The sequence below is a fragment of the Megascapheus bottae genome, chromosome 3, assembly GCF_031878675.1.
Source record: "Megascapheus bottae isolate mThoBot1 chromosome 3, mThoBot2.hap1, whole genome shotgun sequence".
Classification (NCBI taxonomy): Eukaryota; Metazoa; Chordata; class Mammalia; order Rodentia; family Geomyidae; genus Megascapheus; species Megascapheus bottae.
This window is the reverse complement of record NC_143511.1, coordinates 58,453,006-58,739,316: the sequence shown is the minus strand read 5'-3', so window position 1 is coordinate 58,739,316 and position 286,311 is coordinate 58,453,006. Positions and strand designations below refer to the sequence as shown.

Here is a 286,311-nt window from a genome sequence, read left to right as displayed (position 1 = left end):
CTGAGATCTGAGGATTCAAAGCCAGCCTGGGCTCTAAAGTCCATAAGACTCTTATCTTCAATTAATCATCAGAAAACTGGAAGTGACACTGTGGCTCAAGGAGTAAGGCAGTAGCATTGAGCTGGAGAGCCCAGGGACAGCTCCCAGGCCTAGAGTTCAAGCCACACAACAAACAAAAAAAAAAGGAGGGCCCCCTCTCCCCCCGAGAGATTGGCCTAGTGGTAGAGTGCTTGCCTAGCATGCACAAAGTCCTCGGTTCAATTTCTCAGTACCACATACATAGAAAAGCTGGAAGTGGTGTTGGGGCTCAAGTGGTAGAGTGCTATCCTGGAGAAAAAAGCCCAAGGACAGTGCTCAGGCCCTGAATTCAAGCTCCAGAACTGGCAAAACAACAACAATAACAAAAAACAATGAAATCTTCATCTGATGCTCTTAACAGGGAAAGTTAAAGTGAAGGTTGATATTTCACATTTAGAATCTTGTTCATTATTTATTTATTTATTTATTTATTTATTTATGTTTGTGGGTCATGGGGCTTGAACTCTGGGCCGGGTTGCTGTCCCTGAGCTCTTCAGCTCAAAGCTACCCCTACCCCTGTGCCTCAGCCCCATTTCCAGATTTTTAGTGATTAATTGGAGATAAGAGTCTCATGTTCTTTGGTGCCCAGGCTGGCTTTGAATTATGATAGTCGGATCTCAGCCTCCTGAGTAGCTAGGATTGCAGGCGTGAGCCACTGGGCCCTACCCATGAGATTCTTGAAAATATCTTTCAAGGCTGGAAATGTAGCTTAGTGATTGAGTGCTTGCTCGGCATGCATGAAATCCTTGGTTCCATTTCTCAGTGTCACATAAACAGAAAAAGCCAGACATGTGGCCGGGAATTTGGCTTAGTGGTAGAGTGCTTGCCTAGCATGTACGAAGACCCAGGTTCAATTCCTTGGTACCACATACATAGGAAAAAAAGCCAGAAATGGTGCTGAGGCTCAATAGTAGAGCTCTAGCCTTGAGAAAAAGAACCCAAGGACAGTGCTCAGGCCCTGAGTCCGAGCCCAGGACTGGCAAAAAAAAAAAAGCCAGAAGTGGCACTGTGACCCGAGTGGTAGAGTGCTAGCCTTGAAAAGAAGCTCAGAGACAGTGCAAAGGCCCAAGTTCAAGTTCCAGGACTGGCAAATATGTATTTCAATTTACACTTGAGATCCGGGAGTGTGGCTTAGTGGCAGAGTGCTCAAGCAAGCACAAAGCCCTGAGTTCGATTCCCTGGAACCACATATCCAGAAAAAGCTGAAAGTGGCACTGTGGCTCAAGTGGCAGAGTGTTAGCCTTGAGCAAAAAGTTTCCAAGGGCAGTGCCCAAGCCCTGAGTTCAAGTCCCAGCATGGGCAAAAAAAAAAAAAAAAAAAAAAGAATTTATACTTGATAAGTGACAACCTAAGCTAAATAGAAAAATCTTTCCTTTCCTTCCTAGAAAAATCTTCTTTTCATTTGCAGTTTCTCCCCTCTGAGCCTTTGCTTCTGCCTTGTTCTCTTTAGCAACAATTCTGTTTCTGTACCTGTGAAGAATCTGTAAGGCTGGAAATGTTGCTTCATGGCAGTGCACTTGCCTAGCATTCATGAAGCCCTGGATTTGATCCCCAGCATTGCGTATCTATTTCTCTGCTAGATTATGATGCCTTGAAGACAAAATCTGATTAATTGTTTCTGCCTTACTTAATAACACTTTCGGACATTTATTTAGTACATGTGATGACAATAATTGCTTGTCATAGGGATAGGTCAAAGACAGAATAACAACTAACCTCTCTGAGTCTCAAATCTTCATCTTTAAAATATAAATGTAATGAGAGTCTTCTTTACTCTCATTTCCTGCCTGTTAAGGCAGGAGATGTTCCTTTTCTTTTTTTCTTTTTTTTTTTTCTATTTTTTTTATTGTAATTAGTAAAAGGGTTACATGATATTGGGAGATGTTCCTTTTCTAGTTCTCCTAACTTAGTGTGTGTGTGTGTGTGTGTGTGTGTGTGTGTGTGTGTGTGTACACATGTGTACGTGTGTATGTGCATGTACGTATGCTCATGCATACCAGTATGGGGGCTTGAACTCAGGATCTGGATGTATCCCTTCTTTGCTTTTGGCCATGGTTGGCATTTTAACCACTTGAGACACAGCTCCACTATTTGGTGGTTAATTAGAGAAAAAAGTCTCATAGACTTTCCTGTCTGGGCTATTGTCCAACTGTGATCGTAGGATCTCAGCCTCCTGAGAAGCTAGGATTATAGGAATGAGCCATCATCACCTGACTTTAATTCTCCTAACTTTAACCTGTTTTACTAAAATAAATCTTCGTTAAATGAAAGAAGGATAATATTTACTTGCTTGCCAAGAAGCTAATGAATATGAGCTCAGAAGTCATTTCCCAGATTGGTGACCTACTTTGAAATTTTTCCTAAAGCAGTGCCCAGTGTCAGAAAAGTCAAAAGTATTGTGGCATATCCTTCAACCAGAAGGCACTTGATCTTGCTTTAGAAAGACAACAGGTGTAGCCATTCTGCTCTTGCAAATGGCTATACTGAACTATCTTTGGCACAAAACTGGGTCCTGAGCCTCTGGGAGATTAGCCTAGGCTGGGGGAATGTCGAGAAAGGACGAGGCTGAACAGGCTGCTCGCTGAGTGCTCTCCTGCCCTCCTGAGTGTGCTGTGAGAAGTATATTTTCTTCCACACTTGTGTTGGCATTATACTCATCCTTATCAGATGAGGTTGCTTCTGAAGACTGCCATTTGTATAGTTTTAAAAGCTCAGTAGAAAAAAAAATTAAAAATGCCTAAGTCCAATGCAATTAGATTTTTTTAAAGTCCATATGCAATTGAATAGTAAGGAACAGTTTTTTGTTTTTTGGGGTTTTTTTTTTGCCAGTCCTGGGCTTGAGCTCAGGATCTGAGCACTGTCTTAGGGCTTTCTCAAAGCTAGAGCTCTACCACTTGAGCCACAACACCACTTTTGGCTTTTTTCTATTGATGTGGTACCAAGGAATTGAACCCCGGTCTTTGTCCATGCTAGGCAAGCACTCTACCAATAGGCCCCACTCCAAGCCTTCCCCCCCCCACAAAAAAAGTTTTTATGGAGCTAGGGATAGAACCCAGAGCCTCACATAGGCTAGCTCGACGCTCTCCCACTCTATCACTGAGCTATATCCCCAGCCTCACTTCAGAGTTTCTATGAGAAAGGAGACAAAGTATCCCATGAAGAAATTCAGAAAAAGCACAAAATGCATTTTCCTGGTCTCAAGATAATATCCCCCCCCTCCATCTCTCCATCTCCCTCCCTGTCTACTTCCCTCCCTCCCTTCCCTTCCCCCCCCACCTGAGATGGGACTGGAACTGGAACTTGTGTTTCTACCCATTGGCAGGCATGGTACCATTTGTACCATGCCTCCAATTCTCCTCCCCCTCCTCCTCCTACTCCCCCCCCTCCTCCTCCTCCTCCTTCCACCTCTTCCTCTTCTTCCACCTCTTTCTCCTCCTCTTCCTCTACTTCTTTTTTTTCTCCTTCTTCTTATCAATAATAGGGTCTTATTATATAGCTCAGGTTATCTCTAAGGGAATCCTAAACCTCTCAAGTACTAAGATTACAGGTCTGTATTGCCATGCTTTGCTATAGTCTGAAAGGTAAGACTCTCATAAATGAAGAGTTAAATGCAATATGATGGTGAGGAAGGTAGTAGTTAATGGGGATTAGTGTTACCTGGACAGATGACCCTTTTTTGGAGAAAGTGAAAAGTTTGGTGTTGCAGGAAGGGTAGAGACTAGTAGGATTTTTTTTTTTTGAGATACATTAGAAGGGCTCCAGAGATAGCCTAGAGAAATACTGTGGCAGGTAGGATGGCATGCTAGCTCTGAGAAGTAAGCAGAGGAGTCATGTTGTTTAATATATGAGCCTACTCATATATATATATATATACATATATATCAATTATATATAAAATTGTATTAGTATATATGTACACATGCACATATGGTTACTACTATTTTTTCTAGTGATGGGGAATAAACCAGAACCTCATACATGCTAAACAGTCATATTACTGAACAAATACCCCCATCCAAAATTTTAAATGTTTTTTTGTAAGGGTTCAAGAAAGAGGAGAGACACGAGGGTAAGTAAAGGCAAAGGAAAGTTTATTAGAGTATGCTCCTGGACAAAGCCCCTGGTCTGAACCAGAGAGGTCGTCCTGGAACCTGAGCAGGCTTGGGTTTTTATAGGCAGGGAAAGAAAAATATTTATAGCTTGTGGGGACTGTGATTCAATCAACATCATGCAGGTGCAAGTGGACAGGCACAATCAGCATTGTGCAGGTGTATCAGACCACAGCCCTTTATCAGAAGAGGGAGTGGTCTCCGCTACCACTTCAGTTGCCCTGACAACCCCCAGCAGCCCAACAGTTTTTGGTGCTGAAAATTGAACTAAGGGCCTTGTACCTGATAAGTAAGTATTCTATTGCGGATCTACATACCCAGTACTCAGTTGTGTTTTGTTTTCTAAGAACATTTTTTGTGCATTTGTTGGTCCTGGCGCTTGAACTCACGGCTTGGGTGCTATCTCTGAGTTTTTGTGTTTAAGGCTAGTGTTCTACCACTTGAGCCACAGCTCTGTTTCTGGCTTTTTTTCTTTTCAGTCCTGGGGCTTGAACTCAGGACCTGAGCACTGTCCTTGGGTTTTCTCAAGGCTTGAATTCATACCAGTTAAGCCATAGCACTATTTCCAGCCTTTTCTATGTATGTGGTATCAGGAATCAAACCTGGGGCTTTGTGCATACTAGGAAAGCACTCTACCACTAAGCCAAACTCCTGGTCCCTGGGGGGGGGGGTAGTCAATTGGAGATACAAGTCTTGCAAACTTTCCTGACAGGGATAGCTTTGAACCATGATGCTTGGATCTCAGCCTCCGGAGTATCTAGGATTACAGGAATAAGTTACTGGTGCTTATGTTGTACCCGAATTCCTAGGACCCCGAAAGAACCACCAGAGGCCGAAGTCAAAGCAAAGAAGCAAGGGTCGTTTAATACGAGTTCGAACTCGGACCTCCGCATGCCCGTAGCGGGCAATGCTAAGAGGCTCCGAACAAAGGTTTCACACAGCTTTTATAGGGGAATTCCATAGTTACAATCACCTGATTGGTTGTTTGGTAACTTTGAACCACTGGTCGTTTCAGGATTGGTCAGAGCTCAGGTGTCTAACCATTGAGCATTGGGCTGTTGCCTCCTGGGGTTCAAGTCCGGGCTAGTTTCGGGAACATGTGTTTTTGATTCCTAGTATATGGGCCCTGAGCAAGGGGGGGGTGTCATTCCCAGAACATGGGACAATCTTGGCACAACATTCCCCTCTTTCCCATGATACTTTCAGAGCCAATCTTGGATCTATCTCTGCATACCATAATCACACAAGGGCCTAAGGGTTCAGCTAAGGAAAGTCAACCTCCCAATAGGCTCCTGGCTTGTCCCCTTGCTGCCTTGCCCCTGGATTTTGCTGATTTCTTCCCTACATTGTTTAGCTGACATACTCTGCAACCTGAGATAATCCGATCGATTTTGTCGGCTGCCGTAGTCCAGTTTCTGGCTCCCAGATGAGTACTATGGTGAATTTTTTTGTAGCACCTTCATCCCTAATTCTTCTGGGAGAACTATGTGACTCCTGGAATCGCTCCACCATCCACCGAGGAGCTGTGCCATAGGTAGTTTCTCAATCCATTGCAAGCCTTCCTCTGTATACTCTGGGATCGGTGGTAAGGCTCTGGGCCCTGGGTCTGGGAGCTGGAGGGCTAGAGCTGGGGTTGGAGATAAGGCCACCTCCCGGGCAGTCTGGTCAGCCAGATGATTGCTCCTGGACACAAGATCTACAGGTTACTGGTGTCCTGGGCAATGGACTATTGCCAGTCCTCTTTATTTTTGATAGTCTTTCCTTCTGCTGTGAGGAAGCCCCTCTCTCTGTATATTGCCCCGTGTATGTGGGCGGTAGCAAAGGCATACCGACTGTCTGTATAAACTGTCAGTCTTTTATCCTTACCCAGTCTTAGAGCTTGGGTTAAAGCCACCAGTTCCGCTCTTTGTGCTGACGTTCCTGCAGGCAGGGACTCAGCCCAGATTACTTCAGTCTCTGAGACTCCTGCAGCCCCCGCATACCTCTGGCCTTGGTGCATAAAGCTGCTTCCATCGGTGAACCAGACAATCTCCGCATCTGACAGAGGCCTATCTTGCAAATCCTCTCTTACTCCATGTACTTGGGCCAGAACCTCAGCACAGTCATGAAGTGGGGCTTCCAGGTCTGGATCGGGCAGTCGAGGCCGGGTTACGGGCAGTTGGAGGCTGGAAGAGAATCTTGAGAGGGTTTAACAATAAGGAGTGACTCGGGCGTTACTGAGCCATAGTAGCCAAGTACAGGGGTTTGGCCAGTTCCGCAAACCCAGGAATCCACAGCCGGCAGAATCCGGCTGTCTCCAATGTTGTGATTGTGGTCTGGGATGCGGAGCACTGTCTCTTTGCGGGCGGCAGTTAGCCACCTTTGCCCTTCTCTCAGTAGGTACCCTAAATAGGTTACCTCAGTCTTTGCTGATGAAGGCGATACTCATCTTCTAGTGCTAAGGTCAGTATTGACAGTGGCCCGCCCTGGGAGTTTGTCACCTTGGGTACCAGCTCCCAGGTCCACTGTCCTTTGAGTTGTCCAGGGGTATTTCTTTATTCCTGTAGCCCCCTGCACCCACTATGTAGCTGTGGAGAGTTTAGGTTCGGGGAGGGGATCTGAACCCTGTCTCCCCTATTCCTCGGTGTCATGAGTGTGCCACTGGTCTGACCTGTTCTTTTCCGGGCATTCCCTAGCCCAGTGACCAAACTCTTTATAGTAGGCACATTGATCTTTGCTCAAATTTCAACCTGGGGGCCTCGAAGGTTGTGGGCCACGTGAACCTCTTTGTGGTGGACTTCCCTACTTCTGTTTCCTGAGGCTGAGTTTACTCTGATCGGCACTTATATTTGCCTGTACTCAAAGTTGTCTTTTAAATTTAAGCTTGCAAAGCTTGCATAATCTCATAATGCTGCCAGGACAGTGACAGACTTTAGCCACTTCTTCTCCAATATCTTTTTTTTTTTTTTTTTTCCATTTCTGGGCTTGAGCTCGGGACCTGGGCACTGTCCTTGGACTTTCTCAAGGCTAGAGCTCTACCATTTGAGTCTCAGCACCATTTCTGGCTTTTTTTTTCTATGTATGTGGTACCGAGGAATTGAACCCGGGTCTTTGTGCATGCTAGGCAAGCACTTTAACCACTAGGCCAAACTCCCAGCCCTTCCCCAATATCTGGACACCACAGTTGTTGGGGTTTTTACGCCCTGACTAAGACGAGGCTGAGAAAGGTTAGGGGGCCGACTGGCCGCCTTCACCCAGCCCTCCCTCTCCAGAGGGAAGACACAGACGCGCCAGGGAGACTGTCACAGCAGAACTCGTTTATTCCGGAAGTACATTGGGCTAAAATAGGATGCAGGAGCCAATCAGCATAGAGGTGGGCAGGGCAGGTAGGATGCTTGTGCTGTCAGAGAGGGCGGAAGTGTACAGGGCCAATAGCCAAGCCTCCCAACCTGGTGACAGGCAGGTTGGATCTCCAAAACCAGGAGGTGAGTACTGGACCACGAGGTAGGCCTTTTACAGCATTTCATTTCCTTGATGTGACGTGCCCCACGCACAATCTCACAGGGACTCTGCTTTGCCCGGGCTGGCTCAAAACTGCAGCTTTCATATCCATGAGTCCGTTATAAGGCCACATTACTCCAATTAGAAGCAACAAGGTGGTCATCATAAACATACAAACTTACAAGGGCAAATTGAAATAGCAATTAAACAATCATTTTGTTAGCCCTAATTTTCCTTTTTCTTGAAACATTTTCAAATTTTGTTCAGAAACCCATTTCTAAAGTTCTTTAAAACTTTTACTGATCATCTCTTTGTGCACACATATACAATTCTAGCAGCCCTGTTTCACAAGGCTGGCAAGTTTGGGCTGCCTGCGATGGCTATGTAAGTAATTGCCTATGAAGCCTCTCCAGATGAATGTTAATACCTCCCAACATTAGCTCCTACAACAAAATCCTTCTGAGTTCTTGCTTAGTTTTCCTATCTCCAAATCTTTGCAGTTGACTGACTTACTGAGTGAAATGGCTAATCCATCTGTTTTTCTACATAGCCTGAGTTCACCACATACATGCCTCTATAGGGCTCAAGAAACTCCTTTGTCTCCAGGCCTCCTAGGGCTCAAGGCACTCCCTTTCCTTTTCTGCAGTTTAGATTAGTGCCCAGCCAATAACAGTTTCTAAAATACATTCAATTTCAGTCCAGTAGCATGAAACTAAATCATGAGGAGATAAACCTTTAAAACTTTTTTTCCCGGGGCCAGGAGTTTGGCCTAGTGGTTAAAGTGCTTGCCTAGCATGCACGAAGACCCGGGTTCGATTCCTTGGTAACACATACATAGACAAAAGCTGGAAATGGTGCTGAGGCTCAAGTGGTAGAGTGCTAGCCTTGAGAAAGTCCAAGGACAGTGCTCAGGCCCTGAGCTCAAGCCCAGGACTGGCAAAACAAAACAAAACAAAAAAACAAAAACAAAAACAACAACAACAACAAAAAAAACTTTTTTTCCCAATTTAATACATTTTAGGGGGCAGTTTAAGACTAAACACATCACCCACATTTTACCATCAGATTTCTACAGACAGGTAAAGTTTCTGACATTGATAAACAAATTCATATTTAAATCTCTAAAACTTTAACTCAAGGAAATAGCCAAATTCCCTAATCCCTCTGGGCTAAACAAGATACAATATTTACAATGTAAACAGCTCTACCCAACTGCGTTTAAAGCGTGCAAAATTAATATCAGCTGTACATTTTCTGGAAGTTTGTTTTAAGAGTTTTGCCAATCTAACTCTTGCAGGTGAGAACCAAGTTCAAAACAAAACTTTTTAGTTTGTTACAACTGCAGCCACGCGGGAGCGGCCATACCAGGCCCAAGATCCAGAAATACCTCACACAACAAGATAGAAGCAGAAACCTTTAAGTAGCCCCAAATTTTGATGGCATGCCTGGCAGCAGTCAGAGTGAGGAAGACACCTGGGGCCCTGAAAACTCTCAGGGGGCGCCTCCCCATGGAGACTTCCATTCTCTGGCAGCTGGCTGGCCAAGGCCATCCTGCCTGCAAAAACTGCTATCAGGGGGGCAAGAGTTTTTCACTCCTGACAAGACTCAGTAACACCTCAGTCCTGGGGGAACCAAGACTGATGCCTGTGTCCTGCCACCAATTGTCTCCAGATTGCACAGCTGAGTGGGGTGAGCCATACCAGGCCCCAGACTTATTCCCCAGGAATGTCCAAATGGATAGTGGCAAAGACACAGAAAACAGGAACCCATTAGGACTGGTAAAGATTTCAAGAATGACACAGGACCAGACAAATCACCTCAGGGGACCATAAAACAGGGGCAGTGAAGCAGAGACCTTTAAGTAAACCCCAAATTTTGCAAGACCAAGTCTAACAGTAAGGAATTTGACCAGGGTAAGAAAATTTTCCCCCTAACCTTCCAAATTTCAAGGGCTGGCCACCCTGTTTGGCAGAGGTCAATTAGTCTCCCTTTCCTGAGTTCCACGCTCAATTCAGAGCCTCTGCCCTTGACATAGAGCAAGGGGGGGGGGGGCGTACTCTGAGCCTGACCCATTTCAGCAAGGAGTGACCAAACTACAAGAGGCGCTGCTGTGGCCTGCCACCCCGCCCCTCATGCAGCGGCCTCCCTGGGGGAAAGTATGGGGGTGGGGGGTCTCCTGCAATAGTCTGAAAGGGTGAATAACTCCACTCAAAGGGCCCAGAGTCAGGTATGAGCGGAGTCTCTCCCTCTCATCCAGGATTGTTGCAATCTGAAAGTGGAACTGTTAACAGAACATGCAGACACAGACACAGATAGTGAGGGCGCTTCAGGCCAGTCCCTGCCTGACCAGACGGGCTATCATAAATACAGAAGATAGCCCCAGATGGGGTCCTCTTATAGCTCGTCTGCCAAGACTCTTTGTCGGCCCAGATACAGAACCTGCAGGCAACCCAGATTAACAGATTACACAGAGACAGACGAAGCAGGCCTATTTACTGCAGTTTTTCCACAACCCGTTGACTAGGCGTCTGGGTGGGCTTGGGGGTTCCCAGCCCATGCACCAAATGTTGTACCCCAATTCCTAGGACCCCAAAAGAACCACCAGAGGCCGAAGTCAAAGCAAAGAAGCAAGGGTCATTTATTACAAGTTCAAACTCGAACCTCCGCGTGCCCGTAGTGGGCAATGCTAAGAGGCTCCGAACAAAGGTCTCACACAGCTTTTATAGGGGAATTCCATAGTTACAATCACCTGATTGGTTGCTTGGTAACTTTGAACCACTGGTCGTTTCAGAATTGGTCAGAGCTCAGGTGTCTAACCACTGAGCATTGGGCTGTTGCCACCTGGGGTTCAAGTCCGGGCTAGTTTCGGGAACATGTGTTTTTGATTCCTAGTACATGGGCCCTGAGCAAGGGGCGGGTGTGTGTGTGTGTGTGTGTGTGTGTGTGTGATTCCCAGAACATGGGACAATCTTGGCACAACACTTAGAAATGTGTGTGTGTGTTTGTGTGTGTGTGTGACAGTGCCAGTCCTAGGCCTACGTGCTGTCCTTGAGCTTCTTTGCTCAAGGCTAGTGCTCTAGCACTTGAACCACAGCACTGCTTCCAGTCCTTTCTGATTAGTTTATTAGAGATGAGAGTCTCATGAAGATGAGAGTCTCGGGAGCTTTCCTGTCTGGGCTGGCTTTTAGCTGTGATCCTCAGATTTCAGCCTCATGACTAGCTTAAAAGTTTATTTATTTATTTATTTATTTTTATTTGCTCCTGGGGTTTAGACTCTGGGCCTGGGAACTGTCCCTGAGCTCTTCAGCTCAAGTCTACTGCCCTATCCCTGGTGCTACAGCACCATTTCTAGTCTTCTAATAGTTAATTAGAGATAAGAGTCTCAAGGTCTTTAGTGCCTGGACTGGCTTTGAACCGTGATCCTCAGATCTCAGCTTCCTGAGTACCTAGGATTATATGCATGAGCCACTGCGCCTGGCCATAAGTTTTTTTATTTTTATTTTATTTATTTATTTTGCCAGTACTGGGCTTGAGCTCAGGGCCTGAGCACTGTCCTTGGACTTTCTCAAGGCTAGAGCTCTACCGCTTGAGCCTCAACACCACTTCCGGCTTTTTTCTATGTATATGGTACCAAGGAATCGAATCTGGGTCATCGTGCATACTAGGCAAGCATTCTACCACTAGGCCAAACTCCCGGCCCCAAGTTTTTTATTTATTTATTTATTTATTATTTTTTTTTTGCCAGTCCTGGGCTTGAGCTCAGGGCTTGAGCACTGTCCTTGTACTTTCTCAAGGCTAGAGCTCTGCCACTTGAGCCTCAGCACCACTTCTGGCTTTTTTTTTTCCTATGTATGTGGTACCGAGGAATCGAACCCGGGTCTTCATGCATGCTAGGCAAGCCCCAAGTTTTTTATTTTTAAGTGTACAAAATAATGGCATTTTCCACACATGCAATGTATTGTACTTGGATTCCATTTATTGCTTCTTTCCATCATCTTCCTGTATCCTTCTCATTTCTCTCCTGGTCTCTTACAAAATATAGTTCTCTGTTTTGGTTTATGTCTTTTTGATGCTACAATTGAATTTAGGGCCTATGCCCACTAAGCATACACTACTATTACTGAGCCTTTTAGTATCTCTTGAGATTTTGATTTTTATTCATTTTTTATGAGATCTCATTAATTAGTCAGGCTTATATCAAACTCTGAATTAATTGTATTAGCCATCATAAATACTTTTAAACTGATAAATGAAAACATGAAAGTTATACATATTAAGCAGGATACCATGCAATGTTCTATACATGTATACATTGTATAACAGTTAAATCAGGCAACATGCTCATCTCCTCAAACTTCTTTTTTTTTTTCCCCGAGACTGGAACTCAAACTCAATATGTGATGTTTTTGCTCATTGGCTAGCACCCTACCAATGGTATCACACCTCCAATTTTTCTCCTCAAACATTTATCATGTGTTTGTGGTGAAACCCTTAAGAGTTTGTTCTTGTTGCTTCTTGAAATGCATGGTACACAATTGCTATCTATTTTTACCATACTGTATCATTGTACCCTAGAGCTTCTTGTTCCTTCTAACTGTAACAGTCCCCACCGAGCAATCTTTCTCCAATCCTCCCACCTCTAGTGTCTCTAATCTCTGGAACAAACACTCTTTCTACTCTCAACTTTTATGAGATTCCACTCTATTTATTTATTTATTTATTTTTGTGTGTGGTACTGGGAGATGAACAGAGGACCTCATATATGCTAAGCACATATGGATGGATATGTTGGGGCTATGCAAGTATTTAATTTCTCCTTAGATGTTTGGTGTGTGTGTGTGTGTGTTTGCATGTGTGCCAGTCCTGGCACTTGAACTTAGGCTAGTGCCACAGCTTCATTTCTGGCTTTTTGGTGGTTCACTGGGGTTAAGAGTTTCCTCCCAAGCTGGCTTTGAACTGTGATCCTCATTGCTTAGCATCTGGAGTAGCTAGGATTACAACATGAGCTACTGGTGTCTAGCTTCCTCCCGCCACCTTTTCTTTTTCTAGTCCTAGGGCTTGAACTCAGGGCATGGGCATTGTTCTTAGACACTTTTTGCTCAAGGTTAGTGCTTTGTCACTTGAGCCGTAGCACCATTTCAGGCTTTTTCTGAGTATGCAGGAATTGAACTCAGAGCTTCATGCATGCTAGGCAAGCACTCTGCTACTAGGCTTTGGTCTGGGCCCTGTTTTTGTTTATTTTTTTCCTTTTAGATTGACTCTTCTGCTAGGTGAAGTGGCTCACGCCTGTAATCCTAGCTACTCAGGAAGCTGAGATCTGAGGATTGTGGTTCAAAGCCAGCCTGAATTAACCACTAGAAAATGGGAAATGGGGCTGTGGCTCAAGGGGTAAGGTGGTAGCCTTGAACTGAAGAGCTCAGGGACAGCACCCAGGCACAGAGTTCAAGCCCCATGACTGACAGGGGAAAAAAAAATGAATTTTCCCAACTTTCCTATCTGATTGATTTCAAATTGTAGTGATTTCCCGAGTAGCTTGAATTACAGGCATGTACCACCATCTCTTGTGGAACTTAGCTTCTTTATATAGAAAAAAAGAAACAAGATTTCCACGTGAACTACATACCCACCTCAAGTCAAGGATAAGTTATTAATTTGTAGAATTAGATGAGAATGTGTTGGACTTTTAGAGAAATGAAACAGTGGAGGGTTTCTAGAGGTCTTTTGGTTATTCTAAACAGGCCTTATATTGTGGTAGTGCTTTGGTCCCTGGATTCAAAGATTAACAAATCCACCCTCTGTTTACTATGGTTATAAACATCAGAAACTGGCAGTGTATTTATTCAAAATTATCATTGTCAGTGTAGTTATTTTATGCCAAAGAAAATAATATGTGGTCCTCTGGTCAACAATATATTCAATTCTCTGGATAAAAGTCTTAATGAGAAACCAAATTCTAATCAGAACGTTGCCTGGCAACATGGATCACAGAGTCAGGGAGTCTTGGGTGATATTTAGAGGTAATAAACATGGGACAGTCATTTCCAGGAGATTAAAGGCAGAGACCTGCCAATGGGACCACAGTGTTCTATGTGCTGGTCAGGCCAACCCTTTTCCTATACGCTGTACAATTTTGCTCTTACTGTTCTCTTTATAAGGAAAAAAGATTTCATAAAATCTATTTCTTCTCGGTAATCACATTTTTCAGGTTGCATACAATACATTTTTGATTATGATCAAAAACGTAAGTAAGTAAATTAGACTTGAACTGTGATTAGTTTTTATTTAATTTGTAAGAATCCTGCTTTGTAGTTTATGCATTTTTGAGTGCATCTTCCTAAATGTCTGCCACTTATGAGTGATCTCTGAGAATGGGCCTCATCTACTTACTTGCTTTATTACCTCCTCTGGGTACATGAACAGACTTTTTTTTTTTTTTTTTTTTTTTTTTTTTGTGGGACATGGGGTTTGAACTCAGCCTGGATGCTGTCTCTGAGGTCTTCAGCTCAAGGCTACCACCCTACCCTTGAGCCAAGTCCTTCTTCCCATTTTTTTAGAGGTTAATTGGAAATAAGAGTCTCAGGTCCTTTTATGCCTGGACTGGCTTTGAACCTTGATCCTTAGATCTCAGCCTACTGAGTAGCTAGGATTACAGGTGTGAGCCACCATGCCCAGCCACGAACAGACTTCTCTATTTTCGATTTTCTCTTACATTAAGCTTTTACCTCAGTTCAGACTTAAGCAAACAAGAACTTGTAGAATGCTCTGTCTTTTTTAGTCACAGAATGTGAAATTAGTTTCAGAGGTATAGTCTTCAAGTTAGCCTGGGTGGAAAAGGGCCTTGGGCCTGGTAAGGACTTGCTATACCCAGGTATATTTCCAGTCCCTTCCTTCTTCTTCTCTCCCTCACTTCCCTTCAGCCTGGGCCTCACTCTCAATTATTGGAGTGTTAGGATTATAAGCATCTTGGCTGGACCTTTCTTGTTTTCCCTTCTCTCTTGATCATTTTTTTTTGTTTTCTTTCTTCCCTTCCTTCCTTCCTTCCTTCCTTCCTTCCTTCCTTCCTTCCTTCCTTCCTTCCTTCCTTCCTTCGTGGGTTATGGGGCTTGAACTCTGGGCCTGGGCCTGTCTGTGAGCTCTTCAGCTCAAGGCTAATGTCCTCCCCTGGGCCTGGGCCTTGTCCCTGAGCTCTTCAGCGAAGAGTCTCACAGGTTGGCTTTGAAGTTTTTTAGTGTCCAGGCTGGCTTTGTACCATGATCCTCAGATGTCCACCTTCTGAGTAACTGGGATTATAGGGTGAGCCACTGTGCCCAGCAAGACAGCATCTCTTTATGTAGCTCAGTTTGGCCTCACAGTCATGTTCCTCCTGCCCCAGCATCCTCATTACTGAGAAAACTGGTATAAAAATCCCATGTGAGGGGCGGGGAGTTTGGCCCAGTGGTAGAGTGCTTGCCTAGTATGCACAAAGGTCCATGTTCGATTCCTCTGTACCACATACACAGAAAAAAGCCAGAAGTGGTGCTGTAGCTCAAGTGGTAGAGCTCTATCCTTGAGAAAACCCAAGGATAGTGCTCAGGACCTGAACCTTAGCCCAGGACTGGCAAGCACTTTGTCATTGAGCAACATCCCAGTTGGACATTGAACTCCTTGCCATCAGGCGACTTAAAGGCCAGGTCTGACCTAACGGTATGCAAAGACAGGTGTTTATCTTTGTGGTTACACTTGTATTTTTATTACTTGGGCTCGGGGCCTAAGACTGAACTGAACTGTACTTTAAACATTTGACCATTATGTTTGGGCATCCTTTTTTTTTTTCTGTGTTGGTCATGGGCTTAGGACTCTGGGCCTGGGTGCTCTCCTTGAGCTCTTCAGCTCAACTCCCAACCCCTGGAGCCACAGCACCACTTCCAGTTTTCTAGTGATTAATTGGAGATAAGAATCTCTTGCTCTTTATTGCCTGGGCTGGCTTTGAACCTTGATCCTCAGATCTCAGCCTCCTGAGTAGCTAGGATTGCAGGTATGAGCCACTGTACCCAGCAAAATTTCCTTGTTTACAATTCAAATTTGTTTTTTTTTTATTGTTTTTGTTGTTGTTGTTTGTGGGGTTTGAACTCTGGGCCTGGGCATTGTCCCTGAGTTCTACAGCTCCAGGCTACCTCCCTACCCCTTGAGCCATAGTGTTACCTCCTTGGGTGCCAGGGCCAACCGGCAGCAAACCAGGGTTCGCAGATTGGGGTTCCTTAAATCAGGGGCAAGGACTAGGAAGAAACAGAAGAGAGACAGACACACCGGGTCCGGGATGTCCGCAGTCCAGGTAAAGACTGCCACGTTTATTTTTTACTCCCGCTTCTTCCCTCCTCCAGACCCAGGGAACCTCCAGGTGTTACATTCATATGGTAATTCTCAGGTCATTTACATAGAATAGGGCCAGAAAACAATAAGACAATAAAGCCATTGTCTGATGCAAGTCAAGGTACAGTTTGATTCCACTCTGGCTCCCAACACTTGGGCATCTCTTTTATTTTTTTTTAATTTTTTTTATTGTAATTAGTAAAAGGGTTACATGATATTTGCCAGATAGAAGGTGCATTAATTCACATACATTGATACCCTTTCACATGTCTTGGTACCCGTTTCCCTCCCCCCTGGGCATCTCTTTTAAAAGAGAATTAATCTGGCCATAGAAGAGATTTCTAGCCTTGAGATAAGGAATGTATCCCACCATAAAACAGATTTCTTCTTCTGTTTTTTTTTTTTTGTGGGTCTTGGGGCTTGAACTTAGCTTGGGTGCTGTCCTTGAGCTCTTCAGCTCAAGGTTACTGCCCTACCCCTGGGCCTGGGCATTGTCCCTGAGCCCTTGAGCCAAGCCCTACTTCTGTTTTCTTGAGGTTAATGGAGATTTGTCTCTGCTTCTTTTGTGCTTGGGCATGGCTTTGAACCTTGATCTTCAGATCTCAGCCTCTTGAGTAGCTAGGATTACAGTCATAGTCACGGTGCCTGGTTTCATATTTATTTTTGATAGTCAGAAACAGTGTATTTAGAAATAAGGAAGATTGGTCTGGCAGGTGTCTCAAGCCTGCAATCTTAGCTACTCAGGAGGCTGAGATCTGAGGATTGCAGTTCAAAGCCAGCTCAAAGCCAGCCCTGGCACTACAAAGCCCAGAGACTCTTATCTCCAATTAATCACGAGAAAATGGGAGGTGGGGCTGTGGCTCAAGGGTAGGATGGCAGCCTTGAGCTGAAGAACTCAGGGACAGCATCTAGGCCCAGAGTTCAAGCCCTATGACCTACCTCCTCACATCCCACCCCCCAAAGAAAGTAGGAAGATAGTGGTTGTTTGTTTCTGAAAGTACATTGTGATACATTGTTTCTGAATTTATGGCTGCTGTTTATCATGTATCATTTTTCCCTACTCTATCTTGTCTCCATAGAACCCTTCAGGGCCTTGTGCATGTTGTATTCTACCACTGAGCTACATTCCCAGCTCCTGGATGGTACCTTTGAGGATCAAATATGCCGTTCTACTATAATGACCAACTATCATCATTTATGATAAAACTCTTGAGTTAACAGGCTCTTACTGAGAAGTGGCCATTTAGTTTTCCTAGGCAAAAAACCCAATTCGGGTCTCTGATGCCAGGAACTGTCTCTCAGCCTCTTAATTTATCTTCAAAACAGGACCAATCTTAGCCTCAACAGGCTAGTAAAATATAAATGATTGCATCATGTAGGAGTCCTATAAATATGTTGATCTAATCATGCAGAAGGCACTTGGGAGTGCAGGACTTTTTCTTTCTTTCTTTCTTTCTTTTTTTTGCCAGTCTTGGGGCCTGCATTCCGGGCCTGGGTTTTGGTCTTTTTGCTTAAAGCTAGTGTTCGACCACTGCAGCCACAGCTCTACTTCTGGCTCTTCGGACAATGTATTGGCGATCAGAGTCTTGCAGACTTTCCAGCCCAGGCTGGCTTCACACCATGGCTCTCAGATCTTAGCTTCCTGAGTAGCTAGGATTACAGGCTTGGGCCACCAGTGCCGGGCCTCAGTTCCCTTTTAGCCTGCCTGAACTCTCGAGCTCTGGGTTCTGCAGGAGCCGTTAGCGTTTTCCCGCGCAGGGGGCAGGGTGAGCGCGAGCCCAGCCACGTGGCAGCGGAGCCCACTCCCGGGGCCCTCGTCTTCTGGGAAGCACGCAGGGACTCCCAGCAGGTGTCACACCAGCGGGTGTGAATCCCGGAAGCCAGCCTGGCACATTTTCCGTCTGAGTCAGGGGCTCTGGCGCTGCACGTAAAGCGGGAATGCCTGCCATCGCGGGCGCCTTGGCAGGGCAGCATGGTGGGGGTCGTAGTCTCCTCCGGCCACATTAACAGGCCAAGCTTGCTAGGTCACGTCAGGTGATGAGACTGCCACCGGGGAGTAGTTTAGGGCTGCCGCGTGAAGTCATCACCGCGCGACAAGGAACCATCTGCGCTGCACTTTGGACACTCCGGATGCAGCAATACCACCCTGCTAATTCCGAATGCGAGAAATGCCAGGCCAGACGCTCGGCCTAGCCGGCTCCATCCCTAAGTCTCCGCCTGGTCTGCGCCGCTGGCCACGCCCAGCTGGGGAGTGTGGGGGGGGAGGGAGGCTGGGAGGAGGCGGCGCCCCGCCCCAGCGACGTGCTGAAGCCCCGCCCCCAGCGACGTGAAGGTCACGTGACGGGCAGGGTCGCCTCTGCCGCCGCCGCCGCTTTGTAAGAGGCACATTGGCAGGTAACGAGCGGCGGCGGCGGCGGGTCCCGAGTCCAGCAAGAGCAGCAGCGGTAATTGCCACCCTCTCCCCTTTAGGGTCTCGAGCGCTGCAGTGTGAGCTTTTTAGACTTGGGGTTCAGGTCCTCTCCACTCCCAACCCCTTTCAGGGTTCCTCGGCGCCCACCCGGTGTGGACCGGGCCGGGCTTCCCCGGCTGGCTCCACGCTTCCTTCGTTAGGTCCAGGCCCGGGCACCTTCCTTCCTCTCGTGCTCCACTCGCCTAGGGCTTCTTCCTGTCTTCCTCCCCTTCCCCCCACCCTAGTGGACCGGGCCCCACCCAGCCCCAGGGGGCGCCTTCCCCTCCCCCCCTTGGGTTTCTGTCCTGGAGGGTGTGGTTTTTCTCTCCCACCTCCTGGGTTGCTGCCGGTCGCCCGGTGCTCCTCGCCACGCTGTCGCTCCCTTCCCGGTCTTCTCGCTTTCACATCTGGCGTTAGTCCTGAGACTGACCCTCTTCCAGCCCCAACTTCGGAGTCTTCCCCAGCTTAACCCGGAGTCCTAGCTTTAGTTCTGCTTGTCCTTTGCGTTCCTTGAGGGGGCTTTGGTTTCAGTTTGGACTCCGTTTTCCCTCTACTCACGGTTCTTAACAGTCTGGTTGTGTTACTTTATTCTTTAATGTCGGTTTAGAGCGCTTGGTAAACTGTAAAGCGTGCTGTTACATATTCAGAATATTTATTCTTTCACGGATGCATTACACCTCAGTGTTCTTAGCCACTCACCTCCCTCCGTGGGGTGTTGAGTTTAACTAGTTTCCCCAGGCATGTAGACAGTCGCCACTCTGGTCTCTTACCCTTGTTCTCTGTGGGGATTGATCCTGTTATTTTCTTGGTCGACATAATCCTGTAGTTTATTATGCACTCTTGGATATTGTTTCTATGTCCAAGGAATATAATCTACCAATATCTAGGCTTACTTTGTTTCATATCTACGTATCCTAACAATTGAGAAGACTTTCTCCTTGCTTTGTAGCAAAATTCATTATGTAGCCCATGCTCACTCCCATGCTCTGACCTGAGGCTGGTGGGTTACAGGTGTGTATCACCATGCCAAGTTTATAGTTAACTCGTTCAGTGAACACTATTCATACACTTTCCACTTAACACTACTCATGCATTTTTCTCTTACATTTGGAAGCCTATTTTCATTAACCACTGGTTAGTGTGTTCCTCACTTTCCTGCGAATTACATGTCTTTTTCAGTGCTAGTTTCTCACAGATGGAAGGACGGCAAACATCATATCTAACCACTCATAGCTTTGTAGTATTGGATGGTTTATGTTGGTCCCTGTAATCAGAACAGGGGATGAATTCTACTTTGTTAGTTGGCCATAACACATCCTACCTGTCTGTAGAGTATCAGTAGAGCCATTCTGTGGCTATAAAGGTTTCTCTTAGAGAAGATCTTCATATCCTTCTTCAGTTTTGTGCTTAGTGTCAGGGTATAACTGCTCCTCTTCCCCCTAGATTTTCTGACTTGAGTCACACGTGTTGTGGGAGACCTCCTCCTCCCTACCCCCATTCACTGTGTGTTTCCTATTTTTTCCCTAATTGTTTCCTTGCTGCCTCTGACCCTGAATAATTAAGAAACATTTCAAGAAGGGAGCTTTTTAAAATATGACTGGAAGTGGTAGCATGGGAGAGAATGAGGCCATGGAAAAGGATTGTGATAATTGCCTCTCCTGACTGTTTCCTGCTGCTCTGGTTTCCTCTGGCCTCTTTAAATGTGGGCTGGATCAGCAGTAGTCACATGGAGCTTCTCTTAGATCTATACTGGAACAACAACACCTTGGCCTGCCTTCCTGGTAATTGGTGGAGCCTATGCAGTGTTCAGCGGGAGTATCTCTCTTAGTAGTAGTTGGAGTGACTTTTATTATTTATGGAAAAATTGGAGCGTATGTTTGTGAGAGTTGATTTATTTCAGTATGGGCTTTTTTTTCTTTTCTTTTTTTGTGGTTGCTCAAGGTCTTGAGCTTTCTAAGCAGACACTGTATCATTTGAGCCTCTCTGCCAACTCCCTGAGCTGGTAATTCTCAAGATAGGGTCTTGCATTATTACTTTGAGCTAGCCTGGACTGCATCCTCCTATTTGTGCTTCCCTTTGTCACTGGAATGACTGGCAGGAAACACCACACCCAGCGATTGATTAAGATAGAGTTTCAAGAACTTTTATGCCTGGGCTGGCCTTGAACCAATATTTCCAGATCTCCTCCTCAAAACATGCTAGAATTCCATGTTTGAGTCACCATGCACTGATAGGCACTTTTTTTTTTTTTTTTTTTTGAGATCATCTTGTTCTATGGTTTGGGCTGACCTGAAATTCTTCTCCTGCCTCAACTTCCTGATTTGAGACCAAAAACGAGCACTATGCCTGGCTAAAGGAAATGTTAGCAACTCATCATTTTAAAAAATGGATTGTGAGCCAGGTGCCGCTCCTGTAATCCTTGCTACTCAGGAGGCCGAGATCTGAGGATCTAAGGATCTGAGGATCTCTGGATTTCTGTTCAGAGCCAGCCTGGGCACTAAAGATGAGATTCTTATCCCCATTTAACCCCTAGAAAACCCTAAGTGGCTCTGTGGCTCGAGAGGTAGGGTGGTAACCTTGAGTTGAAGAGCTCAGGGATAGCACCCAGGCCCCATGAAGGACCCCTCCCCACCAAAAAAAGATTGCAGCTTGGGCTACATAGATAAACCTTAACTCAAAAAATTTTATATATGGGCTGGGAGTTTGGCCTAGTGGTAGAGTGCTTGGCTTGCCTAGCATGCATGAATACCCAGGTTCGATTTCTCGGCCCCACATACATAGAAAAAAGCTGGAAGTGGTACTGAGGCTCAAGTGGTAGAGCTCTAGCCTTGAGAAAGTCCAAGGACAGTGCTCAGGCCCTGAGCTCAAGCCCAGGACTGGCAAAAAAAAAAAAAAATCATATATGTCCTTTGTTATAAGAAGGTAAGAGTATTATGAAGGGCTAATTCTTCCTCAAAAGAAGCTGTGCATGAATTCGTAGGAAAGATTCTCTGCTCTTGGTTGTTTCAGTTAGGTTTCTTCCTGCAAGGTAACCTAGGTTGTCAGCATATACCAGGTCATTCTTAGTTGTTAATTTGAGTAAATGGAGTATCTGGAGTGTCCTTAAAAGATAGGTATTACAGCACCCATGCTAGTAATCTGTGATTGATTTTTTTTTTTTCCTGCCAGTCCTGGGCTTGAACTTGGGGCGTGGTACTGTCCTTGAGACACTTTTTACTCAAAGCATTTGAGCCACAGTACCACTTCAGGCTTTTTCTGTGTATGTTGTAAGGAAGACTCTAACCCATGACTTCCTGCATGCTAGGAAAGCAGTCTACCACTAGGCCACACTCCTGGCCCCTTTGATAGATTTAGCAGCTGTTTTTGTGGCTGTTTGTAAAAAGAAGAGTGGAGATGAATCTAAAGAAAGACAGGTCCGTCCATTTCGTCATGTAAGCCTGTGGTGGATTTTGAAATATTTTTTGCTCCCAACTACCAAGTATCCATTTTTTCTTTTTGAAGGTGAAGGAACAAACTGTTAGTTTCCACAGTTGGACTATAAACTGCTTCTGCTGATATTTTCCTACTTGATTGTGTTTCTCCCAAACTTGGTGTATACCCTATATGTTCTCTGTTATTTCTTTTTTGGTATTAGGGATTGGATTGATGGCCTCACAAGTGCAAAGTGTGTTGTCCAACACTTGAATTATACCCTTAGTTCTTTGTACTATTTAAAGAAAGGAAGTTATTTTATTTCAGAAATTTTCTGGTTTTTGGCATTGAAGATAAGTGTTGTGAATTTCTGGCATGGATTACAGTTAGTTTCAGTTGTAGCTAATTTGTTTCAATTTTTCAGGAGCTCCTCTATCTCCTTTTCTCCCTCTCCCCCTCCGCCCTCTCCCTGTCCCTATCCCTCTCCTCCCTCTCCTCCACTCTCCCTTCTCTCTTTTGTTTTTCATACACACACACACACACACAGAGAGAGAGAGAGAGAGAGAGAGAGAGAGAGAGAGAGAGAGAGAGAGAGAGAGAGAGAGAGAGAGAGAGAGAGAGAGAGAGGGAACAACAAACAATACTGGTGTTTGAACTCAGAGTTTTGCACTTGTTATGTTAAACTACACCTCCAGCTGCAGGTAACTCATTTTCATACTAAACTTAGTGAGCTCATTGACTTGGAACCTAATTAAATATTTGAAATTGAGGCAAAAGAAAGTACTATTATTAAGGGATTAGGTTTTTCGTAAGACTAGGCTATGTTCTTTTGAATATTGTTAGGTATTACTCAGGGATAGAACTCCTGAGAAACGAGCCAGGCACAGGTGGCTCATACCTGTAATCCTAGCTATTCAGGAGGCTGAGATCTGAGGATCACAGTTCAAAGCCAGCCTGGACACTGAAGTCCATGAGACTCTTTTATCTGCAATTCACCACCAGAAAACCACAAATGGCGCTGTGGCTCCAGGGGTAGGACAGTAGCCTTGAGATGAAATGCTCAGGGACAGCACCTAGGCCCAGAGTTTAAGCCCCATGAACGACCAAAAAAAAAAAAACCCTCAGAAGCATGCAAGAGGCTCTAGGTTCAATACCCAGGAGTGCAAATTTTAAAAAAGAAATCTGGGGGGCCAGGAGTTTGGCCTAGTGGTAGAGTGCTTGCTTAACATGCACAAAGATCTGGGTTTGATTCCTTGCTACCACATAACATACAAAAAGCCAGAAGTGGTGTTGTCGCTCAAGTGCTAGAGCTCTAGCCTTGAGAGAAAGCCCAAGGACAGTGCTCAGGCCCGAGCTCAAGCCCCAGGACTGGCAATTAAAAGGGTGGGGGGAATGTGTAGCTTCCCCCCATCCCCAATTTGGTACTTTAAAAATTATTGTAGAGGACTGGGAATGTGGCTTAGTGGTACAGTATTTGCCTAGCATACATAAAGTTCTGGATTTGATTCCTCAGTACCACATAACAGAAAAAGCCAGAAGTGGTGGTGTAACTCAACTGGTAGAGTGCTAGCCTTGAGCAAAAGAAGCTCAGGGACAGTTCCCAGGCCCTGAGTTCAAGAACTAGGACTGGCAAAGATATATATACACACACTGGGTATAATAAATGCAAGTTCAGAGTCATGTGTGGTAGCACATGCCTATATCTAGCATTCTGGAGGCTGAGGCTGAAGGATCCTGGGTTTGAATCTAGCCTGAGCCATGAAGTGAGACTTAGTTACAGAAACAAGCCAGGCACGATGGCTCACTCCTGTAATCCTAGCTACTCAGGAGGCAGAGATCTGAGGATGGAAGTTCACAGCCAGCTCGGGCACTAAAGTGGGTTAGACTCAAGTCTTCAAGAAAGTGATGCTGTGGCTCAAGTGATAGAATGCTAGCCTTGAGTTGACATGCTCAGGGGCATTGCCCAGGCCCAGAGATCAAGCCCCACAACCAAAAAAAAAGAAAAAAATTTCACCTTGTAAGTTTGGATATAGCCTGTAGGAAATCTGGTATTCGGTCCCTAATATTACAAAGTAACAATAAAAAACAGATTGCCCCCTCCCCCCTCAAACAAAAAACATGTTTAGCTGAAGTAGGTATTCAAAGGAAATAAATCTATTTAGGGTTGATTGAAAAATCTAAATTAAATTGTTTTATAGTAGCTTAGTGGTACAGTATTTGCCTAGCATGCTTAAGGCCCTGAGTTCATTCTCTCTCTCACAGGAAAAAAAAAGTTTTTCTTGTTAGGTTACTTAATTTGTAAATTTACACTTTAGGGTAGCGTTTTTTTTTTTTTTTTTCTTTTTTTTTTTTCCAATCTGGGGACTGAACTCAGGGCCTGAGTACTGTCCTTGGCCTTTCTTCAAGACCAGTGCTCTACCACTTGAACCATAACACCATTTCAGGCTTTTCTATGTATGTGCTACCAAGGAATTGAACTAGAGTCTTCATGCGTGCTCAGCAATTTACTACTAGGCCAACTCTCAGCCTAGTATAGAGTTTTATTTAAACTAAAAATTGGTTTCTATGGCCATGCTATGACTTGAACCCAGTGCTTCCCTAAGTTCCTAACCAGTTAGTGTTCACTACTGAGCCTTAGCCTCTAGAGTGGACTATCAGGCTTTATTTTACCTAGGAGAATAATCTTAGAAAATCAGAGAAAATGAAAAATTATAATAAAAATGCCATATGGCTTAAGATTTTAGTATAGGTTATTTTCTTTACAGAAGTATATACTCATTAAAAAATAAAACAAAACAATCCTGGTGCAGGTGGCTCACTCCTGAAATCCTAGTTACTCAGGAGGCTGAGATCTGAGGATCTTCATGCAAAGCCAGCCTGGGCACAAAAGTCCATGAGATCCTTATTTCCAGTTAACCACCAGAAACCCAGAAGTGTCGCTGTGGGTCAAAGGGTATGGCGGTAGTTTTGAGCTGAGGAGCTCAGGGATAGTGCCCAGGCCCAGAATTGAAGTCCCACATTTGGGAGGATTAAAAAAAAGTCTGGGCCTCATGAGTGCTAGGCAAGTTCCCTACCTCTTAGCTACACCCCAACCTTATACTTTGGTCAAAAGTGGGATCATATTTGTTGATTTTTATTGAAAAATATGCAAATTGTAGAAGTTGCTTAAGTTATAAAGTATGTAGATATGTAGAACTCTAAATAGTAATCCAACAGCCAGAAAACTGAACATTGTTGTTTCCAGAAATACAATTACACCATCTCCCTTTACACTTCTTCCTATTTTCCTGAAGTGACCTCTACCCTACATTTTTGTTTATTATTTTAGTGCTGGAACTTCACTAATGCTAAGTAGTCACTCTGCCACTGAGCTATGTCCCAGGTTTCCCATATTTACTTGAATCACTACTTAATATTGTGCCCCCCCCCTTTTTTGAGATAAGGTGTAGCTATCTAACCCTTGACTCTTGGGCTCAAGTGATCCCCCGCTTCAGCTGTTGGAATACTGTAGCTGAGACTATAAACATGTATCACTGTAGTAGATGTACATTATGGTTTTTTTTGTTTTGTTTTTTTTGGTTGGTCATGGGGCTTGAACTTGGAGCCTGGGTGTTATCTCCGAACTCTTCAGCTTGTGGAATTACAGGCGTGAGCCACTGTGCTCAGCTGGCCTTGTGCTTTTGCTAAGCAAATGCTCTGCCTTTTGGGCCATACACAGTCCCCCAAATGTCTTTTTATCTCTCCTCTCCTCTCCTCTCCTCTCCTCTCCTCTCCTCTCCTCTCCTCTCCTCTCCTCTCCTCTCCTCTCCCCTCTCCCCTCTCCCCTCTCCCCTCTCCCCTCTCCCCTCTCCTCCTCTCCTCCTCTCCTCTCCTCTCCTCCTCTCCTCTCCTCTCCTCTCTCCTCTCTTTCTCTCTCTTTGCCAGTTTTGAACTCAGGGCCTGGTCACTGTCCTTGGGTTTTTTTCTCAAGGCTCTACCACTTGAGCCTCAGCACCACTTCTGGCTTTTTTTTCCCTATGTCTGTTGTACTGAGGAATCGTACCCTAGTCTTCGGGTCTTTCATGCATGCCAGGCAAAGATTCTTATCACTAGGCTATGCTCCCACCCCAAGCTTACTTTCTCTTTATTAAGTTTTCATGTTTATATATTGTCCTTATCTTTCCTACAGAATGATAACCTCTCTCTCCTTCTTTCCCCCTCCCCCACGCTCTTTTTAGAGTTGTGGCTTTAATTTAGTACTTCTCTCAGGCCAAGTATATACCCCACCAGTGAGCAACACCCTAAACCCTGTATAATTTGTTCCTTTCTCTTAGTTTTCAATCTGACCCTATACTTGGCAATACTTCTTCTGAGTCCTGGAATGATGAGTTTGCACTCCTTGCTTAAGTCACTTAAGTGGTTGATTATTTTCTCCATTTTTCAGATTATTGTCAGATCATTTGATAAAAACTATTGCTCATACTTTAGGTTATTCTCATTAATATTATGTAAGTTTTTGATTTATTATAGGATAACTTTTTTTCTGTGGGTCATGGGGCTTGACCTCTAGGCCTAGGCCCTGTTCCTGAGCTCTTTAGCTCGAGGCTACCACCCTACCCCTGGAGCCACAGTGCCACTTCCTGTTTTCTAGAGCTTAATTGGAGATGAGCATCTTAGTGCCAAGGCTAGCTTTGAAACAGGATCCTTATGTCTCAGCCTCCTGAGTAGCTAGGATTACAGGTGTGAGCCACCTCGCCCGGCAGGATATATATATATATATATATATATATGTACACACACACATATATATATATATATATATATATTTTAACTTAATAATAGTCTATGATTGGTTACCAGTAACTCCTCCAGCCACTTAGGAGGCTGAGCTATGAGGATTGCAGTTGGAAGCTAGCTCAGGCAAGAAAAGTTTATGTGATTCCCTTATTTCTACTTAATCACCCCCACCCCCCAACAAACAAATAAACAAATGTCAGAAGTGGAGCTGTGAGCGCCAGGAATTTGGCCTAGTGGTAGAGTGCTTGCCTAGCATGCACAAAGACCCGGATTCGATTCCTCGGTACCACATACATAGAAAAAAGCCAGAAATGGTGCTGTGGCTCAAGTGGTAGAACTTTAGCCTTGACAAAGCCCAAGGACAGTGCTCAGGCTCTGAGCTCAAGCCCCAGGACTGGCAAAAAAAAATTGGAGCTGTGAGCCAAGTGGTGTAGAGTACTAGCCTTGAGCACAAGTTCAGGGACAGCACTCAGGCCTTGAATTCAAGCCCTAGGACCAGCACACACATAAAGTAATTCTATGTACTTTATCCTAATATTGCTATACAGATTTGAGGTTTTGAAACACATGTTTTGAGCCTGGTGCTTCTGGCTCTTACCTGCAAATATAAGTGCTTAAAACACTTGAATTCTGTATTCATTCAATTTTATTAGAGTTTGCTGTTTTTTTCCTTCTCTTCCCCCAGCTGGGAATAGAACCCAAAGTTCAGTGCATACTGTGTAAGAGCTCTACTCCTGAGCTTTTGTATTCTTTAGGCCACCAGCCTTGTGTCCAGGTCTGCAGTTTGGTCTCGGCATTCTTTTTCTTTTTTTTTGGCCAGTCCTGGGCCTTGACCTCAGGGCTTGGGCACTGTTCTTGGGCTCTTGGGCTTTCTTAAGGCTAGAGCTCTAACACTTGAGCCACAACACTATTTCTGGGTTTTTTCTATGTATGTGTTACGGAGGAATCGAACTTGGGTCTTCGTGTATGCTTGGCAAGCACTTTACCACTAGGCTAAACTCCTGGCCACTGGTCTGGGCTTTCTTATCAATTCCACATTTATATTGCTGGAATAGCACAAATTGCTTTGTGAAAATAACATCTTTCAGATATGTGTTGACTTTTTCAATATTCATACCCTGATGGCCTGGGTAGTTTCTCAGGTATTCTTAAAGTGAGCTTGAAAATTTTGAAAGTCTTGCATGACTCTGTGGGATTTTCTGGGTCAAGAGAGTAGAAAACTTTTCACAGGTCACCTCAGGCTACTTACAGGAAGAGGATAAGTGAGGGTTACTGGGATAAATCATGAGAACTCAACCTCTCACCCCTAGTTCTATTTTTGACTTTTTTTTTGAGATAAGATCTTGGTATGTAGGGTAGATAGCTCAGAAATTGCTATGTAGCCCAGTATAGCACTGAGTTTATAATCTTTAGCCTCCCAAGTGCTAGGATTATAGGCATGTACCACTACTCTATAATATACTGTTATAATAGCAATTGCTTGGTACAATGTTTCTTTGAATTGCTAGAGAGCAGATGATCGCTTGACATTTCTTTCCCTTTCTCTCATTTTTGGTTATTAGCCTCATTACTTATACAGAAGAAGATAAAAATTGTGTAATACACAGGGATATTTTCCCACTATTAACACCTCCGATCACGAATTAGAAAGTTACTCAATAAACTCAAGGTTTTTTAATTTTTTGTTTTTTTTGGTCCGTTGTGGAACTTTTCTTCTGGGTCTGGGCTCTGTCCCTGAGCTCTTAAATTCAAGGCTATCGCTTGCCCCTTGAGCCACAGTGCCACTTCCAGTTTTCTGGTGATTAATTGGAGATAAAAGTCTCATGGACTTTAGTGTCTGGGCTGGCTTTGAACCAGGAACCTCAGATCTCAGCCTCCTGAGTAGCTAGGATTATAGGCATGAGCCACCATGCCTGGCTCAAAGTTTTTTCTTTTAATTAAAGATATTCTTGGCAGGCTCATGTCCATAAGTCTGTAAGACTTATGTCCAATAAACCACCAGAAAAGTGGAAGTTGGGCTGTTCCTCAAGTTGCAGATTGATAGCCTTGAGCTGAAGAGCTCAATGACAGTGCCCAGACCCAGACCAAATCCCCCCCCCCCAAAAAAAAAGCCATTAACTGTTTTATTAGCACAAAGGAGTGTTCATTTTTTTTTTTTTTTGCCAGTCCTGGGCTTGAGCTCAGGGCCTGAGCACTGTCCTTGGACTTTCTCAAGGTTAGAGCTCTACCACTTGAGCCTCAGCACCACTTCTGGCTTTTTTTTCTATGTATGTGGTACCGAGGAATTGAACCGTGGTCTTCATGCATGCTAGGCAAGCACTTTAACCACTAGGCCAAACTCCCGGCCCTGGAGTGTTCATTTTTTAAATATATTTTTTATTGTAATTAATAGAAGGGTTACATGATATTTGCCAGATAAATGGTGCTTTAATTCCCACACAATGATACCCTTTCACATGTCATGATCCCCATTTCCCTTCCCCCCTCCCCCACCCCTCATCTTGTTTTCCCCCGTTCCCTATCCAATTTCAGATAACCAAATACAAATATATCCGATATAGGAGTGTTCATTTTAAAGACTTTACCCAGAGGTATCAGCTGTAATGAATATAGCTAGCAAAGGAAGATATAGTTATTTTAGCTAAAACAAAGGTAGGTTCTGGCAGTCTGGCCAGTTTGTTCCATAGGACAAACAACAAAGAATTTTATTTGGGTGATGATAGTTAAACTGTGTTGCTAGTAGCACAGTTTACTAAATATGCTAAAAGTCATTTAATTTTTTTTTTTTTTTTTTTTTTGCCAGTCCTGGGCTTGACTCAGGGCCTGAGCACTGTACTTGGACTTTTCTCAAGGCTGGAGCTCTACCACCTGAGCCACAGCACCACTTCCAGCTTTATTTCTAGGTATATGGTATCGAGGAATTGAACCCGGGTCTTCATGCATGCTAGGCAAGCAATCTACCACTAGGCCAAACTCCCGGCCCCTAAAAGTCATTTAATTATATACTTAAGGACAGTTTTATAGTATTTTCTCAATTGTTTTTCTTTTTAGACTGAATATAATGTTTGGGGAATAAGCAGACTACAGAGGAAACAATGTATACTAGTTCTATAATCTCTACCTTTTAGGGTAACAAATATTAGAATCATATTATCTTGTTTGCTGCTTCCTGCAAGGTTTGGAGAAAATAGTGAAGTATTTGATCAAAGTTATCTAATCTCAAAATTCATAGATTCTAGATCTGTCTGATTACTAAACCTGAGCTGTAGTTAATCACACTACTGTGCTACTTTTAACTATCAGAAGTACTGCTATCTTGGAATGCAGTCTGGTGCTAGCTGTGTCAGGCAGTATCAAACAAGGGAAAGGAAAAATGACAGCTTTGTAGTGTAAAAGATAGTGCTTAAAACTAGATGAGGAACTAGATCGGTATACAGAGATGGGACCCCTTGGGAGTGCCACTAGTATGGTTTTACTTTTATCTATTTTTTTTTTTTCTTTTGCCAGTCCTGGAGCTTGAACTCAAGGCTTTTAGTATCTGTTCAAATCAGCACAGTGAGCTGACTTTTTTTTTTTTTTGGGTCCATGTGGGACTTGAAGTCTGAGCCTGGGCGCTGTCCCTCAGCACAAGGCTACAGAGCCACAGAGCCATTTCTGGTTTTCTAGTGGTTAATTGGAGATAAGAGCATAAGGGACTTTAGTGCCCCTAGATGGTCCCCCCCTCCACACCCATGGCTTTGAACCTTAATTCTTAATTTTTTTTTTTTTTTGCCAGTCCTGGGCTTGAGCTTAGGGCCTGAGCACTGTCCTTGGATTTTCTCAAGGCTAGAGCTCTACCACTTGAGCCTCAGCACCACTTCAGGCTTTTTCTATATATGTGGTACCAAGGAATCGAACCCGGGTCTTCGTGCATGCTAGGCAAACACTTTAACCACTAGGTCAAACTCCCGGCCCCTGAACCTTAATTCTCAGAGCTCAGCCTTCTGAGTAGCTAGGATTACAGGCATGATACCCGGCTAACTTCCTTTTTTTTTTTTTTAGCTGGTCGTGGGCTTGAAGTCTGAGCCTGGGCCTGGGTGTTGTTCCTGAGCTTTTCAGCTGAAGGCCAACACTCTGCCACTTGAGCCACAGTCCCACTTCAGGTTTCTGGCTGTTAACTAGAGATAAGAGTCTCAGAGAGACGTCAGTGCCTGGGCTGGCTTTAAACCACCATCTTCAGGTCTCAACCTCCTGAGTACGTAGGATTATAGGTGCCCAGCTTTGCACGCGCGCATGTGTGTGTGTGTGTGTGTGTGTGTGTGTGTGTGATGGGGCTTGAAGTCTGGGCCTGGGCATTGTCTCTGAGCTCTTCAGCTCAAGGCTACTGCCCTAGTCCTTGAGCCATTACCCCTGACTGTTAATTGGAGATGAGTCTCTCATGGTCTTTAGTGCCTGGGCTGGCTTTGAACCTTGATCCTCAGACCTCAGCCTCCGGAGTTTCTGGGATTACAGGCGTGAGCTACTGTGCCCAGCTCAGGTGCCCTGCTTTTAAAAGTCTTTTTCTGTTGGGCCTGTCTTTTGAACTTCAATCTTTCTTTCAGCCTCCTGAATATCTGGTATTACAGGTGCAAGCCATAGCAACTAGTCATACATCCTTTGTCTCTCCCCTGTGGCACCCCCCTCAACCCCCCCCCCCCCCCCGCCCTCCCTGTTGCTGTGGATTAATCCAGGACTCTGTATATGATGAGAAAATGCTATACTGTTGAGCTACTCACCCACTAATATACACTAATTAAGTGATTCCAAAGTACTCCATTTATTTATTTATTTGTGTGAGGTGTTTGAAATAGAATCCAGAAACTTAAGCATGTTCTGCCACTAAGCTATATACTGTGAACCAAAATGTTTGCTATCTAGAAAGTAATTGGTGTTCACTGAGGAACAGAAAATGAGAGAATGGAGAGTATGGCTGGTGCTAGTGAGACAATATGTCTGGAGAAGATGGAGGCAAAAAAAGAAAAAGGTATAATTTGGGATAATGGCAAGGTCTCAGCTTGAAAAAATGTAGGGAATAGGGAATTGGCATTTTTTTTTTTTTTTTTGTGGGTCATTGGGCTTGAACACAGCCTGGGCTCTGTCCCTGAGCTCTTCAGCTCAAGGCTACCGCCCTACCCTTGAGCCAAGCCCCACTTCATGTTTTCTAGAGGTTAACTGGAGATAAGAGTCTCAGGTCCTCTTATGCTGGCGTGGTCTTTAAACCTTGAGCCTCAGATTTCAGCCTCCAGAGTAGCTAGGATTACAGGCATGAGCCACCATGCCCACCTGCCCAGCGGTATTGTTATTACCAGAGTAAACTGGGCACTTTAGTAGCAGTTTTATAATTGAGAGATCAGACAGCTAAATGGCATGGAAACAGAAATAGAGTAGGAAATTATTGATATTGTGGATGATTAAGATATTACTCCTGCGTTATGTATGTGACAGGTTGACATATCAAAACTCATATGGTGCCAGGCCCAGGGGCTTACACCTGTAATCTTAGCTACTCAGGAAGCTGATATCTGAGGATCACAGTTCAAAGCCAGCCCAGGCACTAAGGACTGTGAGATTCCAGTTAATCATCAGAAATCTGGAAGTGGTGCTATGGCTCATGAGGTAGGCATTAGCCTTGAGCTGAAGAGCTCAGAGTCAATGCCCAGGCCCAGAGTTCAAGTCCCACAATGGAATAAAACAAAACAAAACAAAACAACACCCCCCCAAAAAAATTCATACTGTAATAGGGCACTTGGTGGCCCATGCCTTAATCCTAGCTACTCAGGAAACAGATCTGAGGGTCACAGTTTGAAGCTGGCCTAGGAAGAAAAGTCCCTATAAAACTCTTATTTAACCACTCAAAAACCACAAGTGTCTTGAGTGGAGTGGCTTTAGGGTTTGATGGCTCACACCTGTAATTCTAGCTACTCAGGAGGCTGAGATCTGAGGATCAAGGTTCAAAACTATCCAGGGCACAAAAGGACCCGAGACTCTTATCTCTAATTAATCTCTAAAAACCAGGAAGTGGGGCTTGGCTCAAGGGTGGGGCAGTAGCCTGGAGCTGAAAAGCTCAGTGAAAGTGCCCAGGCCCAAGTGTAAAGCAGTAGCCTAGGGCTGAAGAGCTCAGGGATAGCACCCAAGCCCAGAGTTCAAGCCCCAGGACCCACAAAAAAAAGAAAAAACCCAAGTCTAAAACTTGGCTCAAGTTTTAGAGGGCTAGCCTGGAGCACAAAGAGGCTCAGGGAGATTGCCCAGGCCCTGAGTTCAAGCCCCACACCCGACAAAATAAAATCTAGAGGGGAAAAATATAATCTGACATTGTATCATGCTTCTGTAATCCAGCTCCTTGAGGGGTCTAAGAGGATCCCTTGAACCCAGGATTTCACAGCCAGCTTGGGCAACATAGTGAGAGCTATCAAAAACAAACAAAAACTTAGTACTTTATGTGCAAGGATTGAAGCATAGCTCAGCGATGGGACACATACTGAGCACATGTTTATTAGCATGCACAAAGTTCTGTACTTAGCATGAAAATCCCAATGAGTACTATACAATTTTGAGAAGTATTTAGATTACCATTGAACTATATATTTCCAGTGCAGAACTGAAACTTTTTAAAGTTTTTTCTCTCATGGATGCATAGTTGTGATTTAACCACTTTTAGCTTTGTGCCTGCTAGCTACGTGCTTGTGCCATTGCATTGTAACTCCAGTCTTGTGTAATAGTTTATTAATGTTCAGTGACAAAAAGCAGGATACAGCTATTCCTAGTTGATTATATCATGGTAGTGTGCAAAAGAGAATATAGGAAGGATAGTTACTGGTGGCATTATATTATTTGTTGTAAAGCTGGTGTTCTACCACTGGGGCCACATCCCACTTGAGCCACAGCTCCACTTCTGGCTTTTTACAAGTTAACTGAAGATAGGAATCTTGATTTGTCTGCCTAGTTGGTTTCAAACTGTGATCCCCAGATCTCAGACTCCTGAGTAGCTAAGATTACAGGCATGAGCTCTCGGTACCCAATTAAACTTTACTTTTTGTTTTATTTATTTTTGAGACTGGCCCTGTGTTATCCAGGCTGGCCTGGGATTTAAGTTCTTGTCTCAACCTCCTAAGTTCTGAGAGTATAGATTATGCCACATTCATAGCTCAGAGGAGTAATCTTTTAATGAGATAACCACATTTGTATTAATCGAGAGGTGCTTGTTTGTAATCTGAAGTATTAGTGTGTGTTTGGGTGCTGAACATCAAACCAAGGACTTGTGTATGCTAGGTGAGCACTGTCCACTGAGCTACCACTGTACTTAAAAGTACATTTTCCTTTAATGTGCTAGGCCTTATGAAATACTGTATGTAGTACAAGCTTCTCCTCCTTCCCTTCCCCTAGGTCTTAGGGCTTCAACTCTGGGCTTGGCCACTGTTCCTGGGCTTCTTTTGCTCAAGGCTAGCACTCTGACCTTTCTGAGTAGCTTATTGGGTATGGGAGTCTTATGGACTTTCCTGGGGCTTGAACTCAGGGCCTTAACGGTGTCCTTGGACTTTCTTGAGGCTAGAGCTCTATCACTTGAGCCACAGGGCCACTTTCAGCTTTTTCTATGTATGCGGTACCGAGGAATTGAACCTGGGTCTTGATGCATGCTAGGCAAGCGCTCTCCCACTAGGCCAAACTCCTGGCCCTAGGAAAGGCCTTCATTTAAAAAAAAAAAAAATTTAAAAATTTCCTGTCGGTCATGGTGCTTGAACTCTGGGCCTGGGCACTGTCCCTGAACTCTTCAGCCCCAGGCTACCACCCTGCTCTTTGAGCCACAGCCCCACTTCCTATTTTCTAGTGGTTAATTGGAGATAAGAGTCTCATGTTCTTTTTTTTAATTTCATTTTTTATTGTCTTTTATTGTGGGGGTAACATAGAGGGGTTACAGTTACGGGTACCTACAGGTAGTGGTAGTGGATACATTACTTTTTTTTTTTTTTGCCAGTCCTGGGCTTGAGCTCATGGCCTGAGCACTGTCATTGGACTTTCTCAAGGCTAGAGCTCTACCACTTGAGCCACAGCACCACTTCTGCCTTTTTTTCTATGTATGTGATACAGAGGAATCGACCTGGGTGTTTGTGCATGCTAGGCAAGCACTCTACCACTAGGCCAAATTCCTGGCCCCTAATTTTTATTTATTTATTTTTATTTATTTATTTTTGTCTGTCCTGGGCTTGAGCTCAGGGCCTGAGCACTGTCCTTGGACTTTTTTCAAGGCTAGAGCTCTACCAGTTGAGCATCAGCACCATTTCAGGCTTTTTTCTATGTATGTGGTACCAAGGAATCGAACCTGGGTCTTCGTGCATGCTAGGCAAGCACTCTACCACTAGGCCAAACTCCTGGCCCCCTAATTTTTATTTTTAAGAAGATGTTAAGATTAGATGTTTGGGCATAGTAGTATGGGCTTCTTGGGATGAAAAGGTTAGAGAATTTAACTTAGTTAGCCACAGCAAAGTTAACATGACCCCATTTCCCCCCAAAAGAGGACTTAGAAGATGACAAAGATGGCAGATTGCTTGCTTATTGACTTTGAGGCCCTGCTATTTCCTCCCCCCCCCAAAAAAAAAGTAAAGAACTGGTAAGAATAAAGATGTAAAGAATGAAGAGACTTAAGTAATTGAAAGGCAAAGAATCAATGGGCATGGTGGCTCACGCCTGTAATCCTAGCTACTCTGGAGGCTGAGGTCTGAGGATTGTGGCCAGCCCAGGCACTAAAGAATGAGACTCTTATCTACAATTAATCACTAGAAAACCAGAAGTAGAGCTGTGGCTCAAGGGGTAGGGTGGTAGCCTTGAGCTGAAGAACTCAGGGATAGCACCCAGGCCCAGAGTTCAAGCCCTATGACCGCCCCCTCGCCCCCCAAACAGCAACAAAAGAAAAAGCAAAGAATCTTATCAGCTGCTGAGTTAAAGACAGGTTTTGCTTTTGTTGTTGTTTTGTTTGTCTGTGGGTTATGGGACCTGAACCCTGGACCTGGGCATTGTTCCTTGAGCTCTTTACCTCTACTGCCTTACCCCTGAGTCACAGAAGACTTCTGTTTTTCTGGGGATAAGAGTCTTGACGGCTTTTTTGTACCCAGGCTGGCTTTGAATCACGGTCCTCGGATCTCTTCCTCCTGAGTAGCTAGGATTACAGGCGTGAGCTACCACACCTGGCCTAAAGACAAGTTTAAAAGACTGGAAGCTTGCTTGGTATGTCAAGTCCTAAATTAAATCCTCCAGATCATCAGAAAGAATAGAAGAAAAAGGGAGGCAGATTTGAGAATACAAGGTAGGAATGGGACACATAGTGATTACTTTCTTCTCCTGTATCTTAGGTACCTAAAGAGAAATGTGACTATGTAGCCAATAAAATTTGGTGTCCTTTAATGTTCAAAATTTTGCCAGTACTCAATTTTTCCACAGGCAGGTTATGTGCATGGGACAGCTGATAACATTGTCCTTCCACTGTCTGCCAAGTGGGTGTAGAGAAGTTCATCTTTGTCCACACCAGCTGCTAGAAGCCTGACCCTGCCCTCTGCAGCTGTGGGGAATAAAAGTATCAGCTTGGTCAGCTCCTGGCATGCAGGACACAGGCAATTAAGCTGCATGGAATTAGTCTCATAATTTCGTACTTTGGCATCCTAGTTGCCTTAATTCTCTCCTGAATTGGCCATTATTATTTTCTTGTTGTCTATTTGCCTGTTCTGTGCTTTCCAAACCAGTTGAAATTCTTCTTTAAATGAATTTCCTCTAGAAAAGTTTTACTTTTCTTATTAGAAACATCAATAACACAAATTGGAAATTAAACAAAAATAATAAAAAAACTGATCATAGAAGCTTATAGAAACCCTAAAGTAGCACTTAGAGGTATCTGGTTGACCATGGGGCTTAGTGAGATTATGGCTCATAAAAGATCTTTCTCATTAGCCATGAACTATGCAGGTCATGCAGGCATAGTAGTTCTGTCACTTTGTAGAAAAGGAGGCAGAGTTGAGATACTGTGTATATCTGTAACTGAACACTTTGCAACGTAGCCTAGCAGTTTAGGGTCCAGTGGTTAGATGACTTATCCTTAGCTTCATATTTTTATGTGTGTGTGTGTGGGGGGGGGGGTCATGGGGCTTGAACTTTGGGCGCTGTCTCTGAGCTCTTCAGTCAAGACTACCCCCTACCCCTGAGCCATAGCTCCACTCCTGTTTTCTAGTAATTAACTGGAGATAAGTCTCACATTCTTTTAGTGCCCAGATTGGCTTGGAGCCTCGATCCTCATATCTCAGCCTCCTAAGTAGCTAGGATTACAGGCGTGAGCCTCTACGCCTAGCTAGCTTCTCTTTTTAAACAAGCTTATTATAACTGTGCATCACAATATTTGTAAAATGGAAGTAATATTGGGCTGTGGGCATAGTTTAAGTGATAGATTGCCTGCTCAGCAAGTGTATAACAATAATGTAACCAATAAATTGTGTATTATATACCTAGAGTATTATGCACCTACAATGTACACCTCTCTTAACATAGTGTCTAGTACATAGTAAACAGTATGTATTTGCCACTATTACTATCATTATCCATTGCCTTTTGGCTAAGCTCAAGAGCAGTTGAAATATCATTACATAATGGTTTTGGACTTATTAATCAATATACAAATGTGCCTATCCTAGCTAGTTGGATGCATAGTCCTGTAACACTGGTCTTATGATTGAATCTGGGCATTCTTTGAGACTTGCTTCTTTTTAATTTTTTTGAATTCATGGTCCTGTACTTACTCAACCTGCTTGCTCAGATAACACTCTAGCCATGCCTAATTATTTTGGAGATGAAGGCTCTTGGACTTTGTTTTGCACAAGTTGGTTTTAAACCATGATCCTCACGTTTTGAGAAGTCTTACGAACCAGTGGCATCTGGCTGAGACTTGCTTCTTGAACATAAATTGTGTATCCTAAAATGGACACATGTGGCAATGTAATCCTAGCAACTCATAATTCTAGGTCTCCTGGAGACTGAGACTTGAGGATTGAGGTTTGAAGCCAAGAAGGACAAATTCCAGCCAAAAGCCAGAAGTGGAAATGTGGCTCAAGTGGTAGAACGCCAATCTTGAGCCAAAAAGCAAAAGCAAAAGTGAGATGCTCTGAGTTCAAGCTGTACATGCATGAACACATACATACACGCACACACAATTGTCTATCCTCTTTTTTTTTTTTTGGCCAGTCCTGGGCCTTGAATTCAGGGCCTGAGCACTGTCTTTGTGCTTTCCCAAGGCTATAGTTCTACCACTTGAGCCACAGCACCATTTCCAGCTTTTTTCTATGCATGGGGTACCGAGGAATCGAACCAGGGTCTTCGTGAATGCCAGGGAAGCACTCTACCACTAGGCCAAACTCCCGGCCCTAACAATTTACAATTTTTTTTTTTGATTTTTTTTTTATTGTAATTAGTAAAAGGGTTACATGATATTTGCCAGATAGAAGGTGCATTAATTCACATACATTGATACCCTTTCACATGTCTTGGTACCCATTACCCTCCCCCCCAACAATTTACAATTTATTTTTATTATTTTTTTTTTCCAGTCCTGGGCTTGAGCTCAGGGCCTGAGCTCTGTCCTTGGACTTTCTCAAGGCTAGAGCTCTACCACTTGAGCCTCAGCACCACTTCCGGCTTTTTTTATGTATGTGGTACCAAGGAATTGAACCCGGGTCTTCATGCATGCTAGGCAAGCACTTTAACCACTAGGCCAAACTCCCGGCCCACAATTCACAATTTATATATTGTGATTTTTTGTTTGTTTTTTTTTTTGGTTGGAGGTAGGGCTTAAACTCTGGACATGGGCATTTTCCTGGAGCTCTTTATCTCAAGGCTAGCGCTCTACCACTAGAGCCACACAGCGCCACTTCCTCTATCCTCTTTTTAATTGAGCTCTTACTCAACTTAGTAACTCATGTCTGTTTGAAAAAGGCATTCATTTTGCTATTCCTGTAATATCTATTTGGTGTAGTAGCTGATGTACAAGTATGTCAACATCGATCCTGACATTTACATTACCTTGAATGAATGAACTACAATTTAGGGTTTATTGATTCTTTTCAAATTTTGTTTAGTAACTATTGAAAGCCTCCCTATTCTCAACATGTTATTAGCAAGTATTCTGTAACTTTCCATTGATCAAATGTGCTTGTGTATGTTTTTTTATTTTAGGGTATGATGTGATAACAGTTTTTTTTTTTTTTTTCCCTTCTGTCAGTCATGGGGCTTGAACTCAGGACCCGGGTACTGTCCCTGAGCTTTTGTGATCTACCAGTTTGAGCCACCGTACCACTTCTGTTTTTCTGGTAGTTAATTGGAGTTAAGAATCTTATGTGGCGAGGAGTGTGGCCTAGTGGAAGAGTGCTTGCCTAGCATGTAAGAAGGCCTGAGTTTGATTCCTTAGTACCATATACACAGAAAAAGCCAGAAGTGGTGCTTTGTGGCTCAAATGGTAGAGCGCTAGCCTTCAGCAAAGAATGTCCAAGGACTGTGCCCAGGCCCTGAGTTAAAGCCATAAGACTGTCAAAGAAAGAAAGAAAGAAAAGAAGAGAGAAAAAGAGTCTCATGGATTTTCCTGCCTACGCTCCCTTCAAACAAGGATCCTCAGCTCTCAAGCTCCTGAATAGCTAGGATTACAAGTGTGAGCCAGTTTTAAACAAGTTTTATCCCAGAGTGTTTTTGCATACCTTAAGGTTAGTGTCCTTAGGAGAACTCTGTGGTATTAAGTTATATATGTTTTAATAAGAATGTTGATGACTATTAACTATCTATTCATTCCAAACTAAAAGAAAAATTTTTTCTTTTTCTGAACTCAGATCTCTTGAAAACACACCTGTTTGAAGTATTTAATCTTCAAAGTAGTCCTTGAAAAAAAAAACTAGTTATGGGTGTGTGGTTCAAGTGGTAGAGCACCAGCCTAGCAAGTCCAAGAAAGGCTCAGTGTTCAAATTCCAGCACTGCCAAAACAAAATAATCCCTCTTCCACCCCAACAAACCTTTTTTTCTAAAAATGTTCTTCCTGTAGAAAAAGTATTTTAGTGTAGTCAAGTTGGTTTATTCTACTGGTTTATTTTCTTTATATTACAAATTATGTTGACCATTTTTTACCTTGGATAATTGAAAATTTGTATCATATTTGCTGATTTTCTTTTCTTTCATTTTTTTCTTTTTCTTTTAGAGACAAATGTCTCAATATATATCCCAAGCTGGCCTTGAACTCAGAATCTCCTGATTCAATCTCCCCAATGCTGAGATTACAGGTGTATGCCACTACAATTGGCTGATTTTGTTTTAAGAAAGTAAAAAGGGAAATGGCTCCTGCTTGTATTTCTAGTTATTCAGGAGGTTGAGGTCTGAGAATTTCAGTTTGAAGCCAGCCCAGCCAGAGAAGTTTTACGCTTTTTATCTCTATTAAGCACCAAAAAGCCAGAAGTAGAACTGTGGCACAAATGGTAGAGTGTCAGCCTTGAGTGAAAAAGCTAAAGGATAAAACCCAGGCCCTAAGTTCAAGCTGCAAGAAAAGGAAGAGAAAAAAAAGTTAAAAGTATACCAGCAACTCTTACTTGTGTTAAAATCTGTCCTAGCTTTCATTTATGTTGAATATGATGAGATACATAAGGTTCTAAATTTTGTTGGTCTTGTAGCTAAAGAACCTGAGATATGCATGTTTGTTTCTGCTAGATTATTTTTAGAATCTCTTGCTCTTGTCTGTTTCTATTCTAAGCAATCTGTTGGAACCTGCTCCCTAGTAGTAAAGCTCTTGAGGGTAGAGAAGTGATAGAGAGGATGGAACACAAGAATAATTTGAATTCCTATGATGTGGCAGATGGGTACTTATTGGCAGAAGCAATTCTGGTGTTTTTTACATCTAGTTTTGTTTCAGGAATTTATATGTAGACAATATAGTATATTAGTTGAAGTTGTTGAATTTTACAGTCTAATTTCTATGACTTAATTACTTTTACAGTGCAGAGTGGTAGTTTCAAGGCTATTGATGTTATTTTGGTAACTTTTACTTTGATTCAAGAGCTTCAGAAGTTCCATATAAAAATTAATATGTGGGGCCGGGAGTTTGGCCTAGTGGTTAAAGTGCTTGCCTAGCATGCATGGAGACCCGGGTTCGATTCCTCGGTACCACATACATAGAAAAAAGCCAGAAGTGGTGCTGAGGCTCAAGTGGTAGAGCTCTAGCCTTGAGAAAGTCCAAGGACAGTGCTCAGGCCCTGAGCTCAAGCCCAGGACTGGCAAAAAAAAAAAAAAAAAAAAAAAAATTAATATGTGAAAAATGTGTTGAATGATGTTATTTACTTTATATATTTTCTGGTCTGTGTATTTTAGTCATGTTTTCTTCTGTTCTTATTCTGCAGTCTCAGTTCTGTCTCTGGAAGGTTTTCTTCCCCCTGTCCCCCCACTCCCCTCATGATGTCTCACTGTTCCCCCGGCTGTCCTCCAACACTTTGTATCTGAGGCTGTAAGTGAATACTGTTGTGGCCAGCTCTGAAAATATTTTTGCTGGACATCTTCAGCATTAAAACATTCTTTATGAAGAGTAAATCAGCTATTCTGAAATTTCAGAGCCATAATTCCAGAAAACAAGCTAATTTGAGTATTTTGACATACTCATCCTTAAGACATAGGAATTCAATGGTCTTGCTTCCAATTTTTTTTTGTGTGTGTGTGTGTGTCAGTCCTGGCGCTTGAACTTAGGGCCTGAGCACTGTCTTTGGGCTTTTTCCTCAAAGCTAGCACTCTGCCACTTGAGCCACAGTACCACTTCTGGCTTTTCTTTGTATTTGGTACCAAGGAATCAAACCCGGGTCTTTGTGCATGCTAGGCAAGCACTCTACCACTAGGCCAAACTCCCAACACTTGCTTTCAGTTTTGTCTTTTCTTTTTGGTGCTGTTTCTGGAGCTTGAAATTAGGACCTAGGCACTGTCCCTGAGCTTCTCTTTTGCTCAGGGCCAGCACTCTACCATGTGAGCCACAGCTTCACTTTTGGCTTTTTTGGTAGCTTGGCAGCGATAGAGCTTTACAGACTTTCCTGTTTGGGCTGGCTTTGAACCATGATTCTCAGTTCTCAGCTTGAATAACTAGGATTACAGTTGTGAGTCATTGGCACCTGATTTTAATAGTCTTTTGAAGTCCCCCCCACCAAGGGGTTTGTCTTGAGTGTATGTATCTGTGTGTGTACACACCAGTACTGGGTCTTAAATTCTGGGCCTCATGGTCTCACTTGGCCTTTTCTAATGACTGTAACTCTACCATTTGAATCAGCCCTTTACTTCTACATTGACATTGGATAATTGGAGATAAGGGTCTCTTGGATTTGTCTGCCTGTTTGGACTGGCCTTCAACCTTACGTCTCAGATCTCACCCTTCTGAGCAGCTAGGATTGCAGGCATAAACCACTGGAATCCAGCTTTTTATGTTATTTCTAAGCTGCAGACTTTCAGCGTAGCAATATATAATAGTATAATAGTGAATATGTAACAACACTGAACCTTAATTAAAAGTGGAAAAAAAACCCTGTTATTTTTAAACAACAATTAAAAGTACAGTATGCCATGCATTTATACTTCGCCAAAAAGCAGTTAATCTGACTTAATCCTGAAACCGGGACCATTATTATTATTAATTTGGTCAGTACTGGGGCTTGAACTCTGGACCTGGGTGTTGTCCCTGAGTTATTCAGCTCAAGGATAGAACTCTACCTCTTGAGCCACAGTGCCACTTCTGGTTTTGGTTTTCTGGTGGTTAATTGGAGATAAGAATCTGTTCACTTTTGTGCCCAGGTTGGCTTTGAACCTAGATCATCAGATCTCAGCTTCCTGAGTAGCCACCAGTGCCCAGCTAGATTCCATTATTTATAGCCTAATTATAATGTCATCATGGACTGTTTTATGCTAAGGATTGCAATTAGAATGGAAATACGAACTTGTAATATTTATACTCAGAGAATTCATAAGTGATGTTTAATCTTTTTTTTTTTTTTTTTTGGTTCATGGGGCTTGAACTCTGGGCTTGGGCACTGTCAGCTCTAGGCTACCACTGTTACCCCTGGGCCTGGGCGCTGTCTCTGAGCTCTTCAGCTCTGGGATACCCCTCTCCCCTCACCCTAGAGCCAAGTCCCACTTCCTGTTTTCTAGAGGTTAATTGGAGATAAGTGTCTCACTGACTTTAGTGCCTTGGGCTGGCTTTGAATCTTGATCCTCAGATCTCAGCCTCCTGAATATCTAGGATTACAGGCATGAGCTATGTGCCCTGCTAAATTAGGACTTTTTTTGATCAGTAAAAGAATTCCATTGTAGCATCTATTAAACTCAAGATTCACCACTAGATGGCATCCTGTAAGGAGAAATTCTTGCTTTGTCACAGTGTACTTTTTTTTTTTTTTGCCAGTCCTGGGGCTTGAACTCAGGGCCTGGGCACTGTACTAGAATACTTTTTGCCCAGTGCTAGCACTTTACCACTTGAGCCACAGTACTACTTTTGGCTTTTTCTGTTTATGTGGCACTGAGAAATGGCTTCATGCATGCTAGGTGAGCACTCTACTACTAAGCTACATTCCCAGCCCAGTATTTCTTGATCATTTGTATTCTAGAGAATGTTTATGTGTACATGCCGCTATTGGGGCTTGAACTTGGGCTTTTTGTTCTTTCTTAGCATTTGCTCAAGGTTAGCATTCTACCAGTTGAGCCACAGCTTCACTTCTGGCTTTTTGTAAGTTAATTGGCAATAAGTGCCTCATAGATCTTCTTGCCAAGTCTGGCTTTGAACCACATCCTCAGATCTCAGCCTCCTTAGTAAGTAGTATTACAAGTGTGAACCACTAGTACCTGAAACTTTTATTTCATGTAACATCTATTCCTTAAAGTATAGTCTCTTTTTACCACGGTTTGCAAGTTTTGCTTACTCTGTGTACTTTCTTGCAGATTTTCTACTTTGTACATACATTATTTTGTATATACTATACATGATGACTTCGGTGAGCAATGATCGTTGCCGAGGTGCTCGGGAAAAAACACAGATTTCAGCAACACAGGCAACACAACCACAGAAACAAGTGGTACAGGTAAGTTTTTGTGGAACTTTGGTTTTTTGTGTTTAGAATTAAAAGGGGAGAACATATAGTTTAATGTTTTCCTTTATAGGAAACCTCAGGGCTGAATTTGTGTTTAAAATGTATAATATGAAAGAAGCAATATCGATGAGTTCGATTAAAAATGAATGTTGTTCAGTGTAAACTACTTAATTCTGAATTCAACCTATCTATTATCATCTAGGCCATTTCCTTTTATTCCTTTCCTTCCTGTCCCTCCCTCTTTTCTTTTCTTTTTCCTTGTTTTTTTTTTTTTTTTTTTTTTTTTGGTTGGTCCCTTGGCTTGAACTCTGGGGTCTTGGCATTGTCCCTGATCTTTTCAGCTCAAGGCTAGTGCTCTGCCACTTTGAGCCAGAGACAGCACTACTTCCAGTAGTTAATTGGAGGTAGTTAATTGGAGGTAAGAGTGTCTCATGGACTTTTGTCCCTGGGCTGGCTTCAAACCATGATTCTCAGATCTCAGCCTCCTGAGTAGCTAGGATTATAGGCTTGAGCCACGGTGCTGACTCTTTTGTTTGTTCATTTGTCCATCCATCCATTCATTTGTGCTTCCTTCCTGCCATCCTTTCTTTTTTATTTAATCTTTTTTGCATCTGGCAATTAGGGCTCTTGTGTATTATAGAAATGCTGTTACTGAATTACAACCCTAGCCACTATATAATTATTTTAAATGAAAACAAACATATAGTAATCTAGTATAAAGTTAGCATTCTGTAGATTGGCAGACATCTTTTCAGAGGTAATATGCAATTGAGTAAATAAATAAGCCTTATCTAGTTCATCCTAATTTCAGATTGAGGGCTTGGCTATACTTTTGAAAGACAAGGTCTTAATATTTATACATACATACATATACATACATAACTATACATATATATATATATATATATATATGTATATATATGACCTCAAACTCATGGTAGGCTTGTGTTATACCCAGCTTTGACTGAATTCTGATAATTATAAGTGTTTTTATTTATTTTTTTGTTGTTGTTTGTTTTGGTGATGGGTTTTGTACGTGCTTGGAAATACTATACCACTGAGTTCCATCTCTTTCCCTTATAAGTACTATTATAATCATTCATACCCAAGTGTCCTTTGATGTTGAGGGACAATTACTTGTCCTGTTAAATTCAGTGTGAAATTAGCTTGTATTTTGTTAGTATTGACAGATACATATCTCTGCAATTCAGTGCTTCTTCCTAATGACTCCTACTCACAAATAGATAACTATTCACAAATACATCAAGAAAAACTGTTAGTGTTGGGAAATTTTGAATTTGGGGGGTTAAGGCCATCTTTGTTTCTTTTTTTTTTTTTTTATTTTTTGCCAGTCCTGGGCTTAAGCTCAGGGCCTGAGCACTGTCCTTGGACTTTCTCAAGGCTAGAGCTCTACCACTTGAGCCTCAGCACCATTTTTGGCTTTTTTCTATGTATGTGGTACCAAGGAATTGAACCCAGGTCTTCGTGCATGCTAGGCAAGCACGCTACCACTAGGCCAAACTCCCAGCCCCCATCTCTGTGTTTTTTTGGTGCTGGTCCTGGTGTTTGAACTCAGAGCCTGATTGCTGACCCTGATTTTTTGTGCTCAAGGATAGAGTTTCACCATTTGAGCCACAGCTCTGCTTCCAGCATTTTGGTAGTTAATTAGAGATAAGAGGTTCATGGACTTTCTTGACTAGTCTTGTTTTGAATTGTGATGTTCAGATCTTAGCCGGATCACAGGTATGAGTCACATATACCCATGGCTAACACCATCTCTTTATAGAGGAGTGCTTAAAGAAGAGTTTATTTTATACATGGCTCTAACCAAAGTAGAAATATATTAGGGATAATCTTAAATGCAATCTAATAATTAAAAATATACGTATTTAGGGGCTGGGAGTGTGGCTTATTGATACATTGCTTTCCTACCATGTTCACCCTGGGTTTGATTCCTCAGTACCACACAAACAGAAAAAGCCAAAAGTGGTTCTATAACTCAAGTGGTAGAAGACTGAGCAAAAAAAAGCTCAGGGACAGTGCCTAACCTCTGAATTCAAGCCCCAGAATGGCAAAACAAACAACAACAAAAATGTTTATATTACTAAAAAATCTTTTTTTTTTCTTTTTCTTGGTAGTAGGGTTTGAACTTGGGGTGATTGTTCACTTGACTAGTGTAGTATTACTTGAGGCACATTTCCCATTTGATATTCTTGGTTATTTTGGCGATAGAGTCCTGTGGACTCTGCTGGCTGGCTTGGTTTTGAACCATAATCCTCCAGATTTCAGCTTCCTGAGTAGCATAAGCCACTGTTGCTCAGCTACTGATTTTTTAAATCAGTAAGATGAAAACATTAGCTTTTGAAGAAGGGCCCAGTGAAAGGTTGAGGATGTAAATTGTATCCCCTTCCATGCTACTTCCTGTTGCACTGGGGGAAAGATTGCAAAGGTCTTCTTTTTATTTTTATTTTTTGCCAGTTCTGGGGCTTGAACTGAGGACCTGAGCACTGTTCTCAGGCTTTCTCAAGGCTAGAGATCTACCAGTTGAGCTACAGTACCACTTCTGGCTTTTTCTGGGTATGTGATACTGAGGAATCCGACCCATGTCTTTGTGCATGCTAGGCAAGCATTCTACCAACTCCCAGCCCTCTTTAGTTTCTTGTGGTTTTTTTTTTTTTGCCAGTCCTGGGCTTGGGCTCAGGGCCCGAGCACTGTCCTTGGACTTTCTCAAGGCTAGAGCTCTACCACTTGAGCCTCAGCACCACTTCCGGCTTTTTTGTATGTATGTGGTACCGAGGAATCGAATCCGGGTCTTCGTGCATGCTAGGCAAGCACTTTAACCACTAGGCCAAACTCCAGGCCCTTTTTTTTTTTTGACTAGTTCTGGACTTGGGCTCAGGGCCTGAGCACTATCCTTGGGTTTTCTCAAGGATCTATCACTTGACTCACAGTGCTACTTCTATTTTTTTCTGTGCGTGTGGTACTGAGGAATTGAACCCAGGTCTTCCTGCATGCTATGCAAATATTCAGCACCAGGCCACACTCCAGGCCTCTTTAGTTATTTTTGAAATGAGGGTCTAGAAATTTTGCCCAAGCTGGCCACAAATTGCTAGGCTCAGATGATCCACTTAGTGTAGCCTCCAAAATAGCTAGGAATAATGTGTGCCACCATGCCTAGCTGATGTTAAGTATCTAATAATCCTTTTGGTTAAAAGTATTTTGAGAGTTTTCAATGGCATGAATATTATGGATTAGAGAAATTGTTTATGTTGGGCTGGGGATATGGATTAGTGGTAGAGTAGTTGTCTAGCTTGCATTAGTGCCTGGGTTGAAACCTAGCACATATCCCCCCCCCCTCCCAACTCCCCTCCCTTCCTCCTTTCATACACACACACAAAGATTGTTCATGTTCATTTACTAATCCATTCTAGTAAGTATTTTCTGAGGAAGTTATCTTAATCTTGGGGACAGAGCATTTTATATGTGAGTTGTCTACTTCTATGTCATAAAGTAGGGGTGTTCTGATAGAACCTGCCTCAGTTATACGCTAGAAGAGGGAACTTTTGAATTTGTATAAATCTGGGTTGTTTAGATCCTTGGCCAATTCACTTTATGATTTAGACATATGATTTTTTTTTTTTGTGCTGGGGATAGATCCTAAGATGTTGCACTGTTAGGCAAGTGTTTTGTCACTGAGCTATAGCCCCTAGTCTTTTGTTTTTATTATTATTTTTGTGCTGGTCATGGAGCTTGAACTCAAGGCGCATGGCACATGGGGTACTGTCCTTGAAGTTTTTTTTTTTTCCCCACTTTAAGGCTCTCAGCACCACTTCCGGCTTTTTTCTATATGTGGTACCAAGGAATCGAACCCGGGTCTTCATGCATGCTAGCAAGCACTTTAACCACTAGGCCAAACTCCCGGCCCCATCTTTCTAGTCTTTAAGTAGCCCAGATTGGTTTTAAATCTTTTTGCCTTAACCTCCTAAATGCTAAGATTATAGGCATTACAATTATAGGCTGCTACCAATCTATCTTTTCTTTCTTTTTTTTTTTTTTTTGCCAGTCCTGGGCTTGAGCTCAGGGCCTGAGCACTGTCCTTGGACTTTCTCAAGGCTAGAGCTCTACCACTTGAGCCTCAGCACCACTTCCGGCTTTTTTCTATGTATGTGGTACCGAGGAATCGAACCCGGGTCTTCATGCATGCTAGGCAAGCACTTTAACCACTAGGCCAAACTCCCGGCCTCTCTTTTCTTTCTTTTAATATAATTGTTTTTCTTTTGCCAGTCCTGGGGCTTGAACTCAGAGCCAGAGCACTGTCCTTGAGCTTTCTTCAAGGCTAGTGCTCTACCACATGAGCCATAGCACCACTTCTGGCTTTTCTATGTATGTGGTACCAAGAACTCACACCTGGGTCTTTGTGCATGCTAGGCAAGCACTCTACCACTAGGCCAAACACCCTGCCCCTTAATATAGGTTTTAAAATAACATTTATGGACTTGCTCTTAAGAGTTTCAAAAGTAGCACACACAAAAAGCTGGATATTGGTGGCTCACACCTATAATCCTAGCTACTCAAGGGTCTGAGATCTGAGGATTGAGGTTTGAAGCCAGTCCAAGCAGATAAATTCAAGTCTGTTATCCAATTAACCAGCAAAAGCCAGAAATAGAGGTATGGCTCAAGTAGTACAATGCCAGCATGAGTGAAAGAGTCAAATGGAAGCTTTAGATCTTTGGTCTAGACCCCCAGGGCCAGCACACATAAAAAAGAGCAATACAAATAATTATAATTACTAAAAACTGTACTTTCTTTTCTCTCTCCCCTCCGCCCCCATTCCTAGGGCTTGAACTCAGGGGCCTGAGCACTGTCCTTGGACTGTCTCAAGCTCTACCACTTGAGTCACAGCTCCACTTCTGGCTTTTTTGGTATATGTGATACTGAGGAGTCGAACCCTTGTCTTAGTACATGCTAGGCAGGCACTCTACCACTAGGCTAAACTCCTGGCCCCTGAAGACTATTTTCAAATCCCCCAGAGGTATATACATCTACTACCTTTCAACTTTTTTCTGTACTATTTTGATAGTTTATACAGAATTTGATTGATTGATTGTCAGTCCTGGAGCTTTAACTCAGGGCCTGAGCACTGTCTTTGGACATTTTTTTTTCCTGTTGGTTATAGGGCTTGAACTCTAGACCTGGGTACTTTCCCTGAACTCTTTGGCTCAAGGCTAGTGTTCTACCACTTGAGCCACAGTGCCACTTACAGCTCTTTCTTTCTTTCTTTCTTTCTTTCTTTCTTTCTTTCTTTCTTTCTTTCTTTCTCTCTCTCTCTCCTTCCTTCCTTCCTTCCTTCCTTCCTTCCTTCCTTCCTTCCTTCCTTCCTTCCTTCCTTCCTTCCTTCTCTCCCTCCCTCCCTCCCTCCCTCCCTTCTGTCCTTGCTTCCTTTCTTTTCTTTCTGCCAGTCTGGGCTTGAGATTAGGGCCTAAGCACTGTCCTTGGGCTTTCTCAAGACTAGAGCTCTACCACTTGAGCCACAGCACATCACTTCCCGCATTTTCTGTGTATGTGGTACAGAGGAATGGAACCTGGGTCTTCGTGCATGCTAGGCAAGCACTCAACCACTAGGCCATACTCCCCACCCAATAATATTTATTTTTATTTTTGCAATGCTGGGGATGAATTCAGGACAATGATTTTACAATTATGCCTTTCCCTAAGCTTTTTGAGAATATGTTTCAGACAAGATGCTTTTTTAACCCTAAATATTTGAGTATTTTTGTTTCTGTTATTTTTTTTTTCTTTTCCCCTGAGTTTTGGAACAGGGCATTTTGAATCTAAACTGGCATTGAACTCACAGTAGGCCAGGCTGCACTTGAACTTACTATCCTGCCTTAGCTTTCCAAGAGCAGGATTTAACAGGTGTGTACTACTAGGCCTTTTACTTAGTCATCCTTTTACAGTTACAGACTCAGAAAATTAAGTCATTATCTAATCTATAGACATTAATCTTAATTGTCCCAATAATGTCTTTTTATTGTGTTAAGACCCTGTCTCACTATCAGTACAAAGTGTAGGCTGGCCTAAAGGCCTGATTTTGATCTTCTAGTCAGCTTCTGGAAAGCTAAAAATCATGGATTTGTTTATCACTGACAATAATGGGTTTAGTTAAGTCCTTAATCTTACATTGTATTTAAGTGCCAGGACTCTTGATTCCCGCCTTGTTCTCTCCCTCCCACTCTAAACCTTCCCTACTCTACTTTGGTAAGGACATGCTCTACTGCTAAGCTATACCCTTAGTCCTTTCAACCAACCTATACTCTTTTGCCCGTTTGATTTTTTTTTTTTTTTAATTTTTAAAGATAAGGTCTTGCCATATGGCTCAGGCTGGCCTATTTCTCTTTTTTTGCCAGTTCTGGGACTTGACTCAGGCCCTGGGCACTGTCCTTGGACACTTTTTTGCTGAAGGCTAGTGCCCTGCCACTTGAGCTACACTGTCACTTCCAGCTTTTTCTGGATATGTGGTACCAAAAATTGATACCGGGTCTTCGTGCATGCTGGAAAAGCACTCTACCACTAGGCTATGCTCCTGGCCCACTGGCCTATAACTCTTGATCTTCCAACCTTTCCTTTTCTGAGTGGCAGGATTACAGGTTTGGTTTCTTTGTTTTTGTTTTTTTTTTCGGTTGGTCATAGGGCTTTAAACTCTGGGCCTGGGTGTTGTTCCTGAGCTCTTCAGCTCAAGGCTACTGCCATACCCTTAAGCCAAGCCCCACTCCTGTTTTCTAGGGGTTAATTGAAGAGTCTCAGGTCCTTTTGTGCCTGGGCTGGCTTTGAACCTTGATCCGAAGATCTCAGCCTCCTGAGTAGCTAGGCTTACAGGCATGAGCTACGGATGCCTGGCTCAGATTTGGTACTTTTAAGGTGAAAATGTTTCTCAGTTTTATGATAGTGACTTATTTGAAGAATATATAGGCCAGTTGTTTTGTGCAGTATCTTCCACTTGGGTTTCTTTGATATTTCTTTATTTATGCATTTTTGATAAAAGTACCCTAGATATGTGTTTTTTGTTGTTTTGTTTTGTTTTGTTTTTGTCTGTGTGGTTGTGATAGGGATTGAACTGAGGGCTTTGCATATGCTAGGCAAATACTCTACCACTGAGTTAGCTACATTCTCAACCTGATGTCACCTGGTTAATGCATTATAGCATGCTGTAGTAGGAGATAAGTTTGTCTCATATACTAATGTTCCATTTTATCAATTTCTTAAAGCAGTATTTCTTGGATATAAAAATTTAGTTTTTCAAAAGCATAAAAATAGATTATGGTACATGTTTTTTGCAGGATGATTGTAAGGAGTTGGAAATTGTGTAAGATTGTAACCAGGAAGTGATTATTTTTATTGTTATTGTATATTCCATGTATTATGTATATCACTGTATGAAGTGATTTTAATAATATTTGAATTTTGAGCTGAGCATTTTGGTGTATACCTGTAATCCCAATACTGGGGATATAGGTAAGGATAGGAGAGTTTCAAGTTCTATGCCAGCCTGGGCTTATTTTTGTTTTTATTTGAGACATGGTTTCTAGTCCAGGTTGTTCTCAGACTTACCTTGTAGTTTACATTGTGCTTGAACTTGAGATCCCCCTGCCTCTGTCTTCCAAGTGCTGTAATTATAGGCATGTACCACCATGCCATGAGTACATAATAAGTTTGTAATGAGCTCGGGATACATAGTAAGACCTTGTCTCAAAAAAAACAAATACATAATTTTTTAAAAAGCCAATTATACAAAATATTGTACAAAATTCATGGGTTTCTGTTTAGTTGAAAAAGAAGTAAATTATAGCAACACTATTATTAAAGGAAATACTATTAGACTATGTTAATAATATTGATTGGTGGGGTGGGCATAATAGGGATGTTTTAAATGAAAGCTATTTTATTATATTTTCCAAAATTTCTGACTGACAGATTCAATAAGAAAATATTTGGTTTACTAGAAAAGCTGTCACATCGTTTTTCCTGATGAAAGCAACTTTGCTTTTTGTAAGCCATGGGAGGGGCAGAGATCCAAAGGAAGGCCGTGCTGCTTTTTTTGGCTGTATTTGCTTTTAATTTGTGACTGGTCCTGATGAATGTCAGTAATGGGGAGGGTACACTGAACATGTTTAAGTTGGATTACTAGTTGACCCTGCTTTTTCCTCTTTTTTCCCCAAGCTGTACAGACCTCTTGACACTTCTAGAGCTCAGCCTGGTAACTTCCCTATTATACTCTTAATTTATGTTTGGTGCTTTGTTTTTCAATATTTGTTGAATTGTTTATTGAACAAAGTAATTTTCTTCTTGACTAAGGCATATAGGTATCTTACAGAGGTTAAAAAATATTAACATTTTCATTAAACATTTATACTAATATACTTCTAGTGTTACAATACTTGTTAACAGCTGCTAAGTATATCAGCTGTGCTTTCAGAAGTTGTCTAGTCTGTGCCTTGTTAGGAATAAAACATGATATCACCGAGGAGGAATGTAAAAAGTATTGAGTCATAATCCTTAAGCGAAAGGGTTAAGTCTGAGTAAATCAGTAACTGGTATTTAAGAGAAATAGTTGCTTTTAAGACAAATAGTTGCTTTTTTAGTTAAATATGCATGGCTAAAACAAAAAATAGAAATCATTAATGATTTTTTTGCTTAAAACATTTAGCTTAGCCAGCATTGGTGACTCACTCCTCTTATCCTAATTACTCAGGAGTCTGAGATCTGAGGGTTGTGGTTCAAAGTCAGCCAGAACAGGAAACTCCTGGAGGCTCTTATCTCCCAGCTCAGGCAAAAAACTATGAGAGGCTCTTATCTTACTGGAAAAAAAAAAAAAAAAAAAAAAAAAAAAAAGCTGGGGAGTGGAGCTTGGCTCAAGGGTAGGCAGTAGCCTTGAGCTAAAGAGCTCAGGGACAACACCCAGGCTAATAGTTTCAGCTCCATCACCTACCCACAAAAAAATAAAAAACAAAAACTACTAAAAAAGCCAAAAGTAGGAAAGTGATACTGTGGCTCTAGTGGTAGAGCACTTGCCTTGAGCAAAAGATGCTTAAGGACTGAGCCTAGGCTCCAAAGTTCAAGCCCCAGGATCAGCAAAAACAAAACCATTGAGCTAGATTTTTTAAAATTCCATTTTTTATCTTAGCTAGATTAGGGTAGATTTTTTTTTTTGCTTTTGTTTCAAAATAAACTTTGTTCTTTTACATAGCACTGCCGATTCTCGGAGAGTTTTAAATAACTGACTTGTGTTGGCAGGTACTGAGTTCAGTTGTAGGGCTCATGCCTGACATGGATAAGGCTCTGGGTTCTATTTTTAGCATGTACAACAAGTAAGGTATCAATGCTTTTTTTTTTTTTTTTTTTTTTGGTCGGTTGTAGGGCTTGAATTCAGCCCGGGCACTGTCCCTGAATTCTTCAGCTCAAGGCTATTGCCATACCCTTGCTCCAAGACCTACTTCCTTTCCTAAAGGTTAATTGGAGATAAGAGTCTCAGGTCCTTATTTGCCTGGGCTGGCTTTGAACCTTGATCCTGAGATCTCAGCCTCCTGAGTAGCTAGAATTACAGGAACGAGCCACCACCTAGCAGGAATTATTTTATTTTTTATTTTTTGCCAGTCCTAGGCTTGAGCTCAGGGCCTGTGCACTGTCCTTGGAATTTCTCAAGGCTAGAGCTCTACCACTTGAGCTTCAGCACTACTTCTGGCTTTTTTTTTTTTTTTTTTTCCTATGTATGTGGTGCTGAGGAATCAAACCCGGGTCTTTGTGCATGCTAGGCAAGCCCTCTACCACTAGGCCAAACTCCCAGCCCAGGAATTATTTTTATAATAAAAGTGGCTATTGGTCCGGGTACCTATAATTTTGTCTACTGAGGAGGCTGAGAAGCTAACATGAGCAAAACAAGTCCATGATGCTCTTATCTCCAATTAGCAAAAAGATGGAAATAGAGGTCTGGCTCAACTATTAAGAGTGCAGGGTTTGATTGAAAAACCCAAATCAGAGGTTAAGACCTTGAGGATAAGTCCTTTGATCAGTAGGTATGGGAATGCACTCACCCTTCCTTCCCCCTAACCAAAGGGGGCTATTGGTTGATCGAATACTTTTTTTTTTTTTTTTTGCCAGTCCTGGGGACTGAACTCGTGAGCACTGTCCTTGGGTTTTTCTCAAGGCTAGTGCTCTACCACTTGAGCCATAGCACCACTTGTGGCTTTTCTATGTATGTGGTACCTAGGAATCAAAGCCGGGTCTTTGTGCATGCTAGGCAAGTACTCTACCAGTAGGCCAAACATCCAGCCCCTCAAATACTTTTTCCCTGTATCTATTAAAAGGATTATGCTGGTGGCTCATGCCTGTGTAATTCTAGCTCTGGTTGAGAACTGAGGATTGTGGTTCAAAGTTATCCAAAAAGTCCATGAGACTCTTATCTCCAAAATTGCCACAGAAAACTGGAAGTGGCCTGAGATTCCAAGTGGTGGAACTCTAGCCTTAAGCAAAAGAGCTAGCCTTTTGAGTTCAAGGACCCACAAACAAATGAAAGTTTGATTTTTGTTTAATTCTATTTATTTACTTAGTCCTGAGCCTGGAACCTTGGGCCGCCTGGGCACTGTCTCTAAGCTTTTGCTCAAGGCTAACACTCCACTACTTGAGCTACACCACCACTTCCACCTTTTTCTGTGATTAATTGGAGATAAGAATCTCACTAACTTCCCTGCCAGAGCTGGCTTTGAAGCCTGATCCTCTGTTCTCAGCCTGTGGGTAGCTGGAATTACAGGTGTGAGCCTTCAGGGTCTGACCCTGAATTGAGTTTGAGCTAGGAAAAGCGAGACAATGTATAGTGCCTTAGGGCTGACAAGATGGAAAAAATGTGATTAGTACTGGCTTTGACTCCAGATCCTCTAGATCCTCAGACCTATGCCTCCTTATTAGTTAGGATGTTAGGATTACAGGCATGAGCCACTGACATACAGCTAAATGTCTGTCTCTGTCTCTCTCTCTGTTTCTCTCTCCCTCTCTCTCTCTTTCTCTGTCTCTCTCTCCCTCTCTCTCTCTTTCTCTGTCTCTCTCTCCCTCTCTCTCTCTTTCTCTTTTTTCTGTGGGTCATTGGGCTTGAACTCTGGGCCTGGGCGCTGTCCCTGAGCTCTTCAGCTCTAGGCTACCATCCTACACCTAGGCCTGGGCATTGTCCCTGAGCTCTTCGGTTCTAGGCTACCACCCTATCCTACTTCCCATTTTCTAGAGATTAATTGGAGATAAGAGACTCAGGTTTTTCTTTTCTTCTCTTTTCTTTTTTTTTTTGCCAGTCTTGGGCTTGGGCTCAGGGTCTAGACGAGCACTGTCCTTGGGCTTTTTCAAGGGTAGAGCTCTACCACTTGTGCCATAGCACCACTTCTTGCCTTTTTCTATGTATGTGGTACCAAGAAATCGAACACGGGTCTTTGTGCATGCTAGGCAAACACTACCACTATGTCAAACTCCTGGCCCCCAGTGCTTGGGCTGGCTTTGAACCATGATCCTCAGATCTCAGCCTCCTGAGTAGCGAGGATTGCAGGTGTGAGCCACCTTGCCTTTCAAAGGTTTTGTTTGTTTGTTTTATAAAAAACCTTTTCCTGGGTCTTGAGCTCAAGGCCTGAGCACTCTACCCACCTGAGCCATTATGCTCCCAGATGATTCTGAGTGGCTTATTGGAGATTAGAGTCTCTGGGACTTTTCTGCCAGGGGTGGGGGTGGGAGCTTCAAACTGCAATCTTCAGATCTCAGCTAGGATTACTGGTGTGAATTACCTGGGTCTGGTAGATGTTAAGATCTTTGATACACTTTGAATTGATCTTCATGCATACTGACAAGCAGGGCATTTTCAGTTTTCTGCGTATGGCCGCCTAGTTTTCCCAGTACCAGTTGTTGAAGAAAGTATTTTTTTTCCACTGTATGACTTTGCCTCCATTATCAAATATCAGTAAGTGTATAGTTTTATTTCTGGGTCTTCTAATCTGCAATTGATTTTCCGGTCTATTTTTGTGTCAAAACCAACCTGTGGCTCTCTTAATGCATTTAGGTCTGATATTGTGATATCACCCTCATTGCTTTATTTATTTATCTTTGCATTGGCATTCTAGGTCTTTTTGTGTTCTTTATGGGCTTTTGGATTGTTTTCTATATCAGTAAAGAACGTCATTGGGATTTTAATGGGGATTGCACCGAATTTTGGGCAGTGTGGCAATTATCATAATGTTGGTTCTACCTGTCATGAACAGGGAAGGTCTTTCCATTTCCTGGTGTCCTCTTTGATTTCTTTTTTCATATTTATAGTTTTCGCTACAAAGATCTTTTATGTCTTTGGTTAAGTTAATTCCTAAGTATTATTATTTCTTGATGCAATTTTAAATGGAATTGTTTTCATGGTTTCCCTTTCTGCTTGTACATTGTTGGCATACAGAAAGGCTACTTTTTTTTTTTTTAACCAGTCCTGGGGCTTGAACTTAGGGCCTGAGCACTGTCCTTAGGCTTTCCTCCAGGCTAGCACTGTACCACTTGAGCCACAGCATCACTTCTGGCTTTTTTCTATGTATGTGGTATCGTGGAATCGAACCCGGGTCTTTGTACATTCTGAGCAAGCACTCTAACACTAGGCCAAACTCCTGGCCCCCTGATTTTTATTTTGTTGGTGGTGGTGGTCATGGGGCTAGAACTCTCAGCCTGGGTCTTGTCCTTGAGCTCTTCAGCCATAACCCCACTTTCCATTTCTAGTGATAAGAGTCTCAGGTTCTTTAGTGCCCAGGCTGGCTTTGAACCTTAATCCTCAAATGTGAGCCAGGTCCTGAGTAGCTAGGATTAAAGGAGTGAGCCATTGTGCCCAGCCTGATTTTTTTTTTTTTTCTTTTTTTGTCAGTTCTGGGGCTTATGCTCAGGACCTGAGCATTGTCCTTGGGTATTTTCTCAAGGCTAGAGCTCTACCACTTGAGCCACAGCCCCATTTCTGGCTTTTTCTTCGTATGTGGTACTGAGGTTGCAAACCTGGGACTTGATGCATGCTAGGTGAACACTACCACTAGGCCAAACTCCTGGCCCCAAGACTTCTGTTTTTTTTTTTTTTTTTTTTTTTGGCCAGTCCTGGGCTTGAGCTCAGGGCCTGAGCACTGTCCTTGGACTTTCTCAAGGCTAGAGCTCTACCATTTGAGCCTCAGCACCACTTCCGGCTTTTTTCTATGTATGTAGTACCAAGGAATCGAACCCGGGTCTTCATGCATGCTAGGCAAGCACTTTAACCACTAGGCCAAACTCCCGGCTCGACTACTGGTTTTTATACGTTAATTCTGTATCTTGCTATTTTGCCAAAGTGGTTGATCAGCTCTAGGAGTTTGAGGGTGGAGTTTTTTGGGTCCTTTAAGTATAAGATTATGTCATCTGCACCTAGGGATAGTTTGATTTTTTTTTTTTCTTTTTCTTTTCCTATGTGAATCCCTTTATTTGCTTTTCTTGCCTTACAGCTCTGGCTAGGAATTCCAGAACAATAGTGAAGAGGAGTATAGAAAGTGGGTATCCTTGCCTTGTTTTTAAGGGAAATGGTTTTAGTTTTCCCCCATTCAATATGATTTTTGCTATTGGTGTGTCATATATGGTCTTTATTGTTTTAAGAAATGTTCCTTCTATTCATAGCTTTAAGCTTTTGAACATGAATAAATATATTTTGTCAAAGGCCTTTTCTGCATCTATCCATGATCATGTGGTTCTTGTCTTTGGCTCATGTTGAATTATTACATTTATTGATTTGCATATGTTAAACCACCTTGCATCCATGGGATGAAGCCTACTTTTTATTTCTGGATTCCGTTGGTTAGTTTTTTATTTTAAAATTTTTTGCCCATCCTGGGGCTTGAACACAGGGCCTTGGCATTGTCCTTGGGCTTTCTCAAGGCTAGTGCTCTACCACTTGAGCCACAGCACCACTTCTGCCTTTTTGTGTATTTAGTACCAAGGAATCAAACTCAGGGCTTTGTGCATAGGAGGCGAGTACTCTACCACTAGGCCATGCTCCCAGAGCATGGCTAGTATTTTATTGAGGAGTTTTGGATCTGTTTTCATCAGAGAAGTTGGTCAGTAGTTTTCTTGTTAAATTGTTACCTGGTTTGGGGATAGTGTGATACTGGCTTCATAGAATGAATTTGGAGTTGCTCCCTCTGTTTCTATTTTAAGGAAAAGCTTGAGGAGTATTGGTTTTAGTTCATCTTTTCAAAGTCTTACAGAATTAAGCAGTGAATCTATCAGGGCCTGGGCGTTGGAAGACTTCTGCTTACTTCTTCAAATTGGTTGCATGTTATTACTCTTAAGTGGTTTATATCTTTTGGTTTAGCTTAGGTAGATTGTATGTCTCTAGCAATTTGTCCATGTTGACTGTTTTCCTTCTTTTTTGAGTATAGGTTTTGGAATTAGTCCTTTTCTAATTGTTTGGATTTTTTGAATGTTTCCTGTGGCATCCCACATTTTATTGATTTGTACTTCATCTTTTCTTTATCAATTTTCTAGTGATCTGTCAATTTCATTATTTCTTTTGAAAACCCCAACCTTTTGTTTTATTGATTTTATATATAGTTTTTTCAGTCTCTGCTTCATTAATTACTGCTTTAGTTTTTGCTCTCTGTCTAGTAGTTTGGGGTATGGCTTGTTCTTGTTTTTCTACTTGTGGTTATTTACTTGAGCTGTCTGTTTCTTTATGTGTGTGCTTAAAGCATAAATGTTCCTTCTCAGCACTGCTTTTGCTATATCCCAGAGGTTCCATTCATTTTCGTTGAATTATAAGAACTTTCTTAATTTTTTCTGTGACCCAGGTATAACTCAGTAGTGTTATTCAGTCTCCATGTGTTTGAGTGTTTTCCATAATGTTTTGTCGTTGAGAACTAGTTTGATTCCACTGTGGTCAGATGGATGCAAGGAGTTATCTCAATCCTCTTCTATTTGCTTGGGTGCTTTGTGTGTTCTGTGATATGATCAATTTTGGAGAATGTTCCTTGGGCTTCTGAGAAGAATGTGAATTGGGTCATTTTTGGTTGGAATACTCTGTAGATATCTGTTAAGTCCATTGGGGTTATGGTGTCATTTGATTCAGAAGCTTATTTTTGTTTGTTTGGGCTGCTCTTTGGTGAGAGTGGAGTATTAAACTCTCCCATTATTCTGTTGGGATCTTTCCTGCTCTGTAAGTCCAAAAGTGTTTGTTTAGCATATTTAAGTGCTCCATTGTTTGGTGCATCAATATTAACCACAGTGATTTCATCTTCTTGGATGATTCCCTTTTAAAATAAATAATGATCTTACTTGTTTCTTTGTACTGATTTTAATAAAAATACATTTTATCGGATACAAATATGGCTGTTAGACATGTGATTTGATTGTATATTTTTTGTTTCTGCTAATACTGGGGCTTGAGCTTTGTGCTCTTGTTTGGATTTTTTTCTGTTCATAGTTGGTGATCTACCACTTGAGCCAGACCTCAGCTTCTGCCTCTTTGCTAGTTAATTGGCAATAAGACTCTAAGATTTGTCTGCTTGGGCTGACAGGAAACCTTAAACTCAGATCTTAGATCTCAGCCTGGGGAGTAGTTAACATGGTAGGCATATGTCACTAGCACCCTACTTTTTTTTTTTTTTTTTGCCAGTCCTGGGCTTGAGCTCAGGGCCTGAGCACTGTCCTTGGACTTTCTCAAGGCTAGAGCTCTACCACTTGAGCCTCAGCACCACTTCCAGCTTTTTTCTACATATGTGGTACCGAGGAATCGAACCCGGGTCTTCATGCATGCTAGGCAAGCACTTTAACCACTAGGCCAAACTCCCGGCCCCCTACTTTTTTTTTTTTTTTTTTTTTTTACTATTGCCAGTCCTGGCCTTGAGCTCAGGGCTTGAGCACTGTCCTTGTACTTTCTCAAGGCTAGAGCTCTACCACTTGAGCCTCAGCACCACTTCCGGCTTTTTTTCTATGTATGTGGTACCAAGGAATTGAACCCCGGTCTTCGCGCATGCTAGGTAAGCACTCTACCACTAGGCCAAACTTCTGCCTCATCCCCTCCCTTTTTTTTTTTTTTTTTTGGCCTTAAGAAAAGTTGGATTTTATGAAAAACATAAGTTGGATAGTATGCCCACATGGGGCTTAAAATGTTTAAAGAACCTGGTAAGAAAGCCAGTTTTTTAAATTATTATTATTATTTTAAGTCACATTGGAGCTGGGAGACTCTTATCTCCAAATAACCACTAGAAAACTGGAAGTGGCGCTGTGGCTCAAGGCGTAGGATGGTAGCCTTGAGCTGAAGAGCTCAGGAACAATGAACAATGCCCAGACCTAGAGTTCAAGTCCTACAACCAACAAAACAACAACAAAAAAGTCACATTGGGTGAGATGGTACACACACATAATCCCAGCTACTTGAGAAGTAGATATCAGGAGGAAGATGTATGTTTGTGCATAGTTACTAACCCCATTTGAGATGGATGTGGTGAGTAATGCTTGTAATCCAGTTATAAGGAAGGCACTGAGAAGAGTCTCATATTTGTGGCTGGGCCTATACAAAAATATGAGATGCTATCTGAAAAATAAAGTCAAAAGGGTAAGGGTAGCTGAGGTTAGTGCCTTACACCTGTACCTCGCTACTCTGGAGGCTGAGATCTGAGGATGAGATACAAAGCCAGCCCAGGCACTAAAAAGTCCTACTAATCACCAGAAAACCAGTAGTGGCACTGTGGCTCAAGGGGTAGGGCAGTAGCCTTGAGCTGAAGACTTCAGGGACAATGCCTAGGCCCAGAGTTCAAGTCCTATGACCAACCAAAAAAAAAAAAAGGCTAGGAGTGGCAGAGTACCTGCTTAATAAGCACAAGGTTCTGTCAAACCCTCGTTTGTGCTACAACTGATGTTATCTGGTTTCCTCTCTATCTCCCCACTCCTTTGAGGATTGAACCCCACATAGCATTAGGCTTACTAAGGAAGCATACTATATCATTTGAACTTAAGCCCCTTGTCCTTTTGTTCTGTTTTGTTTTGACATATTCTCCAACTAACTGTCCAGGCTAGCTTTGCACTCAGGATCCTGCTACCTATGCCTTGAGGGGGTAGGGGTATCTTGGATTACAGGTGTATGCCATGATGACTTTGTAGCTCATCCTTTGTTCTTTTTTTTTGGCCAGTCCTGAGGCTTGAACTCAGGGACTGGGCACTGTCCCTAGGCTTCTTTTGCTCAAGGCTAGCACTCTGCCACCTGAGCCACATGGCCACCTCTGGCTTTTTCTGTACATGTGGTCCAGAAGAATTGAACCCAGGGCTTCATGTAAGGCAAGCACTCTACCATTAAGCAACATTCCCAGCTCTGCCTTTACTTCTGATTGACCAGCTATAAATCAGGACTCCTACAACTCCCTCTCATTAATTTGCTTAAGCAGATCTAGAAGCAAGTAGAAATATTTATTTAGGATCACTAGGTTTTTATAAAGTTTATAGATGAAGAGGTGCATAGAATGAGGTATGAGGAAAAGGCTCAGAGCTCAACGTCATGTGCATGTGCTTTACTCTCCATGGACCTCCATTTTTTAACTGTTAGGATGTTCTCGGAATCTTTTTCTTTTTGCTTTGTATAGCACATCATTGCATAGATATGATTAAGCATAGCCAACCTTATGATGTGATGTAATACTTACAAAGTGGGGAAACTTAGTAATTCCTGTCTACCACATTCTTGGCTACTTTACAGCATTCCTTTTTCGAAGTTTGGAACTCTGGAATGAGGAGATCTCATGTCCTACTATCTGACAAGGGTAGGTCAGAGAATTTCTTTATGACCAGCTCCAAGACAAAAAAGGGAAGATTAGAGTTCCTATGATTCATCTGGGGGAAGAGAATTCTAATTTACTATGGCTTGCTTTGGGAGAGAGGAACAAGGAATTATGGATGAAAACAGTGCCAGTGATTGAGCCCAGGACCTTGCACATGCTAGGCAAGTGTTCGTCCAGTTAGTTACATTTCCAACCAAGGTTGTCATTTTAATAATAAGCCTATTTAGGTATAATTGACATAAAATGAGCTGCTGTATTAAGTACAGAATTTATTTTGCTGGTCCTGGGGTTTGAACTCTGGGCCTGGGAGCTTTTCCTTTCGCTCAAGGCTAGTGTTTTACCACTCGAGCCACAGCACTACTTTTGGCTTTTTCTGTGATTAATTGGAGATAAGAGTCTCTTGGACTTTGCTGCCTGGGCTGGCTTCAAACCCCGATCCTCAGATCTCAGCCTCCTGAATAGCTAGGATTGCAGGTGTGAGCCACTGGCACCTACAATTTTATGGGGTGGGAACCTGGCCTAGTGGTAGAGTGCTCACGTAGGATGCATGATGCCCTGGGTTCAATTCCTTGGTACTACAAACACAGAAGATACCAAAAATGGTGCTGTGGTTCAAGTGGTAGAGTGCTATCTTTGAGAAAACTCGAGGACACTGCCTATACCTGAGTTCAAGGCCGAGGGCTGGCCAAACAAAATACAGTTTTTTTTTCCATAACTGTTTCATGAAACTCAAGCTGGCCTTTTCTTCTTCTTCCTTCTTCCCGCTCAGTTGTAGGGCTTGAATTCAGGGCCTGGGCCTTGTTCCTGAACTCTTTTGTTCAAGGCTGACACTGTGCCATGTTGAGCCACAGCTCTACTTCTAGTTTTCTTGTGGGTAATTGGAAATAAGTGTCTCACAGGTTTTCATACTCCAGCTGTGTTCCCACCCCCCCCTTCTACTTCTAGTTTTCTTGTGGGTAATTGGAAATAAGTGTCTCACAGGTTTTCATACTCCAGCTGTGTTCCCACCCCCCCACTCCCAGTCCTGGGGCTTGAACTCAGGGTCTGGGCACTGTCCTTGGACACTTTTTGCTCAAGGCTAGCACTTTGCCCCTTGAGCCACAGCCCAACTTCTGGCTTTTTCTGTGTATATGAAACCGGGGAATCAAACCTGGGTCTTTATGCATGCTAGGTGAGTACTTTACCACTAGGCTATGCCCCCCCGCCCTGTCCCTGGTCCCTTGGGCTGGTTTTGAACCGTGATTCTCAGATCTCAGCCTCCTTAGTGCTAGGACTATAGGTATAAATCACCATGCCCAGCTCAATCTGAGAATTATGTATATGTACATATACACACACATACATACATGTGAAGCTATCACCATAATTAATCACATTCCAAAGATTCATTGTGCTTCTTAGTAATGTCTACTATTTTCATTTCATCTCTTGCAAGTACTAACAAGTACTTTCTTTCTCTAGTTTTTTTCTCCCACTAGATTAGTTTTCTTTTTTTTTTTTAATTTTTATTTTTTGGGGGTAATAAGGTCAGGTAAGTTTTATTTTTTACAATTTTATATAAAAAGGTTCTATTACTTAGCATAAGTATATTGAGATTCATCTATGACATTGCATCATCTGTTGGTAGTTTCTCTTTTTTTTTGGTGAGGGAGGTGGTTCATGGGGCTTAAACTGGGCCTGGGCGCTGTCCCTGAGCTCCTCAGTTCGGTGCTACCACCCTACCCTTGAGCCAAGCCCCACTTCCCATTTTCTAGAGGTTTATTGGAGATGCCTGTCAGGTCCTTTTGTGCCTGGGCTGGCTTTGAACCTCGATCCTCAGACTGAAGCCTCCTGAGTAGCTAGGATTACTGGCGTGAGCCACCACAGGGCCCTGCAGTAGTTCCTCTTGTCCCTGAGTTATTCTATTCATCTTAGACATACCATAATTCTAGTCTTCCTTTTTTCCCTTTTTGGGATGTTGGGGATTGAACTGAGGCCCTTTTGCTGCACAAGCACTGTATCCCTGTGGTTTAGTGCTACTCTGGACTACAGAATTTTGTATGTGGGGGGGGGCATTCAGATTTGAACTCAGGGCCTTGCATTCTACCACTTGAGCTACTTCTCCAGCTCAGTTTTTTTCTTTTCTTTTCTTTTCTTTTGTTTGAGAGAGAGAGAGAGAGAGAGAGAGAGAGAGAGAGAGAGAGAGAGAGAGAGAGAGAGAGAGAGAGAATCTGTGTGTCTATGTGTCATGGGGCTTGAACTCTGGGCCTGGGCGCTATCCTGAGTTATTCAGCTTAAGGCTACTTAACCACCCTACCCCTGGCCTGGGCATTGTCCCTGGAGCTCTAGGCTACCACACTACCCTTGAGCCAAGCCCCACTTCGCATTTTCTAGAGATTAATTTGAGATAAGAGTCTCAGGTCCCTGGAGCCGTAGCCCCACTTCCCTTTTTCTAACAATTAATTGGAGATCAGAGTCTCAAGGACTTTCCTGTCTGGGCTGGCTTCAAACCTCAATCCTCAGCTCTCAGCCTCCTGAGTATTTAGGGTTACAGGCGTGAGCCACTGTGCCTGGCTTTTTTTTTTTTTTTTTTTTGCCAGTCCTGGGCTTGAGCTCAGGGCCTGAGCACTGTCCTTGGACTTTCTCAAGGCTAGAGCTCTACCACTTGAGCCTCAGCACCACTTCCGGCTTTTTTCTATATATGTGGTACTGAGGAATCGACCCGGGTCTTCATGCATGCTAGGCAAGCACTTTAACCACTAGGCCAAACTCCCAGCCCCCTTGGCTTTTTTTTTTTTTTTTTTTTTTTTTTGCCAGTCCTGGGTCTTGAACTCAGGGCCTGAGCATGGTCTTTGAGCTTTCTCAAGTCTGGAGTTCTACCACTTGAGCCACAGCACCACTTCTGGCTTTTTCTGCATATGTGTTACTGAGGAATCAAATCCTGGTCTTTGTGCTTGCTAGGCAAGGACTCTACCACTAGGCCAAACTCCTACTCCCCCCCCCCCCCCCAGCCCGGTCCATTTTTTTTTTTCCTAGCTGTGTTTTGAATTACACTGAATTAGTACGAATACATTTTTATTCATTCCACAGGTTTCTCAAAATCTTGGCTTATTTAATTTAATAAAGTTTTAACTCTTCCTGGTCTGCTTCCCATAGATTAAAAACATTTGCTAAAACAAATGTCTTGGGCTTGGGGATAGTGCTCAGGCTTGGCCAAAAAAAAAAAAGGTGGCGGAGAGGGAAGGTGGGAGAGAGGGAGAGAGAGAGGGAGAGAGAGAGGGAGAGAGAGAGGGAGAGAGAGAGGAAGAGAGAGGGAGAGAGAGAGGAAGAGAGAGGGAGAGGGAGAGAGAGAGAGAGAGAGAGAGAGAGAGAGAGAGAGAGAGTGAGAGAGAGAGAAAGGTCTTACCTTCTATATATGTTTTTCAAGGAAAACAATTGGTTTGTATCTATCTAGTGGTACTGGGATTTGAACTCGAAGCCTCAGAGCCCTCTACCACTTCAATTGCTCATTCCATAGATCTTTTTTGCTTGCATCATTTTTTTTTTTCAATGATCCTGGAAGAAAATGGTTGTCTGTGAGTAAACGTAAGTTGAGCTCTTCAATAGGAGAAGACAATAAATAATTTTAAAAGCCAAACAATGATAGAAAACAAATCCAAGTCATTTTAAGCATCAAGCAAACAAAAGGAACATGATAATGCTCACTCACATCATTTTTTAAGAGACCCAAGGTTTTTGTTGTTGTTTTGTTTTGTTTTGGCTTGGGGCTAGCCTTGAATTATGTCTTCCCACCTTTGTCTCTTATTCACCTACATTCATCTTCCATGAAGATGGGATTATACAGGTGTTTATCCCAACACCTGTTTGTCCTCCCAGTGTCCACATCCCAAGAAGTTGAGAGATGTGTGCCTCTTTCTAAAATAATGTACAATGTCTATATGGTTCATGTACCCACTTTGTGTGTATAGATATGTACATATCTATGTATGTGTACCACATACATAGAAGACGGAAGTGGTCCTGTGGCTCATGTGGTAGAGCTCTAGCCTTGAAAAAGCCCCAGGACAGTTCTCAGGCACTGAGGTCAAGCCCCAGGACTGGCAAAACAACAAAAAAAAAAATAGAAAAAATTAAAAAATGATATTATTATTGTTATTATTATTACTGCTGCTGAACTTGAACTCTGCACCTAGGTATTGTCCCTGAGTGACATTTGCTTAATGGCTAGCACTCTATAACTTGAGTCAATTCTGGCATTTTCTGTGCTCAACTGGAGATAAGAGTCTCATGGATTTTTCCTGCTTAGGCTGGCTTTGAACCTTAGATCCCAGTCGCCTAAATAGCTAGAATTACAGGCTTATAGGCTTACAGGTGTGAGCTACTGGAGCCCAGTGAATTTGTGTATCTTCTTATGCAGGGCTGTGCTAACTCGTGCCATTCTAATCTTAGTATTTGTACTGTTGAACTGTATACTAAAGACAGAGTTTTTGTTTGGTTTTTAATTATTTTGAACTCAAGGCTTCATGCTAACTCTATAGGAGTTAAGGCCAATATACTAGGTATGAATTAATGGCTCACTCTTTTGAATTAATAGCTCACTCTTTTGAACAGTGCTGGGTTTGAACTCAGGACTTTGAGATTGCTAGGCAATCTCTCTACCCTCAAACCTCAAAATTTTGTTTATATATCTTCACTCTTAGTGTGTGTGTGTGTGTGTGTGTGTGTGTGTGTGTGTGTGTGTGTGTGTGTGTGTGTGTGTGGTGGGGCTTGAACTGTGCCTGGGCATTGTCTCTGAACTCTTCAGCTCCTGGCTACCTCCCTTTCCTTGAGCCAAGCCCCACTTCCCATTTTTTGGAGGTTAATTGAAGATAAGAGGCTCAGATCCTTTTGTGCCTGGGCTGGCTTTGAACCTTGATCCTCAGATCTCAGCCTCCTGAGTAGCTAGGATTACAGGCATGAGCCACCATGGGGCTTTTTTTTTTTTTTTTTACTTTTTATATATATTTTTATTGTATTTAATAGAAGGGTTACATTATATTCGCCAGATAGAAGGTGCATTAATTCACAGACATTGATACCCTTTCTCATGTCTTGGTCCCCATTTCCCTCCCCCCCATGCCCACCCCTCATCTTGTTTACCCCCCTTCCCTATCCAATTTCAAATAACCAAATACAAATCTATCTAATATATCAGATAACAAAGTGAGATACTGTAACAATAAAAAATATGGAACGCTTCACAAATTTGCGTGTCATCCTTGCACAGGGGCCATGCTAATCTTCTCTGTATTGTTCCAATTTTAGTATATGTGCTGCCGAAGCGAGCACGGGGCTTGTTTTTAAACTTATTTTTGAGATACTATCTCACTGTATTACCCTGCTGGCCTCAAACTCATGATTTTTCTGCCTTTCTCCTGAGTGTTTGGATTATAAGCAAGCATCATTACCACCTACATTTTACCTTTTAAGACTATATTTCTGACAAACAAGGATGCTTTTTGTAAACACAGTTCAGATAATGAAGTGTAATAAATTCAGAATTACTACATTGTTTTTATGGTTCATATTTTATTTTTCAATTATACTAATAATGTAAATTATTTCAGCACTATCTTAGCATATTTTCTGTTTCCAATATAGACTTATTACATTTACATTCAGTTAACAGTTGTTTTCCCCACCTTGTTTTTTGAGACAGGGTCTTATTCTTAGGTTAGCCTTGACCTTATAATCTTCCTGCCCTTGCTTAGATGACAGATATGTGTCAACTGCATAGTGTTTTTGAAGTACTTGTGGAGGAAGGGAAACATCTTAAATATTCAGTAACTTGGTTTATGAAAACAGGATTTTGAATGAAGGAAGTAACTGATGGTTTTGTTCAGAGTTGACTAATTGTAGTTTTCTGTAGTTGGTACTGGTGGCTCATGCCTGTACCTAGGTACTCAGGAGATCTGAGATCTAAGGATTGCAGTTCAAAACCATCTCTAATTAACTATCAGAAAATTGGTAGCGGCACTGGGCTCAAAGTGGTAGGGTCCTAAATTCAGGTCCTGAATTCAAGCTCCACTACTAAAGGAGAAAAAAAGTTTCTGTGTTTTTTTAACCTAAAACCTGTAAAATTGTGTTGTAAAAAAGAGGTGACTTACAAAACAGTTTTTATTTAGCTAAGCATTTTATTTAACTAACCTTTTCTCGTCAGAGCCGACTAGTATACTTTTTAGAGTTGTCAGCTTACTCTACCAGCAGACCTGATTATATTCTTATCTCTGGGAAGTTGTTTCCATTGTTTATTATACTTCTTTTCTGGACATAAAAGAAAATCCCGTTAAGCCATATCATAAGTGAAGAAGAAAACTTCTGGTTAAGCTAGGCCTTGGTAGCTCATGCCTATAATCCAAGCTACTGAGGAGGCTGAGATCAGAGGATCAAAGCCAGACTGAGAAGAAAAGTCTGAGAGACACTTTATCTCCAATAAACTACTCAGAAAAGTCCGAAAGTGGCTAGAGTGGTAGGGCACTATTAGCCTTGAGCATAAAGAAAATCAGGGACAGAGCCCAACCCCAGAGTTCAACCACAGGACCAGCAAAAAATAAAAACCCCAAAAAATAAACTTTAGGTCATTTTACCAAAATAAAGTATCCTATAAACTATTTAATGCTTACCTTTTTTTGTGAGTACAGGTTTTATGTAATTAGAGAGGCCTCAATTCAGAATCTGCCCTTCTTTTGGTTTATTGTATTTGTTGTTGTAGTGCTTAGTACTTGAGATCTTCATCAACTTGATCCAGATTGTTGCATCTAACTTGTGTTTCTGTTGCTCAAATCTTAACCAATTGTATGTGCTTTGTAGGCAACAGCCGAACAGATGCGTCTCGCTCAAGTGATCTTTGATAAGAATGATTCAGATTTTGAAGCTAAAGTTAAACAGGTATGTTTTTGGCAAAAGATAGTATTTTTGTAATCTCTTCTTAGTGTTTAAGAAGATAATTTGACTAGAGATTTTCCTTTCCAAGGCTTACATACTCATCCATATACTGGATTATGAATTTGTGATTGATTATGTGCTTAAACTGGTAGCCACATGAAGAAATAGAGTATTGTCATCCTCCTGACAGTAAAATCTTTCTATATTTAGTTTATGTCCCCTAGATTATTACTTTACTACATAAATTATTTTTTCTATATGATTCTTTGTAGCTTTATTATTAACCTAAAAGGGTTTTTTTTGAGGCTTATAGAAATAGTTTATTAAAAACCATATAAGGGTTGAGAATGTGGCTTACTGGTAAAGTGCTTGCCTACCATGCATAAAGCCCTGGTTTAATTCCTCAGTACCACATAAACAGAAAAGGCTGAACGTGGCACTGTGTCTCAAGTGATAGAACGCTAGCCTTGAGCAAAAGAAGCTCAGGGATGGCACCCAGGCTTAGAGTTCAAGCCCTAAAACTGGCAAAAAAAAAAAAAAAAATCAAGGCCCAGGCCCAGTACTTGCACGCACATGCACGCACACACACGTGTACACACATATGTGCGTACACACATACGTGCGCACACACACACATGCAAATCATGTAAAACTCATGGTTGTTGTGTTACATGCTTGTATCATCCTAGCTACTCAGGAGTCTGAGGCTGGAGAATCAAATGACAGTAGATGTTCAGTCCAGCCTTGTTAACACAAATCCTGTCTTCCCTTTCTTCCCCATTCTAATACTCCCTTGCTCCCCCCAAAACAACATTAAAAAAAAACCATAAAATCCATCCCTCATTCTTGAGAATGAGACCTAGCTGCAGCTTGAAAAATACTTGTCCATATTGTATTACTGTTATCTTTAGAGAATAGAAGAAGAACAAAAGACTTATTTTAGAGAACGAAGTTCTAACTCTTGTTCTTTTAGCACACCAAATCAGTTAAACTTTTTATTTTTTATTTATTAAAAAAATTTATTTATGCTGGGCATTATGGCTCACAACTGTAATCCTAGCTACTCAGGAGGCTGAGATCTGAGGATCAAGGTTCAAATACAGCCTGGGCACAAAAGGACCTGAGACTCTTATCTCCAATTAACCTCTAGAAAATGGGAAGTTGGGCTTTGACTCAAAGGGTAGGGGTATAGCCTTGAGCTGAAGAGTTCAGGGACAACGCCCAGACTCAGGAGTAGGGTGGTGGTAGCCTTGAGCTGACGAGCTCAGGGACAGTGCCCAGGCAGGATAGAAGCCCATGATCTCCCCACCCCCCCCCCAAAAAAAATTATTTTTTTTGCCGGTCCTGGGACTCGAACTTTAGAGCCTGGGCACTGTCTTTGGACACATTTTGCTCAGGCTAGCACTCTGCTACTTGAGCCACAGTGTCACTTCTGTAGATGGAACCTAGGAATCGAACCCAGGGCTTCATGAATGCTAGGCAAGCACTCTACCAGTAGACCACACCACCTGCCCCAGCAAAAATTTTTTTTGATTCTGATTTTTTGCAAACATAAAAACACTGGGAAAGCATTGAGTTGGTAGAAGAGAAAAATGGAAGAAACCAAATTGAGATATGGTGCAAGAAGTGACTTGTGATTTGTCAGGCTTTTCTACTAATTAGTCTAATTACCCAAGTGCAAATCCCTTGAAATGTTAGGGTCAAGCTGATTTGAACTTTAGTATGTATTAGAATAGCAATGTAATTAAATCATAGGTTTGTACACTGATACTTGAAAACTCATGCATAATCTGTGATGATTCTAGTAAAGAAAAAGCTAAGTGGTTATTTTATCTCAGTAAAAAGTTAGGCTCAGACCTGTAATCCCAGCTACTCAGGAGACTGAGATCTGTAACCAGCCCAAGCAGGAAAGTCTTTTAAGATGCCTATCTCCCATTTAATTACCAAAAATTCAGATATGGAGCTGTGGCTTAGGTGGTAGAGTGCTAGACTTGAGCAAAAAAAAAAAAAGCTGCTATATTGGGTGGGCATGGTGGCTTATGCCTATAATCCTAGCTACTCAGGAAGCTGAGATGCCAGCCCAGGCACTGAAGACTCATATCTCCAATTAATCACTAGAAAACTTTTTTAAAAAAATCACTAAAAAAAGCTGTTATAACTAAGTTTGTGTTATAAGCAGTGATAGTCAATGTACAAAATATTTTGACTTTGTTTTTTGTGAATATTGTACTTAATATTTGAGTTCAAAACTTTGAGAATCTTGTGTTGTTGAATTTAAGTGTGAGGAGAATGATGATCCTGAGGTTAGTATATACATATTTATGTGCTTATTGAGTACTTTGATATTTGATCAGCTTGGAGGAGTTTGATTTGTAGTAATCAGTGTTAGAATATGAGGTAGCCTCAAAAATACAAGTTAACTTCTTGTCAGATCATAAACAGAGTCTGAAAAAGGTTGTGATTATGTAGAAGGATTGAATAATTTCTATATTTGCATAGAGGAATCTAAGAATATCGAGTGCTATTTTTTTTTTTTTTTGGTCTACATAATTATTTTCTAATTCTTTGAATAGCTTATGGAAGTGACAGGAAAAAATCAGGATGAATGCATAGTGGCACTACATGACTGTAATGGAGATGTGAACAAAGCTATCAATATATTGCTGGAAGGAAATTCAGATACGGTAAGTATTCTTAATTTGCTAAGATTTGTTTTTGATTTTATATTATGGTAGCTAGCTTGTGCATGCTATTCTGGTGGGGTTTTTTTTTGTTTTTGTTTATTTGTTTGTTTTGTTTTTTTGTGGGTCATGGGGCTTGAACTTTGGGCCTGGGCACTGTACCTGATCTTTGTAGCTCAAGGCTACTGCTCTACCCCTTAAGCCCTAACCCCACTTCCTGTTTTCTAGTGGTTGTTTGGAGATAAGCCTCAGGGATTTTAGTGCCCCTCCTGGCTATGAACCTGGCTTTGAACCTTGATCCTCAGATCTCAGCCTCCTTAGTAGTTAGGATTACAGGTGTCTTTTTTTTTAAAATGAGGAGGAAGGAATGTGGTAGGCATTGGACTCAGGGTCTTGACAGGGAGGGTGGCCTAGGGGTGGAGTGCCTGCGTAGCATTCATGAAGCCCTGGGTTCAATTCCTCAGTACCACATACACAGAAAAAGCTGGAAGTGGTGCTGTGGCTCAAGTATTAGAGTGCTAGCCTTGAGAAAGCCTAAGGACACAGTGCTCACACCCTGAGTTCAAGCCCCACGACTGGCCAAAAAAAAAAAAAAAAGAGAAAACCAATTCAGGGTCTTGTGTATTGTAGACAGTTACCATATTTACATTCCAGAAAAAGCTAACCTAGTGATCTACTCTAGCCTTTCATAGTTTCCCTTTTGATCATCTGAAAATTTTCTCTTGTCCACATACTGCTTATGTGTCTTCATCTTAGTTTTTACATCTGTTCCTTCTATTCATGCACTAACCCCAAACCAGAATTTTCTCGTGTACTTATTTGCTTATGGTGAATATTCTGTGGTTGTGTTTTCAATGACAGTTTGACACACAGACACAGAAAGATGGTCTAGGGGCCAGGAATGTAGCTTAGTGGTAGAGTGCATAGCATGTATGAAGCCCTGGCTGTGATTTCTCAGTACCACATAAATAGGAAAAGCTGGAAGTACTGCTATGGCTCAAATGGTAGAGTGCTAGCCTGAGCAAAAGAAGCTCCGGGATAGTGCCCCGGCCTTGAGTTCAAGCCCCAGGGCCCGCTGGCAGGATAGGGGTGGGGTGGGGTTGAGGTCGGGTGGCGTGGGGAGAGAATTTTTAAAAAATTGTTCTCAGTACTGGAAGTGGAACCCTGAGCACTGTCCTCGGGCTTTCTCAAGGCTAGAGCTGTACCACTTGAGCCATAGTACCACTTCTGGCTTTTCCTGTGTATGTGGTACTAAGGAATTGAACCCGGGTCTTCATGTATGCTAGGCAAGCACTCTTACCACTAGGCCAAACTCCTGGCCCTGATTCTTTCAAATTAATTAGTATTTATTTGCTTTTCCCAAGACTGGGGCTTGAACTCAAGGCCTGGGCATTGCCCTTGGGCACTGAGTATGTGGTACCGAGGAATGGAACCCAGGGTTTTGTGCATGCTAGGCTAGCGCTCTACCACTAGGCTATGATCCCAGCCTGCCTTTCCTTTTCTTTTTTTTTTTTGTGGGTCACAGGGCTTGAACTATGGGCCTAGGTGCTGTCCTTGATCTTTTCAGCTCAAGGCTACTGCCCTACTCCTTAGCCACAGCCCCACTTTCCATTTTCTAGAGATTTATTGGAGGTGAGTCTCACAGTCTTTATTGCCTGGGCAGGGTTGCCTTGATCCTCAGATCTCAGCCTCCTAAGTAGGTAGGATTACAGGTGTGAGCCACTGGGCCAGGACTGTCCTTTTCTTTTCTATTTTTTCGTGTGTGTGTGGGGGGGGTGCATGTGCTCGGGCATGTTGGGGCTTAAACTCAGGGCTCCCCCTCCCCACCTCAAGGTTGCTATTATTAACTTGAGCCATACTCCCATCTTTTGCTTTTGACTTAATGAGTTGGAGATGGGAGTCTCATGTCTGGCTTTGAATCATGATCTTCAGATTCAACCCCTTAGTAGGTAGGATCATAGGTGTGAGCCACTATCACAGCACCTCCCCACTCCCTTTTTTATTGTAGGGGTAAGGGACAAACTAGGGTTTGAACTCAGGGCCTCTGTGCTTGTTAGGATTCCTTGCTAGGCTGGTTGGTACTCTACTACTTGAGTCACACATGGTTATTTTCAGAGTAGAGTCTAATGAACTTTTTTTTACTTTGCGCCATGATCTTTTGGATTTCAGCATCATCTGTTGCTAAGAGTCTAGACATGAGCTACAAGCTTCTGGCTTAAATGACTCCCTTTTTGGTTGATGTGTAACAAGAAGGATGTGTGTGTGTGTGTGTGTGTGTGTGTGTGTTAGAGGATGTGGAGTGGCATTGCCTATGGTATGAGTACATACATATAGCACTGGCCCAAATGACAAATCACCAAATTTGCGAATTCGTTGGGAAAATAGGTTGAATAATCAACTCATATTTTGAATAGTTTGTTCACTGATATGTAAAGATATCTCTGACATGAGGGAATCTGTTTATGGGTACAATTGAATAACTCAAATTATTTTCAAATTGAACTGAAGAGCACTGCCCTCTTTATTAAAACAAAACCAAAATCCACGCGAGGACCAGGAACGTGGCCTAGTGATAGTGCTTGCCTAGCATGCAGGAATCCCTGGGTTCAATTCCTTGATACCACATACACAGAAAAGCCAGAAATGCTGCCGGGTGCTGGTGACTTATGCTTATAAGCCTCACTATTCAGGAGACTGAGATTTGAGGATCATTCAATGCCAGCCCTGACAGGAAAGTCCTTGAGACTTATCTCCAGTTAACCATTAGAAAACAGGAAGCAACATTGTGGCTTAAAGTAGTAGAGAGCTATCCTTGAGCAAAAAAAAAGCTCGAGGACAGTACATAGGCAGTGAGTTCAAGCTCCACAATGGACAAAAAGAACAAGAAAAAAAAAAGGTACATTCGTTTAGGTTGTAATTCAGCATTGGAAAGGACTGCGGGAGGGGGGATGGCAGTAAATTGTCATGTTAGCCGATACTTGTAATTGTACACTGTATAGAAACAGGACTTTAGAAAGATTGTTGATGTCCTATCAGAAAAGTAGAAGAACTACAAGTTGTAGGTAACTAGGGTTGAAAGGGTCATGTTTGCACTGTTGATAATTGTACACACTTTGAATAACAATTCTTTTTTGATAGACATCATGGGAGACTGTTGGGGGAAAGAAAAAGAATTTTGGAAAAGAAAATTCAGAAAACAAAGAAAACAGAGAGAAGAAAATAGAGAGAGAAGCAAGTCGTGGACGTGGAAACAACAACCGGAAAGGAAGAGGTGGCAATCGAGGCAGAGAGTGTGAGTGCACTTTTTTGTGTGTTCAGGCACTAGGATTGAACTCAGGGCCTCATGCTATCACTTGTCCTTTTCTCTACCATTTGAGCAACACCTCCATTTCTAACTTTTTGCTGGTTAATTGGAGAGAAAAGTCTCACAAATTTGTCTGCCTCGACTGGCTTCATGTCTTGATTCTTAGGCTTACAGGCATGAGCCACTTGCACCCAGCTTGTATATATTTTTCTTATTGAGTTTTCCTGAATTTTCAGGCATCCTGAAAAGTTGAAAGAATAATAATAAAAAAAGGAATGCCCATAAGCCTGGAGCCAGTGAGTCACCCCTGTAATCCTAGCTACTCAGGAGTCTTGAGATCCATGATCATGTTTCAAAGTCAGCCCAGGTAGAAGAGTCCATGAGACTCTTTATCTTCTTCAATTAACCACCAAAAAGCTGCAAGTAGAGCTGTGGCCCCAGAGGTAGAGCACTAGCCTTGAACAAAAGGAGGAAAAAAAAAATGAGCCCAGGGATAGCCCCCAGGCCCTAATTTCAAGCCCTAGGACTAGCAGCAAAGAAGAAGAAGAAGAAAAAAAACAGTAGTTTTGTTGTTGTTGGTTTTTTTGGTGGGCCATGGGGCTTGAACTCTGGACCTGGGCGCTGTCCCTGAGCTCTTCAGCTCAAGGCTATCACCCTACCTTTTGAGCCACAGCCCTACTTTCTATTTTCTTTTTCTTTTATCTATTTTTTTTTTGCCAGTCCCAGGGCTTGAACTCAAGGTCTAAGCACTCACTGTCTTTGAGCTTTTTCAAGGCTAGAGCTCTACCACTTAAGTCACAGCACCAAGTCCAACTTTTTTCTATGTATGTGGTACTGAGGAATTGAACCCAGGTCTTGGTGTGTGCTAGGTAAGCACTTTACCACTAGGCCAAACTCCTGGACCCCCACTTCCCTTTTCCTAGTGATTACTTGGAGATAAGAGTCTCACATTCTTTAGTGCCTGGGCTGACTTTGAACTGAACCTCCATCCTTAGATCTTAGCCTCCTGAGTAGCTAGGATTACAGGTGTGAGCCACCTCACCAGGCTAAGCCAATAAGTTTTTTAATGCAAAATTGTTCCCATAATAGTTAACACTAGAATTAAGTTGAAGCTGAGTAGTTCCTTAGGCCTTGCGATGCAATTTCATATCAGTGCTGACCTGGATGGGTTTGAGTAGTTAATCATTCTTATGCTTTAAGAAGCCTACTTCTCTTCCCCTCCCCTCCCCTCTCCTCCTCTCTCCTCCCCTCCCTTTGTTCCCCCCTCCTTCCCTCTCCCTCATTAATCTTAGGGCTTGAATTCAGTGCTTGGGCATCATTCCTAAGATTTTTTTTTTTTTTTGGTGGGGAGGTGATCATGGAGCTTTAACTCTGCCTAGCCACTATCCCTAAGCTCTTCAACCCAAGCCTGACTTATCTTAAGTGCCAGGAATGGTGAACCTTGCGGACATTCATCTCTTCTGGGGCCAGCAGGATCTAATAGAAGCAGATCTCAACTACAGCGTAGTCAAACCAACACTGCTTGACTATGAATGCTTCCTATATACTTTTTTTTTTTTTTTTGGTGGGTCAGTGAGCTTGAACTTGGCCTGGGTGCTGCCCCTAAGCCCTTCAGCCCAAGGCTAGAGCCAAACCCCACTCTCCTTTACTAGAAGTTAATTGGAGATAGAGGTTTCAGGTCCTTTTGTGCCTGGGCTGGCTTGGAACCTTGATCCTTAGATCTCAGCCTCCTGAGTAGCTAGGATTACAGGCATGAGCTACTCCCCAGCATTCCTAAGATTTTTTAGCTCAAGGCTAGCACTATACCAATTGAGTCATGGCTCTACTTTTGGCTCTTTTGTGGAGAGTGGTTATTGGAGATGAGTCACTAATCTTCCTTCTTGGGCTAGCTTTGAACCATAGTTCTCAGATTTCAGCCTCCTGAGTAACTAGAATTGAAGGAGTAAGCCACTAGCATCTGGCTTCTGGTTATTCCTGACATACAGATCTCACTTTTTACCCTGAAAGGCTTGGACTGTTATCTTCCTATTTATGCCAAGATCTTTTTCTTTTGACATGAGTTCTCACAGAATTTTTTCTCTGGTTTGGCCTAGGCTGTAACCCTCATTTATGCCAACAGTCTTTTCTGTTCAGATGAAGCTTTGTGAACTTTTTCCCTGGGCTGGCATGGAACTGCAGTTCTTCTTAATCTATGATTACATGTTGAGCCACCAGCACTAAGAAGAAATGAATTTACATACTTACTGTGTGTGTGTGTGTGTGTGTGTGTGTGTGTGTGTGTGTGTGTGTGTGTGTGTGTGTGTGTGTGTGTGTGTGTGTGTGTGTGTGTGTGTTGGTCCTCAGGCTTGAACTCAGGACCTAGTTGCTGTCTCTGAGCTTCTCTTCTCCCCACTCCCATCCCCCTGGCCTGGGGCTTGAGCTCAGGGCCTAGAGCTCAGGGCCTAGGCACTGACCTTGGGCTTTCCCAAGGCTAGAGCTCTACAACTTGAACTAAAGCACCATTTCTAGCTTTTTTCTTTTTTTTTTTTTTTTTCTTTTTTTTGCTATTCCTGGGATATGAACTCAGGGCCTGAGCACTGTCTTTGGGCTTTTTCCTCCGCGTTAGTGCTCTACCACTTGAGCCACAACACCACTTCCAGCTTTTTTCTGTGTATGTGGTACTGAGGAATCGAACCCCGGTCTTTGTGCATGCTAGGCAAGCACTCTACTACTAGGCCACCCTCCTGTCCTATCCTTGAGCTCTTATTACTCAAGGCTAGTCCTCTACCTCTTTAGCCTTCACACCGCTCCAACTTTTTTGCTGGTTAATTAGAGCTAAGAGTCTCAAGGACTTCCCTACCTGGGCTAGCTTTGAACCATGATCCTTTGATATCTGCTTAGAATTACAGTCATGAGCCACTGGCACCCAGTTCTGAAATTTGTTTGTTTGCCAGCCCTAGGGCTTGAACTCAGGGCCTGAGAACTGTCCTTGAGCACTTTTGCTCAAGGCTAGCTCTCTGCCACTTGAGTCACAGCACCATTTTCAGCTTTTTTCTGTATATTTGGTACCAAGGAATCGAACCCAAGGCCTCATGCATGCTAGGCAAGCACTCTACAATTAGGCCCTGGGAGTGTGCTCCTGGCCCTGAAATAAATAAATAAATAGATAGATAGATAGATAGATAGATAGATAGATTTTGAGGGGTCTATTGTAGGGCTTTTGAACTCTGGGCCTGAGCACTGTCCCTGAGTTCTTCAGCTGGTTTTCTTTTCTTTCCTTTTTTTTTTTTTTTTCTTGACAGTCAGTCCTGGTTTTTCTCAAGGCTACTTCTCTACTATTGAGCCACAGTACCATTTCTAGCTTTTTCTATATACTGAGGAATAGAATCTGGGTCCTTGTGCATGCTAGGCAAGCACTCTACCTCTAGGCCAAACTTCCCATCCCCCCACTTCTGGTTTTTTGATGATTAATTGCAAATAAGAGACTGACGGACTTTGGTGCCCTCACTAAAGTCCGGATTGGCTTTGAACTAAGATCCTCAGATCTCAGCCTCCTGATTAGCTATGATTTATAGGTATGAGCCACCAGTGCCCGGCTTGAAATTTCTTTATTTTGAAATTTTTAAAATTAGAGTAGAAGGATACCAATGTAGAGACAAAGAGGAAACTGTTGACATGTGGATGACAATGTAGAAAACTTTTCTTAAATAATAGTACCTTAGCATTCCAAATATGTATTATTTCCTTGGTATTGTTTTTCTGATGGATTCTTTGCCTTTCCAGGGTTTGAACTCAACTTATAAATGAATTCTGTAGTATATCACATGGTTACATAATGAAAGTGTGATTTTTCTTTTAGCAGATTAATTTAGGAAAAAGCAAATCTATATAGAAGGAAAAGAAAATTTCTGCATTATTTTCCTTTCTTTTAAGACTTCACACTATGAATTATATAAGATATGTTGCTTTTGTACCACTTTTAGCTTTTCCTGGTTTCTGAATTCATTTTTTAAATTGTAACCTGCTCATTAAGCTCCCCTCCACCCTGGGTAAGATTATGTCAGAGGTTTTGTAAATGAAAAATAGATCATTCTGCTTTTTTTTTTTCTTCCTTAGTTAGAGGTGAAGAGAATGGAATTGATTGCAACCAAGGGGATAAGCCTTCAGACCGTGGCAAGCGAGCTCGGGGTAGAGGTAAGCTGCAGTGAGCTAAGAGGAAGTGCTTGGCAGAGGGGAGAAGGCAAGCTATTGACTTTCAGGGCTCTGAGGAAGGATGGCAGTGTTGCCTGAAAGATTGCTTGGCTCTCTAAAATGTTATGACGGTGAGCCACCATCCCCAGGCAAATAGTACTTTTGGTTGAAAAGAATTTCATTACATTAGAGTATAATGTGATACATTGATATGTATACAATGTGGAATTATTCAATCAAGCTTAAGTGTCATCTCACTTAAGATTTTTTTATGGTAATACATTTGAAATTTACTCTTAAATTATTTTGAAATATGTGATATATTATTGTCAACTAAAGTCATCTTTCTTTGAAATAGATAACAAAATTTACTATTCCTGTGTCTAAAACTAGCCCAAACCTTTTCTAAACCAGCTTTTAGAAACTGTCATTTTTGTCTATTATAAATTCAACCTTTTCTTTCTTGCTGTGAATTAACCTAATATAGGATAAGTACTTGCTCTGTCACTGAATTATATCCATAGACCTGAATTCAACTTTTTCAAAGATTCCATAATGATAGCATAATAATCATGTGCCTAGCTTTTTTGTGCCTAGCTTATTGTCACTCAATATTATATCTTCTAGTTTCATCCATTTTCCAAATGATCAAATTTTGTTCTTTTTTTTAATTTTTAAGGCTGAGTGGTATTTTATTGTATGCTATATCATTTCTTCTTCCTCCTCCTCCTCTTTTTCCTCCTCTTCCTCCTCTTCTTCCTCTTCCTCCTCTTCCTCCTCCTCCTCCTCCTCCTCCTCCTCCTTCTTAATTTTTTGTGCCATTTCTGGGGCTTGAACTCAGGATCTGGGCACTGTCCCTGGACCTCTATTATGCACAAGGCTAGCCACCATGCCCGGCAATTACTGAGTCTTTTCAATTTAATTTTATTGTCACGGTGATGGGTTACAGTTAGATATAGTTACATATATAAGGTAGAGAGTTTCTTTTTTTCTTTTTTTGCCAGTACTGGGCTTGAGCTCAGGGCCTGAGCACTGTCCTTGGACTTTCTCAAGGCTAGAGTTCTACCACTTGAGCCTCACCACCACTTCTGGCTTTTTTCTGTGTATGTGGTACTGAGGAATTGAACCCCAGTCTTCGTGTATGCTAGGCAAGCACTCTACCACTAGGCCAAACTCCCAGCACCGGTATAGAGTTTCTTATTGAACATTGTTACCTTTCCCTCACAGTGATTTTTTTTTTTTTACCTGGGCTGGCTTTGAATCATGATCTGTAGAAGTAGCCTCTCCAGTAGCTAGGATTACAGACATGAGCTATTGGCATCTGACTACTTCTCTGTAGCTCAGACTGACCTCATTTTGTGTGTGTGTGTGTGTGTGCGCGCGCGTGTGTGTATGTGTGTGTGTGTGTAGTGAGGTGATACTGGTGCTTGAACTCAGGTCCTTAAACTCTTGCTCATGGCTGACGGCTGACACTACATCTTGAGCAATTCTTCCAATTAATATTGGCTAACTGGAGATGGACTTTTCTGTCTGGACTGGCTTGAAACCTTCAAAGCTCAGCCTGTTCAGTAGTTAGGATCACAAGAGTGAGGCCCCAATGCCCAGTCTTTAATCTCAATTTCATTTTTTTCTGTTACTAAGGCTTGAACTCAGGACCCTGCACTCCTTTTTGCCTAAGGCTGGTGTTCTACCATTTAGGCCAAAGCTTCACTTCTGGCCTGAATTGGAGATAGAGTCACAGACTTTTTACTTCCTGAACTGGCTTTGAACTGAAATCCTAAAATCTCAGCCTCCTTAGTAGCTAGGATTATAGGCATAAGCCTCCAGTGATCAGCAATTTCTTTTTCTTTTGATGGTACCAGGGACCATCAAAGTCTTAAAGTGTAGCTGAGTATGTATGTCATGCCCTGCATGATTATCAGTGCTAGTAGAAACAATAGCGATGATTTTTATCTGAGGGATGAGAATAGGGTACAGAAGGTAAGAAGTATATGTGTATAGGATATTGATAGTGTTGCATATCACAGTTATTTCTTTTCTGTTTTCTCTTTATTTTTCTTTCTTTTTTTTTTTTTTTTAAAAGGATTTGGACGTGGCAGAGGGAGAGGGACAGGGAGATTCTCATCCCAAAGTATGGGGTAAGTCACAGCCATCTTGTTTTTGCAGTTATTTCCTTCAGTCATTGTTACTTTTCCTTCCCCTGTCCTGTTCCTAGTTTCTATATTCTGTATTCTGTTTTGTTTTGGTGGGGGGGAGTCCTAGGGCTTGAATTCTGGGCCTGGGTGGTATCCTTAAGCTCTTGCTCCAAGGTATTGTTTTCTACCACTTTGAGCCACAGCTCCACTTCTGGTTTTCTAGTGGCTAATTGGACAGAAGACTTTCACAGGCTTTTCTGTAGGGGCTAGCTTTGAATCATGATCCTCAGAACTCAGCCTCCTGAGATCTTTCTGTAGGGGCTAGCTTTGAATCATGATCCTCAGAACTCAGCCTCCTGAGATCTGGATTACAGGCTTGAGCCACTGGCTCCGGGCTAACAATATATGTTTGAATGATCAGTGTGTCATTGAAGAAACCAAGGAAGAAAATAAAGAACAATGCTAGAATCAAATGAACATAAGGACAAAATTGAAAAATCCTCGGTATATCTCAATATGTCTTGCATATGATTGTTTTAGGAGATGTGCATTGTGATAGGCAGAAGAATTAACCAAGGAGTGGCTGTTTGAAAGGGCCAGTCAGTCAAAAAGATTGTGTTTAAAATATATGGGAAAAAAAGATCGTGTTTAGTTAATTTTGTGGCTTTCTGGCTCCCTTCATTTATGTGCCTTTGTTCTTTATTTCAAATCACAGGACATTTAATCCTGCAGATTATTCCGATTCTACATCTACAAATGGCTGTGGAACAAAGCTAGTTGTTTGGGAAGCTACTCAGAATGGTGCAGATGAGGGACCCGGTAAGTGTTGATTTAGTCAAAAGATAATTTAAATGTTTGCTCCAATAAGAGTTTTACATTTTCAAGCTAGGCACCAGTGGCTGATGCCTGTAACCCTAGCTACTCAGGAGGCTGACATCTAAGGATCACAGTTCAAAGCCAGGTTCAAAGCCATCCCCAAAGCCAGCCCGGGGACTAAAGACTGAGACTCTTATCTCCAATTAACCCCTAGAAAACCAGAAGTGGCCTAAGGCTCAAGGGGTAGGGTTGTAACCTGGAGCTGAAGAGCTAAGGGACAATACCCAGGCTCAGAATTCCAAGACCCATGACTGAAATAACTAAATAAGGCATAGTAACAAATGAGCAATAATAATACAGTGGGGCAATTCAGGTATTGTATTATAATGAAAGTCATGTAAATGTGTTCATCTTTTCGTTTCTTCTGTAACTTCCTGGAATTTTTCCTTAATATTTTGGACCTTGTTTACCAAAGAAATGTAAATTATTGATGAGAAGTGATACTGTACTTAGCTTTGACTGTTGACATTTTCCCTTTTGATTTACAGAAATGGTATCAAAATCTCACAGTGTAGGTCAAGATCTGCCAAACAAAACTTCCTATGGACTCAAAGGTATGACTTTTCCTTGAAGAATTTACATAGTTTGGGTGGCCTGGAGTATGGCCTAGTGGTAGAGTGATGGCCCAGCATGCATGAAGACCTGGGTTCCATTCCTTGGTACCATATACATAGAAAAAGCCGGAAGTGGTGCTGTGGCTCAAGTGCTAGAGCTTGAGAAACTCCAAGGACGATGCTCAAGCCCTGAGTTCAAGCCCTAGGACTGGCAAAAAAAAAAAAAAAAAAAAAAAAAAAATCACATTGTTTAGACCTTATGGATGGAGGTGGAAAGTTCATTGGTAGTGGGTATCCATGCGTAGCATGGATAAGGTCTGGGTTTACTCCTGTACAGAGGGTTCCAAAAACTCTGAAAAATTCTGTCACAATTTTCCATTGACTAATGAACATTTCTTTCTTTTTTTGTTAGTCATGGGCCTTGAACTTTGGGCCTGGGCCCTATCCCTAAGTTCTTCAGCTCAGGGCCACTGCCCTACACCTGGAGCCACAGCCTCATGTCCCCTTTTCTAGTGATTAACTGGAGATAATTGCAGCCACCTTGACCAGCTATAGTGTTTTTCTTGTTTGTTTGTTTGTTTGTTTGTTTGGTTTTTTTTTTTGGCCAGTCCTAGGGCTTGAACTCAGGGCCTGTGCACTGTCCCTTGGACACTTTTTGCTCAAGCGCCCTCCTACTTGAACCATAGTGCCACTTCTGGCTTTTTTTCTGACTATGTGGTACCTAGGAATTGAACCCAATGCTTCATGCATGCTAGGTGAGCACTCTATCACTAGGCTACACTCCCAGCCTTGAGATACAATTTTTTTCTTTGCACCATATACAATTAAAAAATCATTGGGAATAAAATATTTGACTTCGTGTTGTTAACTTTCATTTTATTTTTAGCAGGTGCCTGGAAGAATTCTGTGGAGGAGTGGACAGCAGAAGACTGGACTGAAGATGTAAGTGTTTGGTGTCAGGTCAAACCACCTTTTTTTGCGGGAGGGGGGGGCTTAAACTCAGGGCCTGGGCACTGTCCTTGGGCTTTCTCAGGTCTAGAGCTCTACACTTGAGCCACAGTACCACTTGCAGCTTTTTCTATGTATGTGGTACCTAGGAATCAAATCTGGGTTTTTGTGCATGCTAGGCAGGCACTCTACCACTAGGCCAAACTCCAGGCCCAAACCATCTTTGGTTGGGTGTTTTGGGGGCATCTGTCCTTGGGGGAAAAGCCTGAAGACATTTGTCTTATCTTTTTGATATTTGTCCTAGCCATGGGCCTAGAGAATTGGCTTTTTTTCAGCAGATGTCTTTCAGAATAGTATTTTCTGTTTTGTTTGATTTTGAATTTGATTTTTAAGTTTCTGCATAAGAATGTGCAGAGGGCTGGGAATGTGGCTTAGTGGCATGCATGATGCTGTATGTTCGATTCCTCAGCACCACATAAACAGAAAAAATGGAATAGTTTGTGCTGAGCTGGGTGAGGACCTGGGTTCCATTATGGTACTGTTAAATCATATACACGGGGCTGGAATAGTGTCCAGGCCCTGAGTTCAAGCACCAGGACTAGCAAACACAAACAGGTTTAAATAGGACTGAAATCTTATCTGAGTAAACTTACCCCCTAGTTTGAATTGAGGGGCAGCTGTTGCTGCTGCTTCTCCTTTGTGGAGTGTACTTTTAGAAAATCTCGACTAATAGAAAGAATGGGAGATTGGGAATGTAGACCTAGTGGTAGATTGCTCACTTAGCATGTACGAAGCCCTGGGTTCTGATTTCTTGGTACCACATACATAGAAAAAGCTGTAAGTAGCACTGTGGCTCAAGTGGCAAAGTGCTAGCCTTGAGGAAAAAGTGTTCAAGGACAGTACCCAGGCCCTGAGTTCAAACCCCAGGACTGGCAAGGAGATGGAGGGGTGGGGGAGAGAATGGGAGGGAGGGAGGGAGGTAGAAAAAGAAAGAAAAGGAAAGAAAGACTGGATATTTGGGGCCACAATTTGTATTTTTTTAAAAATTTTTTATTGTAATTAATAAAAGGGTTACATGATATTTGCCAGATAGAAGGTGCATTAATTCACATACATTGATACCCTTTCACATGTCTTGGTACCCATTACCCTCCCCCCACCCCCCCCACCCGTCTTGGTACAATTTGTATTTAGCCTAATTGAACTCTGGGCCTCACACTCTCACTTGGGTTTTTTGCCCAAGGATAGCACTCTACCACTTATGCCACGTCTGCATTTCCAGCTTTTTGTTGGTTAACTGGAGATAAGAGTCTCAGGGATTAGTGCTGCCTGAAGTGGCTTCAAAACTCAATTCTCAAATCTCAGCCTCCTGAGTATGTGGGATAACAGGCATAAGCCACAAACCCCTAGCTCCATAGGAGCATTTGAACAATAGTTTTACTGGGTTTCCATGTTGCCTCATTAGTTTCTAACATTTCAGTGCCCATTCTAGTCATTGAAAATATAGAACCTGGTGCCAATGGCTCACCTCTGTGATCTTCAAAATAAGTGGAGTCTGGCAAATCCTCAAGACTTTTCTGCAATTAACCACCAAAAAGCTGAAAGTGAAGCCATGAGTAAAAAAGCCAAGTGAGAACATGAGGCTTAGAGTTCAAGCTCCAGCACTGGCACATAGAGCTTTCTGTGGTTAATTGGTGATAAGATGCTCATGGACTTTTCTGCCTGGATTGGCTTCAAACTGTAATCCTCAGATCTCAGCCTTCTGAGTACGTAGGATTATTTATAGGTTAGAGCCACCAGTACTCAGCTGATGAAGTCAGACTTGTTAGTTTATTTATTTATTTTACTTTTATTTTTTTTTTTGTGGGTCCTAGGGCTTGAATCTGGCCTGGGCACTGTCGAGCTCTTCCACTCAAGGCTGTGCCCTACCCTTGGGCCAAGCCCCACTTCCCATTTTCTAGAGGTTAATTGGAGATAAGAGTCTCAGATCCTTTTATGCTCTGGCTGGCTTTGAACCTTGATTCTCAGATCTCAGCCTCCTGAGTAGCTAGGATTACAGGCAAGAGCCACATGCCTTTTTAGTTTATTGAAGTAAAATTAATTCCATTTGAAGGAAATTATTTGTCATGGCCCTTTGTATATATCATTTCCTTTACAACATCCTTTAGGTGAACATCTTTTAGGTGAGAGGAACTATCAGTATTGATGACTGAAAATTTTGGTCTTAAAACATCGAGTAAGATTTTTAAAAAGTTTTCAAACTTTCCGTACAGCTTTCTGAAACAAAAGTCTTCACTGCCTCATCTGTCCCAGCGGAGAATCACATCACACCTGGGCAAAGGTAAACTTATTTTCTGGGAGTCTTTTATTGCTATTCATAGCATAATGAAATTTCTTGCCTTAGGATATATGTTTGCATTTTGGGTTTCTTTCTATTTAGTTTTCCTTTTAACTAATCAGTACTTCTATCTGAAGAGTTAACAGCTTCACTAATTGGTGGAATTCATTTGAAGATTAAAATAGCATTTGATTTTGTGGTTAGTAGTTGGGCAGCTTAACTTATTTAATGCTTATTTTTGTAAATCTGTTGTTTATTTTCATGTTTTAAATTTGCATCAGTTAGGTGCAAAAAGAGTTTTAACAAATCTATTTATGTATATATATTACATCTTGATCATAGTAACCCCCTTTCTCATTCTCCCTTCTCCCCATTCCTTCATCCCGAACCAGTCCTGTTATGTTTCCTTGTACCCTCTTCACATTTGTGTAAGACTTCATTGTTGGGGGGAAAAAAATGATGATGGAAAAGGAAAACCTAAGTTTCCACTATTGGCAGTCTTTTCCTTAAAGAAAAGCTTCCTACTTTCTTAAATTTTTTTCTTTTTGAGTTGTATGTGTATGTACAAATATCCATATATGTCCAGTTAATCACTACACACATATATGAAGCCTTAAAGATATTCAAAAGGAAGATTATTAAATTATTTTAATTTAAAAATTTATGATGGATATGCCTACCTCCCCCATTGTGTTTATGATCTAGTGAGTTTCCTAGGTCAATTTTCTTTTACTTTTTTGGTGGGGGGGATGGCAGGAGAGGGTAGATCATGGGGCTTGAACACAGCCTGGGCTCTGTCCCTGAGCTCTTCAGCTCAAGGATACCACCCTACCCTTGAGCCAAGTCCCAATTCCTGTTTTCTAGAGATTAATTGGAGATAGGAGTCTCAGGTCCTTTTTTCCAGGGCTGGTCTTGACTCTTGATCCTCAGATCTCAGCCTCCTGAGTAAGATTACAGGCCTGAGCTACCACACTGGCTAATAACTAAACTTTTTAGTGGCTCTTTTGTTTTCCAGAAGACAATGCAGTACAGTTTCATGTGTATGATTTAGCAACCTTTTAGATTAGAACTTCCTCAGAATTTGGGTGATAATGCAATTTTTTTATTTCAATAAGTATATTATAATGCAAATGTTTCTACTTTGGATATCTACTGAGTATTTGGTGGGCATCTACGACCATACCACCACCACTTAATTTACTTAATTTGACAATAATGTGACTTTTGCAATCAAATACAATTAAAATTTTTTAGGGCAGGGTATGGTGGCTCATGCCTGTAATCCTAGCTACTCAGGAGGCTGAGATCTGAGGATCAAGGTTAAAAACCAGCCCCTGCACAAAAGGACCTGAGACTCTTATCTCCAGTTAACCTCTATAAAATGGAAGTGGGATGACTCAAGGGTAGGGTAGTAGGCTTGAGCTGAAGAGCTCAGTGACAGCTCCCAGACTGAGTTCAAGGTCCTTTTTTGGGGGGGGAGGGGAATTTGTGTTCCCAGAATTAGGATATTGTAAATTAGAACATTATCTTGGAGTCTAAAACATTCGTTTGGGAATTTAACATGGGTCCTGGAGAATTTGAATGGCAGTATATAAAAACAGGACATCAGTGTTGAACTTCACATTATATAAAGAATTGATCCTGAATTACTTGAGCCTTCAGAATCTGCCTTTTTCACTAGAATGCTGAGTTTCACTCTGCTAGGTAGTCTGGTGTACCTTGCAGGTCTGTCTACTAGGTTTGGAGAAGAATTGTTATAGGGGATTAGCATCTCATTCACATGGCAGGTAATGGTTATCTATACCTTTATATCTTATGCTTTCAGGTGTTAGGACATGCTTCTCAAATTGCAATATCTTTTTTCAGGGATATTGCAGGAGTTCTTGTTAACATAGTCCTTATTATTTTGTTGTGCTTTTATTCCTAAATATTTCTCAAGAAAATTACTTACACACATGTTCAAGTATTTTGTAGGATACAATATAAAACTTGCAGAGATATTTAAAGTAAATGTGAGAAATACTGAACCTTCTACCATGGCTGAGCTCTTCATTCCATAAGAATATGGATTTACTCTGCTTTAGAAAACTTTAGGAGGCCAGCGGTGTGGCTTAGTGGTAGAGTGTGCTTACCTAGTATGAATGAAGCCCTGGGTTCAATTCCTTACTATCACATACACAGAAAAAGCCAGAAGTGGTGCTGGGAGTCCAGTGGTAGAGAGATAGCCTTGAGAAAGCCCAAGGTCCTGAATTCAAGCCCTAGGACTGGCACAAAAAAGAAAACGAAAAATGTAGGAAGCTCTAGTTCCAAGTGACAAATGGCATAAGATATTAAACAGATAAGGCAAACTTTAGACTAAACATATTTAAGTTAAATTAATTTTTAAGTTTACTCTTAATATTGTTTTGTAAATGTTTTTATTGTTATTATAAAGCTAATTTACAGAGGGATTATAGTTACATAAGCCAGGTAAAGAGCATTTCTTTTTGGACAATGTAACTCCTTCCCTCTCTGTTTTTCCATCTCATCTCCACCCAGAAGTTGTATATAGTTTATTAGTTCATTTTCAACATAGTATCTAGTGAGTATCATTGCTGCATTTGTTCACCCAGCCCCCCTCCCTTTTTTTTTTTTTTTGAACTCAGGGCCTGGCCACTGTCCTTGGGCTTTCTCAAGGATAACATTCTACCACTTAAGCCACAGAACCTCTTCCAGCTTTTTCTATGTATGTGGTACCAAGGAATTGGATTCAGGTCTTTGTGCATGGTAGGCAAGCACTCTACCAGTAGGCCGAACTCTGGCCCATTTGTTCACTCTTTGTCCCTCTGTTTCTATGCCCCTCTTACCCTACCAAAGACATAAAAATGAACTAACTAGAAAAAAAAATAAAGTTAAATGAAAACAAAAACAAAGAAAGAAAAAACTCGTATCCATATCCTGGAGTTCATTTCAGTAAAAAGTATTTTATATGTTCAGGTACAGTACCTTTGTGTTCTTCCCCTAAGGATATCTTCCTTTTGTCTCACTGTGTATAAATGCTTAGGGTTTGGTATAATTTATCATTTATTTTATATCTAGCTTCCACTTATGAGACAAGTATATACCATTTGTGTCTCTGTACATGCCTTACCTTACAACTTAATTTGTTCTAGGACCATCCTTTTCCCTGTAAATGACTGTATGAAATTCCCTTGTGTCTAGGTATCACATTTTTTGGAATCACATCCAAGCTGTCTCTATAACTTGGCTATTTATTGTTGTTACTATTACTATTATTACTAATTACTTTTTTTTTTTTTTTTTTGCTCAGTCATAGGACTTTAACTCTGGGCCTACGCACTGTGCCTGAGCTCTTCAGTTCAAGGCTAGTGTCACTTTTTTTTTTTTTTTTTTTTTTTTTTGCCAGTCCTGGGCTTGAGCTCAGGGCCTGAGCACTGTCCTTGGAAGGCTAGAGCTCTATCACCTGAGCCTCAGCACCACTCTGGCTTTTTTTTTTTTTCTATGTATGTGGTACTGAGGAATCGAACCTAGGTCTTCGTGCATGCTAGGCAAGCACTCTACCACTAGGCCAAACTCCTGGCCCCAACTAGTGTCACTTTGAGCCACAGCACTACTTCTGGTTTTCTGGTAGTTAATTGGAGATAAAAGTCTCATGGACTTTTGTTGCTGGCTTTGAACTCTGATCCACAGATATTAGCCTCAAGAAAGGCTTAGTATAGGCATAAACCTGTACTAAGCACTCAGTATCTTGACTATTTTTACTTCATATTTTTGACTCATTGTGTCATTTTTTTAGCAGATTTCTAAGAATATTTTTATTTTTTCAATCCATGCTTTGATTTATACAGCTTTGTAACCTTCTTATGGTGATTGAGGTCTTCTCAAACTCTTATTTTCCAAGGATTCTGTTATTCTGTTCAGTTTGATAATTCCTTTTCTTCCTCTCTCTCTCTCTCTCTCTCTCTCTCTCTCTCTCTCTCTCTCTCTCTCTCTCTCTCTCTCTCTCTCTCTCTCTCTCTCTCCCCCTTCCTTCTTTCTTCTTTTTTCTTTCTTCTTTCTTTCTTTCTTTCTTTCTTTCTTTCTTTCTTTCTTCTTCTTTCTTTCTTTGTCCCTTTTTCTCTCCCTCCCTCTCTCCCTCCCTCCCTCTCCCTCTCCCCTCCCTCTCTCTCTCTCTCTCTCTTTTCTTCCTTTCTCTCTCTCTCTCTCTCTCTCCCTCTCCCTCTCCCTCTCCCTCTCCCTGTCTCTCTCTCTCTCTCTCTCTCTCTCTCTCTCTCTCTCTCTCTCTCTCTCTCTCTCTCTCTCTCTCTCTCTCTCCCTCTCCCTCTCCCTCTCCACTCCCTCTCCCTCTCCCTCTCCCTCTCCCTCTTCTTCTCCCTCTCCCTCTCCCTCTCCCTCTCCCTTCCCCCCCCCCTCAGGTCATAGAGCTTGAACTCTGCTTGGGCTCTGTCCCCGAGCTCTTAAACTCAAGGCTACCACATACCCTTGTCCAAGCCTACTTCCTTTCCTAGAGGTTAATTGGAGAGTCTTAGTTCCTTTTGTGCCTGGGCTGGCTTTGAACTTTGATCATCAGATCTCAGCCTCCTGAGTAGCTAGGAGCCACCACGCCCTGCCAGTTGGCAATTTCCAAGTTAAGTTTACTTCATCACAATTTGCCTCTCAAATTCATTTGTTACTCATGTCTTGTTTCTCATTTGTATTTTTCTATTTAGTATCGACCTAGTAGCCTTGCTTCAGAAGCCTATTCCCCCCAGTCAGACCTCGGAAGTCAACTCCTTTGAAACCTCCCAGCAACAGGGCTTTGGACAAGCCCTGGTCTTCACAATTCTCAACACAATAATAAGATGGCACCAGGAACTGGCAACTCTACTGCTACCAACGCTTATGCTCCTCAGAGTCTGGTAATTCACTTTTATTTCAATATGAGATTTTAAGAAATATTCCCATTACAATGGTAGTCTCTGATATGGTACAAGCCTTACAATTATTTTCTATAAGTACTACAAATATTAAAATTTCTGCAATAGATCTTCGTCCAGAAAACAGTGATGTATTCATTTCAAGCACATATCTGATGATTCTGTGTGGAATATTACTACTGAGTTTCCTGGACCAAAATAAAAATATTCTTCATGACATATTGAATTCATTTTCAAGTAATAATTACACTGCTTGAAAACATCCTTCTTAATGATTTTTTTTCTCAAATTTGTTAATATATTTAGTTGACCTGAATGCAAGTGTTTGTCATTCTTGACTTAAAACTAATTATAAGTGTATCTAGGTGTTATGTTTATGTGATTTTCTTTGTTCTCATTCCAAAAAATAAATGCTCCCTTTTAAAGTACCGAAAAGTATATTATAGGCCCTTATATTTGAATGTGTTTTCATTGAAACAGTGTCGTTCAGTTGTGGGTGTATGACTGACTCCTGATGCGTGTTAGACTCTCATCAGAAAAAAAAACAAACAAACTTGTGAAACTATTAGAAAAGAATGAGAAGTAACTTAGAGCCTAGCTTATAAAAAGTTAGCTGTAGAGCAATGAAGCCATTTTGGATTTCTTACAACTGGAACACTCCATGTCTTTCAATGTTAATGGTAAAATGAAATTGTTTTATTTCCTTGATATTATTTTTTAGGGAAACAGAATTTTTTTCCCCCCAGTTTTTATCCCAGCTGAATTTAGAAGACTTTTTTGGGGGTGGGGAGCGGAGGTTGGTTATGAGACTTGAGCTCTTGGCCTGGGTGCTGTCTGGGAGCTCTTCAGCTCAAAGCTACCACCCTACCCCTTGGAGTCACAGTGCCACTTCCGATTTTCTGGTGATAGGAGACAAGAGTCTCATGGACTTTTTAGTGTCCAGGCTGGCTTTGAACTGAGATCTTCAGATCTCAGCCTCCTGAGTAGCTGGGATTACAGGCATGAGCCACTGTACCTGGCAGTATTTTTCTTTTTTTTTCCCTTTCTCCTCCTTCCTTCCTTCCTTCCTTCCTTCCTTCCTTCCTTCCTTCCTTCCTTCCTTCCTTCCTTCCTTCCTTCCTTCCTTCCTTGTCATGGGACTTCAACTCTGGACCTGGGTGTTGCCCCTGAGTACTAAGGCTCAAGGCTATTGCCCCTACCCCTTGAGCCACAGCGCCAGTTCTGGTTTTCTATGGTTAATTGGAAATAAGAGTCTCACATTCTTTAGTGCCCTGGGCTGGCTTTGAACCTGGATCCTCAGATCTCAGCCTCCTGAGTAGCTAGGATTATAGGCGGGAGCCACTGTGCCCATCTTATTTCTTTCTTTCTTTCTTTCTTTTTTTTTTTTTTTTTTTTTTTTTGAGAAAAGGAGCACTGGCTTGCCCTGAACTTCCTGCCTCAGTCTTTTGAGTGGTAGAACTGCAGGCTTGTGTAACCATACTTGTTTCTTTGGATCTGTATATATGAACTATGACAGGGCAGGAATGGGAGTAGCATTAATTTTGTGAGTTTAATTTTTTCTAGAGCATGTTTGGTATTTTAAGGTATTTGCTCATCAATTACCTGTGTGTTGCAGTGTCTGATTTTAGAACATTAACTGTTTAAGCTCTGTGACTTGTATTTGATATAGTATTTTAATAGATACTGCATTTGATATATAGTATGACCTCAGAGCTGACCTATTCTGTTGTAATCATTGCAGATGATTCCTGTGGCTGGGTACTGACTCAACACTTGTAATCCTAGCTGCTCAGGAGGCTGAGATACAAGGATCACCATTCAATACCAGCCCTAGCAGGAAAGCCCATGAAACTTTTTTTTTTTTTTTTTTTTTTTTGATGGGTTATGGCGCTTGAACTCTGGGCCTGGGCGCCGTCTCTGAGCTCTTCAGCTCAAAGCTACCACCCTACCCCTGAGTCACAGCTTCACTTCCCATTTTCTATGGTTAATTGGAGATAAGAGTCTCACATTCTTTAGTGCCCTGGGCTGGTTTTGAACCTGGATCCTCAGATCTCAGCCTCCTGAGTAGCTAGGAATAAAGGTGTGAGCCACTGCACCTGGCTTTTTTGGGGGGGAGAGGTGGGGGTACTCCTGGGCCTTGAACTCAGGGCCTGAACACTGTCATTGGGCTTTCTCAAGGCTAGAGCTTTACCACTTGAGCCACAGCACCATTTCTGAATTTTTTCTATATATGTGGTTCTGAGGAATTGAACCGGGTCTTTGTGTATACTAGGCAAGCACTCTACCAAACTCCCGGCCCCCGTGAAACTCTTTTTCTCCACACACAGCACCAAAATGCCATAGGTGAAGCTGTGGATCAAGTGAGAGTGATAGCCTAGAACACTTGAACAAGGCTCGGTGCCCAGGCTCTGAGTTCCAGCTCTAAGACTGACACACAAAAATGATGACTACTATGATGACAGATGCAGTTTTGTTTTGGTTTGTCAAGCATGTCTTTGTTATTTACTTTTATTCCTCTTTAGTTTTAGAAAAGTGATTTATGATTGTGACTTGACACATCACTTTAAAAAAAAAAAATCCCTTCAAATCTATGGCAAATATTTCTGTTCCTCTTAAACTCATCTCAGAACCTAAAAGGGTGACTTATTTTTCCAGTTTCCTCTTAGAGCATGGTTATATTTTCATGTGGAATTTTCCTTTTTTGCTGGTCCTGGGGCTTGAACTCAGGGCTTAGGCACTATTCCTGAGGTTTTTTTTTGCTCAAAGCCAGCACTCTACTAGGTTGAGCCATAGCACCATATTCTTTTCTTTTCTTTCTTTCTTCTTTTTTTTTTTTTTTTTTTTTTTTTTGGTTGTTTGAGATAAGAGTCTCATAGACTTTACTGCACAGGCTGGATTTGAATCACAGTCCTCAGCCTCCTGAGTAGCTATGTTCTCAGATGTGACTTACTAGTTCAGATGTTCCAGGGTGTACTCTTTAAAATGCTTTGCTCTTGGGATCCTGGTGTAGTCTGTATTCCTGAGGATCTGTCTGTTACTTTTCTTTAAAGTCATCCGTCCTTGGCTCAGGATTTGGAGAGCTTGCACCATCAAAAATGGCAAATATGACCAGCTCCCAGATTTTGGACCAGTTGAATACTTCAAGTTTGAGCCAGTTTACTGCCACCCCAAGTTCACAGCAGAATAGTACTAGCTCCCCTACGACTACTACATCTTGGGATCTCAAGCCCTCAGTATCCCAGTCTGCAGCCCTTAATCATTTTGGTAAGTATACTTTTGTTCTGGTGACCATAATTAAGGACATGCTGAATTATTAGCAGCATATTGAATTAGGACCACTGAAGTGAATTTATCCAGATATATTTCTTTTTAGAACATTTTTACTTTTGTGAAAGAAAACACCATAGTCAGATAAAAAGACAAAAAATATTTTTAAAAAGTTTTAAAATTATACCACAGACAAAGGATGATCATCTTCTTTTTCTTCTTCTTTTTTCCCCTGGGGCTTGAACTTTGGGCCTAGGTACTCTCCCAGAGCTCTTCACTTCAAGGCTAGCTCTCTACTACTTGAGCCATAGCACCACTTCTTGCCTTTTTATATATGTGGTACCAAGGAATCAAACCCAGGTCTTTGTGCATGCTAAGCAAGCACTCTATCACTAGGCCAAACTCCCAGCCCTGTCATAGCTTTTACACATCAGACAAAACAATAAAATAATGATTTAAAATTTCAGATAACCATAAAACAAAGCATAATCCTTATGTCCTCTGCATGATGAATAAGAGCAAATCAAAACCTACTCAGGCCTCCTTCCCCAGTTTCTCGTAGTACATTTTGTAACATTATTCTTCCTCCCTCTCCTCTCTTTCCCTTTCCCTCTTCTCCTTCTTTTTCTTCTCCTCTCTCTTCTCACTTTCCTTCCTCTCCTTTTCCCTTACCTTCCCCTCCCTCTCCCTCTCCTTCTCTCTCTGTGTCTGTCTGTCTCTCACACAGGAGCATACTGAACCCTTCATGAACAATTAAGGTGTAAGAGGGAGTTCAAACTCTTTGTAATAGAATAATACATTATTGCTCTTCTTTGTTCCTTTATGTATTTCCTAGATTTTAAATCTCAGCCTGAACCATCTCCAGTTCTTAGCCAAATGAGCCAGCGACAGCAGCACCAGACCCAGACAGTCAATGTTCCTCCCCCTGGTTTGGAGTCCTTTCCTTCTCAGGCGAAACATAGAGATTCAACACCTGGAAATGGTACTTCCACTGTGAACAAACTCTTGCAGCTTCCTAACACAGCTGTGGAAAATATCTCCATATCTGCTCACCAACCACAGCCCAAACACATCAAACTCCCGAAGCGACGGATACCTCCAGCTTCTAAGGTGAGGATTCCATCATGGAATCATAGTCCCAGAGGATGTATTTCTAGTGAGATAAGTATCAGAAACTGTGGTGTAAGCACATTGCTAACCCAAGGTAGTAATAACTGTGGTAGTAAATGTGTTGGGAGACTGAGGCAGGAGGATCAAGAGTTGAAAACTAGTTTGGACTACATAGAGATCTAGCCTGGGATACACAGTGAGACTTACATTTTTATTGTGCTGGTAGTCTTGAATGCTTTTTTGATTGTGGCTTACGCTTGTGCCATTTAAGCAATACCCCTACTTCCCTGAGTTAAAAAAATAAAAAGTCGGGCTATGGTGGCTTATGCCTGTAATCCTAGCTACTCAGAAGCTGAGATCTGAGTATCTTGGTTAAAAGCCAGCCTGGGCAAGAAAGTTCATAAGATTCTTCGGTTAACCACCAAAAAAATGAAGTAGCACTGTGGCTCAAGCAGTAGAGCACAGGGACAATGCCCAGGCCTGACTTCAAGCCCCATGATGGACCCCCTGCCCCTCAAAAAAATCATAACTTACTGCTTTATATGGATTTGGCCCTGAGTGGCTTGGATTATATTTGAGGAAATAATACTGAGAGCCAGAGAACCTTAATTCATGTATAAACTTGATGATCTAGTTCAAAGCATTTGGCCCCTTTCCTACTCCCCCACTTTGGTCATGGGCCTTGAACTCTGGGCCTATAACTGTTCCTGAGCTCTTCAGCTCAAGACTAGTGCTTTACCACTTTGAACCACAGCACCACTTCTGGTTTTCTGGTGATTAATTCAGGAGATGAGAGTCTCATGGACTTTCATGTCAGGGCTGACTTTGAACCAGGACCCCCAGACTCAGCCTCCTGAGTATCTAGGATTACAGGTGTGAACCACCACGCCCAGCAGCCTTTGGTCTTCTGTGTACTACTTTTTCCTATAGCTGGAGAATGTGTGGTTCCTTGACCAGACAAGGCTTTCAAAATTGGTCTCTCTGAAAATAGTTCAGCTTCCATTCTCCTTCCTTAGCATTATAATTCAATAGGCAGCTTTATAGTAACAATGTCAGCCTCTCCCCCTGTGACCCTTTAATTATTCTTTATTCTTCCCTTCATTCATTTTTTAAAAACTGGATTCCTCTTTTTTTGTGAACTGTGGCTTTGAACTATGATCCTCAGACCTCAGCCTCCTGAGTAGCTAGGATTATATAGGCGTGAACCACTGGTGCCTAGCGAAAAACGCATTCTTCTTTGTCTCTCATTCCCCGATTCTGCCAGTGAAACAGTTGCTTTTCTGAGTGCTTTCAAATTTGGAGTCCTTGACTACTGTCCCTGACATGATAGCTTTACTTTTTCAGATTCCAGCTTCTGCAGTGGAAATGCCTGGCTCAACAGATATCACAGGATTAAATGTTCAGTTTGGGGCCTTGGAATTTGGAACAGAACCTTCTCTCTCTGAGTTTGGCGCATCTCCAAGTAGTGAAAATAGTAATCAAATTCCCATCAGCTTATATTCGAAATCTGTAAGGTACAAAATGTAACCACTTTTCTTACTTTGAATTTAGTTCTTAGTTCAAACAACAGCAAAAGTCATAAGAAATCCCTTGTTGGAATATTGTAATCCTGTGTTAATGAATGTGTGAAGCTATCAGTGATTTTATTTGTTTGTTTGTTTGTTTGTTTTGCCAGTCCTGGGCTTGAGCTCAGGACCTGAGCACTGTCCTTGGACTTTCTGAAGGCTAGAGTTCTACCAATTGAGCCTCGGCACCACTTCTGGCTTTTTTTCTGTGTATGTGGTACCGAGGAATTGAACCCGGGTCTTCGTGGACATTAGGCAAGCACTCTAGGCCAAATTTCCGGCCCCTATCAGTGATTTTTAATTCTAGAACTTCTATCCTCCCCCACCAAACGTATAGCATATACTCAAAATTTCTTACTTACTGTCATCCCTTGACAATCTGTCTCAGGATTTGCCTAATCTGGACATTGCATGCTACTGTTTTCAAGGTTTATTCTTTCCTGAAATTGGAATTTGAACTCAAGGTCTCATGGTTACTAGATTTGCTTTTTAGATAGCTCTCTACCACTTTAGCCATGCTTCTAGTCCAGCTTTTTTTTTTTTTTTTTTTGCCAGTCTTGGGTTGGGCTCAGGGCATGAGCCCTGTCCTTGGACTTTCTCAAGGCTAGAGCTCTACCTCTTGAGCCTCAGCACCACTTCCGGCTTTTTTCTATGTATGTGGTACCAAGGAATTGAACCCGGTCTTCGTGCATGCTAGGCAAGCACTCTACCACTAGGCCAAACTCCTGGCCCCTTTTTGTTGTTTTTATTTATGTATTATTAACTTTTTTCTAGTCCTGGTGTTTGAACTCTTGGCCTGGGTGCTATCCTTGAGCTTCTTTTGCTCATGACTCTACCACTTAAGCCATAGTTCCACTTAGCTAAGATTATTGGCATGAGCCACAGTGCCTGGCAATTTTGTAGCTTGCAGACTTTTCTGGCTTTGAATTGTGATCCCTGGCTCTCAGTCTGCTGAGTAGCTAGGATTATAGGCCTTAGCACCAGTTAAGGTTTATACTTTACTGCCAAAGTTTCCTGTGCATCTATACCACATGTGCCTATCCATTCATTAGTTGATAAACATTTGGTTTATTTCTTCTTTTGATGACGATGAATATGCTGCTGTGTACATTTAGTTATACGTTTTGTGTGCTTTCTATTCTTTTGGATATGTGTGGCGAACAATTATTGAGTCCTATGGTTATTGCTATCTTTAATCATCTGAATAACTTGCTTTTGCTACACCTACAGTATTTTACTTTCTGACCAGTAGTGTGGGAAGGGTTCAAATTTAACACATTTTTGCAACATTGATTTTTACTTCAGTAGAATTTATATATGTACATATAATTTATATACATATATACAATTTAGTATATTGGAGTTTGAACTCAGGATTTTGCACTCTACCGTTTGAGCCATACTCTCAGCCCTTTTTGCTTTCATTCTTTTTTAGTAACTGTGGACTGGCTTGGACTATAACCTGTACTTTAGGCTTCTAGAGTAGCTTGGGTGATATGAATGCTACCACCAGACCCAGCTTTTGGTTTTGTTTGGTATAGCTTGGTTTGGTAGTGGCGCTGGAGCTTGAATTCAGGACCTCACTCAGCTTTTCCACTCACAGTAGGTGCCTTCCCCCTTGAGCCCCACACCTCCATTTCTAACATATCTTAACTCAGATAGCTGTTGGTTGAGATCAGGTTCTCTCAAACTGGATTGGCCTTGAACTGTGATCCTCTCCATTCTACCTCCTGAGTAGCTATAAATATAACTATGATCCACTATACCCACTCAGTAGAATAAAAGTACCAGATCTGAGGTATTATCAGTTAGTGTTTCCTCATACAGAGGCAGATTTCATGCATTTAGTAATAGCAAACTTCTTCAGTATGGACACGAATTGTGCATAGACTTACAGACACATACATAGAATAGTGAGAAACAGTGTTTTGGCTTTGGTTCTGGTTCCTACATTCTATGACCCTGCCCACTTTGCTGGGTTTTTTTTTTTTTTGTTGGTTTTTGTTTTTTGCTAGTCCTGGGGCTTGAACTCAGGGCCCTGGGCACTGTCCTTGAGCACTATTGCCAAGGTTAGCACTTTGCCACTTGAGCCACAGCACTGCTTCAGCTTTTCCTGGTATGTGGTACCTAGAAATTGAACCCAGGGCTTCAGACATGCTAGGCAAGTACTATACCAATAGGTTATGCTTCCAGCCCACTCTTCTGTTTTTTTAAAATACACCTGTCATCCTTACTTGTGTTGTGTTTCCTTTTTTTATCTGTCTACCTGTCAGTTAAATTAGGTGGGTTGTGTGTATGTTGAAATTTAATCATACCAAAAATAATATAGCAATATGAATGCATTTCATGTTCATTTAATTTAGAATATGGCTATAAAATTGATTTTGTGGTTCTGTTTGTATCAAATGACATTAATGTATATCTTAATAACTTTTTTTAGTGATCCTTTGAATACCTCTTTACCAATGACAAGTGCTGTACAGAACACCACCTATACAACTTCAGTCATTACCTCCTCTAGTCTGACCAGCTCAGCCCTGAGCTCCACTAGCCCTGTAACAACGTCTTCCTCCTATGACCAGAGTTCTGTGCACAACAGGATCACATACCAAAGCTCTGTGAGTCCATCCGAGTCAACTCCCGGAACTATCACAGTAAGTAGTTTTGTAAGTTTGAACTTTCTCAAGGCTAGCATTCTACCACTTGAGCCATAGCATCACTTCTGGCTTTTTCTGTGTATGTAGTACTGAGGAATCGAACCCATGGCCTCATGCACACTAGGCAAGGACTCTACCACTAAGCCAAACTCCTAGCCTTATCAGTGAGGCTCTAATCTCTAATAAACTACTCAGCAAAAACCAGTGTTGCTGTGGCTAAAGTGGTTGAGCACTAGCCTTGATCACAAAGAGACTTAGGGACAAGGCTTAATTAAGCACTGCGTTCAAGCCCCAGGACGGGCAAAAAACAAAATAATAAATGAATGACTAAATAAAAATGGTACTATGTTATTTAATGGGATTGTATTCTTTATATAGTTGAATATTATAGTAGCTATTAAAGGACTGTTTCATTGCTATGTCCTTTTTACTTCCCCAAATGCTAAAATCTGGTTTTCAAATAATATCAGCTCCTTCAGATTTATTAGGGTTTGTTTGTAGAATAGACATAATTATTGCTTCATTACTCTGTACTTACTTCATCTGACTGCTGTGATGTCTCAGTGGAATGTCCTCGGGTAATCATCCGGGTGTGCACATGGCTTCATCTCTCCTCTCTCCCTTATAGAACGGACACGGCGGTGGACGAAGTCAGCAGACACTAGACACTAGTAAGTAGATCAGTGAACTCTTCATGTGGCAGGCAGACATCAAAGAAACATGGCTGGTGGGATGAAGAAAGCACTAATTGGCCAATGCATAATTTTGTTTACAAAAAAAAGCCCTTTTTTTTTCTTCCTCTCTTTCCCCACCCTATTAACTAGTTAATTAGTGTTGACATAATAGAGTTTAAACTCTGGACGTTAGGCCTGCAAGGCAAGTGCTGTATCACTGTAGCCATGGCTCATCCGTTCTCTCCCCCCCCTTTTACCCTCCCCTTCCATCTCTTCCCCCAAGCCAGCCTCAGATCCAGATCCTCTTGCCTGGGAAAACAGGAACAACAACAACAACAAAAATTAAATGAAAATCAATCCTATTTCTGTGGCAAAACTAATGAAGTTTAGTATGAAATTCTTATGTGAGCAAATTATAGCCGGTAGTATAGTAGAAACATCACCACCATAAACAGGAGGTGATCTTCTGTTCTTCTGCACCTGTACCACAGGTGCAATATATGGTATTCATTTTAAAGATGCTTTGCTCAGACAGATTCCAAGTTGCTGAAAGAGCTGTCACATCAATAATATTTAAAAATAATCAAGGATTTCTACAAAATAAATTATCCCTAGTGCAGAAAATGACTTATGTTTTTTGTTTACAAGACCTGAAGGACTATTGATTAGGAAGAGACCTAAGTGTTGTTTACTGTGGATGCTGCTCAGGAGAATGAGGAACACTTTCTTCTGTGTATATAACAGCTCAGTGATTACTGGAGAATCCTCAGGTGAATCGTGTTAGTTGCTTTTAGCTTATCTGTGCTAGTTTATAGTAGTTTTTCTTTTTTCCTTTTTTTGGTTGGTCGTGGAGCTTGAACTCTAGGACTGGGCACTGTCCCTGGGCGCTTCAACTCAAGGCTACGGCCCTACCCCTAGAGCCACAGCGCCACTTCCAATTTTCTCGTGGCTAATTGGAGATAAGAATCTTACGGTCTTTGGTCTTTGGTCTTTAGTACCGGGGTTGACTTTGAACTGAGATCCTCAAATCTCTGTCCCCTGAGTAGCCAGGATTATAGATGTGAGCCACCACACCTGCCTTGTTTATAGTAGTTTTCTCTTATCATTATGTAAGGCAAATAAATATCCACTATGGATCTAGAAGTAAGATTTTTTTTTTTAGGTGGGGGAAGTCTTACTATGTAGTCCTGGTTGGTTTTGAACTTGTAACAGTCCTGCCCTGAGTAATGCTAGTATTACAGGCATTTGCCCCCATGCCTGACTGAAAGCCTTGTTTCTTGATGCCCCCTCCACTCTTTCCCCCGCAGTACTAGCGATTGAACTCACATTGCTAGTCAGGTGCTTTTATCACTGAGACGTACCTGTAGCCCTGAAGTTGTTAGTTTTGTTTTTAAATAAGGATTTGGGGGATATAGAGTGTGAATATAGATATTTAGACCCTCAGTTGGAACTGAAATGATGGATTTGATACTCCAGAATTTAGTTCTGATAATGATGCTAGGCTGTCAGAACTGTTTTGAGAAATGAGTAGCTGTGAGCAAGTTGGGTTAAAGGAACATCTCACTCCAGCAGCTTTAGTGACAAATTTCTTCTGATCGGTCATGGGCTCAAGAACATAGAGAGGATTCCTAAATGGTAATTTAAAAAATAGGAATTATCTAGACAACATAATGTAAAACTAATAGTTTGGGTTTATTTTTAATTATTTTGCTTTGGGGGGGAAGTTGTACTGACGTTGAACTCAGGTCCTTATTATTTGAGCCATAGCACCCAACCCTTTTTTTATCTGCCTTGGTTGACTTCAAAATGTGATCTGTTCTGGCCTCCTACTTAGCTGAGATTTCCATGACCAATGAAGATAGGCTTTTATTTACATTATTCTTTGCCATCCATTCTTTCCCTCACTTCCTGTCTCTTGTTCTTTGAGAGAGAGCCTTACCGTGGGGCCTATTGTCAGGTCACCCCCAAATTCAGACAAGTAATTTTAGGTGAGGCACATCAATTTTGTCTTATCTGATTATAAGAACCAATCAATGAGAGGGAGGACTTAGGTCAACTCAGAGTCCTTTGCATTCCTATCTGCCTAAAAATGATCTGCCCATGCCTGTTGTTCCTGTTAGGGTGCCACCCCTGGTGCTTACATCAAGCCTGGCAGGAGGGAAAAGACAGTGATGTACTTCCAAGCACATATCTGAATTGTATGTGTGGACAGAATTAAGCTGAGTCTTTTCCACAGGTCAGGTTATGTCCATGTCGTTTCTAAAGGCTTATAAGTTGCTCATGGGCTCTGGAGTAATCTGATGAAACGCATTCGCAGGACATTCTTGCAGTGCGTTTGAAAGTGGGTATCGGGGAGCAGTGTGTTTTCTTTCTGCTGCAGATAAAAGGCAGTATAGACCTCTCCACAGTATGTGCACTCTGCATTCTTGCACACACTTGCCCTGAGCTGGTATTGAGCTGGGGCAGTGCCATCTCCATTGGTGTGAAGTAGATGAAAACACCATGGCGTGGCTTGCTAGTGGGCTGTGCATTCTTCTTTGTTGAGTCTTTGGAGGAAAATTTACCTTACCTTGTGATCATGTATACCCAAATCCCAGTATCTATTTTCCTTTCTGGTTGCTGCAAATGTTAGGTATCTGTAGGCGGGAGAGATATGTTTCATAGGACAGTGGATGATTATTAAAACGCCATTGCCTGTTTGGGATTTGAATCTTGCATGTCCAGTCATCACACATTTTCAGTAGTGTAAGCTGACAGTGATGAGGCCATCTGATGATTATCCTAGGTTGTATAACTTTTATGTATATGTCACCTGATCCTAACATGTCACAAGAAACTAAGCATATTTCCAATAATCAGTGTTGGTTCAGGAGCTCAAAGCATCTGTTTCTTACAGCTACTTCATCCGTTCCAGCTCCAAAGACAACAGACCCTCCCTCCACCCTCCCATCTGTGGGCTCCCTGCCCAGCACCACCTCCTGCACTACGCTTCTGCCCTCGGCATCCCAGCACACTGCCACTTTACCCTCCTTGTCCCAGCCTGGTGACCTGGCCAGCAGTCCCCTCTCTCAGCTTAGCAGGTATGGAGAAACTGTGGGCCCAAAGTGAAAAGTTTATTGAAGCAAAGTCCTTGAGCCCCTCAAAGGGTTGTTTCCATGAACAAAATCTGCTTGCTGCCCCTTACATGATGTTTTGAGCTTTTGCCTAAAAACCCCTCGTTCAAGATTGGGCCTGGCCAGGTCTGACTGCTTGGAATGCCTCTGCTGCCATGGAGTTCCAGGTCTCCTAGGAAGGGATGAGGCCTTGGATTCCTTGCATTTTTCTTGGACCTCAGGCAGATGCCATAAGCCTAACTTGTTCCCAGCTCTCAGCCAGGTCACTGTGATGTGGATTTCAGACCAGGGTCCAGAGATCAAGTACTTAGAACAGGGTATCAGAAAATGGGCATGTTTGTTACCTGTATCTTCTGAATAGAGTTTTTTTTTAAACCCCTTTAGTTGGGAGCAGAATCTCTTGATTTGGTGTCTGGATATGATGAGAAATCAGATTCTTATTGTCATATGGGCTCTCAAATCAAGCATGGCAGATTTTCAGGGTAATACTATTTTACATCTGCAAGAGCAAAGGGATCTTTTTTTATTGAATTTGCCTCTGGAAGTTTCTGCCTTCTAGGATACATCAGATCTCATGGCAAGGGATCCTTCAGGTCCTTCCTAAACACCAGAACCTTCGTGTCTCCAGGTTCTGAGGGCATGAGATCTGAGGCACAGTCTTCCCCAGGAATAGGAGTAAACTTGACTGGAGCTGTTCAACTGAGGGAGACCTGACTTGTGTAGAGAAGCTCGTTTGAGTGGACATTTGGTGCTCTATTTTGTCTTCTAGTTCCCTCTCGAGCCACCAGAGCAGCCTCTCCTCTGTGCCTACAGCACGCTCCTCCAGCACACCACACACAGTAAGTATCCCCAGGCCACTCTCTGCACCCTCCCTGGGAAGCTGAGGCTTAGTTGATGAACTCTGAAGAACTGAGGCAATCTGGAGTCTCTTAGCTGGGTGTCTTGATGTAGTTCCATGGTTCTAAGTGCTGATTTCCCAGGCTCTGTGGCGGACACCTTGCTTCCTGAGGTCTGACTCCTTGAAAGTATTGCCTCAGACCCATGTGCTCTTCGAAGGGCTTTAGCTTGCACCCTAGAGCTCGCTGTGCTCCTCTTTCCTTATGGGAGATATTCCTGTCCCGTAGCATTATTTTGTTTTCTAGAGCTTTTTTTTTTCTTTCTTTTTGTGCCAGTCCTAGGGCTTGAACTCAGGACCGGAGCACTGTTCTTAGGCTTTCTGAAGGCTAGCGCTCTACCTCTTAAGCAACAGCACCACTTTCAGCTTTTTCTATGTATATTGTACCGAGGAATGGAACCCGGATCTTTGTACGTGCTAGGCAAGCACTTACCACTAGGCCAAACTCCCGTCCTCATTGAGATATTTGTGTGTATCAGCACTAGGGTTTGACCCTTGATGCTCAGATCTCAGCCTCCTGAGTAGCTTGGATGACCCACCAATACCTGGTCCCAGCTACTTTGTGTAGTGATTACCTAAAAGATACATTTAGACGAGGGGTCTCCATCCTCTGCTGTGCGTTCCTGGCTTTGGCTGAGGCAGTGTAATTGTATTCCATATTGGGCTCAGTGGAACTTCGCTAGTGGCAGTCTTTAGGTATCATATTTGATCTAGCCCTATACTAGCTTTCCCTACTCAGAAGTAGACACTTTAAAGAAGCAAGTTTGGAAGATGGGAGGGCAAAAAGTCAGGCAGAACTGTGCTATTGGGGAAGCCAGGGCAAGAGACATTGCAAGTGCTGGTGTCAGCTAGGATATGTCCTCATGTACCGAAGAGTAACCCTCAACAGACCATGGTTTCTCTTTGTAACCAAGAACTTGGTCTGTGAAGTGAAGCCTTGTTATAGGGGATGTGGGTTGGGCTGATAGTGATGAGGTAGAAGGAATGGTGGTCGAATGGAGAGGAAGTGAGTAGGAGCTGGCACAGAAAGAAAGTACTGGGACAGAACAGAACATTGGTTCCTAGGCAACAAGGCTACTACAGGCAAGTTGGAGTAGGGGGTCCACAGGAAGGGAGGATTTGGGTAGAGATGAATTCCAGGTACAGGAAGTTGGTAAAAGAAGCGACTTAACTGAAGAGTAAGATGATGGAAAAGGGCAGTTCTATCCTTGTGTCTGATCCATCCAGTATGGTGACTTTCAAGTTCTAGTTTTTTTTTTTTTTTTCTTTCTTTCTTTCTTTTCTTTTCTTTCTTTTGTGGGTCATGGGGCTTGAACTTGGCCTGGGTGCTGTCCCTAAGCTCTTCAGCTCAAGGCTACCACCCTACCACTGAGCCATATCCCCACTTCCCTTTTTTTTTTCTAGTAATTAATTGGAGATAAGAGTCTCATGATCTTTAGTGCCCAGGCTGGCTTTGAACCTCGATCCTCAGATTTCAGCCTCCTGAATAGCTAGGATTACAGGTGTGAACCACCACCACCATGCCCAGCTTCAAATTCTGATTTTTCTAAGTAGCATCTCAAACCTGATCTTTTCTCTTTAAACACATAGGTTACCATCTTCACATGGAGTACAGTGTGAACACCTGCTTCTCTTTGGGTACCATGGGTACTGAGGAGTTGTCTTGAGGCTTCTGGCTCTGTTTCTGGGAGCCCTGTGCTCTTGCAATGAACTGTACACTGTGTCAGCATAAAGCCAGGACTCTTCATCTCCACCTCCCACGTAGCTTGAGGTGATAGGATGTAATCCTGGGCCTCTGCTAGATTTAGAAAGGGTCTTCAATTTTTCTTCCCTGGCTGGCCTCAAAGCATCCTCCTCCTGTTCTGTCTCTGTAAACCATTGGCACTGCGCTTTCTTCTTTTGGTTTCCCTACTAGTGTTGCCTTGTATAGTAAGTAAGCCTGTACTATTTGTACTATTATACATGGTTTTGGCTAAATATGGTACGTGTGTGTGTGTGTGTGTGTGTGTGTGTGTGTGTGTGTGTGTGTGTGTGTGTGTGAGATATATAATATATAGAGAGAAAATCTAAAGAAATTTCAATCAACACAGATATATATATATATATATATCTGTAGATTATAGATGTATATAAGGGTTATAGATATATCTATATAGATAGATATTTATGTAAATATAGAGAGAAAATTGAAAGAAATTTCAAAAAAATGTAGTTTTCTCCACGTGATATTCTGCAGCTCAATTGATGTGAAGAAATTTGCCACGAATCCCGTCACTGTCACTTACACTTACATCTTTGTGTGAACTGATGTTGCCCTGCCCTTGATTTCATGACAGTGTACCTCTCCCCCCAAAAAACTAATGTGGCCAGGAGCTGGTAGCTCACACCTGTAATCCTAGCTACTCAGGAGACTGAGATCTAAGGGTCATGGTTTGAAGCCAGCCTGGGCAGGAAAGTCTATTAGATTCTTATCTCTAATTTAAAAACCTAAAAACCAGAGGTTGAACTGTGGTTCCAAGTACAGAGCACTAGCCTTGAATATAGTAGCAGGGACAGCGCCAAGGCTGAGTTCAAGCCCCACAACCAACAAAAAAAAAAATCCACAGAAAAATAATGTGCTCCCAAAACAAAGAAAACCTGGGTACCAATGACTTACACCTTATAATCCTAGCTACTCAGAAAGAAGGCTGAGATCTAAGAATAGAAGTTCAAAACCAGCCTGTTTAAGAATACCTTATTTCTCACAGGCTTTTTAAAGTGGTCTTAGTATATGTTGTATTTGTAGGGGAAAAAACAGCCCTTCAGGGATAGAGCTACTTCTGTTTCTGTAGTGGGGTTTGAACTCACTTGTACTTGCTTGGCACATGCTCATAATTTTCCCGTGGCCAGACTTAGACCACAGTTTTCTGCCTCTCAAGTAGCTGGGATAATAGGCATTCTACCAGGATGCCTGATTTTTGTTGTTTGTGGGGTTTTTTGTTGTTGTTGTTTTGGCCAATCCTGAAGGTTGAACTCAGGGCTTGAACAATGACCCTGAGCCTCTTTTGCTTAAGGCTAGTGTCCTACCACTTGAGCCACAGCACCACTTTGGGCTTTTTCTGTGTATGTGGTACTCAGAAACTGAACCCACGTGTTCATGCGTGCTAGGCAAGCACGCTTATCAGTAAGCTACATTTCTGGCCCTGTTTTGTTTTTTAGTGAAGAGTCTCACCAGCTTTTTTTATTCACATTTGCCTCAAAATCCCTCTCCCTTTCTTTTGCCTCTCTAGTAGGTTGGACTGTAGTTGTGTGCCACCACACCTTATCAGCCTTCTTTTTTTTTTTTTTTTTTTTTTTTTTGCCAGTCCTGGGCTTGAGCTCAGGGCCTGAGCACTGTCCTTGGACTTTCTCAAGGCTAGAGCTCTACCACTTGAGCCTCAGCACCACTTCTGGCTTTTTTCTATGTATGTGGTACCGAGGAATCGAACCCCGGTCTTCATGCATGCTAGGCAAGCACTTTAACCACTAGGCCAAACTCCCGGCCCATCAGCCTTCTTTTTACATTCAATTAATGTTGAAATTTTATACTCAATAGATATTGAGTTTCCTTTGGGCGGGGGGGTCATGGGGCTTGAACTCTGGGGTCTGGGTACTGTCCCTAAGCTCTTCAGCTCAAGGCCATGGCTCTACCCCAGAGCCATAACCCCACTTCCCATTTTCTTGTGCTTAATTGGAGATAAGAGCCCGAACTAGCTTTGAACCAGGATCCTCAGATCTCAGCTTCCAGAGTAGCTAGGATTATAGGCATGAGCCACTGCGCCTGGCCAAGTTTCTTTTTTTGTGTGTGAGTTGTTTGTATTCTAGGTGCATTTTTGTGTTTGGTCCTTAATCTCTTTCTGGGAACCTCAAAATTGGGGATACTAGTAGCCAATTTTGATTTGTCCTGTCATTATTTGTTGTAATGTAGTCAACTATATCTTTTCTTTCATAGTCTACTGCAGGTCTTTCTCATCTAGCATTCTAAAGCAGATCTCACTGTTTTCTCCTTCACTTGCTCCTTGGGAGCTGGCTGCCCGGGGTAGGCTGAGTGGCCCTTTCCCTGGGAGTTAGTCCAGGGGAGCTGGGGTTTGGTCTCCTTGCAGTGCTGGGAGGGGGTGGCAGGGATGCTCCCTGTGCTAGATCCGTGGAGGGAAGCTTTCTGAATAACTTCTCAGCAGTCAGCTGCTTCTCTTATGAATGGGGAATATTCTTTTTTTTTCCCTCTCTTTTTCTCCTGTGTAAGGTTACCTGACTAGTAACACTTCCAGGTTTATTTCTGTCTTTTTATTTAGTCTTGGATGAAAGTCTGTCTTCTTACAGAAGATGGTGACTTAGGTGTTTAATAGAGCAATGCATCCTGCACCTGCTTCTCATGAGACCTTCCCCACCCCAGTTCTGCACTGAAGGAGTAAGAGGTTCTTTGGATGCGGAAGGTGGGGGTTATCCACAAAGCCTTAAGTGGTGAACCCTCATCCTTTTCTTTTGGGGCCCTCTTGTTCGTCATGTTCTTTAGGTGTGTCTGGTATAGAGGTGGTTGTTAGTCTTAGGGTGTTCTACTTATTTGGGACTTTATCCAGTCTGGGGCCTCTTTTCCACCAACCTCAGTGCTTGATGGCCTCTAACAAGCAGTCCGGGAACTAGGAGTTTTCCTTGCACATTCTTCTGAATTTTGTCGTTCCCAGCATGATCTTGTTAAACTGGCCCTGTGATGACCATACCTTGTTAGGTGGTGGGCAACCAAGAAGCACTTCCATACTACAGTCACTAGGTTTGCAATGAAAGGCTTTTCATGGCCTCCTGTGGTTTCCAGCTACAGCATCTAAGAAGTTGAAGAGGAGGAAGCCCAAAGGCGATGGTGTGGGCTAGGTTACCTGAAACCAGCTTGTCTGAGTTCTGCCCCCATCTTCAAGTGGTCTGTATTGATTTACGCTCTGAAGTTCGCCTCGTATTTCACTGCCCTGCTTCAGATACAAAGCTTGAGCAACTTGCAGGATTAGAGATATTGAGCACATTCCGTGGTGATGTCCTGATGTTCTAGTTTGTAAGTCCTGATGCAAAAATCTGGCCATAGAGAGGCCACTGTGATCACTGAGCATAGAGCTGCGACCTCAGAGTCCCTGGTTACTGGCATCATCATCTGCCTCTTGTGCCACGAGACTGCAGGCTCAAAGGCCCGGCCAGTCTCTCCCAGCATCTTCTTCTTTACCTCCAGATCCATGTGTCCTGGCTTTTGTTTTGCCAGCATGCCAGTGTGGAGAGCACCCCTCCCCTCCAGTCCTCGGTCACCTACTCAACGGCAGCCACCTCTGCCTCGAGCGCCCCGTCCTCCGGTGCCAGCCTGCCGGGGAGCATGAGCAGCACGAGCTCCGCGAGCAGCCTCTGCCTGGGCGGAGCCAGTGTGAGCGCAGCCAGCAGCAGTGCCAGGGCCGTACCCTCGGGAACCTCAGGTAAGGCCCGGCGCCTTTCGGGTCCCATCAAGTATGCAAATGTGGCTTTATAGGAGGGCTGGCCAGTGACTACCAGGTACCAAAGAATCCCACACTCACTTCTTCTTGACTTTGCCTTTGGGTATTGACCTTGTAAGGCCAATGGGCATTCATGCGGAATGGGTGGGATTCCTCACAGCCTTTATGCTGTCATGGGCTTCTTCTGATCATTTTATGTGACCAGTTGTCAGTCATTAGACAGACTGTGTGAGTGGGCTGAACTGCACATTGAGTTGTGAGGAAGCAGTTGTGTCATGTGGTGTATTTATTCAGAGCAGTGTGTCCTTTGGCCTTGCTTTAAACATCCAAAATATGATTGTGTTTTGTGTCTGCCCTGGGCCACTTCCTAGCATGAGCCTGTGCATGTCCCAGCCACTGCTCTACCCTGGTAACCATGGGCACATTTGGAGTAGCACGGTTGCCGACAGTGAGCTCAGACCTGTGCTTCCTCCCACAACAGCCCGGGAACCTCACTTGTGTGCTTTTTATTCCATTTCATTTCATTTTCCCTTCTGCAGGCAAAGCACCTCCAAACCTGCCTCAAGGAGTGCCTCCCCTGCTGCACAACCAGTACCTCGTGGGCCCCGGAGGACTGCTTCCGGCCTACCCGGTGAGCTCTGCGGGGCTCCTGGCTGGCCTTAGGGGCTAGCACCTGGCAGGCCCGCAGCGGGTTGTGGGCTGGGCCACTTTCCACTCCCTGACTCTGTGCTCTGATGCCTTCTGCATCTTCCTTCATCAAGGCTAGATTCTCCCAGCAGCTGATCCATGTCTCATTTCTGCACATGGCTTAGACCTCCGCTCTTGTTCTGACCTGTTGATGAGCCTGGACTTCCTGGAGGTTGGTGTGTAGTCCCTAATATATTTTTGGTTCTCCATGCAGATCTACGGCTATGAGGAGCTCCAGATGCTGCAGTCACGGCTGCCAGTGGTGAGTAAGAAGTAGCATGGTGGGTCAGTGGCCATTTAGGCTGGTCTTCCTCCTCTAGCCTCCTAAGCCCTCAGGAGCATTGGCCCATGGAATACCCTGACCTCCACTGGTGGTGTGGGGGCTGTATATTCATCAGATAAGTATTCTGTCCTCATTTCTGGGAAACGTAAGGCCTTCGAGACATGGAGCTCTTACTATAATAATAGCTCCTTGGTAACCTTCTCCTTTTTCTTTTGGTGCTGGTACTGGAGCTTGAATTCAGGGCTTCATGCTTTTGCTTAGCTTTTTCACTCAAGGCTGTCACTTTACTACTTGAACTACAGCTTCACTTCCAGCTAATTGCTGGTCAATTGGAGATAAGAATCTCATAGGTTGATCTGCCTATTCTAGCTTCAAACTTTAGTGCTTATTTTAGATCTCAACCTTCCAAGAAGCTAGGATTACAGGTGTGAGCCACCAGTTGTGTTTTTTTGTTTTTTTATCTTCTTGCCTTTTTTTTTTTTTTTTTTTTCTTTTTGGTGGGCCATGGAGCTTGAACTCGGCCTTAGAACTGTCCCTGAGCTCTTCAGCTCAAAGCTACACCCTACCCTTGAGCCAAGCCCCACTTCCTGTTTTCTGGAGGTTAATTGGAGATAGGAGTCTCAGGTCCTTTTGTGCTTGGGTTGGCTTTGAACATGGATCCTCAAATCTCAGCCTCCAGAGTAGTTTGGATTATAAGTGTGAGCCACCATGCCTGACCTTTTTTTTTTTTCAGCAGTCTTGAGGCTTGACTTAGGGCCTGAGCATTGTCTTTGGGCTTTCTCAAGGCTAGCACTCTACCACTTGAGCCACAGCGTCACTTCCAGCCTTTTCTATTTTTGTGGTACTGAGGAATCAAACCCAGGGCTTCATGCATGCGAGGCAAGCACTCTACATTAGGCCACCTTCCCCCGCCCCCCCACCCCTGTTTTTTTTTTTTTTTTCTTTTAATTAATCTCCTGTCTCTGTCTCTTAATGGGGGTTGTTCATAACAATCAACTTTAATGTGATTGTTCAGGTAAATGGACTTAAGTCTACCATCTTTCTATTTTTATTCTATTTCATCTGTTCTGTGTTTTTTGTTTGGTTGTTTTTTTGTGTTGGTCTTGGGGCTTGAACTCAGCCTGGGAGCTGTTCCTGAATTCTTCAGCTCTACCACTTGGAGCTACAGCACTGCTTCCAGTTTTCTGGTGGTTAGCGGGAGATAAGAGTCTCATAGACTTCCATGCCTGGGCTGGCTTTGAACCATGATCCTCAGATCTCAGCTTCCTGAGTAGCTAAGATTACAGCCATGCTGTAACCAATGCCTGACTATACTAAACATATATATATATATATATATATATATATATATATATATATATATATATATATGTATGTATGTTTAGTGATTGCTTTGGGGTTTTTATTACATTTCTTTTTTTGTCATTACAGTTTGTGTATAACAAATCCTTTCAAGAACATATTTTCATTCCAGCTTTCTTGGTGTTTGAACTATTTTTTACTCTATATGTGTGTGCGTGCATGCTTGGGTCTTGAACTCAGGGCTTGGATGCTATCCCTGAGCTTTTATAGTCATGACTAGTGCTCTATCCCATGAGGCACAGCTCTGTTTCTGGCTTTTGGTGTTGATTGGAAATAAGAGTCTCGTGAACTTTCCTGCCTGGTCTGGCTTTAAACTGCAGTCTTCACATCACAGCCTCCTGAGTAGCTAAGATTACAGACATTAGTCACCAGTGCCCAGTCCTACATTTGACTTCTATAAAACATAAATCTAAGATCCATTGCTAATGCTTTGCTTAAGCCAATTTTTTTTTTTTTTTTGTTGGGCTTGATCTTAGGGCCTAGGCACTGTCCCTGAGCTAGTAGTAGGCTATCGCTCTACTACTTGAGCCATAGTGCCACTTTCATGGTGAATTTTTTCTTATCTGTGTTCTTTCTCTCCCCACATGTTTGTTTTTCTCTCACTGGAGAAGTTAAGATTGGCCTTGAACTTCTAAGAAATTTCAGCTGGAACTGTCCATTTTCAGTGTATCTTCTAGTTCTGGCCTCATCTTATTTGAAAGAATTCTTACCTTGGGCTCTGGTTGTTGCTGCCTGCTGTGTCTGTAAGCAGGGTTGCAGGACAGCCCCGGATGACGAGGGTGAAGCACATGGCCGAGGCTAGGGAAGCCACAGTCACAGAATAGATGAGAAAGGGATGGGGCTGGGCCTACTTTCACCTGTACTTGGCAGAATTTCTTTCTGTGTAACTAGCGTCAGTCTGAGATTTTCTAGAACATATGTCAGATGTCTGGACCACAGGATGTCCTCTTTCCTGTTCCCAGGGGATAAGGGCTTTTTTTCTCCCTGTCGTCTTCCAGGCCCACAGAACTGTGGTACAAGAAGGGACTCTTTGTCCCACCTACTAGAGTCCTCTTCAGTGGCAGAGGCTGACTGTGGCCTGCCTGCACCTCCAGCAGCTCTCCGCAGAGCCCCTGTACAGCAGCCACAAAAAAAAAAAAAAAAAAAAGAAACCTAAAGAGGTATCCAGTGGACTGCCTGCCAGCAAGGATCCTTTGGGGCTCTTCTTGGTTCTCTACTTTTATTCATGGGACTCCTTTGCTTTTTCTTCCATTGTCTTCTACATTTGAAATATAAAGCGTTTTTCTTTTGAGTCATCTTATAGCCTTTCTTTTTTTTTTTTTTTTTTTTTGCCAGTCCTGGGCTTGAGCTCAGGGCCTGAGCACTGTCCTTGGACTTTCTCAAGGCTAGAGCTCTACCACTTGAGCCTCAGCACCACTTCCGGCTTTTTTCTATGTATGTGGTACCGAGGAATCGAACCTGGGTCTTCGTACATGCTAGGCAAGCACTCTACCATTAGGTGAAACTCCCGGCCCCACCTTTACTATTTTTATGCCTCATTTCCTCTTCTGTGAAAAAGGCTCCTCCTTCAGGGCTGTCTCCACTTGTGTGCCAACAAGATCCATGCAGTTCAGCAGCCCTGACACTTCTCGGGGTTAAATGCTGGGAATTCTCTAGGTTACCTATAGACGTTGCCAAAGTATTTGAGTGTCATTCCTAGTAGGAGGAATTTTGTCTGACTACGACTCAGACACTAGTTGAATCCTGAACTGTCAAAGCCCTGGATGGTAAGGCTCTGGGCAGAGTTCCCTTATCTTCAAGGTTCTACTGTGTTTTGGCCTTTTTTTTTTTTTTTTTTTTTTGCCAGTCCTGGGCTTGAGCTCAGGGCCTGAGCACTGTCCTTGGACTTTCTCAAGGCTAGAGCTCTACCACTTGAGCCTCAGCACCACTTCTGGCTTTTTTTGTATGTATGTGGTACCAAGGAATCGAACCCGGGTCTTCATGCATGCTAGGCAAGCACTTTAACCACTAGGCCAAACTCCCAGCCCCGACTTCTTTTTTTTAATTAAAGAATTTATGAACATTGATTTTTACACCTATTTCAAATGACATGTTTAACAAACGAGTGTTTAAGAAGGGAATCTCTATATACAGTCGCTGGCACTTAGTTTTTAGAACATAATCAGAGTTCCCTTATCTTCAAGGTTCTACTGTGTTTTAGGCTGAAGGGCTCACAGGCGCTGTTGACTTGCAGTTGTGTGTACTGTTGCTGAGAATGGGGTGATGCCCTTGCCCAATGAGTCTCTCCAATCTATCCTAGGATTACTATGGAATTCCTTTTGCTGCACCCACAGCCCTTGCCAGCAGAGATGGAAGCCTAGCTAATAATCCATATTCAGGTTAGTTGGGTGTTGGGCATAGGGAGAGGGGGGTATGGCTGGCCTGCAGCTGACCGCAGGAGGCTGGAAGGCAGACACGGTGCTGAGAGGTTTTCTTAAGCTGCCCATGTGGAAGCTGATAGCCAGACCTGCTTCTGTTTGCAGGAGCCAGGCTGGCATTTTCCCTGGTTGTAACAGGGTCAGTCTTTGTCTTCTAGGTGATATCACCAAGTTTGGCCGAGGTGACTCTGCATCTCCTGCACCCCCCGCCACACCAGCTCAGCCACAGCAGAGCCAATCCCAGGCCCACCACACAGCCCAGCAGCCCTTTTTGAACCCTGCACTGCCACCTGGCTACAGCTACACTGGCCTCCCCTATTACACAAGCGTGCCCAGTGCCTTCCAGTATGGGCCCCCTGTGTTTGTAAGTATCTGTGCAGTTCCTTCCCCTCTAGGAGGTTAAAAAACCAGAGCCTGTGGCACAGGTCCTGGCAGCAGAAGCCGGGAAGAGGGCATCAACGACATTCTCCTTTGCCTTCATGCCTGCATCCTTTGCACTCATCTGCTGCTTTCTCCACTAGGTCCCGCCAGCCTCTGCAAAGCAGCATGGGGTGAACCTCAGCACCCCTCCCACCCCTTTCCAGCAGGCCAGCGGTTACGGCCAGCACGGCTACAGCACGGGTAAGGCTGCTCCCAGCACAGCCACACGCGGGGAGGGGCAGGACTGCTCAGCCACACATGCTTCTTCCACTCTGCCGTGCTAGGTTATGATGACTTAACCCAGGGGACGGCCGCAGGAGACTACACCAAGGGTGGCTATGGTGGATCATCACAGGCACCAAACAAGTCTGCTGGTTCTGGGCCTGGCAAAGGTAGTGTTTATCCCTGCTTTCCAAGATAAAATCCTGGAGTAGTTTTCTCCTCCCTGGCCCTGTGTCAGGCAGGGCTACCCCAGTGGCCCCGAAGCTGTGTCCAAATGCCAAAGGAGGAACTACTTTCCCTCCTAGGAGCTTCAGTGTCTTCAGGTACCTCTGGCCTCCCTGACATGACTGGTTCAGTCTATAACAAGACACAGGTGAGGGGTGAACGAAGGCGGGCAGGTAGGTCGAAGCAAGTACAGCTCAATCTGATCAGCACTGTTGTCGTCTTTACCTGGCAGACCTTTGACAAGCAGGGATTTCACGCAGGCACACCTCCACCTTTCAGCCTGCCCTCGGCCCTGGGCTCCACAGGAGCTATGGCTCCTGGAGCCACTGCTGGCTATGCGCCCCCCCCATTCCTGCACATCCTGCCAGCCCACCAGCAGCCCCACTCGCAGCTGCTGCACCACCACCTTCCGCAGGATGCCCAGGTGAGTGCAGTGATGGCGGAGCGCCCCCAGCCCTGACCTGGGGCTTCTCCTCGTGCTGACAGTCTTTTCCCTTCCCCTTCCTCAGAGTGGCTCCGGTCAACGCAACCAGCCCAACTCCCTGCAGCCCAAGTCTCAAGCTTCCAAACCTACCTATGGGAACTCACCATACTGGACAAATTAGACCCCCGAAGAGAGGGTGGGCTCTGGGGCAGGGCTTACCCTAGGCAGGAGAGAGCACATGGAGCACATTTCTGGGAACTCAGTGCCCTTTCCTAGAATTGAGACTCGTAACTAGACGTCAGCTGAGCCTATGTGGGGAGCCTGCCTCCCAGATTTGCTGTTGTATGTAATGTAATTTATGTATGTATTTGTAAATGTGATAGAAACCTGAGGGAGCCAAGGGTATGGTTTCGGGTAGCAGCCAACTCTGCTCTCCTAATTGAGACCCTCCTCACTGTAGCCAAGTAAGCCCCTTACGGCTCTTCTGCCTTCAGGCATTCCACACGGCCCCTGTCCCAGAAGGCACTGGAGGACTAGTTCAGGCAGTTTGAGCACCGGGGTCGGATACCAATGAAGAATCAATCACGACATCTCCCTTGTACACTGTTATTTTTCTCCCTTCTGTAATTACTTTATACCTCTGTTGTTGAGAAACAGATCCTTTTGTCATTTGTCAGGGTCTCTCTTCCACCAAAACTTCATCTGGGAATAGCAAAAATGATCCCCTGCCCAACATAAACCCCAGGGCTTCTGCTCAGTCCGGTCCTGTCCCTAGAAACTTGTCTTTTTCTGGCCGACCATTTTACAAATAATTTGAACTGGGTCTCAGATGTTCATCCAGTCAGCTCCCCTTTAAAAAAAAAAAAAAAATCAAAGATCTGCTTCCACATCAGTGAAAGTCCGTCTCCAAGCAATGGCTCCTCTATGCCAGTTGTCCTGCACCAGGTAGGCAACTGTTTCGGCGGTTTCCCCTTGCCCAGATTCCACCTAATAAAGTTCTGAGAGCATGCTTGGTCTCTGTGTGGTGTGGCTGAGGGGTGGCACTCTGGAATTTCCAGGGACCAAAACTACAAGTTGTCTGCCCAGAGTCTTGGGCTTGATTGGGAAGTTCCTTCTCCACTGGACTTTCAGCCCAAATGTTAAAGGCTGAAAAGACAAAGTTCTGGGTCCGTCGTGCTGGTGCTGTGTTTATGGAAGTCAATGCAGCTTTTCTTGACAACCCTTTAAGAATCAGGCACTGTTGGTAGGACTGCTAGGGGAGGAGAAATTCTTTTCTCTAAGACCTGGAGTAAAGCCAACTACTGAGCACAGGCTTAAGGCCTGACCAAGCTGCACCTATTCTTTACATCTCCAAATAGTGGAGAATGCGTCAGTCAGGGGCTCTGTGGGAGAAGTAATATTAGGATTTGAATGTTATCCAGGAATTAGTCCCTAATTTTAATCCTGATTTACAACTTCAGATTAGGCTCGTAAGCAAAAGGAGTGCTGCTTCAAGCACATATAAGCTGAGTATCAGAAGTTTTGTGGGTTCTGGATCATTTCACATTTAAGATTGGTCAAGTGACTGTTTCAGAACCAGCTGGAGGACTGTGGATCTCTTCCCTCCCCTCCCCATTTTAATAAAATGATGCTGGCTAGAAAAATGGTAAGTGTCCACAAATGAAACTTTTTTTAAAAAGTCATCTTACTTGATTCCCTATTTATTAGCAACAGAAAGTTGGGAATACAAATGATAAAAACAAGCTGCCCAGAAAAAGCATACCCCCTCTATTCCTTCTGAGACTGCCCTATATTTCAGAATCAACTTCAGCAAATGGCCTCATTGGAGACATGGTTTGGCAGGATGTCATAAATAACAAAGATAACAAAATTTGAGGCCACCTTTTAGGTTCCCCCTCCCCCCAGCCCAGTCCTGGGCCTTGAACTCTAGGGCTGGCACTGTCCCTAAGCTCCTTTTGCTCAAGGCTAGCACTCTACCACTTGAGCTACAGCACCATTTCTGGTGTTTTCTGTGATTAACTGGAAAGAAATGTCTCATGGACTTTCCTGCCTAAGCTGGCTTTGAACCATGATCCTCAGATCTAAGCCTCCTGAGTAGCTAGGATTACAGGTGTGAGCCACCAGTGCCCAGCCATCTTTTAGTTTTAGCACAAGGAAAAAAAGAGGGTCATGCAATGGGGAAGTAGCAATACAGGTATATTTTATTTCACATTTTATTAGTAGACAGATGGGCCAAAAAAAAAAGAAAAAGAAAAAAAGACAAAATAAAACCACTAAAAGGGGAAGTCAACAGAAAATGCATCAGATAAATCTTTTCTTATAAGTTAAACTGAAGAAAAACATCTACAATTTCATCTAAAAACTATTAAAGTCAGGTGTATCCTGCTGGTTTCAGAATAGTTGAAAATTGCATCTGAATCTTTTTAGTTGTAAATGTAAACCTTTTTTAAAAATCAGGACAAGAGGGTGGGAAGTTAATTTTCAGCAGAGAACTTACATATACTGTCCCCTTCCAATCTTTTACTAAATATACACTCAAACATAAAGAAACCAGCAAGTAAAGAAGCAAATAAATGCCAGGGAAGGGGAAAGGAAGGAACAGACTAGAGGGGAAAAAAGTAGAAAAGAACTCTGGAATGATAAGGAAAAGGAAGGGAAACTTTTTAAGAAAAGCAACAATGGAATCATGATATTATACCTTCTCCACTGAGCTTCAAAATACATGAACTGAAGAGAATTCAGTGAGGCCTCAATTAGAATCAAAAGTAATCTTAAAATGAAGGATTCTGAGTTCATTTCACACCAAATAAGCAGTACAAGTGTACTCACAAAGTTCTGGTGTGAGCCTGAGACTCCCATCCACTCTCCCAAAGAGAAAACATACTCAAGTATTTTTCCACAGGATATATCCTCAGGGACAAGTCTGGAACCAGGATCATATGGGTTTTATAACTCAGTCTAAACTACCAGAATATCTACCTGCCAACAAGTCAGCACACCCCAGTCTCCTGGAACTAGTTGTAATCATCTGAGGCAAACCCAGCCAACACCACCACCACCAAGAAGTGCTGAGAGGTAACAACTTCCACTTGGCTCTCTGGCTCCCTGAGTCAACATGCAACACATGCTAAACAGGGCCTAATGGGATAGCTGAACATCACAGCACCTCCCAAAACGCTGAGGTGCCAGAGCTGACCTGGGAGGAAGACGTTTCAGCCGTAAGGGGAACAAAAGGTGGAATTTTAGTGCTCTATGAGAATGAGACCAACCTATTGGCTGTAAACTTGTGGGATGGGGAGCATTGCTTTGGCTCTAGGTTTTTGCAGGTTATCTGGAAGCATTGCTCGAAGTATGGGGAACAACAAGCTAGTTCTAGTATCCTTCTAGCAGAGTTTGTACTCCTGCATAGCTGCTCTGGTTCCTTGAATCTGGAATCAAGGGTACAATATAGCAGCTCTGTGGGATTAAATAGATACTCTGGGACCAGGCTCAACAGTGTCCCTGAAGAACTGTAACATGTTAAAATAGTCCCATTTAATAAAAGACCAAGCTTTAGAGGCTAGAGAGGGCTTCTGGGAAATAGCATGTTTGGGAGAGTTTGAAGAGTGAATGAAAACCCTGAGATCAGAAAGGAGGGAGGAGCTGTGGGAGTAAGGACCATCTACTCTGGACATCCACCTATTCCTGTCCCTAGTCTGCCCTTTGGTTCTTTCTGAACTATGATCTGAAGAAAAAGGAGATGATACTGGTGCACAGGGATCTTATGTAGGACTGCAGTCAGTCCTTGCTATGTTTCCTTCTGAAATCTGATTTTGCATTATAGAGGTTTTTTCCAAAGAACAGTATGAACTCACATACCCCAGCAATAAAAATCACCTTCAAATTCTGAAGTCCCTGGATGGTGAAGGCTACTGGATCTCACTCTTGATTGAAGCAACACTTGATTAAGACCTGGGAAACAAAGCTGTAATTGCATGGCCAAAAAAGCCTCGCCTTGCCCGGGCTGAATGAAAACTGCCAGCAGTCAACTCCCTGGTCCTACCAGAAAAGAAAAACCCAGGGGAGCTCCATGCACAATTTCTGCCTGCACTCCACAGCCAAAAGTACATCAAAAGAAAAAATTCCAGATCACACCCAACAAAGAAAGCAGGAACCAGTCACTCATGTCTCACACACATCCACGTTTATCACTATAAGCACAGTTCAATGAAAACCAAAATCTTAACACATGCACCTAGGATTAATACTGAGTAGTTAAAAGTAGCTACTTAAATTAAAATAACAACAACAACAAAACCTCATGGTGAGAATGAATCCTTGAGGGGAAGGCCAAGTTAAATACATAAACAGGTGTTTTCTCTCCCGGTTGTAGTCACCAGTAGTTAACTTTTTCCCTCAGTAGCATCAACCAAAACTGGTGTGTTTTTTTTGTTTTTTTGTTTTTTTTTAAAACAAAAAGCCAAACAAAACACTTTGCTCTCCTCACTAAAAATCCACACACTTTCCTCCCCATTTGCCCCAATCCCTGGTGGGAATAAAAATAACCCTGCCTTTAAAATAAATAGCAACCAAGTGCTCAGGTCTATGTAAAGTATGAATATTTATTTCAGGCTTTAGATCCCAATTGATTTCAAAAAACAAAATCTGATTTCTCTCCTCATAACTGAGGCCACCATGTTAAGATGACTTCATGGAGGCAGAAGAAGCGCATTTTACCAGGCTTAGCGTGAAGAAGTCCCTGACGCCCACCATAGCCCAGCCTTAGGAAAGGAAAGAAACAAAATTTACTACAATGGGTCTGAACAAATATGCACACACACTAATGTAGATGAGCAGCTAAACCTTGGCCAAAAAAAAAAAAAATTTTTTTTAAGTTTGTTTTCTGGGATTTTTTTTTTTGTTTTTTTTTTCCCCATTTTCTTTTGCTACCCAGCATATGCAGCACTTATGAACTCCCAATGGGTTCCCAGCTTTAAACACATAAAATGTCTTTTAACTAATTCTTCAGGAATCTAAAATCAGACCAAATGTGTTTTGCTGTGAACATTCTGGAGACTCGAAGTGAGGGGGAGTTTGGATGATGGTGGCGGTGGTTTGTTTTGTTTTGGGGGGGGGAAATCAATACAGTGATGAAGGGTAATGAATGCAAGAATTCAGACATTCTGTGGAGGGTTACTCTCTCTCCATTAAAGGTCCATAAAAAGGAGCAAACTGATCCACAGGGGAGTCAGCAGGAGCTGTGTGGTTTCCCCACCCCTGTGAATAAGTTTTTGCTGAGGGGCCACTGCTAGGTCCCCACTTGGCTCCCCTCCCTTTGGCCTGAGACGGCAGGGCAGTACAGGGCCATTGAAAGAGCCCGTCACGACTCCTCATTCCCAGAATCGTCATCATCATAACAGTCGGCATCTTCCTCCTCCTCATCTTCATCATCAATGTCATCATCATACAAGTCGTCATAAAGCAAATCTGAGCTGTTGTCATTGGAAGGCACTTTAGTTTTGATGCAGTATTCCGCCAGAGTTGTGGGGACCTTTACTCCATCTTTTTCTGCTTCGGCCTTAGTGGCTGAAACCTGTTTCCTGAAGACAGGATGATATAAAAATGGTTATAAGTCTGTCTTAAAGATGGATTTATAACTGGCTTTAATCAAGATTACTTCTCCATCTGCTTTCCAAACTTTGTTGCCTGTCTAAAAGCACCTGGCAGGTTACCTATACATACACTTAAAGCTCACTTGACTATTTTGGGGGAAAATAAACAATGTGAACAGTTTAAAGCAATAGTTCTTAAATGGCAGACATTGTTTTCGGACGAAGGGTCCTCTTTTTTCACCACCAACCTCATTACGAAGCCCTTACTAGATTACAATCGCTTTAAAATCCCAAACAATTTATTTTTGCTGCATCCCAAATCTCATTGCTTTCTCCAATACCAACACATTCAGGTCACCAGAGTTGTTTAGTGCTTTGTTTTTTGGTGGTATAGGAACAGAATCTCAGGCCCTCAAGTACTCTAGGCAATCATTCTGTCAATAAACTATACTATATGGAGTTTCCTTCCTGCGATTGTGATCTTCAGGTCTCAGCATCCCGAGTACTTTTTGCCAATCCTGGAGCTTGAACTCGGCCTGGGTACTGTCTTTGGACTTTCTCAAGGCTAGCACTTTACCTTTTGAGTCACAGTACCACTTCCGTTTTTTTCTGTGTAAGTGGTACCAAGGAATCGAACCCAGGACTTGGTGAATGCTAGGCACTCCACTACTAAGCCACCATGCTCCTGGCCCCCAATTTTGTTTTGTCATACTTGAATATAGATGCCTTTTTTGGTCTAGATCAGTTTGTTCCCTCAATCTTCCTCCTTGGTTTATGTCAATTTAAAGAGGCTTACCCTACTAACCTTTTATTTGAATGAAGGAATACTGTGCTAAACAACTGAGATACAAGCTCCATGGGCAACTCAATGGCAAATAGCCATCTAGGCACTCTTTCAATCACCCTTCATGTCATCATTATCACCCAAACAGGGATGGGAGGGGGAACCTGGGGAAAGGCAAAGGAAGGGCTGACATTGTCCAAAAAGACTTACAAAATGGTAACCCTGTGTACATCACCTTCATAGTACTAAATTATATTTTAAAAAACAAGTCATGGCCTGGGAGTTTGGCCTACTGGTAGAGTGCTCGCCTAGCATGCACGAAGACTAGCGTTTGGTTCCTTGGTACCACATATGTAGAAAAGCTGGAAGTGGTGCTGTGGCTCAAGTGGTAGAGCACTAGCCTTGAGGAAAGCCCAAGGACAGTGCTCAGGCCCTGAGTTCAGTCCCCAGAACTGGTAAAAACAAGTCAGCCAGGCATGGTGGCTCACGCCTGTAATCCTAGCTACTTGGGAGGCTGAGATCTGAAGTTCAAGGTTCAAAGCCAGCCTGGGCACTAAAGTCTATGAGACCCTTATCTCTCCGATTAGCCACCAGAAAACCAGAAGTGGCGCTGTGGCGCAAAGGGTAAGCTTGAGCTGAAGAGTTCAGAGGACAACGCCCAGGCCCAGAGATTCAAAAGCCCTATGACTGATACCCCCCTCCCCCCAAAAAAAAGCAAGAGTCACTGGGGCCGGGAGTGTGGCCTATAGTAGAGTGCAGCCTATAGTAGAGTGCTCATTTAGCACACAGGAAGCCCTGGGTTTGATTCCCTGGTATCACACAGAAAAGGCTGGAAGTGGTGCTATGGCTCAAGTGCAGAACGTTAGACTTGAGCAAAAAGTGCCTAGGCCCTGAATTCAAGCCGCAGGACTGCAAAAAAACAAATCAAGATTGGAAAAAAAGGAATTGGAGAAATAACTGGAGCTCAAATTCCAGTACCACTCAAATCAAGAAATTAACTTCAGTTTCCTTGAACACACCAGTTTTTCCTGAAACATTTCTACAAAATAGAAACGAAAGGATTACTATCAAACACAGTTTATGAAACCAGCATTACATACATCTCAAACCAAGTAAGTGACCCAATGACAGAAGACCAATCTCTGATGAACACAGACACAAAGTTCCTTAATACTTGCCAACAGAATTCAGCAACCAATTAAAGTTTTATCTCAGAGATGAAAAGCTGGTTTAATATGTGTAAATAATATATATATATATACATTAACAGAGCCAAAAACAAGAATCACAAAACATCATCTCAATAGATGAGAAAAGAGCCTTAGATAAAATCCAAAATGTTGGGCCAGGAGCGAGGCCTTGTGATAACAGTGCTTATCTAGCATGACCTGGGTTCAATTCCTTAGTACCACATACAATAGAAAAAGCTGGAAGTGGTGCTGTAGCTCAAGTGGTAGAGCGCTAGCTTGAGAAAGTCCAAGAAGAGTGCTCAGGCCCTGAGTTCAAGCCCCAGGACTGACCCGCAAAAAAAAAAAAATCCAGAATCTGTTCATATGAAAAACTGCATTAGTTAGGAATAGAAAGAACATATTTCAACATAATAAAGGCTGTATGTTACAAAACGGCCAATTTCCTCTAAAATCAGGAACAAGGCAAAGATGTTCACTTCATTCCTTTTAACTGTGGATTCCAAGCCAGAGCAATAAGGCAAGAGAAAAAGGATCCACACGGAATGAAATCACACTATCCCTATTCACAGAAAACATGATCCTACATCTAGGGGACCTCAACGACTCCAGCCTCAAGTTCCCAGATGTGATCGATAACTTGAAGCAAGTATCGGTATACAAAAATCAGTAGTTTTCTGTACCAAAAATGTTATAATCATAGGGAAATCAGGAAAAATTCCATTTACAATAGTCTGAAAAAAATAGGAATAAACTTAATCAAAGAGAAAAAAACCCTATAATAAAAACTATAAAAATATGAAAAAAGAGCTGGATGCCAGCGGCTCACACCTAAGGACCTAAGGACCATAGTTCAAAGCCACTCTGAGTAGGAAAATCTGAGACTCTAATCTTCAATTAAACACCAAGGAAGCTAGAAATGTAGCTATGGCCAAGGTGTTAGAATGCTAGCTAGCCTTGAGCACAAAAGCCAAGGGACAGTGCTCAGGCACAGAGTTCAAGCCCCAGGCTCAGCACAGTAAATAAACCAATCTGAACAAAGAATTCAAAGATGACATCAGGAAATGGAAAGACCTCCCATGTTCATGGATAGTACAGAATTATTCATGTGAAAATGGCCATACTGCCAAACGATGATCTACAAATTTAATTCAATCCCCATCAAAATTTCTCAGTGACACTCTTCACTGACATAGGAAGAACAACTAAAGACCTCAAGTAGCTAAATCGATTTTAGGCAAATAAAGCAATGTAAGTGGTATCACAATCACAGTCCTCAAACTACTACACAGCTATAATAACAAAAACAGCTTGGCATTGACACAAAAACAGTGCTAAAGATCAATAGAATAGACTAGATGACCCAGAAATAAAGCCATATACTTATAGTTATCTGAGCCTGGGAGCTGTCTCTGAGCTCTTCAGCTCAAGGGTATGTCAGCCTCTTTGGTAGTTAGGATTACAAGGCGTGAGCCACTGGCACCCAGGAGTAAGAATTTTTTGGGAAGAATCCCAGGGCACAGCAAAAAAAAGAGACAGATTTAACAAATGGGATTATATAAAAATAAAAAGGGTTGAATGGCAAAGGACACAGTTACTAAACTAGAAAAGACAGCCAAAAGACTGGGAGAAGATCTTTACCAGCAATATTCTGACAAAGGCCTAATATCCAAAATATACAAGGAGCTCAAAAATATTAATAAATGGGCAAAGGAGCTTTTAAAGAGAGACTTTATAAAAGAAGAGGTTAAGAATGACAAATGAACACATGAGGAAATGTTTAACATCTCAGGCCATAAAGGGAATGCAAAGCAAAACAGCATGGAGATTCCTTCTTACCCTACTTAAGATTGGCCAACACTGAGAATTCAAATAAATGCTGGCAGGGATACTGGATAAAAGGAACCTTATCACACTGTTGGTGGGAATGTAACCACTCCAGAAGGCAGTACAGAGATTCCTTTAAAAAAATTTAAGTATTGACAGAATTTCCACTCTTGGGCATCTACCCAGACCATCACAAGCCAGGATACCATATAGACAGTTGCACTATTCACAATAGCCAAGTTTAAAACAAAACAAAAAACAGTCCCGACGCCCTCCACTAAACAAGTGGATCAAGAAAGTATGCTACATCTGGTGCCCAAGGCTCACCCTTGTAATCCTAGCCACGCAGGAGGCTGAGATCTGAGGACTAAGGTTAAGAGCCAGCCCAGGCAGAAAAGTCCATGAGACTCATCTCCGGTTAATGACAAGATGAAAGTGGTGCTGTGGCTCAAGTGGTAGAGTGCTAGCCTTAACAGCACCTATCAGGCCCAGAGTTCAAGCCCCACAACTGACCCCTCCACCCAAACAAACAATGCTTTTCTTGTGGCGGTTACTGTTTGTGTTGGCTTTTTTTTTTTTTTTAAAGGGGAAGGGCATAGGAATGGAGGGTGAACTGATGCAGTCATGGTCTCTCGGTCTCTCTCTTTCTCTCTCTCGATCGATCTCTCTCTCGGTCTCTCTCTCCTCTCTCTCTCCCTCCCTCCCTCCCTCCCTCCCTCTCCATACATATATATGGGTGTGTATGTAAACATACACACACAAATGAACTATGCAACTCTCTCTACACATACATATATATGGGTATATATGTACACACACACACACACACACACACACACACACGTAAACTATGCAACTTGTAGGCAGGGATGGGAGGGAGAAACTGGGGCAAAGGAATGGATAAAGGGGTGACACTGGACAAGAAAACTGTACTCATTAGGGTATAAGGCCTTGAGTTCAAGCCCCAGTACCAGCACAGAAGAAAAAAGGTAGGGGAGGGGGGTGGTGAAGGACATTAGTTTCCTCATTTAACCTGGGAAGACCTTCTTTTGCCACTCTTAAGTGGCCATGCCTTGCTCCTGAGGCTTCTGGCTTCACTCTGCCTTCTTACCATTCTCCTGACACATCTTACCTGTCCCTAAGGTTCTAACCACTCTCCTGTAATCCTAGCTACTCAGGAGGCTGAGATCTGAGGATCATGGTTTGAAGCCAGCCCAGGCAGCAAAGTTCATGGGACTCCAATCAATCACAGAAAAAGCTGCCAGTAGCACAGTATCTCAACTGGTGGAGTGCTAGCCTTGAGCAAACAAAACCCAGGGACAGATCCCAGGCCCAGAGTTCAAAGCCCCAGAACCAGCAAGAGACAGATGATTGATAGATAAAATAGATATAGCACTATTTTCGGGGTGCTGCTTCAATATCCAAGTTCACTAGATTCAAGTAGAAATTTTCCCTTTCCATACTATAAATATAACTGACAAGAAACATCCTGGAGTTGTTAGAATATACATTTTGGGTTATAAAAAGATAAGATAAAAAGACAAAACAAAGTCTTACCTAATGATTTCAGCATATTCTTTGTCTTTTCCTTTGCTGTCCCTCCATTTCCTGAACATAACCGAAGCATCCACATTGGCTGGGGAGAAGGTGTTGGGCTCATTAAGCAGTGAGATTACACTTAACAGGATAGTCCTGAAAATGGGAAAAGGATCAGTTGTGAATATCCACATCCAATTTTCTGACAATTTAAGGTCTTGGATAATAAAACTTTGCTTTCAGTATTCAGTTGTCTAAGCTAGAAAACAAAGTACTCACCAGGCATGGTGTCACACAGGAAGACCACAAAAATCAACAGAAAACTATCTGCTTATTGGGGGACAGGACAGAGCAAATACATGAATCTAGAAGGCACTATCTCAACTACCTAAATGTTACATCCTACAAAAGGCAGGTGTCTAGAATTAAAGATTATTAAAACAAAGTTAGGTGGAGCAGGAAAAGAAAAGTATGAATTTTTTTTTTTTGTCTTTGGTAGTGGGGCTTGAACTCTGGGACAGGCACTGTCTCTGAGCTCTTCAGCTCAAGGCTACCACCCTATCCCTTGAGCCACAGCACCACTTCCAGTTTTCTAGTGATTAATTGGAGATTCCTGGGCTGGCTTTGAGCAGGAGCCTCAGATCTCAGCCTCCAGAGTAGATAGGATTACAGGTGTGAGCCACTACACCCAGCTAAAACATTTTAATTTTTAAGGCCATTTTCTCATGGAAGAAGGGAAACATGATATACCAGCTATCCTATTTACATTGTGGGCATTTAAAGACATCTGAGGGGTGGGGAGCGGTAGCCTAGTAGTGAGAGTACTCACCTAGCATTCGCAAAGTGTTAGATTTCTCAGTACCACATACACAGAAAAAGCCATACATAGTGCTGTGGCTCAAGAGGCAGAGTGTTAGCCTTGAGCAAAATGTGTCCAAGGACAATGTCCAGGCCCTGAATTCAAGCCCCAGGACTGGTATTAAAAAAAAAAAAAGACATCTGAAAAATATTAAGTAATTCATATCTATAAGCAAAATGAAAACTTCTCAAGAGAATAGAGGAAAGGCAAAGCCTTTGAAGATCTAATCTCTGAATAGTCTACCTTTACAATATATACTGAGTACCTGTCTTTCAGAGGAACCAAGTAAGAAGTCAAATGTAGAATGGTGAGCAAATTAGATGCCACCTTTGAGTTTCCAGTGCTAACAGGTCTAGTAGAGTGACACAAAATTTAGCATTTCAAACAATCTTTTTTTAAATTTTTACATCATATTTCAAATGACATGTTTAACAAACAAGTATTCAAGAAGGGAATCCCTATATACAATCACTGGCACTTAGATTTTAGAACGTAATTAAAATTGGGCTGGGGGGGGGGGGGCTGGGAGTTTGGCCTAGTGGTAGAGTGCTTGCCTAGAATGCACGAAGACCCAGGTTCGATTCCTCCGTACCACATACATAGAAAAAAAAAAGCCAGAAGTGCTGCTGTGGCTCAGGGTAGAACACTAGCCTTGAGGAAAGCCCAAGGACAGTGCTCAGACCCTGAGCTCAAGCCCAGGACTGGCAAAAAAAAAAAAAAAAATTGGGCTGAGGGTTTGTATGTCGTAAATACATATTAATCTATGTAATAAAGCATTATGTCTATAGAGTCATAAATTTTATGTCTATGTAGTGTTTATATTCCCAATACCATGTCCATAGCATTAGGTAAATATTGAGTTCTCGCTCTTATACTCAAATAGTCAATCTTAAAAAGAGGCCACTGTGGCACAAAAAGAGCTCCAAGACATCCCAACCTTCTCATACATTTTTTTCTCTGAAAGTTCTGTGCATATATATACATATATGTATATATATGGAAAAAGATGGAAAGAATTATATTTTTCTACCTTTTCTCATTGCTGTTCTAGCAAAACCCTTTTTGCTCATGGCCCCAAACAAAAAAATAAAGGGAACTAGGCAACTAGATATTTGATTTAATGAAATCTTTTCCTAATTGTGGGAAAGTATTCCTGTTACTTGATTATTCAGGATTATGACTAGGACACTTTCAAATAAACCTCTGTCATCTGCTCCTCCCCCTCCCTGTCCCTTTTGTCAGTCCTGGGACTTGAACTCAGGGCCTGAGCACCGTCCTTGGGCTTTTCTATCACTTGAGCCACAGCACCACTTCTGGCTTTTTCCGTGTATGTGGTAAGGGAAATTGAACCCAGGGTTTTGTGCATGCTAGGCAAGCATTCTATCACTAGGCCTTGCATCCTGCCTCCCCTCTCCAATTCCTCCTCAATGAGGTTAGGGATAATTCTTAACTGGGTGTGCCTGTGATTCATGCTTACAATCCCAGCTACTCAGGAGACTGAGATATGAGGATCACTGTTAGCCTAGGCAGGAAAGTCTGTGAGACTCCTTCCTATCTCCAATTAACCACCAAAAAGCTGGAAAGAGATGTGCTTCAAGTGATAAGAGTGTCAGCCTTGAGTGAAAAAGACAAGCAGTACCAGCATGTATGTGTGTGTGTGCATGTGTGTGCGAACATGTGCACACACACAGAGTTCTGAGCACTACCAGTAATTCTAGGCAGATGAAGTTCCAAAAAGCATTCCCAAACTATGTCCCTTAGAAAGTCACAAACACCAAAACACAAGACTATTTCATGGCTACATTGGCCTTAGAGACAAAAGATACTAGAAGGTAAAAGGTTTCCAAAGCAAATACAAAAGATACTAGAAGGTAAAAGGTTTCCAAAGCAAATATAGAGCAGACCATGAAGATCTTAGGAGTGATTCAGAAATTAACTCTTAGTTGTGAGGCCTCTAACTCAAAAAGCATGAAAACAAGAGGGAAAAAAAAAATCTCTGTAGTGAAGTTGGGAAATGTCCCCTTAGTCTCAAATAGCTTGCAGACCCAAGGAGGGGGGGAAGGAAATGCTCAGTTCCAAGCTGCAAAGAGCATCCTGTTTCAGAGGGAAAGATTAATATGAAAAGAACCCATTGTCAAAGAAATCTGGTTTAAAAGTAGGCCAGTCTCTAAAATTTACAATGCAAAACACTCAGAGTGCGTCTTTAATGAACAAGTGAAAGGAGAAATGTTGAATTTCTTTGGGCAGCATGACATATTACCTAGAAGGAATGCAATGATAAAAACCTTGCTGAGCTGGGCCCAGGCACAAAAGGACCTGAGACTCTTATCTCCAATTAGCCTCTGTGCTCGTTATTTTTGAGATAGGGTCTCACTTTCAGCCTGGGCACAGTATGTGGGCCTCTAGCCATCTATTTTTTTTATTTTTCTACCAGTCCCGGGACTTGAACTCAGGGCCTGAGCACTGTCCTTGGGCTTCCTCAAGGTTAGAGCTCTACCACTTGAGTCACACCACTTCCAGCTTGTTCCGTATATGTGATACCAAGGAATGGAACGTGGGTCTCCGTGTACGGTAGGCAAGCACTTTACCACTAGGCCAAACTTCCATCCCCTCTAGCCATGCATTTTAGACTTCTGTGCTAGCTAGCTAGCTTGCTGTCATACCCAGCTCTCAGTTGAGAAGGGGTTTCTCAAGCTTTCTTTAGTCTAGGTTGACCTGAAGCCATCATGTTCCGAACTTCAACCTCGTAAATAGAAAAGCTTCCAAAATAACTATCAAAAGCTCACCTGGAAGTACAGCTCAAGTGGTAGAACCCCAGCCCAGCAAGCATGAGGCCTTATGAATTCAAACCTCAGTACTGTCAAAATAAAAAACTTTAAATATCCTCTGTCCCGAACCCAAAGTACAATGTCTCCCTACTGGTAATATGAAAACAAGGTGGCAATGCCTTCCGTATTCATGACCTAGCCTTCCCTTATGCAACTGATGTACACTTTTCCAAAAATAAATAAATAAATAAAAATAAACATAACTATATACATATAAAAACCTATGTCTCTATAGACATGTTTTACTTTCTAAAATTAAAAGCCTATGACTCTATAGACATGTTTTACTTTCTAAAATTAATGTTTCTATTGACATACAAACCCTTAGCCTAATTTTGATTAAGTTCTAAATACTAAGTCCCAGTGATTGTAATAAGATTCCCTTCTTGAACACTCGTTTGTTAAACTTGTCATTTAAAATATGATGTAAAAATCAACGTTAATAAAGAAAAAAAATCTATAATGGACTTTAGTGCCCAAGCTGGCTTTGAACCTCGATCCTTAGATCTCAGCCTCTTGAGTAGCTAGGATTACAGGCGTGAGCCACTGTGCCCAGCTCAAAATTGTCTTTGACACCTGCATTTGTTTTTGGAGGGGGGGGGGTTGGTTGTGGGGCTTAAATTCTGGCCTGGGTGTTGTCCCTGACCTCTTCAGCTCAGTGCTACTTCCAGTTTTCTGGTGGTTGTTAATTGGAGTCTCATGGACTTTCATGCCCAGCCTGGCTTTGAACCATGATCCTCTGATCTCAGCCTCCTGAGTACTAAAATTAGAGCCATCACACCCAGCAATTCAGTCTTTTTCTGTTCATTAGCTCACACTTCATTCAGTTTCTATCCATCACTAAAGTAGATGCCATTTTTATGTTTTGTGGTATTTGTTACACATTATTCTGTTTCCTAGTAAAAATCCGTAATACCTTTGTAGGGCTGCCAAAATAAAGAAACATATTTTAGGGTGAGATGTTTAAAAAAGAGTAATCTATTGTGTAACAAGTTCTGGAGGATAGAAGATTGAAATCAAATTACTGTGACAGTTTCCTGTTCCCTCTAAAACCTATAGTGTAGAGTCCTTGCTTCTAGCTTCTCTTCTTTGTCATCAAAATCCTTGACATTCCCTGGACTGTAGATTCATCTTTCTAACTCTGCGCATATTGTCATGTGACTTTCTCTCTGTGTTTTTAATGAATATTTGTTACAATGGAATAAAGACCCACCTTACTATAGATCACACTTTACCTATAAAGGTCACACTGTAAATCAGGATAAAGAATTTCAATATAGGCCGGGAGTTTGGCCTAGTGGTAGAGTACTTGACCAGAATGCACAAAAACCCGGGGTTTGATTCCTCGCTACCAAATACATAGAAAAGCTGGAAGTAGTACTGTGGCTCAAGTGATAGAGCGCTAGCCTTGAAGAAAAAGCTCAAGGACAGTGCTCAGGCCCTGAGTTCAAGCCCCAGGACTGGTTAAAAAAAAAAAATTTCAATATTTGGAGGAAACCAGGTTGGAGGTGAGAAAAACAATTAAACCCAAATAATGACAGAAAGCAAAAAGGAATTATAGAAAAACTGAAGCCACAAACATGGCTCACTTCTGTAAACTATAAAGAGTTCTGAAACAAGGAAGTTCATCCTTCCCACATCCACAATCATCACAGAAGTAAATAATATAGAATCCTCAAGGAAGGATGCTATAATCCTCAGACCTCATATTCACCAAACTGTAATTTAAAGTATAATGGAAACACACACACACACACACACACACACACACACACACACACACACACACAATTTTTGGCTTGTAAGGACAATGGGAAATTAATATTGCCTAATGATGAGCAATTCTCTCCGGAAGTACAACTAGAGGACACATTTCACTAAGACAATAGGCAGCAAAAGGGTACACCATTTAATGGTAGAAAATTGGGATTATGCTACAGAACAGTACAGAATAAAAATCTTGGCTGGGAATGTGGCTTAGTGGTAGGGTGCTTACCTAACATGCATGAAGCCCTGGATTCCTCAGGGCTTCATACACAGAAAAAGTCAGAAGTGGTGCTATGGCTCAAGTGGTAGAGCACTAGCCTTGAGGAAAAGAAGCTCAGGGACAGTGCCCAGTCTCTGAGTTCAAGTCCCAGAACCAGCACAAGAAAGGAAAGAAGGAAGAAAGGAAAAGAAAACACAGTAATAAGAATCCTAAATAAAGCAACAGTCACATCTTCTGAGGGAAGGTGTGCCACTGAATGAGGGGAAACTTAACAAGGGGAATGAAAAATGGTGACCATGGTTGAAGAAGTTCATTTGTATGTATGAAAACAGAACAATTAAATCTGCTTCAATTATTTTGGGAAGGGAAGGGTGGGACAGAGGAGAATAATACAGGACATGTGTGATTAGTATAGTATATGCATGTTTACAATGGAACTCCTTTGAACAACTACTATATGCTAATATATATAATATACATATTGTATATATAATATGTATGTATATATGTGTGTGTGTATATATATACACACATATATATACACATACATATTTTTTTTTGGTAGGTCATAGGACTTGAACTCTGGGCCTACGTGTTGTCCCTGAGTGCTTCAATTCAAGGCTACCACCCTATCCCTTGAGCCACAGTGTCACTTCTGTTTTTCTGGTGATTAATTGGCAATAGTAGTCTCACAGATTTTTTTTTTTTTGCCAGTCCTGGGCTTGGGCTCAGGGCTTGAGCACTGTCCTTGGACTTTCTCAAGGCTAGAGCTCTACCACTTGAGCCTTAGCACCACTTCCGGCTTTTTGCTATGTATGTGGTACCAAGGAATCGAACCCAGGTCTTTGTGCATGCTAGGCAAGCACTCCACCACTAGGCCAAACTCCCGCCCCAGTCTCACAGATTTTTTTTTTTTTTTTTTTTTTTTTTTGCCAGTCCTGGGCTTGAGCTCAGGGCCTGAGCACTGTCCTTGGATTTTCTCAAGGCTAGAGCTCTACCACTTGAGCCTCAGCACCACCTCTGCCTTTTTTCTATGTATGTGGTACCGAGGAATCAAACCCGGGTCTTCATGCATGCAAGGCAAGCACTTTAACCACTAGGCCAAACTCCCGGCCCCTCTCACAGATTTTTTTAGGGACTTTTTAGTGCCTGGGCTGGCTTCCTCAGATCTCAGCCTTCTGAGTAGCTAGAATTATAGGCATGAGCCACTGCACTCAGCTCTGTATGCTATTTTTTTTTCTTTTCTTGACAGTCCTGGGGCTTGAACTCAGGGTCTGAGCACTGTCCTTGACTGTCTCGAGGCTAGAGCTCTACCACTTAAGCTGTAACACCATTTTCGGCTTTTTCTATGTATACGGTACTGAGGAATGGAACTCAGGTCTTCATGAATGCTAGGCAAGCACTCTTACCGCTAGGCCAAATTCCCGGCCTTTGTATGCTAATTTTTAAAAAGGAAAAAAAGGTGGGAATCAGTGACCCAACCTGCAATCCCAGGACTCAAGAGACTGAGGTCTGAGGACAGTGATCTGAAGCCAGCCCAGACTAGCATCTCCACCAAAAAGAGAAGGCTATGAAGTGGAGCTGTGGCTCCAGTGTCAAGTAGCGGGCCTTGAGCCAAACAGCTCAGGCTATAAGTTCAAGGCCTGTATAGAGACAAGAGACAGAGAGACAAGCACATACATACATTAAAAGAGAAGAAAAATGGTAAGAGGGAAGGGGAAGGGAAGAGGGGGAAAAGAAAGAGGGAAGGGAAGGGGGAGGGGAAAGAAGGTGAAGGGTAACAAATCATGGACTTAATGTAAGAAAGAATTCTAGTTCAAAACTTCCCTCCATGGTGAACTTTATGGAAATGGGAGTGGCATGCATTAATGCTTAATAAACTCACCATCTCAAATACTTCTTAAAACTGTAACTGAAGTGCCAGGTGCCAGTGGCTTACACTTATAATTCTAACTACTGAGACAGCTGAGATTTCAAAATCTCAGGTTGAAGTTAGTCTAGGAAGGAAAGTCTGCTCTAAGATTCTTGCCTCCAATTAACCACCAAAAAGCCAGAAGTGGAGCTATGGCTCAAGTGGTTTACAAAATCTAGATACATACGGTCATATAGGATCAGGCTAAATGAAAGGATCTCCAGGATATGGAAACAAGAGCTTTGTCTTATGTGATTGTTATTTCTCTTTTGTTGCCCTTTGGTTAATCTCATATTGTTATTGTATATGACTTTGTTACCTGGCATTTTATATATGCATTTATTTGTTTATCTGAAATAGAAAAGGGGAAGGGGGGAAAGCAAGATTATTGGGAGGGGTGATGGGAGGGAAATGGGGGAAAAAATGAGAAGGGGTATCAGTGTATGAGAAGTAATGCACGTAGTATCTGGCAAATATAACTGTAACCTCTCTACACAATTTAAAAAAAAGAAAAAAGCACAGAGACAATGTCAGGCCCTGAGTTCAAGCCCCCCAGGACAGGTACACAAAAACAAAACCAACAAAAAAATAAACCCAAAAAAACTGCAGCTGAAAAAAAAAAAAAACAACCAAATATAGAAAGCTTCCTTTCACATAAATTAAAAGACAATGAATTAAGACTCATACAAAACATATTATCCAAGAGGTAGACTTCTTCAGTCCCAGCTACTTGGGGGGCTAAATCAGGAGCTCAAACTCAGGCTGGGCAACATAGTAGTAAGACTGTCTCAAAAAGCAAAACAAAATAGAACGAAACACCAAATAGTATTAACACCTTACCTCACATTCTGAGTAGGATTCCACCTTTCTGAGGGGAGTTCGCCACTCTGTGGGTCATCTACAGGTGGATGAAGAATCGAAATGCATACATCTCCATTCTATAAGAAACAAATATCACACTACATAAATACCTAAAAAGTGATTGCGTTCAGGAGACTAAGGTAGGAAAATCTAAAGTTAGAGGCCATTAAAAAGACTGACCAGAGCTGGTTGCCAGTAGTTCACACCTGAATCCTAGTTACTTAGAAGACTAAGATCCAAGAACTGTGGTTCAAAGGACTGAAAAGTTCTGTGAGACTACCTTTAATTACCCACCAAAAAGCTAGAAGTGTATGTGTGGCTGAAGTCAAGAGTACAACTCAGGAATAGCATACCCAGGCCCTGAGTTCAAGTTTCTGGATTGTTGTGTGCATGTACACATGAGCAAGCACACACATACATACACAGAAAATCACCCACCATAAACAAGTTAGTTTCCTTCCAGGAATGTTTCTTTTCTTTTCTTCTTCTTTTTTTTTTTTTTTTTTTTTGCCAGTCCTGGGCTTGAGCTCAGGGCCTGAGCACTGTCCTTAGATTTTCTCAAGGCTAGAGGCTCTACCACTTGAGCCTCAGCACCACTTCCGACTTTTTTCTATGTATGTGGTACCAAGGAATCGAACCTGGGTCTTCGTGCATGCTAGGCAAGCACTCTACCACTAGGCCAAACTCCCGGCCTCAGGAATATGTTTCAACATATACAAATCAGTAAATAGAATACAATACATGAATAAAATCAAGGACAATAATCATCTCAATAGACCCAGAAAAGGCCTCTGACAAAATGCAACCTTTTATATAAATCCCTGAAGAAAATAGGAATCACGTTATTATACTTGAATTTAATAAAGTACACACACACACACACACACACACACACACACAAACTAGGCACAAAACTTTTCGTTAAAAATTAGAAGACTAACTGGTTATTTGAAATTGGATAGGGAAGGGGGGAAATGAAGATAAGCGGGAGGAGGGTAGAAGGGAAATGGGGACCAAGACATGAAAAAGGGTATCAATATTTGTAAAGTTATGCATCTTCTATCTGGTGAATATAATGTATCCCTTCTATTAATCACAATAAAAAATTATTAAAATAAATAAAAATAAAAATTAGAAGACAAGAATTTCTAATTTCCTTCTCTCTCTCTTTCCTCCTGCCCCCTACTCCCTCAATGCCAATTCTGGGGCTTGAATTGAGAACCTGGATGCTGTCCCTGAGCTCTTTTTTGCTTTCTAAGGTTGGTGTTCTAACACCTGAGCCACAGCTCCACTCTAGATTTTCAATGGTTAGTTGGAGGTAAGAGTCTTCCAGACTTTCCTGCTTTGGCTCATTTCAATTCCAATCCTCAGATCTTAGCTCCTGAGAAGCTAGTATTATAAATATAAGCCACAGGTACCTGGCTACTTTCTCCTTTTTAATAGTTATTATAAAAAAAATGTGATGTACTGAGGGGTTACAATTTCATGAGCCAGGTAATAAATGCATTTCTTTTTAGACAATGTCATTCCTTTCTTCCTCCCAAGTTTTTCCCTCCTGTCCCCACCCACAAGTCATAAAATTCATTTTCACCAGTGATTAGTGAGTACCACTGCTCCATTTATTTACCCTTGACCCCTCCATTTCTGTGCCCTCTTACCCTCCCAAAGACAGATAAATGAGTAAATAAAAAAAAGAAAAACAGCAACAAAGAACAAACTTCTTGCTTCCATTTTCTGGGGTTCATTTTTGAAAAATATTATTTTATATGATCAGAGGCACATAGGCATTGTTCCTTTTTGTATTTTCTCCATTCTTTTTCTTTTCTTTTCTTTTGTCAGTCCTGGGACTTGAACTCAGAAACCTAGGCTGTTTTTGCTCAAGGTGAGCACTCTACCACTTGAGCGGTACACAGGGACATTTCCAACTTTGTTTATGTGGTACTGAGGTCAAACCCAGGGCTTCATGCATGCTAAGGAAGCCCTCTACCACTAAATCACATTCCCAGCCCCTCTCCAATCTTATATTTAGCATTGTGCTTGAATTTTTTACATATATTTTTTTATTATAATAGAAGGGTTACATTATATTCACCAGATAGAAGGTACATCACTTCACAAACATTGATACCCTTTCTCATGTGTCATGGTCCCCATTTCCCTCCCCCCCCTTGAATTTTTTTATTATATATCTATCTGTCTATATCTATAGATATAGATTTTTTTTTTGACCAATCCTGGGTTTGAGGTCAGGGCCTGAGCACTGTCCTTGAACTTTATCAAGGCTAGAGCTCTACCACTTGAGCCTCAGCACCACTTCTGGCTTTTTTCTATGTATGTGGTACAGAGGCTCTAGCCTTGAGAAAGTGTCCAAGGACAATGCTCAGGCCCTAAGCTCAAGTCCAGAACTGGCAAAAAAAAAAAAAAAAAAAAAAAAAAGAAAGAAAGAAAGAGAAAACTAAACATGGTACTGTGGTCAAGTGGTAGAGCACCAGCCTTGAGCTGAAGAGCTGCTAAGGGCCAGTGCGCAGGCCCAAAGTTAAAGATCCACCACCGATGAAGGGGAAGGGGAAAGGGGAAGGGGAAGGGGAAAGGGAAGGAGAAAGGGAAGGGAAAGGGGAAGGGAAGGGGAAATACTTTATGGCTCAGGAGATAAGAGCAAGAACTGACAAATAGGATTGCATCAAATTAAGAATCACAGCAGGGCCAGGAGTTTGGCCTAGTGGTAGAGTGCTTGCCTAGCATGCACGAAGACCGGGGTTCAATTCCTTGGGTTCAATTCCTCGGTACCACATACATAGAAAAAAGCCAGAAGTGGTGCTGAGGCTCAAGTGGTAGAGCTCTAGCCTTGAGAAAGTCCAAGGACAGTGCTCAGGCCCTGAGCCCAAGCCCAGGGCTGGCAAAAAAAAAAAAGAATCACAGCAAAGGAAACAATTACCAGACTAAAAAGACAGCCAAAAGAATGACAAAACAACAACAACAATAAAACAACTGTGGGCCTGGAGTGTGGCCTAGTACTCTATTCACTAAGCCCTGGGTTCAATTCCTTGGCACCACACAAAGCCCAAAGACAGTACTGGGGGGCCCAGAGTTCAAGTCCTAGGACTGGACAAAAAAAAATTTTTTTTATGACAACTATTCATCTTACAGGGGCTTAATAACTACACTTCTTATCTCTCATCTCTTTTTGCCATCCCTTGGTTATCTCATATTGTTACACTATTTCACCTTGTTATCTGATATATTTTATGTGTCCTTAATTGGTTATTTGAAATTGGATAGGGAAGGGGGGAAATCAAGATGAGCAGGGGAAGGGTGGGAGGGAAATGGGGACCATGTCATGATGTTTGTGAAGTTATTCACCTTCTATCTGGTGAATATAATATAACCCTTCTATTAATCACAATAAAAAATTATTTTAAAAAAAATAACCACTTCTTTAAAAAAAAAAAAAAAAAAAAAAACTTGAAAAGCTGCATGCCAGTGGCTCATGTCTGTAGTCCTAGCTTTTCAGGAGGCTGAAATCTGAGGACTGTGTTTCAATGCCAGCCCGGGCATTAAAAAGTCCATGAGGACTCTTATCTCTAATTAACCACCAGAAAACCAGAAGTGATGCTGTAAACCAGCAGCTTAGACCACAGGCAAGCACCACAACAAGACAAGCTTATTATTACATTCAAGAGTAAAACCTAGAAATGTATAACATAGAATCATTTTTTTTCTTTTTCTTTTTTTGCCAGTCATGGAGCTTGAATTCAGAGCCTGGGTACTGTCCTTGAACACTTTTTGTTCAAGGTTAGTGCTCTACCACTTGAGCCACAAAGCCACTTCAAGCTTTTTCTATGTATGTAGTACTGAGGAATCCAACCCAGGACTTTTTGCATGCGAGAAGAGCGCTCTACCCAGGGTATACTAACTGAGCACTCTATCACTAAGCTATGTTCCAGTCTATTTTAGGAATTAACCAGAAAAATAAATCTACAGACAAATTTATGATTACAAAGCTTACCTCGTAAATGTTGGGGTGCCACATTTTGGTCAAGAATCTGAAGGTAGGTGGTGAATATGGGTAGTCAATAGGAAATTTAATATGTGCCTGAAAAAAAAAAGAAAGACATGCTAATAAATGAAAATAATTCACCTAATAATTCACCCTGTTAAACCCCCAAAGAAACAAAAGCTCCTTTCTATATATCGTACTCCTAAGAATAAAACAGCTCATTTATAATTTACTATCCCTAGTGCTGAAGTCTTAAGAGGAATCCTTCAAACATATAAACTATCCAAACTGAACTACTACAATTTTTTTTTTTTTTTTTTTTTTGCCAGTCCTGGGCTTGAGCTCAGGGTCTGAGCACTGTCCTTGGACTTTCTCAAGGCTAGAGCTCTACCACTTGAGCCTCAGCACCACTTCTGGCTTTTTTCTATGTATGTGGTACCGAGGAATCGAACCCGGGTCTTCATGCATGCTAGGCAAACACTTTAACCACTAGGCCAAACTCCTGGCCCTGAACTACTACAATTTTTAAATCCACTCATGGGAATGAGTGTTACATCCATTATTGTTTTTCTTTTTGTTCTGTAGTGCTGAGGATGAAATCCAGAGCCTTTCACATGTTAGGCAAACACTTTACCACTGTGCTACATGTCCAGCATGGAATACTGGGTTTTTTTTTTTTTTTAATAGCAAAAAACTAATAAGGCCATTTTATATAGCATACACAACAAAAATGTAGTTTATTTTTAAGCTCACATCCTTTAAATATCTTCTCACCCAAAAATAACAGTACTTTGATATAGTTTCTTTTTTCTTTTTCTTTTTAGCCAGTCCTGGGCTTGAGCTTAGGGCCTGAGCCCTGTCCTTGGACTTTCTCAAGGCTAGAGCTCTCCCTCTTGAGCCTCAGCACCACTTCTGGCTTTTTTTCTATGCATGTGGTACCGAGGAATCGAACCCGGGTCTTCGTGTATGCTAGGCAAGCATTTTACCACTAGGCCAAAGTCCCGGCCCCTTTGATATCATTTCTTATAATTTTTTTTGGTTTATCCATGTCTTCATTTCCTTACACACACACAAAAAAAAATATATTTTTTTTTTGGTGGGTCATGGGGCTTGAACTCTGGGCCTGGGTGTTGTTCCTAAGCAATTCAGTTCAAGGCTACAGCCCTACCCCTTGAGCCACAGCCCCTCTTCTGGTTTTCTAGTGGTTAATTGGAAATAAAATTATCAAATTCTTTAGTGCTCAGGCTGGCTTTGAACTGTGATCCTTAGATCTCAAGCCTCCTGAGCAGCTAGGACTACAGGCATGAACCACCTCCCTGGTGAAAATTTATTTTTAAGCCAAGCACCAATGGCTCATGCCTATGATCCTAGCTAATGAGGAGGCTGAAATCTGAGTACTGCAATGCAAAGCCAGCCTTCAGTGGGAAAACCCCTGAGATCCTTATCTCCAAAAACTACTAAAAAGAAACAAAACAACAAAAAAAAAAAGCCAGAAGTGGAGCAGTGGCTCAAGAGGTAAAGCTCAAGAAGCAAGCACTAGCCTTGAAGGAAGGAAGGAAGGAAGGAAGGAAGGAAGGAAGGAAGGAAGGAAGGAAGGAAGGAAGGAAGGAAGGGAGAGAGAGGGGGTGTGTAGGGAGGGAGGGAGAGGGAAGGGAGAGGGAAGGGAAAGGAGAGGGAAGGGAAGGGAGAGGGAAGGGAGAGGGAAGGGAGAGGGAAGGGAGAGGGAAGGGAGAGGGAAGGAGAGGGAAGGAGAGGGAAGGAGAGGGAAGGGAAGGGAAGGGAAGGGAAGGGAAGGGAAGGGAAGGGAAGGGAAGGGAAGGGAAGACCTCAGAGACAGTGATCAATCCCTGAGTTCAGGCCCAAAGACCAGTAAACAAGAGAAAAATCTCTACATGTATGATTATTAGGATTAACACAACATTTTTTTTTGAGGGGGGATGCTAGGCCTGGGGCTTGAACTCAGGGCCTAGGTACTATCCCTGGGCTTCTTTTGCTCAGAGCTAGCACTGTACCATTTGACCACTGTGCCCCTTCCACCTTTTTTGGTTTATGCAGTACTACGAAACTGAACCCAGGGCTTCATGCATGCAAGTACTCTACCACATTCCCAACCCCATTTACATAATATTCAATCATATATATGATAAATACATATTATATCATATTCATATAGGTGAATCTTTTTTAATGATTTAATTATTATGGAACATTTAGTGTGTTGCTCTTGTTTCTTATTTTGGTGGTGGTAGGGACCAAACTCAGGGTCAAGTACACTAGGCAAGCACTCTACTACTGAGACACATCCCCAATCCAGTTACCCACACTTTTGCTAACGTAATGTTGTAGTGAATATCTTTGGTGAACCTTCAGGAGTTCTCTGCCAGCCAGGAGCTGGTAGATCACACCTGGAATACTAGCTATGCAGGAGGCTCAGATCAAAGGATTGTCATTTGAAGCCAGTCCAGGCAGGAAAGTCCGTGAGACTTGTCTCCAATAAACTACTCAAAAATCCAGAAGTGGTATGGTGGCTCAAGTGGTAGAACACTAGCCTGAGTGAAAAAAACTCAGGGATAGCACGCAGGCCCTAAGTTTAAGTACTCCCCCTCCAGCTTACCTCCCCCTACAAAAAAATCTTCCAAGAGCATAAAGATACACCTTGGATCTTATATTATTCTAAAACGTTTGAAGCAATGGTGGTAACTGGTCTCAGTTAAAGCTTGCAACAAACACAATACCATGGTTTACCAGTAGCCCTTGAAAACAAAACCTCCTCACCCAATGGGGAAAAGTTCCACATATAAGAGAAGGGTTAGAAAGACATATCTATCAGCCCTGATTCACCCTTCCACATACGCCACTACATAGCTACTATCACCCATCTTAAAGAAATTACAAGAAAACACCAATTAAAAGGAGACAGGAGAATAAAATCTCCAGACTTGCTGGGCCCAGTGGCTCTTCCACATACATCACTACATAGCTACTATCACCCATCTTAAAGAAATTACAAGAAAACACCAATTAAAAAGAGACAGGAGAATAAAATCTCCAGACTTGTTGGGCCCAGTGGCTCAACGCCTGTAATCCTAGGAGGCTGAAATCTGAGGATTTCAGTTCAAAGCCAGCCCAGGCACTAAAGACTGTGAGACTCTAATCTCCCATTAACCACTAGAAAACCAAAAGTGGGGCTGTGGCTCAAGGGGCAGGGCGGTAGTCTTGAGCTGAAGAGCTCAGGGATAGCACCCAGTTCAAGCCTCACAACTGACAAAATTAATTAAAATCTCCAGATTCCGAACCCAGAGATATGCCACACAAACCACAACAAAATTCATGAATAAACATAGCAATATATTTCCCTCAAAAATCAGTAACACCAGACAGATGCCAGGGGCTCACATCTGTAATCCTAACTACTCAGGAGGCTTATATCTGATCATTACAGATTGAAGCCAGCCCTGGCAGCCCTGGTATGAGGCTCTTATCTCCAATTATCACCAAAATGCCAGAAGTGGAACTGTGGCTCAAGTGCTAAAGTACCAGCCTGGAGCAAAACAACTAAGGGGAAATGTCCTGACCCTAAGTTAAAGCCCTCATACCAGCAAAGGGGGGTGAGGAAGGCCCCACTAACAGTAAAGTCCAAACAAAGACAAAAATGCTTAATGAAAGTTACTGATATTTAAACAGCAACCAATTCATAAAAGATTCAAACAGAGAGAGCAAACAAAGGAAAATACACACAGAAGGTAATGAAGGATATGAAAGACGAATTCAATAAAGATATGGAAATCTTGGAGCCCGGATCACAGTTTAATGGTAGTGTGCTCGCCTGGCACGTACCAAGTCCTGGGTTCAATTCCTCAATACCACATATACAGTAAAGGCCAGAAGCAGTGCTGTGGCTCAAGTGGCAGTGCACTAGCCTTGAGCAAAAAGTGTCCAGAGACATTGCCCAGGCCCTGAATCAAGCCCCAGAACTGGTTAAACAAACAACAACAAAATGGAAATCTTGAAAGAAAGGAAAAAAATCAAACCAAACTCCTAGAAGACTTCAATTATCCAAGTAAAAAATGCTCAATGAATGGCCAAGGAGTTTGGCCTAGTGGTAAGAGTGCTCGCCTAGCACGCACGAAGACCCAGGTTCCATTCCTTGGTACCACATAATTAGAAAAAGCCAGAAATGGTATTGTGGCTCAAGTGGTGGAGCACTAGCCTTGAGAAAGCCCAAGGACAGTGCTCAGGCCCTGAGTTCAAGTCTAGAGACCAACAAAAATAAATAAAAATCCTAGCTACTCAAGAAAGCCTAAGTAACAGAACAGAGAAAGTTAGAATCAGAGTATCAAATGTTGAAAATAAAACACAAGAATTAGATCAAACATTCAAACATGCTAAAAAAACAGAAGACAGCAGGAACTTCAAAGAACTCTCATACTCCCTCAAAAGATCAAATCTACATGTAACGGGGATAGATGAGGGAGAAGAAATGAAAGTAAAGGTACTGCGGAACTATTCAAAAGGAAAAAAAAACAGGCAGAAAACTTCCTGAAGAGTATCATCCATGTGACAGAAGCATCCAGAACTCTAAACACGAAATATACACAAGAACAAAGAAAAAAAAAAACAATATAGGAAGAAGGCGACCTACAATGGCAGGCTCATTTAGAGTTAACAGCAGATTTCTTAAAGCAAACATTACGTGAATGGGGATATGAAAATAAGTAATTCAAGCCCTGAAGGACAATTGTTACCCTAGACTGAAGCTATCCTTCAAAATGGGAAGAAAAATAAAAACCTTCCATAATAAACATAAAGAAATTTATGACCACTAAACTAGCACTATAAAAACTACCAAGAAGGGGCCGGGAGTTTGGCCTAGCGGTAGAGTGCTTGCCTAGCATGCACGAAGACCTGGGTTCGATTCCTCGGTACCCCACATACATAGCAAAAAGCCAGAAGTGGTGCTGAGGCTCAAGTGGTAGAGTGCTAGCCTTGAGAAATTCCAAGGACAGTGCTCAAGTCCTGAGCTCAAGCCCAGGACTGGCAAAAAAAAAAAAAAAAAAAAAAAAAAAAAAAAAAAAAAACCTACCAAGAAGGCAGGGAGTTTGGCCTAGTGGTAGAGTGTTTGCCTAGCATGCACAAAGACCTGGGGTGGATTCTTGTGGCTCAAGGGGTAGAGTGACAGCCTTAAGCTGAAGAGCTCAGAGTTTAAGCCCCACAACCAACCCCAAAACAAACAAAAAACGACTAAGAGAGCCAGGAGTTTGGCATAGTGGTAGAGTGCTTGCCTAGTATGCATGAAGACCTGGGTTTGATTCCTTGGTACCACAGAAAAAAGGCCAGAAATGGTGCTGTGGCTCAAGCAACAAAGTTCTTAGCCTTGAGGAAAAGCCCAAGGACAGTGCTCAGGCCCTGAGTTCAAGCCAGTACTGGCAAAAAAAGAGAAAAAGAAAAAGATGACCTAAGGGAATCATAGTCTAAGAAAACAAAAAATACAGGAATGAATATATTCTTCTAGATGAGTACCAACACAGAAAGAGAAAGGGCTCAAGCATCACAAAAACAACAAAATTCAGGAAACACAGAGCCTATCTGTCAATAGTAATTTTTATTAACTCTTCAAAACTGAAAGATACAGACCAGGCCAGGTGCTGATAACACACACTTATAATCCTACTGCACAGAAGGTTGAGATCTGAGGATCACAGTTCAAAGCCAAGCCCAGGCAGGAAAGTCCATGAGACTCATCTTGAATTAACCACAAGAAAACCACAAGTGGCACTGTTGGCTCAAAGGGCCAGAATACTAGTTTGGCAAAAGAGCTCAGGGATAGTGCCTAGACCTAGAGTTCAAACCCTGCAACTGATGACAAAAAAAAAAAAAAAACACCAAAAACCCCAAAGTGACCCATGAAAAGAAAATTACACTTGTCAACACATATGCATCAAACACACTCAGCACACTCAGGTTCATTAAACAAAACTGAGTTCATTAATACACATTGTTCTCAGGAGCCCATGGAACTTCCTCAAAAATAGATCAAATTCTAGGACAATCAGCAAAATACACAAAAATTGAAATAACCTTGTATCTGACAACAACAAAGTTAAAGGAGAACTCCACAGCAAAAGTTAACAGGGAAAATATTCAAACACATGGAAACTTAATAACACACACTAAGATCCCTAGCTAACTTCAAAGAGAAGCAAAGGAAGGGGTGACATTGTCCAAAAAAAAAAAATGTACCCATGACCTGACTTAACACCTCAATACAATACCATAATAATAAAATCCTACTTTTAGCTGGGTGCTAGTGGCTCAAACCTGTAATCCTAGCTACTCAGCCTGAGATCTAAGGATAACGGTTCTAAGCCAGCCTGGACACAAAAGTCTGTGAGACTTCTATCTCCAATTAACCACCAGAAAACAGGAAGTAGCACTGTGGCTCAAGAGGCAGAGTGATAGCCTTGAGCTGAAAAGCTAAGGGACAGAGCCCAAGATCCTGAGTTCAAGCTCCACGGACTGACAAAATTTTTAAAAAGACCGGACACAATGACTCATGCCTACAATCCTAGCTACTCAGGAGGCTGAGATCTGAGGACTGTGGTTCAAGCTGGCCCGGCACTAAAAAGTCCACGAGGACTCTTATTTCCAATTAACCACCAGAAAATTGGAAGTGGTGCTGTGGCTCACGGAGAAGGGCAGCAGCCTTGAGCTGAAGAGCTCAGGGACAACACCCAGGCGCACGGTTCAAGTCCCACAACCAACAAACAAAAAAAAACAAAAGAAAATTAATTTTTTTTAAAAGGAGAGAAAAAAAGCTCAGGCCTGTAATCCTAGCTATTTAGCAGGCTGAGATCTGAGGATCTTGGTTCAAAGCCAGCCCAGGAACAAAAGGGCTTGAGACTCATCTCCAATTAACCTCTAGAAAATGGAAAGTGGGGCTTGGAAGTGGGGCTTGGCTCAAGGGTGGGGGTAGGGAGGTAGCCTTGAGATAAAGAGCTCAGGGACAGCGCCCAGGCTGAATTCAAGCCCTATGACCCACCCCTCAAAAAAATTTTTTAACTAAATAAACCCTAAAAATCTTAAAGAAATGAGAGGTGGAGAGTGTGGGCTAGTGGTAGAATGCTTGCCTAGTGTGCTCGAAGACCCAGGTTCGATTCCTCAGTATCACATACACAGCAAAAGCCAGAAGTGGTGCTATGTCTCAAGTGGTAGAGCTCTAGCCTTGAGAAAGCCCAAGGACAGTACTTAGGCCCTGAGCTCAAGCCCCCCCCCAAAAAAAATAAATAAAAGCTTAAAGAAATAAAGAATCAAAAAGATATAAACCACTAAGCAAGGCCAGGACAAGCAAATGAGATGGAAGCAGTAATAGTGTGGAATTCACACAATGTGATAATTCTACATGTTTTTTCTTTGGTTGCATTTTGGCCAGCTCTAGGGATTGAACTCAGGCTCTAGGCACTGTCTTTGGGTTTTTCTCAAGGCTAGCACGCTACCACTTCTGGCTTTTTTGTGTATGTGGTACCAAGAAATAGAACCCAGGGCTTCACACATGGTAGCCAAGCACTCTATCAGTAGGCCACACTCTCAGGAATTCTAACTTTTAAAAAAAATTTCCTGGGGCTGGGAGTATAGCCTAGTGGTAGAGTGCTAACCAAGCATTCAGGAAACCCTGGGTTCCATTCCACCTTATCACATACACAGAAAAAGTCAGAAATAGTACTGTGCCCAGGCCCTGAGTTCAAGCCCCAGGACTGGCAAAAAAGAAAGAACGAACAAAAGAAAGAAAAAGAAAAGAAAGAAAAAAAAGAGCCTGGCTCATGCCTATAATCCTAGCTCCTCAGGAGGCTGAGATCTGAGGATCAAAGTCCAATGCCAGCCTGGGCACAAAAGAACCTGAGACTCTTATCTCCAGGGACAACGTCCAGAGCCAGGCCCAGGCCCAGGGCAGTAGCCTTGAACTGAAGAGCTCAGGGACAGTGGTCATGCCTAGTTCAAGATCCATGACCCACAAAAAAAAAAAAAATTCCTTAAGCAAATAAGTCACATACATTAAAGTATATAAGTCATATACATTAATGCTCAATATATACAGCATTTCAAATGTATGCAGACTTACTTTTGTTTTTGTTTTTTTTTTTTGGGGGGGGGAGCCTGGTCGTGGGGTATGAACACTGGGCCCAAAAGCCACAGTGCCACTTCTGGTTTTCTGGTGGTTAATTAGAAATAAGAGTCTCAGGGATTTTAAGGCTGGCTTTGAACCATGATCTTAAGATCTCAGTCTCCTGAGTAGCTGCAGATGTGAGCCACTGACACCCAGCCACACATACTGCTTAAAACTGTAATTAAAGTGCCAGGTGCTACTGGTTCACACCTATAATCCCAGCTATTTTTGAAGGTGAGATCTGAGATTTCAGTTGAAAGTCCAGCAACAGAGTCTGAGACACCTCTCTCTCTGATTAACCACCAGAAAGCCAGAGGAGTGATGGCTCAAGGAGTAGAACACAAACTTGAGCAAAAAAGCTCAAGGACAGTCCAGCCCCTGAATTCAAGCCCCAGTACCAACACAAGAAGAAAAAGTGAAATTGGGTAATGAACCTGAAAAAACTTATTAAGCCATACTTCACAGCTAAGTTTTCATGAATGAGTATGTCAGCTTTGAGTAGGTATGAATGTATTCTTTGTCTACCAAAGATAAACTGCACAAAATGAAATGACCACACAGAAGTGGGGCTGTGACTCAAGGGGTAGGGCTGTAGCCTTAGCTGAAGAGCTCAGGGACAGGCACAGGCCCAGAGTTCAAGCCCCATGACCCACCAAAAAAAAAAAAAAAAAAAGACCGCAGCAATTAAATACAGGTGGTAATAAACTTTTTTATACTTGATGATAATAAACTTTTTTACATGTAGCATTAGTAAGTGAACTCAGAACCTCACATTTGTAGACTTTACCACATGAACCTCACTTCAGCTAGTAATGAACATTTTGAAACTAAAAATCTAAATATCAAAAGCTCTTGATACTTTCAAACACTTGGATTACTTTTCCCAAATAAGTGAACATAATTCCTAACTCTCTGACTTCCTTACAAAGGTTCAATTTACCATGTTTTTAAACTAAGACAGTGTGAGAAAATCAAACTTTAAATGTTCAACTTAGATCTTTTCTTGGGCTAGCAAACTAAGATGGCCATACTCTCATAACACAGGGCAAGAGCAACAAGCCACAGAACCAAACAGGTTAAAAAAAAAAAATACTCAGCTTTCTTAGATGCAAGTACTCAGTAAGTTACAAAGGATATTAGTTTATTGTAACATAGGTTTTTTTATGGAAATAATCTTGTCCAAAGAGTATCATATGTGTTTTAAGTACTAGACTAAGTTATGTTTATCAGATGTACTAAATGCATTGAGGGATTTTTTATTTTGGGGGAGGGTCAGTCGTGGGGCTTGAACTCTGGGCCTAGGTGCTGTCTTTGAGCTCTTCAGCTTATGGCTACCACTCTACCACTTGAGCCACAGCACTACTTCCATCTTTTTGGTGGTTAATTGGAGATAAGAATCTCTCAGACTTTCATGCCTGGGCTGGCTTTGAACCGTGAACCTCAGATCGCAGCTTCCTGAGTAGTTAAGACTATGGGCATATCAGCCACTAACACCTGGCTCTTGACTTGTATTTTTAAGTTATAATGGTTTGATCTAGACATAATTCTTTCACTATTCACATCAAGACTATCATTTTTAAAAAGTTGAAGTGGGTCATTAGTCAACTGATGTGGCAACCATCCATAATCATCACTAGAGAGGCAGACAATCACAAGATCTTAAGGACAGGCTTGGCTAAATAAGGAATTCCAGGCCAGAATCAAGATCTTGATTCCAAGAAAAGGGTGGCCCAGTGGTAGAGTGCTTGCCTGGCATGCATAAGCCCCAAGTTCAGGGGCCAGAGGACGTGGTGGTATGGCTCAAGGATAGTTCCCAGGCCCTGAGTTGAAGCCCCAGGATTGGCAAATTAATTAATTCATTTTTAAAAACTAATTACAAGATTAAAAGAAATGAACTCTTCCATAAACCCAAATGTAATACACTATTAGCTTGGCACCAATGGCTCATACACTTGGTAATCCTAACTATTCAAGAGGCTGACAATAAGACTGCAGTGTGAAGTAAGCATGGTTAAACAAATTCAAGTGACTCTTATCCCCAATTAGCCAGCAAAAAGCCAGAAGTGGAAGTTTAGCTCAAGTGCTAGAGCACCAGCCTTGAACAGAAAAAGCTAAGCAAGAGCATGAGTTCCCTGAATTCAAGTCATTACCCACACAGACAAAAAAGACTATGGCCTGTCATAATCTCACAGTATACAATAATTTAATGACTATTCAAATCAGAAATTTCAGCTCAGTGGAGTGGTGCATGCATATAATCTCAGCTACTCCAGAGGCTGAAGCAGGAAGGATTCTAAATTCCAGGGCAGCCTGTACATACCCTTTCTCAAAACGAAAAAATAAAATAGGGCTGGAGTAATAGATCTGTAGCAAAGTGCTTGCCTAGCGTGAATGAGACCCTGGATTCAATCCCCAGTAAAATAAAAATACATATACATTAACTCTATACCATATAATACTCATTTTTAAGCAACTAAAGCAAAACAAAATTGTTCTAGTGATCATCTTTATATTTTCATTCTGGTTACAATGTAAAGTTAAGACATCTTCTGGAGGGGCTGGGAGTTTGGCCTAGTGGTTAAAGTGCTTGCCTAGCATGCATGAAGACCAGGGTTCGATTCCTCGGTACCACATACATACAAAAAAAGCCAGAAGTGGTGCTGAGGCTCAAGTGGTAGAGCTCTAGCCTTGAGAAAGTCCAAGGACAGTGCTCAGGCCCTGAGCTCAAGCCTAGGACTGGCAAAAAAAAAAAAAAAAAAAAAAGACATCTTCTGGAAACCACTATTTTGTGACAATGACAACAAGCTACCCTTCAAAATCTAATTTAATCTTCTTGCTAGTTTTCTCAAGGTACCACAGAACACTATCAAAACTGTTATTTTTAGCCAGGTGCTAGTGGCATCTGTAATCATAACTGCTCTAGAGACTGAGATCTAGATAAAGGTTCAAAGCCAGTCCAGGCAAAATAGTCATTGGGACTATATCTCAAAAACTAAGGCTGGAAGCATGATTCAAGTAACAGAATGACAACTAAGCAAGCAAGCTTTAAGTTCAAAATAAATACTAAATGTGGACCAAACCCACACCCTTGTATATTCGAAACAGATACTCTACCACTGGGCTATACACAGAGCCTCTGTGTTAACTTTTATTATGTATTATTCTATAGGTTGAAAAAAATCTTTTGGGGAGAGAGGAAGGGTACTGGAACCTGAACTCAGGGACTGGACCTCAGCTTTGCTGCTCAATGTTGCCTTGCCACCTGAGCCTCCACTTCTGGTTTTATGGAGATAAGAGTCTCACAAACTTTTCTGCTGGAGCTGGCTTTGCACTAGATCAGGTCTCAACCTCCTGAGCAGATAAGATTACAGGCATGAACCACTAACACCTAGCTTAAAACATTTTTAATGAATGTAAAGTTCACTTTGAATATGACCAATACTTCCTAAAATACATAAGAATTATATTCCTTTAAGAGAGAAATACTTAAGCCTGCCTCATGCTTGCTAAGCAAGTACGATAGTGCTTGAACCATCCCCCTAGCCCTTTTCACTTTATTTCTCAAAAACACTATATTTTTCCTCAGGGCCACAAACCTTCTACCTACTGGGATTACAAATATAAACTAGTCCCCGTTTATTCCTTGAGATAGTCTCTCTAACTTTTTGTGCAGACTGGTCCTAGACTTTGATCCACCCAATTTGTGTCTTTCAAATAGCATTATAGACATAAGTCACATACTTGACAGGCTTTAATCATTATCAAAGAAATGAACATTGTATACTACTACAAGGCAAATAATTTTCTTTTTTTCTTTTCTTTTGTTGGTTGTAGGACTTGAACTCTGGGCCTGGGCACGGTCACGGAGCTCTTCAGCTCAACACTACTGCCCTAGCCCTTGAGCCACCATGCCACTTCCGGTTTTTTGGCGATTAATTGGAAATAAGAGTCCACAGGGGGCCAGGAGTTTGGCCTAGTGGTAGAGTGCTTGCCTACCATGCATGAAGACCCGGGTTCGATTCCTTGGTACCACATACATAGAAAAAAGCTGGAAATGGTGCTGAGGCTCAAGCCTTCAGAAAGTTCAAGGACAGTGCTCAGGCACTGAGCTCAAGCCCAGGACCGGGAAGACAAAATAAAGAGAGTCTCACAGACTTTTTAGTATCCAGACTGGCTTTGAATTGAAGTCCTCAGTAGCTAGGATTATAGGCATGAGCCACTGTGGCCCAGACAAGTAATTTTGGTTTTTCTTTTGTTGGTCGTTGGGCTTGAAATCTGGGCCTGTGCATTGTCTCTAAGCTCTTCAGTTCAAGACTAGCATTCTGCCACTTGCACCACAGCACCACTTCTGGTTTTCTGGTGGTTAAATGCAGACAGGAATCTAACAGACTTTCCTGCCCAGGCTGGCTGTGAACTTAGATCCTCAGATCCCAGCCTCCTAAGTAGCTAGGATTACAGATGTAAGCCACGAGCACCCAGCTTTCATATACTATTTTTTTAAGCAAAATCTTTTTACCCAGGAGGAGTGGCATGACTATACTCTCAACTCTGAGACTGAAGTAGAATAATCACAAGTTGTTTAAAGAGCTTTGGTATCAAAATAACTTAAAAAGGGCTGGGAATATGGAGTAGTGATAGGGTACTTGCCTGGCATGCATGAAACCCTGGATTCGATTCCTCAGTACCACATAATAGAAAAAGCTGTAAGTGGCTCAAGTGGTAGAGTACTAGCCTTGAGCACAGAGAGACTCAGGGGCAGAGCCCAGGCCCTAAGTTCAAGCCCCAGGACTGGCAAAGAAAAAAGAAAAATGAAAAGGGTTAACAATCTAGCTAGTCCAATCAGCTAGCTGATTTTAAACAAACATAGTTAAATATTCAAATAATTATAATACAACTTTCCAGTATAGTTTATTACAGAAAGTATCACTTACCTAAATTAAGTCAATCTTTTCTTTATTGGTCATGGGGTTTTAACTCACAACCTAGGCACTGTCCCTGAGCTCTTTCACTCAAGGTTAGCATTATACCACTTTGAGCCACACTGCCACTTCCAGTTTTATGATGGTTAATTGGAGGTCTCACGGGGTTTTCTGCGTGGGCTGGCGCTAAACTCAGATCTCAGCCTCCTAAGTAGCTAGGATTACAGGCCTAAGCCTGTAATGTCATTTAAGTATAGAAAAACGAGCTTTATTTTCATCCCTACTCTCTTCAAAAACCCTATTAACAGCAAGAAGAATAAAACATGTAATTCACAAAATAAAGGTGGGAGAGAGAAGTAATGACATAGAGAAATTTAACAGACACCAGAAGACTGAAGCCTAAGTGTGTGGGAGATGAGGTACAAGGAGTTGAATCAAGTTCATGCATATAGAAAAACCTGGAACAGCTTAAGAACAGAACACTTAGTACTTCAGAAAATCAAGGTGGGAAGTGGGGCTGAAAAAAGATGAAAGGAATATATAAAGTAAGTTAACAAGTTAAACACTTAGACCATTTCCTCCAGCCTTTCAGAAAATGACTTCCATAGGGTGCTGTGGCTCACGCCTGTAATCCTACTGACTGAGGAGGCTGAGATCTGAGGATCATGGTTCAAAGCCAGCCCAGGCACTAAAGTCCATAAGACTCTTATCCCCAATTAACCACTAGAAAACTGGAAGTGGCGATGTGGCTCAAAGGGTAGGGCAGGACAGGAGTTTGGTCTAGTGGTAGAGTGCTTGCCTAGCATGCACAAAAACCGGGATTTGATTCCTCAGTACCACACACATAGAAAAAAAAAAAGCTGGAAATAGTGATGTGGCTCAAGTGGTAGAGCGCTAGCCTTGAGAAAGCCCAAGGACAGAGTTCATCAGGCCCTGAGTTCAAGCCCCAGAACTGGCCAAAAAAAAAGGGTAGGGCAGCAACCTTGAACCTAAGCCCTCAGGTACAGCGGCCAGGCCCAGAGTTCAAGCCCCACAACCAACCAAAAGAAAAAAAAAAAAAAGAAAATGACTATTCCCACATAACACAAGACTAAAGATTATATTCAGAAAAGGTTAAACAAGAGAACCCCTAACTTTGAGAAGAAATTAGGTTACAATTTTTTGGTTTTGCTCTTGTGTCACTCCTGGCACTTGAACTCAAGGGGCCTAAGCACTGTCTCTGAGCTTTCTGATCAAGGCAGCACTCTACTACCTAAGCAACAAGCTCTACTTCCAGCTGTTTTTGAGTAGTTCATTGGAAGCAAGAGTCTCACACACTTTCCTGTCTTAGCTGAACCACAATCCTCAGATCTCAACCACCTGAATAGCTAGGATATAGCTAAGGAAAGAGACTATCTTCTAGTGGGTGGAGGCACAGCTCAGTTGGTAAGAGCCTGAGCTAATGAATGAAATCAGGTACCAAGTTCAAGCTCCAGTCTCAGATCACCACAATTGTAGAGACACCAGTGGACTAGCTCCTCAGAAAGCTGAGATCTAGGCACCCTGGCTCACGCCTGTAATCCTAGCTACTCGGGAGGTTGAGATCTGAGGGTCTCCATTCAAAGCCAGCCCAGGCAATACAAAGCTACAAAGCTGAATTAATCACTAGAAAATGGGAAGTAGGCTGTGGCTCAATCCAGGACTGGCAACAACAACAAAAATAATACGATTGGCCTTTCCTATGCAAGAGTTTTTAATTTGCGTTAGAACAATCAACATTCCAGAAAGGACCGAAGGTGTCCCCCTCAGTGGAAGACTGCTTGTCGGGTGCATGGGCAAGGCTTTAATTTCAATTTCTAGCACTAAAGAACATAAAGCAAAGCACTAAATATCACATTTTTTTTTAAGTCAGTTATAGGACTTGAACTCTCAGCCTGGGTGCTGTCTCTGAGCTCTTCAGCTTAAGACTAGTGCTCTACTGCTTGAGCCACAGCTTCATTTCCGGTTTTTTGGTGGTTAATTGGAGCTAAGTTTCATATACTTTTGTGCCTGGGCTGGCTTTGAACCACAATCCTCAGAAGCCAGACTTCTGAGTAGCAAGGATTACAGGTGAGAGTCAACAGTGCCTGGCTGTACTCCTTGTTTTGGTCAGTAGCAGGACAAATTAGGTGAGGCTTGCAAGGGAAACTGCAACAAGAAATTTGGAGATAAACACTCTATTAATGTACTGATTAAAAGCACACCTGCACTACTTTGTTTCAAACTCCCTCAATCAGCTACAATACCTACCTTAAAAGGGGGGGGGGGGAGAGGAGCGGGCCTGGAGTTTGGCCTAGTGGTAGAGTGCTTGCCTAGCATGCTCCAAGACCCGGGTTCAATTCCTTGATATCACATATATAGAGAGAGAAAAAGCCAGAATGGTTCTGTGGCTCGAGTGGTAGAGCTCTAGCCTTGAGAAAGCACAAGGACAGTGCTCAGGCCCTGAGTTCAAGGCCCAGGACTGGTCAAAAAAAAAAAAAAAAGCCAGGCACAGTGACTCAAATCTGTAATTATAGCTAGTAGGGAGGCTGTGATCTGAGGATCAGAGTTCAAAGCCAGCCCAGGCACTAAAGTCCATGAGACTCTTATCTCTAATTAACCACTAGAAAACCGGGACTGGCGCTATGGCTTAAGGGATAAGGCAGTAACCTGGAGATGAAGAGCTAAGGGACAGTGCCCAGGCCCAGAGTTCAAGCCCCATATCTGACCCCCCCAGTCCCCCCCCTCAAAAAAGGCATCTTTTCTTCTTCTCTTTTTGTTGTTGCTGTTGGTTGCAGGGATTGACCTCAGGGCCTAGATGCTGCCCCTGAGCTCTTTTGGAAAAGGATAACACTGTATCATTTTGAGCTACAGCTCCACTACTGGTTTTTGAGTGGTTAACTGGAAAAGAGTCAGAAGAGTCTCATGGGGACTTTTCTGCCTCGACTGGCTTTGAACTGAGATCTGCAGATCCTTCCTTTAAGTAACTAGGATTACAGTCATGTGCCCCTGGTGCTCAATGTATCTTTTTTTCTAACTTGCCTACTTGACTCAAAATCATTTACTGAGAACTGATCCAGAATACATATACCTAAACAGGAAGGGAAAGAGTCAGGAAGAGGAAAGAATAATAAAATGTCTCTTGATTATAATAAATATTGAAAGAGAAAAATATTTATTTGAAACACATATATGGTCTTGAAAGAAATCAGGATCATCCTTTTAACAAAGGTACAAGAGACAGATATGATACAGTGATCCAAATCTAATAAACTGACCAGGCTTTGTATCTCTGTATATAACTTTTTTTTCAATTAGTACTGGAGAGCCAGAAGTTGGTGGATCATGTCTGTAATCCTCACTTCTAAGGAAGCTGAGAGGTGAGAATCATTGTTTGAAGCCAGTCAGGCAGGAAAATCTGTGGCTCTTATCTCCAATAAATTACCAAAAAAAAAAAAAAAAAGTAGCACTGTGGCTCAAGTGGTAGAACACTAGCCTTGAGTCAAAGACGTTCACAGACAGTGCCCAGACCCTGAGATCAAGCCCCAGGACCAGCAATAAATAAAAAAATAAAAATAAATTTGAAAGTGGTAAGAATACATAATAAATATAAGGCCAGGTAAGTTTTGCTTTGTAAGAGATAACTAGTAGTACTCACTTTATATAAATACTACTTGAAAAAAATAATTTTTTAGTGCTAGGAAATATTTTCTACTAGGCCTTCTATTTTTATTCAATTTTTCTTTGCCAAAAATTAAATATTCAGGGCAGGAGTGTGGCCTCGTGGTAGAGTGACTGCTTAGCATGCACAAAGTTCTGGGTTTGATTATTTGGTACTCAGAAAAAGCCAGAAGTGGTGCTGTGGCTCAAGTGGCAGAGTAGTAGCCTTGAGCAGAAAGTGCCAAAGGACAGTGCCCAGGCCTTGAGTTCAAGCCCTAGGACTGGCAAGAAAAAAAAAATTCATACGTACATGTTAATTTGAAAAAATAGAAAGTACATATTTTCAAACAAAGAAACGAAAAATTATTAATAGAATAGTTAACATATCTATCCACCATTTATTTCTATCCTCACAGAGGCAAAGCCTGGAAGCCAAAAGCAGGCCACCTGTCTTAGAAAGCAAAAGACAGAGGAGATTTTTTCATTCTTAGTATTCTCCTGGCCCATTCTCCCAGGATTGTGCCAAAGAAACTGGCATCAACTAACCTTGCTTAAAACTGCTGCCAATGCCTGGAAGTCTTAAGCCAGCTACGTTTGGTCCCATCTCTTTATATTGATGACAACTGCCACCAGGTGGCAGCAAACCACAGCCAGGATTAGGTCAGATTTGAATCAAGCAGATTCCTCCCGGATAAAAATAACATTATATCATATTTTGTGTGCTTAAATTATCTTCATTTTCTCCTTATGGTAGGGAGATTCCTACCACCAATCATATAATAACCAATCTAGACTGTGACTACTATATTTTGTTCATATTTTTAGTATTTTCACTGTTACACATGAAAATAAAAAAAATTATGTCAATACAAGCATGCAATAAGACAATACATAGCTGAGCAGAGATGTATACCTGTAATTCTAGAATGTAGAAAACATATGAAAGAATCAGACTGGGCATAGGCAGAAGAAACCTAAGAGAAAGAGAAATCAGCTGAGTTTGAAGCTGAAATGAAGGACAGGTACTGATAGATCATGACCATACTCCTAGATACTTGGGAGGCACAGATCATCAGAAGGATGACAGTTCTACATCAGCCTGGGCATAAAAGTTGGTGATAATCAATCAATAAATGCTGGATGTGGTAACAACACCTCCTGTCATCACAGCCATGATGAGAAGATTAAATGTAAAGATCAAAGCCCAGGAAGTAGTGTTATGGCTCAAGTAGTGGGGCACTAGCCTTGAACAAGCCCTCAGTTCAAGCCCCATGACCAACTGATCAACAACAATAACAAAAAGCACCCAGGAGTTTGGACTAGTGGTAGAGTGCTTGCCTAGCATGCACAAAAACTGGGGTTTAATTCTTTGGTCCCACATACATAGACATACACAGAAAAAATCAGAAGTAGTGCTGTGGCTCAAGTGCTAGAGTACTAGCCTTGAGAAAACCAAAAGACAGTGCTCAGACCCCGAGTTCAAACCAGGACTGGCAAAAAAAAAAAAAAAAAAAAAAAAGATGGAGGCCTAGAATAACTGGGACAAAAAGTAAACCCAATCTCAAAAAAAAAAAAAAAAAAAAAGCCAAGAGTTATAGCAATTGCCTAATCAAAGAAAGAAAGAAAAAAAAAGAGAGGCCGGGAGTTTGGCCTAGTGGTTAAAGTGCTTGGCTAGCATGCATGAAGACCCAGGTTCGATTCCCCGGTACCACATACATAGAAAAAAGCCGGAAGTGGTGCTAAGGCTCAAGTGGTAGAGCTCTAGCCTTGAGAAAGTCCAAGGACAGTGCTCAGGCCCTGAGCTCAAGCCCAGGACTGGCAAAAAAATAAAAAAAAAGAAAGAAAGAAAGAAAGAAAGAAAGAAAGAAAGAAAGAAAGAAAGAAAGAAAGAAAGAAAAGAAAAGAAAAGAAAAGACAGACACACAGACAGACACACAAAGAGAAAGAAAGAAACCTCACACCTACTACTCAGAATGCTGAGTCAATCAAAGGATCAAGGTCTGAAACAAGACCAGGCTGACATAAAGATCCAGGACTGAAGAATGGATCAAATGTTAGAGCATCGGCTGTGAATAAAAAAAGGCTAGAAAGTATGAGTTTTGAGTTCAAGAAGGAAAGAAGGGAGACAGGGAAGGATAGCCAGATACTGGTAGCTCCTGACTATAATCCTATCTATATAAAGAGGATGAGTTTTGAGGACTAGGGTTAGAAGCCAGTTGGGACAGACAAATCCATGAGGCTGTTACCGTTACCTAACCAGCAAAAAGCCAGAATTGGGAAGGGAGGTGCAACTCAAGAGGTACAGTACCAGCCTTGAGCAGAAAAAGCCAAGGAATGCAAAGACCTGTGTTTAAGTCCTAGTACTGAACAAATTAAAGTCAAGGGTGAACACTTCAGAGGTTTTACTTTGTTTGGGGGATGGGGGAAGGAGGACTCCTAGGACATGAACTCAGGGTACTGTCCCTGAGCTTCTTTGATCAAGGAGCATGTTCTACCACTTGAGCCATAGCTCAAGTAGTTCATTTGGTAGTTAATTGGAGGGGAGAGTCTTTTTCAGTTTCCTGCCCAGGCTGGCTTTGAACTGCAATCCTCCTGAGTATGTAGGAATGATTATAGCCACCAGTGCCTGCTATCCCTTTACAAGTTTTTTTGTTGTTTTGTTGGTTGTAGGGCTTGAACTCAGAGCCTGGGCAATGTCCCTGAGCTTCTCTGTGCGCAAAACTGGAGCTCTATCATTTGAGCTAGTGTTAATTCCAGGTTTTGAGTGATTTAACTGGAGAGAGAAGTTTTACCGGGACTTTCCTGCTGGGGCTGGCTTTGAAACGCAATCCTCAGATCTCAGCCTCCTGAGTAGGTAGAATTACAGTGGTGACCCACTGAGGCCTGGTGCCTTCAGAGATTCTAAAGTATGTAGCTCAAGTTGGTAGAATCCTTGAGTTCATTACCACCATCACTCCTTACACTCTAAACTAATTCAATAATTTGTTTGAAAAGCTAAGGTAAGGAAAGATTACTTCACCTGATCAACAGCCCAATAAGGGCACACCGAAAGCACAAGGGCATCAGAGATAGGCTCATCTAGCCTGGCAATCAGGGAATAAGGCAGTGATTGTGATGCTGGCCCATGCTAAACAACAGGACCTGTCTAAAACAATAACTAGAAAAAACTTTATCCAAAGCCAGGTAGCTAGGTACCTATATTAATCATGGCTACTCAAGAGGCTGAGACCTCGAGAGGAAAATCCAGAAAAGCCTGCAAGACTCCATCCTTCACTGACAAGCAAAATGTCATCCTAGAGGTGAGGTTAAAATGGCAGAATGCCAGCTGTGAGTTTAAAAAAATAACAATAACCCCAAAACCAAAGTACAAGCTGAAGGAGAGAGTAAGGCCCTGAGTTTCAAGCCTAAGTTTAAAAAGGAGGATGCGGGCCCCAGTGCTCAACATCTGTAATCCTAACTACTAAGGAGACTGAGCCCAAGCAGAAATAGAAGGTAAAATATGGTGACTTCTATATCTAATGAGGTGCCAGAAAATTACAATGGAACCATTACTCAAAGTGGTAGAATGCCAGCCTTGAGCAAAAGAGCAAAGCACACGGGCCCTGAGTTCAAGACCCACACATAACAAACATAACTAAATAGGGAGCCATAGTTGTCAGGGGCTCACATCTGTAATCCTAGCTACTTAAGAAAGCTGAGGAGGCCAGGAGCAAGGTCTAATGGTAGAGTGCTTGCCTGGCATGCACGAAGATCTGGGTTCAATTCCTCAGTACCATATGCACAGAAAAATCCAGAAGTGGTGCTGTGCTCAAGCGGCAGAGTGCTAGCCCTGGGCAAAAAGTGTCCAAGGACAGAGCCCAGGCCCAGAGTATAAGCCCCATGACCCACCAAAAAAAAAATCTAAATAAAGGCTAGAATGTGTATCAATGGTGCTATGCTTGTCTTGAATGCACAAAAAAGAAAATCTAAACAGAAACCCAGTGGGAAAGTACTTTGCCTAAACATGTACAGATTCTGAATTCCATCCTATTACCATAATTACTATACCAAAATAAACAAAACTGGCAGTTTTTTCCATAGACCTACCCTACAAAAATTATTAAAAGTTTTTTAGGCTAAGAGAAAATGTCTCAGATTTTATAAGAATCATTCGTGGGAAAGTATAACACTGGAAAGGGAAGTATGTAGTGAATACAACAGAATTAATGACAAAAATTATATGTAATCCAGATTTCAGTATCCCTGAAATTTTATTGAGTCACACTCATTCAATTATTCTGCTTTGGTTCTAGTCTTGGGGCTTGAACTTTGGCCTAGGAGCTATCCCTGAATTTTGTTTTGTTTTATGTTTGTCGTGGGGCTTTAACTCTGGGCCTAGGCGCTGTCCCTGAGCTCTTCAGCTCAAGGCTACTGCCCTATCCCTGGAGCCACAGCGCCACTTCCGTTTTTCTACTGGTTCATTGGAGATAACAGTCTCATGGACTTTAGTGCCAGGGCTGGCTTTGAACTTCGATACTCAGATCTCAGCCCCCTGAGTAGCTAGGATTACAAACGTGAGCCACTGAATTAGCTTTATCCCTGAGTTCTTGTTTTTTGTTGTTGTTCCAATGTTAGTGCTCTACCACTTGAGCTACAGCTCCAGTTTCAGTTTCTTTAATGATATACAATGGCAGAGTTCAGTGGTTTACAAGACTACATATGACATTCTCATGGCTTCCTATTACCTGCTACATAATATAGCAAAAACCAATGATACAGTCATGTCTGCCAAGTGCTTTCAGCACTAAAACATTTTTACTATCATTGAATAACTGATTATATGGAAATAAAAGAGGAAGTGAACTTTAACTGTCACATTTTTAGCACAATGAAATGTTCTGTCATCAAATTAAATGGCAAAGTATTCTTTTTGGGTTTTTTTTGTGGGGGGTTTTGTAGGGGGTTGTGTGTATGTGTGTGTGTGTGTGTGTGTGTGTGTGTGTGTGTATTTTGGTTGGTCATGGGACTTGAATTCTGGGCCTGGGCACTGTCTCTGAGCTCTTCAGTTCAAGGCTACCATCTACCCTTCTGGTTTTTTGGTGTTTAATTGGAGATAGGAGTCTCAGGGAGTGTAGTGCATGGACTGGCTTTGGACTGCAATCCTCAGATCTCAGCCTCATGAGTAACTAGGATTATAGGCATCATCCACCATGTTCAGCACTTTTTGTTATTTAATAATGTTATCGGGTTAAATTGTTCAGAACAGTCTTCAAATCACAAAAAAAGTAAACAACAAATCCAGAAATTTTTAATTGAGTATTTATTATATCACAATGAAGTGTCTTCAGAAAATAAAAATAAAAGTAAACTACAACCGAAGTAGGGGAGTGGCCATTTACTAACAGTGAGTTAACAATGTTTGACTAAAGCAAGAAAATTTGTCCAGAGGAGGTAAACTTGTTCAAGATTATTAAACTTTGAAGAAAATAGTTGCTCAGAAGTTAGAAATATTGGGAGCAGTCTTAGTGACTAACTAAAAAAATAAGGCAAACGATTGAATATATTTCCTTGGCTCCAAATGAATCAGCAGTATCACTGACTCTGTATGATACAGCTCAGTTGCTGTTTGATCAGTCAATAGTTTGAAGTGACTAAAGAATTAGACTTTATGAATGTCTGTTTGGAACAACTACAAGCAAAAATACTTTCACACTTGAGAAAATACTAATTCAGTACAACCTGAAGTAGAATCTACATTAAAGTTGACATAAATAAGTACGTGTAGATAGAAAAAGGGTTAGTTGTACAAAATTTACAAACGTATTAAAGTATAAATGTAACTGTGTTTCAGGCTTATATGACTGAAACTATTAGCATGTACTTGCTGAAAATATTAGAAACTATCGTGTGTAAATTACTCGTGCTACAAAATGGTAAATTTAATTCATTTTTGTGTATTAAACTGGTACCCAAATAGAAACTAAATAATTGTGACATGTCCTATTCACAGCATTTTAACGGCTTGACCAAAACTTTTTTTTTCTTCCTTTTTTTTTTTTGTCAGTCCAGGGGCATGAACTCAGGACTTGGGCACTGTCCCTGACTTTCTTTTTTTCAAGGCTAGCTCTCTACCACATAAGCTACAATACCACTTCAGGCCTTTTCTGTTTATGTGGTACTAAGGAATCAAACCCAGGGCTTTATGCATACTAGACAAGCACTCTGCCACTAAGCCACATTCCTAGCCCAACTAAAACTTTTTGAGCTAGGACCAAGACAATTTTTTCTGAAGATGAACCATGACCATAAAAATGCTGAATGGCTTTGAAAATTAGCTTTTGTTTTTTGTGCCAGGACACTTTTGCTGTTTGCTTTTTTTTTTTGCCAGTCCTAGGGACTTGGACTTTCTCAAGGCTAGTACTCTGCCACTTGAGCCACAGCACCACTTCTGGTTTTTTCTATGTATGTGGTACCGAGGAATTAAACCTGGGTCTTCATGGATGCTGGGCAAGCACTCTACCACTAGGCCAAACTCCCAGCCCATGTTTGCTTTGTTTTTGTTTTTGCTCAAGACTAAGGGTCTACCACTTAAGTCATAGCTCCGCATCTACCTTTTTGGTAGGTAACTGGAAACAAGAGTATCATGGACTTTCCTGATCAGAATGACTTCATTCAAATCTCAACCTCAGATCTCAGTCTCCTGAGTAGTTAGAATTAGAGGTATGACCCACCACAGCCTGACCCATAATGCTTCCTTTTTTTGTTGTTGTTGGTTGTGGAGCTTGAACTCTGGACCTGGGCGCTGTTACCTGAGCTCTTCAGCTCAAGGCTACTACCCTACTCCTTGAGCCACAGCCCTACTTCCGGTTTTTTAGTCGTTAATTGGAGATAAGTCTCACAGGACTTTAATGTCTGGGCTGGTTTTTAAGCGTGATCCTCAGATCTCAGCCTCTTGAGTAGCTAGGATTACAGGCCTGAGCCTTGTAATTGTAATACCGGCAGAAGGATTGTTAGTTCCAGGCCAGCCTGTACTATACAAACCTATCTCAAAAGGACAAAGAAATAAAAATTCACAATATATCAATATTTGTATTGATCTCTATCTGTTGCTATAACAAAATACTAGGGACTTGACAGTATGGAAAGAAAAAAGGTTAACTTTAGCTTAAGACTTTAGTTGAAGGGTATGCATTGCTATAAACTCATACTCTTGTAAGAACTTCACAACCAGCATCAATAGAATCCAATGAAATGAGAAATTGAGTGAGGCACCAGTTTCATATCCATAATCCTAACTACACAGGAAGCTTGAAATTCAAAGGATCATAGAAGATTAACTAGAATTACAGGTGTGAGCCATCAGTTTTTAATGCATAAATCCTTGAGAAGCAAAGCATATCCAAAACCAAAGCAGCATCCTAAATGCTCACATTAGGTTCTTCGATATTATTTCCCATACCATAACCATTAAAATCAGAGTATAGAAACAATAGGTTACAAATATAAGATAAGAAATATAAAACATGGCCGGGAGTTTGGCCTAGTGGTTAAAAGTGCTTGCCTAGCATGCATGAAGACCCAGGTTCGATTCCTCGGTACCACATACATAGAAAAAAGCTAGAAGTGGTGCTGAGGCTCAAGTGGTAGAGCTCTAGCCTTGAGAAAGTCTAAGGACAGTGCTCAGGCCCTGAGCTAAGCCCAGGACTGGCAAAAAAAAAAGAAAGAAAGAAAAAGAAAAAGAAGGCAAAAAAAAAAAAAAAAAGAAAAAGAAAGAAATGTAAAATATAAGCCAGGTATGGTGGCTCACGCCTGTAATCCTAGCTACTCAGGAGGCTTAGATCTGAGGATCACGGTTCAAAGTCAGCCTGGACAATAAAGAACCTGAGACTCTGATCTCCAAATAATCACTAGAAAACAGGAAGTGGGACTTGTGGCTCTAGGGGTAGGGTGGTGGCCTTACGGTGAAGCTTAGGGACAGCCCCCAGACCCAGAACCATGACTCATCAAAAAAGAAAGAAAGAAAGAAAGAAAGAAAGAAAGAAAGAAAGAAAGAAAGAAAGAAAGAAAGAAAGAAAGAAAGGAAGGAAGGAAGGAAGGAAGGAAGGAAGGAAGGAAGGAAAGGGGAAAAAAAGGAAATGTAAAATATAAGCTAGAAATACTTGGTCAATCTTGCCAGAAGGCAAGGATGCTACAAGAAATGAATCAAAGAGCCAAGAGTGTGGCCTAGTGGTAGAGTGCTTACCTAGCATACACAAAGCCTTGGGTTCATTCCTGAATAACACATACACAGAAAAAGCTGAAAACTGAGGCGCAAGTGGTAGAGCACTAGCCTTGAGCAAAAAGTGTTCAAGGACAGTGCACAGGCCCTAAGTTCAAGCCCCAGGACTGGCAAAAAGAGGGAGAGGGAGAGGGAGAGACATGGAGGGAGATGGGGGGGAGGGAGGAGAGAAAGAAAGAAATGGAGTCATTCAAGAGTCAATTTTTTTTTGGAGGTAGTAAGAATTTAAACTTTAGAGCCTTGTATTTGATAGGCAGGTGCTATAACGATTTATTCATGACTCAAGTCAAGGAGCCATCTTGACTATCCAAAGATAGGACAATTTAAATATTAAAAATAAAATTTCTATTTATTAAATTTTTTAATCCACTAAATTCAAAATTCAAAAATAGCTGGTTCTGGGGCCATGAGTTTGGCCTAGTGGTAGAGTGCTAGCCTAGGATGCACAAAAACCTGGGTTTGATTCGATTCCTTGGTACCATATAGATAAAAAAAGGAAAAGAAAAAGCCAAAAATGGTGCTGAGGCTCAAGTGGTAGAACTCTAGCTTTGAGAAAATCCAGGGACAGTGCTCAGGCCCTGAGCTCAAGCCCAGGACTGGCAAAAAAAAAAAAAGCTAGTTCTGGGGTCAGGACTGTGGCAAAGTGGTAAAATGCTTGCTGAGCATGCACAAAGCCCTGGGCTCAATTCCTTGGAACTACATACACAGAAAATGCCAAAAGAAGTGCTCATGAGAAAAGATAGAAATGTTTGTGAAGTAGTGCACCTTCTATCCAGTAAATATAATGTAACCTTTCTATTAATAACAATAAAAATAAATAAATTTTTTTAAAAAGTGCTGTGGCTCAAGTAGCAGAGCACTAACCTTGAAAAAGTACAAGGACAATTCCTAGGCCCTGAGTTCAAGTCCCAGGACTTGTAAAAAAAAAAAAGAAAAGAAAAGAAAGAAAAAAGCTGGTTCTATGAGAAAAATAAGAGAATTAACAAGATAGGGGCAGGGAATTTGGCCTAGTGGTAGAGTGCTTGCCTAGCATGCACGAAGACTTGGGTTCAATTCCTCGGTACCACATACATAGAAAAAAGTCTGAAGTGGTGCTGAGGCTCAAGTGGTAGAGCGCTAGTCTTGAGAAAGTCCAAGGACAGTACTCAGGCCCTGATCCCAAGCCCAGGACTGGCAAAAAAATAAAAAAAATGAAATAACAAGATAGTCAAAAGGAAAAAGTAAAAGCAAAGAATCAAGTATTTGTCCTACTTTTCAATATGAACTACCCTCTGGGTAACTAAGCAGTAAAAGAGCAATAGCAAATTTTAAAAGTAGTCCATTCAAGTCAGCACATCTAACTCACATCTGAAATTCTAGCTACTCAAGAGACTGAGATAAGAGGATCCCAGGGGCCGGGAGTTTGGCCTAGTGGTTAAAGTGCTTGCCTAGCATGCATGAAGACCCGGGTTCGACTCCTCAGTACCATATATAGAAAAAAGCCGGAAGTGGTGCTGAGGCTCAAGTGGTAGAGCTCTAGCCTTGAGAAAGTCCAAGAACAGTGCTCAGGCCCTGAGCTCAAGCCCAGGACTGGCCAAAAAAAAAAAAAAAAAAGAGGATCCCAGATCAAAGCCAGCCCAAACAGAGGACTCTTTTATCTCCAATTAACCGAAAGGCTGGAAGTAGAGGCATGGCATAGCTCAAATGACAGAGCACCAGCCTAAAACAAAATAGCTCAGAGACACTGCTCAGATCCTGGGTTCAAGCCCCAGGACCCGAAAAATACATACACACACAACATACATATATATTATTCTCAACTTCAGATCCTATTTCTCTGCTTCGTTTTTTTCTTAATATACTTTTACATTTAATACATTTCTCGTTCATTGTCTGTTATTCAGCCTAAAATGTTAAATTTCATAGTCTGCTTTGTTAACTGTACCCTAAGTATCTACAATAGTTACATGATTACAGAATTATACATGAAAATATAAGACAAAATCAAGAAAAAAAACTTTGAAGTAAACATATCGCTTAATTCCAAAGGTAACAGTTTTGTGTATAAGAGGGAAAACAAAACAAAACATTAATGGTTTGGCCCCCAGGAATTCTCTAGGTAACGTATTACAGAAGAAAGTAAAATATTCAATAATTTTTACTAGTGTTCTCCTTTACTAAGGTAAACTTAGTTCTAACTTAGAAACACATTAACTACCCAAAATGTAGCTCTGTACTTACAGTATTTGCTCTATCCACTGGGAGAAAGTGAGCAAGGAGGGAGGGAATAAATTAGATGTGCTGTAAGGTGAGTTTGTCTGAACAAAAGTAAAACTATTCATTACAAACACAGTATACCCAGGCCAGGAGTATGTCCTAGTGGTAAGAGTGTTTGCCCAGCATGCACGAAAACCTGAGTTCAATTCCTTGGTACCACATACATAGAGAAAAGCTGGAATTGGTGCTGAGGCTCAAGTGGTAGAGCTTTAGCCTTGAGAAAGCCCAAGGACAGTGCTCAGGGTCTTGAGTTCAAGGCCCAGGACTTGGAAAAAAAAAAAAAAAAAAAGTTCTGGGTTTGATTCCTCACTACCATATACACAGAAAACGCTAGAAGTGGTACTTCTGCTCGAGTGGTAGAGCACTAGCCTTGAGAAAGCTCAAAGACAGTGCGCATGTCCGGAGTTTGTGCCAGGACTGGCAAAAAAACCCAAAAACATACTATAGACAACTATGGCATGTGGTACATACCTGCCTCAGCCAGCCTAAATTCTAGTGGTATGTGGCAAAAAGAACAAGAATTCCAGGCCAGTTAGAATTCACTGAGACATGTGTCCAAAAAATAAGTACACCAACAAAAAAAACCCAAAGATGCAACCCCAAACAAACAAAATAAAACATATAGACACACAAAGACTTGGAATAAAATTATGCAAGATATTAAATAAAAGATCCCTATGGTCTAGGGGTGTGGCTCAAGAGGCAGTGCACCTGGGACAGGACCCAGGCCCAGAGTTCAAGCCCCACAACTGACCCAAAAAATAAATAAATATTGCTTCACATATTATCTAAGCCTAATGAGCCAATAAGACAATCATGTCCCAAATATTTCAATCCTATTAAACACACACACACACACACGCTCAAAAAAAAAAAAAAAAAAAAAAAGGACAGATGGCTCACACCTGTAATCCCAGCTACTCAGGAGGACTGAGATCTGAGGATCAAGGTTCAAAGCCAACCTAGGCTCAAAAAGACCTGACTCTTTTCCCCAATTAACCTCTAGAACATGGAAAATGGGGCTTGACTTAAGGATAGGGCGGTATCCTTGAGCTGAAGAGCTCAGGGACAGTGCACAGGCCGAGTTCAAGCCCCATGATCCACAGAAAAAAAAAAAAAAAAAAAAAAAAAACCTAAGATACCACCTTATCCCAATTAGAAAGGCCAATATTCTGAACTCAAGACAACGACAGATGCCGGTGGGGCTGTGTGGCGCTGCTGATGGCAATGTAAACTAGTTCAGCTACTCTAGAAGGCAGTTTGAAGGTTTCTTAAAAAAAAATGAAAACAGACCTTCCCTATGATCCTGCCATACCACTCTTGAGCATCTACCCCAAGCATCATAATCCAGGACATGATGCAGGCACCTGCTCAGCCATGCTCGTCTCTGCACTATTCACAATAGCCAAGGGATGGAAACAACCCAGATGCCCCACTACAGATGAATGCATACAAAAAATCTGGTACAGGGGCCGGGAGTTTGGCCTAGTGGTAGAATGCTAGCATGCAAAAAGACCCAGGTTCGATTCCTTGGTACCATATACCTAGAAAAAAGCCGGAAGTGGTGTTGAGGCTCAAATAATAGACCTCCACCCTTGAGAAAGTCCAAGGACAGTGCTCAGGCCTTGAGCTCAAGCCTCGGACTGGCCAAAAAAAAAAAAATCTGGTACATATATACAATGGAATTCTACATTGCCAACAGACAAGATAAAATAATGGCATCTGCTGATGAAACTAAAGTGAATCATGTTGAATGAGGTAAATCAAGACCAAAGGAACAAAAGGCGCATGGTCTCCTTGATATGTGGATAGTACATTCAAACAGTACAAGACTGATGACTCAATATTCGGGTAAAAGGTTATAGACATGGTCTTAGAGATATAAATATAACTATACACATAAAATCTATGATGGGATATTTATTCTACAGACATATTATATAGGTTGATATGTCTATGACATATAAACCCATGGCTTAATTTTAATTATGTTCCAAAATCTCTGTACCAGTGATTGCATATAGAGATTCTCTTCTTGAATACTTCTTTGTTAAACACAACATTTGAAATATGATGTAAAATCAGTGTTAAAATCTTTCAGGGAACAAGAGTTTGGCCTACTGGTAGAGTGCTTGCCTAGCATGCACGAAGACCCGGGTTCGATTCTTTGGTACCACATACAAAGAATAAAGCTGGAAGTGGTGTTTTGGCTCAAGTGGTAGAAATCAAGCCTTGAGGAAAGTCCAAGGACAGTGCTCAGGCCCTGAGTTCAAGTACCACCATTGGCAAAAAAAAAAAAATCCTTCAAAAAAAAAAATTAGTGGAGGCTGGGAGTTTGCCTAGTGGTAGTGTTTGCCTAGCATGCATGAAGACCCAGGCTCGATTCCCCAGTACCACATACGTAGAAAAAGCCACAAGTGGTGCTGTGGCTCAAGTGGTAGAGTGCTAGCCCTGAAATAGTCCAAGGACAGTGCCCAAGCCCTGAATTCAAGCCCCAGGACTGGCAAAAAAATAAAAAATAAAATAACCTAAATAATAGGAATCCTTATTTATACTAAATGAAATCAGTCATAAATTGGGGGGAAAAAAAAAGAGAATCAGAATATTCTACAAGAACTTGCTTCAGGGGCCGGGAACGTGGGCCTAGTGGTAGAGTGCTTGCTAGCATACACGAAGACCCAGGTTCAATTCCTTGGTACCACATATACAGAAAAAGCCAGAAGTAGCCAGGTGCAGTGGCTGACACCTGTAACCCTAGCTATTCAGCAGGCTGAGAGCTGAGGATCAAGGTTCAAAGTCACAGTGGGAAGGAAATGCGGGCCAAGACATGAGAAATCTATCAATGTTTGTGAAGTAATGCACCTTCTATCTATAACCCTTCTATTAATTACAATAAAAAATATATGAAGAAAAAAATAAGGGTTCAAAGCCACTAGGGCACAAGGGGACCAGAGACTCTTATCTCCAACTATCCCCCAGAAAAGTGGGGTTTGGCTCAAGGGTAGGGTGGTAGCCTTGAGCTTTTTAAAAAGCTCAGGGACAACGCCCAGGCTAAGTTCAAGCCCCAAAAACAAAAATTAAAAAAAGCCAGAATGGTTCTGTGGCTCAAGTGTTAGAGTGCTAGCCTTAAGGAATTCCCAAGGACAGTGCTCAGGCCCTGAGTTCAAGCCCTAGGACTTAAGAATATAAAAAAAAAACTTGCTTCAATTTTATTTTTGTGGGAATCATTTAAAAATCTCCACATACAAACAGTTGACCTATAAAATTTATTTCTATAAATATATACTAAAGATGATTGGGATGTGGTAAGGGAGAGAAATGGGGACAAAAACATGAGAAGGGGCGTCATTTTGTGAGAAGTAATGCACCTACTATCTGGCCAATGTAATTGTAACCTCTCTATACATTAACCCGACAATAAAAAATAAAATAAAAATGTTTTCATGAAATAGTAAAAAAATGTATACTAAAAAGAAAACCACATATTTGCAATGCTGTATACAATACCTTATTTTGTTTTTTGTTTTTTTGCCAGTCATGGGGCTTGATGAACTACCTCAGGGCGCTGAGCTTTGTGCTCAAGGCTGGAATTCTACCACTTAAGCCACAGGGCCACTTCTGTTTTTTTAATGCTTATGTGGCACTGAGAAATTGAGCCCAGGGCTTCATGCATGTTAGGAAAGCACTCTACCACTAAGTCACATTTCCTGTTTATATGAATAATCATTACTTTAGTCCATTAATCTCTTTATTTTTCTTATTGTTTTGTTATGAGATGGGGTATTTTTCTTATTGTTTTGAGATAGGGGTCTTGCTACATTTCCTTGGCTAGTCTTGAATTCCTGGATTTAAGCATTCTAAGTAGCTTAGACTACAGATGTACACCACTGAGCTCAGCTGTGTTTCTAAGTCTGAAATACTTTATTTCAGGTACTTGTTTACCAATGGCACATCCTTCTACTGCTGGTAAATTTGCCTTACTGAGACAAAAAGTAAAATGATCCAGGCGCAGTGGCTCTTGCCTGTCATCCTAGCTACTCAGGAGGCTGAGATCAGAGGATCAAGGTTCAAAAAGCCAGTCTAGTCACTAAAGACTGTGAGACTCATCTCCAATTAACCACTAGAAAACCATAAGTGAGGCAGAGGCTCCAGCCTTGAGCTGAAGAGCTCAGAGACAATGCCCAGGTGTAGGGCAGGGACAGCGCCCAGGCCCAGAGTTCAAGCCCCACTACTAACAACAAAAAAAAGAGGTAAAGTGCCTGCCTAACTAACGAAAAGTCCTAAGCTCAAACCACAACATGTCTTCTTCCCTTCCACTCCTCACCACACATATACATAAAATATTTCATTTCAAAGAAAACAAACAATTTGGGCTGGGAATGTGGCTTAGTGGTAGAATGTTTGCCTACCATTCATGAAGGCCTAGGTTCAATTCCTCAGTACCACATAAACAGAAAAGTCCGAAGTGGCACTGTAGCTCAAGTGGTAGAAGCTAGCCTTGAGCAAAAGAAACTCCAGGACAGTATTCAGGCAGAGTTCAAGCCAAAGACTGGCAAAAAAAAAAAAAAAAAATTTGTAAAGATGTATGCTAAAACATATGTCGAGCACTAGAAATTAATGATAGGAAAGTAAAACAGGTTCTACTGTGTGAGGCTGTGGATGAGAATATCAGGGGAAAGAAAACAAATGGACAGGCTGAATATGGATGAATATGGTAGAAGTTTATTTATATGTACAAATATAACATAATGGAATGTGTTGAAATTGTTTTAGAAGGGAAGAATGGCAGAAGAATGGCTGGCAGAGGGGTGAGTCTGATCACATACATTATATGTATGAAAATGTCACATTGAAACTCCTTCTTGTTCAAGTAATATATACTATGAATTTTTAATTCACAGAAGATCTAGTACACTTAAAAATAAATTTTACTGCCAAGCACTAGTCAGTCATTTTAGCTACTCAGGAAGTTGAGATCTGAGGATGGTGGTTCAAAGCCAACCTGGGGGCTAGGAGTATGGCCTAGCAGCGGTTCAAATGGCAGAATGTTAGCCTTGAGCAAAAAAAAGCTCAGAGACAGAACCCAGGCCCAAAAGTTCAAGTCTTAGGAACACACACACACACGCGCGCGCGCACAATGCTAAGAGAGTAAAACAGACTTGGAAAGGCAAAGGGGATGGCTAGACAAGAGGTAAAAAGGCTGAATGAAGATGAATATGGTCAGTTCATTTTGCATGTATGAGAACAGAATAAAATCTGTTGAAAATTTTTATAAAGGGGTAGTAGGATGGGATAGTGATAGGATGAGGTTGATAGAATTATTTACATTCATAGAAATGTCACACACTCAAACTCCCTAGGTACAATACTAACATATGTTAATTTTTTAAAAGATGCCAACAAGGGCCTCATGGTAGAGTGGGTGCCTAGCATGTACCCAGGTTCAATTCCTCATACCACATACACAGAAAAAGCTAGAAAGGGGTGCTGTGGCTCAAGTGGTAGAGCTCTAGTTTTGAGAAAGCCCAAGGACAGTGCTCAGGCCCTGAGTTCAAGACCCAGGACTGACAAAAAAAAAAATGCCACCAAAAATAAATGATAGAGCTGTGTGCCAGTAGCTCACACCTGCAATCCAAACTACTCAGGAAGCTGTGATCTGAGAATCCTGGTCCAAAACCAGCTAAGGCAGGAAAGTCTGCAAGGCTCTTATCCCCAATTAACCACAAAAAGCCAGAAGTTGTGGCTAGAGTGGTAGAGGACTAGCCTTAAGCAAAAAAGGTACACATGTACACATATACACACACACAAGATTGAGTGTCAGTATGTTGCCCAGATTATAGAGTACAGTGGCTATTCACAGGTACAGTCTCACTACTGACCTGCTGTTTCCAACCAAAGGTAGATTTACCTCTCCTTAAGTAACCTGGTAATCGTCACTCCACCCACACCCCACCCAGACGGGTGGAAACTTACCATATTAGGGTAGTGAAGATAGCCAACCGGCATAGTACTATTCAGCCCAGAACTCCTAGACTCAAACTGATCCTCTTGGCTGGCTGGGTACTAGTGGCTCATGTCTGCAATCCTAGGTACTCAGGAGACTGAGATCTGAAAACTATAGCTTGAAGCCAGCGAAGGCAGCAAAGTCCATATAACTCATCTCCAATTAACCAGAAAAAAAACAGACCAGCAGCCTGGCATGGTGGCTCACATCTGCAATACTACTCACGAGACTGAGATCTGAGGATCACGGTTCAAAGCCAGCCCAGGCACTAAAATCCATGACTCTTACCTCTTATTAACCACTAGGGAGAAAAAAAAATGCTACTCAGGAGGCTGACATCTGATAATCAAGGTTAAAAGCCAGTCCAGGCACAAAAAGACCTGAGACTCTTACCTCCAATTAACCTCTAGAAAATGGGAAGTGGGGCTGTGGCTCCAGGGCTAGGGTGGTAGTCTTGAGCTGAAGAGTTCAGAGACAATGCCTAGGCCCAGAGTTCAAGTCCCACAACTAACAAAAAAAATTTTTTTAATTTAAAAAAAAAGAAAAAGGAAGAAAAGAAAAAGGAAATTTCTGTGCCAGCTTTGTGTGGGTATGTGCCAGCCCGGGGGCTTGAACTCAGGGCCTGAATGTTACCCCTGAGCTTCTTTTGCTCAAGGCTAGCCACAGCTTCACTTCCAGCTTTTGGTGGTTAACTGGAGGTAAGTTCCATGGACTTTCCTACACAGGTGTGAGCCACCAGCACCCAGAGCCTGTGCCACTTTTAACTGCACCTATAATGGAATACACTAAGAGCCTTGTTTTAAGACAAAAATAGTGAAATAAAAAATAATAACTATGGATTCGACTTTTTTCAGCTAAGGATTAATCAGATAAAAGGCAATACAATAGGGAGAAAATAGAAGAAATACAACTTAACAAATTTTTCACATAAAACAAAAATCATAAGCCTATTTAAGAATTTGGTTTATTTACATATCAGACTCAAAGGTAAAGAGGCTGGGTTACAGCTCAGAGACAGAGCAGGAAAGACTCCTGAGTTCAATCTCTAGCCCCCAAAATTCAAAACAAAACAAACACAACTAAAGCTGGGTACCAGTGGCTCATTCTTATAATCTTTGCTATTCAGGAGGCTGAGATCTGAGGATCTCAGTTCACAAAGTCTGAGATTTTTATCTCCAATAAACTAAGAAGCCAGAAGTAGAGCTATGGCTCAAGTGGTAGAGCACTAGCTCAGGGACAGTAGTACTCAGACCCTGGGTTCAAGCCTAGAACTAGCAAAAAAACCCAAAAGGGGTAGGGGGATTAAAGACACTCAAAAGATAATGAAAATTAGCACATTATTAAGTGTGTGCTGTGTGTGTGTGTGTGTGTGTCTGTATAGATTAAACCCAGGACAGGGCCTCCAGTATGCTAGACAAGCATTCAAAAATTAATGTACAGTACAAGGAGTATCTTTGTTTACCAATTTCACATTGAGGGGAGTTTACCACACTCAGTTACCAAATACTAGGCATGTTAATTTCCAATCCCTTATTTTCTTTCACATATGCTTGCTTAGTTGTTAATATTTATTTATTTGTTTATTTATTTATTTATTTTTGCCAGTCCTGGAGCTTGAACTCAGGGCCTGGGCACTGTCCTTGGGCTTTTTCCTCAAGGCTAGCGCTCTACCACCTGAGCCACAGCACCTCTTTCAGCTTTTCTATGTATGTGGTACTCAGGAATCGGACACAGGTTTTGGTGCATACTAGGCAAGCAATCTACCACTAAGCCAAACTCCCAGGCTCCACTAGGTTAGTTTTTAGCAAATTGCAGTGGAGTAAGATTATTATTTAACTAGTATCATTTACCTCAATGTCAGCTGTCCCAAACAAAATACTTTTTTGTGGTGCTGGTCCTGAGGCTTGAACTCTTGTCCTGAGCACTCGTCAAGGGTTAGCACTCTACCACTTGAGACACAGATTGACATCTAGTAGTTAACTGGAGGAAAGCGTCTCACAGACTTTCTCCCCCAGACTGGCTTCAAACACAATGCTCAGATTCCAGCCTCTGACTAGCTAAGATTACAGAAGTGAATTTCTAACTAAAAAATAATTTCTGGAAATTAAACTTGATCCTCAAAAGTTGGTCAGTAGATTTTGCTAAAAAAAAAAAAAAAAGTTACAACAGTTAAAACATACTATTTCCAGCATCTTTAAATGAACACTTGTCTTTAAATAGAGAACGTGCCTCAACAAGGACATAATATTTTTTCTAGCAGGTCACTAATAACTTGTACCTTTACTTAGTAATGTTAAATATCTGCATCTGAAAAGTACACATGTATGCTGACTGCAAAAGATGAAGCAAATAGTTGGTAAGGATACAACTCTTACATAATAGCCTAAAAATGTCTTTTTACTAGATAATCAGTGACTATCAGAGACAGAAATATTAAATATTCCCTTAACACTCCCATTTTCAACCAAGTTGACCCAATTTAAAGCCAGAAACTGAACTTAAACCTTTTGAAGGGTAGAAAACAGGAGTTAAGTAATTGGGTAGTCCTAAAAATACACATCACAACTACATGACTAAGATACTCGTTTAAAACTTGTGCCAAAATAACCCCTCCCTTCAAAACAAACTAAAATTGACTCACTGGCCTATTTTACTTAATTTTGGAAATTAAAAAAAAATAATTCCTTAACATTCATTTCCTCTAAGCTCTGCCCCAGTGTAAAACATTCTAACCTTCAAACTGGGATTCTGCCCTGCAAAAATGTTCAAGTAAAAAGGGAAGGAAAAATAAACGTATCTCCAAGTTATCTGCCTTGGAGTTAGAACAAAACCAAAACACAATTCCATAATAATTCATGGAAAACAATAGAAACAATGTCTACAGTGGCTGCCTAAGGAGCCATCTCACCCCGAGAATCGACTTCTCTAAGAGACTTTTCATCTGTGAGCTGACCCCATTCTGGAAGTTAACCACCTGGGCACAAAAGCTTTCAATATTAACTCCCTGAAGAGAGAAACTCTCAATCTCTCTAATATGTCATGATCCACCCTTTGTGGACAAGAGGGGAAATAAATAAAAGCTAGTAAAGTTGGTGGTGAGGTGAGGACAAAGGGCATTTTGAAAAGAAGCACTGACTGGGGTAAACGAAGAATGAGGACAGAAAGAAAGCTAAATTAAAGTTCCCTCCAGTGGATATTGGCAAGAAAACGGAGCACCTTTCCCCTCCCCCTTAAATATCACCCCCTTTTCATTCCTATCCACTAGAATATAAAGTTGGAACTCCCACTCCCCAAAAAAGCTCAAAGGATCCTCAAAATGTCAGGGCCTCAGGAATAACAGGCTAATGTACCCCCCCTCAAAAAAAAAAAAAGTCCAATCCGGTAAGTGCAGGTCACCCTGCCCTCTGGGGCAGTTCCAGCCTGCGCAGAGAGGGCTCAGAGGGGAGAACGGGGAGCAGACGTCTCCCTCTCCAAACACCCTCAGCTGGAGAAACAAAACAAAGACAGCCATCCTTTTCCTCCGTAGTCACTACCCCAGCCAGGGGGAGGCTTTCCCATTTCCCGGTGCAGTCTGGCCTCCCGCCCCCGCCCCATGACAAAGAAAAGGCCTTCCAGCCTCCACCGAGGGGGGGTGGGGTGCGCGGTGAGGAGCCCCTCCACGCAGCCCCCTCTCCGCCCTGTAGAAAAAAACAGCCCCAAAGCCACGGGGAGCCGAGGCCTGGGGCTCGGGGAAGCCGAGTCCGGGAGAGGGGGTGGGGAATACCTTAAAGTAGCCGCCTTCGTAGAGGGTGTTGGGGGGTCCGAAGATGGCTACCTCCCAGTTGTAGAGGTCGGACTCATCCACCAGGGTGATCCGGAAGCCCTCCACCGGTTCCTCCTGCAGGGATTTCAGCTCGAGCATCAGGGCCTTCTGCGAGCTGGTCATCTGCTGCTGGGCCATCGCGGCGGCGGCGGCGGCCGTGCGGGGCCGGGGCCCCAGTCCTCGCGCACCGGCCGGGCCGCACCAGGCCCCTCCCCTCCGCTCGCCCGCGGGCCGGGCCGGGCCGCGCACCCGGCCCCTGTCTTCACACGCCCGGCGAGCGGGCGGGACCAGGCCCCAGACGGCCCGTGGGCCCGCCCGGGGTCCTCCTCACACTCGACGCAGGCCGGCCGGGGCCCTGCTCCTCACACTCGGGCCGAGCGGGGCGGGGGAGGGGGTGGGGGGGAAGGTGGCGGGAGTTCGGGGAATTCGCTCCCGGGCCGAGGCCGGGGCCTCCCCCCCCCGGGGGGGGCCTCTACTTGGAGGGGAGGGGAGGGAGCGGAGATGGAAGCGGAGGAAGGCGACCGTGGGGGCCGGCGACGAGAGGGGGCCGGGCCCGCCCAGGAGCACCGCGCTCGCTCGCTCGCTCGCCCTCTGCTTCTCCTCGGAGGCCGCCGGGGTCGGAGGGCGCGCGGGGCCGGGGGGGGGGGGGGGGCGGAGAGGGGAGCGCGGCGGGCGCGGGGGTCTCCGGGCAGCGGCGGCGGCGGCACGGGGGGAGGGGCGGCGGAGGAGAGCGTGAGCGCCGCGCGCCGCGGGAGCGCCTGAGCCGAGAAGGAGGGAGGGCGGGCGGGAGGGGGGGGAGGGAGAGCGGGAGGAGGGGCGCGCCCGGAGGGGGGCGGCTCTGGGCGGCTGCGGCCCGACGCGCCTGCGCGCGCCCCTCCCTCCCTCCCTCCCTCCCTCAGCCGCCGGCCTCGCCCTCCTCCTCCGCCCGCTTCTCCTCCTCCCTCTGCCCCGCCTCCTCCAGGCCAGCGGGCCAGGTGGCGACGCTTTGTGACGCGGGCGCGTGTCCCCCGCCCTTCCGGGGCCTGCCGACCTGGGGGGCCCCCCAGACGGACCCGGACGAGTGGACGGCCGGCCAGGGAAGGCCTCGACCTCTGCGCGACTGTTGTGCGACCGGACGCCGCGTTGCTCCAGGCGTGTCCGCGTCCCGGAAGGAGCCGCGAGGACCAGAGCTCCCCGCTGCGGAGCCGGAGCCGGGCCGCCCGCCTCCGGGCCCCCTCCCGAGGACGCCGGGTCTGCGGCCTCTGCGCTGAGGAGGTCCTCGACGGAGAGATGATGAGACGACGAGGACCCGGCCTAGCCGACCTCTCTCCCACAGACGCAGCTCCCAGGCCGGGCCGTGTGTCGCTGGGCAGGCCATCCAGGCAGGCCCCAAGGAGGACCACCTCCCCAAAGAGAATCGCAGGAACCCCAGTCACTCCCACTAGACGTTACCAGGGAAAATGGACTCAACCCGAGGTCCTGGTTCTTCTCCAGGTGATTCGAGAGAAGCACTTGTGTTGAGACTTTGAACCTCTCTGTAAAAGTCCATTCAGCTTGTCCAACCTGGAACTAAGCAACTTTTGAAAAACAGTCAAGATTGAAGTGACCTGTGTTGCAGCCTTCAGTCCCTGTGACGGATAATCTTTGGGTGTGTTCTGCTACTGCCGAGATTATTTCCTAGGAGAGTCTGGCCATCTTGAGAGTTTGGCCGAAAGATCCTTGTTCCAATTCATATTACTTCTCTTTCATCAGCTTTTTTTTTTTTTTTGCCAGTCCTGGGCTTGAACTCAGGGCCTGAGCACTATCCTTGGACTTGCTCAAGGCTAGTGCTTTACCACTTGAGCCACAGCACCACTTCCAGCTTTTTTCTATGTATGTGGTACCGTAATCAAACCCCGGTCTTCGTGCATGCTAAGCAAGCACTGTACCACTAGGCCAAACTCCCGGCGCTTCATCAGCTTCTTTAAAAGCAAATTTAATGACACCTAACACAGGAAATTATAATGATTAAATGAGATCATCTATGTACAGTACAGCATTTACTATGCTTGGCAAATTATCTATGAATAGGAACTTTTAAGCCTGTCACCTGTGGCTCATATCTGTGTAATCCTAGTTACTCAGGAGGTTGAGGTCTGAGGATCTCAGTTCAAAGTCAGCAAGGTGGGCCGGGAGTTTGACCTAGTGGTAGAGTGCTCGCCTAACAAGCATGAAAACCCTGGCTCAGTTCCTCAATACCACATACATAGAAAAAAGCTGGAAATGGTGCTGTGACTCAAGTGTAGAGCTCTAGCCTTGAGGGAAAAAAAGTCCAAAGACAGTGCCCAGGCCCTGAATTCAAGCCCCACAATGGCAAAAAAGCAAAACAATCCTTATCTCCAGTTAGCTTTTAGAAAAGTGGAAGTGGCACTGTGGTTCAAAGTGACAGAGTACTAGCCTTGAGCAAAAGAGCTCAGGGAGAGCACACAGATCCCAAGTTCAAGCCCCATCACTGACCACAAAAAGTTAGATTTAGAGAAAAATTGAGACAAGGGCCGGGAGTTTGGCCTAGTGGTAGGATGCTTGCCCACCATGCACAACTACCCAGGTTCGATTCCTCAGTACCATATACATAAAAAAAGCCAGAAGTGGTACTGTGGCTTCAGTGGCAGAGCACTAGCCTTGAGGAAAAAGCCCATGGACCGTGCTCAGGCCCTGAGTTCAAGCCCTAGGACTGGCAAAATAATGAAAAGAAAAAAAAAATAGAGACAGTAATACAATTCCGATATATATGACACTCAGTTTCCCCTATCAATAACTTTTTTTTTGGCCAGTCTTAGGGCTTAAACTTGGGCCTGAGCACTGCCCCTGATCATTTTGCTCAAGGCTAGCACTCTACCACAGCCCTGGACTACAGGATCCAAACTACACTTTCTGCTTTTTGGTGATTAGTTGAAGATAAGAATCGCACTTTGCTGCCCTTAGCTGGCTTTGAACCATCATCCTCAGACCTCAGCCTCCTGAGTAGCTAGGATTACAGGCATGAGAGTGAGTCACTGGCACCTAGCCACCTATTAATAACATCCTAACAGAGTGTAGTCTGTTCATGCAATTAATAAGCCAATATTGATATGTTACTATTAACTCATGTTTTATCCATATTTCTTTAGTTTTTACCTAATGATCTTTTTCTAAAAAGTATCAGGATTCCATCTAAATTACCAAACCACATTTAGTTATCCTATTTTTCTTGACACTTTGTAAAGTCTTTTTTTTTTTTTTTGGCCACTGTCCTTGGGCTTTCTCAAGGCTAGAGCTCTAACACTTGAGCCACAGCACCACTTCCAGCTTTTTCTGTGTATGTGATACTGAGGAATCAAACCCAGGGCTTTGTGTATCCTAGGCATGCACTCAACCACTAGGCCACACTCCCGGCTCAGAATTTTCTTCTTAGTGTTTTTGAAAATTTTGAACCATCTTGGTTAGTTTTTTTTATTTTGTTCTGTTTTTTTTTGAGGGGGGGGTAATTTTGTGGGTCATGGGGCTTGAACTCTGGGCCTGGTTGTTGTCCCTAAGCTCTTCAGCTCAAAGCCACTGCCCTACCACTGGAGCCACAGTGCCACTTCCCCTTTTCTAGTGATTAATTGGAGATAAGAGTCTCACAGACTTTAGTGCCTTAGCTGTCTTTGAACCTTGATCCTTAGTCTGCCTCTTCAGTAGCTAGGATACAGGTGTGAGCCACCACACCCAGCTATCTCTGTTTTGTTTGGTTTTCAGATGTTCTCTGCAGCCCAGACTAGCCTCAAGGTCCCTATATATTCTTTTTTTATTTGTCTTTTATAAGGTTTGAACTCTGGGCCTGGGTGCTGTCCCTGAGCTCTTCAGCTCAAGGCTACCACCCTACCCCTTGAGCCACAGCGCCACTTCTGGTTTTCTAGAGGTTAACTGGGGAAATATGAGTCTTGTGGACTTTAGTGTCCGGGCTGAATTTGAACCGTGATCCTCAGATCTCAGCCTCCTGAGTAGCTAGGATTGCAGGCATGAGCCAGCATACCCCACTAAAATCCCTATATATTCTAAGGTGGCCTCAAATTCTCAATACTCTGCCTCCACTTCCTGAATCCTGGAATTCCAGCTACCAGAACCAGCTAGGTCAAAGTTTTGTTTTGTTTGGCCAGTCTTGGGGCTTTGAACTCAGGGCCTGAGCGCTGTCCTTGGGCGTTCTCAAGGCTAGAGCTCTACCACCTGAGTCACAATACCACTTCTGGCTTTTTCTATGTATGTGGTACCAAGGTATCAAACCTGGGTTTTCATGCATGCTAGACAAGCACTCTACCACTAGGCCAAACTCCCAGCCCTTGGTCAAAGTTTTTGTAGACAATTCCTCAACTAAGATTTGTAGGGGGTTTTTCCCTCATAGTAAGACTGAGGGTGTGTGTGTGGAAAAATCACAGGTGGTGTGAATGCCATTTTCATCGCATCATATCAAAGCCACATAATACAGCAACATGACTTAACATTGTTTATGTTGACCTTAATCACTGGCTCAGGTAGTATGTCAGGTACTTCCACTGTAGATTAATTCTTCTTCCTCCCCACCCCCTTGTATGCAGTGTGTATATATAAACCACACTTGTATAAACCACACTTAAGCTCTCTCTTATTCTTTTTCATATCTCCCCACCATAAATGAGTTCTAAGAAACAAACTGTAATTTAAAGCATCATTCTGTAACCTGCAGTCCTATCTAGGTTGATACCAAACCCCACTGAAATTAGAGCTCCCCTAAAGGAAGAAGTGCGTCCTAGTCAAAGCAGGACTTCCTCCCCAAATGATGATGTATGCTTAGTTCTGGCTTCCCTTAGGGACAAGAAGATTGCTGACCTGGAAACCTCAGAGATGATGTTGACACCTTTAATAGCAAGGCTGTGAATAGATAAAGAGGCAGAAAGCGCATCTTCAAAGCAGTTCACCCACATTAATTCATCATAGCCCCACCCTAATTTATAGGATGATAGATCCCTAGTCTAATCCACTGGAATTTACACCTGCCACCTCAGAGCCCAGAGCTCTCCCTGGGCTCAAAACATCTCACAAACTCAGTACCAAGAATCTACCTTGGGGATGGCTCTAAGCTGGAAGGCTGGCAGCTTCATGTTTAGTGTTTTACCTTCAAGGTTCTACATTCTTAGGTTGGAGGAACTGCAGTTCCACAGAGCTAGCTATGTCTTCTTAAGACATTTTATCTAGTAGCAGGCTGTAAGTGTATCTTATTCATCCTTGTATCTCAGCAACCAGTTCACTATCTGACACAAAGTAGACACTAAGTAATTGTTCTCCTAGACTTAACAGCCAAGGATGAGCAGGAAGACAAGACAATCCCTAACACAAAATAACACATGGAACCCCACCCTCCACCTCCATGTCTAGGATGTAGGTACTTAAAACTATTCATTACATGATCATATATCAGCTACTCCAGTGTGTGTTGCATACTGGGCGCTCAAAGCATACTTGTCAAAGAACATCACCATTTCTTCCAGCTGTCTGAATTGTTTCATAATGACAGTGATTTGACTGATTGGTGCCCTCTTGTGGTAAAGAAAGCAAAAGCTATTCTCACTTTAAGGTATCATCTTGTGCCAACCAAGGCATTTCTAGAATCTAGTAACTTCTTTTCCATAGAGAAAAAGATATAGAGCTGAGTGTTAGTGGCTTACACCTGCTATCCTAGTTATTCAGAAGGCTGAGATCTGAACATTGCAGTTCAAAGCCAGTCCCAGTTCAAAGCCAGGCCATGAAAGGAAAGCCCATGAGACATATTTCCACTTAAATACTAAAAGGCTAGAAATGGAACTGTGGCTCAAAGTAACAAAGCACAAGCCTTGAAGCCAAAAGCTCAGGGTCAGTGCCCAAGCACTGAGTTCAAACCCCAGAACAGGCAGGGAAAGAAAAATGTATAGAGGGACTGGGAATGTGGCTTAGTAGTGGAGTGCTTGCCTAGCATGCATAAAACCTTGGGTTCATTTCCTCAGTACTACATAAAAAGCCAGAAGTGGTGCTGTGGCTTAAATGGCAGAGTGCCAACCTTGAGCAAAAGAAGCTCAGGGACAGTGCCCAGGTCCTAACAGTGGCAAAAGGCTCCAGGACTGGCAAAAAAAAAAAAGTATAGAAATCGTGGTAAGCACCGGGCATAGTGGCTCACACCTGTAATCCTAGCTACTCAGGAGGCTGAGACATGAGGATTGTGGTTCAAAGCCAGCCCAGGCACTTGAGCTGGACTCAGGGACAATGCCCAGGCCCAGAGTTCAAGTCTCATGATGGACAAAAAAAAAATACCAGGAGTTTGGCCTAGTGGTAGAGTGCCTGCCTAGCATGCACAAAGATCAGGGTTCGACTCCTCAGTACCACATACATAGAAAAAGCTGCAAGTGGTGCTGTGGCTCAAGTGGTAGAGCTCTAGCCTTGAGAAAGCTTAAAGACTGTGCTCAGGCCCTGAGTTCAAGGCCTATGACTGGCGAAAGAAAGAAAGAAAGAAAGAAAGAAAGAAAGAAAGAAAGAAAGAAAGAAAGAAAGAAAGAAAGAAAGAAAAGAAAGAAAGAAAAAAAAAAGAGAAAGAAAATCTTGGTAAGGTGTATGGAGGAAAAATTATTTGTTTAGGAAAGTTAACTTTAAAGAATAACTCCTGGGGGCCGGGAGTTTGGCCTAGTGGTTAAAGTGCTTGCCTAGCGTGCATGAAGACCTGGGTTCGATTCCTCCGTGCCACATATAGAAAAACGCCAGAAGTGGTGCTGAGGCTCAAGTGGTAGAGCTCTAGCCTTGAGAAAGTCCAAGGACAGTGCTCAGGCCCTGAGCTCAAGCCCAGGACTGGCAGGAAAAAAAAAAAAAAGAATAACTCCTGGATATGGAAAATAAACTTGTGAACAAGAATGGGAAGTGGAATAGGGGAAAATAAAAAAGGGATAATATTGTCCAAAAGGGAAATATATATATTGCCTAAACTGTGACATCTTAATTAGAATAAATAATAAAATATCAATAACAAAACTATGTATGTATTAGAGTAATATGTAAAGCCCAGCATTCACAAAGCCCTGAGTTCAACCTCCAATTTTCTCATGACAATTTTTTGTTGTTGTTGATACTAGAATTTTGTGTTGTCATTTTGGTTTGTTTTTTTTGTCGGTCATGGAGCTTGAACTTAGCATGTAGGTGCTGTCCCTGAGCTTTTTCACTCATGAATAGTACTCTACCACTTTGAGCCACAGCACTACCTCCAGTTTTCTGGCCGTTAATTGGAGATGAGTCTCATGGACTTTCCTGCCTGGGTTGACTTCGAACAGTGATCCTCAGACCTCAGCCTCCTGAGTCGCTAGGATTAGAGGTATGAGCCAGCAGGGCCCACCTTGGTACCAATCTTAAACTCAGGTCCTCACACAATTGCTCATCTTTCTTGCTTAGGTGATGCTGTACCACTTGAACCTGGCTGGCTTTTTGCTAGTGATTTTGGAGATGGAGTCAAGGACTTTTCTGCTCTTGTTAGTATTGAACTTAAGTCCTTTGGATCTCAGCCTCCTAGGTGGGTAGAATTAGAGACTCATGCCTGCACTCAACTCTTACAGCTGTTTTAAGAAACAAACTTTTTTTTTTTAATTGCCAGTCCTGGGCCTTGAACTCAGGGCCTGAGCACTGTTCTTGTAGAGCTCTACCACTTGAGCCACAGCACCACTTCCGGCTTTTTCTGTGTATGTAGTACCAAGGAATTGTACCTGGGTCTTTGCACATGTTAGGCAAGCACTCTACCACCATGCCAAAATCCCAGCCCCCCAGCTTTTTTATTATGTATGTATGTGGTACCAAGGTATTGAACCCGGGTCTTGCCTTGCCTGCAGGCAAGGCAAGCACTCTATTACTAGGCCAAACTCCCAGCCCAAACATTTTTTAAAATTTGACATGTTAACATATATATAAGACTTGAACACTGCTCTAAGGATCCCCAATCTTTCTCTAGAAACAATAACCAACCTTCGCTTAGTATCACTTTGTGCAGGGCCCACGTGTGTGTGTGTGTGTGTGTGTGTGTGTGTGCATGCCTGCATCTGTGTGTGTGTGTGTGTGTGTGTGTGTGTGTGTGTGTGTGTTTATGCCAGCCCTTGAACTCAGGGCCTAGGATCTGTCCTTGAACTTCGTTTCCTCAAGGCTAGTGTTCTGCCACTTGAGGCACAGCCCTACTTCAGCTTTTCTGGTAATTGAAAATAAAAGTCTGATGGACTTTCCTGACTAGGCTGGCATCAAACCATGATCTTCAGATCTTAACTTCCTGAGTAGCCAGGATTATATGTGTGAGCCACAGGCACATGGCTGAAAGGCTTTTTATATTCAACATCTCATTACTTGATCATTACTAGAATATCCATTTTATTGAGGAAAATAAGGCTTAAAAACATTAAGAAAATATCTTCAGGTCATTTCAGTGAGTTAATGGCAGTACCTTGAGTTTACCTCAACCATCCCACTTCTTAGCTTTTGTGGCAATGGTGATTTTCTTTTGCTTCCTAGGCAGGGCTATATAGATAGAAACCAAACAAAACTTACTATATAGCTCAGTCTGGCCTCAAATTCATGATCTTCTGGCTTCTGCTTTCTTAGTGCTGTGATTTACAGGCATGAAGCAATGTGCATATAATTTCAGCATGATTGCAATTTCAGTGTGATTGTTTTTCATCACCATATTGTAATTTTCCTGGTGTAATGTCCCCACAGCAATCTGTGTCCATTAGCTCTATCCACATTGTCCTACAGTTGATTACTTCTTCTAGTCACTTAAGTGCTCTTAAGGAAGAACCATTTGTAGTACCCCTTGATGGACTCCAACTTATTTTCATTATGGCTTCTTGTGGGTCAGGTATCATAGCTGAGAGACTATTGTTAATCCACAGTCAAGAAAACTTAAAAGCAGTACTTTCTTCAGTGTTATAGAGTTTTAGTTCTTACATTTAATTCATCGATCCATTTTTACTTAATTTTTGTACATGTGTCAGAAATCCAACTTCTTTGTGTGTGAATATCCATTTCTTCCAGCCATTTTTTTCAAAGCCCAGTAAGTGGCTTAAATACTCTTCCACTAAACTAAATTCCCAACCCTCATTTTTTTTTAGTTAAAAGAGTAATTCTTTCCTCACTGAATTATTTTAGCATCCTTGTTGAAAATCAGTTTGCCACAATGTGTAGGTTTATTTCCCATCTTTCCATTCTATTCTACTGACTTATATGCTTTTTTTTGTGCCAGAACCACTGTTTCGAGTGTTGTAACAAGTTTTGAGAAATATGAGTCCTCCAATTTTGTTATCCTTCTTCCAATATTATTTGAACTATTTTGAGTTCTTTGCTTTTCCATGCAAACTTTAGATCATCCTGTCAAACTCCACCAAAAAATCCAGATGGAATTTTGATAGGAAGTTAATTGAATATATAGATAAATATATGGTAGTCTTTGCAATATTTAAACTTTATTGCTATTGGCATAGTCTCCCCACTTATTTAGATCTTATCTTAAATGCTTAACAATGTCTTACAGTTTTCAGCACATCAGTATTCTATTTCTCCTCTTAAATGTATCTGTCTTTAAACCTTTCTGATGCTACTGTAATGTGTGTGGGGGGATGTCTTGAACTTGGAACTGTTGGGCCACTCAGCTTTTTTCCTTACAGCTAGTGTTCTATCATTCAAACTGCATCTCCAGTCTTCATTCTTGCCTGGATAATTGGAGATAGCCTGCCCAGGCTGGCTTCAAATCTTGACCATCATACCTCAGCCTTTTAAATGGCTAGGATCACAAGTAAGAGCCACTGGTTCCCAGCTTGAAAGCATTGTAATTTGAATTCATTTGCATTTTATTTTTAGATTTTCACTCCTAATGTAAACACAATTGATTTTCATTTATTGATTATATATCTTGTAACTTTGCCAGCTGGGAGGTCCTGATTACATATTTATCAGCATTTTTGAATACTGACCCTTTCCTATCCAGAATCTAGATCCTGGAAAATTGTCCAAACCACTCCTGCCCAGCTGAACTTCTGCCTGTAAATAAAACTGATCAAATAGGTCTTAGGTGGACTGACTGGGGGGGGGGATGATAAAAGGAGTACACACACACACACACACACACAACAGTAACCAAAATAGACTGGATTCCCAGGTCCCCCTACTCATTCTTCTGAGTGGCTTTTTTCTTTCACTTTGCAGTAAACTCTCTCCTGCTCAAAAAAAAAAAAAAAAAAAGAAAAACAAGCATTTGCTGGGCACCAGTGGCTCACCCCTGTAATCCAAAGAACTCAGGAGGCTGAGATCTGAGGATTGTGGTTTGAAGCCAGCCCAGGCAGGCAAGTCCATGAGACTCTTAATCTCCAATTAACCACCAAAAAGCTGGAAGTGGAGTTGTGTCTCAAGTGGTAAAGTACTAGCCTTGAGCACAAAAATTCAGAGACAGTACTCAAGCCCCAAGTTTAAGCCCTAGGACTGGCTCTAAAAAAATAATGTGTAAAGATGTGCTGTAGATCTAAAAAGGAGTGGGGAGGAGTTGTGGGGGAGACAGAAGAAACCTCTGTAAAATTATATTTAAAATTCTTCCAGGCTTCTGCCTTGTGATCAAGTCTTAATTCTTTTTCCTACACACCAAGTACAAGGAGAGCATGACATTTCTCAGGTATTATTATCACTTTTTTTTTTTTGCAGTGCCAAAAACAGAATCCAGAGCTTCTCATGCAAATCACAAATGCTACCACTGAGTTCAAGTGTTAATTTTTGCCTGTTTTTTTCCCCCAGAGACTTACCTTCAACTCAACATTCTCCTGGTTTAGCCTCAGTGGTGTTGGGATGACAGATGTGTTCCACAATGTTTGACCATTGACCATTTTTTCCAATAGTAGGATTTGAACTCAGGGCTGTGACTTTTTTTTTTCCAGTCCTGGGGAATGAACTCAGGGCCTGAGTGCTGTACTTGACCATTTTTTAACTGTAGGACATAACCTGTTGGGACCTCTGAAGCAAAGCTGTGAAACCTGGAAAAGATCTGAGAGGTTGGAACACTACCTTGATCGTACTTGGAATGCTGAGAGCTGGCCATGGAAGGGTTAAGAAAAGACAGCTCTAGGGGCTAGGAGTTTGGCCTAGTGGTAGAGTGCTTGCCTAGCATGCACAAAGGCCAGAAGTGGTGCTGAGGCTCAAGTGGTAGAGCACTAGCCTTGAGAAAGTCTAAGGACAGTCCTTAAGCCTTGAGCTCAAGCACAGGACTGGCAAGAGAGAGAGAGAGAGAGAGAGAGAGAGAGAGAGAGAGAGAGAGAGAGAGAGAGAGAGAGAGAGAGAGAGAGGGAGAGAGAAGAGAGACTGGGGTGCCACCCCCTCCATTTCCTTAAACTTGTAGCTGTGTTGGGGACCTTTGTCCAGTTTGACAAACACCTCCACAGATTAATTTTGGACTATATACATGAACATTCTGTTTGGATTTTCCCTGATCAGCAGTCTCCTGTCTCAAAAGAATAAGGGAATCTGGGCAAGATGGCTCATGCCTGTAATCCTAGCTACTCAGGAGGCTGAGATCCAAGGATCAAGGTTCAAAGCCCTCTTGGGCACTAAAGGCTGTGAGACTCGGAGCCACAAGTTTGGCCTAGTGGTAGAGTGCTTGCCTAGTAATGCACAAAGACTCTGGTTTGATTCCTCGATACCACATACATAGAAAAGGCCAGAAATGGTGCTGTGGCTGAAGTGGCAAAGTGCTAGTCTTGAGGAAAAAGCCTAAGGACAGTACTTAGGTGAGTTCAAACCCCAGGACTGGCAAAAAAAAAAAAAAAAAAAAAAAAAAAAGACTGTGAGACTCTTATTTCCAATTAACCACTAGAAAACAGGAAGTATGACTGTTACTCCGGTGGCAGAGTGCAGAGTGGTAACCTTGAACTGAAGGATGCTCAGAGACAGTGCCCAGGCCCAGAGTTCAAGCCCCATAACTGACCAAAACAAGGGAATCAGTGTATCTCGCAAACTATTGTCATTCTGATTATAATATTGATATAGATGCTTTGAGTCAGGCGCTAGTGGTTTACTCCTGTAATCCTATCTACCCAGGAGGCTGAGATGTGAGGATCATGGTTCAAAGCCAGCCCAGGCACTAAACTCCAAGAGACTCTTATCTCCAACTAACCACCAGAAAGCCGGAAGTGGTGCTATGGCTCAAGGGATAGGGTGGTAGCCTTGAGCAGAAGAGCTCAGGGACAGCTCCCAGTCCCAGAGTTCAAGCCACACAACTGACCAAAAAAAAAAAAAAATCCACAAGACTTATCTCCAATTAACCAGCAGAAAATCAGAAGTGGTGCTGTGGCTCAAGTAGTAGAGCACTAACCTTAAGTTGAAGAGCTCAGGGATAGTAAACTCAAATAAATGTGCTTGATTGTGGAGATCAGAGCCCAAGTACCAGACAGTCTTGAGACCCCTGGTTTCCACTGATTCTTATCTCTCATCATTCTATCTCTGCCTTTTCTAATTTTTTTTTTTTTTGCCAGTTCTGGTGCTTCAGTTCAGGGCCTGGGCACTTTTTCCCTGAGCCTCTTTTCTTTTCTCTTTTTTCCTTTCTTTTTTTCATATATTTTTATTGTAATTAATAGAATGGTTACACTATATTCACCAGATAGAAGGTGCATTACTTCACATACATGTCTTGGTCCCCATTTCCCTCCCCCACTTTCTTTTTTTAACCATGTGAAGAAGCATAATTTTATTTTTTTTGTGTTTTTTGTGTTTTTTTTTTTTTGCCAGTCCTGGGCTTGAGCTCAGGGCCTGAGCACTGTCCTTGGACTTTCTCAAGGCTAGCGCTCTACCACTTGAGCCTCAGCACCACTTCCGGCTTTTTTCTATGTATGTGGTACCGAGGAATCGAACCCAGGTCTTCATGCATGCTAGGCAAGCACTTTAACCACTAGGCCAAACTCCCGGCCCCTGGGTTTTTTTTTTCTTTTTGCCAGTCCTGGGGCTTGAGCTCAGGGCCTGAGCACTGTCCTGGGGCTTTCTCAAAACGAGAGCTCTACCACTTGAGCCACAGCACCACTTCTGGCTTTTTTTGTATGTGGTAACGAGGAATTGAAGATCGGTCTTTGTGCATGCTAAGCAAGCACTCTACCATTAGGCCAAACTCCTGGCCCAATTTCTTTTCTTTTTTTGCCAGTCCTGGGGCTTGAACTCAGGCCCTAGGCACTGTCCCTGAGCTCCTTTTGCTCTAGACTAACACTCTACCATTTGAGGTACAGTTCTACTTCTGGCTTTTTCTATTTGTGGGTACTGAGGAATTAAACCCAGCGCTTCATGCATGCTAGGCAAGCACTCTACCACTAAGCTACCTTTCCACCCTTTTCAAATTTTCTTTGGCCCTATCTCCCATCATGCTGGCTCAGGTTGTCGTTACCAACAATAAGCATTCTCACGTGTGTAGTGAGCAGTCAATTAATCCTTCATCTATTTGGCCTTTAACTTCAGTGGTACTTCCTCCTCTGTTAATTCAAAGTTAATCATGCTTCAACATGAGCTCTGTCTTCTCTAGGACATTTCCCTTAACGATCAAACTCTGAACAAGGAAAGGCAGCATCAAACACACAAGAAAGAACTAGAAAACTCCAAGTAGTTTCTGGGGCATAAAATTGGAGAGTTACAATGAGTAGAGACAAGACTACAAGTTTGACCAGATCACACTGATTAATTTCACAAACACTGAGTACCTACAGTAGATTAAGTAGTACTCCAGAGAATGAGGCAGGAAGATTGGAAGTTTGAGGCTTGCCTGAGTTACATATTGAATTCTAGGCCAATCTGGGTTACATAACAAGCTGTGCGCTATATCTAGCTATCTATATCTATCTATCTATCTATCTATCTATCTATCTATCTATCTATCCATCCATCCATCTATCTATCAATCTATCAGGCCGGGAGTTTGGCCTAGGGGTAGAGTGCTTGCCTAGCATGCATGAAGACCCAGGTTCAATTCCCCGGTACCACATATATAGAAAAGCCAGAAGTGGTACTGTGGCTCAAGTGGTAGAGTGCTAGCCTTGAGGAAAGCCCACAGACAGCGTTCAGGCCCTGAGTTCAAGCCCCAGGACTGGCAAAAAAAAATAATATTTTTTTTAATCTACAAATTTTTTGGCTGTGGGATGTAGTTGATAAATTTTAGAAAAACTGTAGAAAACATATTTGAGATCTTCAGTGATGGTCTAACTAGTGAGGTAATGTGGGTTGGATATGTAATTCTGTGGCAGAGCCATTGTCTAGCATGCCCAAGGCCCTGAGTTCCATTCTTAGCGTATCTCTGTGTGTGTGTGTGTGTGTGTGTGTGTGTGTGTGTGTGTGTGCAGAAGTGAGATTTTAAAGCAGAGCAAATAGCTAGGCAGAAATCTATATGGAAGGAAAAAAAGGCTCATATTGTTGAAGCTCATCTAGCAAAAGCAAAACAAAGATTGGACTGTGTGTGTGAGTGTGGGTGTGTTTGTAGTAGGGCTTGAACTCAGGACCTAGGCACTCACTGTCCTTGAGCTTTGTGCTTAAGGCTAGCGCTCTTACTATTTGAACCACAGCTCCACTCCTAGTTTTTTTTTGGTAGCTAATTGGAAATAAGTCTCATTGACTTTCTCCCTGGTCTGGCTTTAAACCATGATCCTCAGATCTCAGCCTCCTGAGTAGCTGAGATTACAGGCGTGAATCACTAGCACCTGGTTGCAGCTTTTTTTTTTTTTTTGCCAGTCCTGGGGCTTGAACTCAGGGCCTGAGCACCGTCCTTGGGCTTTCTCAAGGCTAGGACTCTACCACTTGAGCCCAGCACCATTTCTGGCTTTTTCTATGTATGTGATACTGAGGAATTAAGCCCAGGTCTTCCTGCATGCTAGGCAAACACTACCATTCAGCCAAATTCCTGGCCCCTGAGCTTTTTTTTGGTGGTTGATTGTAGGGCTTGAATTCTGGGCCTGGGTACTATCTCTAAACTCTTCAGCAGAGGCTAGTGCTCTACCACATTGAGCTACAGCACCACTTCTAATTTTCTGGTGCTCAATTAGAGATGAGTCTTCCAGCTGGGTGGTGGCTCAAGCCTGTAATCCTAGCTACTCAGGAGGCTGAGATCTGAGGATCTTGGTTCAAGCCAGATGGGGCACCAAAGTCTTTGAGACTCTTATCTACAATTAGCCCCCAGAAAACTGGAAGTGTTGCTGTGGCTCAAAGTGGTAGAGTGCTAGCCTTGAGCTGGAGAGTTCAGGGACAGTGCCCAGTCCCACCACTGACAAAACAAAAAGTGAGTCTCACAGACTTTCATGCCCAGCCTGCTTTGAACTGCAATTCTGCCTCCTCAGTAGCTAGGATTATAGGCATGAGTCAGTGCCCAGCTACTTTTTTTTTTCTTTTTTTACAGTCCTAGAGGTTGAACTCATGTTCTGAGTACTGTCCTGGGCTATCTCAAGGCTACAGCTCTACCACTTGAGCTACAGTACCACTTCCAGCTTTTTCCCCCCCTAGGTTTGTGATACCGAGGAGTCAAACCCAGGTGTTTGTGCTAGGAAAGCACCCTACCACTAGGCCAAACTCAGCCTGTTTTTTGTTTTTTTTTTTGCCAGTCCTAGGCTTGAGCTCAGGGCCTGAGCTCTGCCCTTGGACTTTCTCAAGGCTAGAGCTCTACTACTTGAGCCACAACACCACTTCCAGCTTTTTTCTATGTATGTGGTACCCAGGAATCGAATCCAGGTCTTTGTGCATTCTAGACAAGCACTAGGCCATTAGGCCAAACTCCTGGTCCCTTTTTTTTCTTTTTTTCTTCCTTTTTTTTTGATCTTACTATGTAGCTCAGGCTTACCTGGCACGCAATAAGAATGAGCTTGGGTGAGATTAAATTTCATGTGTTACAGAGTATACTTATTTTATAGACAATCCTTAGCTGGGTGGGGTGGCTCATGCCTGTAATATTAGCTCCCCAGGAGCCTAAGAGTTGAGAATAACAGTTCAAAGTCAGCCTGAGCACTAAAGACTGTGAGACTCATCTCTAATTAACCACTAGAAAACTGGAAGTGGTGTTGTGGCTCAAAGGACAGGACAGTGGCCTTGAGCCCAGGGATAGGGTGGTAGCTTTGAGCTGAAGAACTCTGGGTCAATGCCCAGGCCCAAAGTTCAAGCCCCACAACCTACAAAAAAAAAAGCGAGGGGGGAGTTTGGCCTAGTGGTATAGAGTGCTTGCCTAGCATACACAAAGACCTGGGATTAATTCCTTGGTACCACATATGTAGAAAAAAACAAAAGCAAAAAAATAGGTGCAGTGGCTCACGCTTGTAATCCTAGCTACTCAGTAGGCTGAGATCTGAGGATCAAGGTTCAAAGCCAGCCCGGGCATAAAAGGACCTGAGACTTTTATCTCCAACTATCCCCTGGAAAACAGGAAGTGGGGCTTGGCTCAAGGGTAGGGTGGTAGCCTTGAGCTGAAGAGCTCAGGGACAGAGCCCAGGCTGAGTTCAAGCCCCGTGACTCACCAGAAAAAAAAAAAAAAAGACAGACCTTTATTCATTTTTTGCTTGGTTGTTGGGCTTGAATTCAGGGCCTGGATGCTGTCTCTAAGTTCTTATGTTCAAGACTAGTGCTCTCTCACTTTGAGCCACAGTGCCACCTCCAGGTTAGTTTCCATCACCACCACCAGCAATCCCCCACCCCGCTGGCTCCAGCCTCCCAGTGGTTAATTGGAGGTTAGGAGTCTCATAGACTTTTTCTTTCCAGGCTGGCTTTGTGATCCTTAGAGTTCAGCGTCCTGAGTAGCTAGGATTACAGCTATGAGCTATCAGTGTCCTGAAAGCCTTTAATTATTTTCTGTTCTGGGGCTTGAATTCAGGGACTGGATATGTTGTTCCTTAAGTGTTTTTGTTCAAGGCTGAATAAAAAAGGCTACCACTTGAGCCACATCTCCATTCCTGGCTTTTTGGTGGTTAGAGATAAGAATATCATTGATTTTCCTCTTTGGGCTGGCTTCCAGCATTAATCCTCAGATCTCAACTTGCTGAGTAGTTAGGATTACAAGCACAAGCCACTAGTGCCCAGAAATCCCTGACAATAATAGGTAAGTACCAAAGTATTTAGTTATATGTACAATTCATTTTCTTTTTTAATTTTGGCTATCCTGGGGTTTGAACTTAGGGCCTCATACTTGCTAGGCTGGCACTCTACTGTTTGAGCTCCTTCTTCTTTTTATTGGAGTCTATTGCATTTTTCTGTCTGGGCTGATTTCAAACCCTCCAGATCTCAACCTGCTTAGTAGCTAGGAATACAGGCAGGAATTACTGATGCTCACTCATCCATCACAATGGATGTTCATATGGTTTTGTAAAATATGCAAATAAGGCCATGTGTAGTGGCTCAGCTGTATAATTCCAGATACTAGGAGGGCAGAGGCAGGAGGATCAAGAGTTCAAGGATAGCAAGGCACCAGTGGCTCCCACTAGTGTTTCTAGCTATTCAAGAGGGCTGAGATCCACAGGATCAAGGTTTGTAGCCTGGCTTTTCGGCCAGGCTGAAAAGTTGGTTTTCAAAATAACCAGCAAAAATGTAGAGCCGGCAGCATGTTTCAAATGTAAGCACCTGGCTTCAAGGGCAAGGACCACGGGTTCATTCTCCATATACTAATGAATAAAACAAATATATGAAGGCAGGACGCAATTGGTAAACAATAAATAAGTCTAGATGAAAGGTATCGAAGTTTTCGTATTTATTTTTTGCCAGTCCTGGGGCTTGAACTCAGGGCCTGGGCACTGTCCTTGAACATTTTTTTACTTAAGGCTAGCACTTTGCCACTTGAGCCACAGCACCACTTCCAGCTTTTTCTGAATTTGGTTCTGAGGAATTGAACCCAGGGCTTTGTGCATGCTAGGCAAGCACTACCACTAGGCAATGCTCATAGCTCCCCCACCTTTTTTTTTCTTTGCTAGTACTTAGTCTTGAATTCAGGGCTTGGCACTGTCCCTGAACTTTTTGCTTAAGGCTAGCATTCTACCACTTTAAGCCACAGTACTACTTCTGGCTTTTTCTGTTTATGTGATACTGAGGAGTTGAACCCAGGGTTTCCTGCATGCTAGACAAGCACTTTCTCACTAAGCCACATTCCCAATTATTTTTTTTGTCGGTCATAGGGCTTGAACTCTGGGCTTGGGTGCTGTCCCTGAGTTCTTCAGCTCAAGGTTACTACCCTAACCCTTGAGCCACAGCACCATTTCTGGTTTTCTGGTGGTTAGTTGGAGATAAGAGTCTCATGGACTTTTTAGTGCCAGGGCTGGCTTTGAACCAAGATCTTCAGATATCAACCTCCTGAGTAGCTAGGATTACTATGGTGAGCTACCGCGGTCAGCTCCAGCCCATTTTTTTTTCCAATTGATTGTGGAGTTTGAACTCAGAGCCTGGATGGTGTCCCTGAACCTCTTTGTGCTCAAGGATAGTGCTCTACCACTTGCGCCACTGTATCATTTCCAATAATAACAACAACAAAAAACCCCAAAACTTTTCAGGGCTGGGAGTTTGGCCTAATGGTAGAGTGCTTGCCTAGCACACACAAAGACCTAGGTTCAATTCCTTGGTACCACATACATAGAAAAAAGCCAGAAGCGGTGCTGTGGCTCAAGTGGTAAAATTCTAGCCTTGAGAAAACCCAAGGACAGTGCTCAGGCCCTGAGTTCAAGCCTGGGTCTGGCAAAAAACAAAACAGCAACAACAACAACAAAAAACCCTTTTCAAAAGTATAAAATGGCTAATGGCCTCCAGAGGCTGAGAACTATAATTTGAAGCCATCTCCAGCAGGAAACTTGGATAAAAAGATAGAGCAAGGGCAGGGATGGGGGAGGGAAACTAGAGGAAAGTAAAGAAAGGAGTTACATGTTCAGAAAAGTAATGTACTCATTACCTGACTTATGAAATGGCAACTCCTCTGTACAACATCTTTAACAAGAAGGAGCAGGGAGTCTGGCCTAGTGGTAGAGCATTTGTCTAGCATGCACGAAGCCCTGGGTTCCATTCTTTGGTACCACATACACAGAAAATGCCGGAAGTGGTGCTGTGGCTCAAGTGGTAAACCGCTAGCTTTGGGAAAGCCCAAGGACAGTGCCCAGGCTCTGAGTTCAAGACTGGCAAGAACAAAACAAAAACAATAAACATTTTATATATTTAAAAAAAAAACAGAGAAATAGTGAATAAATTCAAAGTCTATTTTTAAAGAAGAAATGTCAAGATGCAGCAATGCGAAGAGGGCGGGAATCACTTGGCAAAAACAACCCTGGAGGAGAAACCTGAAGAAAGCCAAGACAGGCGTGATGGCTCATGCCTCTAATCCTACCTATTTAGGAAGCTGAGATCTGAGGATCAAGGTTCAAAGTCAGCCTGGGCACAAAAGGACCTGAGATTCTTATCTCCAATTAAATTGTAGAAAACGGAAGTGGGGCTTGGCTCAGGGGTAGGGCGGTAGCCTTGAGCTGAAGAGCTCAGGGACAGCGCCCAGGCAGAGTTCAAGCACAAGCCCCATGACCCACCAAAAAAAAGGGAAAAAAAAATATTGGTTTTCAGCTCCCTCTGCTAGTTTTTCTTTTTTTTTTTTAACTTGGCTTTTACTTCACCTTAGTTAAACTCTTTGCTACTTTACTACTTAAAAAAAAAAAAAAGAAAAAACAAGAATGAAAACGAACTAGGCTTTTTCAAATCAGTTCCAAGTAGTGGAAGTGAGGAAGAGGAAGTGGCTGCTAAATTACCTACTTCCGGTCTAGCGTCGCAAAAAAAAAAAAAGCCGTAAATTGTAGAGCCTCCGTTCGGTCCCGCCCTCAATGGGCGGGCTCGAGCAATAACTGACCAATGGAGAGCGCCCTGGCTTCAAGCAGCAAAGTGGGTGGAGTTCCAGGGAACTCGGCTCCTCCGCTGTGGAGTTCGGCATTTCCGCCCACGTGGGCAGACACGCTGGGAGGACGCTGCTTGATTCTGCAGGTGCCAGACTCTCTAATGGGGCCAGCCCCTGACGGAGAGCAGCTGCGAGAGGTGAGTTGAGAGAAATGGCGAGGCCCAGCGTCCTCACTCAGCTGCCGAGCTCTTAGATAGCGGATCCTGACAGCCGGTGAGGCACAGGAGGGTGGTCCACCGTGGAGGAGCCCCGTGGCACCGATTCGTGGTACCTGAAAGCATAAGGGCCTCGTGTATTGCTTAGCGAAGTGTCCAGGAAACTTCCAACGGTATACCATCTCCAAGTGGAGCTCCTTGTTGCGCTGTCAGGTTACTTCAGTGCAGGGTTCTGGGTTTTACAACGAATGTTATTCTCATTCAAAGGAGGGGAGCGCATATGAAGCCTTTATCTAAAACCTGTGTCACAGGGGCACTTTAGGCAGCAAATGCCAAATAACTATGATCTCACGTTGCCTTCTTCTCTGGTGACAGGTGATGGAAACAACCTTGGAAGGCATAGGAAAAGAGAAGAAGAAGGCATCCTTAAGAAAGCGTGCAAGAGCTGGATCTCCAACAGAGAGCCTCCTCCTGCAGCCACCAAAGCTCAGCCGGGCAGAACTATACAAGGAACCTACCAATGAGGAGCTGAATCGCCTTCGGGAGACCGAGATCCTGTTCCATTCCAGTTTGCTTCGCTTACAGGTATTGTTGGATGGCTAGAGCTTAGGTTAGTGGGACTTGATTGGGACTGTAAGGCTAATAGATTCTTCCTTCACCTCTCTTATAGGTAGAGGAGCTAATCAAAGAAGTAAGACTATCAGAGAAGAAGAAGGACCGGATTGATGCCTTCCTAAAGGCAGTCAACCAGCAGATCAAGAAAGTGCCCTCAATCCCTGAAACAGAGGTAAAACGGGTGGCTTGGGCAACTGATAAACAAGGCCTTGAGAGGCCTGGGATTTATCAGTCAGGAGTTTTGCTATTCTCTTGTTGGGCTGGGTGTTAAAAAGCTCATTCTCACTATAAGCAGCAGCTATGATTGGTTATTCATGTATTCACCACTTAACATTTAGTGTTCAGGGGATACTTTAGTAAATGAAATAACCTATGCACTAATGTTGAGTTATGAACAACAGATAAGCTGTGGGATAGTTTTAGAAGACAGCAGCTATTATGGAAAAAGGAAAACCAGGATAATGCAAGGGGATTTTTTGAGTATTAGGAGTTTAAAATGAATGCCACTTGTGGCCTTTTCCATTTATGTGATACTGAGGACTTGAACCCAGGGTTTCATGGGTGCTAAGGAATCACTCTATCACTAAGCCACATTCTCAGCTATGGCTTGAAGTTTTGATAGAATGGCCAAAGTAAGCCCTACTGAAGTGACATTTGTGTAAAGATTTGAAACTAGTCTGTCAGCCATATATTATCTAAAGGAGGAAGAACTTTCCAGGAAAGGAAAGCAATGAGTACTTTGTCTAGAAAATGGGAATTTCTCTTGAAAAAATGGTATTGTCCTTGGAATAAATTTGGTCATGATAGAAGGGAAATCAAAAAGGTAATAGGAAAAAGTGTTATATTGGGCCTTATATAGCAAGGTAAGAACTTAGGGCTGGAAGTGGTTTGTGGTGGACACTTGGCTTAGCATGTGCAACTTTTTGAGTATGACACCAGCAGTAACAAAAGAAGGAAAGGACTCTTGCTGTTGCTGTAGGTGGTGGAAAGCCAGTGCTGGATGTTTTGTTTTGCACAGCAGTGAAAGACTGTACCTTTTGGGCCAGGAGTGTGGCCTGGAGTTAGAGTGCTTACCTAGCATGCATGAAGCCCTGGGTTCAATTCCTTGGTACTACATACATGGAAAAAGCCAGAAGTGGCTCAAGTGGTAGAAAAAATTCAAAGACAGTGCCCAAAGCCGGTGCAGTGGCCCACACTCTGGAGGCTGAGATCTGAAGATAATGATTCAAAGCCAGCCTGGGCACTAAAGTGTGTGGAAAGTGGTGCTGTGGCTCAAGGGATAGAGTGGTAGCCTTGAGCTGAAGAGCTCAGGGGCAACGCCCAGGCCCAGGGGTAGGGTGGTAGTGTTGAGCTGAAGAGCTTAGGGACAGTGCCCAGGCCCAGAGTTCAAGGCCTATGAACGACCAAAAAAAAAAAAAAAATAAAAAAGTTTATATTGGTTGGTTGTGGGACTTGAACTCTGGGCCTGGGCATTGTTCCTGGGTTCTTCAGCTCAAGGCTACCGCCCTACTTGTTGAGCCACAGACCACTTCTGATTTTCTAGTACTTAATTGGAGATGAGTCTCACAGAGGGGCCAGGAGTTTGGCCTAGTGGTAGAGTGCTAGACCAGGGTTCATTTCCTCAGTACCATGTACATAGAAAAAAGCCAGAAGTGGTGCTGTAGCTCAAGTCTTGAGAAAAACCCAAGGACAGTGCTTAGGCCCTGAGCCCAAGTCCAGGATTTGGCCAAAAAAAAGAAAGAAAAAGTTGTTTAAGCTGGGCGTGGTGGCTCATGCTTGTAATCCTAGCTACTCAGGTGGTTGAGATCTGAGGATCAAGGTTCAAAGCCAGCCCGGGCACAAAAAGACCTGAGACTCATATTTCCAGTTAACCTCTAGAAAACGGGAAGTGGGGCTTGGCTCAAGAGTAGGGCAGTAGCCTTGAGCTGAAGAGCTCAGGGATAGCACCCAGGCTGAGTTCAAGCACCATGACCCACCGAAAAAAAACCCCAAAAACAAAAGAGTCTAACAGACTTGAGTGCCTGGGCTATGTAAGTTCACTTATATAGTTTAAAATGTTTTACTTGGGTGGTGTGTTGAAAGTAGAATGAAAGGGACAAAGCAGAAATCAAGGGACTAGTTAGATATTTATTGTACATTGAAAATTAGTACTATCTTAACATTTGAATAGAGGGAGATGTAGTGTAGCTGGGAAAATGACTTAGTGGTAGAGTGCTGACTAGAATGCATGAACTCTTGGGTTGGATTCCTCAGTACCTCATAAACAGAAAAAGCTGGAAGAGTTCTGGGGCTCAAGTGGTGGAGTGCTAGCCTTGAGAGAAGAAACTCGGGGAGAGAGTTCAAGCCCCAGGACTAGCACAAAAAGAAAAAGGAAAGTAGTTTACTTCTGATTTCTTCCTCTTTTCCTCCTCCTTCCTTTTCCTCCCCCACCCCTCCTCCTCCTCCCAGTCCGGGGTCTTAAACTCAGGGCCTGAGCTTGGACTTCGTCAAGGCTAGAGCTCTACCACTTAATCCAAAGCACCACTTCCAGCTTTTTTTATGCTGTGGTACTGAGAAATCCAACCCCGGTCTTTGTGCATGCTAGGCAAGCACTCTATCACTATGCAAAACTCCCAGCCCTCAATTTTTTTTTGACCAGTCCTGGGACTTGAACTCAGGGCTCTGCTTTCCCAGTGGGTTTGGGGGAACCTGCTGGACTACTTACGCTTGGGGGGGGGGGTGTCTGGCTGTGAGCTGCTCCTTGGTGTTGGAAAGTCATTCCCCTCCCCTCTGGTCTATGACAGATTTTTAGTTCTGTTGTTTCAATGAAAAAGTACTGATCTCAATACTTCGTGGCCTACAACCTGTAATCCCAGCACTTAGAGGCTGGATACTGGTGGCTTAAAAAAGTGCTGACTTGGCTGGAGCATGGCCTAGTGATAGGGTGCTTGCCTAGCATGCACGAAGACCCGGGTTCAATTGCTTGGCCTTGAGGAAGCCCAAGGACAGTGCTCAGGTCCTGAGTTTAAGCTGCATGACTGGCAAAAAAGAAAAGTGCTGACTTTAAAATCTAATAACGTAAAGCTTAGTATGTTCACATATTCCTGTAGTCTCAGCTACTCAGGAGACTGAATCAGGAAGATAGCTTGTGTCCAGTTTAGTGCTAGCTTATACAACATAGCCTCATCTTTTCAAAGTAAAAACAAAAAAATCTGATTATTTAAAACTACCATATAAAAGATACAAATTAAAGAATGGTTCACAAAGGGGGCTGGGAATGTGGCTTAGTGGTAGAATGCTTGACTAGCATGCATGAAATCCTGAGTTTGATTCCTCAATACCACATAGACAGAAAAAGCTGGAGGTGGTGCTGTGGCTCAAGTGGTAGAATGCTTGCCTTGAGCAAAAGAGCTCAGGGACAGCACTCAGGTCCTGAGTTCAAGCCCTGTGACAGACTAAATAAATAAATAATTAGCTGGGCATGGTAGCTCATGCCCAATCCTTGCTACTCAGGAGGGTGAGATCTGAGAATCATGGTTCAAAGGCAGCCAGGGCATTAAAGAACAGAAAACTTATCTCCAATTAGCCTCTAAAAATGGAAAGCTGTGCTGTGGCTCCAGGGGTAGGGCAGCAGCCTACAGCTGAAGAGCTCAGGGACAGTGCCCAGGCCGATTTCAAGGCCCATGACCCATCCCCCCCCAAAAAAAATTAAAAAGAGGCATTTCAGTAGTTTGGGCTAGGAATATGGTTTAGTGGTAGAATACTTGCCTAATATGTATGAGGCCCTGGGTTCTATTCCTCAGTACCACAAAAACAGAGGGAAAAAAAAAAAGTCACAAAACATTCTTCTCCCAGGCGCCAGTGCTGTCGCTCATGCCTGTAATCCTAGCTACTCAGGAGGCTGAGATCTGAGAATCTCGGTTCAAAGACAGCCCAGGCACTTATCTCTAGCTAATCTCTAGAAAATGAGAAGTGGTGCTGTGGCTTGAGGGTAGGATGGTAGCCTTAAGCTGAAGTGCTCAGGAACAGTACCCAGGCCCTGGGGTAGGGCAGTAGCCTTGAGCCAGTGTTCAAACCCCACGGCTCCCCCTCCCCGCAAAAAAAAAAATCTCTTGTGAGAGTTTCATAGTATATTGTTATTATTCAGTTGTGTGTGTGTAGGTATGCATGGGTGTGTGCACTTGTGCACACATGTGTTACTAGATGAACTCAGGGCTTGGTTTGCTCTTACTGTATTTGCTCACAGCTGGCCACTTAACCATTCCTCTTGTATGACATTTTGCTGGTTAGCTGGAGGTGGAATGATGGAGTCTTTTTTTTGTTTGTTTTTTTTTTTTTGCCAGTCCTGGTCTTGAACTCAGGGCCTGAGCACTGTTCTCGGACTTTCTCAAGGCTAGAGCTCTACCACTTGAGCCTCAGCACCACTTCCGGCTTTTTTTGTATATATGCGGTACCAAGGAATCGAACCCGGGTCTTTGTGCATGCTAGGCAAGCACTTTAACCACTAGGCCAAACTCCCAGCCCCATGATGGAGTCTTTCTGACTTTTCTGTCTGGTCCGGCTTTGTATTTCAAGCCTCTGGTCTCAACCTCGTGAATAACTAGGAGGTGGTGTCTAGCTTTGACCAATCATTCATTCATTCATTCATTCATTCATTCATTCATTTATTTATTTATTGCCAGCCTTGGGCTTGAACTCAGGGCCTGGGCCTATCCTTGGATACTTTTGCTCAAGGCTAGCCCTCTGCTACTTGAACCACAGTGCCACTTCTGGCTTTTTCTGTGTATGTGTTCTGGGGAATCAAACCCAGGGCTTTGTGCATGTTAGGTGAGCACATTACCATTAGGCTATGCTCCTGGCTCCTTTAACCAATCTTTTTTTTTTTTTTTGGTGGGTTATGGGGCTTGAACTCTGGGCCTGGGCGCTGTCCCTGAGCTCTTCAACTCAAGGCTACTGCCCTATCCCTGGAGCCACAGCCCCACTTTCAGTTTTCTAGTGATTAGTTGGAGATAAGAGTCTCAGGTTCTTTAGTGCCCCAGCTGACTTTGAACCATGATCCTCTGATCTCAGCCTCCTGAGTAGCTAGGATTACAGGCCTGAGCTAGTTTTCTTTAACCAATCTTGAACTGGGGCTTGAACTCAGAGCCTCGGGCTTTCACTCAAGGCTGGTGCTCTTCTGTGTGGGCCACAACTCCACTTACTTCCAACTTTCGGTGGTTAATTGGAGATGAGAGTCTCACAGATTTTCCTGTCCTGGGTGGCTTCAAACTGGGTTCTTCAGATCTTAGCCTTCTGAGTGGCTTGGATTACAGGTGAGCCACCTAGAGAGATTCTGAGGTGATTCTTCCACTGCAAGTGGAGTATGTATTAGGGACAACACTCACTCACCTGTCTAGGCAAAACTGGTGACTTTGGCAGCTTTCTTCTCCAGTCTTTTGATGACAGCCACAGCAATGCAGTCATCCTGAACAGCAAAATGAGCCACAGGAAGTTTGTCAGAGAAACTACCAACACACTTAGGCTTGCCAGGAAATAAATCAATGGTGGCAGCATCATAAGACTGCAAGAATTCAGGGCTGTCTTCCAGCTTCCCATCAGTATGGTGATCAGGCTTCCTTTAGCTCAGCCACCTCATAAAAGTATAAGCTGTATGAAAATCCAGCCCAAGGGAGCATGCACAGTTCAGGATACCTGAGCAATTTAACTAGTTCTTCCATTGTGGCTTATTTGTTGAGACAGGGGCTTTCTGTATAGCCCAGGCTAGCCTGGAACTGATAATCTTTCTGCCACTGCTTCTAGGGCTGGATTTACCAAGTTGAGTTAAATCAGATGGTTTAAATGCTTTTTTGTCTTGAGTACTTATATGATATTGCCTTCATGTGAAAAAGATGGGAAGATTAGCACTTCAGTTTCAAACGTCTTAGGATGTTAAGACATCTGTTAGACATCAGGAAGCCAATATGAGGAAGGCAGTGGAGTGAATATGTGTTCCTCTCTCTTCCTACAGCTTACGGACCAGTCATGGCTTCCAGCTGAGGTTCGGGTCCCCCTCCACCAAGTGCCTTATAATGTGAAGGGTACTTTCTGCTTCCTGCCTCCAACCCAAGTCACTGTTGTGGGTAGCTACCTTCTGGGCACCTGTATCCGACCAGACATCAATGTGGATATGGCACTGACCATGCCCAGGGTAAGGTTAAAGGTTTGGGGGATTGAGGAGTCCATGATAAGAGCAGCATAAATGTGTCCCTGGGTCAGTTGTTCCCTTGGAACTTTGTGTTCCTGTGTGAGAACTGAGCGAGATGTTGCTAAATTAAGACACTCCATAGTCAGAAGAAGCTCCAGGATGCTCACTCTGTTTCCTTTTAGCCTCAACCTCCACAAGCATTCATGGTCCTCGTACTGTATTCCCTTTCTTCACCTCCTCCAGGAAATCTTGCAGGACAAGGATGGACTGAACCAGCGCTACTTTCGCAAGCGTGCCCTTTATCTAGCCCACTTGGCTTACCACCTGGCCCAAGACCCCCTCTTTGGCAGTGTTCGCTTCTCCTATGTCAATGGCTGCCACCTGAAACCCTTGCTTCTGCTGCGGCCACGTGGTGAGATTCATGCCTAGCCTAAGGGACCAGTGGGGGTGACGAATGTGGGAAGGGAGGTACAATAAATCCTGAGGTGGGAAAACATAGGGCTCTCAAATATGAGAGGGGTAGTATGGTAGTATGGGGTACTCCTTCAGTTAGCCACAGGGTCTAGGCACTGTATGTCTCTACCCAGGCAAGGATGAACGGCTAGTCACAGTACGTCTCTACGTGTGCCCTCCTCTGAACTTCTTCCGTCCATGTCGCCTGTTGCCGAATAAGAACAATGTGCGCTCTGCCTGGTACCAAGGACAGTGTCCTCCAGAGGGTGGTGAGCAGGCACTGGTGTCCTGGTGTGCTGGAGGGATGGGATGTGGCGGAGATTTCTCTTCTCATGTCTCCTCTGTTCTTCCCACAGGTCACGTGGAGCCTCCTACTCCCCACTACAACACGTGGATCCTGCAGGATACAGCTCTCGAGTCTCATGCACAGCTGTTGTCAACTGTGCTAGGCTCTGCCCTGGGGCTGAAGGATGGTGTGGCACTTCTGAAAGTCTGGCTGCGTCAGCGGGAGCTGGACAAGGTGAGTTGGGGGTGACCTAAGCCTTCCTGCCTCCTTGTGTTATAGATCGGCTCTGAGCTCGGGTCTCTCTCATCTGTCTGTCTCTCTTTCAGGGCCTAGGTGGGTTTAATGGGTTCATCATCTCCATGCTGGTTGCATTCCTCGTGTCCACACGCAAGATCCATACCACCATGAGCGGCTACCAGGTCCTGAGGAGCGTCTTGCAATTTCTGGGTGAGACAGACTGGGCAAGGCCGAGAGTTTTTCTTATCCCAGGAATCCTCTCATTCTGTCAGGGATTCCTGAGTCCCTTGCCATCAGACTGAGCAGATGGAATCCTGGAGGCACCTAGGCTGAGGGAGGGTGTCTTTAGAGCAGGATCTCTGGGGAGAGACACCTCTGACTCACCCACCTTCTCTGGTTCACTCCAGCTAGCACAGATCTGACAGTCAACGGGATCAGTTTATGTTTCAGCTCAGATCCGTCCTTGGTAAGTTGGAGAAGGGCATTTCTGTGCCAAAAGGCCTGAAGATAAGGCCCAGCCTTTGACTGTCTTTTCTCTACTCATCTCCTACCCCCAGCCAGCTCTGGCTGACTTCAATCAGGCCTTCCCAGTTGTCTTCCTGGATCCGTCAGGCCGTCTCAACCTTTGTGCAGACGTCACTGCCTCCACCTACCACCAGGTACCAAGAGGCCCAGTGGAGCCTATTCCTGTGTACCCCAGATGTCCCAGTCTCATGCCTGCCTTCTTTACCAAACCCCAGAAAGTGCTCTCCAAAGAAGTGAAGTTGGGCCAGGAGTTTGGCCTAGAGGTAGAGTGCTTTCCTAGCATGCCCAAAGACCCGGTTTCGATTCCTCAGTACCACATACATAGAAAATGCTGGAAATGGTGCTGTGGGTCAAGTGGTAGACCTCTATTCTTGCGAAAGCCCAAGAACAGTGCTCAGGCCCTGAGTTCAAGCCCCAGGACTGGCAGTGGTGGCTCATGCCTTCAATCCTAGCTACTCAGGAGGCTGAGGTCTGAGGACTGAGCTTCAGAGTTAGCCTGGGCAGGAATTCAGTAAGACCCTTCCAATAAATTGTCAAAAAAAGGGGCCGTGAGTTTGGCCTAGTAGTAGAGTTCTTGCCTAGCATGCATGAAGTCCCGGGTTCAATTCCTTGGTACCACATACATAGAAAAAAGCCAGAAGTGGTGTTGAGGCTCAAATGGTAGAGAAAGTCCAAGGACAGTGCCCAGGCCCTGAGTTTAAGCCACAGGACTGCCCCCCCCCCCAAAAAAAGAAAAAAATTGTCAAAAAAGCTGAAATGCCACTGTGGTTCAAGTGATAGAATACTAGCCTTGGGCAAAAGAACCTCAGGGGCAGCACTTAGGCCCTGAGTTCAAGCACTGGGACTAGCACACACACACACACACACACACACACACACACACACACACACACACGCACACACACACACACACGCACACACACACACAATAAATAAATAAAAAAGATGATGAGGCGTGTTGTAGGTGAGTCTTTGGGTTAGCCAGGTATCCAGCGGTGGTTTCTCTTACTTTGTGGCCTTAGGTGCAGCATGAGGCACGGCTGTCTATGGCATTGCTGGACAGCAAAGCAGATGATGGATTCCAGCTTCTGTTGATGACTCCTAAACCCATGATCCGGGCATTTGACCACATCCTGCAGTGAGTTTAGGGATGACAGGGTATGTTGGTGGGTCCTGTCTCCCTGAGATAATGAGGCCAAATTTCCTTAGGCAGGTGTTCAGGTCTTCCTTGGGGTAGTGGTAAGAGGGGCCTGCAGACACTTAATACCCTTCTTTCTCTTTCTCTACCCCTCTAGTCTTCGTCCACTGAGTCGTTTACAGGCAGCATGTCACCAGCTAAAGCTCTGGCCAGAGCTCCAAGACAATGGTGGGGACTATGTTTCAGCTGCATTGAGCCCATTAACCACTCTCCTGGAGCAGGGTCTGGGCTCTCGGCTACACTTGCTGGCTCATTCTCGGCTCCCTGTTCCAGAGGTGAGCTAGTGTAGTTTGGGGAGTGGTGGAGCTGAGTTGGGTTGGATTCCAAATTCCAAAGAATACAAATGGCATCCTTTCTTTACAGCCTATTTTTTTTTCAACTAGTTGTAGATTTTATTTTCACACCAGTCTAGAGAGAATCTTGGGTTGAGCTCAGCCTTTTTATTTTCTTCAGTGGGATATCAACCAAGATCCACCGAAGCACAAAGACGCTGGGACTCTGACCCTGGGATTACTCCTCCGGCCCGAGGCCCTCACCAGTGTCCTGGAGCTTGGCCCAGAGGCTGACCAGGCTGAGGTGAGGTACCCAGCATGGACATTGGGAGGCTTTGGGCCAACTGTCTTCATGTTAGCTTGAGCATGTCACAAAAGGTTCTGAGACTGTCCTAAAAAATGGGGGTGGGGTGGGGTGAGAGGTGATGGTGCTGGGTTTGAATTTAAGGTCTTGTTACATCCCCAGCCTTGTCCTTTGTTCTCAATTCCTCCAACCACCCCTTACCTGTCCTCAGGCTGCTGATTTCCGCCAGTTCTGGGGATCTCGTTCAGAACTTCGGCGTTTCCAAGATGGAGCCATTAGGGAAGCGGTGGTCTGGGAGGCAGCCTCTCTTTCTCAGAAGCGCCTTATTCCTCACCAGGTGGTTACCCACCTCCTGGCACTGTGAGTATTAGCGTTCATGCCTGGAGGTCTCCATGGTCTTCCTTTTTTTTTTTTTTTTTTTTTGCCAGTCCTGGGCTTGAGCTCAGGACCTAAGCACTGTCCTTGGATTTTCTCAAGGCTAGAATTCTATCATTTGAGCCTCAGCACCACTTCTGGCTTTTTTCTATGTATGTGGTACTGAGGAATCAAACCCGGGTTTTCATGCATGCTAAGCAAGCACTCTACCACTAGGTCAAACTCCCGGCCCCATCATGGTCTTTTTATGAGGGTCTAATCCAGGAGATTGGAATGAGTAGCTCACCTCATGCTGAGGCTAGCTTCCTTAATGCACTGTGTCTGTGTCCCCCCTTCAGCCATGCTAACATTCCAGATACCTGTATCCACTATGTGGGTGGCTTCCTGGATGCATTGATTCGAGATCCGAAAGAGGTAAGGGCCTCAGGGCCAAAGCTAGTGATGCTAGAATAAATAATCTGGCTTCAGATGTGGGAGAGCCCTTTCCTCTAGTCGAGCTGCATTTCCTGGGATGTCCAGCAGGTGGTGGTCTAGCTCTGCTGCAGGTTGAGCTGTGGCAGAATCCTTGGTGGTTTCTGGGGTTGATGTATAGCATTGAGACTCCTGATCATCTTTTCTTTCCTTAGACCTCCAGCACAGGAGAAGAGGCTCTAATGGTGGTGGTACGCTGCTATGATGAGCTCAGCCGCTTGCTGTGGGGGCTGGAGGGTCTCCCACTGACTGTGTCTGCGGTTCAGGGAGCTCATCCAGTCCTGCGCTATACAGAGGTAAGGTGCCCTAATAGGGCAGAGAACCCATTTTGCTCAGCAACCTTCCACCTCTACTCCTTCTGCCTGGGCATCCCTCCCAGCCCCAGGCACCTTCCTCAACCCCACTTCTTCAATGGCAGGTATTTCCACCAGCCCCAGTCCGTCCCGCCTTCTCCTTCTATGAGCTTCTCCGGGAGCGGGCCTCACTGTTGCCCCGACCTGATAAGCCCTGCCCAGCCTATGTGGAGCCCATGACTGGTAAGAGGGCTCTTGACAGGGAGAGGGACCATCAGTTGTCCCTGCAGATTACAAGATGAAACCTCTCATCCTTCTCCCTTAGTGGTTTGTCACCTGGAGGGCAGTGGTCAGTGGCCACAGGATGCTGAAGCCGTGCGGCGGGTCCGAGCTGCCTTCCAGCTTCGCCTGGCAGAACTGTTGACGCAGCAGCATAACCTGCAGTGCCGGGCTACTGCCACACACACTGATGTCCTCAAGGTCAGGGATGGTTAAGGAAATCACCCGGCATGTCAGGTGTACAAGGCGATAGCCCCAGGCCCCCAGGCGGATAGGCGCTTCCTGTCCCATCTCCTCTTCCAACAGGATGGGTTTGTGTTCCGGATTCGCGTGGCTTATCATCGGGAGCCTCAGATCCTGAAGGAGGTCCGGAGCCCTGAGGGGATGATTTCACTGAGGGACACTCCCGCTTCTCTCCGCCTTGAGAGAGACACCAGGCTCTTGCCCCTGCTCACCAGTGCCCTGCATGGGTAAGGCCCCCTGCAGACTTCCTGTCTGTAAGCCTTCTGGCTCCCATTCTCTCCTGGCTACCCATCTGTGTGGGAGGCCAGATGGTTTCACAGGGGTCTAAAGTCTAGAAGCCCATCCTTGCCACCTGCTGTGTTTCTTTGGGCAGGTTTTCTCATCTGTAGGAAGGGAGAACATTGGCATTGACCTCCTGGAGCATTTGTTAGAGGATGAGATTGTATGTGATGCATGAACACGCAGGCCAGGGCTGGTGAATACATACTAGCAATGGGGCTGTCCCTCGGCTCTGGAAGCCCAGGGTCTCATTGCCTCCTCTTCTTCCCTCAGGCTCCAGCAGCAGCACCCAGCCTTCTCGAGTGTAGCCCGCCTGGTAAAGCGCTGGGTACATGCACAGCTCCTGGGAGAGGAATTCACTGATGAGAGCTTGGATTTGGTGGTGGCTGCCCTCTTCCTGCATCCTGAGCCCTTCACCCCTCCCAGGTGACCCTCCCCACCTTTTCTCTAGCCAAGAAGTTCTTTTTGGGCCTCACTTTTATACTTCATGTTTACCTATAGTCCAAATTGGAGAGAGTGGTGAAAGAAATGATAGAGGGTCCAGGTACCTGTGGCTCACACCTGTGATCCTAGCTACTCAGAAGGCTTGGGACCTCAGGATCACAGTTCAAAGCCAGCCTAGGAAGGAAAGGGATCTGAGTTCCCTAGACGGTAAAGGAAGTGGTGGCTTGGGGATGGTAGCTGGGCTGTGCACTCCTCACTGGTTTCCTCAGCTTCCCCCAGGTTGAGGGCTCCCTAAGTTGAGAGGAAAAGCCTGAGGGGGTGATGGCTGGGCCTCAGACTCTGGCTCCTTCTACTTAGCTCCCCCCAGGTTGGCTTCCTCCGGTTCCTTTCCTTGGTATCTACCTTTGATTGGAAGAACAACCCTCTCATTGTCAACCTCAACAATGAGCTCACTGGTAAGTAGTGGTAGGCCCACCAGAGCACCCCTTTACACATGGCATAGTGGGACATATGTTAGGTTTTCTCTGTGTTTCCCCCATCCCAGAGAGTGCAGCCTCACCGTCTCTTTGGGGATAGAGAAAGTCAAGTGGAAAAGGCCCAGGTTTAGACTGGCTGTAGTGAGGTTTGGCCTTGTGTGGTTAGTGATAGAATGGACTCCAGTGGAGAGCAGAGAGGAGTGGAGGCAGGCTTTTGGACACTAGGTGAGAGGTCATAGGGGAGCAAGGAAGCATAGACCAGGTGCCCACACTTCCTGGGCGTGAGAATAGTGATTTCTAGTTGTAATCTGAGGAGCTCCGAGTTCCAGCAAAGAGCAGGGTGTTAGGTTCCTAATTCCCCAGGTGTGTGGGACCCCGAGGCAGGAGGGGTCTGGGAGCAGGCCTGGGCTTGTGCGGGCCCGGAAACTAGACTGGGGTGCCAGGCAGTGGAAAATTCTGCTTCTGGGCTGTGGCTAGGAGATTAACACCCCACCCTGTTCAGGCAACTGTGGCGTCCATTTCATCCCTTTCGCCCGTTGGGGGAGGGGTACTGGAAATCCCTGTGATGCTCAGGAGCGGGCACACACTGGGAGCACCCAGAGTGGCGTAAGGGGTGTTCTGGGGGTGACTAGGCTGATCATACCCACTCTTGTCTCTAGCGGAGGAGCAGGTGGAGATACGCAGTAGCTTCCTGGCGGCTCGGACCCGACTACCAGTCATGGTCATCATTACTCCCCAGGACCGCAGAGGCTCTGTGTGGACACAGGATGGACCCTCAGCCCAGGTTCAACTCCATATCTGTCCCCAAATTCAGTTTTTCTACCCTCCCCCCTTAAACCCCCCAAACTGTCAGCCCCAGCCTAATCTGGTATTTTTGTATCACTCAGATCCTTCAGCAGCTCGTGGTTGTAGCAGCCAAGGCCTTACCCATCCTAGAGAAACAACTGACTGATCCCCAGGGTCCTGGAGACATCAGGGTAAGTCACTCACTAAAGTTCTCCAGACCTTGAGAAGGCCCTCTTTTTCTTTTTGCCAGTCCTGGGGCTTGAACTCGGGGCCTGGGCACTGCCCCTGGGCTTCATGTGCTCAAGGCTAGCATTCTACCACTTGAGCCATAGCATTACTTCCAGCCCTTTCTGTGTATGTAGTACTGAGGAATGGAACCCAGGGCTTCTTGCATGCTAGACAAGTACACTACCACTAAGCCACATTTCCAGCCCCTGCCTAGCTCTCTTGTCTGGTGAGATGGTACAGAGGAGAGGTCAAAAGCTGCTGTGGTATCTGGGAGTGGTAGAGTTGGGGGATGGGGAAACAGGGCTCAAGCTGGCAACAGTGGGGCCTGCAGACCTACAATAGATGGTCAGATACAGGAGCAGAAGGGAAGCAAGGTGATCATGTGGGAGGGTAACAGGAAGAACTGCTGACCTCTCCCTCCTCCCTTCTTCAGACAGTATTCCGGCCACCCTTGGACATGTATGATGTTCTCATCCATCTGTCTTCCCGGCACATTCCCCGACACCGCCAGGCTGTGGACTGTCCAGCTGCCTCCTTCTGCCGGGGCCTCCTCGATGAGCCAGGTCCCTCATCCATGATGCCTGTACTGGCTTATGATCCACCTCAGCTCTATCTGGCCCATCTCAGGGTGGGTCCCAAAAGACTGGCTGATCTGGCAAAGGGACTTCCAGGCAAAGCTGGAGGAAGCCCACCTATAAACCTGTTTTTGTTCTGTCTTTTCCTAGGCGGCCTTTGGGGATCTGGCCCTTTTCTTCTATGACCAGCATGGCGGACAGGTGATCGGGGTCCTCTGGAGGCCTGCCAGCTTCCAGCCCCAGCCTTTCAAGGTATGCTGGCTGGTGACAGCCTTGTTTTCCTGAGCATGTATATGTGTCCCCTGTCTGCGTAGTCCTGCTTCTGAGTCAAGTATTATTATTCCACTCCCACCCCCTACCCCACCTCTATTCTTCCCTCCTAGTGTCTCAGGATGTACCTTGTGTCACCTCAATCCATATTTCTTGTGATTCTCTCAGGCTTCCAGCACAAAGGGGCGCATGGCGATGTCACAAGGTGGGGAGCTAATGACAGTGCCCAACGTAGAAGCAATCCTGGAGGATTTTGCTGTGTTGGGTGAAGGCCTGGTTCATTCTGTGGATGCCCGAAGTGAGAGATGGGCGGTGTGATCCCAGCCCTGGAGCAAGCAGTAGATGGACAACAGGACTTTGGAGCCCTGGAACAAGATGTTGGGGGAAGTGACCTTCATTGCACATGGAGCCTCTATGGAGGATTTGATGACCTTAACACACTGAATTACTCCCGAAGAGATCCTTGGTCCAATTTTCTGTTTCACGCTCTGGGATTGAGGTGTATTGGCTCCGGCCATGGTGTATTTTGGAGACTCCTAGATCTGACTGTCTCAACTCACAGAAGAGTAGGAGCCAGCTATTGGAAACCAAGCCTGTCAGTTCTGGCCTGAGATCTTTTCATTCTGTTTTGTCCATCATGGGGCTTAAATACAGGGCCTGGGCACTGTCTCTGAGCTTTTTTGCTTAAGGCTCTACCATGTTGAGTCACAGCACCACTTTGGTTGTTTGGTGGTTAATTGGAGATAAGAGATTCACAGAATTTCCTGCCCAGGCTGGCTTCAAACTATGATTCCCAGATCTCAGTCTTCTAAGTAGCTAGGGTCACTCTATTTCTTTCTTTTCTTTTTTTTTTTTTTGTGGGTCATGAGGCTTGAACTCGGCCTGGGCTACCACCCTACCTGGGCCTGGGCATTGTTCCTTAGCTCTTCAGCTCAAGGCTACCTCCTTACCCATGAGCCAAGCCCCACTTCCCATTTTCTAGAAGTTAATTGGAGATAAGAGTCTCAGTCTTTTTGTGCCCGAGCTGGCTTTGAACCTTGATCCTCAGATCTCGGCTTGCTGAGTAGCGATGATTACAGGTGTTAGCCACTGTGCCTGGTGGGTCACTCTATTTCTTATTGCCCTTTGAAGCTTTTTCCAGAAGCAGTTGGGAAATAAAAGATGTGTGCCTGGGGTGGAGGCTGTGTCTACTTCTTGGCAAGATATGCGCCTGATCTTAGCATACCCTTTACTATAGCTTTAGGCCTTTAGCTGGGACCCAGAGGAAGTGTGGTTCTTCCTGAGGGTTAAAGCCCAGCAGTGGAAAAGGGACTGTGTATGTATGAATACACCACACTGAAGGGGCACAGTTCTCTCCTGTGTTGGCACTGCTGCCTCCCAGGGTGGAGTCGGTGGAAAAGGACAGGATAGAAAGGGCTGGGTGATAAAGGGCTCAGGGGTCTGGTGGTCTTCAGTCTAGAAGAGAGAATGGAGAGCACTGAGTGCTGCCTCAGCCTCTCAGTGTCCGAGTCCCACCAGCTCTGAGCGTTATGTCCATTCATTTCAAGACTGCACCATCCCACTGCAGTGGAGTTGTGTCCTGCTCCCCAGGGCCCCAGGGAGGAGGGGATATTCTCCCTTCCACTGTAGTTCACATCCCCTTTCTGGCAGCCACTCCCTGCTCCTCTGTCTCTCCTAATCCTAGCTGTTTTTCTAGACTCAGCTCAAATAGTGCCCCTCCTCAGCCGTGCCCTGGCCCCAGCCCGAGGTGTTCATTCCCTCTTGTGAACTGTGAAGGCAATTATTCCTGTTGAGTTCACTGAGCAGGCACTGCAGTGTGAAACCGGTCTATTGTCTTGATTTCTGACTTAAAATTAAATTGCCTAATTCTGCCCATGTTCCTGGTTTGTCTTCCCTTGACTTTTTCACCCGGTCTCCTAGGTATAAACTCCATGGAGCAGGGAACAGATTTCTCGGTGCTCTTCATGGCACCTAGTATGGGGTGTTAGGTATGGAAGGAATAGACAGGCATGCAGAGGCCAGGGCTACCACCAGAAGGCCTCAAAGAAATGGGAATTAAACTTGAGAACTCTAGAGCAGGTGGGATGAAGACAGTGGAAGAACCTGAGAAATAGGGATCTATATTTGACCTATGTGTGGTTGTGCTTCACAAGCAGGAACATTTCCAGTTCAAGGCTAGGCTAGATCATATAGTGAGATGCTATCTCAAAAATAAATCTGAAAGCCAGGTGCATTGGCTCACGCCTGTAATTCAAGCTACTCAGGAGGCTGAGATCCGAGGATTGTGGTCCAGCCTGGCACTAACCGTGAGACTCTTATCCAATTAATCACCAGAAAATGGGAAGTGGTTCTGTGGCTTGGGGGTAGGGCAGTAGCCTTGAGCTGAAGAGCTCAGGGATAGAGCCCAGGCTCAGAGTTCAAGCCCCATGACCCAGAATAACAAAAACATAAGTCTGAGCTGGACACCAGTTCCTCTTTATCTGTAATCCTAGCTACTCAGATGCTGAGATCTGAGGATCTCTGAAGCCTCCAATTAGCTACCTAAAAGCTGGGAATGGAGCTGTGGCTCAAATGGTAGAGCATCTGCCTTGAGCAAAACGCTAAGGGACAGCATCCAAGGCCTGAGTTCAAGCCCCAGTACCATCACAAAAACAAAAATAATGGGACTTGAGGTGGTGGCTCAAGCTTCTAATCCTAGCTAAACAGGAGGCTTAGATGTGAGAATCTCATTGAGAACCAGTAAGGGTAGACAAAACTCTCATCTCCAATTAACTGGTAAAAAAAACTACAAGTGAAGTCGTGGCTTAAAAGCTAGAGGGCCAGACTTGAGCTGCAAGCAGAACTCAAGGCTCTTGAGTTAGGCCCCAGGACCAGCACAAAAGAAAACAACAAAAACCTAGGTTGAGGCTATAGCCCAGTGATATATTGCTTGCCTAGCCCAAACGGATTAGGGATTAGAGTCCTGGGTCTGGTCTCTAGTGCCCCCCTCCCCGCAAAAAGCGGTAGCACTTATTTTCTAGTATGTATGGGGTAATGCTGTTAAGGGGTCCATACATAGCCATACCCACTCTGCAGGGGTTGTAGTGTTCCATCTTTACTTGGTAGCCACAGGTGGGAACTCTGGTCTCCAGTGTCTTGAAATCTCTTGGTCTTCATGGTTCTCTTTCTCCCCCACGCTGTCATAGTACAATTGAGCCCAAGGTTGAAACAAGCATAAGCAATGAATTGATTAGTAGGGTGATTTGGGGTCTGCATCGCTCTCTGTGCTATGTACTCGCTTATGTAAAGCACAGTGTCCTGGGCTTTGCTTTAGGTGCCCTGTAAATCATGATCCACAGTCGTCCCTACCTCTTCATCTGCCTCTCCCTTGATGTCTTCTGCACAGCCTCTTACAGGCCCTGAGAAAGGCTAGAGATTTCTAGCTAGTTTCAAACCATCTTGTCTTATTCCCGGGGCAGCTGCAAGCTCTTACAAACCCAGCTGTGATTTATCCCAGTGTAAGAAAGGATGGAATCTGCCTTCAGGCAGAGCTACTAGTGGTTCTAAGAGCTACATAGAATGCCTACCCATGTGGAGGATGGGCTGTGGGTCTGGGATTTCCCTGTTGTCGTCTCAGGCAGATTACTTCTTCTTGGAGTCAAGTCTAAAAGAGGACTGACATCTCAGAAACTCGAAATCCCCATCTTTCCCTGCACTCTACTCCTACAGGGTTGAGGATAGAAAGCCCAGGTTTTTAAGTCCTTCAAGAGACAACTTCTACCTGCTTTTCTCAGATTTTCTCTGAGAACTAAATGAAGAAAGCTCATGTCCAAGATGACTGCCTTGGCTCCTTGCTGGAACCCAAGATAACCCTGGTCATTTAAGTCCCAGCCTATTGGGTACCAGCGTAGAGAGGTACTTCGAATGTGGCTAGAGTTTGGGAGGGAGACTGAAAAGAGGTCTTTTTTTTTTTTTTTTGCCAGTCCTGGGCTTGAGCTCAGGGCCTGAGCACTGTCCTTGGACTTTCTCAAGGCTAGAGCTCTACCACTTGAGCCTCAGCACCACTTCCGGCTTTTTTCTATGTATGTGGTACCTAGGAATCGAATCAAGGTCTTCAGGCATGCTAGGCAAGCACTTTAACCACTAGGCCAAACTCCCGGCCCTGAAAAGAGGTCTTATGTGTCCTTGGTGGTGTCTGACTCAGGCTCTGCCCTTAATTGCAGGTGGATCTAGATGGGATCTGATGTGTGTTCCGGCATGTACACATCAGTATGCATGAACCCTTGTGTACTTGTGTAGGCTTGTTTTTTTTTTTTTTTTTTTTTTTTTCCAGTCCTGGAGACAACTCAGGGCCTGAGCACTGTCCTTGGGGCTTTCTCAAGGCTAGAGCTGTACCACTTGAGCCACAGCACCATGTCCAGCTTTTTTCTATGTATGTGATACCTAGGAATCGAAGCCGGATCTTCATGCATGCTAGGCAAGCACTACCACTAGGTAGTGGCATCCTCAGATTTCAGCTTCTGAATAGCTAGGTTAATAGGTGCAGATGTGAGCCCTGGCACCCAATTTTGTGTAGATTTTTGCTTCAGTTCTAGTTAATGGAGAAAGGGAAAACATCTGTTTTTGTAGACCAGGTCAGGAGGTATAAATCTTGGATTTGTTCCTATAGTTTCAAGTAAGGTGCTTTCTTTTGGGGAGGGGCCCTCCAATTTCCCCAATTCTCACCTACTCCTCTCTAGTTCAAGTTGCTGAATGTAAAGGATCCTTCTTTCTTGTACTATTGGCCACCTCCTCTCCACCTCTTTTGTGCCTGTGCTGGTCCTCTGCCAGATTCCCATACAACAGGTTACCTTCAGTTCCTAACCTTTTAAGTCAGATTTGGGCAACAAACCTCCCTCTACATGTCACCTCCTCTCTCCAACATCCGGTACTAGTTTTATGAGTCACAGATTATCCAGGTGAGTGATAAGGGAGAGGGGAAGCCTGGGGCACCTGAATCACCCGCCCTGCACAGGAAAGGCTAGACTATCCTACTTCAGAGAGGGAGGAGAAGGAGACACCTCAGAATGACCCCGGGAATTAAGTGGAACCTAGACAAGGGGTGTTTTGAATCCAGAGAGATACTTTCTCATTTCAGCTTTTAAAAGATAGATAGGGTAATTTTTCTAAGTTTTTTTTTTCAGTTGTGAGGCTTGAACTCAGGGCCTGGGCACTGTCCCTGAGTTCTTTTGCTCAAAGCTATCACTCTACCCCTTTGAGCCATAGACTCACAGTTTCATAGTGCCAAAGAGGAGGAATAAAGGAGAGGCCTCAACTGCAGGTCCCTCCAGTAGGGTTGGGAAGGAAGGAGCTTGGCCAACTTCTCTGTTCTGGGCTACCTGTGGACTTTTCTCCATCTGCTAAAGACCCTTAAATGCATCTATTATTGGCAAGACACATAGGAACAGGGTCAAGGGAAAGGCCAAGGTGGGAGCTTAAGAACTAGTTCACCTTGGGGCCGGGAGTTTGGCCTAGCATGCACGAAGACCCGGGTTCGATTCCTTGGTACCCCACATACGTAGCAAAAAGCCGGAAGTGGTGCTGAGGCTCAAATGGTAGAGCTCTAGCCTTGAGAAAGTCCAAGGACAGTGCTTAAGCCCTGAGCTCAAGCCCAGGACTGGCAAAAAAAAAAAAAAGAACTAGCTCACCTGACTCAAGCCTAAATCTGCCATTGGCAGCTCTCTATACTTCAAAATTGGAAACTGCACATGGCAGGGCTGAGAGCTCTGAAAGACTGAGTTGGCTGAGACTGGACCTTGATTAAAGGAGAGTATTGAGATCTATCCTCCATTCTACTTGTTGGCCAACAGTTTAGATGAAAAAGTTATGGCATGGTGGGTTTTCCCTGGTCTCCTTCTACAACACTCTACCCCACCCCTGCCTTACACCATCTTCCAATCTATGGGGTTTCCTTGGAGCTCCCCTCCTAGACTAGAGACCCTCAGTGGGCACTGCCACTTCTGGCTTTTTCTATATATGTGGTACCAGGAATCCAACCCAGGGCTTCATGCATGCTAGGCATGCATTCTATCACTAGGCAAAAACCCTAGCCCAGGGTCTCTTGTTTTAGTCCATCTTCTAGTCAACAGCTGTCCTGTTCAGAGCTCCCATTAGCCACAATCCTAGTGAGGGAAAATTTGACAACTAATCTTACTCAGAACTCCAATGTCAGATGGTTAACATGATGAGGCTGAAGGGACAGGTGGGTGACTCTGTTCTTTGACTTGTCCCAACTTCCAGTTGCAGCAGTGTCTGTGAGAGCCTGGGGCTTAGAGCAGCACAGCTCAAATATCTCCTGCCCTGTGGAAAAGCTGCAGGCCCATAGTATCAGACCTAAGGCACTTCCCAATCCACAGGTTTTCTTCCCTTGCCCCTTTAACTGCTTCTTTCTTTATGCTCAGGCCTGAACTAGTAGTCTCTTAGCTGGAAAACTCGCCACAAAATCCCAAGTGTCCCTTCCTCTAGGAAGCCTGATTTCCTAGCCCACATTCTTTTCCTGGCTGCAGGAAAGGACTGTTCTGTCCTAGTGCAAGTGGGCTTTCCTCTTTGCCCTGTCCTCTTCTGAGATAACCTTCCCTAGCTCCAGAAACTCCACTTTCAGGGAGGAGGGAAAAGGGCAATCCACGTGGCCTAGTGGTAGAGTGCTTGCCTAGCATGCACAAAGGCCTGGGTTCCATTCCTTGTTATCACATACACAGACAAGGCTGTGGCTCAAGGGTAGAGTGCTAGCCTTGAGAAGGCTCAAGGACAGTGTCTGTGCCCTGAGTTCAAGCTCCAGGAGAGAGAGAGGAGAGAGAGAGAGAGAGAGAGAGAGAGAGAGAGAGAGAGAGAGAGAGAGAGAGAGAGAGAGAGAGAGAGAGGAGAGAGAGAGAGTTATCGCCTGGTCTATATGAACTCTATGTCACTAACACCCCTCTGCTGAGCCAGGCATAGGGAAAGCCCAGATGTCTGGCAGTGAATCTTCAAATCATTTAACAAATTCCATCTCTCATCTCTGGCTTTTATAAACATTGGCTCCATACTCACAGCCAGGCCCCAGCCAGAAAGAAGTACATATCAAATAGACCTGCACTGGACCCTGTGGGCACACACCTGTACACACACATGCACACAGCTAAGCATGCTCCTGGAGGTGCATGGATATTCACACCTGGAGAAATGTGGCTCTAGTTAAAGAGCTGGCTTTTCTTAAGAATGTTTACTGCTGGGCCTGGAGTTTGGCCTAGTGGTTAAAGTGCTTGCCTAGCATGCACGAAGACCCAGGTTCGATTCCACGGTACCACATACATAGAAAAAAGCCGGAAGTGGTGCTGAGGCTCAAGTGGTAGAGCTCTAGCCTTGAGAGAGTCCAAGGACAGTGCTCAGGCCCTGAGCTCAAGCCCAGGACTGGCAAAAAAAAAAAAAAAAAAAAAAGAATGTTTACTGCTATGGTGACCATAGATTGGTGTTCAAAGCATGAAACATTTATTTGTACGTTATTTTTATTTTTTTCCAGTTCTGGGGCTTATACTCAGGGCCTGAGCACTATCCTTGGGACTTTATTTTGCTCAAGGCTAGCACTCTGCCACTTAAGCCACAGAATCACTTCTAGCTTTTTCTGTGTATGTGGTACCGAGGAATCAAACCTGGGTCTCTGTGCAGGCTAGGCAAGCACTCTACGACTAGACCAAACTCCTGGCCCAGAAAGCATGAAACATTTTTTGTGCATGCCAATACTGGAGTGTGAACTCAGGGTCTTGTGCTGCTGCTGCTGCTGTGTGTGTGTGTGTGTGTGTGTGTGTGTGTGTGTGTGTGTACACAATATTGGGGCTGGAACTCAGGGTATGGGCACTGTCCTTTAGCTTTTTCACTCAAGGCTAGGGCTCTACCACTTAACCCACTGCTTGTGTGTGTGTGTGTGTGTGTGTGTGTGTGTGTGTGTGTGTGTGTGTGGTTAAATTGATTTAAGAGTTCAGAGTCTCCTACCTGGGCTGACTTTGAGCTGAGACCCTCAAATCTCAGCTCTTCAGTAGCTAGGACCATAGACATGAGCTGTCAGCACCCAGCTCTAAAACAATCCTGCATCTTGTTTGAAGCCCTAGAAGTGCTTCCTTGAAGAAATCTCTCTTGGGTGATCGCCTTCACATTAGTCAGTGGCTCATCTCGGCACTCAAGTTCTGGGTTTCTGTCCCCATACACTTAGTTCCAAGATTTGGGATCATTCCCCAGCAAAGATTGAGACCTCCATTCCATGTCTCTGCTGTGTCACTCTGGCCTTCTGGTGGCCTATCTCATCTCATCATAGGCTGCAGAGGACAGCTCAGACACCAGAGGTGAAGCTGGTCCCAGATCCTGGGATGTTCATAATAAGATGAATCATCTTCCAGTCCATAGCTAGCCCCCCACCCACAATGCTTGGAAGCAGAAATCATTTCCAACTGGGCTTTACTACTGGGGTAGCTGGAAAGATGGCTCAGCATGGAGGGGCTCAATAGCTTCTGAATTGTGGCTTCCTGCTCCCCATGTCTCAGATCTGTAGAGCTCTCTGGCCTCTTCTCCCTTCCTTCCCCATCCCACGGGGATTTGAATCTTCGTTCAGTGCTCAGCAAAATGACGTGCAGGTGGCATCTCTCTAAACCACAATTTGATCATCTCTGAAACTGGGAGAACACCCCCATGTCTGGACATTATTTTTCAAAATGAGAGGAAGTGCTTCCTTGACTTGAAAATGCGAGCCTGTTTTGCTCTGCCCCTCCCTCTCTCAAATGCTCTGCAAGAGGTTGGGGGTTGCAGGGCCTGGAGGGGACTCTGTCTTCCCTCCCACCCCTTTCTGACTCACTAAGAGTAAAGTTCTCTTCTGCTAGTTCAGGCTGTTCTCATTCAGGCAGAAAAGGTTGTTTCTTTGGGGGGTGTGCCACCCCCTACCCCTTAAAGGGCCTCAGCCAGCCCCTCTGGTCCAGCAGGCTAGGACTTGTATTATTATCCCTTCCTTCATCTGAGAAAACACGCCTCCTCCAACTCTGACCCTAAAGGAGTCATGGCCTCCCACAGAGGATGGGCTGTGCAGGCCCCTTCCCTGCCCGGTGAGACAGAGGCCTTGCTCAAGATGTCATGGGAGGAGGTAGGACCTTCTCACCTGCCTCTTCCTGAAGGTCCTAGAGCAGCTGGTTCTTGGCCCACATTCAGTAAGAGAGAGCCCAGAGAGCCTAGATGAACTGTATGACTCAGAGGGTTGGGGCCTCAGCAAGCTGCCTCTTCGGTGAAGCTATGCTTTCTTGTGCCTTCTTCTCCAAGGGCTGCCAATCACACTGACTACAATGTGAATGATGCTCCCAGAGTTATGGAGCAATGAGACAGAGTCACTCGTGCCTCATACTCGTGCCTGCCTAGCACTTCTGTGTAGGCACCTGTTTCTTCCCAGGTGACTCAAGAAAGGTTGGTAGGCCAGATTCTAGTGGGTCATGCTTGTAATCCTAGTTACTCAGGAGTCTGAGATCTGAAGATTGCAGTTCAAAGCCAGGCCAGGTAGGAAAGTCCAGAGACACTTATCTCTGATTCATCATCAAAAAAAGCAGAAGGTGGAGCTGTGGCTCAAATGGTAGAGTACCAGCTTTGAGCAGAAAAAGTTAAGGGATAGTGCCCAGACACTGAGTTCAAGATGCAGTAGCAATTCAGAAGAAGAAAGAAAAAAAAGTAAAAAGCTGATGGGACTAAGGAGCTCTTAGAAAGCAGTGTTTCCTTCTCTTCCTCCAGGCAGGCAGGGACCTGAAACACGAAGACTGACCCGTCTGTACTTTCCCAGCTCCAACACCAATGCTCCCTCAAAGGGGCATATGGATAAGCATGTGTGCACATGTGTATACACCTGTTTATGAATGGGCTTGGCAGGAGTACATAGGGCCAGGGTCCTGTAAGTTGTTCTGATAAGGGAGCTAGGGGAACAATGATACTGAAATGTAAACCTAAGCTATGTGCCTTGCCGTGGAGTTGCATTGACTAGATGGGGTCATAAAGATGACAACTGGTGAGCTGCTGCCCCAGGGTTCCAGACAGATAAGATGTATGCAGACTTGGGCTGGGACTGTGGCTTAATGGTAGAGAGCTAGCCTTGAGCAAAAGAAGCTTAGGGTCAGTGCCCAGGCCCTCAGTTCAAGCCTCAGGACTGGTCCCCTACAAAATACATACATACATACACATATATGGATGATACAGGTACATAGATCTATAGATGAGTACAAATGAGTGCAGTTAATGTAGACAAAATATACACATCACACATCAATGATTGTGTTTGTATGATCTGTCCTTTCCTAGAACTTTTTTTTTTTTTTGGTGCTGGTACTGGGACTTGAACTCAGGGCCTGGCACTCTACACTTGAGCTACAGTTCCACTTCAAGATTTTTGGTGGTTAATTGGAGATGAGAGTCTTAGGGTTTTTCCTGGTCAGGCTGACTGCAAATCATGCTCCTCAGATCTCAGCCTCATGAGTAGGCTTATAGGCACGAGCTATATAGTTTTCCTATGTGATCTAAGTGCACACACACACAGGAATGCTAATAGACTATCCCAGTTTTCTCCTTTGCTTTGCTTTCTAGGCCAATCTCTGCTGCCAGCAGGCCTAGAATAGGGCAGGGTGAAAAAAGGGCTGTAGGCTGGCGTTCCCACTTTCTTTCTGAGTTCAGGATTTCCTGCCCACTGTTGCCTTTTCAGGCCCACTTGTGTAAATGAGGAACTGAGAAGCACACTGCAGGGTGGGGAGCAGAGAAGGAGCCCAGCAGCGGGTGTTCCCCCATCCTCACAACCTGTGGTTGGGGATTTGGCACCAAGCGTCTAAGGCTGATTCTGAGTCACGGGTTAGAAATACAGCCAGCAGGCAGGCAACTCAGTGATGACTCTCTGATTCACCATGGGGCCTCCCAGCCCAGGAGGTAGGGGAGCCTAAGCCAAGGGCTATGAGAAGCTCCATATAATATATGTGTAGTATATATTTAATATATCTCTCTCTCTCTCACACACACACACACACATATATATATATATGCTATACTTATATATGATAGATATATGATACAAGTCCTAGGCCTTGAACTCAGGGACGAGGCACTGTGCTGGTACTCTTTTTTGCTCAAGGTTAATACTTGAGCCATAGCTCCACTTCTGGCTTTTTTTTGTTGTTGTTGTTAGTCATGGGACTTGAACTCTGGGCCTGGGATCTGTTCCTGAGCTCTTCAGCTCAAGGCTACTAGTGCTCTACCATCTGAGCCATAGCTCCATTTCCAGTTTTCTGGTGGTTAACTGGAGATAAGAGTCCCACAGACTTTTATGCCTGGGCTGTCTCCAAACTGCAATCCTCAGATCTCAGCTTCCTGAGTAGCTAGGATTACAGGCATGAGGTGCTTGCTAGTGCCTGGCTCAGGCTTTTTAATGGTTAAAATTAGATAAGAGTCTCACAGGGCCTGGAGTGTGGCCTAGTGGCATAGTGCTTGCCTAGCATGCACAAAGCCCTTGGTTCAATTCCTTGGTACCAAATACACAGAAAAAGCCGGAACTGGTACTGTGGTTCAAGTGGTAGAATGCTAGCCTTGAGAAAGATCAAGGACAGTGCTCAGGTCCTGAGTTCAAGTCCCAGGACTGGCAAAAAAAAAAAAACCATCACAGACTTTCCTGCCCAGGCTGGCTTTGAATCATGATGCTCAGATCTCAGCTTCCAGAGTAGCTAGGACTACAGGCATGAGTCAATGATGTTCAGCAAAATCCTATAATTATGTCAGCAGAGCTGTGTCTATAGGCAAGCGTGTTACTGCAAGATATGCGGGAGTGGGATGTTTAGATATGTATATGTGTGCACATATGCATGAGTGTGAGTGTACCCTATATGTATTGCATCTCTTTGTGTATGAACTGCCTCTAAGACATTTCTCATTTCTGACAGTCATTTCTCAGTGGACACATTCCCAAGTTCCCTTAGCCCATCTGGACCAAAGCCCTCTCAAAAATGTAGTTTCTGCCAAGTACTAGTGGCTCACACTTGTAATCCTAGCTACTCAGGAGGCAGAGCTCTGAGGATCATGGTTTGAAGCTAGCCTGGACAGGAACGTCTGTGAGACTTTTACCTCCAACTAACCACCAAAAGGCCAAAAGTGGAGCTGAACACTAGTCTTGTGTAAAAAACCTCAGGGACAGTGCTAAAGGCCTGGCATAAAACAAATGAACTGCTATGGAAAACTGAGGTGAAGCCATGTTCTTTACTCCCTGTAAAGCCCTGACGGAAAAGGGCCCAACTTATCAAGCCTCATTTTCCTTAGTATTTTGCTTTTCTTCCTCCTCCTCTTTTTTCTCTTTTTGGGCTAGGGAGTCAAACCTAGGGCTTTGTACCTCCTGCTCAATTTCCTAAGACTGAGTCTGTAGTTGAGTGATGCAGTTGTGAAGAGCATGTGTGAGAGCCTGGGTTCTCACTGCAGAAGATTTAAAAAGAAGAAGAGTCATAAAAAGCCTGGAATGTTAACAGGGGATGTTACCTGCCAAGCATGCCTAGAATATTCCCAGGACTCACAAGGCTGAATCAGTGGAATTGAAACTTAATACTGACACCTTAACTCAAAAAAAAAAAAAAGATAGCAAATTGTCTACAACTCTCTCCATATTTGGGGCAGCTCAATTTCTTTTTAAAAGACAGATTCCTTTTGGTCAAAAAATCAAAGAGTAGGGAAGGAGAGAGTTAAAAACATCTGGAACTGAACTCTGCTGGCAAGACAGAGCATGTGGCATGTCAGGACAATGCATCTCAGCCTCTGGGGCATGAGAGCAGCACGGCCAGGTACACGTGCGCGCTCAGCCCAGCCATGAGGAGTGCCCAGCAAGTACGATCAGGCGCCCAGGACACGTGCCATGTGGATGCAGCTGTGGGCATAGTGGATTAACTACCACATGTAACACTTGACATGTTCTCACAGTACAAGGAGAAGGGCCTGGGAGCTCTGGAACTCAGCACACCTGTCATATGTGCTTCACCTGGGTCTGGACTGCCAGAGTATCTCTGCTCATCTGGGTCTCACAACTTTCTTCTGCCTCCTGATGGAAGACCCCCGGGTTCCTGTGTGTGTGTGTCTCAGGGCTTGAACTCAGGGCCTGGGTGCTGTCCCTGAGCTCTTTTGCTCAAGGCTAGCACTCTACCATTTTGCACCCCAGTGCCACTTCTGGTTTTCTGGTGGTGAATTGGAGATAAGAGTCTCTTTGATTTTCCTGCCGGGGCTGGCTTTGAACCTCGATCCTCAGATCTCAGCCTCCTGTGTGGCCAGGATTACAGGCCCCTACTCCTGGGTGTCCACTCTTGGGCAGGTGTACTCTCTCCTGACCCCGCACACAGTTAATGCCCTGGCCCTCACATCTCCACAGTCCCCTCTCTGCCCTCAGCTTCTCCCTCCCCTATGCGTCCCCCCTTCAACCCCCCTCCACCAGCACCAGCTCTCCTCCCCCAGCGTCCCCCACGGGAGCCCCCGGGCTAAGTGGTGGGTGGCGGCCTCTCCTTCCCCCAGGGCGCGGCGGGGCGGGCGGGCGGGCGGGGTGCGGAGGGCGGGCCGGCCTCCCTCGCCGCCGCCTATAAGAGGGCGCCCGCTGCAGGTCGGGGCCACCGCTCTCTGCACCCTCCCGCCCGCCACCGGACAGCGCCGCCGCCTGCCCAGCCATGGGTCGACAGAAGGAGCTGGTGAACCGCTGCGGGGAGATGCTGCACATTCGCTACCGATTGCTTCGCCAGGCGCTGGCAGAGTGCCTGGGGACCCTCATCCTCGTGGTGAGTGGAGGGAGCCCTGGAGCCCTTCTCTCGACGTCCCCCCTCCCCGACCCCTTTGCACCCCAATTCGCTGCTCCTCCGTGCGGCTGCGGTCTCAAGACAGCTCTGAGCGGCTTTCCCAGGCTGAATGAACCCCGAGGGTCAAGCTTGCACACACACACACACACACACACACACACACACACACACACACACACACACCCCATTCAAACTCCAGCCACCTTGGCTCTGACTGCAGGAGTGACAGCTGTTTCTCCCAGTGACAGCCGGCACCTTTGTCCTCCTCCAGGTGGCACAGGCCACAAGCTAGGGGAGAGGTCACCCCTGCAGTTCGGAGCCACCAACTTCTGCCTGTTCCTTCTTCTACAGCTTCCCCCCAGATTGCCGGTATCCCCAGCCCTGGGGGGCAGTGAAGACAGAAACAAATGGACCTCTATTAGGTTATGTGGGTCCCTGGATCCACATTAATGACTTAATGAATAATTAAGCCTCTAAAAGTCCAAAAGTTGCAGTGAAGTGAGGACGATTGGCTCTGGTGGGGGCAGAGGGCGCAGGCCACATTGACAGCAAATAACCAAGTAGGAAGAAAGAAAGAAAAAGAAATATTTAGGATAGAAGGCGGTGGAAGGAAGTTGAGCCCTCACACGGAGGCTGTGCCACGCAGGGGCTCTGTCAACTCACCCAGACAGAAGCTGTCAGCTTCTTTGCAGAAGATCGCTGGCGTTTTGAGTTTCTCCACTCTCCTGCCTCAGTTTCTCCTGCTATAGGTCCTCCGAAAGAAGGGCTTCCCTGCCCAGATCTCTTCTGAGTTCTAGTCATTCCTCTGCTATACCAGTTTCATCCTGGATTGCGAGGTGCCTGTGAGTGTGTGAGCTTCCTGGGTTTGATGGAGTCTTCATTTTCTGTGCTAGTTACTTTGATTTTTTTTTTTCAGTCGGCTCCTGCGGTCACACTCTGCATTTCCTCTGCATTCACTTGCTAGATCGCTGTGGGTGTGTTACAGAGGCTTCCAGCCTCTGCTCCAGTCCTGGGGGACCAGGAAGCTAAATGAGGGGAGCAAGGAGGACTTAAAGAAGCCTACCTCAAATGGCGGTGGTGGGGCAGGTCTGCTTTATGGAAAAGGAGGACCCAAGCACACCCCTGGCTTTCTAGGACTAGTGCCCTATCCTTTCTCCTGCAGGCCAGATAGGGAGTAGAGGAAGGGGTCTATCACCTTCTCATGTCATGAGTCACGCTACCTTGTTTTGGAGCCTCCAGGACTGGGGAAGCCATCTCTCACAGGCTCTTAAAAAAAGCCAGCCTCCTCATCCTTCCCCCCAAGGCCTAGGCCCAACCCCTCTCCTCAAATGTGCAGTCAGTCCTTATGCTGAGCCTCAGGATCTTTTGGCTTATCTCTGACCACAAAAGGAAAGTGCTGGGCTTTCAGGTTCAAGTGGCTGAGGCATCAGGTGCTGGTGAAAAGCAGAACTTTAAGGACAGCCTGAACTGAAAGGATCAGGCCTGGGGGACCCCCTCTGGGAAAAGCTCAGAACTCCCTGTTTGCTCTGTGTTGAGGAACTGGGGCCTACAGCACAGTTGGGGTTGATCTTGGGGTAAAGGAAGCCCCTTTCTCTGAGTTACCACTGGGGGAGGGCGGGTGATGACCAAGGACTTGTGGTGGGGTGGGGGTGGAGAAGGAAGAGGAAGATTAGCCTTGAGGTGGTGAAACTGGCTCTGACAGCTTTTCCCTCCAAGGCCTCCTGGGATGAAGCCAAGTCTGGGCCTCAGGCAGTTGAGGAGACCTGCTTGGCCTTGGGGCAGGATGCCCCAAACCTCAGAGTACCTGCCTGCCTCCCCTCCCTACTTCTTTTGATCTTTGCTCTCACCTGCCTGTACACCTTTGTCCTGCATCGCCACCTCCAGCTTCCCCATTATCTCTTGGTTGGGGAGATGATAATCAACATTCTTAACAACCCAGAACACAGGCTCTGACCTATTAGATTGAACAGGGATCTTAGCACAGTTCCTGTGACATACTGGCTGCGCCGGCACCTGCGCCAGCACCTGCCCAGCTTATACCTTCAGTGAAATGGAGCGCAGACTCAGGGCTGGCCTGGAGCCACTTTGGTGGGTGCTGGGAGAAGGGGTCTGAGTAACTGCTCTTTATGGCTGGTGCAGGGTGCTTTCCCATTTGAACAAGGCTAACAGTTCATTCTGGGCTTGCCACATCAGGAACTTCTGTTTTCTTCACGGATCCCATTTTCTCTTTCCTGGGTTCCAGTTTGGGGCTAATGAGAGAGCCACTCTCATGCCTGCATTCAGGACCTCCAAATTTGAATGGGAAACTTGGACCCCTGAGGTCAGGAGGCACTGCAGAAGAGTCAGACAGGTCCAGTATGAGGCGCTGAATATAGTGAAAGCCAGGGGCTGTAACTCCTAGGACCAGAGGAAGCAGGCTCAACTTCATTTTGGCCTCCATTCATTCATCCATGCCATCCTCAGTCTTAGCGTTCCTTTGGGTAGTTAGGGGTGAGGGAGTGCTTCCCATCACTAGGCACCACGCCTACAATGCCAGGGCAGAAGCTGTGCTACAACAAAAGCTCTTCCTTTTCACCTGCCTTCTCCTGAGATTAACGAAAAATTGGAAGAACATGTTTGAACCATTTTCTGGACTCATCGACAGACCTGTTTCCAGTCCCTCCCATAGTACTGGGGTAGATTACCAAGGGACAGAAAGCACGGATCCTATTTCTGGGGTGTGTAATTGCAGCTGGAGGGATTTGGGTTGGATTCCAGGAAGGACTTCTAGGCCTCTTGGTAGTGGCAGGTGAGGTTGTTGGCTTCACTCATTCCCTCTGGGAAGCTAAAGGCCCTCAGTGAGGCCTAACCTTCTCTGCCTTGTTCTGTTTCTTGACACAGATGTTTGGCTGTGGCTCTGTGGCCCAGGTGGTTCTCAGCCGAGGCACCCATGGTGGTTTCCTCACCATCAATCTGGCCTTTGGTTTTGCTGTCACCCTGGGCATCCTGGTAGCTGGCCAGGTCTCCGGTAAGACTTGAATCCCACCCTCAGTCCTGGTCCCTTAACAGCATTCCCCTGAGATATCCCATTGAAGAGGGCGGGGGGGCTCCTCTAATATGACCCAAGGATGGGTCATAGCCATGGCCTCAGCAATGGGCTCCTAGGAGAGGAGGGTGCAGAAGAGACTTGACCTTTGCAGCCTTCAACTCTCACCTCAGGACCGAGGTGATCAGAGCTGGCCTGTTATGTAATCCAGCTGGGCTGGTGTATAAGAAACCTTTCTTGCTGGGGCTAGAGAGGAAAAATACACAGGGTGCCCCGCCTCAGCACTGTGATCCGCTATGGATAATAGATTCTATTTCTTCTCCATCCAGGGGCCCACCTGAACCCAGCTGTGACCTTTGCCATGTGCTTCTTGGCACGGGAGCCCTGGATCAAGCTGCCCATCTATGCGCTGGCTCAGACACTGGGTGCCTTCCTCGGTGCTGGGATTGTTTTTGGGCTGTATTACGGTAAGCATGTCCCATTCCATCCAGCCTCCATGGACCTTGACTGCCTGGGGCTTGAGCACAGGGCCTAAGCACTGTCCTTGGGCTTTCTCAAGGCTAGCTAGAGCTCTACCACTTGAACCATAGCATGTGGTACCGAGGTATTGAACCTGCATGCCAGGCAAGCACTCTACCACTATTGAACCCGGGTCTCTGCATGCCAGGCAAGCACTCTACCACTAGGCCAAACTCCTAGGCTCGGCATTAGGAGTTTTGATGACAAACAGATGGGGCCTGCCCGGGCCCAGGGCTCATGACTCATTCATTCATGCTCTGGCTCAAGGTGAGGGGCACAAGGGGAGAGAAACGAGTTGGGCAACCTCAGCAGTGTCAGGCCCTCCACCCACTCCACCCTACCCTCCCTGTGCCCCAGAGGAACACAGCAGCTTCTGCTTATCGTGTGGCGGTCTGGGATTGGGAGGCCTTTGCCTTCACTTACGCTGGGTCTGATTTGTCACCAGATGCAATCTGGAACTTTGCCGACAATGTGCTTATAGTTTCGGGCCCCAATGGCACAGCTGGCATCTTTGCCACCTACCCCTCTGGACACTTGGATATGGTCAATGGCTTCTTCGACCAGGTATGAACTAGGACGTGTGTGTAAGAGGAACAAGTGAGCTTGGTTGTTCATAGACTGGGTGGGGAACAGGACTCTGTGTAGCAGGATTTCTCCATTTGTGAGGACCCCAGTCTCAGGACATGATGGCAGGTCCTTATACAACATGCAGCTTCCCACTGAAGTATTATTACCATTATTGTTTGTTTTGCCAGTCTTGGGCCTTGAACCCAGGGCCTGGGAGCTGTCTCTGAGCTTTCTTGCTCAAGGCTAGCACTCTACTACCTTGAGCCACAGCGTCATTTCCAGTTTGTTGGTGGTGAAAGAGTCTTATGGACTTTCCTGCCTGGGCTGGTTTTGAACTGGGATTCTCAGATCTCAGCCTCCAGAGTGACTAGGATTACAGGCGTGAGCCACTGGCACCTGATTAAGACTGGGCTCTAAGGAGCTTGTAGCGGGGCAGGAATGAGAGGGTGGGTCGGGGGAGCTGCCCCTCATTCTGTCTTTCCCACTCCCTAGTTCATCGGTACAGCCTCTCTCATTGTGTGTGTGCTGGCCATTGTGGACCCGTACAACAACCCTGTGCCCCGAGGCCTGGAAGCCTTCACAGTGGGCCTGGTGGTCCTGGTCATTGGCACCTCCATGGGCTTCAACTCTGGCTACGCTGTCAACCCTGCCCGGGACTTCGGTCCCCGCCTTTTTACAGCCCTCGCTGGCTGGGGCTCTGGAGTCTTCACGTGAGTACAATGTATACCTGGCTTCTCTGCCTGTCTCTCCTCTCCCTGTGCCACCTGCCGCAGGTGACACGTGTCTATTATTTCCCAGGACCGGCCGGCACTGGTGGTGGGTGCCCATTGTCTCGCCGCTCCTGGGCTCCATTGCGGGTGTCTTTGTGTACCAGCTTATGATCGGTTGCCATCTGGAGCAGCCCCCACCAGCGGCTGAGGAGGAGAACGTCAAGTTGGCCCATGTGAAGCACAAGGATCAGATCTGAGGGGGCTGCCTCCACCCCTTCCCCGCTCCCTGAGCATCCAGTGACTGTGCGGGAGCCCCTCATGATTCCCTGTCTACCCCACCCCCTGGAATCCTCTAGGATTCCCACTGGACTCTGTCCCATAGACCTTAGGTTACCACTGGGAGCCTGGGTGGGAAAGGAGTAGGGCCAGACATGGTTTTGTCTCCCAAAGGGAAAGAATGAGCAACAGTAGTGTGTGTGTGTGTGTGTGTGTGTGTGTGTGTGTGTGTGTGTGTGTGTGCATGCAAGCCAGGTCATAAGTTTCATGTTTGCTTTTTTTTTTAAAGTATATATAGCTGATGTTACAATCTTAGGAACTGGGGTTGAGAGACTCCTCTTTAAAAAGTCTCTACTCCTTTAACCCTTCTCAAGAATATACTTTTTTCCCCTTTTATATATAAAATAAAATATCTGCCTTAAACTTTCAGGTGTGCAAATATTTTTCTGGTTCTTCTACTATTTTTCTGGGGTCAGTTAAGGAGCTTCATTGTATCTGGCTACAAATTCCTAGGTGCCCACCTAGGAATCTAGCCTCCCAGCTCCCATCATTCTGGACTTCTTAGTTCCTGTAGTCACATATCACCCTATGAAGGCAGGCTGGAAGCCCACACACAGAAGAACCTTCTAGGCATAGCTGCCCAGAAAAGAATTGAGGGAGTGAATTCTTTGTGTGTCTAGGAACCTGTATTCTCCTCTGCAGCCCACAGCTATTCTGTTCCACTGCCTCCCAGCCTGAGGTTGGCTATGATCCCTTTAGCATCTAAGTTTGAATGCCAATTGGTCTGCACAATCCCAGAAGGAACCCTGGGGCTCTTTCAGGGTACCTACCACCTGGAGACAGTCAAAAGCCAGTAATCCTAGCTATTCAAGACACAAAAGTCCATGAGACTTATCTCCAATTAACCACCAGAAAAATTGAAAGTAGGGGCCAGGAGTTTGGCCTAGTGGTAGAGTACTCGCCTAGCATGCATGAAGACCCGGGTTCGATTCCTTAGCACCACATACATAGAAAAAAAAAGCTGGAAATGGTGTTGTGGCTTAAGTGATAGAGCTCTAGCCTTGAGAAAGCATAAGGACAGTGTTCAGGCCCTGAGTTCAAGCCCCAGGACTGGCAAAAAAAAAAAAAAAGTGGAGTTGTGGCTCAAGGAGTAGAGCAAAGCCTTGAGCTGAAGAGCTCAGAGACAGTGCAGAGTTCAAACCCCATGACTGAAGAGGGGAGGGGGGAGGGAAGCCCTTCATCAGCATCTCTGTGCTCTAGGACCTGCCCTTGTCTCTGACTCCCTCTTCATTATGCCATCCACTCTAGCCTAGCCTGCCTTATGTGCTCATGGGTTTTCCTATTTTGGGCCTTTCCTCATATTTTTCTATTAGAATCCTAGTCTGCCTAATACCTTCTCCTCCAGGAAGTAGGTCTTCCTTAAATCTTTTTTTTTTCTTTTTTCTTTTGTGCTTGTCCTGGGGCTTGAAAAATCTAGATCTGGGCACTGTTCCTGAGATTTATGCTTTTCCTCACCCAAGGATATAGTGTTTGACCATTTGAGCCATAGCTTCACTTCCAGCTTTTTGGTGGTTAGTTGGAAATAGTCTCTCACAGCCTTTCCTGCCCAGGCTGGCTTCAATCCATGATCCCCATAGCTCAACCTCCTGAGTAGCTAGGATGCCAGATGTGAGTGAGCCACTGGCTCTTCCCTCTTCCCTAAATCTGGCACCATCATCTAGGCTCACTGGCCCATGCCCAGAACACCTCCCCTCCCCCATCCTGCCTCTGCTTCATTTCTTAAGTTGGGCACGTCTGCACCCCTGCACACATGAGCGTCCTGATGAGCTCTGTCACCAGAACACAAGGGGCTTAGCACACCTGAGTCCAGAGGCTCTTCTCATTTCCACATTTTTTTTTTTAACTCTTTTTAAATCCTGGATCTGACTTAAGTTTCACCAGGCATGCCACTGAAGGCATTGCTCCTTGCTCCCTAAGCTCTCTTGCAGAGTTAACCCCATGGGAGCCAGAACAATGTCAAGTTCACAGGTTTATGCTTTTTAAAGGCTAAGTTAGCTCTTGTGCCTCAGCCCCTTCACAGAGGATCATGACTGTGACCGTGACTCAGAGTGGGTAGGTGGCAGACACAGGGTCATACAGCCGGAACAAAGACCAGAGAGGTGGACATGGGATATGGGAGACTTAGAGACAGAAATTCTTCCTTCCTAGTGCTTAGCTCCCAAGAGGCGTGTCTGGAATGCTGTGCCAGAGGGAGTGTCCCCTTACCAGACCCGGAGGGAAGGTGAGGAGGAAAGGTAAGGCTTGGGAGGAGAATGTGGCTGCAAAGTTTCATTCCTGTCCCACTGGTCCCACCCTGGGTGTCCCCACCCCACCTAAGCCCAAGGCCCAACATCACTTTCTCTCAAATCCTGCTGTTGGTCCTGATTAGTCAGCCCAGGGCATGATGGGAAACGTTTTTGTGCTGCGATTAGTGGAGAGTTGAGCCTGGATTCCACCTCCAGCTTGGCTTCACTCAAGCCTTGTGACCTTGGAATGTTCACATTCTTTCTCCGAACCTCAGTTTCCTTCTCTGAGACTTGGACAAGGGCGAGAGGAAATAATAGAAGTCATGCAAAAAGGACTCAACACAATGACAAGTTATATGATAATAAGTTGCATGATAACACTCCATAAAAGTCCCCTCATGGCTTCTCATTCAGAACTAGAGATGGGTAGGGAAGTAGGGGTTAAGGGTTTTTATTTATTTTTGGCGCTAGTCCAGGAACTTGAACTCTAGGCCTATGAACCGTCCCTGTGGTATTTATTTGTTCATTTGTTTCGTTGTTGTTTTCTCAAAGCTGGCAGTCTATTCACTTGAGCCATACCTCACTTCTGGCTTTTGGTTGGGTTATTGGAGAGAAGAGTCTCAGTGAGCTGACTTTGAACTACAATCATCAGAACTCAGCCTCCTCACCAGCTAGGTTTATAGGTGTGAGCCAGCAGTGATTGGCTGAAGGCTGGTTTGTTTATTTGTTTTTGCCTGTCCTGGCCTTGGGTTCAGGGCCTGAGCACTATCCTTGGGTTTTCTCAAGGCTAGAGCTCTATCACTTGAGCCACAGAACCACTTCTGGCTTTTTTTTTCTTTCTATGTATGTGGTACTGAGGAATCAAACCCAGGTCTTCATGCAGGCTAGGCAAACACTTACCACTAGGCAAAACTCCTAGCCCCCTGAAGGCTATTTTTTTTTTTTTTGCCAGTCCTGGGCTTGAGCTCAGGGCCTGAGCACTGTCCTTGGACTTTCTCAAGGCTAGAGCTCTACCACTTGAGCGTCAGCACCACTTCCAGCTTTTTTCTATGTATGTGGTACCGAGGAATCGAACCCGGGTCTTCATGCATGCTAGGCAAGCACTCTACCACTAGGGCAAACTCCCGGCCCCTGGAAACTGCTTTTGGGAAGGGCACTGACTCCTCACTTGGGCAAATGTTCAAAGGGTAACAAAAGCAGGAGAAAAGATTGGCATCTCTGTCTCCATTGTGCAGTCTCTGCTATAGTCACTGCAAATTCCAGGAATGGGAAGACAGGATTGAACAAGAACAACGTGTGACCAGAGTAGGAGCCCCCACTTCTCCCCCCACCCCCTAGGCACCAACTTTCTCATGTGACAAGGCTCTTTGGAGATACATCTTCCAGAACACCTTGGCCTGGGACTGCTGAATTACACATACCTCTTGTCCCATTCCAATTCGTCCTCTGTTTAAAACTGAAGCTCAGGGACGGGAGTTTGGCCTAGTGGTTAAAGTGCTTGCCTAGCATGCATGAAGACCCGGGTTCGATTCCTCGGTACCACATACATAGAAAAAAGCCGGAAGTGGTGCTGAGGCTCAAGTGGTAGAGCTCTGGCCTTGAGAAAGTCCAAGGACAGTGCTCAAGCCCTGAGCTCAAGCCCAGGACTGGCAAAAACAAAAAAACAAAAAAACAAAAAAACAAAAAAAACTGAAGCTCAGGTCTGCACCTGGAACCTGGGATGGAATGCTTCCTCTTCTACTGCACTTTCTCAATCCTTCACCACTACTCTTCTCTTTAATTAGCATATTGGGGCAAGTGGCTAACATATTGGAAACCCCCAGAGTCAGGCCTCTGACCTAGATTCTGCTTATATCTATCTTTGTCCTTTCTGCATTAAGCCCCTCCTCTGCCCTTTGGAAGACCTCATTTTACTTTTCTTTTCTTCTTTTTTTTTTTTTTTTTTTTTTTTTTTTTGCCAGTCCTGGGCTTGAGCTCAGGGCCTGAGCACTGTCCTTGGACTTTCTCAAGGCGAGAGCTCTACCACTTGAGCCTCAGCACCACTTCCAGCTTTTTTCTATGTATGTGGTACTGAGGAATTGAACCCGGGTCTTTGTGCATGCTAGGCAAGCACTTTAACCACTAGGCCAAACTCCTGGCCCCCTCATTTTACTTTTCTTTTTGTCTCTTCTCTCTCTCTCTCTCTCTCTCTCTCTCTCTCTCTCTCTCTCTCTCTCTCTCTCTCTCTCTCTCTCTCTCTCTCTCTTCTCTCTCTCTCCCTCCTAGCAATACCACTTTGAGCCACAGTGCCACTTCTGATTTTCTGGTGGTTAATTGGAAATGAGTCTCAGGCCAGAAGTTTGGCCTAGTGGTAGAGTGCTTGCCTAGCATGCACAAAGACCTGGGTTCAATTCCTTGGTACCACATACATAGAAAAAGCAAGAAGTGGGCTGTGGCTCAAGTGTAGAGCTCTAGCCTTGAGAAAGCCCAAGGACAGTTCTTAGGCCCAGTTCTGAGTTCAAGTCCCAGGATTGGTGACTGCCCCCCCCCAAAAAAAAACAAAAACAAAAACAAAAAGGTCTCTTGGACCTTCGTGCCTGGGCTGGCTTTGAACCAAGGTCCTCAGATCTCAGCCTCTTCAGTAGCTAGGATTACAGGTGTGAGCCACTGGTGCCTAGTTAATACTGCTTTCTAAACATGGACTTTTGCTTGCTAGGCAAGCACTCTCCGCTTGAGCCAAACCCTCCCCCTGTTTTTGCTTTACTTGCTTTTTCATAGGGTTTTGCTTATTTGTCTGGGCCTGGCCTTGGAGCTTAATCCCCTATCTTTGCCTTCTTGGATCACAAGCATGCAGTGCTAATCCTGGCTGGGAGACAAGCTGATGTTGAACCTTGATCTTCCTCAGCTTTACATCGAAGTAGGTGGAGTACAGGCGAGGGACCTTTGCCTGGCCATCTTTCCTTAAAGTTCTAGTTTGCTACAATTGAAATCAGCCTTTTGCAAACTTGAGCTTAGTATATTCCTGCCTGTGTATACAAGTATTCTTTTCTCTGTACTTCTGGTGAGCCTTTGTCTTTGTATGTGGATCTGGCATACCATTTGGCTTTCTGAGTCTTTTTAATTTTTTTGCCAGTCCTGGAGCTTGAACTCCGGGCCTGGCACTGTCCTTGAGCTTCTTTCGCTAAACCCTAGCACTCTACCACTTAAGCCACAGGGTCACTTCTGGCTTTTTCTGTTTGTGTGGTACTGAGAAATTGAATTCAGGGCTTCATGAATGCTAGGCAAGTACTCTACTACTAAGCCACATTCCCAGTCTCACTGCCTTGAGTCTTTGTGCCTAAGTGAATATCCTGTGTACTTGGGCCAGGTTTCTGTATGTACCGTGGAACCCATCTCTCAGTATAACTGGAGCACAGCTCTGTCTGTACATAGTGTATAACTCTACAGATACCTGCCAGTGACTTCTGCCAGCCAATCCTCATGGGCATGCCTCCTCTTTAATCTCTGCTGGCTAACTCCTTGATTTTGTTTTTCTGAAAAGCTAGGTGGGGCACCTCTAAACATGGGTGGAGTAGACTTGGGTGGAGTGAGAAGGGGAGAAAAAGGTCTAGCCATTAGTGCAGAGACCTTAGAAGCTAGAGATAACCTGTATCCCCCGAAGAGGAGGTGGGAAGTTGCTGTATTCCTAGGATAATGCTCCTGAGCTGTGACCCAGCGAGATGCCGAGAGGGTGAAGATGTTACAGAGATGCTTGCTTTCCCCGGGAGGCCAAGAAGGGTCTTGATAGTAAGCACCCAGCCTTCAGGGCTCAGAGGAGTAGATGAGTCTGCGTAGCAGGTAGGAGGGACTTGACTTTCTCCGGAACTCTGGGAAAGTCTCCAAGCCTGGGGCTTTAGCTTTTGGTGACAGGTTTTTTTTTTTTTTGAGTTAAGAGGGAAGGAGATAGCAGGGACAAAGAGGCTGTGTCAGGCCTGGTTCATTGACTGTGGAGGGTGCCAAGAGGAAACATCTCTTCTTTGTGCAGAGGAGAAACTGAGGTTAGCAGGTTCACAGCGCAGAGCAGCAGACCCTAGACAAGAACTTCATCTTCTGAATTTCACTCCCCAAACAGCACTTTATGACATCTCAGGGCACAGGGAGCTTGGGTTCCAAGCTAGCCCTTGCCAAGTACACAACATGGGACAAGCAGGTATCTCTCAATTTGCTGGGCTCTACTCTTGCCTTGCTATATGCCTAGGAGATGTAAGCTGGTGGATGGCACCACTTGAATCCTGTTGCCTTTCTGGCAGCCCCTTGGCCTTGGAAAGCAGGAGGCACAGCCAGGAAATCAGAGGGTGGGGATGATGGGAGAGAAAGAGTGGAGCATTTTAGCCTTTTCCAAGACTCCAGCTTCTTCTGCATCCCAACTACTACTCTCCTTGCCTCTTCTGATGGAGGGGGCAATGACTGCTGCTCCTTGTCCTCAGTGAAGCCTTCTGGAGCTACTAACTATTCCTGCTGGATCCCTTGGCTAATGCCCCTTCCCAGAGCTTTGACTCCTTTGTCTGCAAAATGGGGGAGGGGTAGTGGTGGAAGGTACCCCCTTAGTTTTCATCAAATGAGGATCATGTGAGTCAACTTGGGTGTCATAATTGTGTCAGACTGAGGAGTGCTAGAGGAGAGGTGATAATGACAGTGATGGTGAAATTAGAGATTGATGGTGGTGATGGTGATGATAGGATCCCTAGAGCATTTCCTGTGTATTGTAATGAGGAACAGTATGATCTGCTCTTGACATAACAGATTCCCCGGGCCTCCTGTCTCCTCTAGCACCAGGATCTTAGTTACTTTCATGGGTCTTTAGACAGCCTCAGAGTCCACCCTCAGTGCCTCCAACTGTAGTGAGTTTCACGGGAAAGCTGGGGTTTGGAGAGATGGAAGCCAGAGCCCCTGTGTCATCCTGGCTCTTCTCCAGAAAAACTCAGGCTCCTGAGGAAGGGACAGCTGGGCATCCTATCACTTGTGGGGCTCCAAAATGTGGTGGGGCAAATAAGTTAGGGGTAGAGGGTAGTATGAACAGAATCAGGGAGGGAGTCAGCCCCAGGGAGGTTGAAGACATAAGCAAAACCTCCCAATCTGTATTTTCTCTCTTATACTACTCGAGACCAAACTCAGAGCCTGGCATGGGCAAGGAGTCCACCACTGAGCAATCCCTCTACTCTGGTTTTTTTTTTTTTTTTTTTTTTGCCAGTCCAGGGCTTGAGCTCAGGGCCTGAGCCCTGTCCTTGGACTTTCTCAAGGCTAGAGCTCTACCACTTGAGCCTCAGCACCACTTCCGGCTTTTTTCTATGTATGTGGTACCAAGGAATCGAACCTGGGTCTTTGTGCATGCTAGGCAAGCACTTTAACCACTAGGCCAAACTCCCGGCCTACTCTGGTTTTTTTACTGCCTACTATCAGGAAATCCTTCTTCAGGTCTTTCATCATCCCATGTAGCTCCTCATGAATGAGAGGCGGGGAGGAAACCCTAAAACCTAGGATGATTCTGGAGCCTTTTTCCAGCGGTTACAGATACACTGATAGTTCCAGGAGCCTTGGTAGGGAAAGGGTCTGGGTCTCTTCTCAGCCTTCCACTCTGAAACACTGGAAAACTAAGAAGGTACAAATGGGGGGTACTTGCAGTGAGAGGCTAACCCAATCTCTCCGGGGGGGGGGGGTCCTATGCAGTGAGCTGTGTGGTGTCCAGGAGGGATGAACAGGTCTACATATTTATGAATATGTAGATATTATATGCTGTATATACGTTATACAGCTTGTGGGTGTGGAGGGGGTCAGGACTGGGAGAGAGTGAAGGAAGGGGTAACATTGTTCAAAGAGAAATGTACTCTTTACCTGACTTATCAAATGGTAATCCCTCTGTTCAACACCTTAACAATAAGATTATAGAAGTATATATATATACATACACACTCACAAATATGTGCACATATATGTATGTGTATATATTACATACATGTTCACTTCAGCACATGTGTCTTTTTTTTTTAATAAAAGCTTTTGTGACCAGCAGCCGTGGGCACTTGTCACTGTTTTTCACTATGCTCAGAGCTGAGAAGGCCTGGGCAGCAGAGGTGGGGGGAGGGAGGGAGGACTTACTCTGGGAGTCCTGATAATCATCTGGTCATGGTCCATTACTCATCTCCATGGAGATGTCCCCCCCCCAGCTGAGGAGGCCCCTGGAATGTTAAGTTACCACCCCATTCTCTGCCAATCTGCTGAGGTCATTGCCAGGGCTTGGCTGGAAAGTGGCTTAGGGGAGACAGCAGTGGCCTGGCCCTAGAGGAAGGCAGGCTGCAGCTCTTTCTGACAGGGGAAACCTTTAGCTGGGGCATGCCCAGTTCCATGTCAGAGGTGGAGCTGAGGGAGCGACCCTTGACTTGCAGATAATGTCTTTGTGCTATCAGCCTGGGCATTTACAACTTGAGCCCTTGGAGGTGTGTTTGCTCAGATGCACAAGAGGACAAATGTTGGGACAAATGAAAGATGTGGGGTGTGCACATGCTCACACTCATGAAACACCTTCTCACACCAACACCACACCTAACTCATGCATACATAGAAAAAAGCTGGAAGTGGTGTGGAGGCTCAAGTGGCAGAGTGCTAGCTTTGAGGAAAAAGCCCCAGGACTGGCAAAAATAAATAAATACGCACACCTGCTCTGACATCAACTTTCACTTGTTTACACACGCAGATGCTCGGGCACACTTAGGTACACTTACACACCCACTCTTGTGTATGACCCACACCATGGCTTCCACACAGACACACCATGTCTTCACGTTCATTCTCACTTCAGCACCTGTATACACTCCAATATACACTTACTCATGCACCTACATGCAGGGGGCTGGAAGCCCCTCATCTTCGCCCCAGGGGAGTGTTAGAGGATAGAAGAGAATGCTCAGGGAAGGAACTATGAACAAGTGACAGGGGTCAAGATGTGGATTGAGAAATCTTTTGGACTTTGAGGTCCTAACTCAAGATTTTCAGAATAAGTGGTGAAGAGGCAGGAGGGCCTTGTGCTTTATTTTTGGTTTTGTTTAGTTTTGTTTTGAGATAGGGGTCTTCCTATGCAAACCAGGCTGGCCTCAAATTCATAATCCCCCTGCCTCAGCATCCTGCATGTTGGGATTACAGGTGTGTGTGACACCACCCAGTTTGGGAGGTTTCAAAGACTGGAGCGTTGCCTGGGTGGGGCACATGGCAGCTGTCAGTACCTTCTTTGCTGTATAAGCAATTGGCAGGATTGCCTATATCTCTCTCTATCTAATCGGTAGAGCTGTCTATCACTATCATAAAGAAGTTTAGACTCCCAGGAAACCAAAGGAGAAAGGGCCTTTACTCTATGAAGTCAGCAGTCCACATCCTTGCTGACATTCTAAAGAACGGGAGACTGAGTCTCAAAGATGATCCTACAGGGAAAGGCAGTGACCAGGCCAGGCCTGGGTTCCCAAACTCAAGTACTTCTTCTAAGCCTTGGGACATCTGACTACAGAGAGAAAACTCAGTTGACCCAGCTGGCTGGGTGTGAATAGAAAAGGACAATTCTAGGTTGTCTCAGGCAGGAAGTGGGATCCTTTGAAGTTAGGGTTGTGGAGGCTTGCAAATTCAGTGGTGTGTGTGTGTGTGTGTGTATGTGTGTGTGTTGTATCTGACAGTACTAGGGCTTGAACTCTGTGTTTTGAACCTTAGCTTTTTTTGCTCAAGGCTAGTGCGCTACCATTTTAGTGACAGCTCCATTTCCAGGTTTTTCGTGGTTAATTGGACTGAGTCTGAAGACTTGTGGCTTCAAACCACAAAAACAGATTTTTAAAAATGCCATGGGAGAGTGGAAAGGAAGTGAGGCCAGGCTGAGATGAGCCCAGGTGAGGGAGGTGAGAGCCTCCTGCTGCTCCTTAGTGGTCCCTGTGAGCCCATCTAGCACGTAACAGTGGTTCACTGGGGAGAAACCACTTCAGTTACCTTCCAACACATGAAAAAATGGAAGAACTCACACTGGAGAGAAACCTGTGGACATAAATGATGTGGGAAAGCCTTTAGCCTTTCGAATCCCTTTCAAGGATGAGAAACTACTCATGTTGGAGATGCTCTGTGGAGGTAAATGTGGGAAGCCTTTGTTCCAGTTACTACGTATTCATTTATGTTTGCAGCCCTAGGGCTTGAACTCAGTGTCTCCGCACTGTTCCCTAGCTTCTTTTTGCTCAAGGCTTATGCTCTACAGTGCCACATCCAGCTTTTTCTGAGTACTTTATTGGACATACGAGTCTCAGTGTCTTTCCTGACTGGTCTGGCTTCAACTGCAGTCTTCAGATCTCAGCCTCCTGAGTAGCTGGATTATAGATGTGAACCACCAATATCTGACCTTTTTAATTTTTTTTTGGTTGTTCACCAGGCTTTAAATCAGGACCTGGGTGCTATCCCTGAGCTAGCACTTTACTACAGCTATAGCCCTACTTGTGGTTTTCTGGTGGTTAATTGGAGATAAGAATCTCAAGGACTTTTGGGCCTGGCCTGGCTTTGAACTGTCATCCTTCGATCTCAGCCTCCTAAGTCCCTACGATTATAGGCATGAGCCATTAACATCCTGATCAGTTACCCTTTAAGTAGTGAAAGAACCCATACTGGATAGAAATCCTATATATGGAAACCAGGAAGTTAGTTTTCAATCATCTGGCTCCTTTTTCCAACATGAAATAATTCATATTGGAATGTGACAGGAAATATATGATGTGAAAAGGCCTGAATATCAAGATATTTCTTTTACTTCTGAAAATGATTATTAGATAGAGCTTTATTAGTGAAAAACATGCATTGATCTGGGCACTGGTGGCTCAGCACTGTAATTCTAGTGACTCAGGAGGCTGAGATCTGAGGATCATGGTTCAAAGTCATTTTGGGCAGGAAAAATCTATGAGACTCTGATCTCCAATAAATTACAGAAAGAAAAAAAAAGCCATAAGGGAAGCTGTGACTCAAGTGGGACAGCATTAGCATTGAGCACAAAGAAGCCCAGGACAGTGTTTAGGCCCTGAGTTAAAGCCCTAGGACCAGCAAAAACAACCAACCAACCAAAAAACCAAAGTCCAACAACTAAAAACCCCTTGGTTGTGCCATTAGCCAAGTTAAATCTAGAGAGATATGAGAAAGGATAGTATGAGAGAAACATTGATTAGAAGGATGTGCAAAAATGTTCATTTTGTAAAATGAGAATGTATGAGTACATTCTTAAAACCCGTCCCTGTATGCTGCTGGCTCATGACTGTAATCCTAGCTATTGAGATCTGAGGATTGCTGTTCAAAGCCAGAAACAGCTGTGTAAGACTCTGTTTAACCACCAGAAAACTGGAAGTGGAGCTGTGATTCAGGTGGTAGAGCACTAGCCTTTCGCAAAAAAAGCTCAGAGATGGCATCTAAGTTCCTAAATTCAAGCCCTATGACTGACAAAAAAAAAGCACAAAAAACAACTCTGTCACTGTAAGAGATATGCTGCAACACACCTTTATTCCAGTACTTTTACAGCAAGTCGAGGGAGGGAGACACAAGTTTGAGTCACATGTAAGGTATTTTAGTATTTTTTAATTTTTTTTTGTCAGTCCTGGGGCTTGAACTCTGGGCCTGGGCGATGTCCCTGAGCTCTTCAGTGCAAGGTTAGCGCACTACCACTTAAGCCACAATGTATCACTTCTGTTTTCTGGTGGAACTCTCAGCTTCTTCTTTTTTTTTTTTTGCTCAAGGCTAGTGCTTTGCCACTTGAGCCACAGTGCCACTTCTGGCTTTTTCTGCTTATGTGGTACTGAGGAATCGAACCCAGGGTTTCATGCAACTAAGCAAGCACTCTTACCATTAAGCCATATTCCCAGCCCATGGGATGTTCTTATAATGTACAGTTCATGAAAGGCATCAGAGGAACAATCAATCTGAGACAAGTCATGGGAAAAAGGGAGCTCCTTCCTGTCCCCAGATCTTACTAAAACAAAAAGATCAGGGCCTGAGTACCAGTGGCTCACGCCTGCAGTCCTAGCTGCTCAGGAGGGTGAAACCTGCATATCACAATTTGAAACTATTCCAGGACAGTCCGAGAGACTCTTACCAAAGCCAGAAATGGAGCTGTGGTTCAAGTAGTAGAGAACGATCCTTAATCACAGTTCAAAGCCAGCCCAGACACAAAAGTCCAAAGACTCTTAGCTCCAATTAACCACCAGAAACCGGGAAGTGGCACTGTGGCTCAAGTGGCAGAGCACTATCTTTGAAGTGAAGAGTTTAGGGACAACCCAGGCCCAGAGGGGAGGGGAGGGGAGGGGAGGGGAGGGGAGGGGAGGGGAGGGGAGGGGAGGAGAGGAGAGGAGAGAGAGAGAGAGAGAGATTGAGAGAGAGAGAGAGAGAGAGAGAGAGAGAGAGAGAGAGAGAGAGAGAGAGAGAGAGAGAGAGAGAGAGAGAGAGGGAGGTCATGGGGCTTGAACTCGGCCTAGGCACTGTACCTGAGCTCTGCAACCCAAGGCTGCAGCCCTACCCTGGAGCCAAGCTCCATTTCCTGTTTTCTAGAGGTTAATTGAATTGGAGATAAGAGTCTCAAGTCCTTTTGTGCCTGGGCTGGCTTTGAACCTTGATCCTCAGATCTCAGCCTCCTGAGTAGCTAGGATTACAGGTGTGAGCCACCATGCCCAGTGAGAGAATGATTCTTAAGCAAACAAGCTCAGGGACAGTACCCAGACCTTGAGTTCAAGTGCAAGGATCAGCACCAAAAAAGAAGAAAAAGAAAAAAAGAAAAGAAAGAAAGAAAAAGAAAAAGAAAAAAGAAAAGGAAGAAAGAAAGAAAAAGCAAAAAAGAAAGGGGGAGTGGTTGGCTCAGTGTACAGAAACTTCCTAACAAGTTTGAGGCCCTAACGTTCAAAAAAAGAAAGAAAATAATTCTATGTTAGGAATTTCTAGTTTATTCTTGAAAGTAATGGTAAGCTTGTCTTGTGGTGCTTGCCTGTGGTCTAAACTGCGTGGAATGTTGAAGCAGGTGCATTGTTTGTGCCTCAGCTGGAGACTAGTGAGACTCTTGTAAACAGCAACAACCTAATTTTAAAAAGCCAGGCACCAGTGGGTCATGCATATGATTCCAGCTACTCAAGAGCTTGAGATCTGAGGATCACGATTTGAAATTCACCCAGATAGGAAAGTCCATAAGACTCTTATCTCCAGTTAACTACCAAAAAGCTGTAAGTGGAGCTGTGACTCAAGTCTTAGAACATTATCATTAGGCTCTGGGTCCCAGAACCTAAGTTCAAGCCCTAGGATTATAAATAAAAGTAAGTACATAAATAAATAAAAGTAGATTAAAGGGACATAATCCTGTAATTTTTGTCAAGACAATTGTGTTTGTGTAGTGTCTTTTAAAATCAAATCAGTTAATAAGGTATTTCTACTTTAAGTGGATTTGTAATTTTCCAGTTGTTATTGTTTATGTAGCTTTTGAATAATGGTAATTAAAGTACTGTGGAAAATAAGTTTGTGCGGGGGCGCTGGTGGGTCATGCCCATAATTTTATCTACTTCAGGAGACTGAGATCTAAGAATTGAGGTTTAGTGCCAGCCCTGGCAGACAAATCTAAGAGACTTTTATCTCTAAATAATGAGCAAAAAGCCAAAAGTGGAAGTATGGCTCAGTGTTAGCCAGCCATAGGGGAAAAGCCAAGCTTGTTGGAAGCCCTAAGTCAAACACTAGGTCCAGTGTGCATGCATGCATGCACACACACAGACACACAGACACACAAAGACACAAAGACACAGACACAGATACACACACACACACACACACACACACACACACACACCTGAAAGCTTATTAATAGTACTATTATTATTTTTTGCCAGTCCTGGGGCTTGAACTCAGGGCCTGGATACTATCCCTGGACACTTTATGCTCAAGGCTAGTACCCTGCTACTAGAGCTACAGCACCACTTCTGGCTGAGTATGTGGTACTGAGGAATCAAACCCAGGGCTTCCTGCATGCTAGGTGAGCACTCTACCACTAGGCCACACTCCCAGCTCAAGTAGTAGAGAATGATCCTTGATCGCAGTTCAAAGCAAACCTGGACAGAAAAGTTGAAGAGACTTATTTTTTTGTGGGTCATGGGGCTTGAACTCTGGGCCTGGGCATTGTCCCTGGGCTCTTCAACTCAAGGCTACCTCCTTACCCCAGGAGCCACAGCCCTACTTCCTCATTTTCTAATGGTTAATTAGAGATAAGAGTCTCAAGTTCTTTAGTTCTTTAGTGCCCAGGCTGGCTTTGAACCTCGATCCTCAGATCTCAGCCTCCTGAGTAGCTAGGGTTACAGGCGTGAGCAACTGTCCTGGGCTCCAGGAGACTCTTATCTCCAACTAAACACCAGAAAACAGGAAGTGGCACTGTGTCTCAAGTGGTAGAGCTCTTCAGCTCAAGGATAGCACCCAGGCCCAGAGTTCAAGGACCAGGACTGACAAAAAAAAAAAAAAAAAATATATATATATATATATATATATATATATATATATATATATATATTATCCAGCTGGGTACTGGTGGCTTATGCCTGTAATCCTAGCTACTCAGGTGGTTGAGCTCTGAGGACTGTGGTTCAGTCAGTCTCAGTCAGAAAAAATCCCCATGAAACTCATCTCCAATTAACCACTAAAAATACAGAAGTGGAGCTGTGGCTCAAAGTGGTAGAACACTAGCTCTTGAGGAAAAGAACTCATGGACAGCACCCAGGCCTTGAGTTTAAAGCCCCACCAAAAAAAGAAAAAAACAAAAACCACGTAATAACCAGGCACCAGAGGTTCACACCTGTAATCCTAGCTACTTAGACAGCTGAGGTGTAAGGATCACAATTTGAAGTCAGACTGGGCAGAAAAATCAATGAGACTCTTATCTCCAATTTATCACCAGAAAATTGAAGGTGGAGTGGTGGCTCGAAGTGGGAGAGCACTAGCTTTGAGTAAAAAAGCTCAGAGACAGGGGTTGGGAGTTTGGCCTAGTGGCAGAGTGCTTGCCTAGTATGCATGAAGACCCAGGTTCAATTCCTTGTGTACCACATACATAGAAAAGAGAGCCAAGTGGTAGAACTCTGGCCTTGAGAAAGCCCAGCATTGGCAAAAAAAAAAAAAAAAAAAAAAAAAAAAGTTCAGAGACAGCGCCTAGACCCTAATTTCAAGCCCCATTAGGACCTAATACCATTAGGACCAAATAAATGTAAATGTTCCTTGGCAATATCTTACTAATAAATTTGCTAAGGTTTTCTAATAAAGTCACAATTGTATGTATCCAAATAAAGGCGTTTTTCTTCATGTAAACAAAACCAAACCTATAGGCTAAGTGAAAGATTTCAGGCTCAAACAGCCACAAGCTATGTATCCAAAATGCCCAGAATAGCTTAATCTATAACTCTGATACTAGTGTTATAAAATCTTTAGTGTTTTGGTGACTGCTATTTACAAGTCTGTCCCCACAATCAGAGTTCCATGGAGACAGGAGCACAGACCTGTTTACAAAAGCCAACCCTACTATGTTGTAAAGGACTCAATATTTATTCCTGGGATGAATGAATGAGATTATTCTGTTTCCACATCTAAAGTCATTTCATTTTATTTTATTGTTGGGGGTAATGTATAGAAGGATTACAGTTACATTTGTCGTGTAGTGGGTGCATTACTTCTTGAACATTGATACCCATTTCTCATGCTTTTGTCCTCCTTTCTCTCCCCCATCCCCCATTTTTGTTTTTATCTGAGCATGCTTTAGATCATTGGCTAGTGCTCTACCACCTGAACCATATCTCTTTCTTTCTTTCTTTCTTTCTTTCTTTCTTTCTTTCTTTCTTTCTTTCTTTCTTTCTTTCTTTCTTTCCTCCTCCTCCTCCTCCTTTTCCTCCTCCTCCTTTTCCTCCTCCTCCTCCTTCTCCTTCTTCTCCTCCTCCTCTTCCTCCTCCTCTTCCTCCTCCTCTTCCTCTTCTTTTGCCAGTCTTGGGCTTGAGCTCAGGGCCTGAGCACTGTCTTTCAGTTTTCTCAAGACTAGAATCCTACTACTTGGGCCACAGCACCACATCGGCTTTTTCTATGCATGCGGTACCAAGGAATCAAACCTGGGTCTTCATGCATGCTAGGCAAGCATTCTACCACTAGGCCACACTCTCGGCCCTGTGCCACATCTCTAATCCTAGTTTTTTTAATGTAATTTTTGGGGGAGACTGTATCTCAGTGTGGAGACTGGCCTTGCACTTGCTATTCTCTTTTGCTTCAGTCTCCTGCATGTTTGATAACAAGACTTCCATGCCTGACTCCTACTTTCCTTTCTGTCACTTCCCAAGAGGTAGTTATAAGAAGCTTTAGAAAGCCCAGAAACTTCCAATAGAGTTGATAGAAGGGTGTGACAGTTCTATTCTGCAGAGAGACACAGCCAGGGGATCCCAGCAGTTTTCAAATGGTGACAGATCTGGATCCAGGAGGGGAAGGCAGTGATGACACTGAGGTTCCATGCCTGGATCCCTTGATGGGCTTAGGCAAAACAGGATGGGCACCCAGCCATCCCCACAGCTGTGACTGTGACTAGAAATCTTATCAGATATATGGCTGATCCAGTCTTTAGTCATGAGACCTGCAGCCTGGGAAGCAGTTCCTATGTTGTAACTGCCCCCGGATCGTGGGTGCGTGTGGATGGCTCTAATTTCTCACTAGCATGGACCTCATCACCACCCACATTTCCTGTCACCCGGGATCACCTTGATGGTCATCACTTACCTTTGTGCCTGTCATCACCTTTACCTGTACCATCATCCCTGCATCATATCCATTGCCCCTTCCATGCCTGTGCTTTTGTATGACTCAGTTCCCATCTCTGTGCTACCTTCCCTGGCATCATCAGCATCCCTGCCCAGTCTCTTGCCCGGGTGGTTGCTATTTGAACCAATTCTGTCATCCATCAACTGCCTCCACCCAGATCCTGTTTGCTAGTTCCATTCTTTATTCCTCCTGTCACCTGAGCTAGCCTCATCACCTGAGTCATTGCTGCCACAGCTTTGTCCCTGTCATATTTTATCATTCCTTCCTCAACATAGTCCCCCAGATCTTTACACCTATTCCTGCTTCCCCTCCTCCCTTCTGTCACTCTCCTTCATTTTCCCAGCTCTGCTGCCTCTGTCTCTAGCCCCTCATCTAGGTTCCTAAGTGGGATAAAACACACACCTGCCTCTTAGCCATTGCTTTTCTGGCCCCTCGCTGACCTGGATTCACCGTGTTCACTGCACTGGCCAACCGAACTTCATTTGAACCTCAGGGTGGCTAGGCCCTAAAGCCAGGCCTCATTCTCTGGTAGATGACTGTCAAAGCCCTAATTTTTTTCTGCTGGCATCTATGACACCTGGCAGTTACCTCTGTCCAGCCTTGTTCTAAAATTGACTGTGACTTCACAGTCATTAGAACTGCCCAGTGTCTTTGCTTGTGACCTATATGCCTATGAGAGCTGGACCCCAATTACCGTAACACTTAGGAAAAACACAGGTTTGAGTAATTAGGTTTATGGTTGGTATTTTACCCACCAGACAAGACACACTAGGACTTGGGATAAGGGATGGAGGGGAGACTGTCATTCTTGGTTACCTCCAGTGCTGAGAACCTAGCACAGGATCAGACCTCTGTTAGACTGAAAAACTGCTGTTGAGTCTGATACCAATGGCTCACACTGGTAATCCTAGTTACCAGGAGGCTGAGGTCTGAGGAGTGTAGTTTGAAGCCAGCCCAGGCAAGAAACTCTGTGAGACCTTTGAGCCTTTTTATGATGAAGGCTAGGGCTCTACCACTTGACCACAGTGCCACTTCTGTTTTTTGAGTGGTTAATTGGAGATAAGAATCTCATGGGGATTTTCCTACTTGGCCTGGTTTTGAACTTCAATCCTTAGATCTCAGCCTCCTGAGTATTTAGGATTACAGGCGTGAACTTCCAGTGACAGCTGGCCATGAAACTTCTATCTCCAATAAACTACTCAGAAAAACCCAACAATAACAACAACAACAAAAAAACAGGGGGCCGGGAGTTTGGCCTAGTGGTAGAGTGTTTGCGTAGCATACATGAAGACCTGGGTTTGATTCCTCAGTATCACATATGTAGAAAAATGCTGGAAGTGGTGCTGAGGCTCAAGTGGTAGAGCGCTAGTCTTGAGAAAGTCCAAGGTCAGTGCTCAGGCCCTGAGCTCAAGCCCAGGACTGGCAAAAACAAAACAAAACAAAGCAAACAAACAAAAAGCTGGGCCCTGTGGCTCACACTGGTAATCCTAGCTATTCAGGAGGCTGAAATCTGAGGACTGAGGTTCAAAGCCAGCTCCAACACTAAAGACCATGAGACTCTTACTCCAATTAATCACTAGAAAAGGGAAAGTGGGGCTGTGGCTCAAGGGGTAGTGTGGTAGTCTTGAGCTGAAGAGCTCAGGGATAGCACCTAGACCCAGAGTTCAAGCCCCACGACCACCAAAAAAAAAAAAAAAAAAAAAAAGCCAGAAGTGTAGCCATGGCTCAACTGGTAAAATGCTAGCCTTGAGCAAACAAAGCTCAGGAATAGTGCCCAGGCCCTGAGTTCAAACCCTAGGAATGGTACACAAGTACACAAAGAATTCGATTGAGTAAAAAAAAAATACCACTTACATGTGCTGGACACTGTGCTGGGTACTTTACAACTATATGTTGTCTTATTAATTTCTGAACATTTCAAAGGCTCTTTAGCTGACTTGGCATAAATATCTCTGACAAAGTTCAAGCACAGAAAGCACATTTTGTTACTCATCAGAAAGTGAGGACATGTAGAGAAAGCCAGTTACTCACCAGACAAGGAAATCACTTTCTTGTAATTAGGGCAAAGAGTCTCAGCTTGTGACATTTGATTTCATTCAGCTGCTTTTCAAAATAGAGCGGGAGAGGTGGGACTAAGAGGATGGGTGGAAGGCACTTAAAGAAGAGCCTTTAAAAAAAAATTCCTTTCAGACCTCTGGAACGCAAAACTAAACTCTTCACCTCATACTCTAAATCTGATGGATGTGAGATGATAATCTATATGAATGATTAAAATGAGCTTCGCTAGTTGGGTGTTGATTGTTCATGCCTGTAAGCCTATCAGGAGACTGAGATCTTAGGAAGGAGGTTCAAAGCCAGCCAGGGCAAATCAATCAAAGAAACTGTTGTTGTTAGTTGTGGGGCTTGAACTCAGGGCCTGGGCACTGTTGCTGAGCTTTTTCACTCAAGGCACTCTATCACTTTGAACCACACCACCACTTCCATTTTCTGGTGGCTAATTGGAGATAAGAGTCTCATGTCTTTCTTTTGCCCTCCCTTTCTTTCTATTTATGTATTTATTTATTTTTGCCAGTCCTGGGATTGACCTCAGGGCCTGAGCACTGTCCTTGGACTTTCTCAAGGCTAGAGCTCTACCACTTGAGCCTCAGCACCACGTCCGGCTTTTTTCTATGTATGTGGTACTGAGGAGTCGAACCCAGGTCTTTGTGCATGCTAGGCAAGCATTCTATCACTAGGCCAAACTCCCAGCCCTCTCTCTCTCTTTCTTTTTTGTGTTGGCCCTGGGGCTTGAACTCAGGGCCTGGGTACTTCTGGCTCTTTAGTGGTTAACTGGAGATAAGAGATTTTTCTACCTGGGCTGGCTTCAAACCTAGATTTTCAGATCTTAGCCTCCTGAGAACAGGAGGTATTACAGGTATGAGCCACCAGAGCCTTGTTTGCAACTATTTTTGCTTCTCTTTTTCAGATAAGGTTGTCTGAAATCCACAATCCTCCTTCATAAGCCTCTGTGCAGATGTATACTACCATGCCTGGCTTGTAGGTTGAAATGGGATCTCACTAACTTTTTGCCTGTACTGGTCTTGAACCATGATGGACCGAAACCACTCCTACCCCAACAGCAAAAGGGATTACAGGCATGTTCCACCATGCTTATTTCTCACATTCTTTACTCCATTTATTTTATTGTGTGTGTATGTGTGAATGTTGGGGTCCTTTTGTGCTCTTCTTGTGTTTTACTGCTCACAGCTGGTGTTTTTTTAATTAAAGAATTTATTAACATTGATTTTTACATCATATTTCAAATAATGTATTTAACAAACAAGTATTTAAGAAGGGAATCTCTATATACAATCACTGGCATTTAGATTTTAGAACATAATTAAAATTAGGCTGGGGGTTTGTATGTCATATATACATATTTATCTATGTAATACAATATTATTTCAATAGAGTCATTAATTTTTATGTCTATGTAGTTGTGTTTATATTTCCAGTACCATGTTTATAGCATTGGGTATGCAAATATTGAGTCCTCACTCTTGTACTGTTTGGATTTAATAGCCACATCTTAAGGATACCATGTGCCTTTTGTTCCTTTGGTCTTGACTTGTCTCACTCAACATGATTCGCTCCAGATTCATCCACTTCCCTGCAAATGCCATTATTTTATCTTGTTTGTTGGCTATGTAGAATTCCATTGTGTATATATATATGTATATATATTATATATATATATATTATATTTTTTGTATCCATTCATCTGCAGTAGGGCATCTGGATTGTTTCCATCGCTTGGCTATTGTGAATAGTGCAGAGATGAACATAGCTGAGCAGGTGTTCTTATCATATCTTGGGTTATGGTATTCAGGATAGATGCCCAGGAGTGGTATGGCGGGATCATAGGGAAGGTCAATTTTCAGTTCTTTAAGAAACCAAGAAACCTCCACACTGCTTTTTAGAGTGGCTAAACTAGTTCACAATCCCAACAGCTGGTGGTTGTTTTTTTTTTGTTTTTGTTTTTTGCCAGTTGAACTCAGGGACTAAGCCCTGTCATTGGGCTTTCTCAAGGCTAGAGCTCTAATCTTTGAGCCACAGCCCCACTTTCCCTTCTCTAGTGATTAATTGGAGGTAAGAGTCTCACTGTCTTTAGTGCCCCAGCTGGCTTTGAACTATGATTCTCAGATTTTAGCCTCCTAAGTAGCTAGGATTACAGGTGTGAGCCACAGCGACCGGCCCACCTTTTTCTAAGTATGCAGTACTGAGGAATTAAATCCAGCCTTTGTGCGTGCTAGGCAAGCACTCTACCACTAGGCCAAACTTCCAGCCTCACAGTTGGTGCTTTACCACTTAATCCACAACTCCACTTTCAGCATTTTGCTGGTTAGAGATTGAGAGCCTCTCAGATTTATTTGTTCAAACTGACTTTGAATCTTGATCTTCAGATCTCAGCTTCCTGAGTAGCTAAGATTATAGACATGAACCAAAGGGGTGCTTGGCTTCTCTCTTGGTTTTAAGATAGCTGGTGCTAGGGGGCCTGGAGTTTGGGCTACTGGTAGAGTGCCTAGCATGTACGAAGACCTGAGTTTGATTCCTCGGTGCCACATACATAGAAAAAAGTCAGAAATGGTGCTGTGGCTCAAGTGGTAGAGCACTAGCCTTGAAAAAGCCCAAGGACAGTGCTCAGGCCCCGAGTTCAAGCCTCAGGACTGGCAAAAAAGAAAAATATATATATATAGCTGGTGCTAGGTCTCATTTATTTCACTTCTAAGGATTCATTCTTGAGGGGAAAATTGGAAATGCATCCATTTGATTATGCTATTGTTTTATTGCAAGATTTTGAATATTGATACATTAAAATATTATTACATAAGTATGAATAAACCAATAAAACTTAAAAATGTGAAGTTGGAAGCATGAAATTATCTAATGACCAAGAACAGATCAAGTCAAGTATGATTTGTCTCTTAGAAACTAAAATAATGGGTTTGAAAAGCAGATGATTATTCTAGTCATCCCATTAAGTGCAAATGGCCCTATACAGACAGGCTTATACAGAATTATTTTCTATTATGTCAACAAAGTGCTTAGATTAATGGATGAGAAGTGAAAGCATTAAACAGGCCTTTATGCTATTCCTGAATTGTGAGCAATTTATTCTTGTACTTTTCAGATTCTTTGATGGGTATTATTACATTTATAATAAAAGCTATGCATTTATACGAGAGGCAAAAGTAGTGCTTTATGTGAAGGTGTCAGTGTTTTATAATCCCATATTACTTTTTGATTTACTAGATTGAAAATTATATGAGTCCAGTATCCTGAGTCTGTTTTCCCATCATCAGATAGCAAATGAAATGACAGTGGGCAAAATTCAATAGAATTCATTCCATTTTTTTTTAAGGGTTCTGGGGATTGAACACAGGATAACCACTTATTCTGCAGTTGTTTTTGAGATGGGTCTCCGTTTTGCTAGGGCTGATTTCAAACTAAAACTCCTAAATCACTGGGATTAGGGATGTGTCCCATACCTGGCTATTGAATGTGTGTGTGTGTGTGTGTGTGTGTGTGTGTGTGTGTACCTACAAAACAAAACACACACACACACACACACACACACACACACACACACACACACTCACTCACACCTTGTTGATTTACTTATGAAGCAAAGTGAACTGGAGAGAATTATATCATACGTACGAGAGTGAGGCCTGATTATGCACTAAGCCTGGTCCTCATTTGTGTTCATGTCTGAGAGGGACACTACCTCAGCCAGAAGCTTGGGAGTTACCCCAACTTCTCCTGCACCTTGCAGTCAGCCTAATCTCCTTTTCCTCCTCTGATGTGACTCCCTTTGCTCCAGGCTCCATATCTCTCATCTTTGTGACCACAGCTGCCTACTAACCACTTCCTCTGCTCTTACTTTGCTTACCCCAAATTTGTGCCTTTTGAACCAACATGCTCTAGAAGTTTCTAGCACATTGCTTCTTTTTTTTTTTTTTTTTTGCCAGTCCTGGGCTTGAGCTCAGGGCCTGAGCACTGTCCTTGGGCTTTCTCAAGGCTAGAGCTCTACCACTTGAGCCTCAGCACCACTTCTGGCTTTTTTCTATGTATGTGGTACCAAGGAATAGAACCCGGGTCTTCATGCATGCTAGGCAAGCACTTTAACCACTAGGCCAAACTCCCGACCCCACATTGCTTCTTTTTACAGGCTTTCAATGGTTCTCTACCATGCTCAGGGGCAAAGACCGTGGATGATTCAGCTGGGGAAAACCATTGTTCAGTCTACCTCTGAGCCTATTCTTTTTGGGAAAGGAGGTATGATGGGGGTGAGAGACCATCCCTTCACCCTTTCACTCACTCCTCACCCCTTTGCTTGGCTTCCACTTTACCTCTGCTGTTAAGGTGAGTGTTCTTTCTTCCATAAAGGCCTCCTTGATGTCATCAGACGCCAAGCTTGATTCAGAGCTCTCTTCTGAACTCCCACGGGCTTTGTGCTTGTTTCTCTCTGGATGTATTGTGTGTGAGCTGTGTGCTCACTAGCTTCCTTGTGCTGAGACAGACTGGACCCCAGTGGACACCCGGCACTGTGCACTAGGGAGGGCTTCCACCACGGGTGAGGAAAGAACAAAGGAAGTACTCTTGGGGTACTTCTTAGGGATGGGGATGTAGCTCAGTGGTAGAACATTGGTTCAGCCTGCACAAAACGCTGGGTTCAATCCCCAGCATATGACGGGAAAAAAAAGTTAACACTTCTTTAGATGTTTACATGTGACTAATCAGAAAAAGATATCCTAAAAGAGTCCCTAAATTCTCCAGAGAAGATTAAAAAAAAATTGTGTTGCCAGTGCTGTGGCTTAGATCCAGGGCCTAGGTGCTGTCCCTGAGCTTTTTCACTGAAGACTAGCACTCTACCACTTGAGCAATAGCTCCACTTGTGACTTTTTGCTGGCTAATTGGAACTAAGAGTCTCAAACCCCCCGCTGGGTTTGAACTGAGGTGCTTCTATATCAGCCCCCTGGCTAGGATTACTGGTGTGAGCCGCCAGTGCCTGGTGAGAAAAAAAAACAAAACATAATCTTATAATTTAGGAAAGTGTGGCTGTGGGTATGATGGGCCCCATCTGTAATTCTCAGCATTCAGGAGGCTGAGGCAGGAGGACCAAGAGTTTAAGGCTTAATATACACTATGTGTATAATATACACTTGTGGGCACGACTGGGAGGGGTAAGCTTGGAGAAAGCAAAAGAAAGGCAACATTGTCCCAGAGTGATTATACTTACTGCCTGACTTAAGGAGTTGTAACCTCCCCTTTACAATGCCTTACTAACAGCAACAACTATATATATTATAGTATATATATATATATTATATATATATTAGCTGTGGGGCTAGAACTCTGGGCCTGGTTGATGTCCCTGAGCTCTTCAGCTCAAGGCTACCACTCTATTCCTGGAGCCACAGGGCCACTTCTGATTTTCTGTTATTAAATAGAAATAAGAGTCACATGGTCTTTAGTGCCTGGGCTGGCTTTGAATCAAGATCCTCAGATCTCAGCCTCCTCTCCTGAGTAGCTAGGATTACAGGTGTGAGCCGCCGCACTTGGCTGTAATTTTTTATTTCTTCTGGTAGGTCATGGGGCTTGATCTTCCTCTGGGCACTGTCCCTGAACTCTCCAGCTCAAGGCTACTGCCCTATCCCTGGACCTAGGTGTTATCCCTGAGCTGTAATTTTTTTTAAAGAAAATTCCCAAACTGGGCGCTGGTGGCTCACACCTGTAATACTGGCTACTTAGGAAGCTGAGATCTGAGGATCATAGTTCAAAGCCAGTGCAGGCACAAAACTCCATGAGACTCTTATCTCCAATTAACCCCAGAAAACCGGAAGTGGTGTTGTGGCTCCAAGTGGTAGAGCACTAGCCTCGAGCTGAAAAACTCAGGGACAGTGTCCAGGCCAAGAGTTCAAGCTCTAGGACCCACAAAAGACACACACACACACACACACACACCACCTGAGTGTGGATTTGATAGGCAGAAATGTAGGGTGAACATTAGGGGTGGGGCTGTGGGAGTGGCCATACCATCTGTGTATTTTTTTTGTGTGTGTGTGGGGTCATGGGGCTTGAACTCTGGGCCTGGGTGCTGTCCTTGAGCTTTCAGCTCAAGGCTACCACCCTACCCCTGGAGCCACAACTCCACTTCCCATTTTCTAGTGATAAATTGGAGGTAAGAGTCTCACAGTCTTTAGGGCTGGCTTTGAACCGTGATCCTCAGATCTCAGCCTCCGAAGTGCTAGGATATCAGGCGTGAGCCACCGAATCAGGCTCCATCTGTATATTTTATCACTGACATTGTTTAGAATTGCTGCTGAAGACAAATAGGAACAGACTGACTGTGGGTCAGGTTCTTGTTTTTTGTCTCGATGCTAGGGATCAAACCCAGGGTCTTGCATATTAGTTTTTATTTTATTGCCAGTCCTGAGGCTTGAACTCAAGGCCTGGTTACTGTCCATGAGCTTTCTCAAGACTAGTGCTCTACCACTTGAGCCATAACATCATCTTCGGCTTTTTCTGTGTATGTGGTACCAAGGAATGGAACCTAGGGCTTCATGCATGCTAGGCAAGCACTCTGCCACTAGGCCATGCTCCTGCCCGCTCCCCACCCCCCACCCAGTTTCATTATTTTTTAGTTCTCTTCTGCTAATTCTTCCCCATGCCTGGTCCCCACTCCCACATTTAGTTTGGCATTGAGTGAGTTCTGCTTTCCCCTTCTCATCACTGAGTTGGCCATCACCTGTGGAAGCTCTTCGGGCAAGCATGATCTCTCTTAGAGCTGGGCCACCTTCCTGTGACTCCTCAGGCACCTTAGCTTTTCAGGAGAATCCTCTGAGTCCCCTGGCGGGCCATCGTCTTGGGGAGGAGGTCTTTCCATGCGCTTTCCATGGGCACTCCACATAGGGTCCTCCTGGGATCTGATCTTGGCCCTGGGCTCAGACTAGCTCTCAGAGCTTTACTTTATTCACCATAAAACCAAGGCGAAGTCTGGAAAAGTCTGGAAAGCAGTGTGGAGGTTTCTTTTTTTTTTTTTTTTTTTTTTTTTTTTTGCCAGTCCTGGGGACTGAACTCAGGGCCTGAACACTGTCCTTGGGCTTTCCTCAAGGCTAGAGCTCTACCACTTGAGCCACAGCACCAATTCTGGCTTTTCTATGTATGTGGTACAGGGGAATTGAACCCAGGTCTTTGTGCATGCTAGGCAAGCACTCTGCCACTAGGCCAAACTCCCGGCCCAGTGTGGAGGTTTCTTAAAGAAGTGAAAATAGACCCTCCCTACGATCCCGCCATACCACTTCTGGCATCTACCCTGAACATCATAACCCAAAATATGATAAGGACACCTGCTCAGCTATGTTCATCTCTGTACTATTCACAATAGCCAGGCGATAGAAACAATCAGGTGCCCTACTGCAGATGAATGGATACAGAAAATGTGGTATATATACACAATGGAATTCTACATAGCCAACAGACAAGATAAAATAATGGCATTTGTAGGAAAGTAGATGAATCTAGAGCAAATCATGTTGAATGAGACAAGTCAAGACCAAAGGAACAAAAGGCTCATGGTATCCTTAATATGTGGCTATTAGATCCAAACAGTACAAGAGCGAGGACTCAATATTTGCATACTCAATGCTATAAACATGGTACTGGAAATATAAACACAACTACATAAAAATTTATGATTCTATAGAGACAATGTTTGATTACATAGATTAAAATGTATATATGACATACAAACCCTCAGCCTAATTTTAATTATGTTCTAAAATCTAAATGCCAGTGATTGTATATAGAGATTCCCTTCTTGAATATTTGTTTGTTAAATACGTCATTTGAAATATGATGTAAAAATCAATGTTAATAAATTCTTTAATAAAAAAAATGAAAAAAACCCCAGGGCAAGCCAGGCCTCAGGACTCCTTCTCAGCCCTTGCCAAGCTGGGGAAGGAAGGGATGTCATCCAGGGAAGGAATCTTATCCCTTAGGTTTCCTCTTCTTGCTTTTCTCTCTGATCTGATCAAGATGTTCTCCAGAGGAAATGGCTGGAGCGAGTGTGCTAAGCAGCAGGACAGAAGGCGAGTCTAGACAGGTGGACAGTAGAGACTGGGCTGCAAGGTGGTATGTGTGTGTGCGTGTGTGTGTGTGCGTGTGTGTGGAGAGGGAGGAGCCGGAGTGGTTGCCACCCAGGCAAAGGTGGGTGAGAGGCTCCAGCAGGCTGGCTGTCCTTCCCTGGTGACCTTCTCCAGGAACTGCCTAGACAAGGCTAGGTTGTGGCTATGCTATGGTGCTGGGGAGGGGCTGGAAAGCCAAGAAACAGTTCCTTAGTGAAGTCATTTCTGGAGTAGAAGCCAAGATCTCTTTGTGGAAAGGAAAGGCGTTGTCATAAAAGCAGGAGAGATTCATGTTAGCTGACAGGAGGGGCAGGTGATGGTGGATCAGGGAGGCATATGTCTCCATATTTGGGCTGCTTCTGAGAAGGAAGGGGGAACTACACTCTCCTGCCTATAGGACAGAGGGCTGTCTTGTTAGGAGGTAGGGAAGATGGCAGGCAGGCCTTGGTGAACAGGTAGCTTCAGTCAGCCTTGGCAAAGAGTGGTGTTTCAGGGTACTTATAGCCTGGACCAGACTGCAGGAGCTGAGAGATATCTTGGTCAGGGTCCCCCACTTCCTTAATCCTGGCTCTCTTCCATAGTTCCTCTGAAGGGTTCCCTAGACCTTTCATTCTATACTGTGTGTGTGTGTGTGTGTGTGTGTGTGTGTGTGTGTGTGTGTGTGTGTATGTGTTTGTGCTGGTCCTGGGGCTTGAACTCAGAGTCTCCTTAGTGTGTGTGTGTGTGTGTGTGTGTGTGTGTGTGCGTGCGTGTGTGTGTGTGTGTGTGTGTGTGTGTGTGTGTGTGCACACGCACGCTAGTCCTGAGGCTTGAACTCAGAGCCTCCTATTGTCTCTTGGCTTTTTTGGGATTCAAATTTGGCTCTACCACCTGAGCCACAGCTCCACTTCCAGCTTCTTGCTTGTTAATTAGAGATAAGAGTCTCACAGACTTTTCTGTCTGGGCTGGCTTCACACTGTGATCTTCAGATCTCAGCCTCCTGAGTAGCTAGGATTACAGATATGAGCTATTATCACCTTACTCCTTGCAACTTTTTTAAACCCTGGGGCTTGTGTGATGAGCAGGATTGTTCGACCTTATGATCTTCCTTCTTCTTCTTTCAAAGGAAAACAATCAAGAAAATAAGCTCAGAAGCCTTGCTTGTAGCACTGTAAGAGAAAGAAGCCCATATGGGAACCACGGAGAAACCCATAGGACTTTACACCCAGTCCACGAGGAAGGAAGCACGCAACATGGATTCTGAGCTCGAAGTGCAAGCTGGCAATCACCAAAAGAGCTGTGGGCACAGCTCAGGCACAGGCAGGGTATACTGGAGACACTCCAATAGGCTTACAGGAGCCAGGGTAAATCTTCACGAGCTTGCAGAAAGCTTCATATATACACAGCCAAATTAGAAAAATTAAATGGTATAAACATATAATTAACTAAATTATTTTAAAAACAAAGGTAATATATAATCACTTCCTAATTATTGCTGTATTTTACTATTATCTATACTCTTCCAAGTATTAACATCTTTTGTGTATGTAAAGTGGAGAGGCCATTTAATGAGGTGCTGCTACTATCTCTTCCAAACTCTTTCTTTTTCTTTCTTTCTTTATTTCATTTCTTTTCCCCTGTCATGGGGCTTAACTCAGGATCTGGACCCTGTTCCTGAACTTTTCCACTTAAGGCTTTTTACCACCTTGAGCCACAGTGTCACTTCTGTTTTCGGATGGTTAATCGGAGAGAGACTCACGGGCTTTCCTGCACCAGCTAGCTTCAAACTGTGATCCTTAAATCTCAGCCTCCTGAGCAGCTAGGATTACAGGTGTGATTGCATGAGAGAGCAGAGCTGGCAGCTTGGGTTTGGACAAAGAAGAGGAGAGAAGTCTAGCCTGGGTTACACCATGCTCTCCTCTAGGGTGTCTGTATTTGAAAAGAAGTTTGATGGTATTCCTTAGCACACAGTGACAGCTTAGCTGCAGGTGTGTGTGTGTGTGTGTGTGTGTGTGTGTGTGTGTGTGTGTGTGTGTGTGTGTGTGTGTGTGTGTGTTTGGTGCTAGGAATTGAATTCAGGGCCAGAAGCACGCTAGGCACAAACTATATTACTGAATTATATTCCAGCCCATCAGATAGCTATTTGAAAGGCACAGAGGAGCTTTGTTAGTCTGAGTCCCAGCTGAGGGTGAGAGTAGGAGGCTGCAAGGGTGGATCTGGCTGGAGGCTGGTGACAAGGTGGGTCTCACCTGGGTGTTGGTCTCCTGAGGCCATAGCTGTGAGCTTGGGTTTCCCATCGTGCCGGCCTAACAGGTCACACGAGGAGATGAGTGACTCACCTCTACCGTCCAATGCCCTTGTTCAGGAAGGGAACCCGGGCACACAAATGCAGGTCCCGTGGGTTCTTCTGTATGGGAAGACACGCAGTGTTATACACGAGGGACTGAGACGCACGCCTGGTCTGACTGTGCACAGGAAGTCCTCACTGGGATGGGTGCCTGTGGCACAAGATAGAGGTGGTGTGAGTGAGTCCATAGTACTTCTGGAAACACATGAACTGGTTGAAGTGCCACACAAAAGAGGGGTGCACCTTCAGAGCCCAGTGGGACAGGAGGAAAAGGACTGGCTGGTGAGGGGGGTGGAGGGGTGGGTGTGTACCTTGACAGCTCATTTTCCCCAAGAAGGGCTTTGGCTGGCTCAGCTGGCAGAGCCTGGTGCCCTAAGTCTGTGATGTGGTGGCTGTTTCCCCGGCTTCTTTATCCCTTAGTTCCCCTAGGGCTGGGAGAGCACGCATGCTCTGCAGGCCACACAGGCAGGCCTGGAGGATTACAGGTGGTAGGCTGGCCATCCAAACAGAGATTTCTCTTAACTCCCTTGGCAGACAAGAAATATGTAAGGGCCCCAAGTGCTGTGGATCTTCAGAGATCTTCTCCTCCTGGAGAGCCTGTCAGGCCTGGGTTCCCCCATGCCTCTGGCTAGTGTGGGCTGTGCATGTTGGCGTGTGCTATGTACACACACCAGGGCTGGTTGTGTTGGCTCCTGCCCCAGCGCCTGAGGCCTGGTGCTGTTTTGCACTTTTCTCTGATCTGAGAGATACCCAGAGAGTAGGGCAAAGAGTCAGGGCCCAGGGCCAGAAGTGTGGACGGCTCAAGCTTTCACTCAGTAGCTGTTGAGGTTTTTCTTTTCTACTGGAAGATGGAGTGAGGCAAAAAACCTTGCACAGAGAGCTCATGAAGGCAAAGAAGGTTTGGTCCTAGGGTCTTCTCAGGGGTGGTGGTGGGTTTCATCCCATCACAGGGGCTGCCAGGCTGCAGGCTCCCCGGAGAACTGTTGTCTTGTTCTAAAAGGTGTCCAGCCTCCTGGGCACGTGAAGCATTTAAAAGTTCTTGGGCTGGGCTTCAAAACAAATTAGCAATGTGACAGGCCAAGACTAGCCTGCTAAGAGGCTGGGAAAGTCTTTCCACCCATCCCTGCCCCTAGGTCTTGATCCTGAGCTGGGGAAGTGGTGAGCGTAGACTCCTAATGCCTTTCCACCCTGCAAGTGAAGCCTGAACTAGCTCCAGGCTCCAGTCTAACCTCGTGTTTCTCCTGCATCCCAGCTTGCTGTTACTCAGGTTCACATTCCAGGACTCAGAGGTTTCATCTTGAGGCTGTGGGCTTAGCCAGAGAAACAGAGACAGCACTAAAATCAACAGAACAAGAAAGGAAACAATACAGGTGTCACTCGAAAGAAAACTTAGATGCCACAATGAAAGGTGTGTGGGTTGAACCATGGGTCTCCTTTGGAGGTAAGGCTGAGCCAGAGGTGGACTTCACAGCCAAGTTTCCAGAGTCAGTGCAGACCACAGAGAGTTCATGCTCCTCACCCGGGAGGATGTGGATGGAGGGGGCCCGGTTGGTGGCTGGGACCCCGGCTGGTGGGAGCCAGTAGTCTGGGAAAGGAGTGAGGAGCACCTGGCTTTCTCTGCTCCCAGGGGCTCGGAGCCAGGGATTCCTAGCGATGTATGTTTCACCACTTGGCTCCCCCAGGCCCATGGTCCTCTTTGACAAACGAAATCTCTCTCATTTAGGGCGGAGGGGGCTCCATTTGCTCAGCATATGTTTATGGCACACGGGCTGTGGTGCTAGTGAGGAGGAGCCATTTGGGAGCCCGCTTCCCAAACCATTCCAGGGCAATGGGTTCAGATGGCCTGGTATCCAGCAGCGCAGCCTGCTTCTGGGACTCAATGAAGGATCCTGTGGAAGAAGCGTAGTGATTGCAGATCTGGAGTTACCAGGGGTTCAGGCTCAGGGTACTAAGAGTTCAGGCAACAAAGGGCAGAGTTAGGATACCAGACCCACCCCAGCTGGTGAGCTCGATAAAAACCTCCAGGCTTGGGTGCTGCTGCCTGTGGAATAGAGCACCTTATACTCTACCCCAACCCATCCAGGTGGGTCCTGGCGCCAGGCAAGTGAGAGAAGGAGTGGAATCACAAGTAGGTGCCTCAAATAGGTGCCTATCTCCCACTTAGAAATTACTAGGCACTTGCCGCACCCTTTGCCAAGGAAATCCATTATCCCAACAACTCTCTGAGATGGGGGATTTGTTTCTTCTTTTGCTGAGGAAGATCCCAGCGAGCTGCCTAATCTAAAGTCACCAGCACCAATGGAGAAACTGAGCTGAATTTAAACCCAGGTCAGCCTGTCTGTAAAACCTGAGCAATGAACAGTTCACTACCCAGATGGGGGAGCCCCCCTCAATAAGGAAACCTCAAGTTAGCCCCAAATTCAGGCTTCTGGCCAAGAAGTGTCTGGATTTTTCCATTGTTCATTTCTGCCATGACCTCACTTTCCCTTTCAGCAGGGTAGGGGTTGGTGGTTGTGGAGATGGACCTCAGTACTCCACACATGCTAGGTAAGCAAGCCCTCTGCCACTAAGTTACATCTTCTCTTTCCTTCTTCACCTGACTCCTATCCCTCTTCCAATTAACACAGTGCCTGAGACTCCGACTCTTTCCTGTGGGTTAAGTATTGCTGCGTGTATAGGCCCATGCCTGTGGCTCATGCCTGTAATTGTTTTTGTGTGTGTGCCATGGGACTTGAACTCTAAGATTACTGCCTGTAATCTTAGTTACTTGGGAGGCTGAGATCTGGAGACTCTTGGCTCATGGCAGAAAAGTTTGTTTTGTTTTGTCAGTCATGGGACTTGAACTCTGGGCCTGGGCGCTGTCCCTGAGCTCTTCAGCTCAAGTCTACCGCCTTACCCCTTGAGCCACTTGCTATTTTCTATAGGTTCATTGGAGATAAGAATCTCACAGACTGACTTTAGTGCCCAGCCTGGCTTTGAACTGCTAAAATCCTCAGATCTCAGTCTCATCAGTGGCTAGGATTACAAGTGTGAGCCACTATGCCCAGCTAAGCTGAGTGTGATGGTATGTACCTGCCATCCTAGTGACAGGGGAGCTGAGACTGGGAAGATCATGGGTCCAGACCAACTGGAGCAGAAAAGTCTATTAGACTCTATCTCAGTGGAAGAAACAAGGCACGGTAGTATATACCTGTCATTGCAGATATTGTAAGAAGTAAAAACAAAACAAAACAACAACAACAAAAAAAAAAAACCCTAGCAACATATCCAGCTGTACACTGGGGCAGGAAGCAAGACTCTATCTCAAAATTAATCTTTGCAAAAAAAGAAAAAAAGATAGCTGGAGGCCTGTCTCACAGCAGTGGAGCACCTGCTGAGCAAGTGCAAACTCCTGATTTATCCTAGAATCATGAAGAGGAGGAGCTGGAGCAGGGCAGCTGCGCACTGGTGGCTGTAATCCTAGCTACTCAGGAGGCTGAGGATCATGGTTTGAAGTCAGCCCAGGCAGGCAGTCCTCGTGAAATTCTTATCTCCCATTAACCGTCAGAAAACCAGCCATGGGCCAGGAGCATGACCTAGTGGTAGCGTGCTCGCCTAGCATGCACAAAGCCCTGGGTTCGATTCCCCAGAACCAGATGCTTGAAAAAGCTGGAAGTGGGGCTGTGGCTGGAGTGGCAGAGCAATAGCCTTGAGCAAAAAGTGTCCAAGGACAGGGTTCAGAGTTCAAGCCCTAGGACTGGCAAAAAATAAAGAAAGCAAGCAAGAACCTGGATCTACCCCATAAGATATTTGTAGATATTCTTCCTTCCTTTCTTCCTCTTTCCTCCCTCATCTTTCCTTTCTCTTCTCCTCTCTCTCTCTCTCTCTCTCTCTCTCTCTCTCTCTCTCTCTCTCTCTCTCTCTCTCTCTCTCTCTGTCTCTCTCTCTGTCTCTCTCTCTTTCTCTCTCTCTCTCTCTCTCTCTCTCACTCGCTCTTGCTCTCTTTCTTACTTCTCTCTTTTCCGCCCTCCTTCCCTCCCCCCTCTTCATATTGGGGTTTTGAATACACACCCCATAAGATATTTTACTGTGGAAAATTTTGAAATCGGCTTAGGTAGAAGTCTGAGAATAGATGACTTGGCACAAAGGCTGACGGGATAAATAGCTGATGGAAGGGTTAGGCTGTCACTCTTGAACCCTAGTGACAGGCAGCCATCACAGCATGGGAAGACTACATTCTTTATACCTCTGGATGGGATGCAACTCCTTTTCCTGCCTGTACGGGGGTTTGAACTCAGGGCCTTCCACTTGCTATTCAAACACTCTATTGTTGATCCACATGCCCAGACTTTAGATTGGAGGCAGTAGAAGTATACAGTACAATCTACAAAGGGTTTTCTGCCCCATCTGAGCAAAAAAGAATGGAAGGAAAAAGAAAATCCCATTTGCTTCTTGAATGTTCTAAATGAGCTAAAGGAAAAGTTAAATTGCATAACAAGAGAGTTTTTTTTTTCTTTTGCCAGTCCTGGGGCTTGAACTCAGGGCCTGAGCACTGTCTTTGGGCTTTCTCAGCACCTAACAACAACACTTTAGAAGAGTACAGATGAAGGAGAGTGGTAGAGGGGGTGAGAGACTATACATATGTGGAAGTGTCAGACACATGAAACCCCTCCTTCTGCACTAATATATGAGGTGACTAGGGTACCACGACTTAATGATTTTAGAATCTGGGAACCATATAGTATTTTTGTATATTAAAATTTTTCATTTGGAAATGCTCTAGGGACATCACGAAGAAGGCTCAGCTACAGTTGTGATAGAATTCCTGTGGTAGAACTCCTGCCTAGCAAGCATGGGGCCCCTGTACCGCCCCCCTTCAAATCCTTCCCCCAAAAAACAGCCGAGGAAAGGCCTCAGGATTATGAGAATCAGATGATGTGTAGTACCTGTCACAGGGAAATCAGAGCTGGTAGTGTGCCTGCCCCGACTTCTCCCCTCCAGCCCAGAGGGGAAGGGACACGAGAGGAAACTGTGGTTTGGCTGTTCTCTAGCACGTAGGACAGGGTGAGGAAGCACCTAGGCCATCGTCCTAAAGCTGAGTGACCCATAGGCTATCTTAGCAGGATCTCTAGCTTCTAAATTCACTTACCAACTAGGTCTACTATCTTCTAAATTCATTTACCAACGTGGTACTTCCTTGCTCCTATTCCATCTGACCATTAATCCGCGCCAAGTATTGCACTGTACCTTCGCTGCCAGCGGTGATTTGTCTCACACCAGGGTAGTGCCCACAGGCAATCAAGTGCAAGCATGTGGGATGGCAGGCAGGAATACAGAAGTAAGGGAGCTTGAAGTGCTGTGGCAAAGGTGTGGACAGACTTCCTGGAACCAGGGAGTGGCACTGGTGACCATGGATGGGACAGTTGAGTTGGAAAAGATGATCATGAGCTATTCAGGTAGATTGGGAGGTAGGTTGGTAACCCTGAGATTTTCCTTCCCTGGGGTTGGCTTTGGACCTCCATCCTCACATCTCAGCCTCCCGAATAGCTAGGATTATAGATGTGAGCCACCAGTGCCCAGCTGTTTGCTTGCATTTCTCTCCCCTCCCCGCCCCAGCCACTCCAGGGGCTTGAACTCAGCCTGGGTGCGGTCCCTGAGCTTCTTTTGCTCAAGGCTAGTGCTCTACCACTTGAGTCACAGCTCCACTTCTGGCTTTTACTGAGTAGTTATGGACATGAGTCTCATGGACTTCCTGCCTGGCTTGGCTTCAAAACACAATCCTCAGATCTCGACTTCTTGACTTCTTGAGTAGCTAGGATTACAGGTGGGGGCCACATGTGCCCAGTTGTTTGCTTGGTTGTTTTGTTTTTTTTTGCCAGTCCTGGGGCCTGGACTCAGGGCTGAGCACTGTCCTGGGCTTTCCTCAAGGTTAGTGCTCTACCACTTGAGCCACAGCTACTTCCAGCTTTTTTCTGTGTATGTGGTACCAAGGAATCGAACCCAGGTCTTCATGCATGTTAGGCAAGCACTCTACCACTAGGCCAAACTCCTGGCCTGTTTTTTTTTTTTTTTAATGGCAGTATTGGAGGCTTGAACTCAGGTGTCTCACTCTCATTTGGCTTTTTCACTCAAGGCTGGTGTTCTACCACTTGAGACACATCTTCACTTCTAGCTTTTTACTGATTAATTGGAGATACGCTTTTTCCTTTCTTTTCTTTCTTTCTTTTTTCTTTTTTGCCAGTCTTGGGGCTTGAACTCAGAGCCTGGGTGCTGTCCCTGAGTTCCTTTGCTCAAGGAAAGCACTCTACCATTTGGGCCATAGCATCACTTCTGGCTTTTTCTGTGTATGTGATCTTGAGGAATCAAAACCAGGGTTTCATGCATGCTAGGCAACCACTCTACCACTAAGCAATCTTCGCAGCCTGAGATAAGCTTTTTCTGTCCAGCTGGTTTTGAACCTTCTCAATCTCAGTCTCCTGAGTAGCTAGGATTAAAGGCATAAGCCACCAACACAGGGTGCACAAAATGTTTTAATTTGCTTCAAAATGAGAAAAAAAAGAACTTGTAGGCTGAAAAAAAATGTACTAAGGCAAAACATTTATTATCACAGTTGCAAAAAAAGAATTCCCCCCTCCCCCCGCACCAGCCTGGAGGTAGGAGTTGCAGCATACAAAAATGTCTGGGCTATACATGTGAAATAATTGAAAGGAAGATCCTGAAGAGCTATTTTCACTTGGGTTTATAGCAGCAATATTCACAATAGCCAAAGAGGAAATGAACCCTGGTGTCCACAGATGGATAAAGAAAATGTGGCATGAGCCAGGAGCTGGTGGCTCATGCCTGTAATCCTAGCTACTTTAGGAGGCTGAGATCTGAGGTTTGTGGTTCAAAGCCAGCTTGGTAGGAAAATCTGTGAGACTCTTAACTGCAATAACTACTGAGAAAAAGCTGAAAGTGGCAGTGTGGCTCAAGTTGTAAGTCATTAGCCTTCAGCAAAAGAAGTCAAGGACAGCACCCTGGCCCTGAGTTCAAACCCTGTGACTGAAAAAAAAAACAGCAAAGAGCTAGGCTAGAGGTGTGATTCAGGCAATACGTGACCAAGCAACCAAGTAGGAGGCCCTGAGTTCAAACCCTGAGTATTAGGGGGAAAGAAGATGAATACTGCATATTCCACATATATGTGTTATGCAGAATAGTTACATTCATAAAAATAGAAAGTAGAATGGTAGTGGCCAGGAGCTAGGAACAGGGGGAGATAGAGTTGTTAATGGATAGAGAATTTCAGTTTTGCAAAAATGACTTTTGGAGGTTGATTGCATGACCCTAAAGGAAGATATTGAATAATAGTAAAATGGACATATAAAAAATTGGGTTAGATAGCAGATTTACACACCTACCAAGCCTAATGAACAGAGAAATGGTGTGGAAGAGGTGAAAAGCTTTGAGCCCTTGAGATTGGTAGTTCAAGGCCGTGCTTGCAATCCAGTGGTAGAACACTTGTTAATCAACCAGAAGGGCCTAGACTGGATCCTCAATACTTTGTGAAAAGAAAAAAGTAAAAATCTGTAGCACAAGAAAAAACTGTTGTGGTCTCCAAAACACATCAAAGAATAGTTTTCTCAAATTAGATTTGGATGATTTAGAATTAGAAGAGCTGTGAATATGGGTAAAGATATTCTGGATATTCTGAATATAGTTTGCTATTTTCAGATTTTTTCCTGTTTTTGAGACTAAGCCTTGTTATGTAGCCTAGGCTGGTTTTGAATGCAAGATCCTCTTGCTTTAGCCTCCCTAATCCTGGGACTCTAGGCATGTATATCCACACCTGGCTAACCAGATCAGTATTATACAGCAGGTCCTGACAAACACAGACCACAGTGCTGTGAACCATGAGAAACTCCTTAGATGTTTGTGTGTAAACACTGTGGGCTGATGGGGGCATTGGAGTTTTCTGATTTAGCAGGAGTTTATGTGGGCCTTTATACTGTTTTCCTTGTTAAGTGAAAGACCTTCGATCTTTCATCCTGTCATTATAATGTATGTCATAAAATCTTTCTAATAAAAGATGTCAGATCTTGTTATAGATCCCTGTTTTGTGTGTGGCTACTTGGGGCTTGAATGCACAACCTGGAAACTGTCTCTTGAGTTTGCTTGCTCAAGGTTAGCACTCTACCATAGGAGCCACAGATCCACTTCTGGCTTTTTAGGAGGTGATTAATTGGAGATAAGAGTCTCATGGATTTTCTTGCCTGGGCTGATTTTGAACCTTGATCCTCAGATCCCAGACGTCTGAACTTATACCTGATTTTCAGGTATAAGTTACCAGCACCTTGCTAAGTTATACTTTTTTCCCTGAAGGAAAAAGGAAAAAAAAACAAAACAAAAAAACCCCAAGGGTTCCCAAGGTTCCGAGTACAATAGAGGATGTAGCTCAGAGCAGGGCCGTAAGCCCCAGACCTCCACCTGGGACAAATAGCCCCCAGTGGTGATGTTGCTTCCCTCCAAATACCAGCCTGTCTCCTGTTGCATCCTCAAGCTGTGCTGGCAGCCCGGACACCTGGGTTTGACTCACACTGGATTGTGGGCTGTGCCAAGAGCAGAAGAGACAGTGTCTACATGCCCAACCTAGTGGGCCCAACCTTCACCCGAGGGACCAATGCGGGTGTGGGAAGGCCTTGCAGCAGCACAGGGAGAGGCCCAGCAACAGGGAAGCCTCTCCCTGCCTGGGGTCCCTGTGTCCTACCGTGTGTTCCTGACTGAGTCTCAGTGTCTCCTGGGGGGACGGGCGGTGCCTCTTGGTGAAAACAAACCCTTTGTTCCTGGAAAACCATTAACAGAGTCCCACCTTTCTTCTAGTGGCTCCCACCGGCAATTCCAAGCTGCTTTCCTGAGCTTTTCCTGGCCTCTCTGTTCTGTTTGTTCTCCAGGGATATAGCTATGTGTGGAGAGGCCTTAGGACCGGGGCAAAGGTGGGGATTAAATCAGGGAGCAGCTGGCCTTGTCCATCTACAGAGAGGCCCAGAGGCCTCACTGAGAAGAGCCATGTAAGCCAGGAGGCAGGCAGTCATTTGGGCACTGCCAGGGCATCTGGGCCTGCCTCCTTTCTTAGGCTAAGCAGGAGAGTAAGAAGAGTGTAGCTGGCCCCGGGTGAGCTGAGATGGGCTCCCTGCCCACCTCAAGCCCCCTGTTCCAGACCCACAGCCCCTGACCAGATCAGATAGGGCACATTCCTGCACCAAGCTGCCTGTTGACCGGGCGGTGCTGACGCAGGCAGGAAAACATTAACCCAGAAGAACAGGCAGGCACAGTGCTTCGGAGTGCACACCTGTGTGAATGGGGGGGGGGCACATAGTCACAGAAAGGCTTTCACATGCAAACCAGACACAGAAGGTGTGGGGGCACCTACCTGCGATCCCAGCATTTGAGAGGCTCAGAAAAAAGGATTCTAAGTTTGAGGCTAGCCTGACTAGTAAAACCCTGTCTTACAAAAACCGAAACCACAACTAAAAATCTATATACAGATACCTTCCACCTCCCCGCAAAAGACAAAAACAAAAAAAATCCAAACTAGGGGTTGGTGGCTCATACCTGTAATATTAACTACTCAAAAGGCTGAGATCTGAGGATCAGGGTTCAAAGCCAGTCCAGTAAGAAAGTCTTGAAATTCTTTTTTTTTTTTTTTTTTTTTTTTTTGCCAGTCCTGGGGCTTGAGCTCAGGGCCTGAGCACTGTTCTTGGGCTTTCCTCAAGGCTAGAGCTCTACCACTTGAGCCATGGCACCACTTCCGGCTTTTCTACATATGTGGTACTCAGATATCGAACCCAGGTCTTCTTACATGCCACTAGGCCAAACTCCTGGCCCAAGTCTGTGAAATTCTTATCTCCAATTCACTATCAAAAAGCCAGAAATTGACCTTGCTCAAAGTGGTAGAGCACTAGCTTTGAACACAAAAGCTCAGGGACAGCACCCAGGCTGAGTTCAAGCCCCAAGACCAGCATACCCACACATGCACATGTGCATGAACATGCAGACATATACATTCATGTGTGTACATACACACTGGTCTATTTACACAGGCACATGTTCACATATGGACATATACTAAGACACAAACATTTCTCACATACCCAAATTCTTTCCTTGTTATCTCTTAATTGTTTCTATTTTTCTTTTCCAGGAAGCTCCAGCTTCCACTAGAAAGTGAGAGGTCTGAGCTCTATGTTGGGTGCCAAGATGTCCAACTCTACTTTGGGCTGCAGAGTGGGCAGAGCTAGGTTTAACTTCTGGTTTCCAAGGGGTGGGTGTGGCTCAAGTAGTAGAGCCCCTGCCTAGTGAGCTTGAGGCCCTGAATCCAGTCCCCAGGACAAAAAAAAAAAAAAAAAAAAAGGAGGCAGGAGACCAGTCAATTCTGGTTTCTCCACTTAGAATGGCCGTGTCTGGTCCTGTCTGCTCTACTTTCTGTCCACTCTGTCCTGGGGACCATGTATGACTGAGAGTCTGGTTGGTGAGTGTGTGTTTTGGCAGTTGGTAGGTCCAAGGGTTAAAGTGCCTCACTCCTCCCTAGCTTAGCCACCTCTCCCCAGTTCCCTCTCTCTCTGTGTGTGTGTGTGTGTGTGTGTGTGTGTGTGTGTGTGTGTGTGTGTGTGTGTGTAGGGACCCTGGTCTCCTGGCCCAAGGCAGGGTAGAGACCTGCTTCACATGCTCTAGTTCTGGGCTTCCCTTGAATCTAAGTTTTCCTCCCTGAAAAAATGAATTTGGAAGGAACATTTACTGAGTGACGTTTAAGGATTTCCTCCCTCCTTCCCTCCCTCTCCCTCCTTCCCCTCCTCTCTCCATCCTTTCCTTTTCTTCTTCCCTCTTCCCCTCCCTCCATTGCCTCCGTCTTTCTTTGTTTACTTTTTTCTTTGGGGGGGAGAATGGGGGTCACGGGGCTTGAACTCTGGGCCTGGGCGCTGTTCGTGAACTCTTCAGCTCAAGGCTACTGCCCTACCCCTGAGCCACAACCCCACTTCCCGTTTTCTAGTGATTTCCTGGAGATAAGAGTCACTGGTTCTCGGGGGCCGGGAGTTTGGCCTAGTGGTTAAAGTGCTTGCCTAGCATGCATAAAGACCCGGGTTCAATTCCTCGGTACCACATACATAGAAAAAAGCCAGAAGTGGTGCTGAGGCTCAAGTGGTAGAGCTCTAGCCTTGAGAAAGTCCAAGGACAGTGCTCAGGCCCTGAGCTCAAGCCCAGGACTGGCAAAAAAAAAAAGAGTCACTGGTTCTTTAGTGCCTGGGCTGGCTTTGAACCATGATCCTCAGATCTCAGCCTCCTGAGTAGCTAGGATTACAGGTGTGAGCCACTGCCCTGGCAGCCTTTTTGCTCAAGGCTAGCAAGAGTGCTACCACTTAAGCCACAATGCCACTTCTGGGTTTTTCTGTGTATGTGGTAATGAGGAATTGAACCCAGGGCTTTATGCATGCCAGGCAAGCACTGTACCACGATGTCATGCTCTCAGCTCATGATTAGAATTTTGGGAGCATTTTGGGGTAGGTTCAGAGAAGTTTTTAGCATCCTTTCTGATTTTTTGAAAAAAATTCTAATTGGGCTTCAGCCTATTGTGTCTGCCCTAGGCTATTCAAATCACAAAGAGTTGGATACATTTGAAGTTGGAGACAATCTAAATGCCTTATCAGTAGGGGATTCTGCAATGTGGAAAACCCATTGAATGCAATATAGGACAGGACAGCAGTAAGCTTCAGATGCTGGAAACCAACTAACAGAAAGATATAACCAGTGAATGAGCTTCATGTATCATTTTTATTTTGACAAAGCTTGTAGTGGATTTGTTGGTTTTGGGATGTCTGCCAAAATGTGATCAAAATATGGACAGGAAATACGGTGGTTTTTTTTTTGTTGTTTGCTTGTTTGGTGCCAGTATAGACTTAAACCTAGGGCCTGGGTACTGTTCCTTAGATTTTTGGCTTACAGATAGCACTCTATCACTTGACCATAATTCTACTTCTAGCTTTTTGTTGCTTCATTGCGGTTAACAGTCTCTCAGATTTGTCTGCCAGACTGGCTAAATCTTCAGATCTCAGTCTCCTGAGTAGCTAGGATTTCAGATTCAAGCCACCAGCAACCAGCTGAACATAATTCTTTTTAATTTTTAATTGTTATTATAGAGGTGATACACAGAGGGGTTAGAGTTACCTAAGTCAGGAAAAGAGTACATTTCTTTTTTGACAATGTCACCGCTTCCCTTGCTGCCTTCTAGGGTTTCCCTCCCATCCCCACTCACAAGTTGCATAGTTCTGCTTTCAACATTTATTTCATTTATTGGTTCCTACTTGATAGGAAGAGGCTCTACCACTTGAGCTATGCTCCAGTCCTGGATTATTAGTATTTAAAGTATCAAATACTAAGAGAATTTGGGTGCTAGTGGCTCACACCTATAATCCTAGCTACTCAGGAGGCTGAGATCTGAGAATGGTGGTTCAAAGCCTCCCCTGGCAAGAAAGTCTATGAGACTCATCTACAATAAACCACTCAGAAAAAGCCAAAATGGTGCAGTGGCTTGAGTGGTAGAGTACTAGCCTTGAGCAAAAAAGCTCAGAAACAATGCCCAGGCCCTGAGTTCAGGTGTCAGGATTTGTAAAACAAACAAACAAAAATCCACCAAATAGTAAAAGAAAAAGGATGTGTGATTTAAAAATTAACATATTTTCTTTAAAGAAAAAAAAACACACTTCCAGTTCAATGATAAACAGTGTGTCTTCTCAACTTGTCTGGCTAGTGCATTTATAAATATTTAATTTTTCAGTTAGGTAAACATTAACGTCCCCAATCACCAGTTGTCATTGTGGTTTTTAGTGTAGTAATAAGTGAGAGGTCAGTGGGCATTGAGTGACTTCCAAACCTTCAGTAGCAGACATAGTTGCACAGCAGACATACATAGAAAACTTAAGAGGGATCAAATGCTGAAAGCTACATCCAAGTCTGCAAAGGGGCTCTGCGGGCACCAATCATACCAATTTATTTTCTACCAATTTATCATTCCCACCAAATTAGTGTCTGACTTAACGGTCGGCTACTGCTTCACACACAGTTTTGTTGGGGTGTTCTCTGGATGGCAGAAATATCTAGATAGGAGGACCTCATCTCTTCCAGTGCTGCGTTCATGGGTGGGGAGACAGAGGCTAAGGCACGAACTGATGGTGAATTTGATGCCCAGGTCAGGGGGGGTGTCACTCAGCACAGAGGGTGACCAGGCTTAACGAGTGAAACTACAGATTGGAAGCAGGTGACTCATGGCCGTCATCCTCACTCCCCAGGAGGCTGAGACCTAGAGGATCACAGTTCAAAGCCAACCCAAACAAACTCATGACCAGTGCCAGCCATGAGCAAGCAACTGAGAATGCAAGGTCCTGAATTCAAGTTCTGGTATGGGCATGCATGTGCATGGGCACGTGAGCATGCACACACACACACACACACACACACACACACACACACACACACACACACACTATCATCTATGTACATCATATATATCCAATTCAGCATGGATTTCAGGTACTATGGTATAGCTCAGTAATGGCTTCTGTTCTTTCTCCAGCTGAGAATTCCTCTAGTGCCCAGGCCCCAGTTGCACCCGTGCCTGCTAGATGCCCAAGGCCTTGGGAACCCAAGGTAGAAGACTTCACTCTACTCCTTGTATAGAACATTTTGGAAGCTACTTGGCCCTCAAGATAAAGTCAGCACCAGACAGACATAAAATGCAATAAAATAATAATAATACAAAACACTTTTTGGGCCGGGAGTGTGGCCTAGTGGTAGAGTGTTTTCCTAGCATGCATGAAGTCTTGTGTTTGATTCCTCAATACCACATACAATGAAAATGCCAGAAGTGGTGCTGTGGCTCAAGTGGTAGAATGCTAGCCTTGAGAAAGCTCAAGGACAGTGCTTAGGCCCCGAGTTCAAGTCCCAGGACTGGTAAAACAACAACAACAACAACAAAAACAAACAATCAAAAAAAACAAGGCACTCTCCAGTCCCAGAATAGGAGAATTGGTTAGGCTTTTTTAGACTTTTACAACCTCATTGGGCTTCAAATGTTTCCTTTTTTCCCATTTTTCTCCCCTTCCTCCTCCTCCTCCTCCTCCTCCTCCTCCTCCTCCTCCTCCTCTTCCTCCTCTTCCTCCATCTTCTGCCTGGGCTGACCTCATTCCTCCTATCTTTACCTCCAAAATAGCTGACATTACAGTGATGTTGACACCATGCTCCCCCCCCATTCTCTCTCTCTCTCTCTCTCTCTCTCTCTCTCTCTCTCTCTCTCTCTCTCTCTCTCTCTCTCTCTTTCGGCAATACTGGTGTTTGAACTCAAGGCCTTGCATTTACTAAGCAAGCACTCCTTTCAGTCACACTTCCATCTCTCTCTGTGTGTCTGTCTCTGTCTGTCTGCCTGCTGTCCCCACCCTCCTGTCCTGGGCCTTGAACTCAGGGTCTGGGTGCTGTCCCTGAGCCTCTTTGTGCTCAAGGGTAATACTCTATCACTTGAACCACAGCACCACTTCTGGCTTTTTCAGATCTCAGCCTCCTGAGTAGCTAGGATTATAAATGTGAGCCACTGGTGTCCACTTTTTCCATCTGTTTTTTGTTTTGTTTTGTTTTTGGTTGGTTGTGGGGCTTAAGCTCTAGGCCTAGGTTCTGTCACTGAGCTCTTCATTTCAAGGCTACCACTCTGCCCCTTGAGCCACAGTACCATGTTTTCTGGTAGATAATTGAAGATAAGACTCTCGTGGACTTTTGTGCCCAGCTGGCTCTGCACTGCAGTCCTCAGATCTCAGCCTCCTGAGTAGCTAGGATAACAGGCGTGAGCCACTGGCTCCTGGCCTTCCATCTCTTTTAAAAACAATTTAGTTTAGTCAGGCATGGTGGCTCACCATGATCTGAGGGTCACGGTTCAAAGCCATCCCGGGAACTAAAGACTGTGAGACTCTCATCTCCAACTGACCACTAGAAAACTGAAAGTGGCTCAAGGGGTAGGTGAAGAGCTCAGGGACAACGCCCAGGCCCAGAGTTCAAGCTCCACAACCGGAAAACAAAACAAACAATTTAATTTAAACATATTTTCCCCAGATCTCTTTTTGACCTTCCTTCACCCATGACCCTGTGTGCACACACAGCACATGAAAGACAGTAGGAAGGACGGGTGCCCTCTTCCATGGATTTATTTCTCCCTGAAGGGACACACACAGCATCCTGAATCCACTGAGCTCCTGCATAGGGGAGCAGGACCTCTGAGGTTGCAGCAAGAGTTGGTTCCTGAATAGGAAGCCTGGGCACCTTAGCCTACTGCTGCCTCTCCCTGCAGTGAGCTGCAGGACAAACAACTGGGTGTGTCCAGAATAGACTGCAGCCATGCAGATTCCAAATCTGGCCTGGTCTTTAGCGCCCTCTAGAGGACTATTTCATTCTCATCCCTACGCTTTGGGCAACCAAATCCTGTATCATATGAGCTGCTGGCTTCATGACCTCTTTAGACTTACTGTCAGTCACCCAGCACTCCAGTGGCAGATGTCTATAGTTGGGAGATCAGCAACGACTCCCTTATGTCTCAGCATGGTGTCATATGTTCAAATCCCCAACTTCTGCCTTGTCCTTTCAGACCCAGCCAGGCCCTGACTCTGAAGGACTTGGACTTCACATGTCCCTCATGCTCTCCCTTGATCCCACCTGTTATTCAGCTCCCCGGCCTTCAGTCTGAACCCCACACGGGGCCAGCTTTGGTTCCTTAATGAAGACTAGCCCCTCCCAAGAGAGGCATTTTCCTGAGGGTTAGGCCCAAGTTTCTTCCTTCTGATCTCAGGTAGGGGCCCCATAGGAACAGATTTGCTGGGGTATGTGTGTGTGTGTGAGGAGGGGTCCCTTATCTCAGATGAGAATGAAGCCTGTTCAATTGAAGGCTCTCTGAGGACTGACCCAGGGTCTCCTATTTCCTTCTGTTGCTTATGATTTCCAGAAATTTCCAGCTCTAGTTTCCATTCTACTTAGCTCTCTCCATAAGTAGCTCCTGCTACCTCAGGCTCTGATTCCAAAGACAGGCCCCAAACATGGTTTAGAGCACCAATCTTTCTTTCCTCTTGGACTAGAGCTCACAGAGTCCACTACCTGGACCTCTGTCTCTGACCTCACAGGGCTACTTTAGAACTCAGTCACTATGACGCTCCTGGCCAGAAGGGAGATTCTATTTTGGGCCGTGTGTCTGGATGTGGCTCAAGTAGTACAGGCCAAACCTCTTCCCTACTGACCTCTCCCCTGGAGGAGTAGATGCAGCCTTGGGCCCGTGCTGGGGAGGGCTGAGAGGCAGGCTCCAGGCTAAGCACACAAAGATAGCAGAGCCCCAGCGGTGGGGTGCAGTGTGGAGTCTGGGACACACATGGTGGAATGAGATCAAAACCTGCTTTTATCCAGGAATTCCTAAGGCAGAGGCCGAGACACGTCGCAGCGTGAGTGGGGCTCCAAACAGCTGGGGTAGGTTGGGGTCCTTAGGATTTCTAAACCTGTAGAGGGTATGGGGAGGAGGGGATGGTGGAGTTGAATTTGGGAAAGAAACCCCAGCTGGGAGTTGAAGGCTTGACTTTCTATCCTAGCTTCAGTCTCCTACCTTTAAGGTGGCAGCTGGTAGAACCAGTGAGTTTTGGGCAGCAGAGACTGGGAGGAGGTATCGGGCTGGATTGTCAGCAGAGCCTAGGGATAGGAAGGGGAAAGAGCTGAGGACCAGCTCCACTGGTCCAAGACAAAAGGGAAGCAGATCAGAGATGGGTCAGACTACAAATTTAGAGAGTGTTTTCTCCCCATCAGGGGCTCCATCTGGGCTAGAGGGCTTCTGCACCTAGAGTTTAGTGATAAGATTTTGTGCTTGCAAAACCTTGGGGAGGCTAGTAGGACCCCTGAAGGACCTAGCCCACCCAGGCATCTGGCGTCCAGAGGCCAATATGGGGGTGGGGGGGTGGGGACTCTAGAGCCTGTCCCCATTGGCTGAGGAACACCTAGCCCTCCCCATCTTTCCCTGCCCAGCTTGGCTTGATTGAAGGGTGGCATTAGCAGGCACTGCCTAGCATCTTCCTCCTTGGAGAAGGTGGTAGCTGACATAGGAGCCAAGTTCTGTGTCCCCTCCCATTCCTTGCTGACCTCTCTTTGATTCCACAGCATTTAAAAACCTGAAAGACAAAATATGGCTCGGATGGGCAATAAGAGGCGGTAAGCAACCAGACTTCTATTCCCCATCCCCAACTCAACCTCCACTCTTGGCCCAGTGTACCTCATCCTCTGACTCAGTCTCTCCCTCATAGAAACTTCTCCTAGACCCCCTCCTTTTCTTCTGTGCCCCAGAAGAAAAGTCCCTCCTACCTGCCTCTCAAGCCCCATAACACAGCTAAACTTGGCCCAGGGCAAAGTGAAGCTTTGAAAGATATGGATGAGGATCTGGGGTGGGTTATTGAATTTTGACTGCCCCACGTGGGTGGTGCTCAGCTGAACTGAACTCATCACCCCTCAGTTTCTCAGGTATACCTTTCTTTAGGGCAAAAACATGAGGCTTGTACTGGCTGAGACTCTATCTTCTGCTCCCTTTTACTTCTCTGGCCCTCATTCTACACTTCGCTCTCCCTGCTCCAGTCACACCAACATCCTTCACTTTCTGCACACACACTAGCGTCCTCCACTGGCTTCTTTTGGCTTCAAGTGCTCTTTTGCATTACTCCTTTCATCTTCTCCATGTTTGTTTGGAAGCCACCATTTCTGCAAGGCCTATGCCTACCTTACTTGAAATCAAACTTCCCACCCAGTCCCTGCTCTCTCAGTTCTCTTCTCTGCCTTATATTTTCCCTTAGGACTTAATTACCTTCTAACAAGCGAGTGTCCTTGCTTATGCAAGTGCTGCCAGCACCATGTGAGCCAGGAAGTCTTTGTCCTTGTGGATGCAGAGAACAAGTGGATTCCACTGTGCACTGCGGACATTCCTGTCTCTAGCCCTCATCTCCCTGCTGGGAGTCCCATGGAACTAAAGATTCCAGTTGAATCTTCATCTCCCCCAAACCTATTCTTCTTCCTGTGGTCTCAGCTCAGCGAGGGGTGATCGCCTCCTCAGTGTTCAAGCCAGAAGTCAAGGTCACCTTCTTGATGTTTTTCTGTACATACTCACTTCACACCTAGTGACCAATATCCTAAAATATCTAGAACATGACATTTCCTGTCATTGTTTCTGCCCGATTGAGACACTATTAGTTTTCTTCTTCCTTTATTTATTTTTTTTGAGGGGGGCACGGTACTGTTACTGGTGCTTGAACTCAGTCTCACACTCTTGTTTAGCTATTTTGCTCAAGGCTGATGTTCTACCACTTGATCCACAGCTCCACTTCTGGCTTCTTGGTAGGTCAATTAGAATCTCAGACTTTTCTGCCTGGACTGGCTTTGAACCTCAATCTGTAGATCTCAGCCTCTTGAGTAACTAGAATTACAGGTATGAGTTACCAGCACCCAGCCCTCTTCTTCGTTTTCATCCACCAAATCTCAGCACTGTCCTCAAACTTAAGGCTCAGACTTCACTCCCCATAGACGTTGGGGCCTGAAACTCATCTTTTCACCTATCTGTCTATTTAACTATGCATTCATTAAGCAAAAATTTATTAAGTGTTGGCCACAGTGGGAAACTTTGAAATTTAGTTGAGACTAAGAAACAGAATTTCCAGTTCTCATCTAACCAATATTTATTGCACATCTTCCCTGTAGTAAACACTGAGAATAAACCATGAAGAAAGGTCAGGTCCTTCTTTTCCTCCCTTTCTCTCTCACTCATTCATCCAGTCATTCAAGATTGTCCTTTTATGTCCACTTGGTTGCAGGGCTGGTGTGTTTTGCTGACTCCCTCATCTGCAGCAGAAGCTGATGATGCATATTTTTTTCAGGACTTAGCCTTTCTTTCATGCAGTTATTAGGTTGTTTTACTGTTGCCAGTCCCTGGCCTGTGATCACAATCTTTCTCTAGCAACTCATCCTTCCCTATTTCTTGTGTGTGTGTGTGTGTGTGTGTGTGTGTGTGTGTGTGTGTGTGTGCATGCCCATACTGGGGTTTGAACTCAGCATCTGGCACTCAGCATCTGGGAACTGTTTCTTAGGTTTCTTTGGGGGGGGAGGTGTCATGAGGCTTGAACTCTGCGCCTGGGTGTTGTTCCTGAGCAATTCAGCTCAAGGCTGCTGCCCTATCCCTCGAGCCAAGACCCACTTCCAGCTTTCTAGTGGTTAATTGGAGATAAGAATCTCACCGACTTTAGTGCCAGGGTTGGCTTTGAACCTTGATCCTCAGATCTCAGCCTCCTGAGTAACTAGGATTACAAACAAGAATCACCATGCCTGGCTCCCTCTTAGCTTTTTATTTGCTCAAGGTTGACACTCTACCACTTGAGCCACAGCTCCACTTCTGACTTTCTGAAGATAAGTGTCTCACAGACTTTCCTGCCCAGGCTAGCTTTGAATCTTGATTCTTAGATCTCAGTCTCCTGAGTAGCTAAGATTACAAGTGTGAGTAAACCATTGGCAGCTGGCTGCCAACTACATATTCAACTGTGCCACTCATCCAGTCTTGGCCAAAAGAAAAGGGTCTGGATTAGCCATCTGCCCCAGTTCCTCTCCATGCCCCTGTGGCACTCAGATGCCTCCAATCCCAGCTGTCTTGGGTTGGAGAAGGCACAGGGAGAAAGGGTTATTCATTAACCCAATCATGAGCTGAATTGCTGAGGAGCAAGAGGCTGACTTGTCTTCTTTCTGTCCATGGGTTCGGACTGCTCTTGCTTCACACCCACCCACAGCTCCATGATGGATTCCTGGCCTGTACTAGCAAGGATAAAAGCAGTACTGAGGAAGAAGATGGTGCGAGAGTTCCTGGCAGAGTTCCTGAGCACATATGTCATGATGGTGAGTGGGGGTTGGCATCCCTCCTTCCCTATTGCCCTCACCCCATAGGACATATAATTCCTTCACCTGTCACTGAGTTGGGAGTCTGCCAAAGAAGCAAGGAAAAAGAGAGAGGTCTTCCTCATCGAGTGTTTTTGGGATGTAAAGGGATCACATTTGCCCGGATAGAGTGCAACCATGGGTTGGAGGTCAGGAGTCAGGACTGGGAGCATGAGTCAGAAGGCATGATGGAACCAGATGTCCATGGCTCATGCCTGTGATCCTACTCGGGAGGCTGAGATCCGAGGCTGATCTCAGTTCAAAGCCAGATAGTCTATGACACTCCTATCTCCAAGGAAGCACCAAAAAATAAAAGCCAGAAATGGAGCTGTGGCTCAAGTGGTAGCACTTTAGCATTGAACACAAGAGCTCAGGACCAGCATTTAGGCCCCAGGACTAGGATAAAATAAAAAAGAAAAAGACATGACAGGAAGTGTGGAGAGAAAAGCTAAGAGTAGAGGCATCTGTGAACATTTTGAATGTTGGGCTTTGAGAATTAATCTGGAGGGCAATGGGGAGACATTGAAGGCTTCCGAGCAGAGAGGAGGGTACAGTGTGGAGCCTAAGCAGACAGGTGGCCATAGCCATGACTGAGGTAGACAGAGGGCAGTGATGGAGTGGGGTGGGTGGAGATTTGGAGATCATGGAGGAAAGAAATTCTTTAAGCTCTAGGGTGGAAGCCTGTGGATCATATCTGTAATCCTAACTACTTAGAAGGCTAAGATCTGAGGCTCACTGTTTGAAGACAGCCTGGGCAGGAAAGTTTATGAGACTCTTCTCTCCAAGTAACCAGCAAAAGGCCAGAAGTGTATGGGGCTGGGAGTCTGGCCTAGTGGTAGAGTGCTTGCCTAGCATGCACAAAGACCTGGGTTCAATTCCTCGGTACCACATGCATAGAATAAAGCCAGAAGTGGTGCTGTGGCTCAAGTGGTAGAGCTCTAGTCTTGAGAAAGTCCAAGGACAGTGCTCAGGACCTTTGGAGTTAGGTTTGAACTCTGGCTGTGCTCTCTTCTAGCTGTGTAATATCCCACAAGCGTTTTAATGGCTCAGAACATTAGCTCCCTTGTTGATAAATGTGAACTGTAACACAGGGGGCAGACTTGTGTGAAGAAGGCCAGGTGCCAGCACTAGGACCACATGTGGTCCCGGGTTGGACTGACACACACTCCCTCCCTCTCTCTCTCTCTCTCTCTCTCTCTCTCTCTCTCTCTCTCTCTCTCTTTGTGGGTCATGGTCTTGAACTCAGCTTGGGCACTGTCCCTGAGCTCTTCTGCTCACGGCTACCACACTACCCTGGAGCCAAGCTGCACTTCCCATTTTCTGGAGGTTAATTGGAGATGAGTCTCAGATCCTTTTGTGCCCAGGCTGGCTTTGAACCTGGATCCTTAGATCTTAGCCTCCTGAGTAGCTAGGATTACAGGCATGAGCCACTGTGCCTGGCTCTGCCTCTCTTCTTCCACTCTTTTTTTCTCCTCGCTTACCTGCTTTGGCTCCGGAGCTGTGAACACAGCCCAATTTCTGTCCTTTTTAATCCAGGACAAAGTAATTCATTTATGACAAGACATTCCAGTCCCATCAGGGTTCTTAAACCTTGGAACCTGGGAGCCAGGAGGGTGATTCCTTGGGAAGTTCTTAGGAAAGCAGGCACTGCCCACACTCCTTGATGCCTGCCTATCTCCCCAACCCTTCTCCATTTCCTTTCTCTCCTTTGCAGTGCTGGGTATTCAACCTAGGGCTTTGCATGTGTTAGACAAGTCTTTGGTTTGGTATTTTTCATCCTCATCCTTTTTTATTTTTTCTTTTTCTCTTTTCCTTTCTTTTTTTTTTCCTTCAAATTTATTATTGTTATTTTCCCAGTCCTGGGGCTTGAACTCAGGGCTTGAGTACTATCCCCGAGCTGCTTTTGCTCAAAGCTAGCACTCTACCACTTGAGCCACAGTGCCGCTTCTGGTTTTTTATGTGTATGTGGTCCTGAGGAATCAAACCCAGGGCATCATGCATGCCAGGCAAGCCTCTACCACTAAGCCACATTCCCAGCCCAAATTAATCTTTTAAATTGTTCTCACGAAGGAGTTGTACAAAGGGTTACAATTCTAGAAGTCAAGTAATGACTACTGTGCTTCTTGGACATTATCACCCCTTCTTTTGCTTCCCCCATTCCCTCCTCCAATCCCTGCCCATATGCTTTCCATTCTACCACCTGAGCCATAGCTCTACTTTTAGCTTTTTGGTGGTTAATTGGAGGTAAGAATCGCACAGACTTTCCTGCCCTGGCTGGCTTTGAATTGCTATCATCAGATCTCAGCTTCCTGAGTAGCTAGGATTACAAATGTGAGCCACCAGAGCCTGGCTCCTTAGCAGGCTTGTTAACTAGCTAGGTCAAAGCCTTCACCTTTAGCTTTTGCATAGTTCAAGACTCCTTTCTGGACATCACTTTCTCCATCTGTAGGGTAGAAGACAAATATAAAACATTTGCTACACAGATTTGCTATGATGGTTAAAGGAAAGTAATGGTTATAAAAGAACCTGGTGAGTTGGTCATGGTAATACACTCTCCCAACGACTTGGGAGAATGAGGTGGGAGATCTCTGAGTTCATTTTTGCAAGGTTCGAAAGAGACTATCTCAAAAACAAGATATAAAACAAAAGGACTGGTCTTGTGGCTTAAGTGGTATAGTGCTTGCCTGTGAGGCTCTGCATTATTCCATCCCTAGTATTGAAAAACAAGCAAACAAAAAAGCCTTTCTGAGGTCCAAGTTTATGTAGGACATTGTGTTGTTGTTATTTTTAGTTACTCATCCTAAGCCAAGAAGTGGAGGCTTTTTCAGTTGAGAGGAAGCTCAGTGAATCACCAGGGTAAAGGTTTTGCACAAAAGGCTAGTGTGACCTTGGTCCCCATTTATTGAGACTAGAGTGAGAAAAGTGGACCGTTGCACTCTACTATCTCTAGAGATGAGGTCTGATTGTCGTGGAAACTTTGGGGCTGGACTGTTATTCACTGACCAAGGAGAGAAGTGGCTGGAGCTATTAAGGCCTTGGAAACCCAGCTGTACCCTTGAGCCACTGGGCATGGATTGCAAATTTACTTGCTACAAGGACCAAGACAAATCAGGACCCTAGGGGCTTTGGTTCATTGCAGAGTAGGTAAAGGAATGGCTGCCACTGCTCTAGCTGATTGTAGCTATAGAGGTAGAACGAAGGCCAGTATGGCCAGGGCTTCTCATTTTGGTTTTCTGTTTTTGTTTTTTTGGGTCATGGGGCTTGCCCTTGGCCTGGACACTGTCCCTGAGTTCTTCAGCTCAAGGCTACCGATCTACCCCAGAGCCAAGCCCCATTTCCCATTTTCTACAGGTTAATTAGAGATAAGAGTCTCAAGTCTTTGCCCCAAACAGGTGGCTCACACCTGTAATCCTAGCTACTCAGGAGGCTGAGTTCTGAGGCTCAAGGTTCAAAGCCAACCCTGGCACAAAAGAACCTGAGACTCTTATCTCCAATTAATCTCTAGAAAATGGGAAGTGGGGCTTGGCTCAAGGGTAGGGCGGTAGCCTTGAGCTGAAGAACTCAGGGACAGCACTCAGGCCTAGAGTTCATGCTCCATGACACCCCCCCCCCCAAAAAAAAGTCTCAGGTCCTTTTTGTGCCCAGGCTGGCTTTGAACTTTGATCCTCAAATCTCAGCCTCCTGGGTAACTAGGATTATAGGTGTGAGCCACTGCACCTGGCTCTCATTTGTTTTTAAAAGGAGTTGAAACTTGTAGCCTTCAAAACCAACTTATCCAAGCCTGGCCCCAATGGCTCATGCTGTAATCTTACTCAGGAAGCTGAGATTTTAGAATTTCAGTTCAAAGCTAGCCTGCGCAGAGAAATCCAAGAGAATCTAATCTCAATTATCCACCAAAAAGTTGGAAGTGGAGGTGTGGCTCAAGTGATAGAGTGCCAGCCTTGAGAAGCTGGCACAGGAGAACTTGAGGGCCTGAGTTAAAGTCCTTGTGTTGGCACAAAATGAACAGTTTTCCAGATCAAACCCAAAGCGGTGTGGAGCAGAAGCATGTGTTCCCATGGACAGCCCTGACATGCAGGGTCATGTGGGGCTCATTCCTAATTAATCTCTTTAAGCAAATGAGTTTTTGACATAAAGTGGGGAATGGTAAGGGGGCCCTCAGGCTTTAGACCCTCTATCTTCCTACCTCTATCCTCAGCCTGTCAGTCTCCCCTGGCCTCAGCCCCACTCCATTCTCATCTATCAATTTCTGTTTTCTGCTCTGTATTCTAGAGATACCTCCAGAAATGGAGGACTTCTCCATTTTTGCACCAGCCCACCCTCACCCAGCCCACTCCAGGTACCATGCTCTGTTTTTCTCTCTCCTTTTTTTTTTTTTTTTTGTGGGTCATGGGGCTTGAACTCTGGGCCTGAGTGTTGTCCCTGAGTTCTTCTGCTCAAGGCTATTGCCCTACCCCCTGAGCCACAATGCCACTTCTAGTTTTCTGGTGGTTAACTGGAGATAAGAGTCTCAAGGTCTTTCCTCCCCAAGTTGGCCTTGAACCATGATCCTCAGATCTTAGCCTCCTGAGTAGCTAGGATTACAGGCGGGAGCCACCACGCCCAGCTCTCTCCATTATCTTTATCCTCTGTCTCAGGTTGTCTTTCTGTCAAATGGAGAGAATAATAGTATTTCCTTAAGAAGTGTGTTATTAGAAACGGGGCACCAATGACTTAGCTACTCAGGAGGCTGAGATGAGATCAGGTTTTTTGTTTTTCTTTTAGTGTGGGGCTTGAACTCAGGGCCTGGGCACTGTCCCTGAGCCTCTGTGTTCAAGGCTAGCACTCTTTGAGCCACAGCACCACTGTGCTCATGGGGATTTTTTCTGCCAGGTTGGCTTTGAACCAAGATCCTCAGATCTCCTCCTCCTGAGTAGCTAGGATTACGGGTGCAAGCCACTAGTGCCTGGCACTGAATCGTTTTACACTCACCATCAGCTTTCACTGGATCAGGTCTGAAAGGTGTTCATGAGGGTAGAAAAGCCTCTGTAGAACGAGGACATGGTAGAAGGGCTTTGAGGGCAACATCAGGGAGCCGTGGGGGAGCTCTCCTCTGAGGGTGTGACTGCTGGGCAGGCGGACCCCTCAGAAGCCCTCATTTGCAGGTTTTTGGCCTTGGTTCTGTGGCACATAATGTTCTAACCAATCAAAAACAAGGGAGCTACCTCGGTGTGAACTTGGGTTTTGGCTTCGGCGTCACCATGGGAGTACACATGGCAGGCAGCATCTCTGGTGAGTGAACCCAGACCTTACCTGACTGGGCACAGTCAGGTATTTCTTGACAGGTTGTTTCCTGCCCACTTCCAGACAGTCCCTTCTCTGACCCAGCCAGGGCCTCACTGGTGACCACAAGAGGGGAGAGTATCTTTGAACCCCTTGCCTCTGCCTGTGTCTTCCCCAGATTCTCCTTGGACCCTCTCCACCACCACTTTGACTAGCTGGGCCATCTTAAGAAATACTTTTACCTTCTCTGCCCTTCACTTTTCTTTGGCGGAGGGGTTAAACTGGAGGCAGGTCCCTAAAATCTTTGTAAGGGGTTAATAAGAGTGTTCTTGGGCCAGAAGTTTGGCCTAGTGGTTGAGTGCTTGCCTAGCATGCACGAAGACCTGGGTTCAATTCCTCGGTACCACATAAATAGAAAAAAGCTGGAAGTGGTGCTGTGCCTCAAGTGGTAGAGCTCTAGCCTTGAGAAAAGTCCAAGGACAGTGCTCAGGCCCCAAGTTCAAGCCCCAAGACTGGCCAAAAAAAAAAAAAGTGTTATTTTTCACAGAGCCTGCTCGCCTTAAATGCTGTTATTGTTGCTCTCGATATTATTTTGTTGTTCATATTTGGTTTTGCTCCCCCATGAAATCTGCCCCTCACTACACCAGGAGCACACATGAATGCTGCTGTGACCTTCACCAGCTGTGCACTGGGCCGTGTGCCCTGGAAGAAGTTCCCCGTGTATGTGCTGGGTCAGTGCCTGGGCTCCTTCATGGCTGCTGCCACCACCTACATGCTCTTCTACAGTGAGTTTTCTGCCTCCAACCTCAACCTCTTCCTCTGAAATATGAGTGAATCAGATAGGGTGTGCATGTTCACACTGGTGCTAGGACTTGAATTCAGAGTATGGATGCTGTCCTTTAGCTTTTTGCTCAAGGCTGGTACTCTACCACTTGAGCCCGACTCACTTCTGGATTTTTGCTAATTAATTGGAGAATTCTGCATGTTTCTGGCTGGGCTGGCAAGATCTCAGCCTCCTAAGGTAGCTAGGATTAAAGGCATGATCCACTGGTACCCCAGTCTGTAAAGAATGTTTAGGGAGAGTCTGATCTCAGAGATTCAACACCCCTAATACCAATTATTTTAGGGGAGATCAAGATGATGATGGCTGAGAGCCTAGCTCTGACAAAAAGTTGTCAAGACTCCCACCTCAATAAGCTAGGCAGGCTGAAGCCCTGGGGTTGATACCTCAGTATGACATACGCAGAAAAAGCTGGAAGTGGTGCAGTGGCTCAAGTGGTAGATTGCTATCCTAGAGCAAAAGAAACTCAGGGACAGTACCCAGGCCCCGAGTTCAAGACTGGCAAAAAAAAAAAAAAAAAAGACTAAGGGTGTGGTGAGTGGTAGAGGGCCTGCATAGCACATGCCAGGCCCTGAATTAAAAGAAAAGACAAAGACTTGTGGGACTCCAGTGGTTTGTCACTCTTTATCTTCACAGCGGCCATACAAGACTTCTCAGGTGGGCTACTGACAGTGAGCGGCCCCAAAGCCACTGCGGGCATTTTTGCCACCTACCTTCCTGGCCACATGACACTGTGGCGGGGCTTCCTGGATGAGGTGAGTTGTTCGGGGAGGGCTCCCCTTTCTAAATTCCCTCATGATGAAGAGGAAAGAGCACTCTGGATGAGTGCACCAAGACATGTCTCTGTCAAGGCATCTGGACTTGGGGCCCTGCTGAGGCCCCATGGCCAGGCCAGGCCCTCCGTGGGCTGTCACGGCCTTTGTTTCTCAGGTGTTCCTCACAGGGATGCTCCAGCTCTGTCTCTTCGCCATCACTGACAAGAAGAACAACCCGGCACTTTCAGGGACAGAGGCCCTGGTCACTGGAATCCTCATTTGCCTCATTGGGGTGTCCTTAGGCATGAACTCAGGATATGCTATCAACCCTTCCCGGGACCTGCCTCCGCGTTTCTTCACTTTCATGGCTGGCTGGGGAAGACAAGTGTTCAGGTACTGCCCGGTTAGGCTGTTTCTGAAACTTTCTATGGGTCCCCTGCACGCTGAGTCTCTGGAGCCTCCAGGTGGCCCC

General features: G+C 44.1%; 5 protein-coding genes and 3 non-coding genes across 9 annotated transcripts in view; 6 read left to right on the top strand and 2 right to left on the bottom strand.

Moving 5' to 3' along the window:
- The first annotated feature begins 43,637 nt into the window (after positions 1-43,637).
- Ubap2 (ubiquitin associated protein 2) lies at positions 43,638-116,259 on the top strand. Its single transcript, XM_090330119.1, is given in 29 exon segments — positions 43,638-43,775; positions 68,450-68,527; positions 71,098-71,208; positions 74,344-74,497; positions 78,605-78,682; positions 80,763-80,817; positions 81,530-81,633; positions 82,179-82,244; positions 83,134-83,186; positions 85,466-85,533; positions 90,240-90,346; positions 90,349-90,428; positions 93,497-93,710; positions 94,549-94,823; positions 96,168-96,337; positions 98,829-99,042; positions 99,674-99,716; positions 102,616-102,799; positions 103,602-103,671; positions 108,988-109,192; positions 109,750-109,841; positions 110,112-110,159; positions 113,842-113,920; positions 114,118-114,323; positions 114,481-114,580; positions 114,664-114,771; positions 114,907-114,974; positions 115,059-115,328; positions 115,330-116,259. Coding segments are annotated over 29 exon segments (3,501 nt in total). The 5' UTR covers positions 43,638-43,676; the 3' UTR covers positions 115,432-116,259.
- On the bottom strand, positions 66,822-66,928 carry LOC150065549 (U6 spliceosomal RNA). The gene has a single exon (XR_016535022.1). It is a non-coding gene; the product is annotated as a U6 spliceosomal RNA (small nuclear RNA).
- LOC150065548 (small nucleolar RNA SNORD121A) lies at positions 90,561-90,640 on the top strand. Its single transcript, XR_016535020.1, has one exon. It is a non-coding gene; the product is annotated as a small nucleolar RNA SNORD121A (small nucleolar RNA).
- LOC150065547 (small nucleolar RNA SNORD121A) lies at positions 101,876-101,953 on the top strand. The gene has a single exon (XR_016535021.1). It is a non-coding gene; the product is annotated as a small nucleolar RNA SNORD121A (small nucleolar RNA).
- A 3,567-nt stretch (positions 116,260-119,826) lies between the features above and the next one.
- On the bottom strand, positions 119,827-176,290 carry Ube2r2 (ubiquitin conjugating enzyme E2 R2). Its single transcript, XM_090330118.1, has 5 exons — positions 175,637-176,290; positions 138,629-138,715; positions 134,602-134,699; positions 126,197-126,331; positions 119,827-120,829 (listed from the first exon to the last, which is right to left on the bottom strand). Exons 1-5 carry the CDS (start codon positions 175,811-175,813, stop codon positions 120,610-120,612), a joined length of 717 nt encoding a protein of 238 aa, XP_090186244.1. The 5' UTR covers positions 175,814-176,290; the 3' UTR covers positions 119,827-120,609.
- A 19,813-nt stretch (positions 176,291-196,103) lies between these two features.
- On the top strand, positions 196,104-211,676 carry Nol6 (nucleolar protein 6). Its single transcript, XM_090330116.1, has 25 exons — positions 196,104-196,312; positions 196,398-196,514; positions 202,329-202,508; positions 202,749-202,917; positions 203,093-203,227; positions 203,315-203,478; positions 203,571-203,691; positions 203,889-203,947; positions 204,039-204,140; positions 205,029-205,144; positions 205,302-205,479; positions 205,658-205,780; positions 205,992-206,140; positions 206,494-206,569; positions 206,782-206,922; positions 207,045-207,162; positions 207,245-207,399; positions 207,505-207,668; positions 207,994-208,146; positions 208,522-208,619; positions 209,300-209,424; positions 209,528-209,617; positions 210,088-210,282; positions 210,380-210,481; positions 210,668-211,676. Exons 1-25 carry the CDS (start codon positions 196,106-196,108, stop codon positions 210,815-210,817), a joined length of 3,387 nt encoding a protein of 1,128 aa, XP_090186242.1. The 5' UTR covers positions 196,104-196,105; the 3' UTR covers positions 210,818-211,676.
- Positions 211,677-224,142: 12,466 nt separating this feature from the next.
- Positions 224,143-229,827, top strand: Aqp3 (aquaporin 3 (Gill blood group)). Its single transcript, XM_090329121.1, has 6 exons — positions 224,143-224,289; positions 227,188-227,314; positions 227,662-227,799; positions 228,297-228,415; positions 228,911-229,128; positions 229,217-229,827. Exons 1-6 carry the CDS (start codon positions 224,182-224,184, stop codon positions 229,383-229,385), a joined length of 879 nt encoding a protein of 292 aa, XP_090185247.1. The 5' UTR covers positions 224,143-224,181; the 3' UTR covers positions 229,386-229,827.
- Positions 229,828-275,252: 45,425 nt separating this feature from the next.
- Aqp7 (aquaporin 7) overlaps positions 275,253-286,311 on the top strand; it is a 12,015-nt gene continuing 956 nt past the window's right edge. Inside the window, exons 1-7 of one of the 2 annotated variants that reach the window (XM_090330115.1) lie at positions 275,253-275,476; positions 276,180-276,230; positions 278,837-278,942; positions 284,126-284,252; positions 284,891-285,028; positions 285,721-285,839; positions 286,015-286,232. In XM_090330115.1, coding sequence (XP_090186241.1) covers positions 276,205-276,230; positions 278,837-278,942; positions 284,126-284,252; positions 284,891-285,028; positions 285,721-285,839; positions 286,015-286,232 — 734 coding nt within the window. In that variant the 5' untranslated portion in view covers positions 275,253-275,476; positions 276,180-276,204. Of the gene's footprint in view, positions 275,502-276,179; positions 276,231-278,836; positions 278,943-284,125; positions 284,253-284,890; positions 285,029-285,720; positions 285,840-286,014; positions 286,233-286,311 lie in introns of both variants that reach the window. The other variant, XM_090330114.1, reaches the window with a different exon arrangement.

Excerpts from the sequence above, each read along its gene's own strand:
- Aqp3 (XM_090329121.1), top strand. The coding sequence starts at position 224,182 with ATGGGTCGACAGAAGGAGCTGGTGAACCGCTGCGGGGAGATGCTGCAC. Across the intron at positions 228,416-228,910 it reads TCAATGGCTTCTTCGACCAG|TTCATCGGTACAGCCTCTCT; the intron begins GTATGAACTAGG and ends CCCACTCCCTAG. Across the intron at positions 229,129-229,216 it reads TGGGGCTCTGGAGTCTTCAC|GACCGGCCGGCACTGGTGGT; the intron begins GTGAGTACAATG and ends ATTATTTCCCAG.
- Nol6 (XM_090330116.1), top strand. The coding sequence starts at position 196,106 with ATGGAAACAACCTTGGAAGGCATAGGAAAAGAGAAGAAGAAGGCATCC. Across the intron at positions 206,141-206,493 it reads GTTACCCACCTCCTGGCACT|CCATGCTAACATTCCAGATA; the intron begins GTGAGTATTAGC and ends TCCCCCCTTCAG. Across the intron at positions 210,482-210,667 it reads TCCAGCCCCAGCCTTTCAAG|GCTTCCAGCACAAAGGGGCG; the intron begins GTATGCTGGCTG and ends TGATTCTCTCAG.
- Ube2r2 (XM_090330118.1), bottom strand. The coding sequence starts at position 175,813 with ATGGCCCAGCAGCAGATGACCAGCTCGCAGAAGGCCCTGATGCTCGAG. Across the intron at positions 134,700-138,628 it reads GGCACCCCAACATTTACGAG|AATGGAGATGTATGCATTTC; the intron begins GTAAGCTTTGTA and ends TGTTTCTTATAG. Across the intron at positions 126,332-134,601 it reads AATCCTACTCAGAATGTGAG|GACTATCCTGTTAAGTGTAA; the intron begins GTAAGGTGTTAA and ends TCCCATTTTCAG.